Raw genomic sequence first — 252,652 nt, forward strand, 5'->3', positions numbered from 1 at the left:
TTTCTCCATATGCCTGCAGGAGCAATTGCTGATCCACCTGAGGCAAAGCCTCATCTTTGCAAGCATCAGCTCAAGAACTCCCCACCACTTCCTGAAGTACATCAAGAAATTAGATGTAACGTCAGAAAGTTCAGCTCACATTGTTTTCCCAGGATGGGCTTTACAAAGAATGTCTCCCAAAGGACACTTAAGCCCATACCTCAGATCCCTCCTCACTAGAAAGCTCCTTCCTTATTACTTTTCTACCTGATAGGATGAATCATATTCTTCTTTCCATTCACAAGCCCTTTTAGTCTCCTTAGATGAGTTGATGTACACTAGCAGTCTGGAGACCCACAGAGATGCCTTCACTAACATGTGCTTACAAGTCCATGGAAAAGCATTTACATGCCACTACACAAGATGAAGCAAAGTACACCCCATGCAGTCTGCAAAGCTTAACGTTTAACTGCTTTCCTTCCTTCCTTCCTTCCTTCCTTCCTTCCTTCCTTCCTTCCTTCCTTCCTTCCTTCCTTCCTTCCTTCCTTCTTTTTTCTGTTTCTCTGTCTCTTTGTCTCTCTTTTTCCTTCTCTCTTTCTCTTTATTTCCTCTCTCTTTCTTCCCTCTCTCTTTCTTCATTTGTCTCTCCCTCCTTTTATATTTCTCTTTCTCTCTCTCACTTCACTCTTTCTCTCCCTCTTTCCCTCTCTTTCTCTCTCTTTCTCCCTCTCTCTTTCTTTCTCCTTCTCTCTCTTTCCTTTTCTGATTAAGGCTTCATAAAACCCTGCCAGTACTGAAATATTTGCCAGTATCTCGACCAGCAACTCACGTTGTCAAGCTTATGAAGCTAACGTTGGTCATAAGACACCAGCCTGAAGGGAGTTGTTGTCCAATATCTGAGAAAAAGCAAAGGGAAAACACAGCCACATATACTGGTACTGCCATGAAATATCCTCCCTGCCTGCATCAGTCTGGGGACTACGCAGGCTGTGCAGGCAGTTTTTGTATGAATGATAATGTGATATATGCTCTCTATTTTTAGTCAACCAGCACATACAAGAAGCTTCTACGATTTTAGTCTACTCAAATAGGAGGCAAAAAGATTTGTAGATGTTACTTATTTCTATATATAAAGAGAAAAGTGCTGTTTATTTCCCCCAATGTATTCCTATTTTCCTCTTATTCTCAAGGTCCTCCATGCTAAATAAGCAATTATACCTGTGAGTTAGGCATATCTTTTTAGGTGAAATTGATCAAAGGACTAACCTGAGAAAGAATAAAAAAGGTAAAATGTTGTCTCAGAGAAGTCTGAGTTTTTCAAAACAAAAATCCTTATCGATGAATACTTATTAAATCAAAAGAGGAAGGTCAAACAATTAGGTAAACAATGTTAGTTTGATAGCTGTTTCCCCAAACCAGAGCCAAGATTTTTAACAATGCCAAAGATGAGTATCAATAGATGCCAAGGAAAGTCTGTACAATGCACAACAGGAAGTTTTAGTGGTCTTACCAAGTCCAGAAGTTCTGCTACATGCCCTGAGTGTCCTTTTCTGGCATGTACCTGTTGATCTGTTACATAAATGTGTTCTATACCATATTTACACTGCCTAATTTGAAATATTGCTCAGTCTTCAACTCCCACTGATCTTAGTGTTTTGGTTTCTGGAGGGAAAAAACCCACAAAAACAAAACAAGAAAAAGATTTGTCTATCTTTTCAGGAGTCTAGAAGCAGGGACAGAAAAATAGATACTCAAATCCTGGCACCAGATGCCTGATGGCGTGTTTGGAGAATTAGTAAGACTGGATAGACAAGAAAAATGTAGAGGAAGGCTTTGCCCAATATAATAGGAATGTATCTGCAAGCAATTATTATGTCATTATAATTTCCCAAACAATACATATTAAGTGGTATACAAATCTCTGAGTGCTAAATGAAATGTTAACCATTATATTCCAAATGCTTTATCACGAGAGACATTTTGTGACATCAGAAACTAGTTTTGCTTCCACTCAATTATCTCTATTAACTGGTAATGTATACTGAATCCCTGCCATGTGTTTCGTAATGCTGATCCTCATTAACTAAGTAAACAGAAATACAGCCTCATTGGCAAGGCAATTCAACTGACCAGAAAGCACTCTGGCCAGAGATCATCCATCATCAGTCCCTATGCCAGGGTACAAAGTTAGCATGTAATTAATAGGCGCTCAGGGTGAGCAGGACCACAGATGGAGCCTGGAGCAACCACAACACTTCTGCGAAAGCCCACAGCCACAACAGGCAGCAAGACTCAGCTTTATGGGAAGAATTTTACAGCATCAGATGGATTTCAATCCCCTCAAAACCTGCAGCAATTTATAATGCAAAGGACTAGAAATCCAAAAAGTACAGAGCACACAAATATATGACCCAACACATGACCCAAATGCATCAAGAAGAGTGTAGGTAACATGTCAAGGGAGACATGCCCTGGTGAGGCCTCATCTGGAGTCCTGTGTCCGGTTCTGGGCTCCTCAGCTCAAGAGGGATAGGGAACTTCTGGAGAGTCCAGTGCAGGGCCACCAAGACGATCAGGGGACTACAACATCTTCCTTATGAGGAAAGGCTGCAGGAACTGGGGCTGTTTGGTCTAAAGAAGAGGAGACTGAGGGAGGATCTTATTAATGCTTTCAAATATCTAAAAGGTGGGTGTCAGGAGGTTGGGACATCCTTTTTTTCTACTGTAGATAGCAACAGGACAAGGGGTAATGGGATGAAGCTGGAACACAAAAAGTTCCACTTAAATATAAGAAAAAACTATTTTACTGTTCAGGTGAGGGAGCAGTGGCACAGGCTGCCCAGGGAGGTTGTGGAGTCTCCTTCCTTGGAGGTCTTCAAGACCCACCTGGACATGTTCCTATGCAACATGATCTAGGTGACCATGCTTCTGCAGGGGGGTTGTACTAGATGATCACTAAAGGTCCCTTCCATCCCCTACCATTCTATGATTCTATGACCCACTTTTTTTTTCCCCGTTGTAGTAGTGCAACATTGGACAATTATCCTTCTCCTGGAAGGCTCAAATTATAACTGACATATCTAGATGTCTATAAATGGGTAATTCTTACACAGTCATGTAGTAGGCCTGATGCTTATTAACTTTGACCCAAAGTATAAAATGCTATCCATCCAAAGGCTTGTTTCAGAAAAATACTTAAACATGTGCTCAAGTTTAAGTGCTGCAAAGAAGCTGTTGAGAGCAAAGCTCACGCTCAAATGCTTTGCAAAGCAGGGGTGTCATTATGAGTTGAAAAGCAGCCCTGGACTTAAACTGCTCAGACTCCAGAGTGGCTGCATCCACTCTGTCTCACTCTGGAGTGGTGTGAAGGGTTGAGGAGGGAGCACAGTTGTGCAGAAACAGCCCCAGCCCCCAAATCCACTGAGAGCTGGCCACTCTCCGCACTTTGGTATAATTGTGTGAGCACAGCTTGAATCTGTTCTCACTTCTGCAGGTGTAAATCACAACTAAATCCTCTGAGGAGGGGAATGAGTAGTGGAGTGGAGAGCAGAGGGTGAGGCCAGCTCTTCTCTCCATAGGTACTCCATAAAATTGCACCAGCACTGGAATAACAGTCCATAGGAAAAAAAAAAAAGAAGGAAAAAGGTTTCTGTAAAACAGTCACGTGCAACAGCTCAGGATTTCCTACTGTGCTTCTGTCATCACCTCCTGATCATCCTTCAACTCTGTATCTTATCTAACTCTTCCCAAATTTGCAGAGCTCAGTTCTCCCCTGACAACACTTCAGTGTAAATCCACTACCTGCAGCCACTCACGATTTGCACCAGTTGGAGAGGGTAAGGGACAAAATGGCCCCACTGGCTCTTACCTTCCCACACTGAGCAACTTTTATGCACAATGACTAAGGATCACACCCGTCAGCTTGTCCCTTGTGGGTTGGGTTGCCTGGGCATGGAGTCCATTATGGCATTTATTAACAGAGAAGGTGGTGATGGCAGTTCTGCTCTTCCTGCAATTTGCATAAAATCTGTGCAGAGAGAGGGAGAAAAATTGTGAACATCTGGCTATAACCGTAGCTGGTACAGAATTCCATTACCGTGTTGGCACGAGCCTGTAAGCACAGTACTGCTAAATAATTCATTAAATTAGCAGAAGTTGCACGTGGAAGACGTACACTAATCTAACACAGAAGAACACTGTTCTCTATGGCAGAACAAGCTTTACAAGAATGAGATATTTACCACCTGACGTCAAACAAAAGCTTAGGACATTGTTCTTCCTCCGGTGAATGTAGTATCAGATAAAAGCTCAGAAGAGTTGTGGATACTCGTTCTACATCACTGGGGATAAGAACAGCTTCTCTCCTTCCCCTTGGCAGTGGTGTCACTGGGCTGCAGAGAGACCCTGTCCAAGCACTGTCAAGGCAGGAGATGTGATATAAGCAGGACTAACACTGAGAATGTCACTCACTTGGCATAACAAGTCGCCCAACATCACTTTCCAGCTCTCAGCCAGGCAACATATGTGGCTTCTGCCCACCTCGAACTTTCCCACTGCACAGGTGTATGTGTCTCCCAGTTGCCAGGTGGGAGCTGCAAGGCAGTGAAAGATGAGTAGAAGGCTCAGAAGGCACACAGAAACTCCCAGGACCAGAGCCTGATCACCAAGAACCCAGGCTGAAGTCTTTGGCCGTCTCAGAGGAACTGGGAGCAAATCCCAGGGCCAGGACTCCTACTGTGATTCAGTGTGTCTCCCCGCTCTGGAGAGGGACTTGTCTGCTGCCTATCATGAGATATCTGGGTGTCCTTGGTGTCTGAAAGTGGTTCAGGTACTCATAGGATAGATGAATCTGCTTAAGCAGCAGTGAGAGCATAACCAGAAATCAGTATCAACTGGAGACACAGCACCAGTGTTGGTCATTTATTCATGATTAATTCAAGCATCTCTAATTTGCCTAACGTACAGAATTTGCATTTACTTTGAATTTGCTATATTAGCTTCCATACAGCATGACATTGGCTTCCAGCAAAACCCATTTCTCATCTCTTTGTAAGCTAAATATTTCCAGTCGTTTTTCTTTCCTTTTTTCCCCCCTTTATTTTTAAGAAAATGAAATCAAGTACAATTCCTCTCTGTTGTTTTGAAGGCAACTGCCGAGTTAAAGAGCAAAACTGTGTCAGATCTCCCTATCACCTGAATGAATGCTCTTCTCAGAAAAGATAGTGCTTTCATCTTAATTGCTAGTTAACAACAAAAGTGTTGGAGTTCAGCACTTCGGTATAAGTCAATGATGGAAAAATATCTTAACGATTTACTAGAAAATAGAGTATCTTTTACTGTGGGTATTTTATAATGCTGCTAAGGTAGGAGAATTATGTAGCCTACTTGTTCTGCTAACACAACATTTATAAGTTGCTATTATGGCAGTTTCCATATTTTTTTTTCTATTCCTGAGCAATTTGTGAACTGTGTTCTCTTTTCTGATAAACACTGAAATACAGACACCTTGCAGTACTCAGTACCTGTGAGTTTACAAATGAGCTGTACAAAGCACTTGTAATTTAAAACTAATTTAAAAAAATAACAAATGCACACAGCTCTGAGACTGCAGAGCTATAAAATATCACTCTGAAAAGGCAGGGGATTTATTGAAATGCATTTAAGTCAGACTTTGCATTATTTGGCACAAACCCTGGCCAGTGTGGCTGGCCCCACTCCAACAGGGACTACAGTTCCCAAAGTCACCTCCCTATAATCATGTGGCCACTCATTCCAGTGCAATGAATACATGCCTAGAAAGGGAACTTGTGATTTGAAATGTCCATCCTCACCTTAAAAGAGGTAGTGGAAGTAAGCAGAGGTCTAGTAGGTATATAGAAACAGAGGTGTCTAGAACCATGAGCACTGATGAGTATCATCTTTCCTAAGAGAGAACTTCATATCACAGAGCATTAAACTGAGAATCCCTTTCAAAGAACCCAGTTTGTAATGAAATAGAATTAGTATATTTCATCACTAAAATTTTTCTGGCTAAAATGCTATGACTGTGTTGTAAACAAACCCATCTTTTTCCCTAAATCAGCGGTGATGCAGTGTTTCAAATGGATACCCACAAGCTAGTGTGAACCACTCACATTAACGTTTGAAGCTGACATCCAAACTTCTCCAGCAGCTGGTCCCTGTATCCAATTAGTTTACTTGACAGGGCTTGAATATTAAGTTGTTGTGGGTTTTAATTAAATGTTGAAGAATTATGGTGACATGGCATGGCAGCCTACTGCAAAATAATTTACAATATTCTGTTACATTGTTATTTTAAAACAATTTTCCTAGTGTGTTTAATCTTCTTAAAACCTGCTGTTAAACCAAAATTACTGTATTTTGCTATATATCAAATAATGATAAATGACATCTTGCATTTACATGTGTCTTCCATATCCAAGAAGCACAGCACTCACTCCTCCTTACCTGCCTCCCTCTTTCCCTTAAAGAGAAAAACATTGCTTTCCATCATTGAGAAGCCTGAGCTTTTTTAAAGAGATTCTCGAGGGAGTCACTTGTATTTTAAAAACTGGGCTCACACTGAACATGTGCAATTACCATCAATGGCAGAGAGATAGAAATGGGTATTACGAACATTCTTTGTCCACCAGCTCGGGTCAAAAAGTGTCAATTCATGTTTATCAAAACAAACCAGCAGTTTGCACATCGGCTGATAAATGAATCTCAAAATCTGCCATTCAACACCAGCTAGGTGTGTAATAAAATGGACTGGACCTCGTCCTCCCTTTCAGCTGCAAAACCTCGCAGAGCATGATCAAATTCCTTGTGTAAGTGCAACCCAGAGCAGGATTTACCTGGTAAGTGCCATTACCAACAGTTACTGTGCCACTCTAGTCTGAGGATATCTATAGAGCTGGTCTGATGCTCCTTTTTAGGTTTCTGTGCAGTGCCAATCCCCTCGTTAGCCATAAGTAGTGATCCACCATGCTTAACCTTCCACATGCTCCAAGATGGTTTAAAACAGATCTCCATGATATCAATATTTGAATATCACTGGCTCTCTGAATGATGCTAGAATTAATTTCTTTTATCAGCTTTGTCTGAACTGAACCAGAGGAGGAACATAAGATCTCAGAGCACGTGATGTATTTTTCAAAGGTTAGAAAGATCTTTTTTCCAGCACAAGCAGGAAAAAAAAAAAAGCAGTTAATTTTGACAGCCCAGACAGTGCTGCCATTGTACAGGCAGAAACTCGAACTTCCCAGCTGTCTTGCTAGCTCAACACTCCATTAGACATTTGAAAGGGAAGAATACATGCTGGAAATTTTGTTTGGAGGAATAGCTCAAGGGCAGAATGTTAGACTGCTCTCAGAAAAAGCATTCTGGAAGCATTAGTAGTAGTAGTAGTATTGTTGTTGTTGTTGTAGTAATGTTTTTATTATTATCATTTCTGATCTCCCCTTTATAATCTCCAGCTTCTGGAGACATAATGGCACACTGCTGTTTCTGAAAACCATAAACATGTCAAATGAAACTTGGGCCAGCATCATCGACAGTAGCAGCTAAAAGCACACAGCACTAGTGCCATTGTTTAGCTCTATGAGGCCTATAGCATACGGATGGCTTGGCTCACTCCCTCCTCCCCAGCCCATGGGACTGCCCAGGCATGTCAGCCTGATCCATCACTAGAGGGAAGGCATTTCATAAAAGGATAGGGGAAAAGGAATTATTTGTGGGCAGTGTGATCTTCTGCAGAACACTATTCGGTTTCTATAGTGATACTTAGCACCTGCCTTGGTAGTGCCTCCCCACAGCTCATGCACTGCCCATAGAGTCAGGGACACAGGTCTGTCCTTAATGCATGGCTGAGACACACCTCCTTGCTGGTGTCATCTCAGGCACAGCCTAGAGTAGCTGGTATCTGTTAAGAAGCTGGACGGGATGAAGCTGGAACACAAAAAGTTCCATTTAAACATAAGAAAAAACTATTTCACTGTGAGGGCGATGGAGCTCTGGAACAGTCTACCCAGGGAGGGTATGGAGTATCCTTCCTTGGATGTCTGGACACGTTCTTATGTGACCTGATCTAGGTGAACCTGCTTCTGCAGGGGGGTTGGACTAGATGATCTCTAAAGGTCCCTTCCAAACCCTACCATTCTATGATTCTATGAAGGAGATTCCCATAGAGGGACAACCCTATCATCACACAGTGTTTGGCCACACTGCCCATGAACAAGTCCAAAAGTTTACTTCCCAGCAGGTTTCCCCAGATCAGTTTTTGCAATGTGAGGGCAAGGTATCCATGGGATTTGACAGCCTTGATAGATTGTAAGGATCAGAATTCAATACTTTGTTTAATTTGGGATTGAAAAGACAGAAATGCCATGCTAACCTGCAGCCTGAAAACAGACAAGGCAGAGAGACCTGTGGGCTGGCCTGAATGTCACTGCAGAAATCCTGGTGTCAGTCTTATCCTGTATGATGTAAGGGACTTCTGTCTTCTAAAGCAAAAATTATCAGCAAACCAAATAATTTCAATCCAGTTACAAACACAGCAGTAAAAAGAGGGACTGGAATAACAACAGCATGGATTGAAATAAATAGAATTATACCACCTGCCTTCATGATCCATCTACTGAGTCTAGTAGCCTTCCTTAGGCTCATATTTCACTTTCTCTGTATTTTACCTCAAAACATCTTCCCAGGGGAGGGATATACCTTCATGGCACCCTGTAGAGAGGCCATCCACACTAGTGGCAGTCCAGCACACAGCATAGGTGACATCTTCATGCTGAAACAGAGGAAACAATTTTTACTCACGTTGTGTTCCCCTTAATGTATATTCAAATCTCAAATTAAGTGACTAGGATTTCTGCCATGGAAGGGCTTTGGGGAGCCTGTGTGACAAAAGCTTTAAAAACATAAAGGGAACTATTTGTTTTTATGAATCCCAAAAGGCTATTCTGAGAGTTCTCCAAAGGGAATGTGTGAGCAATACTTGAGAAGAAGAAATATTATTTTTCAATAAGGTATAAAATATTTACCATCTGCCAGTGATGGGCATTGAGTGATTTGTGGATATTGCTTTGACAGTGCAGTGTTTAAGGATGCATTTCACCCCACACAGGCAATCATCAGAACAGTATATCAAAACCTAAAGATGTCCTGCCAGTATAGCTACTGACTGCATCTGAAAGCAAATGTGTGTTTAACTCACCATGGATATCTTACCTTAAAGTCGTGTGATTGTTAGATGTGTGGATGCATATTGTATGTATTTCCTGTTGGGTGAAATTTAGAGCTGATATGTTTTGTTGCTCGAGAAAGAAAAGTCAAGAATTTATGTTACATCACATGCTGGAAATTTTTGATGCCTTTCCCACTATTTACTCAGGCAGGTTGGCTGTCCTCCATCCTGCCAACTGACGAACAATACTTTCCTCCATAGTCTGAGTAGAGCAAAAGGTAGCCCTAGGGATAAGTCACCTTCTCTATATTAGACGCTGTCTTCATGTGAGGGGTGTTGCTCACCTCTCACTATATGTTGCAGATGAGCTGCTTAGCCCAGAGACCAGAGAAAGGAAGAAAAATGAATGTTTGCTAAAATAGATGTATTAGTACTTTGTATTTATTTGAAAAAAAATTATTTTCTGATCAGCATCGTTATAGCTTCTACATCTATGCAAAACTCCCAAGAACATCAGAGCCTTCACTCCACTGGTTTTAATCCATTTACACTTGAGCCTAGTAGGCTGCTTTTTTAAATTCTGGCTTCTGCTGGACTCAAACTGAGCTGAAAGGCTGTGGGTATCTTTGTACAGTACACAAAACTGTTCAAAACCCAAAGCTTTGAATGGTTTCAAAGTGCACAAGGTAAATTCCTTCTGTTTCTCACCCTTTTTCCCCAAAACATTTTGTTTATTTTCAAATTGATCTGAAACAGCAAATGAAGATTTCACATTTGCAACTAGGATGTAGTAGAGATGTGCATATGAAACTCTAGTCCACTCAAGCAATGTGATTCTTCTGAATGCATCACAAGATAGTAGTGCTGGACCTCTGGAAGCTTAATTACACACCTCTGGATTACTCACAGGAGTGAAGCCTGGGAGATCAGGCTCCCCTAATGAAAGATTGCTTCACCCAATCTGACATGTAGCCACCTCTGATGCGGATTGTGGTAGCATTTAACAGTGCACAGCAAGATAACCCAACTAAATCAGGACAAGAAGTGGAAAAAGAATAATGCTGCCAAGAGAAGCTCCAGGGAGACTGTAAGTAGGCAGATTGCAGCTACCCAAACTGTAATCGGGCCAAGGAGCTGAGAGCACTGCTGTCAGTAGCACAACAGTGGCTGAAGGATCTGATCTGAAGGAACTCAAATCTGGTTTCTCTCTTACACCTCATATTAAACTGCACAGCCCCCTTGTGAGTGGCTTGAGTGGAGGTAAAGAGCAATACCTTGAAGTCAGCTCTGTAGTTTGCAAAAGAAAGCGATACAGGCTGCTACCTGGGTGCATCCTATGCAGAGGATAGCCCAGCTAACCCTGCCTGGCTGCCTGCTCTGAAGGGAGAACGTAAAGCTCTAGGAAGTTAGCTGCAGCTATTAGAGTTGCTATTACTTTTCCACTGCTTGCTTGCTTTATGGAGCTGTCTGGGGTCATTAGGAAGTTTCTGGATTGTATGAGACTTTTAAACTCTTCCGGTACCTATGAATAAACCGAGCCGTATGAAATCATAGCCTAAAGGAAATTAAGAGTCTGGGTCTAATACTGGATGCATGCCTGAAAAAGATCTATGAATGTATCAGCAAGCCTAGATACTCTCCCTTCATACCAAAATCCTTGTGAGTCCTTTGTTGCTTTTTATCATTTTCCATTGCTTTGGCTTCTGGCTGAGAGGATTTAAAATGGCCATGGCAGAGGCACCTGAACTAGCAGGGCTAGAAAGCACCAGTCTCAACCTCTTAAATACAAAAACTTCAAGACATTTCGTAACAACCCTTTTAATGACTGCTCAGAGAAGCACGGAAAGTGCTGGCAGGAACGTTGAGGTGGGTTCCTCAGGACCAAGAATGCACTTTTTCAGGCATCCTATGACACACCAGAATACAGGGTGATATTAATGACACAGCTCAATCTGCTGAACTTCTCTTTGGCATTCATTTCTCAGCCAATCCATGTTCTATGAGCCTGAAACCACACATGGAGTCCATGAGAAGAGGGAGTCTGGCATGTCACAGGGCTGGAGCCCAAATCCATCCCCTCTGGGAGAGTCTCCTTGGTCTTTGCCTGTGGAACGGTCATTGCCTGTCAATGCTAACTTGTGTGAAGGCTTGCACATGGCTTCTGCAGTTGGCTGGGATGTGTTCCATGCCTTGCAGTGACTCACTGCAGCTACTACTGATGTGATATATCTGGTTTAAGGCATCCAAAGGTTCACACAGCCTTTCAAATAATAGAGCTGACCACAAGAAATCAGACTTACAGGTCTCATGCTGATTTCCCTGGACCATTCAAATGACTCATATCTTTGTCCCAAAAGATCTTAAAGGCTGCTCAAAGCCCTCAATAAAATCTGCACTCAGTAACTTTGCTCTTCTGCTGGAACTGGACCTCCCTAAAACTGGGTAAATCTTGTCTGTGGAGGAGACAGAACTGGTCAGCCTGCAACTGTGGAATGAGCTCCTTCAAGACTTGGTGTCTCTGTTTCTCTAACCTCGCCTTCTCTAAAATAAATACAGAGCAACTTGTGCATTTCTCAAAGAAAACAAAGCCAAACAAAATGAAAACTGATAAAGCTGTGCCAAAATAAGACATTCCATGGTACATACTTCTTTCCAGAGGAAGGGAGAAGAGTAAACATCACACGATAGATATTAATCACATAACTTAAAGCATCAGTTCAAGCCATTCAGATACTGTCAAAATGAACCTATGCAGATTAAAAATCTGAGTACTGGGCTACAAACTCAATTTTTAGAATGGTTAGCTTCAGTAATGCTTTGGAACTGTAAATCTGCCATGTCTTCCCTTTTTATAGGGAAGACTGAGGGAGCTATTGACATCTAGGACCGACCCAGCTACCCAACAAATTAGTAGGAATTGTAGCAAAAATGGAAATAGGGGAAATCTGAACACATATGACATATTTTTGGAAATCAGCACGGCTTTTATAAAGATAAGTCATGCCTTCGAATTCTATGACAGGTGTTTGAAGGGGCTGATGCACCTGCAGGTGAAGAGGAGCCTGTTGATAAGGGCTTCTTCCTTGACAAAAGGTTTTGTGCGTTACATTTTTTGCATGGTTTAATTGAACACCTGACAAGTTAATGGGAGAGGAATTAACACTTATTTCTTGTATAGAAATCCTCTGAGCTGAAAATGGTTGAAAGTTGCTCCCAGTGCCATGTGTGTTTACTATACAAACACCTTCACTCTTCCCTACGTGCATGATATTAAACTGCATATCTGATGTCTTGCCGTTTTATCCAGGTATTGATCATTTTCACCCTTTTCATTAATAGGTGATGAAAAATAATTATCAGAGTAAGAGCAAAGTTGGGAATTTGCTTGGGAATTAGTTTAAATCTCTTTTCTCAAATTTCTTCCCACTGGATTTAGTGCCTCCTTGTGAAGTGGAAGTTGCTCTACTTCCCCACTTCACTGACATGATGTGAAAGACTGACAGGTGTCTTGACTTCGTAGTAATGAGGGACAGTAGTCACCCTATTTACAGACAGGGTAGGAAAGAAGTGTGTTATAGGAACGCAAATGTGTTATGAAAGATGAAGAACAGAATTCAGCTCAGCAGAATGCTTAAATGACACTCAGGCTGAAAGCAAGTTAAAAAAAAAAGCTGCCTGAAAGCACAGCAGTGCACAATAACACAGTGACAATTAATCTCTTTCTTTTAATATCATCATCTGTGACATCTACAGACATAGTTCTGTAAGCTGTGTTTCTGTGAAGTAATGGAAGAAAGTCACAGGTTGCAATATCCAGGGTCTCAGAGAAGCCCAGTCATGGCTTGAAATGGCTTCTATCATACCACCACTAGCATTAGCAGCCCACAAGGAGAAAACTCAAATTCTTCAAAGAGTTATTTAAGAGAAATCTGCAGAGAACCTGAACCTATGTGAGCTCTGGTCTAGTTTAAGGACTATCTCTGTTGGCAAGGGTTAAACAATTTTATTCACCAGTAGAGGATAGACAAAACCTGTCTCAATTCATTTAGCTGCATCTACTACATCTTGACATGCTTTTGGGAATGGAGGACAAACATCTGCCAGATGAGGCTCCAAGTTTCCAGGGCATCTGTTTGGAGGGTTGGCCACAGAGGTATAGGTACTGAGGGCATCTGCAGTGGCCCAATTAATTGTTTACAGGTTTTTACAGCCACAAATTAGATGGAACTGCTTTGGTTTTTGACCCCTGAGGATCAGAATGACAGCAGAGACCTACCTCACTGATTAGCACGAATGAGACTTTTGGCCTTTGCAGTGACAGAAGAGAGATCTTGTAACTGTGGATCACTGCCCATTGACAAGGCCCTTGAACTTCGTGGAGATGGTGATCTTACCTTTTTCAAAACTATGCTTCAAAACTACTTTTCCACACTGTAAGCCAGATGCCTTTTATCTCAAACACGGTGCCTACGTGAAAAAGTAACAACATACTGGCTGTACATTGGGCTACAGCAGCCACGAGACAGAGCCGTATTGCAAAGCGCAGGTTCCAAAAACCAAGAGACAATCAATGTCAAGCTGCAAAAAGTGCAAGAGCCATTTCTGTTGGAGGGCTTTCAGCATTGATTAGATTTTTTTCCCATTTTTATCTGATTTATTGTAGTTTTATGTAAAGGGCTCAGAAAATCACTAGTAGGTAAGGGCCCTGGAAAGGCAAATATAAAAATATACTTATGTTCCTATTTTGCAAATCAATTCTTACAAGCCAAACCTTATGGCCATAAGAAAGGTATATTGTACTTGCTACTAAGTGCATGCAGGAGCAACTGAAGTGAAGCTGGGATCCACTGAGAAAAGCCCATGATAAAAAGTGAAAGGCCAAGAACCTCCTGGAAAGCTACAAATATAATTAAAACATGGAAAGGAGAATGTCAATCGGATTAAGGTTACTGGTTCACAAACTGCCACAGGTAGCTCATGAAGAGCATTAATGGTTTTCTTGGAAAAGACTGGAAAAGGAGTCTGTGCTGCAATCTACCTCATTTCTGAAGCAATCTGAAGAGTTCTGGCTACCAATCTGAAAGGCATTTCTTGACCAGGTCAAGAGTGGCTGCCTGAAGACTACAATACATTAAGGTGAGGAGGAAAAAAGACTTAGAAACATGGTTCTGCATCCTGAAATTCGATTTAACTTCACCTGATTTGTGGTCTGATCCAAAATAAAATGTAGTAGAAAGCTTTGCCTCAGAGCATCTCTTTCAGCTCCCTCAGAGCATCGCTTTCAGCTTCCTCCTGCGTGATTTGGCAGCATGGTCTGACACTGTCGCTCTTCTCTCACTGATTTCAGACACAGCTGGCTTTGCTCCAGTAAAATGCTGGCTGGGATGTGGAGGAGATGTCACTGAGGAGGAAAAGCCCTTGTTATATGCTGTGCATGGAGAGGAAACCCTAATGGTGTCCACATGATGTAGAGGAAAATGGGTAAAGGGGCACAGAGGTTGCACACTGAGGAGATGGATAACACGTGAAAGTCCCAAGTCCAGCACAGAATGTGAAATAAAAGCCCCAAATGGAAATACTTCAAGAAATGGTTCAGAAATGTAAAGGTTCTGGTTTCTTCTGAGAATTAGTAACATGAAAGTCAGTCTGATTTTGCTTAGCAGAAGAGAAACAATACCTAGCTGACAAAATAGCTCCAAGTACAGGAGATGACTAGTTAGATTACTCTGAACAAAGGCAGCTAGGGTAACAGCAAAGCTTCCTTTCTTGTGTCTCACACTCTTAACAGATGTTTACTGAGAGCATTTTTTTCCACTCAGAAATCTAGTTCAAAGGAGATAGGAATTCATGACCATCAACATAACAAAGGAAGCAATAAACTTATGCATATCAAGGCTGATGTGTCAAAAGCTCCAAAGACCCAAGCAAGCAGTACAATCATGCACTATGATATAAATAAGATGCTGTGATCCATCTCAATAAATTCTATTACATAGTCAGATTGTCTCCAAAAAACACACCTTCTGAAAAAAAGGCTTCTCTGATAGAGAAAGGTTTACTGTTTGAAAAGCTATTGCACGTGCTCTTTGTTAATTGGACTCTTATTTTAGTAATATCATCCCTATCCTCATTAAGCTTACTATAGTGTCATTTCTATCATAATAAGTTAACAAATGATTATTTATTTATTTTGTGTGTGTGCACAAATGTAGATAGAGGAAAGTCCTTTCATCTTGACTTTTCAGTTGTGGAAACAGAGACACCGTCACCTTCATGGGGGTAAGACTAATATTTTCAAAGTGATCACTGCTAGTCCACATCTCTCTGATATGAATTAATTTATCTTTTTATTTTATTTTATTTCTCTCTCCATTTTTGGTCTAGTTTAGCTACCATCACTCACTAGCTTCACATCAAAGATGGCAGCAAAACATATGCTCTTTCTGATTTGGTACTTTCCAAAAATAAAGAAGGCATGGGATCAAGCAAAGACAAGGAATTATAGCAAGGGGAAGGTGGATGTGTTTGAAGATGTATTATGCTATAATGAATCAGAGTTGCAACTGTACTCCTGCAGACTTAAAACCACAACAGTGATTACTAAGAATGGCATCCATCTGCAACAGCACCACAATCTATTGAGGGTCACAGATTTCCTCCGGTTTGGTATGAGAAATCAAATGCTATTTATAGATCTATTGTTGTGCTGGGAGCTGCTTATGGTGGTCAACAGGTGAAAGAGAAAGCCTCATATTTTTTGTTAACTTATTAAAAAATTACAACTGTATTTCAAGAAGAAAAAGTGTCTCTCTGATACTGTCATCTAAGATTTTAAATTCCATCTACTAGGTCATGTGCAAACGGTGCAACTTTTGTTTATGCTGCAAGCATAACAATTATCATAGAATGCTAGGGGTTGGAAGAGATCTATAAAGATCATCTAGTGCCACTGCCCTGCTCAAACAGATCCATCTAGATCAAGTCACACAGGAACATGTCCAGGCAGGTTTTGAAAAATTCCAGAAAAACAGACTCCACACCCTTCCTGGGCAGCCTGTGCCAGGGCTCCCTCACCTGAACAGGAAAGGAATTTTTCCTTAAGTTTAAATGGAATGGTTTTTGTTTCAGCTTTCGTCCATTACCCCCTGTCCTGTCACTGGACACTACAAACCAAATATTGCCCCATCCTCTTGACATACATCTTTCAAATACTTGTAAGTATTAATGAGATTCCCCACCTCAGTGTCCTCCAGGCTAAACAGCCCCAGGTCTTACAGCCTTTTTTTATAGAACAGGTGCTCCAGTCCCCTGATCATCTTGGTGGCCCTGTGCTGAACTCTCTCCAAAAGTTCTGTGTCCCTCTTGAGCTGGGGAGACAAAATTGGACACAGGACTCCAGATGAGGCCTCACTAGGGCAGAGTAGAGTCGGAGGAGAAACTCCCTTGACCTGCCGGCCACACTCGATGCATCATAGACTCATTACAGTTGGAAAAGACCTTTAAGATCATCAAATCCAACCACTAACCTCCCACTACCAAGCCCATTATTAAACTAAATCATATTCCTCAGAACTTTTTTTTTAATATCCCCACCACCTCTCTGGGCAGCCCGTTCCAATGCTTAATAACCCTCTCGGTGAAGAAAGTTTTCTTAATGTCCAATCTAAACTGCCCCAGCACAATTTTTACCCTTTTCCTCATGTTTTATCATTCATTACTGGAGACAAGATATATCATTGGCCTTCTTGGCCATGAGGGCACATTGCTGGCTCATGTTCAGTTTATTACCAGCCAGGACTCCCAGGTCTCTCTCTGCAGAGCTGCTCTCCAGCAGGTCAAACCCCAGCCTGTACTGGTGCATGGGGTTGTTCCTTCCCAGATGCAGGACTCTGCACTTGTCCTTGTTGAATCTCATGAGGTTCCTCTCTGCCCAATTCTCCAGCTGGTCGAGATCCTGCTGAATGGCAGCACAGCCTTCTGGGGAACCAGCCAGTCCTCCCAGTTTGGTGTCATTAGGCAATTTGCTGAAGGTACACTCTGTCCCCTCATCTAGACCATTGATGAAGATGTTGAATTGTCATGGCAAGTGGTGCCCTGTATCATGGACTTGATTGAGCTTCTGAAACATCTCAAGAACAATGACAAGGAACCACCTGAGAAGTAGAGCTCCTCCCTGCCCAATACTCTGTAAAAGAGATGTGATCATGTCCGTTGGCATATCCTCATAGTAAGAGGTGAGAATTATTTGACCCTGCCTTCTTACATGAATGTTAGTGTTAAGGCAGAGAAATTAATCTCCAGCGGTGCTCTTCCATCCATTCAGACACTAAGGTACTTAACCAACTCTAGTTGCCATGATTAGTTTAGCTGTGAATACTAAGGCATGCAGGCAGAAATATGATCCTACCGAGACTTTGGTCTTAGGCCAGTCAGTCGCAAAGGCAGGGGAGTTAGAAAGTATTTTCCAAGCAAGGAGGCACACACACATCTGGGTAAGTTACTGTGAATGGGAAAGGATGGGCAGATAGCCACAACTTCTGAGGCACACATGTATTATTTTAAAGCAGTTTTCCTTCAGTGTGTCTGTAACACCCAGATTTATTATGTTAATCTAAAACTTATTCCTTTCACAGAACTGGTCTAGTCATCTCTTTCTAAATTATATGGGTTTCTCTAGCTCAGGGTTGCTGTTTGGGAAAGGCACTATAATCATCTGGAGCAACAAGGCCAATTCACACAGAAATACTTCTTGCAGAAGCTCAGTGTTAAGATGGCAATGTGCCTTAGGCTCAGTATTCTTATGTCTGAGAGATTCTGAATTTCACTGGAGAGATTTACTCTCAAGAGCTAAATAAATGCCTCCCTGTAGGGGCGGTTTAATTGCCACATAAACTCAACAGACTATTGCCCTTTTCTGCCACTACTCTTGTGCCATGCCCCTATCTGCAAACAGTATTTATGCACCTTTGCACTTGCTTTGATATCTCAGGATACAAATTAGTGATCAGAGGTGGAAGAAAACCAAAATGATAATCCAATATCAAGGTAAACAGGAACACTAAGTTCCTCTGGGCAGTGGCAGGTCCCAGTACATTCTTGCACATTGTTCAGGTACAGTTGATGTCTGCTTTGGTCCAAATGCCTGAAACATTATGTGAGGAAAAACAGAGGATAAAAGACTGAAGATAAAGATCATAAGAGTATGAGCCATCTTTAAGTATTGCAGCTATTTGACTAGTGAGTGTCCTCATAAAAACATAGACTCACAGAATGGTAGGGGTTGGAAGAGACCTTTAGAGATCATCTAGTCCAACCCCCCTGCAGAAGCAGATTCACCTAGATCAGGTCACATTGGAACATGTCCAGGTGGGTCTTGAAGACCTCCAAGGAGGGAGACTCCACAACCCCTCTGGGCAGCCTGTGCCAGGGCTCCCTCACCTGAACAGTGAAATAGGGTTTTTTTATATTTAAGTGAAACTTTTGTGTTCCAGCTTCATCCCATTACCCCTTGTCCTGTTGCTGGCTACTATAGAAATAAGGGATGTCCCAATCTCCTGACATCTACTACTTAGATATTTGTAAATGTTAATAAGGTGCCCACTCAGTCTTCTCCAGACTAAACTTCCCGCAGCCTTTCCTCATAAGGAAGATGTACCAGTCCCCTGATCATCTTGGTGGCCCTACACTGGACTCTCTCCAGAAGTTCCCCATCCCTCTTGAGTTGTGGAGCCCAGAACTGGACACAGGACTCCAGATGAGGCCTCACCAGGGCAGAGTAGAGGGGGAGAAGAACTTCCCTTGACCTGCTGGCTACACTCTTCTCATCTGGTCACCCTTTCCCAAGGTGCCACCAGACATGTCCTTTAGGTCCAGAGTTGTCACGACATCTGAAGAGGCACAACCTAGACTCAGCTCCTACAGCTACTTATCTTAAAGAACAAAACAACAGTTTAATATGTCAGCTTGATTCTGGAGATAACCATTTCCCTCCTCTGCCTGTATGCTTATCCCTTTCCCTCCAGCTCTCTTGAAGGTAACCGAAGCTGGTACTGCCAGCTTGATTTTGCACTTACTTTTTGCCTTGTCCTTGACTGAACCAACTACAAATGTAGAAAAATGTCAGTTTTGATACTATTGAACACTTCTTACTGTGATATGGAAACCTGCTGAACCAACTAGAGGCCAAATGGTCCTGTTATATATGAGTCTCTTCTGCTCCAGGCAGGTGAGTAATTGCTTTGGGCATGTTTCTGTCACTTGGAAAGAGCAGTGAGTCGAGCAGCTGGGAGCTCACCGGGCTTGGCCTCTGTCTCCTGCCCCAACCCTCTCGTCCCCACTGTGGGCATCTGGAGGAAAGTATCTCTCCAAATGCCCCAGGGAGAGGCTCTAGCTCTGTCTCAGCCCCTGCTTGTGGATACATACCCTGCATGAGGACTGGGCTGCCATCCCTAGCTTTGATGTGTTTCGGGGAGTGCAGCTGGAAAGCAACAGCTAGCAGGACAACTGCCAACGATTTTTAACTTGTCTTGAGTGTACTGTGCTCTCCTCTGCTTTGGAAATCATGTCAAATCAAGATAACTTTCATGAAGTTCATATGTGTGCCTAAACAGTGTACCTGCCTATGCTCTTTGGAGCAAGTAAGTCCTCTGTATGGTGTTCAAAGTTATGGTGCATGTCATAGTTTTACATGAAGCCATTTCTGGTAAGGGGGAAGGGGCTGTAAAGATGGCTCCTGTAAGAAGTTGCTGGAAACTCTCCTCAGCTCTGAGCCAGACCCACTTCTGGGGCTGAGCCAATTAGATGCCTCCATGATCACTTTTTAAGAAGAAGCTGGAAGAGGAGGGCTCTTCCTGTTTCTTCTTTCTTCTGTCCTTTCTCCAGCTGGTGGTGGTGCAAGGAGTGGGAAGAGTGAGAGAAGCAACCATGCGGACTCCAAGGTCAGTGTTGGAAGAGAGGAGGAGGTGTGCTGGAGGTCTGCATCCTGCAGAGAGGACTGGTGAAGGAGTGATTTGTTTGCATTTCATTAAAGACCCTGCATCAGGGGCAGTGACTCATTTCATTAAAGACACTGTGCCAGGGGCAGTGACTATGCCCAGAGGAGGCTGTGTCTCATGTGAGGGACCCCATATTCACAGAAGCTGTAACTGTAGGGAAGAACCCACACCAAAGAAGCTCGTCCTCCTCTCAGAAGAGAGAAGTGGCAGAGCCCATCTGTGAGAGACTGACCACATCCCCCAGTGCTGGTTGTAATTTTCTCATCATCCTACTCTCTTTTTTTTCTATTCTGTTTCTTGTAGGTAGTAGAATAAACTTTCCTACTTTCCTCTCTAAGTTGAGTACTGGAGTCCGTTTTGCCCAGAACCATAATTGGCAGTGAGCTTTCCCTGCCCTTGTCTTGATCCACAACAATCTTGCTTATCTATTTACTCTCATTTCGCTGGGGTCTCTGCCATTCTAATGAGAGTGGGAGTAAATGGGGGCATTAAGCAAGAGACTGTCGTGTTGCTTCTGTGCTGGCTGGGGAAAACCACGACAATGTTAAATAAATAGGAAGGAAAATCTCATAATTTGATCTGTCCTTGCCAGCCCAGAAGATGAAGGTATAGCTAGCAACAAAATCCAAAACTTCTGATGGTCTTAACAGAGAAAAACACCTGCAGTTAAACATTAGATGAGGAGGAGACCTGTACTGAGACAAGCAGCAAAGACCCTGCCCTGCAGCTCCTGCCACCCATCTGGGGCTGTGTTGTGCTCAGTAGCCCTGCCCAGAGCTTTCATCCCCAGCACAGCTAGGCCAATGTGTCATGCCTTCTACTTCTTGTCCATAAGAAAACAGGTTGAGGAAGCATTGTATACAGTCTTGTCATGGGACAAGCAAAAGGGTTAATCCATCAGTGCCACACAGCATCATCAGTTTTCTGATGCTGTCTGATTTTAAAGCAAGACTTAAAGCATTTCAGACCTGGACCATCAATTACTACCGTGCTCTGTTTGCTGGCCTTCCTCAAGCATTTCTGAAGCACCCACAGATTTCAATACACTGCAACTACTCTTTAGCCACAGGTTGACCCAGATGCTCTCCTTCTCTTTTTGCAGTCAATTTGCTTGCTTTCTAACTAGTATTATAGCAATTACAATTTTCCCCCTTTGACTTATCATCCCTGGTCCTTTCCCACCTAATAGATCTGTGTGCCTGTCTGGAGGTTTCAACAATAGGATGTAGGAATCCAAAATGTCATCTCAAGCCATACAATTTGTAGAGCTCTGAGCTGCTTCACTGAGAAGTTTTCACTGTCAATTAAAGTAAGGATCATTGAGACATCTGCTTTTAAAGTCCAGAAGATTGTTTGGTTCGGCACTTTTTAAAGAATACATTTTCTTCAAAATACTGTTAACAGTTATACAACAGAAAAAGTTGTCTCTTCTCCACAGATGTACTCATAAGGATAGGGAGCTTCATTTCTGTCACATTGTTTCCTATTCAGACAATCAGAGGATATTTATGAAAACCCCAGAAGTTTTGTACATTGTGGGAGGGATGGCTGTCCATCTGAGAACACCCACTGAGTGTATATTTTCTGCAGCTATTGTTTGAATTGTCCAAGGTCCCTACAACTCCCAGTGTATCTATATAAAACCAGATAGGGGCTGATTTGTCAAATGGCTATCTCTGCAATCTGTTAAACTACCTAAACCCAGAGAACTGCAGTGATTTCCCAAGACTGCTTACAGCATGTGCAGCAAAACCTTCTGATGCCCAGCCCAGTTCCTTACTTAGAGAAGCAAAGCATTTCTTGGTTTGGGTGTTGGGGTGTGTAGATTACTAATACTCACTGTTCATCTTTTCAGTTAGCAGAAGTAATACCCCAAGACAGAGAGAATCAACAATTTTCAAAGCAATAGATGAGCATATATATCATCAATAGATGAGATTAGAGAGATGTGGTCTGTGTTGCATTTGTAACTGGCCTGTATTAAAATGAACATGTGCAGTTTAATGCAGTTAAAGATAATCTGTATCACTTGCTTAACACATTCCATCAGTTTTACATTTATGAAGCTAAAGGCAAATGTTTAAACATTTGGTTAATGCACCATATGTCTAAAATGTTTTAGTTCCATCTGACATTTTTAAAATATTTTTATTTCAGTGGTAGCTCACTGAGTAAATTCATTTCTTCTAGAGCTGAATATCCCATGCTCGCTTTTGCCACAGCATTCATTGGCCTGTCTGCCATGATATCTTCATTTTTTGGCTCGCTAATCTAATTTAATCTAATGTAACTGGTTTGGCAGCTCTTATTACCTTTTTTTTTTTCTTCTTTTTTTTTTCTTTTTGCATGTAGGTGCTAAATGAGGCAGAATGTGTGCCTGGTATGGGAGACTGCCTTTTTCCACTTGCCCATTTTAAAGCATGATTGCAATTTTCTGGACAGGGGCAAGAAAAGTGGGACAACACAGCCCCTCTGTGTAACCCACCTGGCAGCAAATGAAGCATCCTTCATGGTAGATTAGCAGTGAAGCTTGCTGGCAAGCAATGGCACAGTGCAAATCAGGATCAACTTTGTGCAGACTGCTCAGGGTGATTAATGGGCATGAAAACGGTACCACAATAAAAAGACCTTATGCAGCCAAAAACAGAGTCAAGAGAGACAACACAGAGACAGGAGTCTGTCTTGCTTCAGCAGGTGGAATTTAGGTTTGATAATGGCTGGGAATCCTCACTACTGCAGGGTGTGCTTTGGGTTCCTCATAACAACGTTAGGAAAAAATATCTAGGCAGATATTATTAGTTCAGTGTTTTCATTTGAAGACTGCTTCTTCACACATAAGCAGCACTCTATTTTCCAGAAACTTGTAGCTCTCTGGAAATTCTGTACTGAGGGCAACAGCACAACAACTTTTTTCAATGAGATACAAAAGCCATTATAACGAATATCATAACAGCAAGTCAGCCTAAATGTTTAATGAAGTGAGATTCAAACATAATAGATTTTCTTCAGACTTCATAGAAATATCCTTCTTGATTCTGAAAGAAAATCTTCCCATTTTCTATCTGAATCAATTTTGTAAATTAAAGTTGTAAGGAAACCCAAAAAAGTTTTATTGCTGAATCTTCATCATGTAACATTGAGAGGAAGATTTATGAGTGTGGTACTGAAGTCAGAGACAGCGCTCTGATTGCAGTGATAGTAAAATAAATTGTTTGCTGATGTAACTTATTTTGGGTCCTGGGTGCTGTACCAAAGTATACTTCACCTGACACCACAATCAGGTTTGCTCCAAGAGGTAGATTAATTTAGATTCGATGGACTTATGTCAAGAAAAAATTTAGCCTAATATTCCTCTCTCTGGCTTCTATCTAGAGAAATATTCTAAGAGGAATTTTAAGTGGCTTTTGACTGATTTTTTTAATCGAATTCCAATAGAAGACCTTACTGGAGAAAGGAGAAGGTCAGCTTTTCCTCAGCACAATCCAATTTAGATGATTGTCAGAACAACAGCAGGTGCTTTTATAAAACCAATGATAAATATTTTTCAGAACTTAGGGACAATTACTTTTTCATGGATGGTGAGGCATCACTTGGTCATGATGGGATGCAGTTTCCAAGAGTATGTCTTTACCTCAGTGGGCATCAACATTGGTTTCCCCAATGTCAGTGGAAAGAAGTGTAAGAGAGAGGTTTGCACGGCTGCAGATTCAGGCCACAAAGGAGGAGCAGAACTTGTTTCTCCTCAAACAAATCCTGCCCTCCTGGCAAAGGAGTAAAGTTGTATATATCTTCTCTCTGCAAGACACCGCTTTGTACAAATGCTGGCAGATGAATTCTGATAAAGTAATCAATCAGCTTAACAGAATGAAAGCCCTGTGTACTAAAAGGTGACGTGAAATTATTGCCTAACCTATTAAAGGAATGAGCCTGCTGTAGCCCAATTACACCTTCACTATATGCAATGAAATAGCTCTCAAGCAATTCCTCAACAAAAGAATAAACCTGCCATGAAAGAAAAATTTATTGTTCATTAAGGCTCTGTATTCAGGAAGTAATACTTCTCTCAGGGTCATGCTGCTAGTAACTCAGCATGAGATTAAAGGAAATTAGAGGGAGTCTTCATTGCATTTTACATTTTCCCTTTGTTGAGCTACCAAATATCTACCTGAATCCCTAAATTCCAGCAGCAAAGGATTATGCAGTAGAAAATAAAAGTGTAAAGTGATAAATACAAAGAACAATTTGTACGTGTACCATTTTTGACTTTGTAAGAACTTTCTTTCTGAAAGTAATCTTCTTAAGAGTTATTCCAGATAAAATCTAAAGTAACTACATTGATTTTTTTTTAAATTCTCCTGATTAGCACTGATGTAGCTGAGAGCAGAGTCTGGCCTGTTGTCAATATGAAGTATTCAGACTTCAGATTCCTGTATCCATCTATAATTCTGCTTGTAGTCTAACAAAGAAATTGTGAGGTAGAATAGTTCTAATGATTTTCAGCCTTAAGAAGAATTCCTCTATCAATCTTTCCAAAAAAAAAAAAAAAAGACATACTAAAATAGAAAGAGCCATGTCACAGGCTCTTGGTTAGCTGAGCAGCAAGTAAAAATCACAGGGAGAAAAGGTCACGAAATGGGCTTAAATATTGATTGGATGCCCAGTCTCATTCTGAAAAGTTTAAGCAGTGTATTCCCATGGGCTTCAGCTGCTAAAACCTTTTCTAACAGCTCTTCCAGGCTGTGCAGGCAACTATATCTCTCACTGACTGTGTATCCAATCAAGCTGTAATTAGCACGGTTTTCTTTAGAGAAAAAGAGAAAAAATGACCCAGTGGTATATTACAGAAGATGCACATTTGGTGAAAGGAAGAAATACGAGAGACTTAAGAACTGTCATTTACAAAATGAGTGATGCTTTTCCCATCATGGGGTTTTGTGAACATCAGCGGAACAATTGCTTCAGATAAATATGATTCCTGAATCATTTAACAATCATTTAAAGGAGAGCGGGTTCTGCTTCTTGGCAATTAGAGGTATGATCAGAAATCACAGAGCTGCTGAGCAGGGAAAGTGAAGCTAGTTATAATTCTGCTCCTCCACAATGGGGTGAAGAATTGCTATATAATTAAGCTTCCTCAAGTTTTTATGGAAATATTTATGAAATGAGAACATCTTTTAAATAAATTACTGGTCTATTTATTATTCTAAAAATGTTGCATTGACAAAATATTCACCCTGGCTTGATTGTTAAACTTGCTCATGAGTTGGGCTCAGCAAACAGTCAGAAGCTAAAATGCTGAACGTTACAATCACAAGACATTTTCAGCCTGTGCTGACTACATGACCCCATCAACTCAGGCAAAAGAGACAAAGCATATTGGGATCACAGCAAGTGGAACGGGGAAAATGTGCCTCCCCAGCATTGTCTTCCCTTACCCTGACTACACAAAGGCTGTCAAATAAACACTACGTGAGTTACGAGTCCTCTCATTTCAGAGAGAATATTGCAAAGCTGCAGGGCTACAGGAAAGCAAGGCAGGTCAATAGACACAATAAAAGTCTTGGAAACATTCTCCTAGGAGAAGAAATTGCAATGACTGGAGTTATTTACCTGAAAGCCTCAGTTCATGAATAGGAACTAGTAAGCTTATGATGGCTGAAGTGGTTTCTGACCTCCAGATGCCGGCTCTGCCCTCCTGGAAGATCCCATTTGTGCAGCAGTGCCATCAGAGATGTTTGTAGAGCTACTGCTTTGCCCCGTGGTGCAAGTCAGATGGAGGGAGAAATCACTTGGGCCATCTCTCTTCTGGCTGTGAAATGAAGACCTTGGAGAAGGCAGAGGGTTATTTGTGCTCTTTCTGTCTCAAGGCACAAGCAGGAGACAGGAAGGTAGTAGGAAGTGAACAGCAAAGAAATCAAACACTGAACCAACTCAGACACAAGAGAAAGTTCCTTCCTGACAGGTGGGCCTACGCTATAGATTTTGATGGTGCAGGACATCACTGAAGGCAAGAAGGTGGAAGAATGGGATGTGAGTATTGCTTTCATAAAGATGGTGTAAGTAACATTACTACAGTTTTGACTCTCAATAAAAGAATAATAATCCTTTTTATGCTCGCTTTGAGGTCTTACTTCATTGCTGAAGACAATCTAATGAGTAGCATGAAGAGGATGCCTAAGGTCATACCTCTCATCAGTGGAAGCCTTCTGGCACCTTCCTTTAAAAGGAGTAGAATGGGACACTTCCAGATGTGCCGTCAGAGCTGATCCACTACTGCCTCCTGAGCTCAATGGAGCCCTCATCTCAGGGTCACAGTGAAGGAACAAAGCAATGGTCTCAGGTTGTACAAGGGAAACCCCAGCTCAGCACACAGAAACAAGATTTCACAGAAGGAGGAGGAGCCCACAGAGGCAGTGTCACCACCATCTTTGCAGCCTGGAGAAGGTGCAGAGGAACCTGGAGTAAGTTAGCCCTGCTTTGAGCAGGAGGCTGGAGAAGATGGTCTCTCCTGTCGGGTATCTGATGGTCTCATGTACTTGAACACAGAGCCAGGTTAAACATTAATACCTTATTAGCAAGACCTGTACTGTGAGGTGCTGGAAAGAAAGATGGAAAATTGATTCCACATGGGAATGACAGTGTTGAATAGCCCTGGGCACTTCAAGGCCTGATGTGCAGGAGAAGAGCCTGTGTGGCTGCCACCAGCTGTCTACAGACCGTGGACAGAAGGGAAGGAGAGCATCTGTGTGTGACAGTACTGAGGGTACCTATCATGATAGCTTGATTCTCGACTTGCTAATGGATCTTCTTTAGAGAGAAGGGAGTTAAATAAAGATTCATCTTTGTATTGTTAGGGAAATGAGAAAGGAATGCTGAACGACCTTTTGCCAATTCACTGGTACACTTTCCTCACTATGTCTGGTAAAAGGCAATAATAATCGCCCTACGGAGACTTAAGGAAAGTCATCAGTGTACATTGTTCCCATTTGATTTTCATCGATTCTGTCTACCTCCTGCCATAAATCATATGAAATTGTCTCCATTCATTAGAAAAGAATATAATTAGGAATCATATGAAAACATTTCTTTTGTAAAAGAGCACTAACTCTGCACATGTCTGGTAGATCAAGAATATTTTCCAGATCCCCAAGCCCCACTGGAATGAAACCAAAGCTGACTTATTTTTCACAGAAATCCACAAACCTATAACGTTTTCATTTTATTTCAGTATTTTTTTTCATGTCCCTACTGACCTCAGAAACTCGTGCCCCCAAAGCATGGAACAATCAACTTTTCTGTTATTACTCAAAGAGAGATGTTTGTTCCATAATTTTAAATAGCAATAAGATTTTAAGGCAGAGGTTTACTTGACTCACAGATATCAGAAACTACAGTTCCCCTCAGCAGAATAACCACAGCTTCCCAGGCTGTAAGGTTTACATGACTTCCTTGCACATCCTGTACAGAGATTTATGGTCAAGTACACCTGCAAGGCCATCTTAGAAAAATTATTGTGCAATTTTAGAAATCAGGGCTCCAAAAATCGATCTTGTCTATATTAGTAACAAATAAACATATATTTTTCAAATACCACAAACTCTTTCAAAACTCATCCTATGACAAGGAGGCTGTGTAACAGTGTTTGTACGAGCACACAGTTGGTGTAGTGCATGAGACTTTGCAATGGCTTTGTGCACTAGGAAGTGCTAAATGCAAAAAGACTTGATTACTGATTGTTTCTCGGCCTCTTTTTGCCTTTCATTCAAGTCTCAAAGCATGCAGCAGTCATACTTGGGTGCAGCACTTCTTTATAACTTTTGAGCCTCTTATCTAGTCTTCTTTTAAAAACACCAAATCCTCTGTAGATGTAGTTCTTTGCTCTTCCCTATAGTTTCATGATATACTACCAAATTGTGAGCCCTTGGCTTTTGAGACTGTTAACATTCCCTTTTATATTCTGTGGGCATCAAGTGTTCTGTGTGAATGAGATCAAGACACCTACATGTTATGAGAGAACAAATACTAAGTTCAGCACAGTTGTTTTATGGCTGAAGAATGTCAGCGAAGCCTCTAACTCTTTTTCTCCCACATTTTTGCTAGCAGCAAACAAAGGCACTAATTCTCTATATGCTCCAGTGAAGACAGCAGGATGTCTTTTTCTCCATTGACTTCAGTAAGGATGGGATTTCCTCCACTAAACCTAAATGATCTTGACAAAAAATATTCTTTTTAAAAATAGCTAAATCTGATCAACAGCAAATTTCAGATCAATTGTCTTAAAAGTGTCACATTTCTGATTGAGTCTCATACTCCAGAGCTGCTCAGAGTAAATTTACTACTCTCAGCAAAACTTGCCATTTTACATCAGTTAAGGATCTGCCTCAAATTGCAAAGCAAAATCATATAAAACTAATTTTCATTTATTCTATGACCTTCCCTTACAAAATTACAGTCACCCAGTGCGAGTAATTTCCACTGAATACATTTTCCCCATTACGATCAATAATGGAAGCAGAGAGCAGATGAGAAGATATTGTAGTTATGTTGGCAAATTTTCCCAACAGATTCAAATGACTGCTTTATTTCTCACAAATACTACATTTTTTAAGCAGTCTTACATGTTTTAACTGCGATGGGTAACAGAGCTTGCTAGACCATCACTGCAAAGTAGCGCCTGAAGCTCTAAAACATTGAAACTAACGATCTAAAATTTCATGGAGAGAACCACAGGCTACATAGTGGGCCTGTGTCTCTGTTACAATAAAATATTTTTATGTAACCTAAAAAGACACATAAATTTTCATGAACAGAGCATAGACCAAGGGAAAAGAAGTGTAGCCAGTTTGTATGTACATGTGCGCATATATATATAGATATGTATAAAGTCTTTTGCAAGATGCAAGCAGTGTGACTGGAGAGAGTCTGTCTTTCCCTGTCATGTCAGTCTAAGTGCATGCATCACATTGGATATACTGAATTCATTCGACTTCTTTTCTCATGCCAAGAAATTTATCCTGATGATGAAAAAATATCCTTTTAGTTTTCATACTTATTCTGCTCTTATAACATTTGATAATTTTTGTTTTCTTTTAAAATGTCTTGACGGGCTAGAAAGGTCACCAAAGTCTTTCAGAAGAGTTGTCTGATGATTTTCCTATTCTGCTGGTGAGCAAAATCTTTATTTCAAATCCATGAACAACAAAACACATTTTATTTTTGTTTCCCTACAGGCTGCCTCATCACCATGAGCACTTGGGATTTCTGCTTCACATTGGAAACTTAAGTGAATCATTTCAAGCTCACTAATCACTCTTTTTTTAACTGCTCCAGAAAGTAAAATGTTGTCTACTGAGTTGGTAGTGATAATGATCCTTCATATAAAAAGAGTTAACTGTTATAAGATAAAGTAGTACAGGATGGATTACTGGTTATGCCAGATACAATGCAGCAGTGGAGTATAGCCGGTAATCCAAATCTTTTGGACAAAGGACAGCATCTGTAGTGGAAGGATAAGTTCTGATTTTCACTCCACATCTTGCAACATACATGCCAGGTATGTGCAAGGGATGTCTCTGTCCAGTGTAGTCTCGGGGAGCAAGATAGAATAACTCCCTCCCTGAAACCCACCAACATCCATTCGCATTGGTTAATGAAAAGTGGAAACTCCATCTCAGCCTGAACCAGTACACCTGATGAGTGGCAGGAAACTACTGTTAAAAATGAACATGAATCACAGAATTATAGATGTGTTTTGGTTGGAAAAGCACCTCAGCTACACAGCTTTTAAGTATCTCCTGAGACAGTGACTCCATCACCTCCTTGGGCAGCCTGTACCAGTGTCTGATCACCCTCTAAGTGAAAAAGTTCTTCCTAGTGTCTAACCTAAGCCTCTCCTAGAGCAACTTGTGATCATTTCCTCTTGTCCTTGGGAGGACAGACCAACTCCCACCTCGCTTCAACCTCCTCTCAGGTGGTTGGAGAGGGTGATCATGTCTCCCCTCAGCCTCCTCTTCCCCAGACTAAACAACCTCAGTTCACTCAGCTGCCCCTCATCAGACTTCTGCTTCAGACGCTTCACCAGCTTCATTACCCATTTCTAGACATTCTCCAGTACTGAACACACAATATTCGAGTCTGAAAGCAAAAATGCCTGTGACTGAGGTGAGGAAGAGGTCCTCCATCCTGCCTACTGCATGGTGCTGCAGAGGCTGATTGTCTGGGAGGCTGAGCTCACTGGCTGAGCAGCCCTGCACCGGTCACTCTGCAGGCAGGCAGCACCAGGTCCTGCTCTCTTCAGCCCCTGGCTGGCCATCAACACTGACATGGTGGTTGTGTCACCTCATAGGGCCACCCAAATCACACTGCAGGCAACACATATTGAGGCAGCCAGAGTCACAGCATGGGCAGGCATGAGAAGCACCAGGCTTGAGCATCCTCTCACAGCTGCCCACTGACTGCTGTACAGCCACAGACAAAAATCTCCACTGTTTGAGTGTCAGACAATGTCCCTCACTGGAGGCTTTATTCTATGATCTTCATGGGTGGCAAAGAGTTGGAGGGGGAAATACTTGTCCCTTGCCAGGAATTATTAATGCCTTCCTTTATGAAATGAGAAAGGCATGTAAGAGCAATCTCTAAACACAAGCTAAATGGTTAGATCAGGGGGCTGCTGGTCTGGCAAGATGCCATCTCCAGTTTTGTTCAGAGATCTCAAGGGGGACCTCCAGCAGTCACTTGAATCCTCAAATTTTCTTCCCTAGTAAGCATGGGCCATGTGGGTAAGGGCAGTGACTGCACTTCTTTCAGCAGTGAGCTCTTCCAAGCAGTGAAATGGAACTACTGACTCTTGGCATGTCTGGAAATCATCAAGTAATTGTCCATGGGTATATGGAGCTGAGGCTAACATCACCCATCTGCTTTCTGTAAAGGGGATCTCTGTAAATATATCTATATATACATATATTTAAGGCTGTGGGACATGGGGCTATTTAGCTTAGAAAAGAGAAGACCAAGGGGCAACCTCATCAACACTTATAAATACCTAAAGGATGGATGTCAGCAGGATGTAATGATACTTTTTTCTGTAGGCACAGTGAACATAAGCTGTAACACAAAAAAAATCCACTTAAACAGAAGGAAAACCTTCTTTACTGCAAGAGTGATGGGGCACTGGCGCAGGTTGTCCAGGAGGGGGGAAAAAATGAGGGGAAAAAAAGCCATTGAAAGAGAACAAGAAGGAAACTAGATACCAAAGAGCAGAATGGGCTTCTGATTGAACTAGGAGAGGGAGCAGGATACAGCTGTGTCTCTTTTGTGACTACTTACTTTTTTGGTAACACTCTTTGCCTTGTTATCCTGATCTTTTTTATAAAAAACCTATCAATCCACACGTATTCCATAAAATATTCTATGAATTAATTACAGGGGATTCATCAAGTGCTCTGAAATAGTCAGATAGGGGAAAATTCTGTGCTGAAGCAAAGGGGCAGCCTTCTATGCTGGAACCAGAACTTCTAATAATGAAAGCAGTGAGTGAACATCACACACAGCTGAGGTCCTAAATAACCCAAGTGCAGGTATTGAAGAAGTTAAAAGCATACCACAGGATTATTTTTTGTTTTTTTTTTTTTAAAAACAGACAAGTAAATGACAAACAAACCCAAGAGCAAATCTGTCTGTGTTTGTTCTCCAGGAAGGACGTTGAACTTTGTACTTGTAAATCCCATGTAAAACTGAAGAAAACAAGACTACTCCCTCCCTTTCAAAAATGCACAACAACCCTTCTGGACAACTATAATCCAGGAGTGAGACTTTGTTTTGCCAGTTGCTCAGTTTGGCAAGTACATTTGGGTACTTCATTGTACATTATCTAAGATTTTGTTATGGGAAGAAACTGATGGATTCAGAGACACTGTGCAACCCCCGAAGGAGTCAGGCGCTACACGTCTATGACTCTGTGTCTCCCATGGCCTAGATACGTTATTTAGCCTTCTCTTCTTCAGACTCTTGCTTGTGCAGTGTGTGTGATGATGCTATCCCCCTCAAAGGGCTTTTGTCTGAGGAAGACATTGAACAGATTGTACCATATCCATGTCTTTTGAAAACTGAGATACCATACGCATGGAACATTGCAGTGCTGCACAGTGGGGAAGTTGTCAATGCAGCCCACATGGCAGAAGGGCTCTTGAGTTGCTCCATTGCTCCTATATTCCCAGAACAGGAGAAAAGAGCAGAATTTAAAAGAAAATGGAGTCTTGTGTATTTGCAGATTTCCTAATACCTGTACCAGACTTCCAGCAGTCAGCATTTTAGAGAACAGTAATATTAGAAAATAACTTAGAAGAGGAAAAATGTAGTGATACCAAAAGTAATTAAAAAGTCCAATGTTCTTGTGCTTCTGTTGGGTGAAGTGCAGCAAATCCAGATTTAACAAAAAAATAATCAAATAATATAAATCATAAAACCCAGCAGATGCTGTACTAAAGAAGACAGAAAAATCTTGCAGCCCAGGGTGATGGTTGTAACAACAAAAAAAAAATCCTACAGCAAACAAACAGGAAAAGCTCAGGAAAAGGTGAAATGAAGACTACACAGGAATGTGAGCTAAATAATAGAACTTTTTTTCCAAATATATAAGGAGGAAGAGGTCAACCAGGGAATCGTTAGGGTCTCACGGAGACAGAAAAGCAGAGACCAGATGCCAGAAAAGGTAAGAATTACAGAGAAATTAAATGAACTTTTTGCTTCACTGTTCATGAGGGAAGAGGATGAACTGTTGCCAAAGAGAAAAATGAACTTTCCTGTACATGAAAAATGAAACACAAAAAAGAATATGAGGTCAAAGAATTAAAAAGTGGCAAAGCAACTACACTCTGAGACTATTTCTGAAAACTATGGGGCTGAACAGGTCCCATCCTGAAAGGAAACCCTTAAAATGAGTCAGCTTGGATTTGCTGAAGGCAAATAGTTCTTGATCAAACTGATTGCCTTCTATGATAAAATAACTGAATTTGTGGACAAGGAAGATCAGTGGACACCACTTAGGTCAACTTTAGCAAGGCTTTTGACAGCACCTCTAACAACATTCCTGTATCTGAGTTCAGACACTATGGTCTGGATGGGTGGACAACTGGGTGGGTAAAAATTGCTTGGAGGTTTGGGCTCAGAGTCGTTAGTGGGTTGTACCCACAGTCAGACTTATCTGGCTGGCTTTACTGAGAAGGCCCTGGGGAGTCCTGGCAGGCAGCATGCTGCCTGTGCGTCAGGAGTGTGCCCTGGCAGCTCAGAAGTCTAACAGCATCCTGACTGTGCTAGAGGGAGTGCAGCCAGGAGCTTGAGGGAAGGGATTATCCTCCCACTCAGCACCTGTTGGATCACATCTACACATTGTGTCCTTTTGAGAACCCTAGTACGGGAAAGGCATTAAAAAAATGAGAAAAAAATTGTTAGGAGCTGGGACACTAAGATTCACTCAGCCTGGAAAAGAGAGGGCTTCAGGATAATCTGACAGCAGCCTGCCAAGAGGTCACCAAGAAGATGATAAAGCTCTTTACAGAGATGTATGGTGAGAGGATGAGAGACACTGGGCATAAATTGAAGCAAGAAAGATTCAAACTAGATATCAGGAAAATCTTTTTCCCCAGGCATTGGAGCAGGTTACCAAAACAAGTTGCATAGTCTCCTTCCTGAGAAATTTTCAAGACTGAACTGGATAAAGCCCCGAGCCACCTCATCTGATCTCACATCTGGCTTTCTTTGAGCTGAATTTGGACCTGACACCTCTTGAGGTCCCTTTCAGCCTGAATTATCCTGCAGTCCTATGATCTGCAGGGTTCTGTCCTGGTTTCAGCTGAGGTAGAGTTAATTTCCTTCCTAGTAGTTGGTACAGGGCTGTGTTTTGTATTTAGAGTGAGAATAATGTTGATAAGACATTGAGGTTTTAGTTGTTGCTAAGTAGAGTTTATCCTAAGGTAAGGACTTTCAGTTTCCCGTGCTGTGCCAGTGGGGAGGTGCACAAGAGGCTAGGAGAGACCATGGCCAGGACAATTGCCCCATCTAGTCAAATGGCTATTCCATACCACGGGATCTTGTGCCCAGCATATAGACTGGAGGAGATGGCCAGGAGGGGCTGAGGCAGACACGGCTGCTGGGGCATTGGTCAGCAGGTGGTGAGCAATTGCATTGGGCATCACTTGTCTTTCTCTTGGGGATTATTTATCTTTTTTTTATTTATAACCTTCCTTTAAACCAATAAAATGTAATATTATGTTTTATTTTAATTATTAAACTGTTTTTACCTCAGCCCACAAGTTTTCTGATTCTCCTCTTCATCCCACTGGTGGGGGAGGAGCAAGCCAGCTCCAGCTTAGTTGCTGCCTGGGATTAAACCAAGATAGGTTCAAAGAGGAGGCAACTGAGAGGAGAGCAATGGGAGGCCCCATCAGACCTTATAAACTTAGACATGTTCACGAATAAATGCTTTGAGAGTCTCTGGCAAGAGAAATATCAGCAATGCCAACTAAAGCCAAGATTAGGAAAGGAGGTTAACCAGCAAGAGAAGAAAAAAGGAGCATATAGAAGCAAGAGTAGAATCTACAGTTCAAGGTAGAAATGTTGCTTCCACCAGCACTGTCCTTGGCCTGCTGCACAGTTTTAGAGAAGTCTCAGGGAAAGTGATTAAAGGCATGTTATTTCCCGCCTTGCTGATATAAAAACCAGCAACCCATCCATGAGAGTGCCTACCAAAACAGGGGCAGCTTTTGTTGAGCCACAGGTGTCATCACAGCAGCTGTGTTTAAAATACACAGATCTGTCCACAGGCATGTTCTCTCCAGCAGAGACCTGTGGTCCAGGCCTGGGTCTGTCCAAGAACAATTTTCCTACCTCTGGAGAAACCACTCAGAGAACCTCACCAGCAGGAACAGCCATCAGAGCAGGAATCATCCAGAAAACTAGAGTTAACTAGAGTTTTCTTTATCCTGGGATAAATATCTGTTTGCCGTGGAAGGCTCGTAAATACCAGCCTCTGCCTGTGGAAATTCCTGAGAAATCCATTGCTGAAGGCTGGAAGGATGCCCTAAAATATTAATGCTTTTCTCTTCCATTACTGAGTGACTGGAGTAAGTAGATCTTTCAACTATTATTTATTGTAACCTTTTTTTTCAAGGGATTTTCATTTCTATCCATAAAATGGGGGAGAAAATATTTATTCCAGTAATTCAGGGATTTTGTCAGACTACATTCACAATAATAAGGGGCTGTTAAATCATCAGATAAATGCAGATAATGAAAACTCATGTGTTCTTGTGCTTGTAAATAATTACAATTTAAAATGCTATAAAAAGAAGTCAATAAACCCATTCCCAGGAGACCATCAAATAGCATTGTCCAAAGATTATAACCCAAGATTGGGGTCATTCTCAATAGATAGCTGTCTCATTTCCCTTTCAAAGAAGCAGCTGTATATCAACCTGCATCTGAACACAAAAGTGTAATAAAAAACATACATTCATTAACCTACAACAAAGAAATGGGAAGTGATAAAACATGCTGATGAAACAAAAATAAGTTGGCCAAGACAAGACATGAGACTGTAAGAAACTCTAAATGAACTAAACCATTGGAATCAATGAGAGATCCTCAGCCTTACTGAGTCAATAGACATTTATTTTGTATGCCCCCTCTCGTGAAATCCACAGCCCAAAGTACCTTGCAAAGCAAAGCAACGCAACCTAATTGAAGAATTAAATAATAACCAGGGGAGATAAATTTGATTCTCTGTTCAGAAACTGAGTAGAGAGTAAAGGGTTGAAATGAGTTCTGTATGAGGGCTGAAGTCCTTCATGGCTGATGGGGAATTTCTGCTTAAAAAAGAGCAGCCACACAGGAGCAGAAGAGCAAGAAAGCAAAGAAAAGCTAAAGACCTGCACTGCCTGCTGAACGGGAAGTAGGATGAGTAGATAGGTTTGTTTGTGGGTAGACATTTTCATCCATAGCAAACTATCTGTGTGTAATGGATTATCAGAGGTTAGTCCCAGGGGAACCATAGTCACCAGTTCACTGGTTGCAAGGGTGGACCTCAAGCGAGGATTCAGGGTCAGCTCTTTCAACTTTCTGTGCCGATTTTTCACACATCCATGTTTGCTTTTTTTCCTGTCTTTGGCTATATATTTTGTAGGTCACAACCTATTGCTTTGTTTTCTGCATGTTTGTGCAGAATGGAAAAACCACAGACTATTATCTGTGAAACAAATCCGCAGAACAATGCTGACAGGCTCTGAGCAGGACAGCTGAACATCTGATCTGTCAAGGCCATGCCATATCTGTGCAGTTTTACAGTGATAGTAACAGAGTAGATTTGAGGATTCTAAAGAATGTAAGGATACTACTGAGACAGGGAACAGTAAAACTAATGGAAAGCTCGAGCTAAAGAGTCTTTAGGAAATTTAGGTAAAAATAACTAAGCCTTAGATGAATGAAGTCAAAGGCAAAGCAATGATGCTGAATCCTATTGAAGTGGTTCACATTCACATTTTTAAAGGTGGAAAGGAATCATTATCCCTGTCATGCAGATGAAGAAAACAAGGAGAGGAGTGAGAAATCATCCACAAAGTCAGAGTCAGGCATTAGTACATGGGGGAATCGAACTCAGCTTTGCAGGGACCTGCCAAGAGAATACACCACAGAAAAGTCATTGAAATGTTCCACTATGAGAAACACCATTAAAGTGCTCTGAAAGGTTCCAGTTAGAGGTGAACTGCAAAGAGTAAAAAGGTGAATTAAAAAAAAAAGTCCTGAAAATGGCATTAGCTTGGGCCACCTGATGAAGAAAGAACTCATCAAGAAAGAATAAGTAGGTTGAATTGGCACTGCTCAACTTTTGGGTTGTAAACCTGAGAAAGGATACAAAAGTCAAAGCAAGAGAGGAAGCTGAAGGAGAACTGGCACTGTCATGTACCCAGAGCTTAACTTCAGTCTAAGGCAATCTCACTCACCCTTTGCCCTGGGTCCACTGTATAAGCTTGGCATTAGTATCATGGATATATATTTTATTCTTACATCCAGACTAAATTAAAATGTGCCAGGAATTTCAATCTGCAAAGGTTACATGGAATTAAAGATCAGCATGGGCAGATTTTTGAAAGAAAAAATAGACCAGATATTGAAGGAGGATCTATTTTATATCTTTTAATAACTGAAAAAATAAATAGGAAAATCTCTTTGCTGAGAAAAAAAATGACTTGGGAACTATGTCAAAAAACACTGAACAATTTTTATTCAGTAAATTCTCTTTTCTGAGAGTGAAATAAGGCAGGGACGATGCAAAGGGGTGAAGAAGTTGGGAAGGAGAGTGAGCATCATTTCATAAAGAAGGGAGCTGCAGACTTAATTTGACTTTGTGCAACACAGAGATGACCTTCTCTTTTTGAAAGAGGTGAACAACTGAAAAAAAGAAATCAAAAGTGGTCTTCTTAAGTAAACACTTGATGTTGTTTACTTACATCTGCCTTCCTGTCAAAAGGAAGAAAAGGAAGAGAGTAGAAACTGAAATAAGATACTTTTTCCCCTCTTTTGCTTAAAAGAAAGCTACTCTAAAATCTTTAATTTCAAAAATTAAAAATGGCAGAAAACAATTTAAGGAGATTCTACTTGATCAACAATCTGCCAACATGGTCAGAGCCATGTAGATCACTGTCTGGGATGAGAGCTGAGCAAAGACACATGTTCTTTTCCCTACAGTCAAATTCCCATTTGTACAAAAAAAGTAGTAAAGCATTATGTGGTAGAGAGACAGAAATTTCATAAAACTGAACTGGTGACTGTAACCTCCCTACAGGGCCCTCTGCTTCCTTGTTTAAAGCCTATATCCTGTTCTCAGTGCTGTCATAGCTTCTGCCTCAGTGCTCCCTCCTCTTAGGACTTCTCAAAGTAATACAATTGACTAGATTAATTTAACCTGAAACTATCATCCAGCTATAAAATCTGTATTATTCACAAGGTGGTAAGTTCTTTTTGTTCATTGTCCTGATGGTACTTTGGGGATAAGAGTCAATCTGGACTGTAATAAGCATAAAATATTTCTAAACTTTTTTTCCCATACACATATGATTCTATGATTCTGTGATCTTCATATTGAAAATGTCACATCTGGTCCCAAACCTTTCCCAAACACCTGCCTCATTTTGGCTGTAACAAATGGTTTGGTTGATAAATAAATGCATGAATTTGTACCTGTGTTACTTGGTGGAGGCTTCTGGAGTCTGTAATGCAGTATTTTCCAAGGACTTTTTAGAAAGTAGAAATACAACATTTAAGCAGAACTCAGCTCTTAGAATCACATATCCCATAGTTTCCTGGTACTGTTCTTTCATAATGTTTGTGTATTGCAGCCAGGACAAACGAGTTGTCATTTCAAATTCTTCCCCCCCACCCTCTTCCATTGTTTTGCAGGGGAAAATATCTTGCTCTACATTTACACTGCCCTAGGGGTTGCTCAGTTATAACTTGGTGAAGGAAACATCCTGGCAAGAGGACATCAGGAGGGGATAAGTTACTTCTCTGAGGCATCTAGAAATTAATCTGCTGCTCTGAGTATACCTGTGCAGGCATGACAAGCAAGTCAAATCCCTTTTGCTCACCTCTGGGCCTGTATTAATTTTCTCTCTTGAGGGTTTATGTAAAAAAAATATGGGCAATAATGGCTTACTTGTTAGAAGATCCCAGACCTGATAGAGTTAATGCAACTCTACATGGCTGCATCCAGTCAAGAAGACATCTTCCAGGGAGAGGAATGCACTTTCAGTATAGCAGCTCATGGCTGCCATTCCTGGCATGTATGTGCTCCTCTTCTCTCATATTAGTTCTTATAGTTTCTGTCTTTCACACTCTACTCCCATTTCAGAAACTGGATAGCACTGCAAAGAATTGATTGCTGAGGACCACTGTGGAAATAAGAAAAAATTATGGAACTAATGTCCCCAAATATAAAATCTTGCTGGTTACCAACTATGCAGTAAACTGTACCAAAGTAAAGGAGGTCAAAAGATTGCCCAAGGTCACCGTGGGATTCTGTGCTTCTGGTTGAGTGAAGCATACAAACATGTGAACTCAGATTTTCATCATCTAGCTATTGGACAACACTCCTATTTCCAGCCACTATCGATTTATACCCTTCAACCCTCAGAATCCAGTTGGCATTTTGTTAATTCAATATCCAATAACTGATAATGATCCTGCTAAAGATAGACTGCTACGGGGCAGTCAAGCTCCACAAAACTATTGCGTGAGTGTGATCGGGAAGTCATTTTCTTACGTAGTCTGATACGTAAATCTTCAGTTTGAAGAAACTTCTTGCTTAGCTAAGTTTTGTGTTAAAACCAAATCCAGTGGAAGAGTTTTCTGGCAGAAATTGCTGAACACATTCAAATGGAATGGTTTTCAGGATTCGTTTTTCAATTCTTTTTGATGGGATGCTATTGAGATTTTCTATTTTGATAAGATGGAAAATTCCCCTACAAAGGAGAGAAAGAAAGAAATTTCTCAGGTGACATAACAATTAGAAAGGCCTCTGTAAAAGAGAGGCTAATAAAAAAGAAGGAATTTTATCACATTCTTCATTTTCCATATTCGTTAGATGACACAACATGTCAAGCAGCATCACTCACATTATTTGCCATGACAGATCCTGGCTGACAGAGTGATTCACAGTCAGTTGCCCAGGGCACACGACTCGCAGCCGTTAGCATAGTGGAGCTGGTGACTGGTTGGTTTTCGTCTGCACCTACCAACTGCACCTATGTAAAAAGCTGTGGGCATCCAAGCAGCCAGCTGCTCTTGATTGGTTTGCAGATTCAGAGAGGGCAATGGCAAGGGACAGAGAGCCCTTTCCAGTACTTCTGTTTCTTGGTGCAAAATTCTCTGTGTAAATGACTAGGAATTTCCATTAAGACATCAAAATGTCTTTCTAGGTGTAAGACCGACTCTGCATAAGATAAAGAAATAAAAACTGTATAAACAATCTTAGCATTCAAAAGCCTTTCCAAGCCAATTGCTGTATAATAAATTCAGTGTAAATTTGTGCTGACCTTGGATACAAAATGATCTCTTTCTGCCAATAATTTGCATAGTGGATATTGCTTTTGAGTCGGGTACACAGTAAATTGCAGTGTGAAGGTTTTAAAGGATGAAAAGAAAGTAGAGATTGAGTCTCAGCTCAGGGAAGCCTGCACAAGCCAAGAGGGACACCAAGAGTCAGCAGAATTTCCTTCCTCAAATAAGGAGAAAATGGCATTGTTTTTAAGAAGTAAATGTTTTTGTGTTTATTCACGTATGTTAATCCATATACATGGCCTGACTGGAAGATCGCAAAGTGTACACAGGGCAGAGAAGCCAGAAAATGGGTCTTCAAACTACACCTGCTGCCCTGAGAGCCAAATGCCTTCACATTCCCCTAGGCACACCCTTGTGCTTGGGGCAGGGGCTGGTGTGGAGCCAGGCATCTCACTCCATATGCTTGTGAGCCTGTGGCTGCATCCAGAACCAGCCTGTGTGAAAGCAGAATGGAAAGGAGATGAAAAATGTTTTCTGGCCTCTGCACCAAAAAGGTTTTGCTCAGACTGCTCTCAGAGAACTTCACAGGCACTAACAAGCTGGTGGGACTTCTGTGATCCCCCCAGTTGCAAGGAGAGTGCCTCAGCATAGACAGAGCAGCAGCAGCCTCTTCCTCAGAGGATCTTCCTCCAGCACAGGCAAGGTACCAAACAGCCCTGATCCTCCCTGCTTGTATCAGTGTTTTCCTCTTTCCTTCTCACTCTCATATTTCATCAGCTCCTTGGAGTGTCCCCTACTCCTTCAAAGTCCTGTATCAAACGAGTCCACAGTCCTACCAACAAAACACTTCTTGGGTACTTTCAAAAGTAGCGCAGGGCATCTTGCTTACACTAAGCACTGCTGACCTCTGAGCAAAGGATTTCTCTGAAATGCTGGAAGGACTGCACACACCTTCAGCAAGCTAATCTCTGCTGAAGGACTATTCTCGGTGTACCAAGCCAGTACAGTTATTTCCTCTTACTGGTCGATATTCTGGAGCATAAATTGTGGTTGTTATTTCTCTGTCTCTTTTTAACACATACAACTATTTAGTGAGCTACTCACACCACATGATCTTAATCTAATTTGCTCACAATAAACATCATCTCATGTTTGTAGAACACCTTTGTCCCATAGGATCTGAAAGTACTTAACAAAATCAGGCCGTTTTCCTGGATAGACTCATCTCTATTCAGTAAGATCATAATGTGCCTTCTACAGTCAGAGATTTTTTTTTAAGTGAATCTTTAGATGTGTCAGCCCTTGCCCAAGAGAATTTCAGTAAATATGCCTAGATCATTGATTCATGCAATTCTGGACCTCTTCCACTTTATCCTGAAAAGTCAATATTTTTGAAGGGTTGGGTATAGTAATGTGAGCACAGTACATTGGTAAAGACAGCTCTCTTCTGAGAGGATATGAATGCTAGCACCAGAAAAACACTGTAACTATTAAGAGAATATTACTCATGACAGAGGAGTAGATGAAGTAAAATGAGGCCCTGACTAAGCACATGCATTGTTTATTGGGTGGGCACTTCCAACAGTGAGGAAGGGCTTCCCGCTACATGGTGTGATACAAGAGAAGTCAACAAACACGGCATGGTTTACAAACCACAATTGCCTTGCTGCCTGAAGGTGTGTTCCACTGCCTTTTCCAGCTCCTGAGGGCCAAAAGTATGGGAGAACATGGCTCTATGGGGCACCACAGGGCAAAGAGCTGGATGAGGTTTCAGAGGAGACATGGCACTGGAGTCCCATCTCTTTCTGTGGCATGTTTTCTGTGGATGTCACAAAGGATAACTAGACCACTCACACTTGATGGTGGTTTTGTCTTCCCTCACGCTCAGAAAGGAGCCATGATCAGCTCTCTGACCCCACCACAGCCTGGGGCTGTCCCTGTCATCCCCATTCTCCTTATCTGCACAGTGGAGGAAAAAAAACTGCTTACTATGTTGACATGAAAGGCTTTGAGATGATGTGGTGTAAAGCACTGGGTAAATGTAAATGACAGCCAGGTCACTAAGAGTAAAGAGCATTTGACCTTCTGTTTGCACAGGGAATGGAAGGAGAGTTTGGTGGAGTAGAGATGAGCTCTTTCTGGTGATATTATCAGTGCTGATGATTCTTCCAGATGAGCTGAGAACAAAGGGCTCAAACATACCCATCTGCACAAAATACAGTAACAGGCCACTTTGCAATGTCTGTGTAGCCACAGGACAGTGGCCAAGTGACACCCTGTCCTTTGACCAACATTGGCAGGAAAACACAATCCTATGTTTGCTCTCAGTGACTGGTTGAGTTGCCATACAGGCATATTGTTGCTCACCTTTCCTACTGCTACAGTAAAGCTTCATTTCATAAAGTATTGTCAGACTCCATTACTGTTTGGACCACCCAAACAGTTAGCAGTCTTAGAGTAGAGTGAGAGTTTTGGAGGACGACACAAAATCAAGAGTGAGAAGGTTTATCTGCACACAGGAGACAATTTAGTACTTCCAAGCACACAAACAATATTGAAAAAACATCTCAGCAACATTTGTTCAGCTCCCAGCAGGGTCAGAGGGTTCAGTTTCCTTCCATAGTTTAAAAACAAGAATGCAAACAAACAAAAGCCTCTTTCCATAGCATCCTGCAGCCTTGTTCTCCAAAACATCCCTGGAAAACGAACGCCCTAGAGCAGTCCTCAGACAAAAGAAATCCTGCAACACATCTTACAACCAGAGACATTTGTGGGGAGATCCCAGTGTGAACTTCCTAACCCTGTTGTATGTGATCCTCATTGTCTGTTGGGCCTGACAAAATGCTCTCTAAGTCAGTTGGATTCACCTAACTGATTGCAGTGGGATTTGCAGGTCACTTTAGCACTCCTTAGAAATCCTTAGAGAGCAAAAAGAGTCATGGGAAAGAACAGACACAGACATACAGACATACAAACCCACATATTTTCTTACGCAAAACAACTTCACTTGTTTCACCTAATGACAGAATAAAGGAGAAAAGCAAAGGAAAACGGAGACTCACACAGATCTGATATAGGACCACTGAGTTCTTGAGCAAGAGCTGTGGCCTCTCTGACCTCTCCCAGTTTTGCAAGAGGGATAACTACACATGCTGCAGGATAGATGCTTGTCATGGCTTAAGCCCAGGCAGCAATGAAGCACCACACAACCACTCGTTCATTCTCCCCCTCCCAGTGCGTGGAACAGGAGAATAAGGAGGAAAAAAAGCAAAACCTGTGGGTTGAGATAGGAACAGTTTGGTAACTAAAATGAAATAAAATATTAATCTAATAATTATATCTAAAATAATAGTAATTGCAATTAAAATGAATATAACAAAATAAAAGAGAGAAATAAACTCCAAGAAAGACAAGTGATGTCCAGTGCTCACCACCCCCTGACTGATGTCCCAGCAGTGATCTGCCCCTCCCATCCAACTCCCCCCAGTTTCTATACTGGGCATAACATTCCAGGTTATGGAATAGCCCTTCATCCAGTTCAGATCAGCTGTACCAGTCATGCTCCCTCCCAGCTTCTTGTGCACCTCCTCACTGGCAGACTTTGGGAAACTGAAAACCCTTCCCTTAGGATAAGCTCTACTTAGCAACAACTAAAATCTCAGTGTCTTATCAACGTTATTCTCACCCTAAATCCAAAACACAGCCCCGTACCAGCTACTAGGAAGAAAACCAACTCTATTCTAGATGAGTCCACGACAGTACTGAAAGAAACATACAAGTCTTTGTTCTGTGCTTTGGAGACAAAATCTTTGCTACAAACAGGGGAGATTAATATTATTAATTCCAAGATAAAGTCCTGTATGTAGATAATAGAACTGCTTGTTATCAGGACATACTGTCCTCTAACACCAAGCTTACTGCTGAAAGATTTCTGTTGTCTTAATTTCTTGCTGCTACACAGCAGCAGAGAGGGAAAATAACTGTACACACAGGTAGTCTGAAAGATAGGAGTGTAGAATGAGATGGTCAAGAATATGGCATCGTGCAAGCAGATGGCCAAGCTTGTAAGACAGAAGCAGTCACCATAAGAGCTACAGAGTCTTGGTCCAGTGTCACCTGAGATGTGCTTTCATCAATAGTTGAGAAGGGGCTGCTTGTCCAACACATGCTATCCCACGTGATGCCACAGGCCATTGAACTAACACCATGTTGCTATGGATGACTTCGGGAAGCAAAAGGAGCAGCTGAAATACTGGGTGTGCAAACTAGAGGAGAAATGGCTAAGTATGAGGTTATTTGTCCCTGTTCTCCTAGAGGAAAAGTATTAGTTGCCTGATCTAACCGTGGAGGTGAGTGAACTGAACAGCTACCAGAAATCTGATGGTCCTCCTGCATTGGGTCTGACACAACCTCACAATTCTTCTGTTGTAACCACCACGTCGAGATCCAGGGGAGTGAGTTTTCAAGCAGTTTAAGCTCTTGCAGACCTTTCTAAGCTTGATTTTACCATTTTTGTTTAAGGAAGGATAACAAACATGTCTGCTGAAATCTCTGCCTTCTGAGGCCTGAAAATATAGGTGAAAGAAGATTTTATTCCAACCACTTAAAGCTGCTCTATTTTTCAGAAGAGTCCAAGTTTTCATGTTCCTGCCATGGCCTGTGTGGAATAAATTAAACACACATGTACAGTTCTTGCTCTCAGTGCTTGGAGGAGAACTGGATTGCTAGACCTTTTGCTAAATGGAGAGGAGTACAGAAGATTTGACAGCATTAAGGCTGAAAGCAGTGTTGCTCTCACCAAGTCATTGGAGGCAGAAGTGACCTTTTAGGGGTGAGTATTACTGTCTCACGTTAGCAGTGCCTGGTAATGTGGCACAGCGTGTCCCACCTCCAAGCCAGATCCCTCTGCAGCACCTGCAGCATTTACACTGAGGGTGAAAAGATCTGGGAGCTGTGTGCTTGAAATAGCCCCTATGACACTGACATTGCAGGTAGTTAATTGTTAATTTTCAAAGCTACTATTGACTGCAGACTGACAGAAACCCAGGAAAAGCCTAGGATCACAGAATTATAGAATCACAGAATGGTAGGGGTTGGAGGGGACCTCAAGAGATCACCTGGTCCAAAATCCCTGCTAAAGCAGGTTCACCTAGATCAGGTCACACAGGAAGACATTCAGGCTGGTTTTGAAAACCTCCAGAGAATGAGACTCCACACTCTCGCTGGGCAGCCTGTGCCAGGGCTCTCTCAGCCTCACAGTAAAATAGTTTTTCCTTATGTTTAAATGGAACTTTATGTGTTCCAGATTTTGTTTATTACCCCTTGTCCTGTCACTGGATACAACAGAAAAATGTGTTGCTCCATCCTCCTGACATCCAGCATTTAGGCACTTTTAATTGTTGATGAGATCATACCTCCGTCTTCTTCAGGCTAAATTGCCCCAGGTCTTACCTCATAAGGAAGATGCTCCAATCCCCTGATCATCTTGGTGGCCCTGTGCTAGACTTTCTCCAGAAGTTCCCTGTCGCTCTTGAGCTGAGGAGCCCAGAACTGGCAGAGTAGAGGGGGAGAAGAACCTCCCTCGACCTTCTGGACATGCTTTTCTTAATACACCCCATGATGCCCTTGGCGTTCTGGAGTGTATGAAGAAGAATATGGCCAACAGGATGAGTCTCCTCATGTTACCTCTCAGAGCAACCTTTCTCAGCCTGAGCTTAGTGGGAGGGTTGTTGCTTCTGTTTCTGACTAGAAGGAGGGCTCTAATGCCTGAGACCTTGCCTGCTTTCCTCCAAATGTATTAATTGGTCTGATAAAAAACCATCCCTCCCTGTGATCTTCATCTCATGCAGAACATAAACAACCCTTAGCATAAACATCAAGCTCCAGCTACATGATGATTATTTAGTATTAAGTGAAAATTGGGTATGCCATTTTATACTAGCTGCACGGGAAGGAAACAGCACAGCTATTAATGGACTACACACAGTTAACACTGGTAAACACTGGCAGAGACTGTGATGGAGCTGATCTTGTGGACATTTAGCTTCAGTTCCTGGTCATACAGAGGCAAATTCCTCACCCCTGGGTATAAAATAGGGATAATATTTCTTCTCACATCCAGGAGCTTCCTGGGGGCCAAGGGGCCAAGGCTTGCAGAGTCTTTAACAGCCACAGGCACAGAACTTTTCTGCTATGACGGTGGACACTGTTTTGCTGCTTCTGGCCTGTATATTTTTGAAACTAGTGAAGACAGGGACATTTCAGAGAGCCTGGAATGCGCTGGTGCACAGGGAGTGGCTCTGTTCAGCTCTCTGGAGACGGGGGCTGCAGACAGTCCATCTCACAAGGGTGGGCATAGGGGTGAGGAAGAGTGTGCCTTTCACCCAGCAGTGGGGGAGGCTGCCATGAGCGATGGGACAAGGCTCCAGCTCCTGCCATGCCCTGGTACTAGGGCTGTGGCAGGCCTGGAGTGGACCCACAGCTGCTGACCACCTGCACCACAAGCAATAGCAAACTGGAACTGCTGTCAGGACAAGGTGAACCCAAATCCAGCAGAAATCTCTGTATCTATAGCCCTTACACACCCTCTTTATCACAGCCTAGAGGTAAAGAAATTTGGCACCTGAGATAAAGAGGGCCTCCATCCCTGGGAGCCAGGAGGTCAGAGTTTCACCATGGTACGTGTCAACCAGGAATTCCCCTGCCCTGATGAATTTACAGATTGGGCAGTACCAAAGGAGAACATATGGGTACTGACGTCACTGAAAGCATAGAACAAGTACTCTTGACTATGAATAACAACTTTATTCCCATTCTTTGGACAACATTAACAAAATAGTAGAAACTACTCTTTGCACAGATCACTAGTTTATTAGTAATAAAAAACAACTTCTTATCACAAGCAGGCACTTTTATGGTCCTAGTTAAAGTGCAAGATGAAACTAAACCCTCATAATAATTTCAGTATGTCTGTATGTTTAAAAATTGAGTCTTCCTGTTCACTTCTAACCTTGATCTTCAGAGCCACACCACAAGCTCTGCAGTCTAAGAGGCTTCCTGCCATCCCACATGCAGCACCAGGCTTCATGGAAACATCCACCTCTTTGCCCTGGTGCCTAAGCCTACTCTTCACCTGATGAGCAAATGAGGGCGCACCCCAGGTGGTCAGAGCTGGCTTCTGGGATAGACAGCCCCACGAGGAACATGGCACAGCAGTTCAGGAAACTATTTCAAAGCAGAGGCTTCATGGAGTAAGTGCAAGTCCTACTCAGGCCACTGTCAGCAGCTGAATTGGGGAAAACAATGCATCCAGAGCTAGGGCTTTGGCTCAGCACTCCCTTTCCTTCTTGGCTGGAGAAAGCCCTTTTCCATCAACTGTCATGGATCTGGGCAGCCTTTACTCAGGTTTCCACAGACAGCAATGAGTCAAGGGGCCCAGGCAGGGAAAGTCATTAAGTTTTCCATGCAAGCTGGATCTACCATTTCTGGAGCAGAGTGGTGTGCTCAATGCGTATCACAGGCCTGGCCTTTCAACAGATGCCAGGAAGGCAGAGGGACATATTTTATCCATCAGTCTTCTGACTTCTGGGTTGGCACCACCAGCGTTGCAGCCGTAGCCATGCAGTGGGTCGTTCTGGCTGCCTGAGCTGCCTACCAGCACCGGGGAGCCCCAGCAGTGCCCCATCCAGCCCAACACCCCACAGGTTGGGGAGAGCACGCTCATTGGAAAGACAACCAGGCCTGATTTACAGGCTCCAAGTGGTGAAGATTCCCTCCCATCCCCGGGTAACCTGTTCTGATAATGAATTATGAGGAGGAAGGGAGCCATTTAGTCAATGGTATTTGTGTATGATGATTTCACATGTTGCAACGGTGCCCACCACAGTAAGTAAATTGCCCCCTGGCTTTCATAAACATCATCTGTACACAAACATTATCCAGAGCAACTGTATGGCAGGGAAATTCTCCAGTGTAAGATAATGTCATCTCCACAGCAATAAGAAAGGTAAAACAGTACTTACCAGCTGGGAAGGAAGGAGAGGCAACAAACAGCAGCCAGCTGTAAAATGACCGTGTCAGGGTTACAGCTGCTTGGGTCTGCCTGATTTAAAGCATCAGCCCCACAAAAGCATGCTGAGGAAACTAATTCTGAAAGAGTAACTTCACACCCAGGAAAATTATGAGGCACTCGGAGGTCAAGCTGGTTCTGTGGGGTTCCTTAATAACATGGCCACCAGCAGAAAAACATGTTGGAAACGAAGTTCCATCTAATCAGACAGAATTGGCAATAGAGCTAGGGCTGCTCCATTTATTTATTTATTACCCTAGGTCCAAGGGAACAAGAGCCCTTTTTCTTTCTAAATTTGGATGTAATTATAGCCAGCTCTTCATTAGTGCTTTCTAACCTCCATCTCGGAGCACTTTGCAGAGGAAGCTGATGGCATTGTTCCTGTTTTACTGGCAGAGAAACGGATGCCCAGAAATTGAGAAGCGATTTGGCCAAATTCTTGCAACATCCCAGTAATAGCTCAAAGAAGGGAGCATGGCCCTGCTGTATCGTGTCCCTTCGCTGTGCCCTCTCAAGCTGTGCCTAGCAGGAGAAAAGCTGACAGTCCAGTGTAAATTCACCACTACAATCCAGGTACAGTCTGACTCAGTGGTCAGTTTTGACCACAGCCATCTCCCTGCCTACACGTCTGAAGGCTGCAATTACCTTCTCCATTGGGTGATCAAGGGGATCAGTATTTTTGCTCACATAATGTAGACTCATCTAATTGTGCTATAGGAAGGTATGCAGAGCTCAAGTGTCTCTATATTAGGACATATGATTTCTCAGTTGAACGATGGGAAATGACTGCTTTAGGCCACTTAGCTATTGCATGTCACTTTCCAGAACAGAAAGCCTTGTCGTTTTGCAGCTGAGAGCAGGGCAGCAGGTCTGACTGCTTCCAGACGTCAGCCTCCTGACCTGACCACAGGAGTACTGCTTCCAGCAGCCACACTTCTCTACAAAACAGCAAAAAAGAGAAAGAAATAAACCCTCAGTCTGCAAGCCAGGATTTCACGTCCTGATGTCATAACCATTCATAGGAAGGGGTTTTAAAGCACTGGGCTGCTGAGGAACTGTGGGTCTTGAGCTCGTCCCTGCACAGCCAGGACAGTTGCCAAAGCAGATCTCAGGGCAGAGCATGTGATGAGGCTGTGGCGAGGCTGCCCTTCTCTTCCAGGGGTTTTCCTAGCTGACCATCCCCTGCTGTTCACAGCAGCCCAGGTCTTGCTACTGCCGCTTTTCTCACCCTGATAAGAAACTGACCGTGCCTTTAAAACACAAATCGATCTAAGGTGGACACATATGTTCTTCACATATGTTCTTCAGATATGTTTAAAAATTAAGTTCTTCCTCCAGCATCCACTTATTAACACAGAGCAAAACAGGACATGTATTTCTATCTGATGGTGTCAAAGTAGCAAACAGCCTCCTTTGTGCACTGGGGCAGAGCTGGAATCTGAAGCCTTCATCTTCCATCAGCATCTTCAGCTTCCAAAGAAAACACTAAGAAATTTGATATCAGTTCCTCCAAGGTGGGGAGTAGGGAGTTAGTTTTATATAAATCATCAGGACATATGCTGAGCACCAAGCCTCGCGGTACAGGCAAAGGCATAAAATAAACAGCAGTCATTGCTCCCAGGGGCTTACAAATGGCTGCATCTTTCCAAACAGTTCAGCATGGCTTTTCTTTCTGTGGTTTTTGGTTGGGGTTTTTTTTCTGAAAAATCTATGATTGAGTGTCCCAGGGGAGGCAGCTGCCTGATGAGCACTTCAGGAAATTTGGCCCTTATCTGCAGGTGCTTAAATGGGATCTGAGCCCTGGGGAAAAATCATGCCTCTGAAGAGCCTAGTAAGTGTCAGTGAGGATGGAGGGAGCTATTCCCTTGTCAGGAGAGCATGGACGTGACTAGATCTGGACCAAGGCAAGAGCAGAGAGATCAGCTGAGCCTGGTGGAGCACTCCCAAGCCCCAGAAGTGAGGCAGTGTGGGCAGCCAAAGACAGAGGGAGGGGGAGGGGCTAGGACCCAATAGCTACGGTGACCCCAGCAGCTCCTTACTCCTGCGGGCATGGAGACACTGCTTGACCTTGACCAACAACACACCCACACAAAGCAAAAGCAGGATCTACCACGTTAAAAACCTTTAGTAAGCTGCCTGTACAATGTGTAACAAGTATGTAAAGGGCAGGTGTCAGGAGGATGGAGCCAGGCTCTTCTCAGTGATGTCCAGTCATGGGACAAAGGGCAATGGGTACAAGCTGGAACATAAGAGGTTCCAAAGAAACACAAGGAAGAATTTCCTCACTGTGAGGGTGAGGGAGCACTGGCACAGGCTGCCCAGTTGAGTTGCACAGGCACCTCATGGGATGTTGAATCTCCTTCTCTGGGGTCATTCAAGACCCACTTGGACGAGTTCCTGTGTGACCTACTCTAGGTGGTCCTGCTCTGGCAGTGGGGTTGGATGGTCTCTCGAGGTCCCTTGCAGCCCTGACAATTCTGTGATTCTGTATACTCTGCTCTGGCGTTTTTTCTCGCTGTTAAAGCACCCCAGGTATCAGCAAGCATTGGCTTTGTGTTGTAGATGCCCCCTCTCTGCCCATGAGCAGATGGGCAGTATTTCTGCCAGTAAATAAAGCTGCCTGTGCCGTTTCCTGTCAGCACACTTCCTGGCACAGTTTTAGCCTGGGCCAGCTCCTTGTCCCCCAGACAAAGCTGGCATATCATTTTGGGGATGGCACAAGCTGGGGACTGTCCCTACGAGCATATTTGTATTGCTTTTCAGGGTGGAAAGAGCAAGAAGGGGTAACCTTGGAATGGATGCAAGCCAGGCTGTGAGACTCAGCCTCAGTGCTGGAGAACAGCCCCTGTGCTATTTTAGCTGCATAGTTGGAGCCATTTTCCAGCCTTTCACCTTTTCCAGCCCATGGGTGCCAGCAAGCTCTCCCTTACTCTCCTCTTTATTCACTGTTCCCTTTCTTTGCACCAAACACCAAAGTCACAGGTCTGGGTCTAGCATGACTTACTGCAGCAGTGGGACTCAATGTCTTTATTAGCACATTGCAGAATATTGATAGTGGAAATCACATGAGCCAGGCAAATTTCTGTGGCCCAGAGACAGCTCTCATAATCTGTTTCTGCTGTCTTTGCTGAACAACTATTTTCTGCTATAACCCCACCCAGACTCACTGCCAGACATTTTTATACCATTCTTCAAATCTTCAGCTTGTCCCATCCAAATTTTGCCTCCAGGGAAGTCTTGCAAAAGAAACCAGGCAAATAACATGTGATCTTCTCTGCCTGCTCACTTCATTCTCACTTCCCTCTTCCTTCCACCAGCAGGTTGTTGGTTTGTCTCCCTCTGGTCACCAGAGTCCTTCAGGACAGAACACTCTCTGTTCTCTCACAGCTGTGCAGATGCAATTTTGATTATTTTGCTCTTTATAAAAAAATCTGAACCAGTTCTTATTCCTCTTCCTCCTCAGCCTCAAAACTTTTGCCACTTCCCCTCATTCCTCTCATCTTTTTAATAAAGACTCCTTAGGGCTTTTATTCACCTTCTCTACAGCTTCCAGGGAGAAATTATCTGGATCTCTGGTCCCATCTTCTCTTCTCTTCTCTTCTCTTCTCTTCTCTTCTCTTCTCTTCTCTTCTCTTCTCTTCTCTTCTCTTCTCTTCTCTTCTCTCACTTTTCAGTTCAGATCTGCAGGGACCAAGCACAGTGTGTTCCTCCGTATGTTCCACCATATCTTTCTGTTCACTTCCTCTCTAGTCAAATTAATTGTTAATTAGTCACAAAAAGGGAACCACTCCAAAATAAACAAAACAAATTAAAAAAACATAGTGAAGAACATGAAGAAGACAAAGAAATAGACTCTGCAGCAGAGAAGAGAGGATGGTCATGGGAGGCCAAAGCTTGGAAACCTCCTTTCCCATTGCTCTCACCTCCTGAAATATCTGCGCTACTGACAGATTTCTTGGAGGGGGAAGATCCTTTGATCCTTCTCTTTCCTCTTCTGCTGTGCAAATGGCTGCACAAAAAGACCCTCTGAAATCACTGGGAAGCAGATCTGGCTTCTCAAATGCACAACATCCCCATGACACAATGCACAGGGATGGGCGCCGCTGGGCTCTTCTCATGTCCCAGGCTTCCCCCCTAGCTTGCTCTGGGGTGTTCCTCACTCTTCAACTGGTCCAGTGTGATTTCATGGTTTTATTGGTACTTTCAGCATAATCAGGTTATCCCTTTCTTTCCCTGAAGTATTCTAAATACACTAGACAACTAGTGAGGAGCAGGCAAAGCCCACCCCTGCACTCTTGTCAATGATAGAGCAACAGTGTACAACTGCCCCTGATGAGGTATTTCCAGATGCTTTCAATGAATGTATGATCATATCTATAGATGAAAGACTTGTGCTATACATGTCCTTGAAAGAGCAAGATACATACCCCAGATATAGGACATATACTAGATATTAAACATGAAGACCTTATTTTCTGCTATGCTCCAGCTAACAATAGCCACTCTGATGTAGCAGAGTAAACACAAACTCAGTTAAACTGAGTTTACAGTTGCTTTGTGTCAGTAAGCTGGCACAAAGCAGCTGGAGTTTACCAGTAGAACTGGTCTCTACAATATTCTTGAGGCCACATCAGACCTCATTTTATCAGCACACTTCAGATAGCAAGGGTGGAAACTGTAGACCATGAATGGAAATACAACAAAATCTGTTGAAGATGACACACTCTCCTTCTGAAATTACACCACAGGAATTTTCCTGTATTTTACAGGAAACCCTCCAAAATCTACTGCTTCAGAGCACAGAGGAGAGAAATGAGGCTCTCAGGAGCAGCAGTGCTGCAATGATCTTATCCAGCAACATCTTCCTTGCTCCCCAACCCATGACAGAATCTCAAGAGAGGGGAAGGGACCTCGAAAGATCAGCTAATCCAACCCCCCTGCTAGAGCAGAACCACCTAGAGTAGGTCACACAGGAACTCATCCAGGTGGGTTTTGAATATCCCCAGAGAAGGAGACTCCACAAACCATTTGGGCAGCCTGTTCCAGTGCTCTGTCACCCTCACAGTGAAGAAATTCTTCCTTGTATTTCTTTGGAACCTCTTAAGTTCCAGCTTGTACCCATTGCCCCTTGTCCTATCATTGGACATCACTGAGAAGAGCCTGGCTCCATCCTCCTGACATCCACCCTTTATGTATTTGTTACACATTGATGACATCACCCCTCAGTCTCCTCCAAGCTGAAGAGCTCCAGCTCCCTCAGCCTTTCATCAGAAGGGAGATGCTCCACTCCATCATCTTGGTCGCCCTACACTGAACTCTCTCCTGCAGCTCCCTGTCCTTCTGGAACTGAGGGGCTCAGACCTGGACACAATATTCCACATGTGGTGGAAAAAGCTGATGTGTTGCCTACTTCTAAGTATTCATATACTAACTTGCTACTACAGAGTCAAAGAGACTCTTTTAGCCTGGGGTTATATGTAGAAAGTTCATTGTTCACACAAGGCTTGCAAGACTCCCTAGAAGGATGTGATTTAAATTCAAAGTAAGATATACTTTTAACAAAGTAAAAGAGGTTAATCACAAAATAGTGTAAGACCAAGAACACTTAAACCAGTGTTTTGGAAACGTAAAGCAAAAAAAAAAAGCAAGACTCAGCACTTTAGTAAAGGAGGAGGTTGTGTAACCACTTGAGAGGAAAAAACGAAGAAAAAGCTCTTTTCTATATGGAAAATGAATCTGTGCACTGACCTTCAGCCTGGTTGGGTACTTACACAGTGGTGCAAGGGGAAATGTGGACACGGTGTGAGTGACATCAACAAATCCCTGCAGAGGAAACTCTTCTGATGGAGACATTCATTCTCCAGACCCAACCCCATCGCTGCTAACACACTCGCCTCTTGTGCAGAGCTCAGCTCCTGTGCTGATAAAGGAAAACTTCCTGCACACAGTGTAGTTTACAAGAGACAGAACCAAATTCCCTGCATGCAGGTTGGGATTTCTCAAGCAGCAGAGCTGCTGCACACGTTGAGCAGTGAGAAAATCCTTTGGCTTTGCAGGCATACCGAAGCCATTCTGGGTCCACACGGGCTGCCAGCACGGCATATCTACAGCCCTCTGATCTACTGCATTGTTCAAGGCAGGACTGATGACACTGGGCTTGGGTTATCAGCTACACTGAGTTGTTCTGTCGGGCAAGAAAATGGATGCTCTTGCTTGCTCTGCAGTAAAAGGAAAAGGGAAGCAGCAATAAAGGTTGGAGACAGTTATTGTAAGTTTGACTAGGGACAGAATTAAATCGATGCAGTAAATAGCACTTAATGCACTTTAGTGACCCAATGCATTTACTTCATCATACTGTGTCATGTGGCTGATTACATTTGATGCATAACACATGAAAAGCACTGGAGGCCATTGCTGGGAAATCTCAGGATGCAAAACAAATTGTCTGGGGCACCTCAGGTTTTCAGCATTTCTGCAGGCACACTTGCTCTTTCCTGTGTGGCACACTGGACTTGATGGCACCTTTCAGAGGTCGCCTTGGCACTGACTTCACACTCCCATTGAGTTTAACAAGGCAGATCAGCAGTCAAGGCTCCAGCCCTGCATAAATTCTGACAGTTTCCTTCATTTGATTGAAAGCACAGATACTTTTTTGTTTTTTTTCAGATCAAAAATCCAAGAAAACTTGCTACAAACTTGGAAAACCAGGTACATGGTCAAGTTTGCCAGCTGCAGCGTACAGTGAGGCTTCACTCATTCGCATGGCATCAGTCCACACACATAAACCAGGCAGGCTGTCCTCAGAAAGTTCAACTCAGAACTACACCAAGGCTCAGATTTCTTAATTTACATGACACTCTGGGGAATATCTGATGCCTGGGCAGCACAGATATAAGAAAAATAATGCAGTTCTAGAATGATGGTAGTTGGGGAAGATCGATTTTCCCACTTGTTCTGGCATTTATTTGCCTTTTTTTTTTCTCTTCCTCCTTGCCATCATAGTCAGAGAAGATGCTGAAATCCCTTTGAGACCCTCTGAAGCTGAAGTTACGAGCTTCTCTAACCTGGCTTCCTGTGAAGGAGTTGAGCGGGGAAGAACCCTCACGGGTGCTTTGGCCAGGAGGTCTGCAGGCACCCACAAGCTCTGTGTATGACAGGCACCTGTCATGGACTTACCTAATGCCACTTCCAGCCCCCTCAGTGATTGCCCTTTGGGCAACATGTTGAGAGCCTGCAAGTGGATGAAGAAATATCGCACTGAACCCAGACATCTCCTAAATTGATGCTGAGGACATGGGTAACCTTCAGAACAGCTGGGGCTGCAGGCGATGTATATCCATAATTGTAATGAATTGAGATTCAATGGGCTGGAGTGGCCATGCCTTACAAGACCAGACCTCCAAAGTCTGCCCTTCTATTATATAGGGATAATGATTTTTAACCCTTCTTGTAAGTGATTGTGACTGTGATATTGTTATTGCTGTATGCCACCATAAATCATTATGCTTTTCCAAGCCTTCTCTTTCTTCATTTAGAGGTTAAATAGAATAAATGAGTGGAGACTGCAATCTGCAATGTGCAACAAAACAAGGGGTTAGAATCGGCCACCTACAGTGCTCTCACCTACTCATACCAGTTCCAGAGTTCATTCAACATGAGGTAATAAAATTTACTCTTGAGTGCTTCACCTGAGGACGAGAAAGTGCTGGCATGAACCCCTAAAGCTCATATCATTCCTTGCAAAATGAGGGTATTTATGAATATCCACTTGCTGTTTAGGAACATTGAGGTGCAGAGAGGTTAAGTGGGTTTTTACCTCAGAGTAAATCATTAAAAGAGTTGGGAATAGGACCAAGAATCTTATCAATCAGTCCCCAGTCCCATTACATGAAAATTATCTTCCTCAGAACTTTACTTAGCATTGACATCATCCCTCCAAATGTGTCAAATTTCACTTCTGTTACTAGGGCCAAAAAAGCAATTCAGGGAGGCTAAGTCCCCTCCCCATCCTGTTCATCATGTCTCACTTTTGGACTTGTACTGTACAGCAGCACAATGTGCAGAGCAAAGCCACTGCACCCTCTCAATTGATTCAGAGGGGAAGATTCAGTCCCACGGTCACCTCAAGCCACACTTATCCCAACACCACACAGCCAAGCAAGCTCACTGATCTCCTGTGGGAAGCATTAAGGCTGCAATAGTTTTGGGTTTACTCTGGTGTTGCTGAGAGCAGAATCTGGCCCTGCTCTAAGAGAGGGAGAGAAAAATATACATTGGATTTATTTGCCTTTGGAGTCAACTAGACAGATTTCAATAGTAAGAGGGATTGCATTTAAATCATCCGTGGATTTTGAAAACAACATTACTGCTTGGTATCACAAGCAATTCCCAATTTTCAGATCTTCCTGAGCTAGACTCAGTTTTAGTCCTAATAACAACAATTCTATTACTGCTGAGAGGGAAATGGAATTGCAATGAACTCGTATATATTTTCCTTAAAAATTATAATGTGACAAATGCTTTATTTCAGCTTCTCTTGAGGATCTGCTGGATATTAAAAATAATCTTAATGTAGTCGCTGCTTGGCATTAACATAGTACTCTCACTGCTGGTTTCAGGGAAAGCTGAGGACTCTGTTTTCTCCACAGTCTCTCACAAGGTGCTGCTCACATCGTAAATGTGCTTTGTTATCTAGCAGGATCAAGATATCACTGCATAAAAAGGTACTGTAACCTCATGCTTTGAAAGTCTAATTCCACCCTTTTTCAGGTGCAAAACAATCCATTGTCTTCAACACAGGAGGGATTTACACCAAGTGAACCAAGGGGAAAACCCATTCCCTCTTGCTATGTTGCCCTTCATTACTATGCTTTCAGTTCTTGTTTTTTGAACCCAGTTTTGGATATGCTTAACGTGTTCATTTTTATATTGTCTTCCCGGTGCTTTATGAGGGATAGTGATAGTGTGTATATGACAATCAGGTCACCAGTATGTCTCCTACTGCATTGCACTGCTCCACAGCAGTTTTAGGTGATGAGACAGTAAAATGAGACAGATTTTCAGAAAAAGCAAACTGTAGCAGAACAAAACCTAGTATTTTTTAATATCTGACTAGTCCATTTCAGACCTGTATTTTTGAAAGACCAGAGTTGCTGCAGATGTCTCCCTTTCTCCAAGTCCAGATGCCACCACAGGTATTAAACTCGTCCTAAAAATGTAGGACTTTTTCAGTCTTCTACAGGGCTACCAAATGAAAACCCCACTGGGGCTGACACAGACCTCAGGATGCTTAATACAATCAGGAACTGAGTTCAGATTCCTTTTAGAAACAGAGAAAAACCAAAACTTATCCCTCAGTTGCCAGCAACTGGTCTGCCTTGTGGCTGTTTTGTCATGGTGAATGGGAGCTGCTTCTGTGTGGAGAGGAAGGAAGAAATTTGAGGGGAAATATTTTGCAGATTCAATATTCTCATTCCTGCTATAACTTCAAGAGAGCGTGGTGCTGCATTTTCACAGTCACTGCCTCAGCAGTTGCTAGCATTACATTCTTTCTCCAGTGAAATCTCATGAATGGTTTTATCTTATTTATGGAAATAAAAAATAGCTGCTGCTCCTTGATTCACTTCACCACCACCAGCGAAACTATAGTTAATTTCAGAAAGGAAATGGGGAGGAGCTGAAGCTGCAAGGAGTAGGCACTGCAGCAGTGGAGCACCCATCCATCCTTAATGCGCAACAGAAATGCAGGTAATGTGCAAAATCAGCTACCAGCACCAGCAGTACCCGAGCAGGCTCATAAAAGCTGCATATGGCCCTGAATGCCATGAAGAGAAACTGAAGGGTGGAATAAAGCACATCACGCAGCTACTGGAATGTCACCGTCACACTGCTCAGAATCTTGAGCAAAATCTGTTTCTCTCTGATAACACCGTGGATACAATTAGCTAATAGCTTTAGAAAGGGAAAGCAGACACTCGTTTCTTTTCTCTCTGCTAATCATTTAAAAGAGAAAATAAAAAAAGACACTGATCAGTGCCAATTCTCTTATCTATCTCCATTCAAGTGATGAGTTTCAATGAGATTGTTTTAAAAAGCCCTAAAAATGCATTTAAGGTTGAACGGATTTCGTGTTAAACATTGTGGGCCAGATTCGTGTAAGCAAGAAAGGTCCTAGGGACTTCATGGTCCTAACTTTTGTTCCTTCCATGCAAGAATCAGCTTTATTCCCAGTGTGGCTGGTTAGTAAGCCAAATTGACACTCAGTGTGGGATTCCCCTCTCCCAGAGGTCTCCTAAAATGTACAGCCCAGAGGTCTCCAATGGAGCTTGTTTTTTTCTTTACAGATGGCTTTCCTACACAACAGTTAAAGCAGGCACAAGTCTGCAAGGACCCCATTCATCTGATGTATGTTGGATTCGATTTCTTGTGCAAACTGCACAAGCTATGAGGAGTGAACAGAGACAGTTGTGGTTCGGTTCAGCTCAGCGCTGTGCTTCTGAGGTGACTAACCTGGTTTCCCCCACTTACCTCATCTTGGTTCATATCACAGAGCAGTCCTGGAACACAGAAAGTGGATCCTTTTCAGATGCAAGTCGGCAGGAAGGTGCAGACGTGGATCTGATGCGCTCCATCCCCACATCTAAATCACCCCTCCAAGATGTGTATAGCATGGAAGCCTGGTTTCAGACAACAGCTCTACACCAGCTAGTCTATGACCATTGCTAATGCAGACAACAGCTTTCTGGTAGCTCCTGCAGACGTAGATATCTGCAGTTAATCAACTGAATTCCACCCCAAGCTGTTTTGTATAAATTACATGGCAACAACCCAGGAATTGGAGTGTTGAAGGAGTAGCAACAAGAGTCTTGGGTTGTTTTCAGGCTAACAATCTTTTCTCATTTTCTGGCACGGACAAGCCCATAGACAGTATCAAATACCAGCGGCTTTTGGGATGCTGTGTTTTGAGGAACCTATAGTGACTCAGAAAACCAGGAGCAGAGCAGATGCATCTGCATCCTTCAGCCTCATCCCATGAAACATCAACCTTCTAGAACTGGCAGATCAGATGAGATGACAACGTAAGGACGTCTCCATGCTCTGGTAGTCTGCACCACAGAAGGGATGAGGCTGATGGGAATGAACCAGTGGTTAGTCGCTCAAATTGACAGGCCGTGATCCTGAGCCCACTGGTGTTATTGGGAACTTCCCCAGCATGGGATTCATCTGCCCAGACATTGGTATCTATGCTGCAGAGGCTGCAGTGAGTGTGCTTGTACTGTCAGCAGAGAGAAACGAGCACACTCAGAGGCATCGTATCTCTTGCTAAAGCCCTTGTCTCAAACAAGGGAGGAGGATAATCCCAGGCAAGACTTTGTTCTGTCTGCTGACTATACAGTGAGAGACAGCGTGGCCCAGCTCTGACAGAGAGGAGCATTTTGTAGGCATCTAGAGCTAAGTGGGATGAATGTGATTCCCCCATGACTGTGACAGGCTTCCAATAACCCCCCAACAATAAAGATGAGTCGATAAATGAATAAATTCTCAGCCCGCAGCGATCAGCCCTCGAAGGCCTCCAGGCTGGTGGAGTAATCGTTTTTGCACATACGCGATTACAGCAGCTCCTTCTGAAAGTCACCGTGAGCTGCCAAAGACTGTCACCACACAGGGACACTGTCCTGCCATGCACAAGTGACACACACTGAATGTTTTCCTGCCCTCAGGTAAGACAGTAAACATAGGTCAGTATTGCTGGAAGAGTTACCACTGTGTATAGATGCTATGCCACGTATATTATCTATTTAACAGAGACATAGGAGATATATATATAGCCATTGCCCAGTTCAAGCTGAGGAGCAAGCAGCTAAAGATCCTTTCAGTTAGCTATCCTGAAGTTGAGAAGTGGCACATGGCAATCATGCTCCCAAATTTGCATTCCCGAGAGCACAAGCAAGATGTGTTAGTCTACCTTAAAAATAAAACCACACTGCAACAGAAATGTACGTCCTTTATTAACAACTTTTCAAAATAAATCTGAAGAAAAAAAGTCTTTGGTGACACTATCTATAAAAACAACCTATCTTAGATGGTAAACCTATGATGTTATACAGGTTAATGAAGTAAACCAAATTATATGGCTTTTTCATTTCTCATTCTCTCTCTTTCTCTCACTCACACACTTGCTTTAGGTTTTACTGCACCATGTTGTCAATAGTCAAACAAAGAGGGAGAAACACTTTAAAAAAGATGGGGCAGCACTATGAAAACATTGGAAATGCATTAGAAAATTCTTCTCAAAAATGTACATTTTATACAAAATAGGACTGTGGTTTTTGTTTGCTTTTTTTGCTTTACATTTGTCCACCTAAGAATGTCCATTTCAGGTTTCCATTCTCATCATCCAAACACTATACATATTTTCTCTCAAAATAAATATACAGGACTATGTACAAGGTCACAAGGCCTATTGGATCATTGCTAATCCACTGTGAAATAGCTATTATCATGAAAGAGTGGGAGAGAGCATCCCAAAGTGTCCAACGAGTCCCATAATCCCTCTAATTTAACTCCCTCTAATTTAACTCCAACTTAAAAAACGTGTGTGAGGGTGGTTGAAATGGCAGTATAAAGGCCAGCGTGACTTAGTTTTAAACAAGAGTGAGATGTAGGAAATTTTGGGAGATGCAGTTTTCTTTCCAGTAGGCATTGGCTAAGACCCAGTGTGGGGTAGGTCCCTTCTTGGAAGACCCTAGGCTCATCCCAGTGAAACCCTCGCTGGAGGTCAGGGAAATGGCTCTGCCAGGCTGATGCCCTCCAAGGGCACCTTTCTGCGACAGGCAGCCTGGAAACAACGAGTCGACCAGCAATCCACTCCTTGCTGCAAGAGGATGTTTCACTGGAGGAATTAACAACATTTTTGTCTGTCAATACTGATGTTATCACAACACCAGTAGTCTGTTGCTTTCAATATGGAGAGATGAAAAAGAGGAAGACACAGGATCTTGCACTGGGAAAGTAAAGATATAAAAGAGTCCCTAGTCTATGTCCAGCTGATTCTCTCATTGCTTCAGTGCCAAATGACGACTTCCGTTCTCCAAACGACACGTTTTGGTAAATGAGCTATTTTAAAAGGCGTTAATTGGTGAAAGATTAATTTCTTTCTCAAAGTTGCCTCTAAAAAAGAAATTGCAATCTGAAATTGGTCAAATCCACGAAGTTTTTCAATGGAAAAGATCAAAGTGCTTGACAGCCAGGCATTAGCACACCAGAGTTTACACTAGGAAATTGTTACAAAGCTTAAACATTCACATCTAGAAAAAGTTATGGTAATAATTATGAGTTTTTAAAAAAATAGTAAGAGGGCAAATAAAATCTTGTACATGCCCAAGAGAATGCAAGGAGAGCCAGGCACTTTCTATCCTGGAAGTCTGCTCGTACTTTTGCATTACGTTTTCCTCCTGAAACCCTCCTCCAGCAATAGATCTCAATCAAATTATAACGGGGAAGGGTTTCCTTATTTTTTTATTTTAATAAATTCAATTAAAAATTCATCAGTTCTCCCAAACTCTAATCCTTACTTTTATTCTGTTTTAATGGCATGGATCTATTCACATTCATCCATCCATCTCACCCCTGATTAAATTAAGGTCAGTAACCTTTATGAAAGGCCACAAGCATAACACTCAGTCAAGTCATCAGGCATTCAAGTACCTGTAAAGTAAAGGCTAACATAGCCTGCCTTTAATGAAAAATAATTAAAATAAAACCCCCTACAAAAGGAGCAACAAGGAGTGAACCTTGTTTCAGCACCATCTGAATTAAAGGGGGAAGGAAAAAAAGAGAATAAAGAACCATTGACGACTTGCGAAGGACATGACAAAAGGGTGATTTCATTCACTAAAGGAGTGAGACAGCTCTATCCCAGGCAGATACACACAGGGGGCTCCGAAGCAAGCCCACGGTCCTTAGCATAACTGGCTGGGGCACACAGCATCTCTCAGCCAGATCTGGGCCCACCTCTTCCCCTGGGACCCCAGAACACCGACATGGAGAGCAAGGGCTGTGAGGCACATTCCTTCCTGGAGAGACCACTCTGCCAGGGTAACAGGGAGCAAAGAGAAACACTCCTACCTATCGGCATCCCTTCTGGAGCTAAGCCTTTCATTGTCACTTGTTCAATTAGCAAGCTGTAAACAGAAAGGGCCTCAAATCACAGAGAGACGCTTTAGCACAGTCTCTTTCACCCCAAAAAGTAACGATAAGAGAATGTGAAACAGCTTAAAAGCTTGGCCTGACTTGCTGCACTGCAACAATGGTTATCTACTCCTTGTTTTACAAAAAACCCAACCCATGTACCCCAAAATGTCAGTAACTAAAAGCCAAGCAGAATTGCAGTTCTTGTTTCTGTAGGATCCTCTCCCTCTTCTACACATCCTGCTCCCCTTGCCTCTCTGCCTACCCACTCTTGCCTCTTTAGACACCTCTCCACATGCTGATTTAACTCTTAAGAGGCTGTTAAAAATCCAGTAAATTACTGGACAGTTTTACACAATTTTAGAGTTGAATGGGATCAGAGAAGCATCTGGTGGACACCAGTGTGGTAGATGGTGTCTGGCAAGACTGCGTGGCCTGGGAGATCAATGGGAGTCAGGGGAAAAGTAGCACCCCTTCCTTTCAGCAGCATAAGTCACTAGCTGCAGTCTCATACATCTTTTGGCAGATTCCTTTAAAGATTTGGTTCAGATTTACAAGGGCATATACTGATAGGACAAGAAGAAATGGCTTCAAACTGAAAGAGGGCGGTTATTTCCTGTGAGGGTGGTGAGGCAATGGAACAGGTTGCCCAGAGAGGTTGTGGCTGCCTCACCCTGGAAGTGTTCAAGGAGAGGTTGGATGGGGCTTGGAGCAACCTGATCTAGTGGAAGATGTCCCTGTTCATGGCAGGGGGTTGGAACTAGATGATCTTTAAGGTCCTTTCCAACCCAAAGCATTCTATGACTCTAACACAAAATGTCAGGAACCTGATGTAACTTGCTGTGCTCTGTTCAAATACTGCAATACATATGCAAAGCAAAGCACTCTTTGCAAGAATTTACACATCAGGTTGCAGACATTTAGCGACATGTGCTTTGCATTTTTAAAGTAACTTTCCATTTACAGATCCTGATTTTACCAGCAAGAAAAATTATTTAGGCTTCACTGCATTTCCTCTACAACCAGCAACTATTACTTTTACAAATGAGGAAACTGAGGCATGCCTCACTTAGGGCAGTTGCTTAAAGCTGCATAATAAATCAGTGCCTGAGTCTGGATGAAACTGGTGATAGTTCTGGTCCGCCCTTCCTAGCACTCAGCTACAATTCACCCCTGCTACTGGCCTGCCTGTTTACAAAGGAGTGAGGTATAGAAAGGCTTGCTGGTCTCCTGGGTATTGTCAGAAAACCCTCTCCCTGTGCCTCTGATTGTTACAGAGCACCCCAAATGCACCTCATCAAAATGTGCGAGTTCAAAACATTTTTAAAGTGCTTATTTTCTTAGTAAATCGGAATGGCACCTTCCTGACCCAAATCACTGCTTTTGTTTTCATTCTTCAATGTAAAGAAACACATAAATAAGCAAAGCACTACAGAGAAATAAACGACTGGAATATTTCAATTTAAAAAGACTTCCATTTGAAATGCCAAAGCCATTGTGGAGTGTGAGCAACTGGGCAGGTTTTTCTGTCCAAGTTACCCTGACCCAAGCACACCTGGGAGCACCCACTGCCACTGCCGCCAGTACTCAGTATATGACCGTACACTTTACTTCAGGTGTCAGATCAGGAGGGAATTTCTCCACCTATTTGCACTTACAAATAAAAAACAGTAAAAAAAAAAAAGATGAGAAGCTCGTGCTTTGATTTCAAATAAACCCATTTGTTACAGGCCAAATTCTCGCATCAAAAGCACTAACAAGCTCTTTGTTTGCTAGAAATTTAGCTGCTATTTCTAGAAATTTAGAGCTGCACCAATGCCTGGGGGTAGCAGGAGCTCATGTGGGCTGCCTGTGTCCCGTACAGCTGCTGTGCTGGCCACACTGGCCATGCTGGTCGCCCCTACAGCATTCACTCCAGGGTGGGCAGTGCCTCTCCTGCCAGAACAGCTCACAGTCACCACACCGCTGCAGTCCCTCTGTGTCACATCTCTGGTTTGCTCCTCTGCGGAAATGTTGCTCTCCCTTCAAGGCAAAGCTGATTGCCTTTTAAAAGTGGAGTCCCCCACCAGAAGGACCTAAGGTCTTTTCTGGCTCATTGGGGCTTCTCCAGTTCTCTATCTGTCCAAAGAAGTGGCTGCTACTGACTAGGCAAAAACTGAGAAAAAAAAAGGTAAAAAGTCATCAGTAAATGAGAAATGTGAATAGTTTCTCTCTGTCCTGCTTGTGCTTAGTTTGTTTCTGAACTTGCTGCATTTTTTCCCCGTGAGATTCAAGCATTTAACTTTGCAGGGGAAAATGAATGAAAATTGCATTGACAATCAAATGCATGAAAGAAAGAAACGGCAGCTTTGAAATATTCACAACCAACACCATTTTGATTAAAGAAAGAACTCTGTTTTTAATAGGTTTTTTTTTGATCATTAAAAAAGTTTAAACCTGCATAGCAATCATTTCAAAAATAATTATTTAATGTTCCATAATGAAACTGTACACGACCTATTCTCGAGCGACAGCAGCGTGCCGGGCAGGTGGGCGCAGTCCGGGCAGCGCAGGCCGGCAGCCCACCGGGCTCGGCATCGCCAGGCTTGGCATCGCCAGGCTCGGCATCGCCAGGGCCATACAGCCCGAGTCCAGCGCCGGCGGTCGCGCGGGGCAGGGGCGAGGGAGGCTCGGCCCCTCGCAGCGCTCCTCAGAGCCGTTCGATGTCTCGGTACTTCTTCCTCAGGATGGAGACCTGGTCTTTAAAGAGGACAGGGTCGAGCCTCATCTGCGAGTGGATCAGCGGCATATAGCCAAACCAGCTGGCAAAAGTGTTCATGCAGCTCTGCCGCTGGGCAAAGTGGTCGGGGTCGGCCCAGCGCGAGGCCCGGGACGTCTGTGTGGAGAAGAGAGCAGAAATCAGATGGCAGCTGCCACGATAAGAAAGTGGGAAAGGGCGGGTGCCATGGCCAGGCTGACGTCAGGTTGCCAGGCTGACACCACGCTGGCAGGCAGATGCCGTGTTGCCAGGCTGACGTCACATTGCTAGCTGATGCCATATTGAAAGGTTGACACCACATTGTGACACTGACATCACCCTGCTAGGTTGATGTTGTGTTGTCAGGCTGACGTCACATTTCCAGCAGTTGCCATGTTGCCAGGCTGACATCATGTTGCCACACAGACATCACCTCGTCAGGCTAACGTCATGTTGCCAGGCTGACGTCACATTGCCAGCTGATGCCATGTTGCCAGGCTGACATCACGTTGCCACACAGACATCACCTTGTCAGGTTGACATAACATTGTCGGCTGATGCCATGTTGCCAGGCTGACATCACGTTGCCACACAGAGATTACCCTGTCAGGCTAATGTCGTGTTGCCAGGCTGATGTCACATTGCTGGCCAATGCCATGTTGCCAGGCTGACATCATGTTGCCACACAGACATCACCTTGTCAGGCTAATGTCGTGTTGCCAGGGTGACGTCACATTGCCGGCTGATGCCATGTTGCCCGGCTGACATCATGTTGTGACACTGACATCACATCACAAGGTTGATGTCGTGTTGCCAGGGTGATGTCACATTGCCGGCTGATGCCATGTTGCCAGGCTGACATCATGTTGCCAAGTTGACACCATGTTGTCAAGCTGACACCATGTTGCTAAGTGGGCAGAGGGCTGGTGAATATGTGCCTCTGAGACAGCTGAAATCTGCTCAGTGGTAGCTTTCCAACCAGGGCAAAGACACCCTGCCCACTGCAGGAGCCTGCGACAGCAAGCCGGCACTTTGAAACATCACTGAGGGCAGCACAGCATGGCAATTTGAGCTCAGCCATGAGCCAGCCTGACCCCATGTGTGACACCTGCAAGCAGGTCTCCCAAAGCCTGCCAGCACGCTACCTCAACCCACCTCTAATGTTTTCTTTTTTAAATGCTCAAGCTATTTCAGAAATAGAACAAGTCCTTAAAGACCACCAAGGAAGAAGGTCACCATGTTCCATCTAGGGCCAGCTGCTGCCCACAGCATTCAGCCACAGGAGGATAACATACTGCAATTATTACGGTTTCTCAGGTCTAAACCACAACTTTGCAGTCCAGATCTGCAAAAATTTATACATTAATAATTTCAACCATCTTGTAAGTGAGCTAAGCAGAAGTTCTTACATGCTTAGCATTACTCATGCATGTAGATGTCCTGCAGGGAAAAGCAGAGTGCTTCCAGGAATCCCACTGGTTGAGGCCAGTGCCTAAGACAGTACCATCTTACAGACAGAGAAAAATAATTAAAGCTCCACGGTACGGAGCTCCATGGTACATTAAACTCTGACCTCTGCGGCCTTCATATGAGCACATGCAAAACACTCTGGTCTGATTTTCCAAGGCTCAGGGCGGCTGTAATTCCTATGAAGGCCCACTGAAACTCAGCACCTCTGGAAAAACAAGGCCCTAGCAGCTTTGAAGGAGTTATTATTCTATATTCATACCTAAACTACATGTAAAAACATAGCAAAGTTACGATTTTCCTATGAATGATAAGAACAATGAGAACCTACGGGCTTTCTGTGCCACTTCTCATGCTTGTCCCTATAGCACTTATGCTTCCTCTATACTTTAATAACAAATACAGATTCATAAACCCAAACTATGTTAATTAAAACAGGAAGGAACTGATAAAGTCAGGGGCTTGCCAAATGAATGTGGTATCAGACTTGATCTTTGTCCAAGGCCTGTCCAGTTCAGCTCACGTAGTAGGTTATAATGTGCATTGATTACAGGCTCTTGGTTGTACCGAGCCACTAAAGAGCAAGCATAAGCTTGTTGCTAAAGGATTATAGCAGACATTCTGGCCATTAACAGCAAATTTCCATACGGCTATTAATCTCTGTCACAACACTGAGGTTATGTTAATTTTTTATTTGTCTTTCAAGGAATTATGAACATGGCCCATTACATTTCCCAAAGCTGCAGGAACAACTTGTCTTTAGCAGAGAGTTATAGTTCATGGCTGACTCAAGTCACCCGTGCTCTAAGAAGAAAAATGAATGTTCAGATTTTGCCAAACAGCCAAAGCACAACCCTGTGGAGAGGTGAAGCTCAAACTGCAAGCAATAGGCACTTTCTGGATGGCACTTGCTTGTTCATAAAAGGTCTCCTGGGTACTCAGATAAGTCTGAATTGCTGAATTACTACCTACACCTCAGATGCAAGTGCAGTGGCATACAGATAAAAGAGTCTACCAACTGGCATGGGCACTCCCCAGTCAAAGATCCAAGTAATGCTAATAGAAGAAAATGTGAGGGGAAAATAGAGGGCCCCTTCTTCCTCCTGCCCCCTAATAATCCTGGATCTGTTTGTAGTGCAGGTCACGGACACCATGGCAGCACAGATGGGAGGCTGTTTAGGACGTTCAGGTCTTACAGTGCTTATTATTCCTCCCATAGCACTCTCACATAGGGTAGGAGGAAAAATGTCCCAGGTTACCATGTATCCCTGTTACTAGAAGACATATCTATTTCTGCAGTGCCAGAGTGCTTATCCAGTAGCTGGAAGAGGCTCTAAAGCAAGCATTTCATGGCTTCTAGTGAGCGACGGTGTCACGTGGGACAAAATGTTTCCCTTGGGAAAAAGCACTTGAGTATCACAAACTACCTCTGTTGTGACAGTCCGATGTCAGTGCTTGAATCACACTGTATACTTTAAAATAGCACAGGCACAGCCTGGCACATTAAATTCATTAATAATTAAAAATAGAAAGCCTTTCTGGAATTTACTTCTGCTTCTAGCCTTCTATGACAAGGTCTTAGGTCTAGAATATTTATTAGAAAATTAAAGTTTAACTGTAATCTGGTCACCAGAATCATCAGTTCCATGACTTCAGGATCCCCATGAATAATATAGTGTGAGAAGCTGTCATCCATAGTAGATGTTTGCCATTTCTCCTTTCATTATAATAAGCATATCTAAAGTCTATTTACAGTTTTGCTAAACTAAAGACTGCAAAAAACCAGACAAAATTGTACCATTCTGTAAGCCTAACCTGAAGTCAAACCATTATATTATCTATATATGTATATAACTCCTGAGTGGAAAAACATGCTGTGGATACATACCTGTCCCATCATGGTCTCCTTATATTGTTTTTTCTGTGTTACTTTGATTGGAGGCAATTTTGTCACAGCTGACACCAAAAAATTCATTAGAATGTCCTCACAATTGGCCAGTTGGTCCACCATATTCTTTAAGCTGGCAGGCAGGTAATGAGTGTACAGGTAGTGATAATATCTGGAAACCAACAGCAGCATTATTAAGACAAGTCACTGGGCTTTCAGGGACTACAAACTCTAGGAAATTTCTGTCTCAGTTGACACACAAGTTTTGCACTCAACTCTGGATATACCACTTCCCTTCCTTGGTCTCATCCTCCAACAAGAAAGGAGAATAAATCAGTATCTCATCAAAACAGTAAATAGTGCTAACAGAGAAACAAAAATGTATGCTTTTTTGACAACTGGGTTGAAGGAAATAAAGCAGATTAAAGTATCAAGGCAGGAAAGAGAGCACCACATTGCTACAATGTGATAGACAACATCAATGAATCAACCCCCCATCTCTTCTTTCAAAACTGTTCAGTTGGAGAGAACTCTGTTAAACTGGGCTGCTACTGTCATCGTTGAGTTTTTTCTCCTTTGGGCCTGTATCATCCCTGTGGCCTGCTTTCCCCTTTGCTGGGATGTGGATTAGACAATCTAGAGTGCGCTGACTTTCTCATAAAATCCAGAGAGGTCTTTGGTCTGCTGAAGTCCTAACAACAGGTCCAACACGCTGCAACATGCTGATCTGTGACGTGCCCACTGTACTGCATTTCTAGAGTGGCCAGAAGACTCTGCAGTATGTGTCTGTCAGCCAACACATACCCAGAGCTGGTCTGGAAGTAACCTCCTTTCTGCTATGCTACAGGCCATTCAGCCGAGCAGTTTAATGAATTCGGGAACTCTTTGAAGTGTGTAATTCCTGATGTTGAAAAGAGCAGTCCGACTGCCTCAAAATACAAGAGACTTCAAAGAGACCCAACAAGCACAATAATGATTACCAGATCCCCAGAGCTAAACCAAGAACTTAAATTATTGCCCCATAAAAAGTAGACCCATTTATTATCTTTTCATTTTTTTCCCCTCCCCGGAAGAATGTTCTTCACCTCCACCCCACCCCCACACCCCTTCACTTTTCCATTTCATGCCGAAGGAGGACAGCAGACACTCTGGGTTCTTACTTGTGGTAAATAGCAGCTCCTGTCAATACCATGGAATAGTCATTAGTCCATTTGGAGGTATACCCCCACCTCTCTTTAGTGTTGTCCCAGAAGTGACTGCGAGCAGGGTACCCTACGATCCTCTCTGGAAAACTCTGCCAAACTGTGAAGGCAAAATCCACCTGCGGACAAGAGGCACAGGCCAAATGAATACCAAAACTGTTTCAACAAATGTCAACAAAACAAAATATTACCTTGCCATTAATTCGTAATTCAGGATCTTGGAACTGTTGCAAAACGTTAATTCTATGTATTCATCAGTAAATTAAAGTGACTGCTTGACATTTTGCCCTATAATTATGCACATTTTAATGATTCCTGTTAAAAGGAGTCCAGAGCATCACAGCATTACATTAACATTTTCAAGCTTGCCCTTTACATACCAAACCTTTTCAAGTTACAGAAAGAATGAGTGTAGGTGTGTGTATTTATACTTCGATGCAATCCAGGGTGGTAATGGCCATGTGATACACTGAACCCTTGGCACATCTTTGTGCATCTCACCTGCCATTTCAGTACCGCCAACACAAAGCTCAGAAAATCAGGAGTCAAACACCTTAAATTAGAAGGATGGCCCAGGCAATTCATGCAGAGTCCTTTTATTCCTCCCATCTGTTTTGAGCCTTTGAGGACCATGCAGGTTGTATTTTTAAGACCATCTATATGACCAAGAGAGTTAAACACATATCTTAATAAAGAAGAAGATAAGATTCCCGTGTAGTTAAATGGCTTTAGGAGCCTATACTTTAAGGAAAATGTTTGATGCTGTATGAGCCACAAGAAGACGCCAAGTACTGCCAACAGTGGGTTTTTATTTTATTGTCTTGCTGTAACTAATTGAGCAATACAAATCCCTGAGAAGGGGAAAGGTGACAGGAGATTGCTACCTCAAGATCCCACCAAACAAATCCTGGTGACATTAGGCTAGAGTTGTTTGCAGAAAGCTCGTTGGCACTGTATTTGAAATACACATGGGAAGATTTTCAGCACTGTGAAGTCCCTACACTTCAACTTGGATTTTGGAGCTCAAGCTAGACTAAAATTAAAAAAGAGTTAAAGACAATTCTAATTGTCTCAGTTAAGCCCATGAAAACGAGGGCTTTGTCTCCGTGCTGCACACCAAGTTCCCTCCAGTACCAGAGGGATCTAAAACTTTGCTCAAAAACGCTTGAAAAACCTTCCAAGAACCCAGACAAAGTCAAGGGTGTAGAGGTTAGATAAAGAATAGCTGCTCTGAGAACAGTCACATTTTGTGTGATTACTGTCAGACTTCTCTCATTTACAAGTGTTTTTACGAAATAGAAGAGTCGCACGTGTACTGGAACACAAAGTTAGGGACTGATTATTTTCTTTCAAGTTGTTTCAAGGAATCTGAGGCCAACTAGAAAGACAATGTGCACAAACCAGTTACTGTTGTGATAGTTCTGATCTCATCCAAATCAATACCACATGAAAGAACTAAAGGGTTTTTTTCCCCCTGCAAAGGCCTTTCCCATAAAAAGTGACATCTGTTTTCTTTAGAGAAGTCTGAGAATCTCAAACTTAAATAAATAATGAAGCAGCTGCACTCAGTGCCCTCACTTGTGCTTTCAAGTATCTCTCCTTGTACCAGAGAGATACACTAAAGCAACCACCCTAAGAGAAATCTCTCTTTACTAAAAACCCTTCAGTCCTAACTATATAGTTTGCAGCAGCATTAACACTCAGTTGGTCTGCAGGAAAAGCCAACCAGGCTTCCAATCTCTTAAATCTGTGTATCACTTCTGACCAGTGCTGATTCCTAATAATTTTCCAGGAAAACTGCCCTCTGCACATGGGAGGCAGCTTCTCTCACACCACCAATTAGAATCATAGAATCATAGAATGGTGGGGGTTGGAAAGGACCTTTAGAGATCATCTAGTCCAACCCCCCTGCAGAAGCAGGTTCACCTAGATCAGGTCACATAGGAGCATGTCCAGGCGGGTCTTGAAGACCTCCAAGGAAGGAGACTCCACAACCCCTCTGGGCAGCCTGTGCCAGGGCTCCCTCACCTCAACAGTGAAACAGTTTTTTCTTATGTTTAATTGGAACTTTTTGTGTTCCAGCTTCATCCCATTACCCCTTGTCCTGTTACTATCTACTATAGAAAAAAGGGATGTCCCAACCTCCTGACACGCACCCTTTAGATATTTATAAATGCTAATAAGATCCCCCCTCAATCTCCTCCAGACTAAACAGCCCCAGTTCCCGTAGCCTTTCCTTGTATGAAAGATGCTCCCCTGAGCATCTTGGTGGCCCTGTGCTGGACTCTCTCCAGCACTTCTCTGTCCCTGTTGAGCTGAGGAGTCCAGAACTGGACACACGACTCCAGATGAGGCCTCACCAGGGCAGAGTAGAGATGGAGAAGAACCTCCCTTGAATGGCATAATTAAGCGCCATTCTGTTGTGAAAGGAAACCCTTTGCTACACTAGAGCCAGACTGAGCAGACAATGTGCCTGGTGACTGCTCCTCTCAACAGGATTGTGATCCTATTTGACCACCGTTTCTAAATTGCCTTTTCTGGGCTCTAAAGGTTTGTCACAATGACCACCCATGAGCAGCTGGTTTGAAGGGACGTTTCACACCACACACTTCATGTCAGTGTTTCAACACATCATTTCTTTGCATAAACCCTATGACAGGGGAAGTGAAGCAACAGAAAGGCCCCAGATCTTCAGAGAGCGCCACCAAAGAGAGCTACTGACCCCAGCACCCAGGGTGAAGCTTCAGGGTGGGTGCCAGCAGGAGAACAGCCAGTTCTCTCTGCAGCACAGGGGCCATAGGGCTCACAGAGCCAATACCCACCATGCAAACATGCAGTATCATATGCAAGCTGCTCGCAGGAGGGAAGAAGCCACAAAGAAATGTGTATGTTGTCTCACATAACAACAAATATTTGCATTTGAGAATGTTTAGGGTAAAACACGCCAAGCCAAATGAGAAACACTATTTATTTCATATGCGTTCCAGAAGCTTCAATGACTCCTAAGTCTGGATGATGACTAAATACCAGTCAAAACACAACAAAGCCCCAAATCCTCATGGAATCCACAGGCTGGATTGCTGTAAACACCGCCTCAGTGCAATGAAGTCCCTGAGAGGTCTTTTCACAGCCCCCAGGGCAGCTGAGACAGGACTCTTCATCCTGAACAACCACCTGCTTAGTAGGTTTCCACCTGAGGATAAATGCCTTTTATCAGTTTGAGGATTTTTTAGGCTGTGCAGGGCTTTGCACACCAGTGCTTTAGCAGCACTCATATTCTTCCTCATCTAGCAGAAACTACCAAGGTGTAATTCTGGTATCAAATAGGTTCAATACCAACTACTTCCTACATCTGTGCAGCAGAAGAGGGCTACCATGGCTCCTTCTGGAGCAGTCTAACCCCAGCACAACATATCTGTACTGGGGAGAAGAGCAACTGCAATCTCATCCATTCAGAACAAATTCAGTGACGTCTTAAGGTATACAGCAGTGACTGGTGACCAATGTCAGATGTTTCTTCACTGACATATAAGCAGGAGTAGCATCAATGAAAGATGCCCCATCATGGATAAAAAAGCGTTTTTATAAAGGTGAAGTGGGGAGATGGGAATGGTCATGAACATGGGGGAAAAAAAAGGGAAAACAAAAGAAAATCAAGTTTTTCAAGCTATTCCCTGGCCATCATTAATAACATATTTCCCAAATATTGCAATCTATATAAAGTGTCATCAGTTTCCCTTGTGGTTCTCAGGAAGAGGTTCCAGAAATCAATACTCATCCCAGTTGTAAAAATTGGTTTTCTACAGTATTTTTCTTTTCTTAGTGCTATCTTGCTCTTGGCACAAACACTCCAACACCTAAACTAGGAAAGATCTCCAATTTTATGGGGCAACACAATGGTGAAAGAGCATTCCTCAGTGCAGTCCTACATTAGGGTGGCAACGCTGTCTTCTGGAGCAACAGCAGTTCCCCGCTGCTGACACTCCTTCCTTCCCCACCTACACCCTACTGGGGGGAAAAAAAGCTACCCCAATGAGAAAAGTGAGAACAGTCTATTAAAGCCGACTGCTCTTGGCTGCCTACACCCGCCTGCAGCTATGTTACTAAAATAACAAAGATGGAAGAACCATATGCTAATGATGAGCCAATTAACCAGGGCGAAAAGCTCCTCTGATGGCAGGCACTGGTAGGGTTGCTGAAACAAGTGCAACACGTTAAATCTGAGGAGCATTGCAGGAAATCTTAAAACATTTGCCCACTGGCAAAGCCAAGAGAAGAGCCTACTTGCTGTCTGCTATCTGCCCAGCAGACTCCCAAGAGGACAGAGACACTTACCTCAGTGGTTGAAAGCACCGTGTCCTCATCCAGACTTAGCACGGCATCTGTCACTATGTTGTCATAAGGTAGGAAGCGACTGCTCATAACCTGTGGGTATCCAAGGCAGGAAGGGGAGGAAAAAACATCACTTGAAGGACTCATTTTCAAGGGAAATACTTCATTTCATTCCTCACTCTTATTTCCTCTTGTCTGATGGAAATGACCCTTCAGCTCAAAAGTGAAAGACTGTCATTTTCAGCACCCCAGCAGTCAGCCCACACCTTCTACCTGAGGAGTAATTTCTGAACAGATCTCCTTCTTTGGACCAGACTCCTTTCTTTTTGAGACAAACTGTGATGGTCTGTACTGAAAATTAGATGTAGCTACAAGCTTCTTTAGGGAAGACGTTTTCCCCGGCAGCTGGGACTGTCCCTCTGCTCTCCTACAGGGTGTGAGGATCAAAGATAATGAACTTTGCTGCATTCATAAGGTTATGCAGCTGGGAAGCCAAGCAGTCCAGGCTGTGTGTGAAGGATGTTATGCTATCAGGATGGTTCCCCTGTAAAGCAGTACAGCTCCATTTCTGTGCATTGCCGTTGTGTCCACAGGGAGTTGCTGCCAAACTGTGCAACATTCTCCACCAGAAAAAGAGAACATGCTAAAAAACATGTGTATCAGTTGAGCTGCACTTGCATCAAGAGTTATATTGGTATTGTAGCATTTTAAAAAGTCACATTCTTAAGTGACATAACTATATATAAAAAATCTATAAGCAGAATAAGCTTTTAAAACTATGGCAGGACAGTTCTCAAAGTAATAGGAAATAGATGGGCAAGAGATATAAAAAAGATAACAGCAAGACATGAGAATCCTTTAGCAGACTAATTAGCACCTTTTGAGAACTGATGAATAGTTACAAGCACACAACATTATTTGTTTCTCTCACTTGCTAGGAAACATAGCCTGGCCATTTAGTAGACTTCATCCCAATTTATTAGGCAAGAAAACATCACAAAAATCCAGCCCAGTAAGAGGATATTACTGTATGGAAACAGGAACATGGAGACATTTTCCACATCCTTTATAATGGACATGGTCAGTTCTGCATCCCCTGAAACCTGTTTGGAAGCAAGTCTTTGGGATCTACGCCTGATCAGAGAAAGCTCTGCCTCCCTAATCAAGATGCTCATAGTGTCTGATTGGAGAACATCCCTCCATTGCTATGATGGCCTTGCCTGGGGAGGCTGTGGCTGGGAGAAAGAGGTAACCTAGCAGGGGTTGATGGCTCAGCTTTGCTTACACTAAGCTAAAGCAGAGCAACTGGTCAGCAGCTCTTTTACAGACCATGTAAAATTGTCAGATAATACAGCAGCTAGTACTACCCACGTATTTGGTTTTGTGGCTAAAGCTCTCTTTTGTAAAATGGATGTGCTAATATATCTTGATTTCACAGGGAAGAGTGAAGTTTAGGTAAAGGCAGACCTCTGTGATCACCTCTACAGAGTAAATGTGCCTGTCAGTATACTTCAGTTGAGTCTGAAGATGAAAAGCGTTCCTTTGTGCAACCTTTGAATTGCAGTGCTCTGGCTCTGCAAGCTTTGTCCAAACAAACAGTTTTTCCACGCACGAAGCCATTTGGCATATGTTGGGATATTAGAGGGAAGAGGCTGTCCACGATAAACACACCTTTGTGTACTCAGGAGACTCATTTGTAATCTAAACAGCGCCTGGGGCCAATTTCTACAAACACTGTAGAACTGATTGGAGATTTTTCTCCTCTATCTCATCTCTGAAAGTTTTTCAAAAAGAAAGCAAAAAATCCCCACAACATTCAAAAGACTCAGAAATCACTACAGCCTTTCTTGGCCCTGCAGCAACTCTCCTGATACTGTTTACACAGCTAGCTATGGCAGGAGTCATTAGCTGCCAACATCACAGGGCCTTTGCTTTCCCTTTCTTAGGGTGACTGAGGTAAAAGACCAAAGACAGGACTATAGCTACAAACTAGGATTGTACAGCCAACACAGCTAAAAGTCCTCTCTGAAAACAGAGAGCTCAAGAGACAGCTGACAGAGATTGCAAAGGGGACCAGCCCAAATCTGCCTCAGTCAGAGTCTAGAAGCAAAAAACGTCTTGCTTTTCTCAGGCTTGCATCTGGAAAGGAATCATTCACTTCAGTGTGGATTTAAAAAACACCATCTCTTTTCTTATCTGGGTGGTGTTTGTTTCAACTCTGTGGAAGCAGAAACAAGTGTGTTGTGCAGCAAGAGATGACATGGTGGTTTTGTTCACACTCAAGCGTCCCTTGTCCTTTCCCTTCTTTGCTGATAGGATCCCATCACAGGCAGCAGTATCCTGCAAGGCCATGAAAAAAGGTACTTTTCAAAGGTGTTTTAACACCTCTCATTCTCATATTTTCCTCTACTTTTGAATCCCCAGCTGACCCCCAAGTCTTGCATCTGACTGTTCAAACTCAAAGAATCCAGTCGCGTCACTACTTTCATGCACCTGCAGAGAGACAGAAATCTTCAAAGACGGGGTTGGCACTACCTGCTCTCAGGGCCACACTTCAAAACTGGGTCCCATCTGTGAATCTCAGATTCACGGCATTAATCACCATGCTGATGATTTCTGAGAGCACGGGCCTCATGCATGAAACAAGAGTCTGTGACCAAGCTGGTACAAAAGGCTAAGGAATAGACAGGAGCTGTCACACCACTGGGAACTACAAAGCTTTCACCAAAGCAGCTGGAAAAATAAATTCTGGTCCCACTGGAGAATAGAGGCAATCTTTTACCATGTTTTGTTCAACCTACCTTGCTCTCTCCTTCAATGACTATGACAGGCACAGAAGTGGCAGGCCAGCGGTGTTTGGCTGGGAGGGGCTTATCACAATTCCATAAAACAATAATCTGAAAGAGAACATTGGACCACGATCAGAGACCTTTGTGGCAAAGCAGTCCAAACCCTAAGGACTCAGATCTCCAGACAGAAATGCTAAATTCAAGTTAGTAATTTCAAAATCAACATCAGCGATACAAATCTGTATATAACTAACACTTCCTACAGTAATTTCACCCATCCTGACTATTTACAATATACATCCTCTCAGTCAAATACAGGCTGGACAGGAACTCAGGAAGTCTCTATCTCAGCCAGGTCATACAGATGTCACTGATTTACTTTGGCTTTCATTAAAGGCTGAACCACGTGACAGTCCACTGGAAGAGGGTGCTCCTGCTGGACTCCCCAGGGTTTCTTTCAGAGAAGCCAAAATGCCAGCACTGCTGAGACTAAGAGCCACAGCGGGAGGAAGGAAGACCATGGAAGGCCTCTTCAGGCACAGACATCCTTTTGCAGTATGCATCATGCACAAGCCTGATCTTTAAAGTGTAGTCCTTATTTTACTGGCCTTATGAAACAAAGGAGGTTAATTCCTACCTCTGTTCCACTCCCACTATACTCAGAATTTTTGTTCCCTGTACATGCAGGTCACAGACATCAGAAATCGCGGAGAAAAGAAACATTAGAATTGAAACAGGAGGTTAAAACAGGCCTGAGATCAGAAGTCAGTGGGCCCTTCACTCCTGGGATGGTAGTTCTGTCTGCAGTGTGATTGACTGACAGTCAACAATACTGCTTACCTGTGCACAGTACTGGGACTTGGCTACAGCAACCAGAAGTTTCAGCACAGGCTGAGATTGGGAAACCAGAGGAGTTACTGCATGGATAACGGCAGTGAATGTGGAAAGAGGCTTCAGACCTGAAGTAAAGAGGTATGTGTTCAGCAAAGACAAAATTGCCCTGGTCAGTACAGATTAAAGGACTCTGGGGATGGAAAAGTCATCTGTACTTAATGCAAACCTTGCCACGTTTTTTCAGGCCATCTCGTTTCATCTCAGACACTAGAATATCAGATGCTTCAGAGATAATACATCCCTTTAGCTCCCACACCCTCTGAAATCCCTGACTCTAACACCATTACTGCCTTTTCTTACCCACTGTTTCCACAGATGTCCTTCATTCTCTTTCTTTCATCCCATTTCTCTCACAGATAATATTGACATCTAGTTTGTTCAGCCAAATGTCTTTCTTGACATTGGCTCTGTTTTGCTGCCTGACTCTGGATACTTGCTGTTTTCTAAAGATTATCTCCACAACTTCCAGAAACTTGTTCAGTTTCCTCAGTTCTATTACAGCCTCTGTCAGATTTTTGCTCTTTCTGCGTTGATCCCCATCCACATGCATCTTCAGTTGCCTCCTGAGCTGATCATCCTGCTTGCATCCTTGCTTCCCATTCTGGTATTTTGTCTCACTATGATTTCCTTTTCTGCCTGAAATAACAGATCCTACTGGTGTCTGCCCTTCATTACTGCTCTCAATCTTATCTATATTAATCTCTGTGGGGTCATAGCCGTTTTGCATCAGAATTTCCAGAGAAACTTTCTTCTCCCCCTTTAATATGGTAACTGAGAATTTTTAGCAGGTGAACAGTACAGATCCACACAAGTGGGATGGCACAGGCTGAGCCAAAATAGCAGCAGTTTGGTAGGCAGGATCACTTCAGCCTGCAGACACACTCCCTCCTCTGCAGAACTCATCATTTAAGCTCTGCTTCAGGAAGGAGCTGCGAACTTAAGACCTATTCATTCCTTCTGGTGGGATCTGTACGAAGATGGATGGTATGGAGAGTAAATCCATACCAACTCTGCACTCCAATAACAAGTGCCATGGGTAAATTACCACTTTTCCAATTTGCCAAGCACAAATAAACAAAGAAAGCAAAAAGCTATTCCTCTTATATCCCCTCAGGCCATGAATAGGTCAGCAAGTCAGGCATTAATTACTGGCAACTGAAAAGTATGAAGGGACATAGATTTTTTTAACACAATCTTTGCAAGTGAGAGGCACATAATGGACGTTGATGAGTCAGACATTCCAGTCTACAGCATGCAGGGAAGATCGAGACGAGATCATTAACTGGAAATGAATGGTAAGTCACCTGGTACGTGCTACTCTACAATCCAATTCCAAATTTCCACTAGAAATTCCAAATACCTCTAGATTACAGCACGGATTCACTCACCGAGATTAGCATAGTAGTAAGGAAAATCTCCCAGATATGAGGAATACTGTGGCAGTACAAATAACCCTCCAGGATGTTTGTTCCATATTAAGCTGTTACGTGATATGTGCTTAAATATTCTGTCCTGAATAATCTGCAAAACAAGAGAGGTGATGATTTTTAAATAGACTGTAATAGTCACTGGTAGAAGCTTCAGGGACTCCAGCTGACTGGGATCATCACCCATTTTGCAAAAAGCTGAGGCACACGACTTATTAGACATTCCCTCTTAATCTCTCTTACAATGACACAGAACCTGAACACTTTCACACCACTTCATCAGCTCAGGCTTTGTACAATAGGTTTCAGAGCACCTCATTAGTCTCTCTGGACATGAGGACCTCGCAATTCACTGCATTTTGGATTTCAAGTCAAATATTTTGTCTATTAGAGTATCCCAGCAGTTGTAAGCCCGATTAGTTCATTGTCAGTTTTACTCTCCAGAACTCTCAGAAGATAATTATTTGAGGATGGCATTACAAAGCTAGGTATTATTTTGAGATAATGAGAGCATTCAAAACCACAAAGACTTTCAGCAAATCAGGCTACACTAATTATTCATTTTTGCTTAATTATAAAGCGATATTAGCATTCAGATACACCACTGATTCTATGTCTCAGCTCTGTAACAGTTCCTTGTTGGATGAAACAGAAAAAGATCTTTTGGCAACTACTGTCTGTCTCTGTGGAAGGCTACAAACCTAAAATTCTTAGACTTCTAAGGTCAGAACAGATTGCCAGGTCATCTACTTTATTGTAGACAATACCACAAGCCACAAAGAAAAGATACAAGGCTGTAAATTAATATGTATTTCTAAAACTAATTACAGTTACTTTACATCAGATGCTTGTATACAAGAGCCATAGTGGTTAATCCACCGATGGGAGCTTTTTCAGACTTGCTGCAAACAAAATGCTATTCAGCAGTGGGAAGCTGCAACTGTGCAAATTCAGCCTCCAAATAAGATCCAACTAACAAGAGTGTAGCTGAATATTTCTGTTGGGAAAGCTAGGTGTATCAGTTGCCTGATCTCCTGTATGGTAGAGGGGAGAGGAAAAAAAAAGACTACTGTTTCTAAACAAAGTAATATAAACAAAGATAGAACCTGGAGAGTACATATTTTTGAGTGTTTACCACAAAGCCTAAATATTACAGCTCATTCCTCCCGCTTTCAGAACTGGGGCACAATCAGATATGGGGAAATCTGCGAATTTACGCAGTCAGGAGGTTCTCCCAGATGGTGGAGTTTTCCATGGTGCTGGTGGCCAAGAAGGCTGCAGGGGAACACGGGGCAGCAGCACTGTCGGGGTGGCAGGCACATGGGCCTCACTCGTGCCAGGCCCAGGCCCTGCCCTCCCTAACTTTGCACAGCCAGTCGATGGAACAGTCATTCATCACACTCCCGGTCTACTCCTGGCTGTCTGCCATGAGAGAGAGGAGAAGAGACAACCTGGTAGAAAGAGAATAGGGAAGTATACAAAAAGATAACACGGAGGACCAATCAATTAAAATGCAGGGTTTATAGCACTGCACACTTGCAGAAACGGACAGCTGCTACATGGCTTCTCCAATGATGTGGCATGATAAGAAGTTTAATAAAAATGGGAAAGGGTTAGGATCTCTGGTGAGATCTCCCTTTCATTTTTTGGAATTCATTAATAGGCCAATATTTTTGTCTCCCTGATGCTCACACTTCAAAAAGTCCACATATTGCCTTGATCATTGCTGCTTTGTCAAAGTGGCACAGGCAGGCATCAAACACTCCTTGTCTGTCCTTTGTGCTGTCTCTTGCCCCTCCTCTTCCCAAGCAGAGGACTGCACATGCCACAGAGGTTTAGGGATGTTTCAGGTTTGTTTTCAGGGAAGACCAAGTGAAAAAGTGCAGGTACACAGGAATGTGCATTCGGATGGTGTTTGCTGCACTGGCAGCACTCCTGCTCACCAGGCTCCAGCAGACACCCCTGAAGATCGTTTCCTAATCCACACCACGTCCATGGCACTAGGCAGCTCCTCTGTGCCTGCAACATGAGGTTGCTGGCCAAATGATTCAAATCTCTTATTTTGGCCTATGAACTGTTTGGCTTAGGCCACCAAATGCTGTGAAAAGATCAAGGATTTTAAAATGTGACTTAATATTTTCAGAGGTGTCCAGGATAAAAGGCAGAGGAAAGCTATGCCGTGCTTGCAGACATCTGAGCTGGTGAAGACTTTTTCCTCTACTGATATCCTCATATGTGGACATGTATTGGCACTGCAGCTAGCAGGCAAGTGATTATTCTGATGATATCTAGCATCATCGTAGCACTCTGGCACAACAGTGTTACAACAGGAGATGGATAACATCCACCCAAAAAAATGAATCCTGCTAGGAATTTACTTGCAGGCATCAGATTGTAAGAAGAGGATGTACTGCTTGCAGATTTCAGACACCAGAAACCACTCTCAGCTGTTTAATTCCTTTCCTAAGGAAAGTTAACTCAGAACTTTGCTTAAAGAAGCCGAAATATGAAACAAGTTTCTGTTCATAAGAACAGAATCCCTCTTAGCTGTCTCAAAAACTTCTGAGAGTCTTGAATTAAAAAATAAACAAAAACTCCCTCAAACCAAAACCATCCTCGCAAATAAATGAAAAAACCCAGATCATAACTTCAACACCAGGCATACATTACTCAGTTTCATTAAATTAAACCTTCCAGAAAGATTTTTGTTTTGACTTCAGTTTTTCACCTCTAAGCAGCAACTCCAGCTTGCTGGCTGCCCAGCTGCTTCAGCTTTATTATGGGCTTTGCTGTCCCCTGGGCACCTGCAGTCACACAGGGAAATGTGTCCCAAGGCAGCACTGATGAGCACTGGGGCCCGATGGATGGATGGATGCTTGGATGGACACCAGGGCTGTGGGGCTGCGGGTTACAACATACCCTCGAGACCTGCCCCAGCACACGCAGGAGATGGGCTGCAAGGAGAGCGTGTCCCCTTGTCCTGTCAGCAATCCCTAGCAATAACAGCGCATGCAGGGAAGGGGCAAGATGATACATGAGGCACCCTGCTTGTCCCTTGTACTTGTGTAAGGGTAAATTAGACTGCGAGCGTTGGCACACGCTCTTCCAGCTCTGCGAGTCTGATCCTGGCGTGGGCTGTGATAATTATCACTACCTCATCAGTGCTTATGGGGAGTTTGAGGATGCAGAGCAGTTCCCAACAGGCAGCACAGATGAAGACATGCTCTTCCGAGGGCGAGGAGAGCACTGCGAGAATAAATATGCCAGAGGCTCTGAAAATGTTCCCTGGATGGTTTTCTTTGCTGGCACAGAAAAACCTAAGGGACTGTCTTACAGCAGCTGGAGGTAGATCAGCCATGGGCAACCTGTACTGCAGGCAGCAGCACTCATTTGCAGTTTTCAGGGGAAGGCAGGCACAGCAGGAAGTATGAAGCTTTACAACTGTGCACAAAGACAGATGCAATTGCAGAAGCATTAGCATAAGACAAATGCATTTGCACCTACAAAGTGAGGCACTTTCAGTGGTAAAAGTGTGTCAAAAATTTATGTGCAAAATTGTGAAACCATTAGAAGAGAAACCTGCTTTTGAAATTGTAGTCTGGGCCCTACTTCTAAAGAGCCTTTCATCTCTCCTCTGTCTCTGAATTCAGAAAGGATTCTCTCCACATTTGAGATCATCTGCCTGTTTAATAGCAGTCTAATTATGATTATTTATTAATATTTTATAAGGATGATCAGGCCTTTCCCTTATCCTGTGTGTGAAGACAGGACCCTTCTTTTCCTTGAGCCAGACCAATAGCCCCATCACAAGGCATCAACATTTTAAGGAATGGTCAAGGAGGAGCTCTACAGTATTTTTTTTTCCAAAATGAATTCCAGAAAGGTTCCTTAAGAAACACATTCACTGCCAATGAAAAGGACAGTGATTCATAAGCCACAAGGCCTTGTGAAGGCAAGATCACACATGACAACTTTTATGTGTTGGGTAGCTCCCATTTCTCACTGTGTCAGTTTTCTAATGTGAACTCCGATAATGAAGAAAATATTTCCTTAGGGGAGAAAATTTATCAAGCTGCTGAATTTATCTCCCAGTGACCAATTGCACGTCATGAAAACCAAGGCCTGATGCTGGCTGAGGACAGGAGCAGCCGGACGGGAACGGAACCCTCGCTGCTCAGCAAGGTCCCAGGCAATTTTTACTCACCTCTAGTGTAGTCAATACAATCTTCTCAACTGAAGAAAAATAAGCCTCCCACAAGAACTGTGTCTGCTGTCTAAGTGCTAGGATTTTATCCTGATGGATAGACCTGATTGTAGAAGGAATCTGTAATACAAGATGTAATATAGTCAGAACCTTCAGAAAACAACACAATCTCATCAAATTAATATGCTGCTGACAAGTCCTCTCCACTATTAGCAAGCTGCACAGCTTCAGCACTCCTGTCCAACAGAGATGCATGTGTCAACAAAGTCTTGATGTAAAACGAATAAGAAACAACCCTTTATAAACTTTGGCACTGAATACATGATTTAAAAAAAAAAAATCTATCTTCTTTTAGGTTTTTGGTTGGTTTTTGGTAATAAAAACTCTCCCAGCAGTGTAGTGTGGCACAATAAGGAGCTCCTCCACACATCTCTCATGCACGTAGCTTCTCATGGACTACTATTTTAACAAATTAGTATCTGCAGCTCTTGAGAGTCCAACAATAATCCTCACCATCAAGTATATGAAAGGGATCTGGAATTGTAGCATGGCAACACTAAGTGCCCTAAGGAAAACTCAACAACTTCTTAGGACTCCACTTTTTGGGAGCTTATAGATCAAATTGCATTTTACTAATTACTGTGGGTAGAAAAAGTAATGTCTCCCAGACCACTTGCTATTAGCAAGGGAAAACATTGCTTCTTTTTTCCCCTTTCCATTAAATCAACACATTAATTTTGGCATAAATTTATTTACAGATAAAGTCCAAATTGTCCTGCTGCAATGCTTTGCTATTAAAAAATGTTACTGCTCAGCAGATCAAAGAGAATTTCACTTCTGTGTCTTTCCCCATCCCACATCCCTCTTCCACACCAGAGGGAAACTATGTGTTTTCCTTTAACTGAGGACATAGACCAAGGTGTCTCACGTGCCACTTTCAATTGCTTCAATTACCAGGGCTACTCACAGCACCAAAAAGGCATCTAGGATATGTTGATGATTTGTGTTCATTGTTCCTAGGAATGAAAAGTTGTAGTTTTGCATCTACTTTTTTGGTGATTTAAAATTAGGCCACCTCATTCTTAGACACTCATTTATCATGGACCTTTTTCCTAAGTCATTAGTTGTAAAAGCATATACCTGTGCTGCTTTTTGCAGCTTGCTCTGAAGTTTACCTGCACTCCACCACATCCCACCCTTTCCTGACCAGAACACACTTGGCTTATTCTTATAATACTCTGAGAGGTGGCAGTGATCATCATTTGCCTTCATAGCAAGGTGGAACAGCAGAAAATGGTCAGACTGTTGAAGATGCTACTTTATGTTCCTTCACTGTATGTCCTTTGTGTAAAACATATATATATATATGTATTTGGGTAAGATATAGGCTTTGGGTAAAACACAGCTCTTTAAGTAAAATATTCTCTGCAAAACTAGTATGAAAGACAGATGCTAAAACATGTATTAGTACATTTTTTTCTAATTGATCATGTCTCTATTTATAATGTGATGCAGTAAATAACTGCATCAAATGTCATTTTTTGGGGTGAATATTCTTTCATTACTTTTCCAGTAAGTTCCAGTACGTAGAGAGATAATGAACATTACTTGAACTGGCTGTAATATGGCAGTGGTAAGGCATTTTTTCTGTGAACTCACACAATTCATTGCATTACGTGCAACCTTGCGTGTGCGTGCCTACATGTGCAAGTCACAAATGAAATCAATACTCATTCCCAACTATGCCTTTTGAAATGGAAGGCTGCTCTGACTATGGGAGTTACTGCAAGAAGTTATGATTTCACAGACCACACCATGCAAGTGAGCGTCTGCAAACACAGTGCCAAGGTTAAAGAAAAAGCCTTGGTGCCTGCTCTGCTACAACAGCTGGAAAGAAAAATCAGAGCTCTCATTTTAACTGCATTTACCTATTAGTTATTAATCTACTTGTCCTGAAAGACAGGTGGGGAAAATGATGTATTAATACTAATCTGGCAGGATTACACTGGAATTATTAGAACGGGATGACGTCTTAATAGAAGGTCATTTCAGTAATAAGTAGCAGGAAGGGAAAAACCACCCTGCACAAATAAATGCAGAAAGGATGGATTAAGCTCTCCCAGCACTATGATGAGGAGAATATGCAAATAAAAACATCCGAGCTGCTCTCAAACAGGAAATGAAAAACTGTAACATAACAAAAAACATCTCCCAGAGCAGACATTCAGGCCCTCTGCCAGCTCTTTAAAAACACTGTTAATAACGGTGCAGTAGCTGCTCAATATGGAAGCAGCTGTGAGGAGAACGAATGGCAAGTTACCGGAAAGCATGAAGATCAGCAAATTATTGTTACTTAAAGAAATAATTTTGCTCAGAAAAATGTGCTGCCCACAGAAGCAAAAATCAAATGGCCTTTTTATGGATGCCCCTTGTACCACGTGAAGAGCAGGCAGCATTTTGCAAGGCTTGCAAGGCCAGCTCTTCACAAATATTCACTTCTTCAGACAAGTAAATCGGCATCTGATGAGATTTACAAGGGTACTTCATTTCTGGGGTGTCAAGACACCTGTGCCTTTGAAGGCTTCTTTCTATGGATAACAATAGCTTGCCAGTCTGGAAATGAGTTCAACTCAACCACAAAAAACCATCTTAGTGGCTGCTTGGTGGGTGTTGCAGATCCCGTAGATCTCAGCATCGTGCTGGGCAATGCTGTTTTATCAAAGGCTACTTTGGGGAAAACAATTTCTCAAGAACTTTTCCTAATACCAGCTTCTCCATGGAATGTATTTAAACTACAGAACTCGCTGGGGAAAAAAACAACAAAAAAAGTGAATTCAAAATCCAAGGAGATGCTGAAGGTAGCAGGGAACTTCTAACTTCTCAGCCCACTTTTGTTCCACAATTTCACAGACATTAACACTAAGTGACATGAACAGTGCTTCAGAAACATGGTCCAGACATCATAAAAGGGACAGATTCTGCTTCGCACAAAACTGTTAGGTGGTAACACCTGCCTTAAAATATATCTGCTCTCCTGAGCAGTCCCACCATTTCCCATCAGCCAGGCACACAGCACTGCTGAGACCCCTGAGGATAAGTTATTTCTGAAGGACTAGAGCAGAGCCTCCCTTCAAATGTTTTTTTCTCTTGTCACAGCACCCGATCTAGGACAGCTCTGCCTCGGAGACGCAACCAGGTGCCCCACACCAGAAGAAATGTCATGCTCTTAGGAAAAATAAAAGTGTCTCCTGCATTTAAGAATGTGGCCTGGTGGCTGCAATGACCTTCAGGTCAAAAAATGAATGATGTCATATTAAATGAGTTCATAGCCGGTGTGACACAGACAATTCTTCCATGATAAAAACTCTTTTACAGCCCTGACCTTTTGGATTCATCTTCCCCATCCACTCAGATGGCGGCAGTAATAATCAACTGATCCGCTGAAGGCCGCAGTCTTTTCCTTACCTGTAATAACAATCTCTCATCGCCTATGACTGCAGCTTGGTTCCAATCGATCACTTCTGAGAACGGCAGCTCCCACCCGTTGCTGAGCATGACCGGGACACAGGCAGCCTGCAGGCACAGACAGGGCCCTTGTTAGCGGGTACGAGGCACAGGGAGCACCAACACCAGGACCCTGGCTTTCTGCACAAGTGCAGGGGGAGAGGCAACACAGCACAGCACGCCAGAGGCTGGATGCCACAGGAGGGCAGCCCAAATGCTTGCGGTTTGCTGTTCTGCACTCATTCATATTCACTGACAGGTGGGGTTTGCACAGAGAATGGCATTTGAAATCTGGTGCTTACGCTGCCAGATGAGGGCAGAGCTGATAAAATGCTGCAGATGTAACACCATCGAATTTAATGCAAAATTATGGCCTCCGTTGCTGCTTTGTGAACCATCCAGCAAGGAGCTAAACTCCCTCAGTTTTTATAATGTCTTGCAAGACAAGCCTACAGAAAATACAGATCATATTTAATTACAGAGCTCTTTTCCCACAAAGGAGCAGTGAGCTTGCTGTCCTGTTTGATATCAACTCTACAAACAGAGGCAACTGCACAAACACAACTTAACTGTTATCACAAGAATTGTTTTCCATCCTAAACCAAACAAAAAGCATTGACATTTAGTATCTATTTCATACCAGTATGATCTGTCTAAATTGTTTCATCTTTTCTGAGTTGTACAAGTTCCTCTGCACAGGCAGCCACTTTGTGAATATTCGGTAAATAGGGCAGCATTTCTATAAACAAATGATTGCCACTACATTCTGGTCAGACAGACCACAACGTAAGATTCAACACAAAAACCTCGTGATGTGATGAAAGAACGTATTACCAGAGGATCTGCATTAAGCCTGTGCTCTGATTCAGTTTCCTTTGGATTAAGCCAAGTTTAAGTGCTCTGAATGTGGTCCATTCAGACTAGGGTTCAGACTTCCCCTTACCTCCTAAAAGATGATACAAGGGGGAACCTTTCAGACTGCTGTACTTTCCTTAGTAACATGTATTACACACAGGACCTTAGACTGGTCAAGTCTCTGCATTACAGCAGTGCTTCTAATGTATAAAGAACTGTGATCTTCTGTAAGGAAATGACATTAATGCATAAAAAGAGCCAACCAAAAGCACTCAGCAGTGTGTTTTCATGTTTAAAACATTCCACTAACGTGGATTACGTCTTTCAGCATGCCCTGGAGCCAGACAGAAACTGGGCATTCATCATAACTGGTGAACATTGCTGCTAAACTGCTAGGAAAATCCTCAGTGTCTGCATTTTATCATCATCAACCTGGAGCCTCCAAGTTCTGTACAGTGAGGTATACTCCCTCTCCTGAGACAATGTATCTAACAGAAGCTGCATGACTTGTGGCCCAGATGAGAGAAGAGCTGAGCAGTGCTCTTAAGGAGGATCTGAATAAGCCAGTCACACTTTTTCCTTCAAAGAGGCTGAGAGGGAGCAGCACTTTGCAAGCTATTAATCTTCTCCTGAGTAGGAGCAAAGAGGTAAGTGACAGTCCAGAACTTGGATCTCAAATGTGGCAGGTGTGGGGTTCAGTGGTTAAAGCTGTGTCTAGCACATTTGGGATGCTCTAGGGCATCCAAGAAAGCCAGCAAAGGCTAGCAGACATGACACAGGATCTACTGGAGCCATTTCGAAGAAGCAGCAGAAAGACAGAAGGGTACCTCTGGACTTCTAAAATGTCCTTATACACCTACACTTAGGTAGCTAAACCCTGCTCTGCATTGCAGTAAACAATACTCTTTAACAGCAGCTAGGATATTATGTGGTTGATGAAGAAAAGTGATGTGATGCTATTCATTAACAGCTTTACTGCCAGTGCTGGACACTTTCCAAATGGCAAAAGGACACCCGAAGGCAGCACCCTGCAAGGTGTCCTCATTTGCCATCTCACTGACACCAAGGAGTGCCTCAGCCTCCCCTTGTCTCTCCTCTAGATGCCAGCCCTAGATGGGAGCTGCAGAATCTCCCAAGATGCTGTGTATGGCTGACTGAAGATCCAGGACCCCAGGGTCGAGCTGATGCTTGTCAAATCAAAAGGCCACACGGGCTGCAGCCAGAGTAGGTCAGTGTCAGGCTCAAGTGCTGTGCTGCCAAGCCCCACTGCCACAGTGACTCAGGAGCCACTTGGCGTTGCCTTCTGCTGCTCGTCAACAGCAAAAGAGGGAGATCATTAACCATAACATTTTTAAAAGGTGAAGGGGATTCAGGTGCTGTCCCAGACACCCTGTGAGCTCCGTGAGATCAGCCTATATTAACCTGCATGTGAAGCTTCCATCTGGGGCTTTACAAGCTGCAGGCCATCATCTACATGTTCAGCAAGCACCGTCTCAAGACAGGCAATGCATAAGCAGCTCTTTTTTGGCTAAGTGAAAACAAAAAGCTATTTTTACTGCCCTGGGGCTTACTTGTAGAGGTCAGCATCTCCCACGGGAAGTCTCGTAGCTTGGTAAAATACTGCTTTAAACTGGTCCAACCTCTCAGCCTCACCACATCCCAAGAAACCCTTTTCCTGGAGGTAATGCAGTTCAACCTTCAGATGAGCTCAGTGCTCAGCCCCTCCTGGGAAGAAGCTGCCAATTGCTCCAGAAGTATGAATAGAGGCTTTCGCAAAGTGGATTACTGTCCACCAGGGAAATGAAACACGTTTCCCTCCTCCCCACCTATCGCACGCTGAATTGCAGCCAGTGTAGCCGATGCTTTAAACTGCAGCTCTTACCTGCAAGGCTTCCAGAAACCTGAAAGAGCCAAGCCTGCGGCCACGGGGAACCAGACAGAAAGTGGCATTGTGCAGCATTTCACGGTAATCATACCTAACAAGAACAGGGGAGAAAAGAGAAAATTCAATTAGCGGTGAGTGCTGGAGTAACTGGGCGTGAAAATGCAAACAGCTGTTGAGACACATCTGGATAAAATCATCCCCGACCAAGACCGCTCACCACCAGGTTAACTAGTTCCCTCTGTGTACACGTGTGTCAGTCATCTCCCCAGCTTCTTTTTAGTTCATCCTCAGGAGCAACCACCACGAGAGACAGCTGGGGAGAGTGGTAAGGAAACTGAGAAGGAAGGAAATCATTTCTGCCTTCGCAACAATCAACCATTTCTGTGTAAACAGACGCACACGAGTTCTAACAACAAACTTACTTTAAATCTTTTGATACCCAAAGCGCTGCTGTGGCACTTCTCTGACTCTGATTTCTATTCAGGTGTAGTCAAAGTCATGCACAACTGTGTTCATTTCTGTGCAAGAGGTTTGTACGAGGCAAAAAATTTTCAAACAGTGCCAAAGAAAGCTTCCCTTATCAAGCAGGCACTAAGAAGGGGACTGAGGGGTTACAAAGACTCACTTGGTGGTTATTGTCAAGTGTGGTGAGAGGGATAAACTGCCAAATTTTGGCAATTAACCACATGGCTGCAGTGACTCCTGCTCCTCCAAATTGAAGCTTTAAGTGCTTATAGATGCTCATGGGGGATTTTCCCCCGATTCCATCAACCACCTCAAAACCATTCACCAAAACCACACATCAAATCCTAAGAGTTTCCAGTCTGTTATTAGCTAACCGTACTTCTGGCAAACCCCTGAAACTGTGAATGGCACCAGCCTCGCCTGAGACAAAAAGATCCAGATTAAACACCCTCCCGCTCTGCAGAGTGTCCCGGGCTCTGCAAACAGACGCTATTTTGACAGTAACTTGTGGCACTGAAATTTTCCAACACTAATAATCTAATTTAACCATAGCCTGCAGGCAGAGCAAACTTTTTGGTGTGCGTGTATATGTGCATCTATACACATATGTGTATGATTATATTTTATATATAAAAAAGTCCGGATCTCCATTTGTGTTCTCACACAGGCCAGACAGATGGGACTAAGCCAATTTTCAATTATAAGCTCCATCTTTAGGAAAAGACATCTTGCAAAGGCCCATTTGCTTAAACAAGCATGTACAGCTAATTTGCACAAGAAAAGGTCACTGTGAATGGATTAAGATTATCTCCACTGAGAGTAAAATAAAAACCCTGGTTGCATTAATTAAAACTACAAAACAGACTTCAAAGCACTGTTGTTTTTTTTTTTTAAATCTCAACTTTGGTAAAGTACATATACACACATTCCATCTGAGTGGCAGCAATTTCTTCTTCCCTGTGTGGGATATTGATTGGCAGCCATATCCCAGCTGTGTCAGCCAGCGGTGACACAGCACATGGGGGAAAACTGGAATACCAAAAAAAATAAAAATAGTTGCCTTTTTTTACATGCTAAGAGGTCTGAGGCTCGTCACTCTCACTGTATATTGTATGACAGGAAATGTTAATAAATACCAAAAATAGAATACCCCGTAGGGCTAGAATATGCCAGTCAGACGGCCCCCATCATTAGCTAGCTAAAAATGTAACATCCTGCTAATACCCAGGAATGCAACAATATCCACAAAATGTTGATGGCAGAACCAGAACACAAAGAAAAGCAGAGAATGAGGGCGGCACAGGTGAGTCCTCCATATGCCAACGGTGCCTTGTGCTGGGCACTTTTCCTTTCATATCTAATTTGCTGATATTAGGATAGATTTACACAGAGGAAAAAAAAATCCCAAAAGATTTTTGTTGACCATTTCCCATATGGAAAACAGTTAGTGTCTAGCTCCCATTTGTGCCTTTTAAAGCCTACTGTGTGATTTATTGCTGGGCTCGGAAATAGCATGGTTCATGGTCATCAAGCAATTTATCTACATCATTTGTACGCAGAGAGTCTCATCCTAACCTTGATGTATGGGTACAAAATTTCCACTCACTTCAAGGAGAACCCACAAACACAATAGGAGAAGACCCAGAGCAAAGCAATATCCATTGAGCGCTGCTGCAGCAAATGAATTGCACCAAAGATTCTTCTCGTGAACAAATTTCCCTGCAATTTCAACCCAAATGTTTTAAGGTGAGTTGACAGGATCTTTGAGCACAGTGCAAACTTCCTGTTTAATCACCCTCAGTGACCTCTCCAGGATCACACAACTATTTGAAATCCTTAAATACAAGGAGCTAATTTTACTCCTACTAGTGCATGGGTAGCAGGCAGAGCAATGGGGGCAACCTGCTTTAGCTGAAAGGCAGGAGACAGCCCAGTATGTTTAAATATGTTTAAATATGAATTCAGAAACACTTTTCACACAACACATGTAGCCAGCCACAAATACATAAACATCTCTGTTGAGCTGCAACCATAGCTTTTTAATTTGAAGCACTGCTTGCCGAGGAAATCCTTTGCACGTACCAAATAGTACTTCACAGTTGAATTTGCAACTGAGAACATTTCATGTTTTTCTCAGACTGCCAGGCAGCATTCAGAGGAGACCTTGGCCACAAAAACATCACCTGGTGAATGAAGCTCCAGCCCACAAGCCATGATGGGGACAGAAGGTGTCAGTGCAGCCCTCACTTTCAGACTCCTTCCCATTCAGCCCCACAGGAACCACACACACAGTGGGACATTTGAGACTTACCAGTATTTTGCTGTGGAGGAAAAATTGCTTATGTATGACTGGGATTTTTTTCCACATAGGAAGCATACATGTCTTACCTGAAAGCATCTCTGCACTTCCCTCGACTCTGACTTGAAATGCTTTCAGTTGAAGCCAGTCAGATAACCTTTATGATTAAAGGTAGGTATCTTGAGTTAAATCTTTACTAGACTTGAAATTTCTCCTTCACTTGTCCAGGAGAAAAACTGAAGCTGGCACAGACATCCAGGAACACCCTCTCAAGCTACAGCAGGACACTCATACATTAAGTGCCTGGCATCTATTGCAAATACCAGTATTGCATTGACAACAGGCTTGATTTCCCCACCATCTTCACTGACTAATCTCAACAAGACCTCAGGGAGGCAATGAAGTATTGTAACCCTGCTCACAACTGCCAGAGGGGCCTTAAGTTACAGAGAAAATAGTCAAGTGTTTAGAAGAGGTTCTTCCAGAGCCTCTTCTTCTTCTTCCCTGGTGATGGGAGTTACAGCTGTTTTAGGAGCTACTTATTTCCATCAGCCAATAACACCTGGCAATGGCAGGACTATTTGTCACAGCCTCCCAGCTTGCAGAGCTGTGGCTTCTGCAAACCTGGAGCTGCCATGGACAGCTTGTGGGGACAGCTCAGCACTACCTGCCTTGCCAGGTGCTCTGTTTTTACCCTGATACAGAGGCTCTTCAAGCTCCACTTGCAAATGAGTAGTCAGAGTGAGGACCAGCACCACAAGGCACTGCACAAGTGGCCAGCGGGCACTTCCTTACTTGTGCTGCTTCAGTATCACACTCCTGACCCCTCTCCTCTCCTCTCCTCTCCTCTCCTCTCCTCTCCTCTCCTCTCCTCTCCTCTCCTCTCCTCTCCTCTCCTCTCCTCTCCTCTCCTCTCCTCTCCTCTCCTCTCCTCTCCTCTCCTCTCCTCTCCTCTCCTCTCCTCTCCTCTCCTCTCCTCTCCTCTCCCTCTCCTCTCCCTCTCCTGCTGCCAGTTAATCTTCCCCAGCATTTACTGCAGGAAAGTGTTGAGAGGAGTCCTCTGCTTTGTTCAGAGTGTGTTTCTTTCCAGAAAGCTCCCGGCTTCCCTGTTAGAAGACTACCAGGGAGAGGGGGCACATGCCTATTGCTCATATTCCTGTATTCCTTCTGCACGCTTGCACAGAGGTAACATTTTACTGCCAATTTTAGGGTCGGCTTGGCCTGGGCCTCAGCTGCATCATTCAAACATGTTAAAATCCAAAATGCATATGCCTTTAAAATGACAGTTGAGGCTTTAAAACTAAAATAGCTACAGATTTAACCCAAAGCTGGCATCTCTCTGTAAGGATCAGCAGTGTGGTTTATTAACTTTCAGGCTTCCGTAATGATTAAGCGCACCTTGTTCACAGCTAATACCTTTTTAGGCAGCATAAACAAATAGCTCTATTTGTAATCAATTCTAATTTATTCACACTTTAATTGAAATATCCCCTCCTTGCTACCACCCATAGCTGAGAAAACATGTTTGTCCCCATCTATCAGGCGCTGTAATGCTGTATGGGCAATTATCTGAAGGAGAAATGCTGCTCAGCCAAATGCTCTTACCATTTAAACTTCTCGAGCCAACACATTGCTTCTGCCTTTCTCCATCCCTTCCCCCCCGCCTTTTTCCTTCTGATGTGCCGACCTTGTCAATCAGCACATGGATTAGAGGGCTGCTTGGGATTCCTGGTTCACCATTATCCCAAGGAGCCCAGGCAGGCTGCAGAGGCTCTGCAGTGACTAATCAGCCATGCCATACATTCCTTCTTACAGCTTAAGCATTTCCCCATGTCACTGCACTTAAGAGATTATAAACTAGCCTGGGAAACATTTTCACTACCAATTTTAATATAAACTATTTTTTTTCCAAAGCCACAATGTCATCACCACTGACTGAAGTCTAAGGAGATGTTGGCTGTTTAGACTAGCAGATATGTCCAGCTACCCAGATGTAATGATTATCATACTTTATCCAGCGATATGTCACCTGTCATGTAGGAATCACAAAGCAGTCTCCATATTTTCTTATCTAATCCTCTGAACGCTGATAGAGGATACCGTCACCATTTCCATTTCATAGATGGAAAACTTGAGATACAGATGACTGGTGGCTTCTCCAGCAGGTAGACAGCCATTGGGAATGCTAACCCCAGCGTTCTCACCTGCCTCTTTCCTCTCTGGTGACACAGTACTCACTAAAAACCAGCTGTATGTTATGGCTATTAAAATTCAGGTGGAAATAGAGGAGCAGAACTCAAAACAAATACCCAGTTTAACCCAGTAGTACATATTTTAACCGTGTCACACATAATCCATCTTTTGGAAGATGCTGGAGCTCATCTTTGGCAGGGAGTATCAGCACATACTGCCATAGATGTCAGATGGGATTAGAACTGTTTTTTTTTTCTTTCCTGAGCCAAAAATCGCAATGGCATTTAACCAACTATGTCCAAGGCTCCCCTTCCTGAACTTGCAAGCCCACAAACACACCCTGAATCTTCCAAAAGGCTCTGCATCAGTTCAAGTGCTACAATAAAGACAGATATTAAACACCTAACTGGCAGAATGTCTCCTAGCTTTCCAGTTTCAGCTATTAACCGATCAGCCAGTTTTCCACATGTGAATGCTTAATGCAGATGGCTCTGAATGACTGGCTGGAGATCTTGCCTGAAAAGAAACCCACTTTGTCACTTGCAGCGTCTCGTTCCTTGGTTTCCATTAAGGTATGTTGGCTTTTAAATAAACTGTCAAATAAAACTTGGCATTGAAAACATTGAGTGAGTAACTGTCTTTGTAGAGAAGCTGACAGCTCAGCTGTGCATCAGACCGATAGCTGCCCAAGGCTGAGCTCGAAAGGCTGCCGCGTCCTCTTTGGACGGGTGCCGTCGCCTCTGGATTCATGCCTGCGCCGTGTTTTGGGGGGACCTTAGGCTGGTTAACAGGCTACTGGCTGGCAGCTTACCTCCCTCTGCAAGCTCTGGTTCTGGAATTAGAAAGTTTGGAGGTGCAAAAGCATAATTGGAAAACTTTTTTTTTTTTCCCCCCGCTTAAAGGGCTAATTGATTTCACAGGTGTTTAATTATCATTTGCTGTGAGATAATACCTTGTAGTGCCATAAAAAATGGATTTAATTTTCAAGTGCTTGCAAAACCATTGCCAAAGCCAAGTTAGAGCTAAAGCTAGATAATTATTCTATAAATCAAACACACTGCCTCCTTTCTTTGAAATTTTTAATACTTGGCTATAATGATATCTGACGACCTTGAAACTAACATAAAAAGGATTTTCTTGCCAAGTGCTGAAAAGCAGCCATTGGAGTCCTTCTTCCAGCCTGGTTCATTACCATGGCTGCCGCTGCCATGCTGCCCTGGCTGTGGGACTCCAGGGGATGCTACAGCGTAGGCACAGCAGCAGTGTGTGTGAACAGTGATTTCAGCACACAGGTAATAGCCAAGCACAGCTATAAGCATGAGCCCAATCTCAAAATGCTGCTAAATTAAGGGAAATCCTGCATGACTCTTCTAGGCCTGGCAATGGAAATGAAACTGCAAACATTCAGCAACTAATGTCCATGTATAGCTGTTTTCCCCTTTCCATGCCAGTATCCTCTTTTCATTTAGAAGATTAGATTAACAAAGGAAAACAGGGAAGTAGGGTTTTCATTTTAATACACCGCTAAAGGAACTTTGTTACAGTTAAGAAGGACAGCAACCACTGAAATTTATATCGTCATTAAAGTCCAGTTGGACTCAGTTCATTTTGATATTATGCACAGAAACATTTGTATACAGGAGCCATTAAAGTCAATGTACATTCTAGCAAATAAAAATGCTCTAATGATTTGTATCTAAATATTTACACAGAATGCCCTGTAAATCTATATGGTGCATGTAAAGCACACACAACATTTAGACTGCCAAATACCATCCAGCTGGCTCCCAGTGTGGCAGTTACACCACCCAGAACAAGTAGTCTTACGCAGTAGCAAATGTGGTCTCATTTGACGTTTAAAGATAACTGCTTATTTAACAGGTGTGCCAGACAGGGTCTGTAAGTAGCGTGTCAGAGGCAAACATTGCCGAGGTGCCTCTCTAGGCAGTGTTACGCTCCAGTTACCAGCAACCTGCTATAGCACTGTGTAGCTCTTCTTCTAAACCCGAATGCTGGCTCTTGGGCTTTGAAGTCCTCTTTGAGCGCCTGTTTCACAGCAGCACCTCACTGTGCTGGCAGCAAGAAAATTCACAACATGCCTGAATAAGAAAAGTCCATGAGGAAGCAAAAGTGTCTTCTGAGGAATGTAAACACAGCATCGCATGTTGTGAATTCAACACTCTCTTGGTTGGTGGGAGAGCACTGAAAACGCGGATGCTTGCATGTGTGGATGCACGCACATAAACACACACGCACACAGCCACGGGGTAAGATTTTATGAGGACCCATCTTCCCCAGCACCCCTTCTGAAGTGACATAAATGAATCCTCTTTGCCTGAAATGTATCGTCTGGCATTTATTGCCCATCAAGTTACTGGACCCTCACAAGGTAAAGATGAGATCAACCTGCTAAGATGATCCAGTGGTTCAGGTAGGCTCTTTCTAACATGAGTCTTCTAACAATAAATTCCTAGATCAGGTCACATAGGAACATGTCCAGGAGGGTCTTGAAGACCTCCAAGAGGGAGACTCCACACCTTTCCTGGGCAGCCTGTTCCACTGCTCTGTCATCTCAACAGTGAAATAGTTTTTTCTTATCTATAAGTGGAACTTTTTGTGTTCCAGCTTCATCCCATTACCCCTTGTCCTGTTGCTAGCTACTGTAGAAAAAAGGGATGTCCCAACCTCCTGACACCCACCCTTTAGATATTTGTAAATGTGACAAATATCAGTCTCCTGATATTTGACTCTCCCTCAGTCTCCTCTTCTCCAGACTAAACAGCCCAGGTCCCGCAGCCTTTCCTCATATGAAAGATGTTCCAGTTCCCTGATCATCTTGGTGGCCCTGTGCTGGACTCTCTCCAGCACTTCCCTGTCCCTCTTGAGCTGAGGAGCCTAGAACTGGACACAGTACTGCAGATGAGGCCTCACCAGGGCAGAGCAGAGGGGGAGCAGAACCTCCCTTGACCTGCTGGCCACACTCTTCCTGATGCATCCCAGGATGCCATTGGCCTTCTTGGCCACAAGGGCATATTGTTGGCTCATGTTTAGTTTGTTATCAACCAGGACTCCCAGGTCTCTCTCTGCAGAGCTGCTCTCTAGCAGGTCAATCCCCAGCCTGTACTGGTGCATGGGATTATTCCTTCCCAGGTGCAGGACTCTGCACTTGTCCTTGTTGAATCTCATGAGGTTCCTCTCTGCCCAACTCTCAAGCTGGTCGAGATCCCACTGAATGGCAGCACAGCCTTCTGGGGAACCAGCCAGTCCTCCCAGTTTGGTGTCATCAGCCAACTTGCTGAGAGTACACTCTGTCATTTCATCCAGGTCATTAATGAAGATGTTGAACAAGACTTATCCTAAATAATTGTCAAATGCTTATCCTAAATAGCCTCATGGGGTCCTACTAATCAATCTCACATGTTGTGGCAGTCCAGTTGTGAACAGCTTTGGGATAATTTCCCACTAAAAGCCAGTTTTCTTATTGACTTATTCTCTAACTTAAAAAAAACCACAGCAACCAAAAAAAATCCCAAAACCAAAGGAGCATACTACTGGATTTCAGTTATTAAAGCACCTGTTTGGATTTAAGATTCAAACAAAGAAAAATCCATAATGTGTTTTCTGAACAAAGAAACAAATTGTAGCTCATCTGCCACCCACTCTAATTTTGAGATTACAGGACATACTCTCAGAGTGTGGAGAAATAAAGGACTTATTGTGAGAGATCTCTCACCTGTCTACATCTGCTGACTATGAAGCCAAAGACTCTCCTCTGCCTGTCAAAAAAAGCCTCCAAATCTTTCTTAATTATTTTTAAATAGCTCCTTATTGAAAACTTGAAGTTAAAAAATGCTGAAGAGGATTAGTTTTCTAGTTTCACTCTTCAGTATCTGAGGCTACCGATTGTTTTGACTAACCTGGGATGATAAATGGTTGATTACAAAGCCCTGGATGGTAAAACATCAATAAAATCTGTGCTCTGCACCCATTTATACCATAGCTCAATAACTGAACTCAGCAGAGTCCAAAGGATGCTGGCATAAAGAACACCATCCTCTCTGTTAAGCTGCCTGTATGACTGGGACTTCAGCAGGATAGTAGGGAAAATACAAACCCCTGAAGATTAAATTAGAAGGGGTTATCGTTTCTATTCTGGCTTTGAATGTCTGGCTGAGCTCTTTACCAAACGATTTAGAATAGTCCTTAGAAGCTTATCATTTTCTATTCAGCTCCACAGATTTCCCCATTACGGCTATCGAGCTCCTAAGTGGCTTGTTGGCATCTTTAAAAGTTATAGTCCTCCAGACGCAACATCTAAAAATGGAAAGCAAAGATGATGTGCAATACTGGCTCTAATTATGCAAGAGTTCATTTCTATGAATGACTGGATTTGTTTCCAAAAAAAAAGTAGAGAGGGACTTTACACAGGAACTGCTGGCAGAGCCTCATGTTGTCTAGGCATGCTGACCCAAAATGTCACCATGCTTGGAGGAAAAACTAGTTCAGTGAATCCATGGGACAACTTCAAATGAAACAGTGATTTATTTTTACTCATAAGAAGTCAGCTGCAGCTTAGTCCCCAGGACTGTTAGCACCACAACAGATCTACATACTTCCGTATTTTCATTGTTCTTATATTTAGCTTCACCTCAGGATCTCAAATATTTTCCTTTCTAGAAATGAGACAAAGCTACCTCAAAAACAGGAGTAGAGCACAAAGCCAGGGCGTGCAGAAGAATCGTAATCACATGGTTTCCATTTTGTAGCACTGAACTTTAGGGTGAAATCCTACCACACTGTTACAGTCCAGGGTGGCTTTCCACTAGCTGGAAGTGGGTGCTGATCTTCTGCACTTAATGAGGACTAACTTTCTGCAATAGAGCAGTGTGGGAGTGTGAACTCTGCATGGGCAGGAAACTGAAACATTTTTCCCTATTGCAGTCAACAGTGAGTATTAAAATAATTCAAATTTTCTAACAGAGAGAAAAGGGGAATAGCAGGAAGAAATATAAGAATGCCCTGATAATTGTTTTCCAGTGATGCCTCCCATTCCTGTCCTCAGTTTTGTTAACATAAAGCTAAATCAGGCCACCCCATGGGCAGGTTGAGAACTAGGACTGTGCGCTGTAAGAGTGGCCAGGTAAAATGGGATCTGTCACTCCACAGATCTGCTCCTTCTCTGTGCTCGCTCACTTCTGCTGACTATAGTAAAACCAAAGTTTTCTGGTTTTTGCTCTTCTCAGCGTAAAAGGCAGCTAGAACAAGAGCACCGCTCCTCTGCATCGCCAAGTTTGCTTCAGTTTGCCTCTCCTTCTGACCCAGGGGAAAACTTGAGCTGCACGCCATTAAGTTTAGAATTGTAGTTGTTTTTTTGTTAGGTGTTTTTTACCTTTTATAGAGTTGGTTAGGCCACTCCAGTCTTCAGCTGACATTACACCAGACCAGGGTGTCTGTATTCCATTCAGTAGGGCTGGAGAGTGTCTTACCCACTTTCAAAGAGACAAGGAGTAAAGGTTTCAAATGAAAATATTTAGATTAGATATGACAGATATTTTTTACATTAGGGGTTGTGAGACACTGAAACAGGTTGCCCAGAGAAGTTGTGGATGCCTCATCATTGGAAGAGTTCAAGGTCAGGTTGGTTTAGTGAAAGATGTCCCTGCTCAGAGCAGAGTTGGACTAAATCTTTGAAGGTCCCTTCCAATCCAGCCTTTCTATGGTTTTACAATTGCCCATGGAACTTTTGGGTCCTAGCCAGAGCATGCAAAATTGTGGTCTAAAAAACCCCAAAAGCACATTTGCATTCATGCACGCTTACATGTGCACACACTTCTGCACTACTTACAACGGACTTTCATCTGGAAACCACTGATGCATGTGCATATCCCATTTGGGCCCATTTGGAGAGCAAAGTTAGAGGAATAACCAACCAAAGCAAATCAAAAACCTCATTTTGATGGAGAGCTCTTCTTGAGCATGCAAAGCAAGTCTTTTGAAAACCAGTCTGCAAGTGTAAATGCCGAGCACTATCTAAACCAGAGCGTATCGCAATTCTGAGTGCCGCTTTTCATTTTGCTCCTAAGAGTCCCAGGGAAACCATGTACCTGCTGATGGGAAATGCCTGACTGCTTGCACCTGTAGCCTAATGCATCACCGCAGTGCCAGGCATGTCGTGACCAACCCTAAAAGATGGCGTTTCTTGGTCCCTATTGACACCCACTCCTGCTCCCGGCACTCAGCCCTGCACAGAATCATCTGTTTCATTTTTTTGTCATTCCTGCCCTGCTACGTCAGCGAGCTAATATATTATTTACACAAACTATTCAGGCATAGCAGCAAGGATATAAAACATTTATCAACAAAGGGACCAGTTTGTCATTTTAAAATAATTATGTTTCTTTAAAGAAACCAACAAATTTGGTTGTCTCAGAATTATTTATAAAGTTGTGCAGGCTTGAAAGGACCCTCTCTTTTGGAGGGAGAAGCCTCCACTCTGAAGAAAGCTATAACTCATGAGAAATTTTATACCTTAGCAAGGAAATTTTAAGGTTACAGGTTTTGTAGCCAGAACTCTAACGGGAGGCACAGGTCAAGTTGGGTGTATGGTGGCGCCTTCTCCTGCCTTCTGCCAGACACTGAAACACTTAGAATGAACTGTGGGGTTGCAGGACAGGGAACTCCCAAGTGTATACACAATTTTGCTCTGCCACTCATAGTTGGAGCACACCTATACCACACTTATACCTGAGAGCAGGTCCACCAGCCTCAGCCCTGACCCCATATAGCCAGGCATCTCCTGCAGCCCCACTGGGAAGTGTGCAGAGCCAGACTGGCATTGTCTGGCAAAAAAGCCTTTGATTATCTGCTCCCTCCCCTGCACTGCCTTTTTATACCTCCTCCAGCAATTTGGGCACAAGGACAAATGGAAGGGGAAAGGCATCGCCATACAGAACAGAGATAAACCTGTGATCTCGTGCACTTTGCAAATTGCCAAGGAAAAACGTGACTGTCCAGACAAAAGGGTGTACAAGGGGATGCCAGCAGCGATCAGATTAGTCGTAGGAACCACAGCTCTTTGGCCAAGTGCTAACAGCCAACAGATGGAGGGGAATGATGTTGACTGTAAGACAGGCCCTGTGATGACGCAGTACAATGTGGCCTGCTTTCCATATAGGTATGTTCATTTTTATATTAGTTTTAAAATACTGAATTTTTTTTTTGACCTTCCAGTGGTAAACACAGGGCAGGTACAAAGGCTTCTGCACCAGAGGAACTTTAGCTTCCTACCTCTTATAACCCGTAACTGCAGCACCTTGCACTGGCAGGAGAGCAGGCTGTGCAGTTCCCAGTTGAGTCTGAGTTTTGTGTGCCATGTCCCTGAGGGGTATAAATGAGATGGCGAGCTCTCTCTGCAAACTTCCGACCAGCTGTTCCCCCCTAGCTTCCTCTCTCAGACTCCAGATGGGCTGTGATACAGGCGTTTCCTTACAGCAGTGCCTCAAATCACGTGGAAGAAGAATCAGCAATTTCTGCCAACATCGGAGGCTAAAGAGGTGCAGACCTGGAACAGTTTTTTTGAAGCATAGACATCTTTTACATACTGCTTAAACGACTACAAAATGCAGTAAACCGAGATCCTCTCTAGTGCTTGGCATCTGAAACAAGACTTTTTACCTTAGAAAGGAGCAATTCTGTAAAGGATTACAGGGTCACTGTGGACAAGAAGCTCAAGGCTGTTAGAGAAGAGCAAATGAATCCTTAGACACATCAATCACTTTGTACACACAGAGAAGAAATTGTCCCTGTGCACCCAGAGTCGGTGAGGTAGATACCAGAAAACATCCAGTGCTAATACCCCCACACTTTAGAAAGGTGCTAAATAATTGAAGCTAGAGAAAAGGAACTGAAAAGTTAAGGGATATAGTAAATACCCTTCCGAGAGAGACTTCAAGACCTCAGCTTGTTTAGCTTATCAGAGAGAAGTGGAAGAAGCGACTTGATTACAGCACATAAGTGGCTCTACAGGGAGAAAAAGAAAAGGAACCGAGAGTTCTTCAACCTGCTGAAAAAGGGCACAACAAGAGTCAAGAGGTGGAAGTTAAAAGTGAAACAAACATCAATAGAAATCTGTACCAACACGTTGGCACTAAAGGTATTTTAACCACTGAATGAAACAGCCAGGAGGGATGGTGGCTCCTCCGTGAAGTGACCTCCTGAAATGGGAAGCGAGTGCTCTACTGGAGCTATACCCCAGTCCACTTTACTGGATGGAGCGCAGGCGTAAGGCGGGTGACAAGGGATGGGCTGCAGCATGCAGGAGATCAGACACAGTAATCTCCTGGCCCATCTGGCCTTCCATTTTCTGTAAAAGCTACTAGTGTCTGGTGCTTTCTGATCATCCTGAGCACAAAACCTCTACCTCCAATATTCCATTGTGCAAACTTCATCCAGTTAGATTAGTACTGAAAGGCATGGGGACACAAAAAGAGGCAGTATCTTCAGATGTGCAACCATGGCACTACTTACGTTGCATCACTAGTTCCAATAAATTCTGTAAGACTAAACAGTAACAGATTACACCCAATAACAACCTTCAGGACTTTTGCTACGGGACAGTTTAAGAGGTACCCATTGTTGTACAGAGATCAGTATTGTACTTCTACAAATCTCCTAGACCTTAAAGGTTTCACTTCTATAAAACTCTTCATAAGACTCTTCCACATGGATGATCATCCTGAACATATGTAAAAAGAGCCACTCTTTGATTAGCATTCTGGTAAACTTAATAGAGGCATTCATAAGTTAGCATGGAAGGGGAAAATAAAACCCCAAATCAACAAATGGTTGTTATAGGTGGAAATTTTAAAATTCTCTTTTTTAATGGATTACTGAAACCCTCCCGAGTTCATCTGCAGCTACTGGAAACATGAATGGATAAAACTGGAAGCCTACGGATTAGCAAAGTCATTACCACAATCGCATTTTCCTTCTGCAGAGTATTTTGCTTTGTCCTCCCTCCACCTTTCAAAGGTTTATGATCTCTGTCTAGCAATGCAGCTGTTTTTTCCATGAAATGTACAAAGTTCTCTATAATTTAGTTGGCAACATTGGTGTTTATTATCTTCTGCAGGGAGCAGTCCTGTTTAAAGCTAGTTTTTCATCACTCATTAATATTCTGGTATGGGAGATTTGCAGAAATGGAGAAAGAAGAAGAAATAAATTTGAAGGCAGCTCCTTGCCTGTTTTATCGTCCCCCAGGTTAGTCTGCATTCAGAGGGGGAAAAGGTCTGAGTGCTGCAGTCACAGCTCAGAAATACAGTTTTCTTGGTTTATATCTTCCTCTGCTTTGGGTTTTCTCGCTCTGCTGAGTAAATACATCTTCAGCAGAAACCTGACCAAGCGAGGAGCTGTGTGGTTTGTGCCTTGCCCACACCTCAGCACTGCGAGCTGGCTGTGGTTTCCACAGGTGTGTCCCAGCTCTGCTCAGCCAGCACCAAGCAGCCTCGGACCTCGCCTCGCTCGCTGTGTCTCTCACCCCCTTCTGCCTTTAAGGCCTGACAGGTTCAGTGTGGTTCTGCATCGACCTTTTCCTTGGAGTTTTGAAGGATAACGTAATTGCAACCTCAGCAGATTCCCCAATAAATTCATGAGAGAGCTTTCAGCTTCAGTTTTGTGAGGAATTTGGAAAAAATTAAGCCTTTAAAGTGACACATGACCTTACTGTCTGTCCCAGCGCTGCCACAAATGTCAAAAGCCTCAGCAAACACTGCTTGAATGAGAGATTTGACAAAAGCCCATAGAGAAGTTATGGCAGATAATGTTAACCCGTTGCTCTGTGAATTTTATTGTGACTGGTAATTTTTGGGTCTCTCTTCAAATCTCAGTCTCCTGACAAATGTGCAAATTCATTTTGCCCAAGGACACCAGCACACACAGTTACTGAATCACCGTGTGTTTAGATGAATGCTGCAGGGAATCGTCCGTGTACATCCTCTGTAGCTGTTTGTATTCATCACAGCTGCAAACCAGCAGTCTCTTAGCCTCAGGTCTTAATGCACCTACATCTGAACTCATTTGCAGGAACATAACTAATTTGCGTGGGCTACGTGTGAAGAAAAGGGCAGCTTCAGCTGGACCAGAGGATATGCTGCTCCACAGGGTCTCAGGTGGGGTTAGGTGGTGCTGGTTCCCCAGTAATGTAAACCAGATCCCACTGAAAGCTGCTACCTGTCTCATCCAATTTGATTTCCAAGCAGTGAAGAACTCAGTAACCCCTGCTTCACAGGGGAGGAAAGAAGTGTTGAGGTCAGAAGGGAGTAGGCTCAAGGAGACAGACAGACGCTGCGTGGGAACAGGCGCTCCTTGCCTGAGAAGGGAGAGCTGGGCTGTGGGGTTAAGTGGGATTTGAAAGGCCAAGCGCCCAGCAGAGACACCCCTGAAGGTTGGCTGGGACCTGGCAGTGGCTGGGTGCCCAAGGCACAGGGCAGCAGGCTAGGGGCACAGTCCTGCCTTGCCAGGCTCTCCCACTGCATGGGCCAGCCCCCCTGCCCTCAGGGGCCAGCCCAGACACTAACAAATTAGTGCATCCAGGTGAATACAGCCAGGTTTTTGCAGGTCTCTGCAATTGCTCTGCTAAAAGCTGTGCAAAGGCGTGTGGCTGCTGACAAGAGTCATGGGCCAAGGATATAAGGAGGCTGTACCCAGAGGGCTGGCTGGGGACACAGTGAAGCAGTGTGAGTCTCCTGTAACCTCAGCCCCAGAGCTTCAGCCTCTGGAGTTTAAAAAATCCGGCTGTAGTTTTCACACATTAACAGCAACAGGGCTTTTACTTTGCTCTGTCCCCTGCTTAGAAAAACACACCAAGGTCACAGGAAGAACATGACTTGAAGGCTCTTCCCAGCAGCATCAGGGTCGCAGTGCCTAACAGAGGTTACGCCAGCAGGAAAAAACGTTTCTGCCTCTGACGTCTGTATTGTGACCCTGAGCAGCCAGTACACGGTGAGTTTAGCGCCTAGCCTGAGGACTGTTTGTGAAATGATCGATGACGCACGCAAATGAGCTCTTGTCTTACTGTACACTGCAAATATTGCTTTTAACGATGAGGCTTTTGCCAAATGATTCTGAACACACCCAAAACAGGATCCCAGAGATAAAACTGATAAGTAATGTGATCACCAGCTGTCTTCCAATAGGGACTGATCAATGTCTTTGATTAGGGCTTAGCTTGCAGGACTGTTTCAGCAGAGGTGAAAAACAGATGCAAGTACTGTCACTTACTCAAGTCTGCTGCTCTTTGGATCAGCTCATGTTGCAGGGAGCTGTTGCACTGTTTTTAAGCTGAAAATCCTTTCCCACTCAGTTTCTAGAGCAACTCTAGTCCCTAAAATTTGAACTCCTTCAATTTCCAAACAAGATTTAATTAGAGTTTGTTCCTGAAGGGATCTTAGTTAATATCAAATACACAAGTGCACATTTTGGTAGCAGAATCTCTATTTACTTTTACCAATCGGTGAAAGCAAATTGGTGGTTACTGTATGAATGTACCATGGTTAATGTATGATTGTACCATGTCCCCAAACCGAGAAAAATTGAATTCACACCTCCAAAAATTAGGTGCAAAAAGTTTGTAAGAAGGTATATGAGCAATTCCCCATCCGAGCCCTCTCCTGAGGTCAGGTGGATGATGTTGGCCAGATTCTGCTCTCAGTTACTCTGGTGTGAATCTCAGTGGAGTTGCTCTGGATTTACACCGACGTAGCTGAGAAAAAAACCTGCCCTGTCAGTTTTCCTTCTTCGGTGACCATTCTTCTAAATCTTGGGCTCCGTCTTAGATCTGCTTCTTCTTATGAGTTGCCTGATTTCATCACAATGCCACCTGGCATCTCTCTGCTGATCTGCCACTGTTTAGCTCAAAGGATTTCCAGACGACTTCACGGATACTTTTAGTTGTCAGAAAAAAATCAGCTCAAGAGGTACCTTGCCTATTCTGAGTGCAGTCATTCGGCTAACAGGTCCAAATGGCTCTGCCCATGCCCCAGAAAAAAATCAGCAGCACTACAGAAATTGGAGTTAAAAGTTCTGCATTTAAAGCCGAGGTTCTTTTAATCTTTGGCACTCGTGGAAGGCTGTTTTTCACAAAACTGAGTGATAAAACCCTACAAGAAACACTCATCCCCAAACTATCTGTGTGGCTTTTGCACACATCTGTTTCTCTCCTGTCCTCAAGAGATGTCTAAAATCTAATTAACCAATTAATTTGCAAATATATTCTAATTTATTCAAGGCAGATTTTCTTAGTGTTAAACTATCTGACAGTGAACCATACGCTGTACACAGGAACAGGACTTCATTAAAATACCAAAGGTTACACAAATGGAATCAAAATTGTCTTTGTACTATAGTCAGCACATACTTATATGCCCTAATGAGAAAATGTGTTTGTATTTTCCTATTTCTGAATTGTTTTTCCATGTTTGGTGTAAACCTGTGGTTAATATAGTTGCAACACCAAACCGCTACACCTAGTTTGGAAACAGGAATATCCTGAGAGGCTTCCATGTCCATTTAACTTGCAACAGAATTTAAACATACAAATAATCCACCACCAGAGCTGGCAGAACTCTTCTCCCAGACCAAGAGATACCACAGCTCCTTTGTTGTTGAGAATCACACCAGTGCCTCTGCCAGCCTTGCTCCTCCACAGTAGCACCTTGGGCTGGGAAGTCTCAAGTTCTAATTGAAGATGCTCGTGCAAAGCGAATCCAAATGAAAAAGCTGATGCCTTGTTCTTGATTGCTGCATTAAATTGCTCCTTGCTTTTCTGTTCCACTCCCATCCCCCAACTCAATAGCTGTGTGGGTACAAAATATGACAGCTGGTTTCAATTCTGCCAGCTCCTGGAGAGATTGTATCATTCACCATTGCGTGGACCAGTCACAGCTCCACTTGACCTTCTTGAAAGGACAGGAGATGTGCTGTTGTGCTCAGTAAAAACTATCCAACAACAACAAACACAAAGAAACCCGTTCCCTAGTTACTAACTCTCCAGGTATTTTATTATACAGCAATAGCACAAACAAAAATACTTTGTATACACTGGACACAGAGTTCCTTCTTGAAGACATTAAAACCAAACAGCTGCTTTCTTTGCTTCACAAGCAACTTAGTTTTTTAATCATAGTTCAATACACTCCAGTTGCACCATGGTCAATTAAGACCAAGTTATAGTTCTAGGTGTATGCATGTACAACTGTATCTGTAATGCATTAAAAAATAAGGGACGTTCCCCCCATCGCAGAGCAGAGCAGAGCAGTCAGCGGCTGAGCTAGGAACAGCAGTCAGATGTCTGGGTGCTGCAAACCCCAGGCTATGAGAAGCATCCAAGTGGGTTCCCATGCCACCAGCCACCAGGGCTCTGTGCTCACAGTAGGCTCCACAAACCAGGTGCTCGTGGTTGCAGCTGCTGGAGGAGTGGAAGGAATCCATCAGCGGCAGTGCTGAGTCCCAGCAAAGGGGCTGGGACCCTGGAGGGCACGGCACTCCCATGGGGTTGGACAGGTGAGTTGGGATGGTCTCAGTGGGCATCCACAGTGCTGGCAGCACTCTTGGTTAGAACTTATTAGCTATTCTGGAGGTGGGTGATTTTTCCCAGAAAGTCAGGGAAGAATGAAACCCTTACCGCTCGGGGCACACCATCAATTTTAATAGTAAACTTTTCATGTTTTTCTCCACTCATTTTTAGCAGCAATATTTAAGGCAAGTACTTAAGGAGGCAGAAGTGCTCCACCTGCCCCCAACTCCTTATATTTAATTTTTAAAGTGTTTACTTTGAGCATGTGCTGACCTGGAAAAGGGGGTGACCTGCATGGTCAGAGACCGACTCTGCAGGTGACTAGATGAATAGCGAGATGTATAACCACAGTAAGGAGGGCAAGGAAAATATAAAAGCAATAGGATGAAGAAGGAGGAAAGGTCCATTAGAGCTCAGTGGTACGATATGAGTGGCACTGCACAGGCAGCCCTGAATGCTCCCATAAGAGAATCTGGGCTGAGTCCAAAGATGGCTAATGAGAGGGAGCAGAAACAGTTTCCCAAAAAGCAAGCAAGTGTTCAAGAGCAGGGAGCAGAGCAGAGCCAGTCTGATGGGGAATGCAAAACGGCAAGCAGGAGACTTGGCACTCCCATTTGTTTTCAGCTATACAATAAGAACAGCCAATAAAAAGAAGATGGATTTAAAGTGCTACAAGATTTTAATTTTTTTAAGCCACAGTTTATAATTAAGACATGAAACTAATTGTCTCTAAATATAATTGAAGCCAGGAACTTCTGGGAGATCAGAGAAAGGACAAGCACTAGACAACGTGACTACCATGGCTATGTCACATTCCACAAAAAGCCAGTGAGGAATGCTTAAACACCATGTGTCTGTGGACCTTGGAGGTGAGGGAGATGCCAAACCTTAGGGGAGTTGTTTTATAATTATCCCTTGAGGACTGTAACATGTTTCTCATGTATCAGCACTGACCAGAGCCAGAGGCTGGAGGAGACTGCTCACAAGTTGCCAGCTGACAAAGGAACAGTCTCCTCCAGAGAACAGCTTCAGGAGAAGCAGAGGGACTCTCTACCATGCCCACAGGAGAAGGAGAGATATGGAGGAGAATGACAGAACACAAGTTGTGGATTACTGAGGAGTAGAGACAAGGTCTGAAACTGGTTTTAACTCCCTTTCCTGTTTCCTTTACAGCTTTAGGTGAAGTGCACAGAAAGCAAACGATGAGGTACAAGGCCAGGAGCACAAAGGATGGCTTTGGCAGCAAGGTCAACTGTTTGAGTTTCCTATCACAGCCCATTACATCAGGAGGATCTGTCTACATTATTCCTCCAAAAAGCTTTCAAATTAATTTATTTTTTGCTCATATCCAAACCGAAGAATTAAGCAGTGTGGCTATTTATTTTCTTGCTGCAACAACAGAGCTACCTACCACCACTGAGGCCTGAAAATGAAGCTCTTGATACACCCCAAATAACTCTCAAAAATTTCTTCACAAATGCTCTCAATGCTTTCTAGCCTTTGACTTGAACTCACACTCACTCGAGCTCCTGTTGATCAAACTAGGAAATGCAGACTGTTGCACAGCAGTGGTTCAATGAATTAGAGGGGAGCACTGGGTTCATGTTGGTTGTCTTGTGGGTCAATGGGGTTGCAATGTATATGAGTAAAATCTTGGTTCCTATGGAAAATTGATCAAGTTAATTAAATGGTTTAATTCAATATCTGAGAATCTTTCCCACTCATGCTGCTCCTGAAACTTCTTCCATCCTTTGCCTCTAGTTGAAGACCTTTGAATCCTTGTATAACAATAGGAGACTGCCTCTTTTCCCCTACTTTGAAGGTTTCTTGTCCTGTAAGCTGTACCTATTTACATACTTGGCTATAATGTACCACTTCAAAACTGTGCAATCAGACAAGACTTCTCTGGTTTAGTTATTAATAAACTACAGATGCATCCACCACTGATCAAAGATGCAAAGGTTGTGAAACATTTAAAAAGGTTGATCAAAACCAGCTCCTATTTTAGTGACAGCTTGAGCTATTAAAATATACTCAGTATCATCTGCCTTAATGTCAGCCACAGTAAATTATTGTCCCAATACAGAGGACTGCAGGAACAGAGCACAATTTCTTCTACATTTTCCATATAAGGCAGATGACACTTTTTACCTCGCTTGAGCAGGGTCTACTGCTGACAACACATTTCATATGCATACTGCTTTTGACTTGCCTCTGAAATGGCAGTATAAGCTCTCAGATCTTCCTGACAACCTTTAGCTTATTTAAGACTCGCTCAATATTTTCATTTTAGCTGTTGCGAGAGGAAAATAAGGTGGCGGAAAAGTCTGAAACTGCCACAGCACCAAAGGGCATTGCCTATAATCATGCAGCTGTGATTTAAAGCCGAGTGACAGTCTATAATTGAATTGTCTGAGGCTGCCTATGGTTTATTTACAGAATTCAGACATACTGCGAGGGAGGGTCAAAAGAGCAGAGGTCTTCACTTATTCAGAGGGAAAGCAGGAGGGAGGGCCCACCACTTCAGGTACTTCTGGTATTGAGAAACTCTCTACATGTGTCGTAGCTTTTACATCTGCTTCAGCAGAGCAGCAGCAAAACATGGGCATGACAAGCAGAGGCGAAGATGTATCCATCAGCATGGGACTTCCCACCTGAGGAGAGGATGCAATTCCTCACAGAAAGCTCCTTAAGTCTCTCTACATGAGGGCTTCACCAGACTGCGAGGGCAGAGGTACTTCCCAAGCCCTCACCTTCGTACCCTTCCCTTTATCCTGTGCCTGTCTCGTGTGGGTCTCGAGGTGGCCTTCTGGAAGCAGGCATTGCAGCTTCTTTAGCATTCTTAGTGGCATCATCAAATGGTTATGACAAAACACCCAGAGGAACTCACTCCACCGTCCCAGCAGTGGGCTGCAAATGGCTGCAGTATTCCTGCCAGCCCAGGCACCCAGCAGCACAGCCCTGTTTGCAACAGCCTCCAAACCCAAGCAGGTGAATGAATACGCGTAGTTGAAGCAAAGGACAGCTAATGCCTCACCGCAGGGAGCTGATGCTCTGGCCCTGACCCCAGCCTCTCCGTCAGGGCCATCAAGAACAATTTGGACATCTGTCCATAGAAAAATAGGAAATAAAGGTCTGAGGCCACCAACGCATTTAACACCGAAGAGCTAGCACAGTCTGTGAGTCTGCATCACCACAATGTGTTCATCACCAGCCCCTGCTGGCTAAGCTCTCTGCTTCTCAGGAGTCACAGAATAAGAGAAACACAGTGCTTACCACACATTTTTCCCAGTGAGCATGCAGCCTGATACTTTGCGTATTTCTGCAATATGTACATGCAAAACTGCAGACATACAAAACCACTGTAAATCTACCAGAATGGCTTCTGCATGCTTTGCCACTGGGCTTTATGGATACCCCATTGTTCGCCCTGTTTGCTCTACCAGTGAGCTAACTGCACGCAGGTGGTAGGTGGGACAAGATCTCCTCTTACACCAACCAGTGTAGCAGGGAGGGAGAACTAACATACATATACACACATCCACAAATACACTCAGATCCAACCTATTCCCTTTGACTCAAACTGGCCTTGACTCCATTCATGGGTGAGGATCCTCGTTCTCTCCTGGCACCGCACATGCCCTGCATGTATGAAGATGGGAGCGACACTCTGGCTCAGGCATAATAGACAGGATAAGTCTCTGCCATTAACAACAAGTTTTTAGGAGCCTTTAACAACAATATCTGTACCTTTCTGTGTGCTTTAGCCAACTCTAAACAATCTGATCACATAGTGGACATTTCCCAGTGCTGATCTAAACGTGTGCTTTGAAACACCATATATTAACCACAGCATTTCTCTCACCATTTTTTCAGTTAAGGATATTTTAACCTTTGCCCAGTACAGGTATATTTGACTCGCTGTACTAACCTGGGGCCATCCAGCTGAATCAACTGACATTGCCTGCTGAAATGAAGAGTGTAGAACTTATGGGGGGGGATTACCTTTGGGATTTTTGGAATGGCATTCACTATTCTGATTCTCTTCTTTCTCAGTAAAGGTCTAAGGAAGGGAAGGAAAATGCCAGGTTTTAAGTGGATGAAGCCCAAGTGTTACAGACTTGCTGTTTACAGTGTGGCAAAGCTATGGATGTGACTGAGAAACAATACTAACAAATACTCCAAAACTGCATCAAAATGTATTTTAAGGATCTTCCTCTTTAAGTGGAAAACTGTTCCCAGGCAGTCTATTTTTAGGTATTTTATATTAAAGAGATCAGAAAAAGTCTCCATATTCAATCTCAGTGGGAGGTTTCTACAGTAAAGATACTTGGAACCAGGACAACAGTTCTGGTTATCCAGAACTAGGGATATGAGTGAAGACCGTCATCCCTAGAAACACAAGCATAGGGCTGGAGCCAGGGCAGGGGAGGTGAGGGACACACTGGGCTCCTTCACTCCAGCAGCCAGGGTGCATCCTCATTAGCCACAGCTCATTTGCACCCTATGATTACTTGCAGAACGTTTTTCACTTGTTCTGGTATAATAATCCACCCAAAGTATTGCTTATCATTTTCATTCACACAGAGTAAGTCCTATCATCAATTCTTTTTACCTGGCTTCATTGAGGATGAAGCACTGCAAGGAGGGGACAGCAGAGCATGAGGAGAAGGACAGGGCTGCAGAGAGGAGAGAGGCTTGAGTGGGGAGGGATTATTTTGCCTTTCAGATTAAGAACAAGGCAGGAGCTGCTCCACTGCTTTGTGAAACTAGCAGTAGAATTTTCTGCATCAGCCTCTTGGTAGCAGATGCTTGATTTTTGGTTTGTTTTTTTTTCTTTAATCGCCCTTGAACAGACTGCAAGCTCACTTTCCAGCAGAGACTCAGTGCCCTGGATTCAGTTCTCAGGTCAATGCTCAAAACTCTGTGGTTCTGGTTTCTCACAAGCATGTTTTGTGAATCCCCCTGAGCCCGGCCTTGCACATCCACTGCACATATCTCTGGGAAGAAATTATCTGTCTGCACTAGAAGCAGCTACTGCATCATCTGCCACATGTTTCCCCTTTCACACAGAGGGAAAATCTCATCCTAATTCCTTCCAACTCACACAAAAATCATGTCTTTAACCCTTTCAGACTCACATCTCCCAGGTTCCTACACACCAATGGGCAGAAAATGCCCCCCTCAAAGACATGCTCTTCAGGACCTGGAAGACTGTGCTTTGCTTGCAACTGGATGGCTCTTTGGAGACAAATGTGACATTTTGTGCTGTCAGAGAGAAAAATATTGCCCAAAAAAGGCTGTTCGAACAACAACTTCTTGCCTTTTTGCTTGGCATCAATTAGAAAGAAGTAAGAATACTGAGAAAGAAAATTTTAGAGTCGGAAAGGCTGTCTCAGGTCTCTCCTTCCTCAGCAGCAGTGTTTAAACCATGCAGCATCCCTTTATCCAGGTCAGGGGGGGTGGTGACAAGCTCCCATAAGAACTCCTGCAAGGCAACACCTCCCAGTGCCACACAGTCCAGGCCTGAGGGACTCACTTCCATGCACCTGCCTGGGGAACACTAGGATATAATTTCAGAGTCGCCTGTTTGGTCAACACAATGGGATTTAAAGACCTAATCCTGGGAACCACTTCCAACACTTACCAAAGCCAGTGCTTCCAATTACATTAAAGATTAGGGAGAGCACCACTGAGGTTGAAAGCTGTATGTTTGCTTAATTGCTGTTAAAATGAATACATGAATGTCTCAGTGTGCTCCTGCATGTCTGGCCTGGAGGGTTTGCTCAGCTCTGGGGCATGGTCACCCACAGCACTGGAAAAGGGTTGGATCCCTCTAGAACCCCAGTGGGAATGAAGTCATTGTGAGAATTTGCATTACTGCCCAGAAATGTCGTTCTCTCTGCTGCCCTTGTTCACCTCAGAACCACCTCTGCCTCAAGCCCAGATTTCAGGCCACACAAAGAGGTGCAGGAGAGAGTGCACATGGTGCTGAGAGATGAACACAAACAGCAATTTACTTCAGGATGACATGGTCTGCTGCAAATAATGGGGAAACTTTTTATTTATTTGGACTTTGGGAGAAAAGTAAATTGAACACCAAGGATGCCAGGGAAGGTGGGTCACAGGTACTGTTTCAGGCAAGCACCCCCAAATTAGCTTGTCTGATGGTGCTTGACGGCCATGAGTAGCGGTACAAGGCAGTCCCACATGAGCAGAAGCCTTGTGTGCCCCTAGCCATGGTCATTTCATGTCATTAGCAGGGATAGATAGGACAGACAGCAGCCAAAGTCAACACCTTGAGACAAGTGTCTGCCTAGGTAAGTCCATATGTCTCCTGCAGTCCTTTGGCCCAGGGCAGTGCTGGAGACAGACATGGTGCTAAGCCAGACAGAGCTTCCACACTGCTGTCCCTACTTAGAAAGGAAACACAAAGCCTGAAACCTTTTAAACAAAAATTTAACATAATTCCTTGCAGTAAAGAGACACAAATAATACATTTCTGACATCATCTGGTTAGGACATGACATCTTGTCCAATTTCAGATTGAGTGCTGCTAATTATTTAGGCTCCAGAGCTTCCAGATTAACATAGGAGCATGCAGTCACTGCTTCATGCCAGCAGTTCTCCCTGCAAGACCAGTCCCACTGCAATCCCAGGGAGCTGCCTCACAAGCACACAGCCAACTGTCTGGCTCCAGGCTCCAGGCAATAACCAGCAGCAGACACGAGGCATGGCATTGCATTCGTGCCATGCTTATGGTTATTTTAAGAGTAAATAAGAGGTTCTGTCATGTCACCAATCATTTGAAGCAGCTCCCAATGACTCGAGCCATTTTCCCTGTAAAAATGAGGACATCGTGCAACTCAAGAGCAGAAGTAATGAATGTCTGATGGACCAAAGCAAATCCTGGCCCAAGCTAGTTTTTAAACTAGCCAATTTTTGAAAGGTTATTTGGCAGAGTTTCCTGTGTGTTCAGAGACTTGGGTTTTATTCTACTGTGCTGATGAACTCTGCTTTTGAACCTTCTGTGCTTTAAGCCATTGCCCCTTACTGCTCATAATGCTATGGATTTTCAAACACTGCTAGAAAATAAACCTGTATTTCAAGCAAACTGCTAGAAAACTGAAAGTAAAGGGGAAGAAAGGTTGTGAGAATAGAATTTGCACTCCTTTGCTGAACCTTGTTAGGGGGTGAATTTTTACCTGGCTTGGCACTCCGTTAGACAACAACTTGTGCTGCATGGAAATGTCTCCCTGTAAAATTGCTGAACCAACAAAGCTCATCCAAAGCATTGGGATGGCAGAGCAGGATTTGGTTCCTGCAGCGTAGGAAGTGGAGACCAAATATGAAGGAGGTGTAACGACATGTCCCTTTAGGGACTACGCATCAACTGTAGATGCCAGTCAATCGTAGACACAAGTCTACTGTAGCTGCAAGTCAGCAATCATAGGCCCAAGTCAATCAAAAGCTTTTGACCAGCTCTAGGTGATGGGCTATAGCCCAGAAACGTGCCTCATGTTTCATATGGACAGGTTTTGGCTAGCTGCCTTAACTGCTTTCTTTCCAGTCACTTCTGCAATGGTGGAACCTGAACCATTCAGCTTGGGAGGGCAAAAATGTGCAATGGGAAGCTGAGACTCCAGAGCAGTAATTTTTCTTTCAGAAATATGCTGCATCTCTTATTTTGTATCAAGCTTGAAAACAGCATCTCAGTAGGCTCTGCTTAGTCAAATAGAGGTTAATAAATTACTCTGCTTGAAAAATGTCCATATGTTTCAGACAGTGAGCTTCTGCTCAGAAGTTTCTTTAAAATCTGTTTTCACACTGACAGAATAAAACCAACTGTTTTTCAACTTTTCTTCCCCCCCATGGCAACACCTCTGAGATATCAACAAGCACTCCCAACCCCTCCTGGGCCCAGGTTCCCAGTGGGTGAAGGTCTCAGGGCAGCCAGCGTTTCCCTGCAGTGCTGTGCCCAGTGGAAGGACAGGGAGCAGGGCCTGAGCTCAGCGGCCTGAGCCCAGGGCCCAAGCCCAGTGCCCTGAGCCCAGCGTCCGAGCCCAGGGCCTGCCCATGGGCTGATGAGAGCCAAATCTGTCTTAATACTCATGGAAAATGTGTTCCACAGTTGAAAGAAGTGGAAGTGCTTTCCACTGGGGAGACTGTCTTCATTAAAGAAGATTATGAAAAAACTCCAGCCCTTGGCTGATTAATTTTTTCTCAGCAGGCATTGCCTACTCACATTTTTAGTGAAAACATTTGATTTAACATTTTGTGATGCAAAATCAAATTATCATTATAATTTGTTTTAATATTTTAAATGGTGGCAAAAGTCTGGATTTTTGTTTAAAAAGGCTTTTGACTTAAAAATGAATTGAAGTTTAAAAGAAAAGCAAGATCTTAAAATCCAAATGGGGCCTGTTCTCCCTCTTCTATTTCCTGTTTTCTTCTGTTTGAATTTTATCTCTGCCCCAGACTCCTCCCCTGTTCTTCATGATTTCATAGCCATATTTTCCCTTTAAAAAATAAGTTTCTTGTCACTGAAAAACATCCTCAAAATCATAAGAGAGGAACTTACTGCCAAACACTACTGGAAAAATAATTATCCTGACTACATAAGGCACTGTCACATGGAGTCAAGGTGAAACTCCTTGCCATGATGAGGTACAACACAAGACTGGGGAATTCATCTGCTTAATAACATAGAAAAAAAGTGTCTTTGCTGCTTTTCTTCCTAACAGTTTAGTTACCCTAGGTGTTGGTTCGCAGAATCACAGAATTTTAAGGGTTGGAAGGGACCTCGAAAGATCATGCAGCCCAACCCCCTCTGCCAGAGCAGGACCACCTAGAGTAGGTCACACAGGGACTCATCCAGGTAGGTTTTGAATGTCTCCAGAGACTCAACAACCCATATGGGCAGCCTGTTCCAGTGCTCCCTCACTCTCATAGGGAAGAAATTCCTCTTTGTGTTTCTTTGGAACTTCTTGTGTTCCAGCTTATACCCATTTGCCCCTTGTTCTATCATTGGCCATCATTGAGAAGATCCATCCTCCTGACACCCACCCTTTACATATTTGTAAACATTGATGAGGTTGGCTGTACCACACCTTTGTAAAATACCATGAGGCTTCAACTGCATGTCCCTAGATGTCAGTTCTCTAAAACTGAGGAGCCAGAGTCCTTAGAGAGAATGATATGCATGCACAAAACCTGTGACTTATGTACAAACCCTCATGGACCAAACAGGAGATACTGCTGCTAATAATTTGTAAATAAAGCGAAAGTGGCTTTTTCGATTTCCCAATTAAGCAAGATAATACTTTCATCAATTATATTTTTATGTGACATATTCCCAATATGGATATAATAAATGATATTATGCCTCTTACTTAACAGCTAAAAGAAAATCCATTTAATTGTCCCTGCCCTCGTCGTCTGTAAACCCTTCCCTAGCTCTTACATGACTGGTGTATTTCTAGAAGGCCAGCTCAGCTTTACATACCGTTACTCACTAATTAGCAACTTTTAAACCCCAATCTGATGCCACTCCTCCACTCAGAGAATATTGTTCCCTCCAAAGCAGTGGCAGGATTTTCCTGGCCCCACAGAAGTCCCTGGGGAAGGTAGTCCCTTTGCAGTCCCTGTGCCAGTGGCCCCAGGACTGCTGAATGTGCATGAAGCTCCTCTGAATGGGAGTTGAGGGGCCTCAGTTTCCTGCTGGGAAGGCACCAGTGCAAGGCAGAGAGGTGGGTGGGAGGAAGGTGATGAGGTTCAGCCTTTGGGGGCAGTTGATGGCAGTTTGGTAAAATGAGGCAGAAAACCTGAATCGCCACTGGTGATGGGCTGCAGTGGGATCCAGGCACCTCACACATAGTAACTAAATAAATGCAGGTGATGAATGGAAAGGTAAGTAAAACGTCTTGCCCTAACTAAACCAAAAACCTGAGCTGCTGAGGAGAAATACCTGCCAGCTCCTCTCAAGAGCAGAAAAGGAGAAAGGTCTGCCCATCTGTGGTTAGAACCTCAGCTCAGGCCTTCTGACCATCCTCCACTCCATTTCAGGGTATTATAGGGGAACATCTTCATGTATTTTAGCAGAGCCGTTTTTCTCTTGGCTACCCACTCGGCCCTGTGTAAGCAACATGGTTTATGGACTCAGTGCTTAGCAGCTATTTGCAGAGCTCCCCATATGTCATGAAATAGTTTATCCCTAAATTTCAGCCTGCATATCCCTATTTCATTTAGGTTGCTGCTTTACATCAAAGCACGCAGTGGCAGGCAGCTGCAGCCTCATCCATCTCCTCTACCTGGGCTCTAAACACACTGGCTGAACATGCTTGTGGGTTTCATGATTACACCTTTATTTTAGTACAAGACAAAGTGATTGAATATCCCAGCTGGACCCCAAATCCTTCAGAAAAAACTCTTAAAATTTTTCAGAAGCCAGATGTTTATGTACTCTGTCCAGGAGAGCTGCTGAGCTTTTGGATGCTCCACTGAATGGCTGCACGTGGGGCTGAATGGCTGCAAGGCACCGGGGTCCACATGTTGGTCCCCAAGGCTGAGTGTCCTCGGCGAGCAGGTATCACTGGCAGCCAGCTCGTAAGCCCTGTGAAACCTCCACTGAAAGGCTATGGATGCTACTGAGGATCCATCAGTCATTTTTCAGACCTCCCAGTCATCATCTCTTCAGCTACAAACCCATGAAACTCGATGAGGCAAAAACTTGGTAGTTTCTCCATTTTTCTCTAAGGGTGATGTCTGAAGAAGACTACAGGAAATGAGGTTGCTCTGTTTGGCCACAGACACCCCCTTAAGAGCAACTTCACTGCTCGATGTTTAAAGCCCAACAGGCCACTGTTTTCCCCTGAGAGGAATATACCCTGCCAGGCTTACAGAAAATAAACTAACATGTACCTAGAAACATGTACTAACATGTACTAACATGTTTCTAGGTGTTCATTTCAGTCAGGCGAGCAGTGAGCGAACAGCTCAGAAGCAGAGTGAAGACACAGAGTAACCATCAACTTCTATTCCTCAAAGCTTTGTAAAGCGTTAACAAAAGAAGAGAAAATAAATCTATTATTTCCAAGGTAGGTTGCTTCCCCTAATTAATGAATCAGCTCTGCTAACAAGGAGTACAACAGGGCATAAAAGCAGTGCTGAAGATGAGAGTATTTATGCAGGTCAGTGGGGGTTTTCCTAAACATTTTGATTACAACTTTAACTCCACTAAAACATATGCAAAAGCCCTATCATTAAATTTAAACAGCCTGATGATATGAGGTACCAGACTATGAGAACTGCAAATAAATTGCTGTAATCTGCCATACTGTCACTTACTCCTGCTCCTCTGCAGCCATAATTGACTAATAGGATAATAAGGTGGCAGCTATGACTCTGAAGGCTTGACTCCATTGTTTTAAATGCCCTTGAGGAGAAAATACTCCAAGTCAAGAAGACAAAGTGTCCTGATGACAATCACCTCCCTTCATTCAACATATTTAAATGCTTATCCGGACTCACAAATTACTCAGCATCAAATGTGATGCCTTGTCCTGCAGGCATTGACACACGCCTAGGCAATGCCTTTGTTCCAGAGATACCCCACATCCTCTCTGCTCTTTGCTGAGCAAGCCTGCAAAGCCACAGCAAGAAGCACTCTCTTGGGCCAAAGAGCTCAGCAAGAGACCCAAAGCTTGTGCTACCTGGCCCTGCTTCAACCTAGGGAAAAGCCCTTTTACCCTCTGGAGGCCACCTTCATCTGACTTTGCAGTTATCCTGTCCCATACAAGGGCTACCAGGCAGCAACCTCATACCGACTTCAGCAAGCAGATCATCACTGTGTGAAAATGGTGAGCTAGGACACGGTGTATCGACAACTGGGACAGATTAAGAGGATCCCCTCTTCACTGCTATTTACAGAAGAATATTTGAGGGACCAAGAGTGAACACGGCATTTTTCAAGGAGAGCAGAGGCCAATTTGAATTAGAGAAATTGCCTTTTTGTTATCACTGCACTCCAACCCATCCCGTAGTCATCCTCAAGCTCACATGCAGACCTCCTACAATGTGTATGTAGACAGGCAAGAGCACTACACCACTGAAAACATCCTTACCAGCACTAGAATCCTTAGAGATAAAACCCTAGGGTAAGATAAGCTGATGTGGTATGGCCACACGGGTACCAGAGAAATCCGTCACACCAGCAAAGTCTTTCAGAGAGCTGAACTGCTCCCCAGTGTACATGGAAAGCCAGCAATGAGAAATGAATAAGCAAACTGACCTCCAGGGTGGATCAGCGTCTCTATTTCTGCAGTTAAACATTCTCATCAGTGCAGCTTGTTGCAGGAGGGAAGGCTGGAATCAGTGCCAGCTCTCCATCTCCCACAGCCTCCCTCCCCGCTGCTCCAGCCTGCATCCCAGACAACTGCTTTATTGCTTTTTCTTCTGCCCTTTGCCTTTCTCAGACATCAACAAATTCATTCCTCCTCTTCCTTACCAGGAATGAGGCGGCACAGCGTTGCTTCCAGCGTTGCAGCCAGCACAGCGCCCTGCCGCTTCCTTTCACCCCCAGCCCACGCTGCTTTGACTGTCCTTAGCCTGGCTAAGGAAAACACAACGGGAAATTCTCCAGTCATTGCACAGTGATTTGCTTTTAAAATCTGAGGCACTGCTGCCAGTTTTGGGAATCGGTTTCACAGACTCTAGCTGCTGCTATGACCCAGAGCATCACTTCTCCATTAAGAGCATCCAGCTTCCTCCAGCTCCTTCAGGCAGAGCATGTTTCCCCACCACTGTCAGAGATGAGGACAGCCCTGCTCCATCAGGGCATGACCTGCCCATCAAAGAGAGAAAGATGCAGGGTTTCCACAGGGATGGACTTTCAGAAAAAAGGAAAACACATGGCATGCCTCAAAGCAGCAATGTGGCCCATGATCAACAGGGAGACAAACCCAGATGACAGAAAAAAACAAGAGACAGAAATAGGATTCCAGAATCAGAGACAAGATTGCTCTGGAAACACCCTGGGCTAAAAATCATAATTAAGAACTATTAAAGGGTTTGGTTTGTTTGTGGGTTTTTTTTGGTTTTTTTTCCCCCTAAAGACTTAGTTCTTTTGATTTAAGAATAAGGATTAATTCTTAATTTGAGTCATTGCCTTTAACCCGACCAGAGTTGAGAAGGACTTCTGCTTATCCCTGATTTAGTCTGTTTACAGCATGGCATGTTAAAGTAATTAAGGGTCCTTAAAGATAAAATACTCCTGAACAGTATGCCATTAGCTCAATTTGAGCATGCAGTGTCAGCAAGCAAAACAGTATCTTTGACTCAGTGCTCTACCAAAGTTTGAGCCTGGGTAATAACTTTTCTTTAATAATGCAAATTACAGAAAATAATGAGAACATTTGCATGCTTCCTCCACAAAGAGGGGCATTTCAAAGTCTAGGGGAACAGCCTGGGCAATAAGAAATGTTCTTGTTCTCATGTGTCAAACTGCCTTGCTTTTCCTCTTTCCTGCTGACTGAAGGGTTTCATGCTGGAAATGCTAATCACCCTTGCGTTTGCCATAGCTCACCCTCTTGTTCTTATTGTCTATAGAAACCTGCAGTTCAACCAAAACACCATCAACCACCGTATTCACTACAGCACATCTATATGCCCACACATGCTCTACCCAGGAACTCCTCCACACATCCACATGCATGAATTCAAGGCGACGGGCAAAGGCTGAAAACTTCTTAAGTGTTAAGCTAAAGAAGATGAATCCTCTCGTTTTCCTCTCTGCTGCCAAGTTCTTAGCTTTATGCTCCCATCCAATCATCAGATTAAAAGGCTTAGTTTCCACAAACTTTGAAATAGAGCTTATTTGAGAGTCAGAAGAATAGGGTGCCTTCTGCTGAGGCACAGGCACTGCCGGGACAAGCTAAACAGTCATTAAGAAAACTTGAAAACAAAGAAGCAAAATATTTTCAAGGGCCTCCACAGGAATGTAAAACAACTGGAACAATAATACCTAAGTAACAGATTTAGGGACACTAAACCAGTTCAACAATACTGGTGTGGGCTAGCACAAGCCATTTCAGAGAAAGCCCTTTCAACTGGCATATGTGAGAAAATCAAGGTGCAAGACACAAAACTGTACTACATGATAAAATCTGGCATACCCAGTACCCTAACTCACATATCACATCACCTCACAACAAAGGTCTCACCCAGGGAACATTCCAGTTTGCTCAAAAAAATTCAAATAGGCTAACATTGACTAGCACTGATCCCAGGGGAGCAACTCATATACTCAAATGCAGACGCTGGATAGTTTTTCAGGTGTCCCAGGGTCTTCTGCCCAGGTTCCAGCTACTGGTCCAAAGGGCTACAGATGTCCACCAAGGCCTGAGGAGATGCCTTGGATGCATCTCGTCTGCTTGGGATGCCCAGGTCCCTCTCCTGGGGTCGTCAACAGTGCTGATGAGGAAAGAAGACTGTGTGGGAACCTTCAAACGCAGCTGGTGCTGTGCTCTGGCTGCCCAGAGGGTAAGAGCTCAGCTGTGATTGACACATGATACCCTCATTAAAACAGCACAGGAGCTCTGAGAAATATTCTCTTTCAATTATATTTGTGGAAACCAGAACGACATTGGTACTCTGAATGCCTGAAGAAACTAGAAATTTGGGACACTTTTCAAGTCACAATACTCCACCACTGTTTCAGGGTTTACAAGCCAGGTAGTTAATTCATATTTTCACTACCTACACATAACAAAATCTCTACAAAATTATGTTTGTTTTTAAACTAACTCACTGTGTTTTTCCCTGTGACTCTTCTGATAAAGTGGGATGTGAAGCTTCTTGAAAATGCTGTTGCAAAAACTTAAAATTTCATTTGTAAACTGAAAAGAAGCAGCGACGAGTGAAAAATAAAGACTCCACTTTTTCCATTTCACTTGTGCTACTTATTCACAATAGAAAGCTCTGCATTATCTGCTAACTCTGTCTGTATCACAGGGCAGAAAAAATGAATGAGTAGCACTTTGTAGACCTAAGATAATGACAGCAATCAGCTCAGGAGATGTGTGGGAAATGATTTCTAGGGAAAGTCTTGGTTCGCTTTGTTGCACAGGGTAAAAAAAAAAACAACAGTGAAAACCTAAAACTCTATTACGTTTTCCCCAATCTACACAAAACTTTATGTTGGATAATAGGGTCTCCAAAATGATCCCAAACCATCTTTTGAATGAAAGGTCACTTGCCTGTATATAGAGCTATCTGAATGCATTTCTGCTGATGTAATATGCACTCTCCCACTACGGAGGCAAGGTTGCATTCAGGGAAAGCACTTATCAAGATTAAATCTACATTTTCTGAGATTGTAAAAAAGTGCTTTTCATGAAGAACAACTGCAGAAGCCACGTTCACATTTAGAAATGCTGAAAAAAGCACCATCTGAAATAGGCTTTACTACTTCTGGACCTGCTAGAGCTAGAAAATCCATGGAGGGGATGGGATGAGTTACTGAGATCAGTCATTTTACTGAAATCAGAAATGTGTTGATGGCTCCAAGATTAAAAACAGTATCAAAATTAATTCAGAATATAACTCTAAATGAGAGAGAGGTTCATTGACTGAAATGCACACTTAGGTGCATCTCTGACTTGGGACCTTTAAATGTATGTATCAGCACATACATCAGCATGCACAAAACACCTCTACTGTACTTGTGTGGGTCCTGACACAGTAAAAACACATTTCATATACGTGAGCTTGCACTTCAACATTAGAAATGTGTGCACATTACATGCAAAAAAATCCTGAGACTGGGTTCCCAAATTATACAAATCACAGTTTTCCTTAACAAAAAAGACCAAAAAATAAACCAATTTCACTAAGGTTCAATAGCCATCTCTGCTGTTTCAAGAATCTGCACTTTGAGCTAAAATCAAACCCCATGAAGTCTGATAAACCAACAGCCCTAAATGATTTAATGTATTAAGAGCTTTGCTCCTTTCTCCTTGAGTGCACAAATTTGAGATCAGGGTTACGTTCTTATTTTGGATAGAGGAGAAATGTATACTCATCAACCAAAAAAACACACCTTCAAGTTTAGTAAGTGAAGTTGGATTTTGCAGATGACACTAGCACAGTCATTTGCCAAATGGCTTATTGTAACTCAAAATTCCTGACCACATGAAGAGAGTTATTGGACAAATTAATCCTTCCTGGTCTGTGCTGTGAAATATCAACAATTTGTTGGAGTTACAGTCTGCTCTGAACCTTTTCCGCTGTCCTATGAGAAATGAGTCTGGTATGTTTAGTCCAGTTGCCAGAGAGCTAATATTTCTGCACCACAAAAATTATAACCTCTGTTATTGTTGCCCACGCTGGCAATTCTCAGCAGAGACCTCAAAGACTGAATATGCCTCAAACCAGAAATGACTAAATGCTGGAAACAGCTTATTTCCAGTCGCAGGGAGCATTGCTGTTGCCATTGATAGACCCAAGATTTCGCTTCATCCAAGAGGAGGAATCCCACACTCAAGTCAAAAGAAGACTGAAGGAGTTTGCTGTATTACTGCTACCTGTTCTGCAACTACATCTGCTTCCTAGAAATGTCAATAATTATTTATTATTGAAAAGAAGAAGCTAGAAGACAAGACTTAAAAGCATTCTCATTTTGATTAATTTTTGCCACTTGTGGGCAGTTACTCATTAAACATTTAGACTTGAAATAGGTAATTCAGGGAGATTACTATCTCATTTGCAGTGGCCCAGCAAGCAAAGAGCTGCTTCATTTTAAATTGCCACATATTTTGTCTAGAAATGATTTCAAAAACTGTAAAAAACCCCATGTGCTAGATCACCAGTGTCTTAGTTCACTGAGATGGCTTTTTACTTTTCCCTGACTTTTGAATGCATTGAAGATATTCTCCTGTGTCACTTTAGGAACTATGTCACTTCAGTGCCAAAATCAACAGTAATAAACAAAAAGACCAACCTAGTATATTTGTTTCTATACGTATGCATGTATATATGCATATCTCAAGTAAGAATACAGCACAGCATTCTCATCAAATAGTGCATTTTAGCTCTATGAAAAATGATTCCCCAAACACTCTTTCTTCCCCAACTTTGATTTACCTTGATGAATATTCCATAAAGGCTTGGATTTTTTTTTCCCTTTCCTCTGAAGGCAGAAAAGAATCAGAGTAATTACAGAACAAGAATAGCCTCCTCCTGACTTGCAATAAAAGCTGATCACTCCCACAAACTTTCCTACATGCAAACAGCATGCTGCTCTTTCCAGTCTGTGTGAAACATCTTCATCAAGGAACCAACACTGACTTACAGTAATGGTGGATTGTAACCCTAGAAAGCAATGGAAAGGGAAAGGAGAGGAGTATTAAGGAAGAAGATGAAACCTACTGTGCCTGGTGACAGTGGCTCAAGGCTGGAAGCATGATGTGTTGCAGTATGACTGCCGAGGCTGCTTCCACAGACCTGGGACTGTATCATTGCAGCATCACCTTTTAGACAGGTTGCCTTCGCCATGCTGTTGTGCTGCTATCAGCTATTTAATACGTTGTCTTGCTGAAATGTGGCAGAGGTGTTCTGTGTAAAGTCTGATAACATCTGCTTCTTTTCATGGTGGTTTCATCATCTCAGGATGATAAATGTGACCTTCCTTCTCCTCTTCCTTGAAGAGCCAGAATGCCACAGAAATCAAGGCCAACTAGTTCAGATTTATTTTGCTACTCATCAAATAAAACTTAATCAGAGTCCAAAAGGAAAGGAAATTCAGGAAGGTCAGAACTGGTATTTTCACAGAAGTTGCTCATCTGGTGAGCACATACAAAACCAAATGAGTACAAAACCAGCACCCGTGGGACAGTGCTGTATTCTTCCTCCAGGCTTACAATTATGCACCATGGAAGCAATTAAAAATCATACCAAGATGATGTTTGGTGACAAACACTGACTGCCACAGACCCATTCATCACTCCAAAACCGCTTGCACACATGACTCTCTCAGACTAGTCTGTCTTGTATCAATATCATCTTGCCACTGCATAAAAACACAAAAATAGGGTTTCTAGCATCCTGTACAAGCCTGAAACTCAGTAATTCCAGGAAGAATTATTTCCACTAACATTCATAACTATGGAACAGAAGAAACGTAAGGGTCGAGCCCAACCAATTTAACTGCACTATAGTCTGTGACCTGCATGGAGCTGAGAAGTCAGACCCTAAACCTCTGCCATCGAGTCAAAACAAAAATTCCTCCCCTGTTATGGAAATAACAGTTGATTTTTAGCTAGAGAAAGTAAAGTTGGCAGGTTTAATAACTCCTCCAAGGTCACGGAGAGTCAGTGGCTGGTCAGGAACCAGCTGATAGAACCCAAACCTCTCCCCACTCCAGGTCAACAATGAACTCAGCACAAACAGGGCTAGAAAGCCTGTTCTCCCAAAGCCAGATAGTCATAGCATATTCCTGCTAAGAAAAACAACAAATACATATTTTGGACAATTTCTGATGACAAATTCCTCCCTCCAAGCTCACCATGATGACTGCAAAAGAGTAAAAGCTGGGAGAAAAGAGTCCCTCCCAAAAAAACAGTATTGAAGATTAAGGCTGGTACACTTAATCCCAGGATGATTTAAATCTTATATACGTGGACATAGATGCATTCCAAAAAACGTCTGCAAAACCTCTTGGCAAAGGGTGCGTCCCTTGTCTTTTACTTGTGCCCGTCCAAAAGAACGAGACAGACAATAGCTGCGTCCCTGAAACCAAGTGCTGCTGGGACTGCTGGAAACAGACAGTGACCTGAGGTTAATTTTTTATTAATTAGAGCACAAAGCATCCTGGCTTGTCTCTTATTAGGGCATCTATCTCCAGGCAGCTTCGCTTGAAGGTGGCAAGCACCCTGCGACAAGGCTGTTGTTGGAAAAAACTGATCTCTCCTGCCCCAGGAAAGCTTCTTCAATCAGGACGTGGCAAGTTTGATCAACAGCAGTTTCTCGGGCTGGACAAAGATGATCCCTGTGCATTGTTGGCTTTGGTTGTCTGACAAGACTTCTGAAATCTGAGCCTGCAGCAACAAACCCTGTCCATTTTAGCCAGGCTGTTGGGTTGGGTTTTTTTTAACTAGTCAAGAAGGGAGAGAGCAGCAGGGAAAATCATCAGGAGAGCAAGCAAAGGGAGAAGAGAAGAGAAGAGGGTGTGAGTGGATATTACAGATTCATTAATAAAATATAACCCTACTATGTTTGATAGGCCAGAGCACAGGGTCTCAATTTGATGATAAAAAATAGCCCAGGCTGTGGAAATGAACCCTGTGGGGCAGGCATGTCTTGAAATTTATAGCATGAGGAGTCATCAAACATGATTATTTTTTTTTTCCTCATTGCAAAACAGACTCCCAGCATTGAAAACTTAACTCCTCTAGATCATCCTCAAATCCTGGGAAGTCAGTTGAACATCTCCAGACATGACTGAGGAGAGCATGCACATAGAGTGCCTGCAAAAATGTTGCTATGCATCCTTTCCCTATGATGTGCTGCAGATAAGGAAGGCTGCTTCCCCCAGGACAAGCTGTGGGGAGGTGTGTGTCTGTCCCCACGCACACATTCATGCACCAGACTTTCCTCTTTTTTCATTTCTTCTTCTCATTTTTCATTTCTTGTTCTCCTGGGAAGACAGCTCAGACAGTGTCTGGCCTTACCCGGAGATAAACCTCCTTGTTCTTGTCAAAAGCAGTGCTGGAAGAATGGCAGCAGAAGCAGCACGGTATTTTAACTCTTCCTCTTAGAAACGGATTAAAGAATGGCAGCACAGCATTAGTGCTGGCACAGGTTATGCACAACTCACTGACAATATCCAGATCTTTCCAAATCATCTGGTATTTCATTTAAGTGTCAGCTGAAACATTCTTATTTGCAATTCCAAATAGGAGAGTATCGAATGATACTTGCAACGCGGTAACACATCACATCAAATTAAGGAAAGTTTAAAACTTAAAATAAATCACCAATTTTAAGTTGACTCCTCTGTAGGTTCAATGTTGCTGCCTGTTGCCGTTTCCACCCGGCACAGGCAGCTTCGTTCCTCAGTGTCCTTTTTAAATACTATGTTTTGGACTCAGCTGCACTGCATCTGCCTGAAGATCAAAACACGCCTTTCAAAAAATTACTAAACCCTGAATTAAGTAAATAAATGCATAAGCTGAGGTTGGGAGTATCTAGGAAATATACCCCAGAGTGAAGTTAACAAACAGCACAATTAGAAATAAAGCTGATCTCTAGATTCAGATTTCTTTTAAATTGGAAGTATTTTTTGAAGCTGTGAAGAAGCTGAGCTATTGGGATGCAAAACCAAGTATCTATTTCTTCAAATTACTTTAAAAGGTAACTTTATACCTCAGAGCCCATGACTATTCAAGTATCTGCAGAAAATTTGCTGAAACCTCATCAGTATGCCTTTTATATGCTATACTGTAGCCCAATATGGAGGCAATAGCCATAGGTACCACATTTGCATTTTTATGCAGACATTTACATGAATAAATGAAGTGTTTTGTATGTCTGGATTCCCATTTAGACACAAATCCCTGTTTCTGAGAGCACATTTTCAGGAGCATGCTGAAAACAGAGCCCTTAAACAATGTCTTGCTGCAGTAGCCTTTCCCCAATGTGTCAGTAAGCTTGCAATTTTAAACTCATATTTCCTCTGTATCTCCAGACCTGTGCAAGACCCTTTGAGTATTTTAAACCCCTACAAGCATGCCTGTTTACCCATGGCAACACTAAAGCTTACAGCAAAATCATTCCCTTGCAAATGATCCTCTTGGCACCACATTTTGGAATCTGCCCTGTCATTTCCAGAGAAGGTACCATGCGACCTACAGAAGACTCTACACATGTGCATCCTGCACCTTTTTAACTCTTTGGAAATGAAAACAAATTTTAAAAGTTGAAATGGAAACAAAACAAAAGGATTACCGAGAAAAAAATGATTAACCAAAATATTCCAGCTCCCTGAAGGAAGGCAGCTTCAGCCACAGTTTCTCCCAGGTAGGTGGTGGTGAAAAATTGCCAGGGCATTCATGACTTAATCGGTCTCTGGGGAAGTCTGTTCCAACAGTGACAGACATGGGCTCTGCTCCTAGGTCTGCTCTGAATTTCCTGTGGGACTGGACGAGTTACTTAAAACTTGTAGTGTTTCAGTGTTTCATTAATTCATCAGAGGGTCAAATCACAGTTTAACACCAGTTCCAATCTCTAAAAGGAATTTATTTGGTTTAGAAGTCAGTCATATCCACTGCGCTCTCTATGAGATGAAAGGAAACAGAAATCTCCCATGCCATTATTTAAAAAAATAAAGATATCCCAACCGTCCCTTGCTGCAGCACTGCCTTTCGCTGAATCCTGTGATATGCCATGATGAGCTATTTGTTTCTATCCCCAAAGAATTCCCCTCAAAAATTCTGCAGCTCAGTTGCAAAGTCTTTATTTCAAGCCTTCAGAAAGCTGGATTTTCTGAAGGAGCCCGCAGCCACCACTTCCCCCAAGCCCTGCAGTACACATGTACCTGGGAAGCATGGCTGGCGGAGCATGGGGCTGAAGCCCGTAAAAGCCAAGTATGGCTTTTGGGAAAAAATCCAAACTCTACAACTCCCTTAGCATACATGTGTTTTTCTCTTCAAGTCAAACCCCCTGTTCACCATTTCTGAGGCTAAAGCTAAAAAAAGTGTTGAAGTTATTCCATTTCATTTTTTTAAGGCTCAGACATTAAACTATTTGGTCAACAACTGGTTTTAGGCACAAGAACAGTAGATGAATCATTATTTATTTTCAAGTTCTGTATTTAAGGCAAAAATCCCCTACCGGAAAAGATGATTGTGGAGAGTCTAGCTTTGCACACACAGTAGCAGACTGTAATACTACTACTCTGTTGTGAAAAGACTCTGTAAAATACTTAGACCCATACCCTGAAGTCCCTCTCTGTAACAGCTCCTTATCTCAAGACGGTGCTCCAAGTGTACTGGACCAATCTGAATTTAGGATCGAACACCATGCTGCCCAGCTATCAAGTACAAATCTGCTGGAGCGTCTCCCTGTCTCACCAACTCTTCTTCCTTGCAGCCATCACTGCAGAACATCGACTAGAAAGTCCTGCTCTACCACCGAAGATTCAAGGCCTGGGTTTCCCTCCATAAAGTAAGCCAAGGGTGAAGTCTCTAAAACTGTTCAATATGTAAGGTCTTATTTTTTCCAAAGGAGACTGGTAGAGTGCTTTACTTCCAGCCTGGCCTGCCAGCAGCTCATCATTAGTTTCTTCTGTTTTTTCTTCATCCCACTGTGCTCCAAACTGGATGAAGGTTAATTAAAAAAATAGCCTAAACACTGCTTGCATGCTACAACACTGTCATCAAAATGTCACACCTCCTCTGTCAGGTATTGCAGAGCATACCCTCGAATCAGTCTCAGACAGCATGATGAAGGACACACTGCCAATGGTCCTCAACAGGCTCCAATGCTCCACAGACAGGAGGAGGTCTCAACAACAACAGAGTTTTCAGTCTTGTTGGCTCCATCGTATTAAGCTTAACAAAAAGGAAAAACACACCTTTTGTCCATCAAGACAAAGGCATCAGATCAGCTGGGGCTGCTGTCTCAGCCCTTTTAGAGTTATTCTTTATACTGTGCATGTACAGTAAGTCTGCACTCCATTCTTTACATCTTCACTGGCCACAGACAGTACCTGAACCACATCTCTTTTTCCTGTCTTTAAAACAGGCAGAGGAGCCTGCATGCACCTTTCTGGGCCATGATGCAATTCAGCTGCTGTTTGCAACATGGGATGAATTTCTGGAGGAATGCAGACCTTTCATTAACTGCTTGGTAACTGAAAGCCAAATGACTTGAAAGCTGTTTTCCAACTTGGCTCTTCTGTGGAGTGGAAATTTCTATAACAAAGGTAAAATCATCAACTGCACCAGGAGCTACTGTAACATAGATACTCGTGCTCTGTTTTTTCAAGTCTGTAATTCCAGTGAGCCTTGTGCAAGGTGCCAGGACAAAATCAGCATAGCAGGGAGAGAGACTCAGAAATGCAGAGAGGAGCCTGTGACCCTGCAGCTCCCACCTTTCAGCCTGCTTCATCTCTGATCTATCCAGAAAGGCTGAGACTCTTACTTCCCTGCATAGTACCTGGAAGAAACATCAGAGCTGCAGGCACACCTTCCTGGGGCAGCAGGGACACGGGTTTCCCACTCAGAGGAGTCCACATGAGCAGCTTATGCTTTACCCCAAAGACTGGATGGAGAGTTTCACCTGGCTAAACAACTACAGCCAGTAAAAGGTTGTGCAGCACTACACTGCTTAGACAAAAAATAGTGACGCTATTGAACATGCCAATTGTGTGTTGATGTGCTGGAAAACAACTAAGGCTGTCAGAATGCAGGAGGAAGATGAGGTTTGTAAGTCCAGTAACTGCAAACTTTTTAAATCCCTTAGTTAAAAAATACCTCCTCTCACACAGCAAAAAAAAAAAAGGAACGGTGCCTTCAGATGTTTGGCGTTAACCACAAGGAGGCAGGCAAATCTAAACATGTTCATGTCGATGCAAAATTCAACCTGACAGCCTTACAGCTCCTCGGCAAGCAAACAATGTGGCCACAAGGAAGCGATGGAACGGTGCCCTGTTTGTAAGGCCAAGATCAATTATAAGCAAAAATCCTTCCCAAAGGAAGGTATTGAGAACCTATAGAAGCCAATGACACGGCCTGTCACCACGGGGGCATTGTGTGCTTTGGCCAGTGCTTCTGCTTCTCGGGCTGTTTGTGACTGGTGGCCCATGCATCCTGCAGGAACTTACTGAGCAGAGCTCCAATGGCGCAGGACACACCAGCTCCACTGTCCCAGCCCAGCCTCTGACACAGAGTAGCGCAGAACCAACCTGCCCTCTGTCCTCCAAGACCTCCAGCAAGAAGGGGGTTACCACTAAGGGCTGAGTGCAAGCATGAACACCCCCAAAACCCCTTTGAAATGTCTATATATAATTAGGAAAATGCCAAGAACTACGGTGCATAAATCATAGGTACCTACAGACTGGAAGAAGGTATTTCAAGGTAGCTGATTTATCTTGACACAAAGGAGTTATTTATACATAAATGACAGTAACTTCTCCCGTGTTAAGCAGGCTGTCACCCCCACCCCCCGTAATTTACCATGATCTTGTAATGGAAGAGCTTCATTTCCCTGACACCAGAGCAGTAATGGGACAAGTAATTCCTGCACCATAAGCGCTTTCCCTGACGGAGGTGATAGCAATCCCTGGGTGCATTTGCAAGTCAGGGGGGTTCTGCTGGCCACTCCCAGCCAGAGGAGGCTGCTCCATATGCCTGCATCGCCCCCTGGCCTGCTGGCCACCGGGCAGGCACGGCCAGAGGATGCCTGCCCTCGCCTAGCAACCGGCTCAGACGAAATGGCATCAATACACCAGTAATTAAAACGAGGGAGACCGGGTTTAAAGCAGAAAGCTGAGCAGGAAAATTAAAACACCACTGAAGTGAATTCTTTCATAATAAAGACATGAAGAATTAGCCTCATTGGGGCATTTGCTTTAATAAACAAGGTGGTTTTTTATCCGCCTTCTAGATTACAACTCCCAGGCTCTCTCCCAGCAGGTCTGCTCTGGCCATCGCTGGGCTGCCCATGGTGCTGGGAGGGACAGCAAGGAGAAGTCTCCAGCTCAGTTGTGGTTTGAAGGTGCAACCACAGCATCAGGCCCAAGGAGGACTCTCTAGCAGGCACTCTTCCTTTCATCCCCGCAAAAACACTCTGCTTTCCAAGACCCAGCTCCCATTCAGATATTAATCTACATGAATGCGACCTTGGTCCTTCTGCTTTTTTCCCCTGATTATGAGGCAGTAAAAAGATATTTATCTCAATTTCAAAGCAGCAGTCATCCTGCATGAGTTTAAAATTTCCAACGTGTCAGCATGCTGGCCCTTGGTGAAGGGTCCAAACTCGGCAAAAACGATGGGAGTCGGTGTGAAGTCTGCATTTATGCTAAGCTGGAACTCAAACTTGCTTAATTAAAGTACCTGATAGGGAAGTACTGAGACCAAGTAACAGCTATCAGCTGAAGCACCATGTTTTCTGCAGCTGGACTTTGACACAGAGCAAAATCAGGCCGAAAAATTGCAATAACCCAACTGTGCCCTTGCAATTAAAGATCAGTCTCCCACCTGCCCACCCTTTGCTGATGTTCTGCCCCTATGCACCCCACCTAGCACACAGACACAGATCAGGGGCAGTCTGGATCCACTCCACAGCACTGGATCCATTCTGACAGTGGTAGCCCTTTAGCAAGAGGAGGCTGCAGCATTCATGGTCACTATGCTGCTGGGCCAGCAGCCTCTACCCAGGTGAAGGCCACCCACCCAGCAGCAAAACAAAGAAGATAAACCAGGAAGTTTTCTCCAATCTCTGGAAGTAAAGCCCACAGTGCCTCACCAACCAGCCATGTAAACTCCTAAGCTTCCAACCCTTTCCCATGCTTGATACAAAAAACAGTTTGCTGCCACGTTGGCAATTAAAAAGTTCCCTTAAATCCCTGTAAGAAAGGAAAATGCTCTCTCGTGCTCAGTGGGGCTGTGTGTAGAAGAAGATAATCCATTTAGGAATGACTGTAACCATTCTTGGGGGGAAAAAAGAAATCTCCAGATTCTGAGGCTTCCATGTGACTTCCATCTCATTCTCAAAACTCTTAAATTTTAGCAACAAGGCTGCAACTTGTCTTCTTCATTGCAGGACCCTGGAGTCTTTCTTTAACATAAAGAAAACAGGAGAGTTAAATGGAAAAGAAGCCCCTCTGAAGAGAATTTCAATTTTCATTTAATAATTTTATTTTAATGTTAATTTTTGTTTTATGTAAATGAATGTAAAAGAAATTTATTTAACACTTTTTTATTTCCCCAAACTGTGTTTTTATAAGTAGTGTAAACGCTAAGGCCAGCTACCACCAGCAAACACGGACAAGAAAAAGGAATCATTTTCCCTGGGAGAGCTGGTTGCTTTTCTAGTGGTACTTAGGAAGGCACTCTTGACCAGAAACTCATCAGGGTATTTCTTGGCTGGGAAGGCTGCTGCAAAGTGAACTGGAATCATGCTAAATGAGTGGGAATCCCTTTGGTTGCACTGCTAACAGAAGCTAAAAGAAAATTATCTATTTACACCTTCATGCAACATCCTCTCCAATCATCTGAGCACAAAGGTAATCAGCATTTACCAGCGATTGCTGTGTTGCATGGCTCATGGCAACCTCATGTTGGCCTCATGGGTTATATCATACGCTTCAGAGAAAAAATAATTATCACCGCAAGCCTAAACAAACGGAATAAATAGGAGATCTGACCCAGCTGCTGCAGTGCTGTCCAGCAGCTTTAGGAAAACAGAGTAATTGTTACCGTCGTACCTGCAAGGCATAGAAAAAGAGGACACTAATGCACAGAGGTAATTTGATACACATTTCCCATGCAAAGCAGAGTGAGGATGAGCCATTTAAGAGGCAAACACCTCTAGCCAGTAGACTAGCTGCAAACCACACGTCGTCCTATTTTTACCCTGCACGAGCTATCGCAACAGGGACTTCCTGAAAGAGCAGGCTCTCCAAAGCAAAAATTAATGGTGGGAAGCCTACACGAATATTGGGATCTAACACGTACCTTTCTGATGCACGTATGGCCACAAAGATGAGATCCTCTGTCCCACAGCACTGAATTGCTTGAGAGACAAGAATTAATGGGGAAATAATGTGAAGAAGTGAGTCGAGTAAGGGATAAGCAGAGCACAGCATGCATTTCAAGTAGGCAGGGTGGGCACAGGACAGGGCAGGAGCTCCAGACCTCTCGGCTCCTTTTCCAGTTCTGCCTTTCCAGCTCACTTTGAAAAGCCCATCAGTTGTCTTATCCATGTGCTAGATTCCACATCCGCAAAAATGAAACTGGGGTACCCATCTCCTTTGTAAAACTCTTTGAGATTTATGACTAAAAAGTATTCTGTAAGCTTTTTACTATGCCATGAGTACGTGACACACATAATTTACAAAGGATCTTCTGAAATGAACTGTTTCTGTTGTTATTATGCAGGGTAGGGAGCAACTAATTAGATTACAGCCTTTCCGAAAAAGACCTGGTGATTATAAGTGAATCATAAACAGAGCATAAGCCAGGATATATCCTCTTGTTGAAAAAAAGCAACAAGAAAAAACCCAAATGACACCCAGCCTGGAAAGCAGAGACAGGAGCACAGGCTGCAAGACACATGAAGTCATCTCTCCACTGCTGTCAACAGCTCGCGTGGCTCCAGCTGACAGAGCAGAGCTGACGTACCTCCAGAAATATGTAGGGCAGTTGAGTTTCTAGAGAAAGCCCAAGTGAGGCCACGTTGTACACGAAGGGAACAGGAAAAGTCCTTGAACTGGAGAGCCCTGCTGTTCCACACTGCCAGGCTGGCTGTGGCCAAGAGGATGTGGTCGGGATTAGGCAGCCAAGTACTGCTGTACAACTGATATGGAGGACATTTGGCTACCCCCCGGCAGTTAACAGCCAGGGTAACTAACACCCAAAGCTACAGGTGTCAGTCCAGCCGAGAAAGCCCCACAGCTATGGGAATAAAGCTGGAGTGGGGCGATGGCATGTTCCTGCTAGGCACTGCAACAATTGCAATGCCCAGATGAAGGAACTGTGACATATAAGGCCAGGAGCCCTCGCCTACCCCTCCCTCTGCACCCCCTGCTTGGCCTTAGCACAGATCTCATTTCTGCATGTTAACTAGCAGCCTTTAAGGCTCTGCAGGTAAAACACTCTGGGTCAAAACACTTTCCTCCACTTCTGGACCTGCTCTATAAAGCATTGAAGAGAAGATGTGGTTCCACCTCCTCCTCCCTTCTCCAACTCCATCCGTGCTTTGGGCTCCTCCCTCCCCTTGCTCTTGGCAGTATTTCTTGGGCTCAGCTGGAAGGGTTGTAAATAGAAGCGGGTCAGGACGCGCAAGCTATTCAATATTTGCACTGAAAGAGGTCAGGAGCCAAGGGAACCAAAAAGCCCATTTTCCTCCCGGACAAGAAGCATTAGCACTTTCTTAACAAGACTGTGCCCAGTTAAATTTAGCGACTCAGCACACACATTGCACAAGGTCAGGCTGGCTTTTCAGAAGCCTATCTAGCTTGGAGATCGTCGCACCTCATTTCTTTTCCCTATATTTGCAATAAACCAATTTGTCATTCATGCTTGAACATCTATCCTCTGAGTCATGTCTAGGCACAAGGGTTTTTTAAGACCGGCGTCTGGGGGCATGAACAAAAGGCCATTAATGGCAGCGGAGGCTATGGACAGTCAGAGGTCTAACTCACCCAGTTTATGAAAGTAATTTGTTCTCAGGTTATTGGCGATGAGAGTGGATATCAGAGTCACATTGCAAATACGAAGAAAGAAAAAACAATACATCAGAGACTCAAGGGCCATGCCAAAAACAAATCTGCAAATGAATAACTGTGGAAAGCATTAGTGAAAAATATTATATATCCTTCTTCCTAGAATGGATAAACCCATGAAAAAGAGACCTGGTCTGGACACTAGCTCTCCTGCATTCTCTTTTTCTCATTTTCCCATTGTTTTTTAATACCTTATATTCACCAAGTGCAATATTAGATTATGACTGGCATTTCTCTTATGTGGCTTATATCAGAGAGGGGCCCAAGCAGGAGCCAGCTGGAAGGAAAAAATATTTCCCAAAATTTTTCATTAAAAAAGTATCTGCTATGAAATCCACATCTGGATTTTGCTGCTGAGACTTATCTCTGTGTTACTTCAATCTCTTCATTATTTTTGCATATCTGTTATTGAGTTTTTCTTATGCACACACTATTATATATACTTGAGTTCCCAGGTAATCTTGCAGCCAATAAAATCTTTTTCCATCTAAAATTACTGTCCCCAGTCACCTCCAGTCCCACTCTGGGCATAATGCCTATCCAATTTTCAAGTCATCAATTAAGTTGGATACTGCATTACACTCTGTTTGGGTTTTGGAAGGTGAATGATGCCCTTCTATCCATCGTTAAGCAGATAACCTGTTTCTTAAAGGTTGTGTCATTTTACTAACAAACAAAAATAAATAAAACATGTTTGCATACAAGTTAATTTTTTCCCCCAAATTTTAAGGTTTTTAAGTTAGGTTACATAATCTAACACTTTAGAATGGAAGGTACCATATGAACAGGTACTAATATACAAGAATAATATGCATATGTATACTCATACATATAAATATATTATTTATGTGGGCATATATATCTCAAGCTAAATGAATGAGTTTCAGTACTATTGCTTCAACAGTATTACCAGTTATTTGTGGATTTTTTTCCCCTGAATTTTCCATGAGACTCATAGTGATTGAAAACAACTGCACTACCAAGGTCTCCTTGTTAATGGATGTGTCAAAATCCCAGAGGTAAAAGTAGTGACTGCAGCTCCGCACATTACACTGCATTTCTCATCCATTTCACAGCACAGAGCTGAAGTTAGTTTTTAAGCCATATGGTTTCGCTATACTTGCAACCTACAGCTAACACTATACTTTTAAGTGCATGAACAGGCATTTACATACACAGTCTGAATACAAAACTCAATCTCTCAGTACTCATTTACATATATATCTTTGCACACACATGCGAGATTTATGTATAATGGATGCACTTAAGAAGCCCCTTCTGATCTTCAAGATATTGACACCTCCAGTAATATGCTCCATGTTTGACTGAAGGAAGGTATCTCTTCGTTCTCTTCTCCTTCCACATGCTACTGGAAGGCATAAACTGGTCTATATAAGCATTATGTATTTATAATATATGGTACATTTATACCCAGAGAAGCACTCCCCATGCATCCATTTTGAGCAGCCTGTGCATAGATTGCTGCATAGATCACTGGTGCAATCTCGTAAATCAGTCACCCCTAAATTGAATCTCCACTGCCACAAGCATATCTTGTATGAAGATGTTATAACTCAGCAACAGTGTGATAACCACCTCTCACGACCTACTAAAAATTGCATGCCCCAGCTTGTGACCTCACAGCCTTAAAAGTCGATAGCACACAAAGCTGCTGTGCTCAGTTGTATGCTTGTGTTTGGAGATGAGCAGCCGAGGTAACTAGCAGCTAACCAAAGCTAGTGTATACTCACACACCACCAGCACTGGCGTCTCCCCGGGTATCTTCCATTACGTGAGGAAAAAAAAACATGGACACCTGCAGACATCTGACTCGGGGAGCTGAGCTAGGGGCTGCCCTCGCTACCACCGACGTGGCTGCTGCCTCCAGCCCTGCTCCCGCCTGGCACTTGGTGAAGAGGAAACAAAGCTTTAAGGCCACTGTGGATACCATCAGGAGAAAGCCAAGCCAGGCTCCTCAGCTGGTCCACATCACACACTGCCCGGCGCACTTGTATTTGTTCTAGAAGAGACAGGGACAAACACAAAGATAAATAAATAATGAAATGCAACCTTTTATTCAGATTGTTCATTCACAGGGATAAAACACCACTGCCTCAACGGACAGGCTCAGCTCTCCTGAGTTACTGCAATACAACCAACAAGAAAAATTACGAGGCAAACTTTCCCAAGACTAAGTGCTACACAGGACGGGTTTGCATGGATATGGATGACAGGTTTGAGTTCGGTCGGGCATTTGTCTTCACCAGGCGAGGGAGCAGGGTCACGCCATACTGATGTATTGAGAATATACACTAGGAAGGAGAATTACAAGGTTGTAAAACACATTGTGGGGTCTGGATGGCATCGCATAAACTAGAAGAAAGGAGCTCAAAGGGTTTGTGATGCCAAAGTAAAGCTGTGAAGTGTTTACCGCCAGGTTCAATGTCACTGCCATTTCTCTTTTGTACAGTCCTGTTATTCAGATGCAGCAAGATGAACCATTTTTACATTTCATGGCTTTTGTGAAAGGGTTATTCCTGTTTTGTCACCTTCTCCCTGAACTACATCAACATGAATTTCAGCATTAATTCCCACCCATTACCTGATCTGCAGATGGTTATGTACATAAATATTTGAGCATGACAATCATGCTGATTCAAAGGAACTATTCAAATACACAAAGACAAGCAGAAAGGTAACAGCAAACAGGATAATAGCAAATAACAAAAGATGTATCCTGTTTGGAATTATTTAAAAAATAAATACTTGTTAAAAGAACCAGTGTCAGAAACATTCTTGATATTAGCAATGAAGTACAAACACAGAATCACAGAATGATGCTGCATGGTCTTTTATTTCTTACTGTTGCTTACCTGACTTAATTAAGGGAACAAGTTAATTGAACAAGAGTGGCACACACAAAAAAATCTAAGAAACCCGAGGCACTGGTGTTCGTATTTTGCCTCCAATGTCATTCACAAAGCTGCTGCCCTGTGAATCCTCTTCAAAGACCTTGAGACTAATTCGCCTATAAAGCCAAGGAGACTTATTTTCCCCATGAGAAAGAGTAATTTCATTCTGAAAGCAATGTGCTACACAAGCAACCCCAGGACCAGGCAATGGAGAGGCTGTATGCGTATGCAGGGTGGGAGCACAGATGCTGCAGAGGTTGAGGAGATGGAGCAGCCTCCGAACGTCCAGTGCAAGAAGGAACTGGAGGCCTGTGTCAGCAGACAGCCCGCATCGCTTGACAGGCGTGCAGCATTTCAAACAATTGCTCCCCAGCGCCTACAGCCCAGAAACAGATGCTGGGCCAGAAAACATAATTATTGTGTTTTTGAAACCTGCATGAATGCAAGGAGACACTGAGAAAAGAGGTGAGGAAATGGGGGAGAGGTTTTCCTTCTTCCACCCATCACTCTCAAAACAACATGAAGAGCTAAGTACAGAAATGAGGAGGAGGACTTGGTGGTGTGGGCAAGCCCCACTGGCAGGCCCTGCAGCAGCCTCAGGGCAGCATCCATGCAGCTCTCTGCCTCAGCTGCCCACAGCCCTGCAGGCAGAAAGGCTCTGCAAAGCCTGGGTTATACTGGCCTGGGGGCTGGAGAGTGGGTAAATCCTATTTAGGAAGCAACCTTTCCAGGCTTAGCATGGGGCTGAGAAATTAGGCCCTTTTTTATTTTTTTTGGAAAGGAATAATTCTAGCAGACTCCATGGGAGTGATTCCTGTTACAAATGACAGGCTGGGGAAAGAGGGAAAAGGCTTAACATGTATATTAAATTTAAATACAGACATTTCACATTTGTAAAAAATTAATCTGCAGTATTTAACCGCAGAGCTATACAAATTGTTGCTTTCTGTTTACATAGGAGGCTTATGCAGCCAATTCTCATAGTTCAGTGGATATTGTATTTTAGCTTTTAACTCTATTAAGCTTATTTTTCTGTGACAGAGCAGAGGGGTCCAGGGAGCACAGTGTAGATTACACTCAGAGCAGATATCCTACAAACACGTCTGGAATGGTTTAATGAACGTTTAAATTGACAGCCAGGACGCGATAGCTTTCAAGAAGAAAGGGCTGGAAGGAAAAAACCAAAAGGAAACAAAAAAGGTCATTTTAAGAACGTTTTTGCGGCTCCGATATGGCAAGCTGCTGCAGAGCCATTGGCTAAACCGGGGCTGCTTCACAAGGGAAGGACTGCGGGAGCCGCACGCCCTCTTGCCCCACCAGCCCCTTCATCAGTCCCCACCACAGCAGGACCTCCCGAGGCAGTGCAGCCTGGGCAGGGGCTGCATCCCACCCAAGCCCTGCCTGGCCCCATGGGCAGGAGTGAGCAGCTCCTGTCTGCTGCTTCAGGTTAAAAAAAAGAAAAGCAAGAAAGAAAAGTGGTATCTCCCAACAAATAGGACATAAACCCTAATTTCACCTTCTTCGCCCTGCAACTAAAAGGCTGATTATCCGTACGCTGGCAGAAACAGAAAGGCAGCTGCATGTCCCGCATCTCCCAAACAACAGCGCAGGGTGATGTTTATCACGGGGCCTGCGTGACGATCAATCAAGCTCTGTTTTGGCAACTCATAAATTTACCTCTGTAGATAACGTATCATATAAGAGAGAGAGGGAGGGAGGGAAGGAGAGGGAGAGAAAGCAAGACAACAATGCCACTTATCCCCAAGGCAATCTTAACAGCTTTTGGCAATCTGATACAAATTGCTTTCTAAAAGCTCCATGAGCCTCTAACAAAATTTGAGATGGCAACGTGTAAGGGTATTAATGTGCCAAAGAATCATGTCCCTGCTCTTTTTCTTTAAGTAAACAGAACCTGGAAAGCTAAAACCTAAAACCCCCAAACTTGTCCCGTGAAAGACTTGTTTCAAGGAGGTGCTCTGTAATGCCCTGCAAACAACCAGGCTTGCACAGTACTGATGTCAAGTTGTCAGATGCACAAATCTCCACCATCAGTCAGGCTGATTAATATTTGAATAAAGCCCCTATCTGTACGTACACAGGAAAATATGTGCAAATGAGATACAGCAATGTAAGGAAGATTAAGAATCCAGTACAACATGAGATTAAAGATATTGCTTCTGCCTGGGGTCTGAGGTCAACACCACTCTCTCTTCGTGAGGCGCAAAAGTGTTTCCCTCAACTATACATACACTAACAGCCCTTCAAGGCTTTTTGGTCAACTTCAGTTGCAGCAGATAACACAGGCCCCTTGGACTGGTGCTGTTTGCGTTTGCATTTCTTTTGGCTTGGATCCAATTCAAACCAAATGGCCTCCTGCTGGGAAACTGCAAGGCCAGGAGGAAGATGAGGAGGAGCCAGGGGCAGAGCTACGCATCCTAGCACCTGTGTGGGGGGAGTGCACCAGCCAGTGGTGCTCAAGAGGCGGGCAGGACATGCTCTTCAGATCCAGTACCTTCATCATGTGGCTTCATGGTCTAAACAGACAGAGCTCTTGTCTCTTAGGGCACACACGGTGCTTGTGCATGGCTGTCTGTGAAACGCTGCCAGTGCATGTCAGCCTCGCTGTGGGTAGCGATGAAGCAAGACACCCCAAAATGGCTTGGAGCCATCCAGCAGCCAACAGCTGCCAGCAGCAGGTCTGGGTCACTGTCAAGCCCCATGTCAGCTGGTAAAGCAGACCTATTGATTGACCTTTCTAATTCTGCTGTATCTCCTACACACCATGACGGATTGAGCCAAAGTGCTAAAGTTAGGCTCAGGAGTCGCGTTCCTTGAAAGCCTTATCCCTTTGACACAGCTCATCATCTAAAAAAGAGATTTTCTCAGTTGACTGGATCTGCTCTGAGTGCCTCTCTCTGAATGAAGGCCAACAGCGAGGATTCAGGGGAGATGAGGCCAAATACCCTGCCCTTCATGCCAAAACCCATCAGCTACTGGTATCAAGCATTGTTGCCAGCCATTCACAGGATGAGGGCTGAGGCTTATCAGCCCAGAGGAGTGAATCTGGATGTGCAGCCACAGCAGGGAGGAGCAGTTCGATGGCAAAGCCAGGCAGTGGCAGCCCCACAGTGAGCTGCAGCACACCCCAGGGCGGGCAGCATGGCTGAACAAGGCACCACTGCAGGTCCTGCGGGGAGACAGCAGTGGTACACTGGTCCTGATGCTTCCCTTTCCCCTCTGGCCTGCTCAAGCAAAGTGCTGGCATGCCCGTTTGTAATAGAAGGGGTCTTAACAAAAAACACCCTGACAGATATGCTTTTCTGCTGCTTTGTTAATGACACACTGGCCTCCGGTCAATACAAAAAGATCCAAGGGAGGATACAAAGGTCACATTAGGAAAAGGCAACTCCCCAGACTTCAAAGAGAAATGCAAAAACACTGGCAGATCATGGCTAAAGATTACCTGCAGGTTTCCCAGTGACACATACTGCTCACGTTCCTGTATGGACCTGGTCCCTTGCACAGGAGTCAGCATTGCAGCTCTGCTCAGCACCTCCCTTCTGTCACTCTCCCAACATTCCATAAAGATACGTTTTGTTTTCCTTCTGTGCTTTTTCTCTGTAATTTCATTGATTTAATTTACTGGTATACACTGGACATCTGATATACAAGAACCTTTCTAGAATAAGAAGGAACCATCACATCTGCTTCCTGACATGAACAAGCTCATGGTCATTCAAGGTCAGGTTGGACGGGGCTCTGAGCAACCTGATCGAGTTGAAGATATTGCTGCACGTTTGTAGGGCGATTGGACTAGGTGACCTCTGAAGGTCTCTTCCAATCTAAACTATTCTAGGGTTTAAAACAAAACATGCACTTCAGGCAGGGCATCCTCTGCTGAAAGGCTTAAGGCATGGCAATCACTTCCTCCCTGAAAAAAGGCAGTAAAGACTTAAAACTACTCTGACATTGAATTGTCTGACAAGGATCCTTTTTGTTCCAACACATGAAAAATCAGGCTCATGTGCATTCATGCCCACCACAGTTGAAAACATAAATCAGAACCAGGTCAATATAAGCATGGATAATGGCTGCTTATAGCTAAACAGAGAAAAAAAGTAAATTTTTTATTATTTTGCATGCAAATTATTTATCATGCTCCATACAAATGCCTTTTCTTCCATGTGACTTTGTTGAGCAATGTATGCAAGGCAAAATTCTGAAAGCACTGAAATGTCTGGTAAGCCGCTTCAACTCCACTGACCTAAAGAAGGCCTAAGTCAATTCCATCACATCTAAATACACCCAAAATATCTTTCATGTAGTCCTAAAACTGTACTTCAAGTGGAAGCACAGTCCCACGGTCTGAAGACAGGCTGTTAGTCCTCAACCAGCCCCGACGGCAACACTGGGTGAAGTGAATTCACTTCACTTCTCTGCCTTTAATTTTTTGCCTGTGTGTAGAGGATAATAATAACAGGGTTTTATTGGGTATAAAGGGGTTCTGTTGGGATTAACAGATTTAAGAAGCACAGCGCCATCTCAGTGTTACGTTTGATTAGGAGCAAGGCTCAAACTCTGACATGGCGAATATCTAAGAAAATGAGGATGTATAAAAATCACCATATGAAAAGCAGCTCTGTAGCAGAGGAGCCGTTCCACCCGGCCCTGCAGGACCATCCCATTTGGAAGTCTTCAAGCTATGATTTGGCACTTCTACATAAGATTTTCTCCTCCTCCCTATCCTTCCTTTTTTTTTTTTATGTGATTAACAGCTTTATTAATTTAACAGCTCCTTAGTTAAGAGGATTCCACCAGCTTACTGGTAGGATCTTGGATATACAGCACAGACTGCACTGCGTACAGGAAGGCAGCATAAGCTCATCCCAATGTTAAAACTTCACACAGTACTTAATATAATCGAAGACACACAATGAAAGTATTCTTCCTAAACTAATCAAACCATTAAAACGTCAGCCTCAGCCCAGATGCATGATGTATTGTGTTCAACTGGCTGGGAGTTGAGTTCGAATGGGATCTATCTCCCTGATTTACTGAGCCTGACTTCTGGGCTTCCCGCTGTACCCCTCCCCGGTCCTCAGCGCTGCCTGCCCACATAAAGCCTGAGCGAGCCGATACCCTGGCGTGCTGCCAGGCACCACAGCACAAAGCACAGGCTCCTCAAACCCTTTCCTTGTGAAGCACTCATGAACACTAATAATAATAGTGGTCAAACAAATTAAATTAATAAAACAATCTACCTCCAGGGCCGGGTGTGCTAGCAAAGCAGCACATAGCACAAGTCAGATACAGACTGATTACTCAGCAAGCAGGAAGCCGGTGTCATGATCTGACTCACATTTCTGAAGTCACTCTGTGATGACTACAGTATCCACAGCCAGAGATGGCTCAGATTGCTCCTAACGAGGTAATGCCAAAACTATGAACAGCTAGTTTACAAGTTCATGGGAATTGTGTGACTTTTTTTTACTTGAAAAACATTCAGTTTAGCTCAGACGGCAGCCTTCCTACCCCCTCTGAGAAATGCTCGTCTCTCCCAGAGCCAGCTCCAAGGACACTGCACCCAGCACCACCCAGAGGTTAGTTGCTACAGGCCCTGTGAATGCTTGTCTTGGTAATTGTGTTCACACAGCACCAAGATTTTGTATTTTCTTCAAAGCAGGAATTTAATAAAACCTTTTAAAAATTGGTTTTAGGTATTACTGACATTTTTAAACTGAAGAAAACTGTTGTTCTTCCCTCGATGAAGTTTTTTCTACGAAGCTGTATTACCTCCTAGCACAATCTGGCTCAAGACAAGGTACCCAATAGCCCCATTCCTGCCCCAATCCCTGCCCCTGAATCCCCCAAGCTCCTCAAGCAGTGCTTGCCCTGGGAGGCTGCATGTGCTGGCAGGGTTGCACTCACTGACTGCAAGGGCCCATTTTATCCATTCTCCTCTAGCCCACAATTAAATCACAGCTCTGCTCAGTCCTGGTTTCAACAGTATGGACACAAGTAGTACAACCCTTGTGCTTGCAAAAGCCTTCTCCCCACATTTTAGCATCAGAAAGGAGCAAAGCTCAAGGGCAGGCTTGCCTGGTGACTCAGCTTCCTGGCAAGCCAAAGGCTCTCCCTTGGGTCACAGCCCCATGTGCAATATTGCATTTGGCTGGGAGCACAGAGCTGCTCACATGGTCCAGGGAGGTTCCTTCTGGACTGCAAAGGATGTCAAGCCCCTGCCCCAAGAAGAAAACTCCCAAACTTCCTGTTCCCCAGAGAAGCTGTGGGGAGGAAAAGGCATGTGCTTCTTTGACCATCAGGCACAGAAGAAGGAAGAAAACGAGGCAGAGCAACATCTTCTCAGTGCGTATCAGAGAGGGCAGCTCAGACCAGCAGTCTCCTATGGTCTGTGCATCCCTACTTCATTCCTTTTTTGGGGTGGCTGGTCTATTAGGCAACGCCTTCCCCAGCAGTTTTCCTCTGTGCTTTGAGTATGAGTCTTAGCATCACAGTACTCCCTTCCCTCCAGGGATTCCCTCAGCCCTCCAGACACACCAGCTGGTGTGACATCCTGGACTGGTTCATTGTTCCCCTGCAGGAACATTTTATTTCCTCTCTTCCAAAACATTTTGAAGGCAATGCTCTTGCAACCAGAGCTTCCAGTCTCAGAGCTACGCACACTTATTATGGTGACAAGTGATCCTTCCCACACCTACCAACCCCTGAATGCTCAGTCTACTGCAGGAAGCCCTGAAATAGGCGCTTGCATACAGCAGTCACGTCTGATCCTCCTCCAAATTCTACTGTTTCCTTCTTGGAGTAGTACTGGCACTTAATGATCTTTTCTTTGTCCTTTCCACTCTTCCCACTCATACACAAGCTGAGGGACAACCACAATCCCTACCACGCAAGCATCCTGCAGCCCTTGTAACAGTTTCCTCCTATCATTTATAACCACAATGATTTCTTACTCATGAGGAAGTGTGAATTTATAAAGAACATACCAGAATGTCTCTCTGGGGCATAATTTTGCTTATTAATTAGTTTAGGATTAGAAATAGCACCAATGAGGTTCACTGAAACATCCTCCCCATCCTTTAACGGGAAATCCTCTCCTGGCTGATGGCTTCAGCTATTGCTGAAGTCAGATAAGATGGTATCACTCTTCAGCTCCTCTTGGTAGGAACTGACGTAAAGATGTGAGCCAAGAGAGCCTTTTCCCATGTGCACAAATCTGCTACATACTCTGAACATGCTCAGTGATGGTGCTCGTGGACTAAACTATATATCTACTTGCAAGCAGAAAGGACCCAGGGGATGTTCCTGTTGTCCCCCCATATCCACATAGCCACCCTTTTCCTTATTTGAAAACGTACACAGAGTAGAAGCTGCCAGATGGGAAAACACAAGGGAAACCCAAGGCATCAAACAGGATAGCACGTAAGACTAACAAGTAGGAGAAAGAAACACTTTTTCACGGTGTGGTATGATCTTGGCCAAATAAGCATAGCAGGATTTGTGCAGGTTCATAACCTGCTTCAGTAAACAACAGACCTTGCTCCAGAAGAGAAAATGTCCCTAATAATTAACTTTCAAGTTGCACTGTGCGATTTTATGATGATCCCTTGCTGCCATTTGGCACCTCTGCATGGGACTTTCTGGGCCTGACTCACATCTCATTATACACTGTTTCCTTACACCACTATAATTTAATTAATGCCAGTAAACTTACTCATGATTTACATCACCCCCAGCACAAAGAATTGAGTCCTCTATCAGTTCCTCATTCTTAACCAAAGCTTATTTTTTAATTTGGCTAAGTTGTGTTCAGCACAGTTTCTCTGTTAGAAACCTAGACATAGACATAAGGAAAGCTAAATCAGAGATACATTTTTTTATTCTACGGAAGGAAACAGGTGATTAAAGACATTTATAGGATGTTCTCTGCAATATGAACCCTACCAACTCTGAATAAGAAAGACAGGCACAAATCCATGTGAGAAATTATTTGCACATGTGCCAAAAAACCCACGTCTCTACACCTATGGAAAGTGTGCAATTTCAAACTCTTCTGTGCTTTTTATGGTACAACATGACCTTAAATATGTCTCCCTTTTATTTTTCACCCTGGGTTCACATAAATTTGTTTTTTCTCCTTCTTGTATTTAATGCTCTTCTAAAAAAAACCCAACAATCAAAACACTAAAAAGAAGATAATTTAAAAGAAAGTACTGACCTTTCTGCAGCATAAGGGAGAACAGCAGGGATGCCACAACATCTGCAGGCAGAGATGCTCTGCCCAGTCCACAACACCTCTGCCTGCCCCCATGGTGACACCCTCCCCAGGCAGGCAGGACCCCTCCCCAAGTGCCATTCCCCATCCCAGATTTTCCCAGGAAGGGGCCAGCCAAGCCCACACAGATCTGGGGGGTCTGCAGGCCCAGCAGCACGAGTTACACCTGAAGCTGGCCCAGCAGGGACCCTGTGCCTTCAGTCCCTGCAAAGTGCAGCTCTTCCTACCTGGGAAGGATGAAAATGCGAATGACTGCGAAGTATTCTGAAAAATATGCATTCAGTCTCTGTAAGAACACTGCTCTTTTCTGCTACAAATTCGACCCGACCTCTGAGAAGACAGCTACAGAGCTGTCTCATGGCCCCAGTGCTGGCTTCATGCGAGGGGCAGGCGTGGAGGGACCCTCCACAGATTATAATTTAGACTTGCTTTACCTTGGTCTAGTTCAGACTTGAACTTAGACCAAGAGACTGGGAATATGCTTCTGGGTTTTCTCCCTGGCTCAGTTGTTCATGCACTTTCTGCCTCGTGTCTCTGAGAAGAGTAACCAACTTCAAGTGCACTTGCACAGGCATTATGAATAGGAATAACGCCTTAAGCAGCTGCTAGTCATTCAGTTCTTCGAGGATTATAGGACTTGCTTCAGTGATCTCTGCTTTAACCTACCCATATAAACCAGCTGTGCATTAGCCCTTCCCATTTATGGTCACTGACATGTGTTTAGATCTAAACCCAGGTTGTATAAACAGCACAAGGCAGGCTGCATTGTCATTTCTTTCATGACACAAGCCTCAACTTCTTTCTTTTTTTAATTAAAAAAAAAAAAAGCCTTCCATTATTTAGTCCTTATTTGCTTTTCAAATAAGGCAAGGAGCTTTAAATAAGGAGATCCACACTGCAAAAGATTGAGAAGGATAATTTAAAAAGTACAAAGGCCATTTATGCACCCAAGACCCATGGTCGGGGTACAGCAGTAGGGAGAGGAAGAAACCAGGAAAAAACAGGAGCTGAACATATGCCTTAGAGCTGCTGGTGCTGGTTCTGCCTCACTCCAGCTTGGCTGCTGTTCCCAGTCACTGCATCTTATGAAACAGCACTTGAGAGCTCTCTGATGCAAGTATTACAGTCTGTGTTCCGACCAATGGTCAATACCTGCAGGCTCTATTGCTGTCCAGTGGCACAGTCCCATCCACTGCCAGGGTCCTCTCAATTCTTCTTTAGCTCAAGAAAGAGACATCAGTAATTTGTAGATGAAAATGCAGATTCTCTAGATATTTTCGTAATGACATTCCTAACAGTTTATCCTCTAGTCTACTTTGAAGCTTGATGGTGTCCACCAGAAGTCTCAACTAAACAAAAGTTTAAGGGCATGACGTGCTTCCATCCTGTGGTAACAAATGCTGCCATTTATTTCTGAGTCCTTGATTTTGGTTTAAGATTCCCCTCTCCTGTCCTATTAGTTCATGGTATTCAAGCCTAGAAGTGTTTACTTCTCAGGAAGGTTGGACATGAAGTGTTCTGAAGTCTGACATGCAAGCATGAAACAAAGATAAAAACCTAAAAAAACACCCAAAATAGAACAAAACTCTGGATGATGCAAAAAGTCGTATTAAAAAAAGTCTGAAAAACAGTGTCAGGTGCATGTTTCTGAAAGCCACGTGGGGCTGAAGGGGCATGAAACCACAAGCCTTATAAAGTTACTCTCAGACTCTCACAGCTAACTGCAGAAAGGAATTTATGTCTTGCTCTGCTTGAACAGAGCAAGCCAGCAATAATTTTATACCAAAGAATGCAGCCTCATCTTACACTCCTCAGGAAAAAAAAACCCAAACCAAAACAAAACAGAACATGCCTAAAATGCTTCTGCTCCTGTCTAGACATAGGCAGCCAAAGAGATTAATCAGCTCCTTTAGCCCAAGCTGTGAACCATCCTGGCCAGCCAAGCGATGCTGAGGGTGCAGTGGGATGCAGAGCCAAGAGCTGCACAGTCCACACAGGGGCACAAGCCCTTTTGAAAGCACTGAGTGGTCCTGTGTGGCCTCAAGTCTACTCTCAGAGGCCATCCCACAGGTTTTCCATCTCCATCACTCTAACTCTTCCCTTTGGATGAAAATACAGCAGAGCAGCTTTGGTACAAGAAAAGGCAAAACTGTCTTGAAGAGAAGCAAAACAGCCATCCCTCCTGGCAGGCTCCATGCATCTCACTTGATCGGGGCAAATCCTGTTCCCTTCCACATCATCTTACAAGCTGTTGGCCTCTTCTCCAGGTTAGGTGGCTGCCCTACCCACGGGGGGATGTGTCAGGAACAAGGTGAGGGGCAGGGGTGTGCTGGCCATTCCCACGCTGACCCCAAGAGGATCCCCACTGAAAGCCTGAAGTATCTGAGCAGTTTAACGGGCTTAACCATGTTTCCATTGAAACGCGTTTCGTTATAATTGCAAACCAGTGTCAGCATGATAAGGCTGTTGGGATTAGTTTACCAAAGTGATCTTATCCGTTTAACCAGCTATTAGCTTTACTAAACACATGGCCAGAAAGCAGCCAGGCCAGCCCAGGGCACAGCAGCTTCTTCATCGAACCTCAGCATCCACAGCACCAGCCCCAAAATGTCTATTTTCCTGCAGATACTTGTTCCCTTCCAGTACAGCAGAGTAAGTGGTGGGAGTACATCAGGGCACACAGAGGAAAAACACACAGGTAAAGAAAAGCTCTTACTATAAAATCTTACCAGTAACTTTTTCAAAAGGTATCAAGAGCTCTCGAGCTTGTTTTAAGATCTGGGAATCAGTGGGCAAGAAGGAGGGTTGGGGAAGCTCAGCAGCATATTACATAGGGGCTGTATTAAAGTCTCTTGGAGGGGTGGCTGGGGATTTTTTATGATTTTACAAGAATCCCTTGTAAACAGAAAAACGCAGAGTGATTCAGAGATAGCTGAATTACGAAATCATGTTAGCTTCAACCCATAATGGAAGTTTCTGTTCAGGAAAACATCTGTGTTGATTTAGGTATCAGTGAAACCAAACGTGTTCTCTAAGTAACAGCACTCCAGTAACACAAACCACAAAAAAGAGCAAAAAAAGGCTCTGTCACCTTGTACCAGATCCGGTTCTCAGCTGCACAGATGCAAATGCAGAGGAAACAATATTGACTTCAAAGGAAACACTACTCCAGATTTACACTGGGCTCAGAGATTAGCACTCACCCTTTTACCTCCAGCCTAATATGCAAGCAAAACACTTGAAAAGAAAGGGGGAAGCTCCAGTCCCAGGAGCACCCAGTTGTAAGCCAGTAAAAGGACACTGAACAGCACAGCCAGCACAGAGCCAAGCACAATGTGGAAATGGCCAAGCTTGTGGTTCCCACTGCTACCTTTTCTCCTGATGCCTGTACTCTGCTGCACCTGAATCATTAGCTTCCATACATGACACATTATAAGTGCAGCACACCAAGCATTTCACATCCAGTCCAAATCTCCTCCCAGTCAGTCAATGTCCAGCACAAAGCGACATCATTCTATTAATTAAATAACCTGAAGGAAGTTTCTAAGAGACTGTCATGCATATTCAGTCAGAGCAGCAGAGCAACTTGAAAGGCTAATGTTCCTGATTGTCTGGCAAACGTTCCCAAACTTTTTGCTCATTAAAAATTGGCCGTTCCCAACAAAAAGACCTTTGACAGATAGGTACAATTCAAACACCACAAAGTTTCAGGAGTATCAGGTATTGAAAACTCAAAGCTAAGTTTTAATACCAAGCATATCAAAAGGATAATATGCGCTCCTTAGAGAGAGCTAGTTGGGAGGGAAACAAAGAGGAACCCCCACAGAAGGGACAGAGCTCCCCACTGGGCTCAGCAGAAGCCGTCTCCAAGTTCACGTGCTGAGAAGCCAGTCTCAGCGTGGCTAGAACTGTGACTTGAATTTGAAATGCAAAAAAATTAATTAAAATGGTGTCTCTCAGCTGACAGCTGTAGACAACCACCTTTCTGATGTGACAACCTCTGTGATAGCAACAGTCCAGAAGCCAAGTGCAAGACGGAGGAGAGTAGTATTTAAAAGTAATTATATAATGCTCTCTGTGTAACAAAAAAGCTTTTTGTGATCAATAATTAATCCTGGAAGAGAAGGGAGGGTTGTTATATCTGTGTGCTAAACAAAGAGGTCAGATAGAGATCTGACTCTGATCTCAGCCACACTGAGGTAAACCAAGATCACTTCTGGAGATTTTGGTCAAGTCAGGCCCAGTTCACAGCAGAAATGTTGTAACACACCCAAAGGTCTGAGAAAAAATGCACAGGGATCCTGAGGCAGGAGTTTCTGGCCCTGATGTTTTAGTACATTAGATCACACTGTGCCCCTGCTAAACGATCAGCAGAGTCCTTTCCCTCTTCTGATGGCACGTCTGTCATTGGCTACCTGGAGGTTAGCAGATGCAGGGATGGGAATATTTCCAGCTGCCCCTCACAAAGGATGTCGGCATCTTCCCACCAGGATGTCAGCTGCACACGACGTTTCCCCAGGCAAGACCAGCAGCATGGCAAACTGATGCTGACCATGCTGAGCAGCAGACTCCCCCAAGAGCCCAGATAATCGAATGCAGAGGACATCTGCTGTGTTGTAAGACCTCTGAGTTGTGAACAAGCTCAGTCCTTTGCCCTCTTCCCCTTCTCCTCCTCATTTAGCAGTTACCCAGCATTTGCTGCATGCTGCTTTCATCACTAGCTATCATAGGGAGCTTTTTCCATGGATTGCAGTTTACAACAGCAGCCAAAGTGACTTTGGACTATTTGCACACTAATTTACAATTAAAACCAGAAAAAATATTCCCAACAGGGTAATTTTAAATTCCACCAATCTTTTTCCCCCAGTAGATTTAACTGGTAACACTATAAATCCTCATTTCCTTCTACACTGATGAACAACAAGAGAGCCTTGCTCTATGGAACAGGAGTGTCTGGAAATCAATTAATTTTCTGTCCACGTCCACCCAAAATAAACAGAGGGTCTGGCAGCAGGAGTGCAACACCTCTCTTGCTCACCAGCAATCCAATGTAGAGCTTTCCTGAGCCTGGCAGCCACTGGCACACAACCGAGAGCCCAAGGTGCTATGCATCATGTCTGTCTGGTTGTGGATTTCCAGCTAGGCTGACACTTTTACAGCTAGGTCAGTCCAGGAGGCAAAAGGGCAGGGGCAGAGGAGGTAGTGTTCAAAGTGAGCCCCCACCAAGCCTCAAACTCCTTCTTCCAGATGCAAAGTCGCCTCCAAGATGTAAACAGAAGGAATTGTTATCCTATCTGGCTTGGCTGGTGATTTAAACCTGTTATTTGACTTCAGAGCATTGCAACAGTATTGTCTGGCAACAAGGAAACCTCACCAACCATGGGAAAGTCAGAAAATCTGAAAAGGACTGGGGTAGGGTGTTTAACCATGCTTCCAAATTCACAACTTAACTACTTTCTTCTTGTGTTTGTATCAGAACCTCTGCAAGGATAGACACTAATTAGCTTTGACTAATTCATGAAGAAAAAAAACCTAATTAGCAATCCTTCAAGCTTTGGATGATCTCTCTTCTCAAAGCTTGCTGTTGCAGCCTATAAGCACCCTTAAAGGGAAAGGACAGAAGGTAACAAAGGGTGAATTGCAGTGGCAGCTAAGGGTAAAAACGCAAGCTTCACTTGGTAGCCCTCTACCACCACCGTGAAAAGGGAAAGAGGGGTTGTAGCTATAGGAACTGAGGTACTAGACACCCAACAACTGGCTCCTGCCCCATTCACTCCATGCTGAGTGGCCCCACGTGCTGTACTTGTGAACCTTTCACTCCGTGGGCCACCTCAGCTGAGGCCTTGCCAAACCCCTAGAGGACTTCTCCAGTGGTTGTGTGTTGCTATGTACCCTCTTACATCTTCCTAATCCTTGGGCTTACCCCACTTCCACAGGCAGGTAGAGAAAAAGGAATCAAAACTAGGTAAGTAAAAGCCCAACCTGAAGATTGGGGGTAGGGGCAGGCATCGGACGCACTCTGCTCTGTAAAGCAGGAGCCTTTCTGGTGGGACCTCAGAAAGAGAAACACTCCTGAAATGCAAGCGCTCCATCCAGCCTGATGGTCACATGGGGCTTGTATTTTTGAGAGGAGAGTTCAGTGGTTTGAGAGCAGCACCTACGAGCAGCACAAACCTTCTCATTGTAAATTTTGGCTAGAAGTGAAACATTTCCCTTGGCATGAAAGCTTGAGCTATTCTTTCCTAAAACTGTCCCAGATAAAGAAATTACTTGCATTACACAACATTTGAAGAGCTTATATTGGGCAATAACATTGTGATATTGGTGCAAACAGAGGGCTCGTCATCCCTCTGGTGAAGTTCAAAACATTTGTATTGGAATCAGCTTACCTCACCACAATTTTTCCCTTCCCAATACAATGGTATTAACAGTCCACTTCAGCTCCCCATTTCTTGGATGAATTATAAAACAAAATTACCAAGAAATATGCATGTTTAGAAGGCTGCAGCTTCATGATTCCCAGTTAAAATAAATTTGAAGACATGATTAACATTGAATGCATTGTTCTATCTATTTATCCAGTGAGATGATGTTTTAATATACCCAGGACAAACAGTAATTCATGTGCAAACATATTTGAATTGAAAAATGAAAGTCAACCATGAATTATTCCACTATCCATCATATTTACAAAAGGCCATTTCTAGCTGGCTAAATCACAACATCATCCTAGAAATACTAAGCAATATATCTAATAGGTCCTTCCATCTTGCTGAGGCTTATTTTTTACTTTCTTTTTTTAATGTGCTCTCTCAATTTATCCTTCATTTTCTTAAAATGGTATGTTTGATATCCGTTTCCCCTGTTATTCCTAAGAATCCTGTTAAAATCACCACCACTGAAGAGGGAAAATAATTTTCTCTTTTTCACCCTGTTTATTTTGTATATTCTCAGCTTCTCTGTTTCTTCTGAATATCTGGCAGTTTCTTTGTTTTCTCTGTGTTGTCTTTCACATAGCAACAGAAGAAAGGGCAAGGATAAAGGGGGGGAAAAACCTTCACACGGGAAAATATGAGCTACTCCTGAATCCAAAGAACTTAGTACACTCAGCAAAGCTAATTAACAAACTACATAATATACTTTGGAAGCAAATACTGATGCACAAATGCAAAACAAGGACTAAGAATCACAACATAAACATGAGTCAACAAAGTAATGCTGGTACAAAAAACCTGAAGTCTTGATTTTTAGGAAGAGGAGTGGCATACAGAAGAAATGGGAGATAATTGCTCTGTTTATTCAGCCCTTGTGAGACCTTCAGCCACATTCCTGTGTCCAGGCTCAGACAACGCATTTTAAGGCAGATACAGCAGCAGACAAATTTAAAATGGCTCAGCCCCTGAACAGAGGAACAAAAGTCAGAAGAGATTTTGGAAATTTAACCAATGAATAAAGGACAATAGAATTAAATGTACAAAGTCTTAACCAAAAAAGGATTACAAAGTAAAACAATAAACAGCAAAGGTGAATAAAAATTTAATTTAAAATATAAAAATTAAGCTGAAGATGATCATGCCCAATGGTGGATGCACAAAAAAAAATCTCCAATTGCAATAAAATGCATTTTATTTGGGTACCAAGAGAAAAATAATTCAATATTAAGAGTAGTGAAATAGTGCAACAAAGGCTTCCTAAACCTGCTGCTATATTAACTTCATGGAAGTTTTCAATAGCAGCTTACACAAATGAGATCTGGGCAAGACTTGTCCTTGTCCCAGTGCCAGAAACTAGATCATTTCTTACAAATGTGTGTCACTGCTTCAGCATTCTCACGGAGTCTTCTTGCTCCATGCCTGAGACTGAGGATGGAATCGTAATACAGGTAGCAGCAACTCAGGACAGAACAAACAAACAGACAGAAATGAAACACACTCATCCAACACCTCTTCAGATCATGGGGACTTATTTTTGACAAGAGACATTCATTAAATCTGCATTTCACTGACATTATCCCATGCCAAGAACCTTGATGTTCATCTTCACACTGCAGAAATGTATTCCTATATTTAGCTAAACATCCAAACCCGACAAATAAATGTTTCATCAGCAATCTTGATTAGCAAGGATGACAGAGTAGAGATCTCCACTGCAGTTACGTTTCTGTTGCTGAAAATATTTCCCAACCATGCTGCAGGGAAGTTGTGTGATGGGCCCGTGGATGCTTTCTGGACCAGAAGCCATTGCAAAAAAGGCAGAGGTTTGTAGGCCTTGGCTGCACGGTGCTGCCAGCCACCCTGCGCCCACTGGCACGGGCCAGAGCACTGCTTCTGCAGTGCCTGGTGTCACTTCTTGCCACACCTGATTCCCCCACAGAGCCCAATTCATTATGTCCACTCCATTCCTGGAGGTGATCAAAATAAAAAGCTGTTCTGGCAGAAAAGCTTAGGAAATGAAACACGAGAGAGATGGGGAAAAGAGAATGAGAAAAATAGAAATAAAGAATAGAAAAAAGCGCTCAACCAGGTGGATGGAATGAATCCAGAATTACTTACAGCTCCAGAGCTGAAAGAAAAAGACGAAAATGAACACCTGGGCATATTGTGAGATTAAAAGTGTATTTAGCATGTATGTCCCAAAAAGGGCAAGTCATAGATCTGAACCATGGGCTGAGAAAAGAAACTCTTTCCCACAAAGATGGAATCTCAGCATTTAAGTTCAGGAAAGAAGTATTTATTCATAAAGATTGCTTTCTACTTCCCTACCAGAAGTAATGAAGATCATACTCAAAATCTACCATCTGCATATGATTACCAGTTATTTAACCACAATCAAAATATGTTTTAAAATGTAAATTAAGTACACTGACGGACAGAAATGCCAGTCCCAGTCAAACCTCCCCATGAAATCCCTTCCGTAAAGCTGGGATTGCCATAGGCTATAATTTAAAAAATTGTCAATGTCTGAGGTTCCAAGTATTTTCCCACAGAAAATCCACAGAGAGATCCAAGATTTGTATTCTCTGTGGCAAAGTTTAACACAGGCGCTAGCACTGAGAAGGTGCAATTTGTGAAGAACAAAATGAGGTTGGTTTTCCCAGTCCTTCTGGAGCATTTCAGCACCTCTTATTCTTACTCCATTTCTCCTTTTTCCTCTGTTTTTCATAATGGACAAGTATTCAAGAGTACTGATCATGTTTAACTTGAACAATAAATTAGCAGACTACAGCTAAACTGAATCTACTAAATTGAATCAAGTCTCTTCCTTTCTACTGGGAGAACACTTACACAACTCGTGTGGACTCTTTGTAATGCTCTGCCTTCACAAAATGCCTTCCAGTTTTCAAAGGGGACAAAACAAAGTAACCCCACAAACACAAGATATTCATTCCGGTGCTCCAGACAGGTAGGTAGCAAAGTCTAGCACTACCAAAACTCCAGGGCATTGCCTCCCAAGATCTCCAACCCAAAAACTTTTCCACATGGGTGATCTTCAGCTCTGCAGCAAGCAGCCCACAGGCAGGTTTGCAGGTGCCCTTAGGCCGTATGCCTCAGCTCTGGTACAACCTGGTGCAGAGACCACTGAGCCATCCCAAGGAGCACGACAGATATTTCTCTGCATAACCTTTCACTGAGGAGGGATTTTGTGCCAGTTTTTGGCAGTTATGTTGTAAAAGGAGTTTGGAGTGATTTGGTTTAGACAGTTAGATATTGATGGTTGCAGAAGTAAATGGGCCACTCCCTCATCCAAGCCAGGAACTGAAAACACCTCTTAAAAAGAGTATAATCTGTTATTAATAAATCTTCAAAGGCCTGCTGACATGCTCAAACACACACACAGTGAAAATGAGGTTTTGCAAATGACACAGCGTTCAAGGCTAATGCCTGCTTACCATCCAGTCAAGAATCAGTACAGAGAGCAACAGAGGATGGCTCTTATACAGAGCCATTGAAAACTTTAAAATCTGACTACTGTCTCCTGCCCCTTAGCTATCCTGCCTATTTTTTTTCTGTTTTAACACCGCATTTTCCTATTTTGCTTCCTGTAGCTATACAAAAGAGGCATGCAAACAACAAGGGGAAGCTGACGACACAGGGGAAAGAGTGAAGCTGGCTAACAAATGTGAAATACATAATCTTAAAAATAGTGATCTTGTTCCTCTAAACTGATGTAGTTACAATAAATTCCAGTAAAATGGAGAAAAACAGATCTCACCTAAAATATCACAAGGCCTCTATTTTTTTGCTCTTGTTAGGTTAGTAGTGTTCCTTGAAAAAAAATGTATCCCTTCCCTGATGGAGGCCTTAATCTCAGCTTTCAGAAAGGGTGCTGGCGAAGTTAAAACATGTTTAATTCAAAACCAAAACAAACTTCTCTTTCTGGTTTGCAAATATTACATCACTGAGGTAAGGGATTGGTAATACTATTAATTAACTAGTGCATTTAAGGTTATTCAACCCTGGAGGCTACTTGCCTGTAAGCTTGGCAACGGTCCTCAGGGGACAACTCATCATGGTAGCCTATTCCAAGCAGATACTCCTTTATGCCAACTGTGATAAAACAAACTTGTACCAGAGCCCAGGACTAGTATCAACAAGTAAAGGTCTTACTAGGGAGAGACGGGTTAGACTGCACATGATTTGGTGCTGGGACTGCACTTTTGGAAAGGCTGTCTTCTACCAGGAAGAGTTAATTCACTGTGGGGTTGAAGCAACTAAGGGAGCTACTTCCTCTGTGATAGGAATCAGTTGGTCTGCCGGGCCCATGACTGCAAAGCCTGTCATTGACATTAAAATGATGAAAAATCAAGCTGGTCCCATTCACAATGGCTGGTCCTGAGCAGGAGCTGGGCAAGGGAATCTATAGGTGTGACTCCACTGTTGATAGACAACAATGATGTTTAACACAGTTCCTGTTTTTTTCTCTGCAGAGTTCATGGAAAGATCATTTATAAAGCCCTCTTTGGTGCACTGTGATTTAATCAGATGTAGTTTGAATATCCCAAGATGTATTAATTACCATTGCCACACAAGTGCAACTGAAGAAGCAAAATGTTTTTCATTTGCACGGGCTGAGTATTTGTTTAAAATGTTCTTGGTATCATTAGGATCTAATCAAAACAGAGTGCATGATAGTTATACAGGAAATACAAAAAAAATTACCTGCTGCTTAAGTATCCAGTTTTCTAATAATATTGCAATAATGTCTTGGCAGATAATTGGCTTGCCAGTTATAATGGAATTTCTTATCTAAGTTGGTAAAATTACCTATTGGTATTTTCAAAAAACAAGGGAAAGTTGGGAAGGAAATGATAATTCTCTCCAGTATGGAGAGATTTAATCAGGAAGATAAGTAAAGATATATCACCCGACTTCTTTTGAAAAATAAAAATGATTGAAGTACGTTTTACAAAGGATCTAACCCTTTTGGAAAATTATGCAAGTGTCATTTTAAATTAAAATTTAGAATAAATTGATTCATAACTGCTGGGTTGTTTTTAATGACCTGTTTGAAGGTCCTTGCAGGTAGAATACCTGATTTAAATTTTATGAATAGAGGTAGGAAAAGTAGAAAGTATTTAAATAGTTTTATTTCAAACTGTTCCTAATTGTGACCTCTCCCATCTACCATAAAGGATGGATAATGAGCTACGTTTTCACATACTTCATGACTGCCTTTCTTTTTTTTTTTTCATTTTTGGTTGTTCCAATCGCAGGAAACTATAAAGCAACTCAGTTTCTCAAATCCTGCACGTACAAACTTGGAAAAGCAAAAGCCTTTTAACACCACCCAAAGTAGTTTTAAAGAATCGTAACACTGCTTTTGAATTTAAGCAAGAGGATTTTAGGAGCTATCAAACATTCTCACACTGAGAGAAAAGCCCGAAGGCAGTGAGTGACACAAGCAGTGCTGCTGTGGACACTCTCCCAATGCAGAGCTCCATCCCAGGCTTTGCAGCTTCAGCTCTGCAGCTACTTCTGCAACCCTGGATTTCCGCTGGTCTATTCCCATGCAGAAATGCATTATCCAAGTTATGAGCTGGATTGCAAGTTATTTTCAAGAAGACCTTAGTCTTCACAGTGTCCTGTGAATTACAGTTAAGGACGTTGCCCCTAACCATCTGAAGTGAGCACCTGGGCTAGATTTAAAATTTCCACAGGCTTTTTAAAAATGTTTTTTCAAATCTTTGGGTTTTAAATAAATCAATACATCACTTCTTTGGTTTAGGCGAAGCACTTCTCTACATAATAGCTCTTTTAATACTATGGTATAAATACTTTAATACCAAAGCTAAGCCGTGACTTTAACACCTATCATTAAAAGCATATCAAATTTTGCCATTTTACAAGCTTTCCTCTCTAATCTTTTCTTGAATGTTCTGCATTTACATCACCCGCGACATAACATTTCAGAATTATTTTCTCTTGACAAAATGTCTTTCTGAGGAGGCATCCCTTGGTTAGGTCTTAAGTTTTCCTAACAGTTGGCAAAGTATGAGCAAGTATAAAGCAGATGCATTAATGAGACTGTAAGAAGGGCTGGAGACTTGGGGTGGGAAAAAGACAGTCCTAGCCCTTCTAAGTATTTCTCTCTGTGCTACAAAATACAGAATAGTCAGATAAACCCACTAGCTACTAGCACGGTAGAAATGGTATCAATATAAACGATATAATTTACTAGTTGCGCCCTTTTGCAGAAATGAAACTAAAGAGATATATAGAGATGGTAGTTTCTAAGTAGCAGAATTTGTTTAGTGCTCCTTATCATGCTTTGATAATCACCATGCTTTCACAGAAACAAGTTCTAGCCACAAAATCACGTGTTCTATCTGGGCTCTGGTGTCAGGCTCCATAACGAAGTTTTATTCACTATGCAGCTGACAATTCCATCCAAATTTCCACTTCAGGTCTAAGCTTGGATGGAGAAACCAGCTGCTCCTTGTCCCTCAAGTATTGAGATAGTCTGAATCCAAAAGTCTTGTTCAGGTCTATCCTCCTCACAAGGAGGATAAGCCAAATAAGTCCCAACAGAGTATACATTTGCAAGTGGCCCAACAAAAAAAACACCTTAGCTATTGAGTGCTGTACAGACATAAAATTCAGCATTTGTTCTCTGGAGGACTTCCTATGCTATGATTTCTGTGTACTTTATTAACACTCGAGTTTCAGAACACGTATGAGGCATTATCTTCATTTTACAGATAGGAAACAGAGATATTTATTCAGATAAGGCACAGAAAGGTGAAGTGACTTGCCTGAGGTCACATCAAGGTTTCTGGCAGAAGCATGATCTTTTCAAATCTTCTGAACTCTAGGCCTCTGCTTTAAATTACAAGACTTCATCAAGTTTATACCACTTTACTTCCCCCCCCCCCCCAATCATTTGCCGTGTTTAATTTGCTTCGAGCAAAATGCGTTCATTGATGAACTCTATTACTTGTTCCTAAACATTACTTATGGACTGCAACTTCAAATGAAATTCTCTGCACTGCAGTCATATTTTACCTACATGGTTATTCTAATTGAGTATTGAGCAAAGTGGCTAATTAGGAGTCTTCAAGGGACTGTTTGTTTAATTTTGTTTTGGAATGTGTGCTTGCATAAATGCCATTCAAGAAAAAGTCTGGAGGCCACAATCATCTGCAATGTAAAAATATTTCGGTTTCTGTGAAGTTTTCCCTCCCCTGAGGGTTCTAATTCATCTCTACTAGTTGATAAATCAAGTCAGAAACACCCTCCCCCCCTACTTTGGTGTCTAGCAGAAATATGACTCTTTTCTTGTCCAGGCATGCAGACAAGTGATGAATCAGACTTTCCCCAAGAAAATGCTGCAGCTCTTTTCCTGAGGCACATTGCTGCCTGAATAACTCAGGTTTTTCCTACAGTGGGCCTGCTTTAACAGCCTTTATTTACATGAAGAAAACACAAGAGGTATGGTCTGGGCCTGATCTGGAGAAGGTTATCAAGTGCCAACCAGACAACGCCTAAAGAAAACCGAAAGGTGTTTCACAGTACACTGCTTCAGCCCCTGCCCTGGTCCTGGGAGACTGCTGAGACACTGCCAGAGGTTTCAGCTGCTTTGCAGCAATCCCAGCCTATATGCTATCATCTACTGAGGAGCATTTAGGCATTCTGAGCACACCAGAAGTATCTGTGAAGACTGCCAAACATGACTTACCACTACTTGCAACACATACCAACACCCCTACCCCCCCCCAAAGCATTAAAAGAAGTTTTAACTTGAAACATTAGTATTATTCATTATGATCTAGATCACAAGTATTTCAAAATATTTCCAACTCAATAGATCCCCAGGGCGAGTGGATTTCCCCATAAAACTGTTTCTTCCCCTTCAAAGTGGAACAGGGCCAATTTCTTTTCTGCCCTATAGAAAAAAAAGAGAGAAGCTGATACAAAGAACAGAAGAGATGTAGGCTATTTAGAAATGTGAAAGTAAGTCTGCTCTACCTTTAAATATGTAACTGCTCCCCTGATTATCTGAGCTTTCTATGTACCCTATCCACTGGCACAGCCCAAGTTCTTTCTTACTGTCATGTTCAACACTGTGGCTGAAACTTTTGCCCACATTGTTAGGCACCAACATGACTGAACCAAGAAAATACAAATTTGGTCAATGTTAAGGCAATAAGGAATTAATTTGACTTCACAGTACTCATGCAACATTTAGAACGCTCCTATTTCACAGAAGAAAATACTTCTGTAGAAAGAGCATACTGTCTCATTTGCTACAGGTCAACAACAGACCAGGTAAGAAATTCGGGGTCTGCTAATTTTTATTTCTTGTACCCTGGAACATACAACAACTAAGTGCAATGATTCAGGTTTCTCTACCCATGTTCACTCTCTGTAATCGTTAAACTCCAGGTACAAACGTGGCTCCACTGAACTCACCAGCAACTTTCAAATTATTTAATCAGGCCATGATCTCAGTTTCTCTTACTTGATGAACCAGTGGTCCCATGGAAAAAGAAGCACTTGCTCACTACAAACCGAACAGCTCGTGTACGGCACAGCCAGGACTTCGTCTGGCCAGGAGGGAGCTGAAATTGAAATGCAGCTGAAGCGGTATATTCTTCTCACTGGTTATAAAAGCAGAGGGAAGATAAAAGCCTGACTGCTGGTGATCTTTTATCATCCAATTACTGTTAGTTGAGGGTTTTGAGCTTTTTTTGTTGTTTCAGTGATAGACTAAAAATTGTCAAATGTGCCAACTACTCGGAAGTGCAAGAAGAAAGCGAAGCGCAGAGATGCCGTTCCTGTCCATACTGCCTGGTAGCCCTGCAGGGTACTTTGAACTTTGCCTGTAGCATATGGTTTGCTGCAGTATATGCCCCACAGCATACTGAAACCAGAAGGGGAAGACGAGGGCAAAAGAAGCCCTCCTAAAGCAATAAGGTACTGTATGTTGTACCTGCCTATACAGTGCTGCCAATTGTTTCCAAATCTCTTACTTGATTCCCATGTATTTGGTTTTGTGTTTTTCCAAACTGTTCTTTAAGAAGAGGACTAAAGAGTAAAAGCTACATTCACTGCAAACAGCAGCACAGTGCATCCCACGGCTTTACAGTTGTCAACTGCTAATTTGGTGTATGGACACCAATATTTAAGAAATTTTGTATCAAAATTGGCAAACCACTGTAACACAAAACAGACTCCCAGTCTTGATTTTTTTTCCACATCCCTGCTCCTATTTCTTCCTTCTGAGTAGATACTAAACAGATTTTTTTCATCTCCCAAGAGCTGTGTAATAGAAAGAGTGCTGCAGGATGTATGCATCCAAATGATTGTTTATTTGGATCACTATAATCCAGACTGATTTACACAAGAAGGGTCTCTATTTAAGTAAGCTTGTTTTGCACTTACACCAGGGCTCCCCAAGCCCCATGAGTTAACACAGATGTTTGAGAGATGAATCAGGAACATAGACTTAATATAAAGTTTGCAGACACCAAGTAAAAAGCAGTGCAGCTGTAATGCACAGACCCCCACTGTGCGAGTGACTCCAGCTTCCTCTTTAAAATAGCTTCAAGTATTTTATTAATTCAGAGAAGGTCAGACTTACATATCAATGTCCACTGGTTTCAAGACAGTCTGTGCTGCATGTTGTGAGATCTCCAGGTCTAGTAACCAGCTATACAGATTATCTATCTGAGGAATGAATACTCTTCACATGGCAAAGACCAGAGTCTAGTTCCTCAAAAGGTAAACTGGGCCTGAACAGCCCCATGAACTGAAAGCTTTTGGTAAAGACAGTGAGCTGACATTTCGGATGATAGCTGGGTGAGATCAGCTTTAAACTAGGATGTGTATGGGAGGAGTGTGTCACCTTGCCTCAATGAGTCCTCTGTTCACTTCACACTGCTGCTTTACATCCTCGGGAATCACATACTCCACACAATTTCAGAGAAATGACTGAACTTGCACACTCATTGTGACACCCTGAACATAGCATAGGCAGCATGACCAAAGCTGCATCCCACAAACTCACCTCCCTGCCAGCACTGGGTTGTAAAAACTATACCACACCTGTGGATTTGGGACATTCACATTGCTTTTAAGTGCTGCACCCCAAACTTCACGGGACCATTCCTACAGCTTAGGGACTCACACTGTATTGTACAGGGCAACTGCAAGTGACTAGAAAGAACAAGATCCAAGGTGCTTATTAAACTAGTTGAGTTAATGAAATATCGCTGATAGTGCTGAGCTTCACCCTCTCTCTGCCAAAGGAGCTGGGCTGACAGAGAAGGTCTAGGGGGATCTTGAACTTCCTACCTACTTAATACCAACTAACTTGAAAAATTAATCAAGGAAATTCACATTAATACAACTGACAGGCAAATGTAATTACCGTGTGCATAACATTTAATTCAATATGGTTACTGAGCCTAAAAAGCACATTACTTTCTTTATGAGATTGCTCTGCTATTTATTGGGAAAAAGGTCTTTGTAAATGACTCTTTATCCAGCTGCTGGGAAGAAAAAGAGATCTGGGAGCTACTCCCATGGCATGGAAATCACTTCATTCACTTCAGCTAGATTTGCTTTTTAAAAAGAAAATGTAAATCAAGGCCAGAATGGCATCGCTGGTCTTCCATTTCTTTAAGGCAACTACTGGGTGACCACTGTGGAAACTCAGCTTGAGCTGCAACCTTTCTATTCCTCTGACTCTTGGTACAGCTCTTACAAACATTCTAAACTGCTGTTTATCTTGGTGGGTTTTTTGCTTGCCCAATAAATGTCTTGTCCATGCTAGTTTTCACAGCTCTATCAGATGGCAGAGTTTGATCAGTTTAGTTTTTTTGCTTCTTGGGAAAGGAATGAGTAGCAGTGGTGACAGGAAAGTCACCTAGTTGTAGACCTCAGCAAAACTCACTAATGCTTTTTAAATTAATTTGAAAGGCTGTCTTGGCACAGAAAGGCCAGACCTTCCTCTTTTTAATTAAAACTTAAAACAAAACAAAAAAAAAAAAGCAGGGTGAATTTATGCCTTAATCTCCCTCTCTGGTCAGACAACTTAGCTTTACTCACTGCATGCAAGTGGACTTTTTTTTTTCCAAGTCCTGCCCTTCACTCATAAACAAAACCAGCCAGACCTCCATCTCATTATAGCCTGCACAGACACATGGTCCTGCTGCGAGGGCAACCCCATGCAGAGAGGCGCACAACAGCAGAAGGAACAATTGTCTGCTAGTTTCTTATTATAACAGAGCTGCTGTTCATACAGTGCTAGGGCTGTGTAGAAATTCCATTTTTATGCTCTGTTCCAAGGGTTTGTAAACCTGGATGGGAGAATTCATTACAGATTGAATCACCACATGCCAAGCCCTACTTGTGCAGCAATATGTGGTCCCCTGTCGATGACACTTACAGCCAAGGTGCTGGCTCCCCGAGCCTGATCCCCTCTGACCTCTCACTCTGCTCTCATGCATGCTGACTTTTGGTTGCCAGCTGCAACAGCAAACTGTGATGTTCATATCCATATGCTACAAGAAACAAGGCAAGAAGAAACAATGGAAGTGTAGATTTTCTCAGTTGCTCTTCAGTTTTGGATTTGGGCAAAACATGACAAATGCGGCAAGCACTGTGAACAGGATCAGATAAATTGGTAAATATAGCCATTCCTTTTGTTAGTCCAAGCCATGCTACACTTCTACAGCTGTCTTAGCTACACTTCTACAGCTGTCTTAAAGGTTACAACTTTCTCAATACAATTAAAAGAAGAAGCAGTTCTGAACCTTGCAGTAACAATTATAAATTTAATCTTGACCTGAGAGATACACCAAAACATGCACCAGGACAAACATGATTTCTTGATCTGTGAATCAAATGTTACAGCAGTCCTGTCAGTCAGCCACTGATAAGTGCAATAACCCTGATGTTTGTATGGCAGTGAAGATAGATTAATAACTGGAATAAAAGTGTTGATTGCTAATACCCAAGATGAGAGAAATGTTCAGCATGACTACTGATTTTGCTGATAGCCCGTGCTCGTGTGGCTAGGATGCAGGCAGCGGTGTGGGCAGTGATACGGGCAGCTTATCTCCCTGGGTGCAGGCAGCACTCCAGTGCCTCTCAAATGGCAACACGCATCACAAGGGGCCATCTGCCTTGAAAATCGCTTTACACACAAGCCACTGGCAAAAGCCATGTATGTTTAAAAACCAATCCTCTCGATTCTCCAATCTTACTTGCTGGTTGCTTTTCCCATCTGATGGCTGGAGCAGAAATATTGGCTTTCTTTCTCTTCCCTTTCTTTAGATGCAGACACTGTGTCACCCAGCAGCCATCACTCCACCATGCCATGTCTGCTCTGCCATGCCACGCCATGCCCCCTCCACCATGCCATGTCTGTTCCTCATGGGCTCTGGGCAGGGCTGTGCCCCAGCGCAGGCCCAGCAGTCAGCTGCTCAGCCTCAGCGGGGCCAGGCTCTGTGCCCTGGAAACCACACAATCCAGCTGCCCTCCGTGACAGCTCTGTGTCATCGATTTTAAACAAGAAGCTGTAAAAAATAAGAGCCAGGCAAAGGATGTCTGAGACACTCCTCAGTTCAGGCTCTTCCACTCCCCTGTTTCCAGGGCTGAGTTTGGCACTCATGGATGGAGGGTGCCAGGGGCATCACCCACCATGACATGAGGCCTTCTGGCCTTCCCTGTGCCCGGAGGCCACGGTCCTGCATTCATTTCAGACAGCTCCATTGTAGCACCGGACTTTTTTTTCAAACAGCCTTTGTCAGGCTGAGTGGCCCAGGGAATAATTGAGGCAGGAAGGGGTGGCCAGCCCCAAGCTGGAAAAGCTTCTCCTGCACACAGGAAGGAAAGCTGAGATAACGCTGCAACGCTTCCTAAGCGTTAAAAAGAGCCATGGCTGCACTGTTGGCAAGTGCTACTCACAACATGATACAGATACAGATATACAGGTATTTGGGAGCCTACAAATATAACCAGGAGGATTTGTATTTGGAAAACATCAAGTGACCCAACTTTAAAAAAATTAAAATTCCCTAAAAATCTACTGTAAGTAGAAGCCTTTCAGTTCCACACTCCAGGCCATTTTTCGGCTACCTGTCACTTTTCACTTCAAAGATTATTTCTTAAAGCTAAATAAAATATTTATGTTACCCAGTACAAGGCATGAAAAATTTCTGTTTTGCTCATTTCTGCACACAGATTTGAAACCTGCCTGTAATTTCCTTTCTGTTGTTTGCAGGTTTAGCTGTGACTATTAAGTGCTCATTATTACTAAAACTGAAAAACCAACAACCAATCCCAAGGTCAAACCCGGATATTAAGTGCTGGGTTGTTTCCTGCTTCAGTGATAGATATTCCCCAAAACACTTGCTATCACATCAAATCAAATAGATTGTTTTCTTCCTATATCAGAGGTTATCAAGAGCTTATTTCATCAGTTAGTATGAGGTGGATTTCTGCCCCCCAGGGAACCCTGCATAGGTTGTAGACTGCCAGATCCCTATGTACACGCATGCAGTAAATTTAAACACTAGTGCTCAACTTACTAAACAGATTTGGTTTTCTTTATTTCTATCAATACACCAAACATACCCAATTTTATTTTCTTCAACCAACTCAGTTAACAGCTCACTATATATACGGTGTAAATAAATCTTGTATTGTTGCCATTCCATTTTTGTTTGTTTGTTTCAATCTCCAGCTTTAGACCTAGCAGCTCCCAAATCAGAAATGAAAAAACACATTTACTCATCCCTGAACAAATTTAACTCCAGCTAAATTCACTGTTATCTTGCTAGTAATCTCATTTAGGGTAAGAGAAAGTCCACGGTTTTCTATGTCCCAAGTTAAATGCTAAAACTATAGTTTTCACCAAACACTGGAATTGAAAAGTGCCATAAAAATGCTATCATTATCCATCTACTCCCTAGCATTTTGCTAGCATTTACTAGCAAAAACTAACCTCTGTAAAGGCCATTTTTTCCTGTTAGTTTTGCATGAGTAAATTTAATGCTGTTCTACTGACCTCACTCCTATTTTTCTGTCATAACTTGGCTTAGGGAGATTTGAGCTGTATGGACAAGAATACAGTATCTTCAGAGACACATGATTTACACTTTGCAAACATTGGCCTTACCAGAGTAGTTGCTGGAATTCATTTTGTGAGAGGCTTAATCAAAGCATTCTCAATATTTAAAAAAATAATAATTAATAAAGTACTACTTTTGGCATAAAGGGCCACAACACACCTCCAATCCATGCCAGATGAGAGAGAAACCTCTCCCTGTAACATGGGAGCTATCAGCCCTGCCAAAGCAAGCATGAAACTAAGAGTTGCTAAACAAGCCAGGAGAACCAATCTAACATACAAAGGAAAATGAAATATTCATTTTGAGGGAGTGTAACCAAATATACTTCAGTTGCACACACATTAGGAAGCCAATTTAAGAATGAAGACCACATTCACACATGAGCTATGGCCACATGGTACCTACTTGTCTTCTCAGATCCTATGGATACAAGGGAATGTCATTGCAGGCACAAAGATCCATCTGAACAGCTGGGGGCATCATCTAGAGCTGATGTAGATTGGCATGTTAAAAATAACCCCTTTAGCATGATGATATGTGTGTGGGACCATCATTGCTTAACACTTACCCAACAGGCAGAAGAATAGTCCCATCCAAAGAAAACTTTAAAAGAGGGTCTGCTGTCACATACCATGAAATAAAATTGTCCTCATCTTGACAGTGTAAGAAACACAAATGAAGAATAATCCAGTAAGTAAACTGCTACCACATGGGGGATTCAAGTATTAGAAAGAAGCTACTTAAAGTCAATTGGGAGATCAAATATTCAATAATAATGTATTAGAACTAATAAATTAAAGATGAAATGTGCTTTAGAGTCACAAGTACCACTGGCTTTAATCTGAAAAAATGCAACAGAACGAGGAACAACCAAGACAGCATTAATCTCTGAATTCAGCTCTGTGATGGGGAAAAATGCAATGGAAGGACTTTAATCCCATATGAGGTTTTGTCTTGTGCTAGTTTGATACAGCAAACTTGCTTTGAGGTTTGTTTTCCTAGGATTTACTAGAGAATAATGACAAGGGGCCAAGGTCCTCCGTTCAGTCAAAACCTTCCAGTAGCCACCAGTCCTGCCATCCCTGCTCTGCAGATGTAGTACAATGTCCAACCTCTGCTGGCTGCACCTCCATATTAGAAGATAAGCATGCCTGCAATCTGTTCCACTTCATGCTAATTACAGACAAATCCTGTTTAGTGTACCCAAGAAAGTAAACTGATTTGCATGGATTTATTTACAGGGGTAAACGGGATCTAGACTGGCCCTAAGGATTTGGGTCTTTTGGTCGAGATATCAGTGAAGTCCTCAGTTGGATGAATTTTGAGTGCCTTTTAGATTGTAATACAGGTCACCAGACGTGATAGAGAGATATCCTCCCTCTATCAGCCCTACACAGTATAGCTTATTTTTTGTCTTTTAAAAAAACCCAAAAAACAAGGTTGGTTTACTATTTTAAATCTTAAGCTTTGCTTTGAACAGCCAAGGGATCTGGTAACAGTAGATAACTGTGATTTTTAAGGTATTTTTGGAAGGAATTCCCAAAGGGACTTACCTTCGTTAGACCAGTTCGCATTTTTGAAGAAGACTGATAAAGCAATACTACAACTTGGTCCAAACCTTCTCTTTGCCCTGTTTACTCCAGTCCTCAGGGACTCATGCATCTTTGTTAAACATGGCATAGTGTATATGCCTCATACATTATTAGTGCTGCATTTTCTCTCCAGGCTTTCCAAACTCTCGGCTCCCTGCAGAGTCGCTGTTGGCACTTCACATGCACCTACTTTGTGGCCCCTTTGTTTTATGACAAGACCATCAGTGTGAGGCAGATATCTTCCCTCCAGTGGCAGCTAAGGTGGTTCTGACATAGCATATCCTACCTTCAACAGCAACATGATCACAGGTGACATGAGGAGAGACAGCTGTAGGCCTCCAATCTCTGGATTTCAACTTTCTGGAATTCCCCTGACAGCACCAGTGCTGGCAGAGGGGGAAAGGAGGGTTGGGCATCTCTCCCGTCACACTGTGAAACTCAAAACTTTACAACAGATTCATTTTTCAGCAACTGCTGCATTGGTAGGGACTGGTGCGGACTATAGTTGATTGGATCCTTGATTTTCTGTTACACATGTACATACGTGCACTTGCTGTTTTAGTGGCAAAATCTTGGGTCTTACAAGTGTCTGAGGCCTCACAGGTCCAGCACAACTCAAGGACTCTGCCATCTCAAAACAGGTCTCATGGATTAAACTGTTTCCTCAAAGACCACCGTGTTTCTGCATGAATAGTAGACTCATGAATATTAACATGGATGTTTCTCTCTTGGATATCTAAACTCAGGTGAGATTAGCTCGGTCTTGCCACAGCAAGATCTGTGTGGTTTCACACCCCTCATTTCCCATTTTTACAAGTATCTAATGGTAGGTGTCAGGAGGTTGGGGCATCCCTTCTTTCTGTTATATGTAGCAACAGGACAAAGGGTAATGGGATGAAGCTGGAACATAAAAAGTTCCACTTAAATACAAGAAAACCCTATTTTCCTGTGAGGGTAACAGAGCCCTGGCACAGGCTGCCCAGAGGGGTTGTGGAGTCTCCTTCCTTGGAGGTCTTCAAGACCTGCCTGGACATGTTCCTATGTGACCTGATCTAGGTGAACCTGCTTCTGCAGGGGGGTTGGACTAGATGATTGCTAAAGGTCCCTTCCAACCCCTACTATCCTATGATTCTATGATTCCCTCAGGCCAGGCTCGGAGTGCAGCATCTTCTGTCCTTATTCACTCTCAGACACTATTAAGATCAATCTATTGTGTCCAACAGAATGGGTAAGATTTTTTTTAAACCATCTTCAGGTTAGCAACATTTTAAAATGTCCTAAATACTGTTCCAGCTCTCATAGCTGGGTGGCTCTGTGAGTAGGTTTGGGTTTTTTTCCAGAGTCAGATAACCTTCCCATTTAAAGCTCAGCAAATGTCAGGCATTTAGAGTGTCATTGCTCCTCTCAGGTTTCTAAGACCTCTCTGATACAGATACTCAACCATAATCAGGGCTTGTACACAAGCTTTTTCTTTTTTAGTTTACCTGCCCTAACAGCACTGAAAAGCTTTTTAAGCAGTAAATTCCAAGTCAGCTACAGGACAGGAGACAGAATTGCCTTAACCTAGCTCCTCTTCTCTCCTTCTGATCTTTGCTTACTCTTCCCACCAGCAACCTCATGTTAACACAGCAAATTTTCCCGGTTTACTACTTGTATCCACCACAGATGCTCACTGGTGCTTCAGACAGGCAGCATCTTTTCAGTAAGCAATTGCAGGGAAGCAGAAGGGCGAACCTCAGCTCCCTGTGAGACCCCAGGTCCACTAACGCACAACAGCAGCAGCTGCAGGAAAATATCCTACAGTCCAGATACGTGCATAGTTCCCATTCCTGGCAATTAAAGAACACTGTTAAAGGCTTATATATGACCCTAAAATACAACACTGTAGGCATCTTGGCCATCAGCAGCTTATGGGCAGGAGGCAGTCAGGCATGAATTTTCTGCCTGCCAGTACCCACGGGCAGTTTATCTGCAAACCAGCAGGTGCTGAGTAAGACCCTTTGCCAAAGTCATACAATGTGTCCCTAACTCCACAGCACCTCAGTTCACAACAACTTGGGATTTGGCCCAGGAAACAGGTTCATTCAGTCATCTTATCCAGCATCCCTCACTTCCACTGAGTCTTATCTTCACTGGTTCAGTTTGGCTAAGAAACATTGCAAGGCATTTGGTTTGTCTTAATGGTGAGTGTACCTAGAACTGATATCACAGACTGCAAGAACAACAGAAGTCTGTAATTCCCCCTCCAACTTTACTAATTAGAAGAATAAGATGAATTCAGGCTGAATCAGGAGATCTCCACTCCTCACTCGGTTTATTGTCTGTATTGACCGGCACAATCTGGCCAAATCCCCAGTGCAAACAAGCAGTTTTGGCCAATACCATTACAGAGCCAAAAAGTCTTAATTTGTTACAGGAAATGCTCATTTTACTGTATCTTGTACATCTGGCAAAAGCTAAAATGCAACTAACTTAGTCAACAGTCAGATGTGATGAAACACAGCCAGCATTTTTCCACTGGTGTAACAGAGAGCTCAGTAGACGAGCTGAATCCAAAATCTGAACACCACTGAACATCAGATGCTTCTACATTCATTTTCAATTAAATGTTTTTGTGCAGGGCTCAGAAAGAGGAAGAGGCTGTCTAGAAATATGCTACATGACAGAAGATACGTACCAGAAAAAATAAACAGAAGCACCTACACAAAGTGCAAGCATGTGCCAGTAGCATGGCAGAGATCTCTTTGTCTTGTAAATCACGTTTTCCCTCCATCCACTGAAATACTCTCAAAGCTGGTTTATTTTTTGAAAGTTCACAGAGGGTTGAGGTTGGGGTTTTTTTCTGACAGATGACCAACAGGAAATAACTAAGTTTGACAATTTGTTCCCGTCTGAAACATATTCAAGCATTCTGACCCACGTTAGATCAAACCTGCAATATTTGGCTTGTGTTTGGGTAACATTTTGCAAACACAGGATTTCCTTCTAGCCCCTTGGCCACAGTGAAGCACCACTTTCCTAGGCGTCAAAGTCACCTACCAAATGATGAAGTGGCCAATTGTCCCATCCACCTTCCTCCCACACACACACTCTCCATGCTGATTTCAAGTTTTCCAGGATGGAAAACTGCTCCACACAGTTGCATATACAGTCATAGGGAGCAGACTGGAAAATTTTTCTTCCATGGCTGGAAAACACGACTAACCAGCATCTGAGGTGGCTCCAAAACTGCCTTGTTCCCCCAGTACAACAGGGGCATTGGTTGCTAATGTGGAAAGCTGAAAGTCCCAGAAATCGTGCTTAATTTTTTACTTATTCCTGTTAGCATCATTTCTTTCTCCCTGTTCTCTTTGATGTGATCTTCCCTCAATCTCCAAATACAAAATCTTAGGAAAAACTAACACAGTAGCAAACACATATTTTACATTCACTTTGGGAAATTGTTTCCATTTTCCTTATTGATCAAGGGGAGAGTTCCACACATGAAAATGACAATTTCAGGATAATTCACCAATGTAGAAATGCTCAGACTTTGATACGAACTGGCTGGTTGATCTTTGTTTATAGGAAGTAGTACTTCCCTTCTCTTCAACGTATTTCTCCAAGAATAAGCACATGGAACAACAGCGCTAACAAAAACACCTCCAACTTAATTCTTCACTATCTGTAGTTTTCCATTTAGAAATATATTACTGCAAATGAGAAAAAATACGGGCAAAAAATCAAGTAACTTGATCAAGGGCACAGATACTCCTGGTCAGAGCAAGGGGAAGAAACTGGGTCTCTGGTGAAAGCTGACATCTATTTCTATCCAAGCAAGCAAAGCTTCAGATGAAGTCGGGGGTTTTCTGGCTCCCTCTCTTCTTCACGCTATCACTTGCTTTGGGAGTCTTTATTTTGGTCTGACACTTTTAACAGGGTTGTGATCAGCTCTGAGATCTGTCAGTTTTCTCGTGGGAGGGATCTGTTGGGTTTAAGAGAGAGTGGGAGAGGAAATGTTTGATTTTGCAAATGCAACTTGCATACAAAGATATTTTTATTCCCCTGCCTTCTTATCAAAAAGTCTAGGCTCAAAACTACCGAGTGAAAGGTGAATTTAAAATACCAAGATTAAATTGAAGGCTGCAGATGGGAGTACCTTCAGTTTTCACTGGGGGTTTAATCCTACCACCCCCATTGCTTTGCTACAAGCTGGAGAATGAGACACCCTGTAGCATTTTAACTCTTGCTACACTGCTGCTGGCATCCTAGGACCTTTGTGGTTTTGGATCATTTTTCCCTGATGTTGGGCAGCAGCTGAAGGTAGAGGCAATCAGCGAGTATGGAGATGCCAGGGCCTCCCTTTCCAGAGCTGCCACAGGGGCAGAGCAGATCCTCACAGCCCAGCCACTCAACCCAACCAAATAGGGATTGCCGTCAGCTGCGACCAAGGGAGCCGATAAGTTGGGCTCAGCCCCAACTCTTGTCCTGCACTTATCTACCAGTACACAGCTCTAAAGAATCTTCCCAAATTGTGGGTTTTTTGGTCCCAAAAGGACAGTCTGTCTAATGCTGAAAGCACTCCAACATCCTCTCCTCCATCCCTCGGAGGAGGGAGCCATAAGGCTCTTGCACTCGGTGGTTGGAATGGCTTGACCCCCTGCAAAAACCTCCAGGGAAAGACAAAGCAAGCAAACCAATGCTATGCTTTATCTCAGGGCTTAGCAAAAGGAGATCTCCTGTTAGTCTGCTCTACTGAGATGCACCGCATGGGCATTTCACATTAAATCAGAGCAAGGCTTTACCGTGCATTTCCCACCACCTCACCAGCTGGACTCTTTGGGTGGGAAGCTCTCATGGGCTCCCTGCATGGAGTTGCACACACTTTTGCTGCTCGCATGGCAGGAGCACCCCAAAGCAGCTGCCCAAATGCGCTTCAGAAACATGAGGTCTGCCTGAGCTCTCAGAAACATGAGGCCGCCATTCTTTGGCCTCCACATCTACCTCACAGGACAACAGGGCTATTTGCTAAAATTATGCAAATAAGACAAAAAACTGTAGACCCACTGCTAAAGGTAAAGTACAAATGGGATGAAGTGCCAAACCTGCAGAGCACTGGAGTGCTAGTGAAGTCATCAGCAGCATCTAAAGTATTCTGCACATTTGAAGAATCTATCAATAATCCGCTGGATTATTTCTCTGTGGGGAAATGTTACCTTAATGTCTTTTCATACCTAGCTACAAACACCTATAATGTATGAATGCAAAAAACCACAAGGAAATAGAAGTAAAATATCCCTGTCTATATACTATTTTTTTTCATGGAACAGACCAGGACTGATGGGGCTCTGGAGCTGGAACAGCTTTTTGACTGCGGCAAAGTCGTGACAATCTTCAGCAATTACAGGAGAATCAAAAAAATTAAGCTCTTACCTGCCTTCCAAGCAGTCTTGGGACTGAGCTTTGAAGGAGAATCTCTTCCAAAGTACAATAAAAGTTTAAGTCATTTAAGTAATTCCCCACCACCAAGAGAAAAACAAAAATGGAGGGGGAGAATGGGACAGACCTACACGCATATCTGGAGGGAAGAAAGTAAAAGGTATTCCCAAATGAACTCCAGTCAAATATTCCCTGTGCAAAAATGGCTAAATGCTGCAAGAAAGCAGTAAGATAAACTTAACTTCCAGGGAAAAGAAATACCTGGTTAAAAAAGTAGTTTGAATGAAGCTGGTGTAAATCATGTGAATGTAATCCTCAAAGTTATTTCCAGCTAGGCAACAATAATGAGAAAAACTCTTCAACTGAAGAAGTGAGTTACTTTGAAGATGCATTCCTTTCTCTCTGGATTTAGTCTCTTCTCTTCTCCAAATTAGTCTATACTTAAGGAGAAAAAGTGAAGAAACTGGGGAGTTTGTTTCATGTTTGGTTTTTGTTTCAGAGCAACCGTTTCATAACCATAATATTCACAAATACTGTTTGCTTTTCAGGCAGATGTTGCATTGTAATTCCTTCCAAATGAGTTGGTTTGGAAGCATTTTTTTGTTTCATTAGGGAACAAAGCTGATAAAAGCAAAACCACTGGGACCATGCAAAATTTGTAGGAGTTTTGATGACTAACTTGTGAGACTGCCTGAAAGCAACAAGACTGACCACTTAAACTTCCAAGATATATTCACCAACAGCTGCTTTCCCCTTCCCTTCATAGTATCTATCTCAAAAGAAGTCTCAGACAGATGTTCTCTCTTAATCCATCAGAGGGTTGAGGCCCATCAAGCCCCTGGGGACAGAGGTGAGAGGAGAGGGGCACCAGAGACCTGCGCATGCATGTGCAAAAGGGCGCTGGATGAGCCCTCTCTCCTCCACAAGCTCATATTCACCCAGATTGTGCAAAATCCAATCAAGGTGTTGCAAAAGGACCAAAAGCATGGCCTGAACTGAGGCTGGTTAAAGAAGAGATAAGAGAAAAAAAATATCCACACATGCCAGTGGAAAATGATGGTCCCAGAAGGTCAAATACTGCACAGAGGAAAAAAATGTTGGCTATTATGCAATATGAGATAAATTAATCGAGGCCAGAGAAACAGCAGCTGCTGTGCAGATGGCACTTTCCACATCTTGACTGCCAAACCGGACAACTCAGGACTCTTTATTTCTATTAATCTTCTTGGGCAATGACAGGCCACAGCAAGCAATTTAAACAGTCACGTCCAAGCATCCAAGGAGTCTATGGAGAGCCCGTGGAAAACAATGGCTCTGGGGTTAACTAAGCCACGATTATGATGAAAAGCAGATGCCATTTAATTATTGGGGGAGGCTTCCACTAATTATAACCTGTGGAAGTATATTTTATAGTACACCAAAGATCAGAATTAACAAAAGCCCAAGGCTACCAGTACGCACAGTTCCTCCCATGTCATTAACATGGTAGAAGCAGGAAGAGCAACGGGCCACTTCAACAAAAAGAGCCATCATTTCTGTCGTTACACTAAGCCCTGCATCTTGATATAAAGAGCACTACAGCCTTAGTTCAGGCTTCTCTTTCATTTGTCTGATTTTCCTTACCAAAAAAAAAAAGAAATTAAGTTTGTGTTAATCCAGAAGTTTCTTCCCTAGCCTTTGCCTTCATGAAGAGAGTACCATTCCTGCCTGAACCACAACAGTCTTGGGCAGATGGGGCTTTTTTTTAAATTGTTTCACATTTTCTGTACATAGGAGCCCCTGAATTACGTAACAGGATCTTGGTTGGAAACTAAGAATTTTAAACATTTTTTTTATGAAGGCATCTGAACCACGAGCTCCTTTAAGCTACAAGTTGCCATTCTGCTATGTTTGGAAGAGAATGCTTTCTATGAAGAGTGAGGCAGTGGCAGACATCCAGACAAAATTCCTTGCTCTGGTCCGTATGCAATCATTTCTCAATACAAAGAAATCCTACTGACCTCAATTTTTGTGCCTAAGGTTCACTTTTCACAGTATTTTAAACACATCACCACCCCAAATGCTCTTCAGATCTAATACACGCAACAATCCCAGGAAATTCCTTTTGGTTTACCCTTTACTTACAAAGAAAACCTCACAGATGAAATTCATTTCTCTTAAATTCTTTAAACAATATGCAAGCAGCACAGGCTTTGAATACAGTGCTAATTATGGGTAGCAAGCCTTTTTTGATTTAAATGGTCAGGTTAAAATTTACAGTATGGTTTACAGACTAGGAAAATTCCTGGTTTAGTAGGTAATGTTTGTGGCCCTTCCTAGTGAGGATCTTGTCTACAAGCAAGGGAATGTTATGGCCTTAAAATGTGTATCAAGACAGAAAGAGCAATATTTTAAATCATGTGTAGCTAAGGCTGTGGTGATCTCACCTCTAAGTTCAAAAATGCCACTGGCATAATTCTCCCAGTGCTTTTATTTTCACACTGAGGGTTTACCATATGAAAGCTATACACAGGTATTGAGAGGGAGATGGTGTAGAAGCAACAATTTGTGTAGAAAGGCGACTTGCCGTCCTTTGTTGGAAGAAAAGTCAGTCTGATTCCCTCAGTATCGACCCATTGCAGAAACTCCCAGCTTCCCATGTCAGTGGTGGTTTACACATCCCATACAGCACTCAGCACATCTTTCAAGTCAGGAGAGGAAAGCCTGAAGAGCACCCATGCAAAGCACCTTCCCTCGAAGCCCTCTTCTTTTGAGGTCAGGCAAGGAATGACATAATTTCAGATTTACAGCTGATTTACAGCTCCTTTCATGCCTCTCCACCCTTAAGTCAGCCCAAGACACTGTTTTTCTGCTATTGAATAAAGACCTCAAGTCTTGCATTTCCTTACATTTGGGCATTGGCCCTCTGGCAGACAGGAGATGCCAGCAGTCAGCAAGTGCAAGGCTGGAGGGTTCATCTCCCCCTCCCCAAAAGTGCAGATCGCACATGAGTTTTCCTGCAAACCCTCGCTCCAGCAGCAAGCAGACTGGAGACTGTCCCGTTCACTTTAAATCCCCCAGGAAAGACAGAATCGGATGTGCCAGGTAGCAAAGAAAGCTTTTATGTACCACAGCTTCCTCACTTCACATGGTTAAGGCTTACTTAAAAGGAGTGGAGGGCTGGTTTGAATTCGTACTCCGCTTCTCCCCCTTCCCAAGGAAGCTCTGGCACTCTGACCAGATGCTGGGAGCAATTCCAGCTCCATCTGTTTGAGAGTTTTGAGTTGTGCAACATAAATTTTACTTTAATGTGTGGTAATAATGACCTCCAAAACCCCATCTTGCCTCGTTCAAATGTGCTAGCTGAAAGCCAGTTTTCATATACGTTAACACATTAAGTATTGCAGGGTGCATGTTAATGCTGTTTATGAAGATTAAGCCACACAAATTCCCATTAGTACTAATGTCTGTTTCAAGACCTAATCCCCAAGAAATACAACAACAAAAAAAGTATCTTTGAGAAGCTCTAATCTCACCTCTCTACTCCCTACCAGGGGGCTTGTCTGATCACTCCCACGTTCAAATATCCCATGTGCATCCATTCTCATTAGGTCTCACAGACTCTGTAGGATCAGGATAGGTTAAGCCTTCAGATGGAAAAGGCTTTTATAGAAGTTACAAAGTGCTACAGGAAACAGCACCAATGCTTCATTACAGTGAATTCTCCCTCTTAATGTAAAATCAAATCAGCGCCAGGGTTTGTCAGAAAGTTTGAAATTCTTAAACTTTGGTGAGAGTCAGTCTTTTGGCATTCTTATGCAGACATCTGCATGGCCTGTTTTAACAAACCAGAAACAAATGCTGGCTATGCTCAGTTCCTGTAGTTCTACTTTTTCGAAGCCAACCTATCCCATTTCACCTACTTTCTCAATGGCAAAATGAAGACACAAAAGCCGATGAACTGAATGTTTTCACATGTAAATCTCAGCTCTGCTGTGAAAAGGCAGAAAGCACTCTACTCCTCCCACAGGATGCTACCCCCAATCTTTGTTGCTTTGCTTTAAATCATGTCCTAGAAGATATAGGGAAGGGCTGAAGCGTTGCTCTCTGGGTGATGTATTATTATCAGAATATATGTTATTTGTGTTCACAAGCACATACTTAGTTCTTTTCCAGGTGGCACATGCTATTCAACAGTTTTCCTTTTGCAAGCAAGCAAACATCAAGTTTTGGTAAGAATGAATAGGATAATAATTTCTTTGCAGAGGTCAAGGTCACAGAAGAAGGTGCTCTGGAACCAACAAGTTTCATCAGAAATCAAGAAGGAGGCAGAAATCAGGTCTTGAGCCAGGTTCATGCTGAAACAACCATTTTCAGAGCCATGATTCTCAAAAGAACAGGTTTCCCTTCATGCTCTCTGACCTCTTCTATCTCAAGATTGGATTAAAATCAGACAGCTTCTTCTTCCCCTCCCTTGAACTCCCTTTACTCACAGCACATCCCTAAACCTGGGGTACTTCACAACTGTTTGCTGGGCACGGCCACAAAGAAACCAGCCTGGTGTTCTATCACTGTGGATGCAGGACTCCTCTAGAAACTGAGAGAACACCACATTTCATGCTACTCACCTAATTTTACAACCAGGGTCAAGGCAGTAAGGTACACACCAGACAAGGGAGTAAAACAATGATAAGCGTCATTTACCAAAATTATTCATCTCTTAAGATCAAAATTGTGTCTGTGTATCCAGTTACCACAGAAAAATGTTGTCCCAAGGCACAGAGAACGAAGTCACATTCTTGGCCTTTGAGGTAAAGGAATTTTTCTCATGAACTGTCATTGGTAATAGATGAATGACACAGCAGTAATTTACTCTGTGTTGATGATACTACATAAGACATTGGGTTATATGCACTGCACTGAAGCTTGCTTTTTAGTTTAATCTAAATGACAGTGAAGAACGGTAATAGATGTACGGAATTCAAGTGCATGCTCTCCCAAAAAAAGAATCAAATAAACTAATGTTGAAAAAAAGAGCTCATAAATATATGCAACATAATTCTGTGCATACCAAAACCTAAATTAATTTATCAAGTAACTTGTCTTGCATTCAGGAATCACACACAAACCTTTGTCCACGCTGAAGGTACTCTCCACAGTGAGGTGACAGATGCAAAACCCTACATCTGGAGTGAACCCAAACAAATACCACACCTCTGATTTCAGATTGTCTATATTTATTGTTTCTAGCATCTTACACTAACCACAAAGGGGGGAAAAATCAAATGAAAAACAGTCTAAGTAACCAACAAAGTCAAAGGTTTAAGAGGAACTAAGCAACCAAGGAAATTGGATGAACTTTGATACAGAGCATCTGATAATATACATTGAAATAAGCCCTAAGCCACATTTGCAAAGCTCCAGTTGTATGCAGTGAAAGAGCAGAACTGACAGTCAGGACAGATCTGAATGCCTACGATGAATAAAGAACAACAGAGATAAGGCCAAAACATGATGAAATCATAATTTATTTTGTTTAGGGCGGAGAGCCCAGACTTTTCCCACTGGCCCTTTTCTAAAATAAATAGGAAAAACTAACTAACAGTCACAAACTATAGAAAGTTCAACAAGCAAAAGGATTTAGCCATGGGTTCCAGATGACAAATTCTAGTAGCTGGCACTGGTGTCTTTCATCCTGGTCCAGATTGCCTTTTACTGATTTTTCAAAAGCTCTGAGCAGTCAAAGAGAATCATATCTTGGGTTTAAGAGTTTTGGAGCCAGGGAGAATCCAGACTCTCTCTTCCTTCCCATGTAATGCAACAGAAAGACTTAATCTGGTTTCCTCAGTAGGGCTCACTGCCAAAATATTTAGTCACTTTTAGTCTGTTTTCTTTTGATACAATTAATGGGTTTCTGGTTTGTCATATCCTTGTCTGATTCAGTTTGTTATTTGTTCAACATGAGTGTTTGGGAATGGGGTACACTATCTGTGTGCACATTTGCATACTCCTCTGACCATCATTCTATGAAACACATGCACGCACAGTCTCCCTTGGGATCCCTCATGTATCTGTGGGTGGATATAGCTAATTGCCATACAGAAAAACCAAATATGCCCAAGATATCCTAGGAAAGAAGACAAGGAGATAGGTAAACTCCTGAGAAGTACATGAAAAGAGGTTTCAAGGCTTTTATTGGAGGACTGGATCAGATCATCTACTATTCTGTTTTGGTGAATTTGTGTCAAACTGACATTCCAATTTCGGTGGCATACATAAAACTGCGCAATTATTTAGCACTGTACAGATTTTACATAACTCTTGAAGTTACTGACTCAATTCATTTTCCTTCCGACTATAAGACAGATTAATCTGAAATGAATTAAGACAGGCAACCAGAAGTAATGTTACTACAGCCGGTAAACATTCTTTAAACTGCTAGATCAGTAAGCCGCTTAAAATCCTCACTATCATCGCGTGCTATGTCTGCTCAATAATTACTACCTCTCAAACCAAGGATTATGACTATATACTGCGCATTGCAACACCACAGGCAAAGTAGTACAAGTAGCCAGCAATCCCAAAAGCAGAATTTGGTGAAATAATTATTCACATAGAAAATGTTAAGCCCTGGAAAATCAGGTGGTGTGGGCAGCAGTGTCCACTCCCTCATTATGGGCAGATGCTCTGAGCCTTGAAACCAGAATTCCTATTCTCATCTTAGAAAGTAATAAAAAGAAAAGAGACCTACACACCATGTTCTGCATTACAAAAGGCAGAAAGATTTCAATGAAAGAAAAAAATGAATTATTAAGGACAAGAGAGTAGAGTAACTACAGTTTACTAAGGTTAAACAAGAAAAAAAGGACAGTGACCTGAGTGGGGTGTAAGAGGAAAGAAAAATTCCTCGTACTAAAAAAAGACTTTAAATTTTGAGACTAATGAAGAAGCACTTCCCTATAGGACTGTGGTTCTGTCACAGTTTAGTCCTTCACACCTAAAGGAACTGCAAGTGTTTTAACAACAGCTGCACAACTGCAGACAAGTCCAGGACAAAACATATCCTCTGTCCACACGCCCTTTTGTCTAGAAAAGGCTTCTGACTGCACAGAAAATGTGGCAATTCTGCACTTAAAGAGTTTGGCCTGGTAGAAAGGAAATCATACTACAAAGTGTGAAGCACTTGCTAACTAGGGCCAGATTCTGGTTGTATGCAAAACTGGTATTACACAGCTGCAGTAGCTGCACTAACTGCAAAATTAAAAATATCCCAAAACCAAGAATCGTGCTGTTCAAAGACAGGCACAGACCACAGCATGGAATAAGAAAAAAGAGAAATTTGTATAATAAGAATGTTTCAGTTGGAAGTTTACAATTAATTTCTCTAAACTTTCCAAAGAAATCCTTATCTCCAAGATCTTAATTTGGTGATGTCTCAGCCTACATAATGACAGACAGAAAAGAATCAAAGCAAGAATTAATTGGCAATGCAAGTTTCCAGTCTTGATTTTGTCTGTCTCCTCCAACAGTATCTTGCACGTACATGTTCTAATACCTGACATTGGAGGCATCAGAATTTTGCTTTATATCCCCAAGAAGAATGCAAGAACACAAGGAAATAGCTGTCTTCCACCTGGGCACTTGTTTATACCCTGCTTATCAGATTGTTTCCCTTTAAAAGTAAAAAAATTAAAATTACTCACACAGAAATGTTAATTACTGAAGCTAACTCCTAGGCTCCTGGGAAGGTTTCAATCTCCTCAGAACTTATGAAGAAAAATGTATCCAAACACACAAAGATACATAAGTTTAGATGAAAATGGAGCTGTACTACTAGTTTCAGGCTGTTCAGCAGCACATGGGCTCTCTCCTCACCAAAAGGCTTTTGAACACAAATATGACAGAGTTAAAATTTCAAGTAGAACCAGAAATACGGTTAAACTGTAGTTCTGGAACAGACTCAAAAGAAACACACACAACACAGTCCTACAAGCTGCTTTTTTTCAAGGCCAAAGTGTATAATTTAGTATCAAGTAAAATTATGGCTGGATGGCATAGCTTTCCTGAATGCGTGTGCTTCACGGGACTTCAAATACCCTAGTTAACAAATCAAAAGCAATGGACCATGCAAATGTTTCAACAAAATAGGATCAATGCTTGATACAAAGTTACTTAATGCTCAGAGTAAAAGAAAATTGCAGTCTATGACAAGAATATTTAAGCAGATGATAATTCTTGTATGAAATAAGCTCTGTCTTACTCTTGCCCTTTCAAATCGATAAATAATTTGTGCTAGAGGACAAAACAATGTAAGGACTCCCACATGGGATACTGTTTTGTCATCATGTGCTATAAAGAGTGTCTGTTAAATACAAGCCTGAAAATAGTTCAGCCTGAAGCTTTTAATCAAGTCCCCTAACGTATTTATACCCTCATTGCCGCTACATGGCTTAAAAAATTCCAAAAAGGACCAGCACAGAAATGGAGCGATCAAGTCAAAGGGGAACTAAGGAAATTACCCAGTTACTATTTCCAGGCTGTTTTCTGGCTCAATCACATGCCTCTATGTGGTCACAAGGAGCCAAGTCCAGAAGGCCCAAGTCTGCACCATGTACAGACACAGACCAATAGGATCAGTAAAAATCGGTTGGGGGGGTAGTGCAACCACCTGGGGCCAGAGCAGGTCAGCGAACACCAGCTGGTCTGACATGTTCCAGTCATCCAGCTTCTGCGTGCCCACTCTTTTGGGTACACAAATGAGCATTTAAGTACCTAAATGTTTAATTATCAAAACCACACAGGGGACCCACATGGATGCCCACAGATGTCATACTTGCTAGTAGTGCTGCGATACTGATGTTATGAACAGCAACACCTGCACAGGCTGCACAGCTGCAGACCCCAGCTCTATAGTGTACAAAATGCATGGGAAACACGTGTGAAAGTTGAGAATAAGCATTCCCTGGCAGTTAGAGCAACAGAGTATTCACCCACTCCTCCAATAATGAATACCTTATCCATCCTTCTCCAGCAGTCAAAAACAATAATAAATTACCACACAGGCTGAGAAGGCAGCTTTGCAGGGCACATATCCTGCAACCCAGTAATCCACTCCACACACATAAATCTGGTCTGCATGGACACTCCTGATGATTTGCTATCTACTGGTCCACCAGTTAGGTGGCCAGTGCTGGTTTTCTACCCCAGAGAGCACTGGCTGATTGCTGTACTGCATGCCCAATTAGTTTTAGGGTGATGTATCTCTCTGAGTAAAGAGCTGAGGCCTTCAAATGATTTGAGGAAGAGAATCTCCTTATCTGTGATTCATTAGGAAATGTTACAATTCCAAAATCCAGTATTTCACTGTATTATCTGAGCAGACAGAAAATGTGGGGTTTTTTTTTCAAATACAGAACTGCAAAGAGTTAGAAAAGTAACTAATCCTTGTTTAAAATAGCTTGCTTTGTTTAAAATACAACATATGCCCCTGGCATTAACTACTTCACATCTCAGGGGCTTGAAGTTATTTCAGGATTTCAGTAACTGATGGAATAATTATATTACTAGAGGTTTAAGCAACAACATCTACTGCTTGGTGATAAACTACATTACACATCCTCCAGAAGGCAATATATTCTGAATGCTCAGGCAATATTTATGAGTTTGTTTCAAAGGTTTCTGATTTTATTTAGAGTGTTCAAAGTGTGTAGGCATAGTCAAAGCAATACATTTTAAACCCTGCCATAAATCATTCACTGTGCAAAAGCAAACTTTCATTAAAAAGAAAGCCCTTAATTGGTGAGAACTTCCTGAATGTAAACTGTCACTCTGGATACCACCTCTTGAGCCTTTCTTGTAGCAGATGGTCATTAAGTTGCAGCAGGATGGGCACTCTGACTGCCCGAATCATCCGGCGATCCTGCAGCTGGGCCAGAGACCCCCCAGCCAGCCCAAGCCCTTTGCAGCCAGCTCAGCAGGACAGACCACCCTCACCACCCAGGGGACACAGTCCAGCATCCTAGCTCTCAGTCTGAAATCCATCATTTCCGAACCCGAGAAGCTGAACCACTGAATAACCATTGGCAGAGAGACCTTAGATCTCTTTTGCTATTATTCAGTTTTTTCTCTAGTGGGTGTTCTTCACCTCATACATTTCGCTTGGTGATGTAAATAGGTATTCATTAAGCTCATAGATGTTAAGGATTGCCTGTTAAGATTTCAACTGTCTTTTCACATAAAACAAGATCTAAGAGAGATTTCTAAGTCACAAGCTGACAACACTCCAGAACAGTGAAAACAAATTCCTAACACTTCCTTCCCCACAGCACTTCTAAAAGCCATTTCACACGTGGATGAAACCATTCACATTTTAATGTATGTGCTTTGACTTCACTGAGGGACATTGATTTACCTCCACTTTCCAATTGTTCTGCCTGAAGAAGTCCTAAGGTACATTGACACTGCCCAGCAAGGGTCACAGTAGTGTCTCTTTCATATGTGAGGATCCACAGGTTGAAGCCAGGTGACACTGTTAGCTGGGAGGAGTTTGCCAGTGAGGGTTTGACAGATGAACAGAATTCAAAACTTCTTCTAAAGATAAGGCAATGTCACTTTAATAGACCTTAACATATCCAGGAAGAAAAAATGCTTTAGTTGAAAAGCAATCCAAAAGATTCCTGCAAGCCAGTTGAACAATGAACAGGACAGAAAAATACTACTTTCTGAACCAAACAGTTGTTCACAACGTGGACATGGCGTTGTGTGTATCACAGCTTTTACATTAGCCCTCTACACCTGCACACAGGTAGACAACACAGAGATAACAGAAGGTAAGGGAAGGAAAAGAACTATTACCAATAAACTTGACATTATTTACAAGTAACCTCAGAAGAAGGTATTTCACCCTTTCACGCTTAGCTCCCAACAAAGATTTTAACAATGTTTGCCTAGACGAGAACAGCACTGCTCTTATCTCACCTCATATCCCAACTGTTATCATGTCCCTAAACTGGAGACCTCGGTGACATGGCCCAGGCCACAGTTACTGAGGAGACTGAGTGATTCTCCTATGTAACATCAATTAATAGCATTCAGGAAGTTGACTTTGTAAACATTAGAAAAATCAAATTAACTTCATCTTCATTACAAAAATCTGATTTTTTTATTTCATACGCACTAACTGGCTTTACTCAGACTTTTCAGCTGGCCACTGCATTTTTGTGATTGACAGTTTTCTTGTACTGGCCAGAAAGTGTACTCAGCTTTAGTCTCCCTTTGTATCACAAAATTGAGAAATGAGGTACTCTGTAACAGCCCAACCCCTCACAATACTATCATCTTCATTACATTTTACACAGGATTTTTATCAGCTGCTGTGGTGGTCATGCCAGGCAAAACCTTACTCCAGGGCCAACCTCATCATTATGAACAGTCAGGGAAACTTCCAACTTCCCTTATCACGACTCATGATGTTTGCCAACATAACGCACTTAGGTATTTTAATATACACTGCAATTAATGGAATACAAGATCAAACTCAGTAAAGAATGGGAGGAGAACAGGGACAGACAAGTGGAGTAACAGCTCGAGATTAAACACCATCCACAGTGCTTTGCTGGAGGGAGGACAATAAATAAACAGAGAACTGTTGATCTCAGCTCAGCCCTTGAGGAGCTGTAAGGTCCAGGCCACAGAACAGGTACCGGCATAAAAATGCAAAAGCTACGCAGACAAATTTGCTAATGTCTGTTCAAGACAGAAACCTAGGCTTGAGTAGGGAAGGATCACAGATGTGTCACTGCTGAGAAGGAAAACCCAGTCAGGTAAAAAGATTTAGGTCATCTGAAAAACAGGACTAAGAAAATCTACACCGGCTGGCTGCCCTGAATGTGACCCGCCAGAAAAAAAGGCTCAAATTTATTCTTTAGACAGACAGTTCCTCACAAAGGAAACTGGAGATTAAGACTCCACTGGAAACTACCACTTCGGAATTAATGTGTGCACACACACACATGTACACACATGCAGCAGTGCATTGGAAACTGGAAATGCACTGCTGGAAAGACACCTGAATCAGGTGGAAATGCACCACGGAGAGCAGAGCAGGCAGGCTGCTTCAGGCAGTGGGGGTTAATGTAGCCATAAATATTACGGGTCTCAGCCCTTCCCGCCCGATGCAACCTCCGCTTGTCAATATTACTGTCAGCTCTGTGCTAGCAATAAGCCACATGACAGCCACGGGTCAGCCGTTCCCTCTGGCCAGGAGAGACTGGCTGCAGACGGAGCTCGGCATGCCTGCACACCTTCACACAGGGGCACAAAAGGGAACAGCAGATGGAACCTGACACCCTGTGTCATCCAGGAATTTGCTTGATAGCAGCTCTGTGATCAATTGCTCAGGGTAGTGAGCTTTTTAGGAATTACCCAGGAATGCAGAGGCAACCAGAAAGCTCCCTCTGAAGTGTTGCTGCAGCAAACGACCTGCCTAAATGCCAAGGTGACAGATGCCTGCGTCAGGCAGCTGGTCCTCGCCTCCTGGCCTGGGGGAGTCACAGGCAGGAAAAAACAGAAAGGCTTTCATGCAGTGTATGGGCATACATGTCAGTGGGTGTCTAGTGAGTGCTAGAGAGCTGCCAGAACACTTTGTTAATGCAGCCAAGCCTTTAAGTAGAAAAATGAGAAAGTCTCTTTTTTTTTTTTTTTTAGTTTCAAGTTCCTCTCAAATCACTTCTGATGCTGAACTCACCTACAGGGAGGGGGCTTTGCTCCTTCCTTTGCTAAAATGACAGCTTTTAAAATGGCATCTCCAGGAAAGTGCATCAAAAGCAAAGTTCAGTTTTACGGGGTTTTAGGAAGCCTTCACTATTTGATCACTGCAGTTTACTTTTACACATCCTCCATTTCTCTTCACTTTTACATTATATCTCTTATAATGTTGTATCTACAACTGACTTGCATTTTCAGAAAGAGCTGGTTCTAGCACAAATTTATGCCTGCTTAAACCAACAGTAAAAATGGCAAGGCCTTTGATCAGCCATTACCTAGTAACAGCAGTGCTGAGGAATTTCCACTATGAACACTGATTTCCAGATTTCATTCTGAGTGTTCATTGTTGAAGTTTTAAAAATATTTTGTGCCCCTTCTCCACAAAGCCAGAAACTTCACCATGAGATTCATGGGCTTCAGTGGTCTCAATTTCAAAGTTCCCAATGTCCAGTGTTTTTTAGGGATGAATACATAAGAGAAGCAGGACAAACTTGGCAGCGGGGGAGAAGTAACGGAGAGTCCAGCAGAAGAAATATTTTGTCTCATTCACAAAAGATTTTAATAGGTCTCACCATCACAACTTTCCCACAAACAGACTGGTGTAATTATACACTGGCCTTTGTGTGGCTCAGGGGGAAAGCCTGTAACACTGCACCACATCAGATATACTGAGCTGTGATACTTTGAAGAGACAAGAAAATGAGTTTTCTAGTTATTTATGTAAGCAATTCAGAAAGCACATCCACCGATTTCTCATCTCAGAGAGATTTTATTTTTTGTGGGGACTTTTCAAGGACAAAGGCTTCAATTCCAAAACTTTATCCAGGAAAAGAGATGAAAACCCCATAATACATTCTAGCAACAAGCAACGCTGCACCGATTCCTACCATTGGTAACTTCTTGGTTTCCCTGGCAGAAACAAAGGCCCAGGTCACACACGTTATGACGGCAGCATTTACTGCTTGGTCTTGCTTCCACAGAGCTCCTGATGGATGCCGTGCTGCCTGTGCGCCTGGCATCTCTCCCCAGGGCACTCAGAGCTGCTGCCTCCAGAAGATAAAACACTACTGCCGCAACAAGGAGTCAATAATGAGACACAAGAATAGTGGACTCACATTTCCTTCAGGCAAATTAATAGGAGGATTCAAGTTCACAGAAAGGTTCGAAATGGAAGGTAGGAGGGAAAATGACTGATAAAATACACCCCCAGAGCCTTACTGGGTGCAGTTTATGCATTCTCTCCTCAAATGCAAGTCATACATCAAACGGGGATCTCTGAATATCTGTCCACAGAAGCTCTGAGTGACAGTCCGGATAATGTGCAGCAGTCTTCAGAGCCAGGCAGAGGGACACGATGGCTCCCACTCACTCAGTGCCAGGGAGGAATAGGGGAGTGCACGCCTGGCCAGCCCCACGGATACAGGGGATAAACAAATCCCTCTGTCTTTTAGCGAATAATCCTGTACTCTCTGAGGGGGCTTAGTTTAAGGAACAAGCCCAGAGGACTTTAAGGCTTCAGAGCAGAGGCAGGAGCACCCCTCACCCCACCAGCAGCCTCCTGTCCCCAGAGACGCAGAACATGGGAGCTCATCACACATGGGCACGACAACTTGGCCCCTCAAGACCCTCGGCCAGTGCTGGCCCTGGAATTGGCCAGGAGAACCCTGATACATCCTCTCTGCCTTTTGTCAGAGCACAGGAGACATGAAGCAGGACTACAAGGCTCCTTTGCATTTTCCCTTCCTCCCCAGTTTCCTGTACTGTAATTATCACCAGCCACAGCAGACAGATAAGTGACAGGGGTAGAGAGAGCAATCGGGAGGTGCTGGCCTTGCTGTCTGTAATGGAGGGGTCCTTCTCTGCTCCACACTGTGCAGGGTGAAGGTTGGCCATTACAGGCCTCACCAGTCATGAAGCTAGAAATTACTGAATCTCAGTCTGAAAGATTTATAAAAGGCACCAGAAACAACTGGTGACAGGAAGGACATACTTGACAGGTCTCTAGTGTGTCTGCACTAATGACAGGGACAGCAAGGCAACAAAGGGCACATGAACTAAATGGAGGCCAAGGACATCTGAAGAGGTTGTGTTTAGGGGAAAAAAATCCCATTTTTGTAAGCATTTCCTTAGAAAATCCAAGTGATAAAACAAGGATGTAAAATACGTGTCTCACGTTTACTACCAAAATCATCCTGTTAAATATAACTGGAGTATTCCTGCACTAAGGTATTACTATACCCAAGTCGAGAATAGCAGAGTTGTTCACTAAAGACCAGACAAATGAATCTGAGAGAACACTAACCAAAGCAAACTAAGAGGTTTGCAAAGGGCTACTAGACAGGGGAAATTTAAAAGAGAACTGAAATAAATGAGTGGCTGTTCAGAAGAACTAGGAGGCAGAGCTAACTTCCTCCTTCTCAGTATTTAGAAGGAATACCATTGCAAAGTTTTGACAATTATGAAGCATGCTAGCTAATCATGAAAATTCATCAAATATGTCATAAGTGACAAAGAAAGAGTACTTGACTGCTAAAATTGGATGAGCCACAAAACCTGCTGACAATCACTTACATAAATCACAGGAACATATCCATCATTTGACACAGAAGGTGTTCCAGAGAGTAATATTTTCATGCCAAGAACAAGAAAGTTTGTATACCTCATTTAGAATCACACCACATTTTGATCATTACCATTTCAAAGCATTTGTGAAAAAAAAAAAATGGTTATGCTTTTCTGGTTGTGTTAGTTTTAGCCCAGGCTGGGTGTCAGATGCCCACCAAGTCATTCTATCACTCCTCCTCCTAAACGACAGGGGAGAGAGAAATATAATGAGAGATTTGTGAGTCAATGTAAGGACAGGGAGACCACTGAGCAATTAGTGTCATGGGCAAAACAGACTCAATTTGGGAGGAAATGGTTTGATTTATTAATGAAGAATCAAAACAGAGCAGGGAAATGAGAAATAAAACCAATCTTAAAACAGCTCCCCCTACCCCTCTCTCCTCCCAGGACTCTCCTCCTTCCCTCCCCAGCAGCACAGGGGATGGAGTTTGTGGTCAGTTTAGTACAGATGGATTTGCTTCTTCTCAGGGGGAGGCCTCCTCACACTTCCCACTGCTACACTGTGGGGTCCCTTCCACGGGAGACAATCCCTCACAAACTTCCCCAACATGGGTCCTTCCCATAGGATACAGTCCCTCATGAACTGCTCCAGTATGGAGCCTCCCATGGGGGCAGCTCCTCACACCCTGCCCCAATGTGGGTCACCCACTGGGAGAACAGTCCTTCAGGTACCGACTGTTCCAGCCTGAGTCCTTCACAGGATCACAAGTCCTGATAGCAAACTCACTCTGGTGTGGACTCCTCTCTCCCCATGGGCTTCCCACAGAGTCACAGCCTCCTTCAGGTATTCACCAGCTCTGGCACGGGGTCCTCCATGGGCTGTGAGTGGGTCTCTGCTCCTCGGTGGCCTCCATGGACTGCAGGGGCACAGCTACCTCACCATGGTCCTCACCACAGTTCATCAGGGAATCCTTCTTCCAGGGCCTAAGCACCCTCCTCTCCCTCCTTCTCCACTGACCTGTGGAGATGTTTTCACATTCTCACTCCCTGTTGCTGCTGCCGTTTAGCAACTGCCCAGCAACTTCTTCTCCTTCTAAAATACGTTATTCACAGAGGCGTTACATCAGTCACCAATTGGTCAGGCCTTGACCAGCGGCTGGTCCATCTTAAAACTGACTGGCATTAGCCCTATCAGCTACAAGGGAAGCTTCTGGCAGCTCTTTGTTTAAAGAAGCCACCCCTGCAACCAAAACACGGCCCAGGCAAAACCACTACAGCGGTTTAACGCTGAAATATTTGCAACTGAAGCAGAGGACATTCCTCTCCAAACCAAGGCAGCACGAGCAAGGCAGGGTAGCACGCCAACATTTCAGGGCTGCCACTTGCATGTAAGTAATGAGGAATGACAGTTAACATACATGTGCACTTTACATGGTGACACTTTGATGCAGGAAGTAGCACTAGGTTGCAAATGTTAATCCTAAATGGTTTTCAATGTTATTCAAACAAAAGAAATAAGGCAGAAAGTTTATTGCATTTTGTTTCAAGGACTGTACACATGGCATTACAACATATCAAAAGTTAAGAGCATTTAAGAAAGTACAAATATGATTATTTTGTTTTCAAATGTTAAGTTCTGGTTTTGCATGTGTAATTAGAAGCATTCTAGTTTATTTTGTTGGGAAAGTTGTAACGTATTTCCCCCCTCACTCCCATCATAAATACTCCAAATATTAATTTCTAATGTCATTAGTATTAAATTTCATTTCTTCCTACTACAAATTCAAACCTAAGGAAATAACTTGCCATCTACTCGAAGACAAAGTGTTCTGTGTGGTTTTTTTTTAAAGGAAGCCCCTCTCACCTCTTTTGTGCTCTTCAGAGCTGACTCGACAGCAGCCAGAATTGCTCTGCTCTTCAGACACTTGGTTGCATCCACCCCACACTGGGTACTCTCTGTATGCTTCCCATTACAGCAACTAACTGCCTTCCTCTTCCATAAATCCCCAGCATAGATCAGGAAATAGCATGTGGACTAACATGGGTTAGCAGCAACTGATCTTTGCACAAGACATGGCTTTTTCTTCACACAAGATACAGTAGTCAGTTCTGCATACAAGGTAATGGAAGGATGCTAAGACCAGCAATAAAATAAACATTTCTTGACACATCATTCCAAGAAAAAATAACCTGCCATCCACAGCTTCTTTCCTTCCTGCTGCATTTTTTTTCTTATTCTGAATCTTGATAGTAGCTTTCAATATCCTCCCATGGAATTTTATACAATATTATGCATTGTCAACATCCTATGGACTTTGAAGATGTCAACGACAGCTAAAAAAACAGCACACTTGTTCTGTTTTCTACCACTCTTGAAATGCTGTCAAGAGATATATTGATAATTAAATCTCTATGTACATCAAAAGACATCCCTCAGCCAGGTAAAATGCATACACTCCAGCAGTACAATTAGTCTCAGATGACATCCTAGATTTTCTAGCTAACAAGGTCAAAAGAGAAAAGATGGAATAACACCTATTCAACTGCAATCATTACTGGCATATCTCTGGGAATATGTCTGCTATATTTCTTTTTTAAATTTAAAACTTGTCTTGCTAGCAAAAGGAGAAAAAGATCGATTTTATAGTTCATACACTAAAATACAGCATGTTGAAAAACAGATTACAGAACCACATTTCACATGCCCCAGCAAGACCAGTAATTACAGAGCAGTTCTCACCATCTTCATGTAAAAATTTCTGTTGCCACACTTGACCATGAAACAAAAAGTAGGTTGTTTCAATAAAAGTAAGGAACCTCTATATACTATCATGGGCAAGCTATCTGTCTTGCCAGAATCACAGGCAAGTAGATAGTTGAAAAATGAATTATCTTCAATTATTTTACAACAAGATTTGCCACCAAATGCGCTCAACTAAATTACTGCCAGTGTACCTGTGCGTGAACAGGGGGAAGCATAGTACGCAGCTACAGCTCTCTCAGAACAGCAGCATGGGTTATGGCCACACAAAGGAAACAAAGAAGTCACTGATATTTATACCCTACTCTGTTTATGTGACATTATTCTACAAAAGCGGATAAATCTGAAATCCCAGTTCTTTGGATGACCTGCAGGGTATGTAGTATAATACAGCTCAGTAATTTTGCTCTTTATCTCTCCACAGAAATAGAATTTCATTTCTCTGCACATGCTGTGATTTATAGTGTTCTGTTTTGTTTGTGTTCATAGATTCCTATTAAGACCATTAAATCATATAGCTACTGATGGACCTCAATTAGCACTGAAAACACACAAGAAAAGCTTTGTTAAAAATAAAGTTAGTTGACAAAAGACATCTTTAAATCCAAGTTTTCTCCTACAACAAAACAAATAACCGGATGAAACAAAATACAATGGGAGAGTAGTTGCAACCTTAACTATGGAGAAACACCCCATAGGTTCATAATGAGCACGGGACTGTCATTTATCCTGAACAAGGCATTGTCCCTCTGCACCAGCAGTTCTTTGTTACTGTCCCCATGATTGTTTGCAAGCATATTCAATCCAATTAACAGTTTTTAGGAAACAAGTATCTGGCCTTTGCTAGGAAACTCTTTGGAGAGAAATCAGGACCTCTTACTGAATTTCCTTTCATTGCACAAGGAGTCCAGGCTTCTTCCCACCCCCAACCCCAGAGGATGGATTTTGTCACGGTCACTTCACGCAGGGCTGAAACCCTCGAAAAGCCAGAAGAGACTCAAATCGATGGCCTAGAAACGTTAGTGTTCCAGAAAGTCATTTGAAACAAGGATATATGGCACAGTTTGAGTGTAAATTTAAATTCATCAAGGGCTAAGGGGTGACAAGAACTTTAAACTTCCATCAGCTTCAGCATCTGACACCATTGTAATCAGAAAAAACAAACAAGGCACGAAACAACAAAAAAATCACTACTCATTTCTGTTTAATAGCCTATCTGCAATCTTCTGTCAATATTACAAAACCTGGTGTATCAAAAGGGTACATAAAAATCCACCGTAAAGATATCAAAAGAAGACAAAGAATTAAGGTTAAATTAATGGCTGTAAAAACAAGTTGAGAGGTACCAAACCATTCTCACTACTGTCTTTACTTTTTGGAAGGTGTGAAACAAGACATCTCCAAACAGATTATCTCATGGGTTAACATCTTCACTGTACAAACTTCTGGATATTAATTATAATAGACTAATCTTTTGCAACAAGACTAGATTTGTTTTATTTAAAAAAAAAACCACTAAAATCAAAGGGGGTTTTATCCACTTTATTTCTTGCAAACAGCTGAAAATAATTTTAAAAATATTCAATTTTTTAAAGCTTGCATGAAGTGGCTTGGTCTAAAACCACGTAATATGGTTTTGATTAGCATAAGTTAAATTCTTCATGTGTTTTTAAACATAACAGAGGGACTCAAACAGTAATATACAAAGTGCTATAAATGCACTGAAGGAACTTCCAAACCTAACTCTATTGCAGCCCTGGAGGGAACAGCTACTTAATGTTTTAAGCGATGCATCCCAAACCAGACAATACTAGTCCTTAACACATCATAGGAAATTAGTAACACACCTAAGGACCATATAATGCAAACATCTTTAATAGCATGAAGATCCTTAATAGCAGGCTGCTTTCTGAACAACCAGCAGTGGGAGGAAGGAACCTTGTGGAATGTCAAAGAAATAAACTTGCCTGTCAGCAAGAATGCACCAATGGCCCCTGGTCCTCAACTTGGAAAGAGACCTGACTAAGTTTTCTCATCTGAGTTGGTGAAGTCATGGCCAGATTAGACTTTGGGGAAAAAAAGAACTTCCAGAATAATGCAGATAAATTCTCAGCTTCAGATAGTGTCAGACATTGGTGATCCAGGGATTTAGAATTAGTTGTGAGGAACTATGAAGAAAGAAAAACTAGAGAGCTATTTATGCTGAAGAAACCATGGGAAACTTTTATAGAATAGGTTCTGCATTTTCCAGTATAAAAGGAAAAGCAAAACAATAAGCATTTTAATTGGAGTCATCTCTTATAAATTAAAATACCTAGTCTCTCTCTGACCGAAAGCAACGATCCACATTCCATTCACAATCAGTTGCAAACATGTGATTATTTTAATTTCCAATTTTCTACACCTGAGTTCCATCATTTATCAAAAGTAACACAGGTTTCTACAATGGGAACTGGCATGCACCACATTGCCTTGTAAAAATATGACCAGGAATCAGCAAAGAATAATACTTGACTCAGAACTGCCATCTTGTTGCAGGGAGATGGCCATACCTTCCTTGTAAGCATGCACTTTATCAAACCTCTGTATGGCCCAAATAAACCAACTGACCTAATTAGCAGACCACAAACCACAGGACAAACTAAGGAAAAGCTTCCTTGGCTAGAGTGTTTGCCTTTCCATTGGTGTCTAGGACCATACCAAGTTTATTACTTTAAAAATACTCTACACAGATCATACTTTAACCCAGTATCTAGAAGCAGAACTCTCCCATTCCTGTGTACTTTTAAAACATTTTAGAAATGGTAAGAAAAATAGCTCTGATGGTAGCTTCTTGAAAAGGATTTGGGCAAAAGACTGTCATTGGTATGTAGGCTTCTGCGCCTTCCTCCTACTTCTTTCCACTGATTTAGCATTAGCAGATGGAAAGACAACGAAGATTTATTTGCTCATAAACACCTCTCAAGTCAGCAGCAGACAGCTGCCCTCTATCTCAGAGACTGTTCTGACAGGCACATCGTATTTGTCAATATATATTTGGTCACATTGATATCCATTTCCTCTCATCCACGAGCGGTACCTCTTCCCCACTCCCATGCCACGTGACATGAAATCTGGCTTCTCCTCAGGAGAAAATGAAGAACGCATACACTCGCATATAAACATACATCTTTGAGCCATATAAGCTTAAGACACAATAAATCTGCTCCATTACTCTGAGCCTGACACTTGACAGCCACAGAGGTGAGCCCAATCATTTCAAAACAAAATGAATCTCGAAGAAGTCAACAACACTGGAAAAAAAGAAAGACAGTCTTTCCAAGAAGCAAAACACCTTGATCAGGCATGTACCCAGGCTACTATAATTTGAACTTTGCATGTGGAGCTCACTCCAGGCCATCTCTTCCATCTTCCATTCCACAGACGTAGCTTTTAATCGACGCAGACTACAGCTAACAAAGTCATACAATTTAGCTGATCCAATAAAATCATCCAGATGGGAAAGATCCTTCCTCAAATGCTTTGTTATCTTAATTAGATGATCATTTTGAAAGTTCTTTCATCCAGGCTGCTAGGAGGCAGACATATACACATGACTCATAGAAATGACCCAGGGCACCATTTCGCTATCTCCTTGTACCTGCATTTGATTTAGCATGACTGTTTCTTGCTCCTTTGCTCCTTGCCACATCAGCTCCTTGAGACTCTGAAATTTCCCAAACAGAGGCAAAACCTGTCTTCTGTGATCCCTTCATGAAACTGATCTTTGGAAAAAGTCTCCTTTGCCTTCTCTGGAGTAAGACTTTTCTTTCAGACGTCATGCTATTCACGCCAAAAGAGGCTACACACACTAGATGAGCCAAGAAAGGAAAAAATGTCCAGATGCTTTAGTACAGAGTTTGACATGAATACAAAAAGTTTCCAAAAACTAATAACTTTCATGGACTGTGTCCTACATTAGCAGAATGATTTGTTTTCCATGATCTCCTCTGGTCTTTTGAAATCTCCCCCAAAATAGCACATTTCAGATGGTATTTTGCTTCAGGTCTCCTAATTTTTGCTACGTTCCTCACAGAAATGCTCTTCTTTCCCTTCACAACAGACGTTTCAGGAATCGCCTTCTGTTCACTTCCTGAAAAGCTCCACACGTTCTAGATGACTTCTCTAAGAAAAGCTCAGCTGAACAGGGCAAAGGTTTGTACATGCAAAATTAAACACAATTACAACAACAATAATCACAGTTTATATATGAAAATAATCTGATGGGAGATAAAGTTGTTAAGTTCTGGAAGTTGTTAAGAATCCGCTGCTGGAGTGAGACATTTCAGATGCATCTCCTGACACCTAAGTTCAGCCATCTGAAAGCAGGTATGGTTAGCCAGCTATATAGGCGCCCTGAGTCAAGAGAATAGGATGTGTTTCCCAAAATTCCTGTTTATTCCACCTGTCCATGGCCACAGCAAGATGGGTGTGGATACTGGCCTGAGCAGAGCATGACCAACCCCTGGAGCCGCTCTGTTTTCACTGCCTAGAACAGGAGCTTGGTTGCCCATTCTGTGATCCTGGATGAGGTGCTCACATTTCAGAAGACTAATCCAGAGTAATACAAACTCCTCTTTAATAGTAGGTACTTTGTACATCTCAGAGATGTTAGAAATTTTTATTTACAGATCTTTGTGTGTCTTGTATATGATACTGGAAGAAATTACTGTAGGAAGTAAGCACACACCAGGGTATCCTACTTTTGTGACCTGCCAGTGGCACACAATCACCACATGCCAGATGCAGCAGCTTTAAGTCTACTTTATACACTAGAACAGACATATATGAGCACAGCCTATAATAATCTGTACAGCTCACCACTGCCCTGTTCGGCACATCTGAAAACGCAGACTGTATAAGCAAAACAGGAGCTGATGGAAGTGTAGCAGCAGGAAACAGAAATACTGAAAGTCACTTCTTAATGTGCAGAAAGATAACCTCCCAAAGGAAATAACTCAATTTCTTCTTCACACAGCAAAAATGATGTGGCAGTTGTGAATGAGTAAAAGGGAGGGGAAATAACACAAAAAGAATGAAACACAGCCTAAAGCCCATTGTGCAAAACTGTGGACTTGCAACCTGAGAGCACTGTCTTGAAGAACTAGTGTCAACTGAGCTAACCTGCTGTTTCCAGGCCACAAGGTAATACCTCAGAAGAAATGTCTCTGAAGGAAGTTACTATGAAACAAGATTAGCTGCACACACCATGCATTCAAAACCCAACGTATAACATCAGGTCTGCCGTTACACAAAGGAACAGCAGTAAGATAGAGAGTCTGACTTTACTCAGAACATTATCACTCATTTTATTTATCAGTCTAGGGTATGCAAATCTGAAGGCACTACATGAACAGCATATAACAACAATTTATGACCCACAATGATATTTTAATACATGCTCAAAAGCTAGATATGCACGTCCTCCCAAGTGGAACTGAGATATATAAGGCCCTTACGTAAATACTGAAGCAGTGTTATTAATCTAAGAGATCCCAGCACAGCTACTGTAGGCACTCAAAAAAAACACAGCCCTGGCATAAACCAGATCAAAACGGAAGTTTAGTAAGATAAACAGTATCTGGATATAACTAAGAAGGGAAAAGACAGAAGATTGTTTCAAAGTTAAGGCTGTACAGATCTAGATAACACTGGATCTGCTCTGTGCTCCACAATATTGTCATTATTTCAGTCTTCGAATTCTCTGAACCTACAAATAAGGGTCAGGCTGATGCATGTTGTCCATCCAGTGACCCGAACAATTTGTGCTCTCATTGCCTGACTGACATACTCCAGCTGCAGATCAGGTTCACACCACTCAGATTGCTCAGGAAGAGCTCAGTTCATCTGAGCTGTAAGAAGACTGCAGTTTGCTCAGTCTTACATCTGCCAGATCCCACAAAGACCTACAAGGCAGCAGGACCTCTGTTTTGAGGAGCTTCATTGCTGAGTCAAACTCCATACCTGAAGACTGTTTGGGTTTGAGGGCAAACCTGTTTTTACTAGCAGGTTACATTAATATTTATGCTAATGATCCATCAGCCCAGCCAATGTACAGGTGTGCACAAGGCATTCACCAACTCTACCACAAGCCAATCTTCCAGCAGAGCTATAAACAGATGACAGCAGTGGCATCTTAAAAGGCTGCAGTGAGATGTACCAAGTCTCAGTGGCACAAGAAATGCCAAGGAGGAAGAAATTATAATCACCAAGATGCCTTCAGCTGAATGGAACCACTGATAAACCAAAAGTGAAGCCAGGTTTTTCAGATATCAACCTGCCAGCTTATATTGAGGTTGGTGAACACAAGTGCCAACATCTAGGACCTGAAATTTAGCTCAGCAGCCTGATTTCTGAAGGTCTGTAGCCAAAGCACACAGAACTGCCAGAGTAGCACAAGGAGCTTGAGGGTCATTGCTGACCACACCAGCGGATTATTGCTGCCTCAATGCAAGACTCAGTGCTATTCTCAGAACTGTTTTCAAACCGCCTCTTTGCAAGGAATGGGAAGGAGGGTTTAGGAGATATTGCTTTCTAATGGATGGCAAAAAAAACCTGTGCACTGGAAAAAGGATAAATCAATATAAAGGTGTTGATTTTACAATGCTCAAGGATGCCCATTCCTCCGAGACCCCTCATTACAACGGGAAGCACACAAGAGAGAGCTGTAACAGAGAAGATGCCCATGGAGGTCGTCAACTTCTGCCAGAGCTTTTCTGAAAGGCTGAGGGAGCTGGGGCTCTTCAGCTTGGAGGAGGCCGAGGAGTGACCTCATTAGTGTTTACAAACATGTAAAGGGCAGGTGTCAGGAGGATGGAGCCAGGCTGTTCTCAATGATGGCCAATGATGGGACAAAGGGCAATGGGTACAAGCTGGAACATAAGAGGTTCCAAAGAAATATGAGGAAGAATTTTTTCACTGTTCAAGTGCGGGAGCACTGGGACAGGCTGCGCAGATGGGTTGTGGAGTCTCCTTCTCTGGGGACACTCAAAACCCACATGGATGAGTTCCTGTGTGACCTACTCTAGGTAGCCTGCTCTGGCAGGAGGTTGAACTAGATGATCTTTCGAGGTCCCTTCCAACCCTTGAGATTCTGTGAATGCCGTCTTTGCAATTAGAGTGGCTGTTCAGAAGCACACATGGAAGTACAGTTGGTGTAAAAGATAGGTCAAGGCAGAAAGGGAAATTTCTCTCACCCACTAGCAGGTGGTTATGACAACTTTCATATTCAAATTTCCCTAGGGTAAAAGACCTTGGTTTCAAAGCTTCACTTCACATCATCACAGAAAATGAGTTTGTGCTCACAAGCACCACAGACAGAACTCAAGCACAAAGCATGACAAGAGCAGAACCACAGTAGAATCAGCACCCAGCCCACATCATGTGCCTGCGGCCCTTTAAAGCAGGACCTCCCTTTGGAACTGTCCCCGCCACAGAGGCACCACGTCTTTGTAGGAGTGACCAGTCTTTCACCCCCAGTTAAAAATAATGTACGGGAAAGGAGGAAGCATTACATGGAATTTAATAAGAAAACAAACACACAGGGGCAAAGTTAACTGCGTCTGAAATTGCTGGGTTTGCCTTTCAGGTGTTAAAAAACCCACATATACTAGGGATATCAAAAGAAGCAGATACAGAATAGAATCAGAGGCAGTGGCAAAACAAACACATAAACAGAGAAAATTTGGAAAGGGAATTAGCTTTCATTAAATGTTAAGCATGCTAAACTCTAACATGTTGATTTTCTAATACAAATGTAAATTTTACTTAAAACTTGATTTATTTTCTTTGCATTTTCTAACACACACATTACAAGCAAGTTGTTGCTGGTGGGCTTACTCAGCTATGAACACTACACTATTGCTATCAGTAAGATCAATCATGCACTAAATTGCTACTCAAAATATACTCTCTCTCCTGGCTTTATTTCTCCACATGGCTAAGCTGCTATTTTCCGCTGTACATTTTTTATGTAGGGAGTACCTGCATTTTGAAGTCGCCTGCAACTTAACCCTTAGCTTCTGTACAAGGGTCAATATGAAATGTTTTTGTCTCATACTTTGATGATACCAAAAGCTGTGTCCAATATAAACACACAGGTTGTGGTCACGTTTTGTTTGGGACTGTGCTGGTTCATCAAGGAGTTAACAGGCTCTTTAAATGGAACTACATCCATTTTCATCCATTTTTGCTAACAGATAAACCCACAATATTTTCCCTCTTCTTTTTTGAACAGGCAGATTTCAACTACTCTTCTCACTTAGAAACTAATTAATCAATGATTACACTTAAAAAACAAACCTACCAGCAGAAAATAACTATCAACAATCTGACACCACCTGAAAATTAAAATATGCTTAAATAAAAGGCCCACAAAGCCACAGTTTGACTTTGATTTACCAATAGTTAAAACTCCAGGAGGAACTTGGGTCCTCTTTAAAGGTTTCCAGCTTGTTATGTAGATATGCATGAAGTGAATGTGAGGCTGTAAGATCAGGGATAACCCTATGGCAGGTACTTCTGACCTTACATACCGGTAGACCCAATGACCACTTTAAAGAAACTTTAAAGTGTCTTTTTCTAGTAATTGTTTGGGTTGAGGGTTTTTTCCCCAACAGATTGCCTATACTTCTCTGCTCCTTTAGCAGATTTCAAATACATCTGGAAAACTGAAGGGGTAGGGGAGCAGTGCTGGATTTCTCTGCTAATTTTCACCATCTCTAAGAGATATGAAACCTGGCTTTGCTCACGTGGGAAACTGGAATGCAAGTCTTTAAGATATCTTAATTTTAACCCAAGCCTTTGAGGTGTTCCATTTCTGTGGGCTCAGCCTTTGTGAAAACTGATTAGATGCTGAGTCTAAATCAGCTTTACAAAAGCTTAGACACTCTCCTTCAATTGTTTTTATCCTCCCACAGTTTACAACTGTGGTAACAAATCTGGCCGATCCCTGTGTGCCTGGTCTGTTTCCAATGTGTTCTCCCAACGTTGCCATGGACTTCAAGGACTTGCACCCATGACATTGTCAGTGTGTGGATTTGTGTCATCCCTGTGGCATAACACCATAGCTGTTCTGCAGTTTGCAGAAAACACTTCATACCAGAAAAAAGAGGAAACAAAGACCGCAGCATTACACTGACAATTGAAAAACAAGCAAGCATTGCTAGTCATCACCTTGTGTGATGATCAAACCTAGGTTTGGCTCAGCAGTGGCTTATCAGCTCTAGGCTGTGTAACAACAAACATATAGGATTTCATTTTCTGTGGTCTCCAAGACACATGATTCAGAAAGTAATGCCTCAGTATCTCTCTCAGTTCTTCAGCTCTTTGATAACCTTTATTCTAATGCCAACACAGCCCATGTAAGTTGGGTTTGGTAGCATGAAACACATTAAACCTCAGACAGAGGAAGGAACGCCAAAGAGACGAAGTTTGGGGCCGCAATCAGCTGTGCACATAGCTGTATAATCCTGAGCATGTAAGTCAACTTCCTCAGGCCTCACTCACCACCTGAAAAACTGTGACAATGCTTAGACACTCCAAAAGCCTGCTATGAGACTTAAATAATTATCATCTGGGCCATAGCTCAAAGGTGCTGCAGTGACCAATACAGCCACTTGGTTTCTCTGAAGCTGGGGGGAAGAGGGGAGGTGTTAATACACTGTAGAGGGGTTCACAGCACTGCCATTTATTGGTAACAAGTTTCCTTAAGAGAAGGTGAAAGATACAGTAGTATCTCAGTCAGGACATACAAGTGAGCAGGATGATCTGCCATGCACAACTGGAACCCTCAAATGGAACTCTCAAATCCTTGATAGATGGGTACTAGCACTGTATCATACTATGGGTCCACATGAGCACCTTGTCTTTGAATACTTCTCAGAGGACAAACTGTATTATCTTCTCTTTGCAAAAAGAAATTACAAGGGCACAAACTGATAGGTTTAAGTTAACAAAAAATCTCCAGCAGAGCTGGGATTTGAACCCTCTTCCAGCCCAGGGCCTTATCTACCAGGCAAAGCTGCCCAAAAAGATAAGCTCTGTTTCCATGTCCTTGCTAAAGAAGGTTTTCTATGTGGTTTTTTTTTCCACAGTGATCTAACTCTTTCTCATTACTGTTTCCCTTGGAAACAAAAATGCATTTTGTGCCGTTTCCTTTGGATTGCCCCCGCCCTCTTTTTTTTTGAGAATAATTGCTTCTAAAATCTTTTCGTTGTTGTTGTTTGTTTATTCAGTTCTATATGGCTCCTTCTGATAAATGCAGAATGAAAGGCAAATGGAGTTTAACTACCATGTTACTGAATAACCTTGATTTATGGCTCCCAGCACCACTCTGCGTAGACCTGACCCCAGGAACCCAGAAATCTTTGCCTTGTGCTTAGGCAAGGCAGCTGCTGAACCACCAGCACATCAGGGTGGTTTTCAGGCTTCACAAGCTAAATTTTTACTTTCCTCATGCTGAGGAAATAATTCTTAAACATCACAAGCAAAATGGACAGCATGCTATCTCTCAGACATGAGTCAATAGTCCCATGTCTGTGTCAGTAAAAGGTACATCTTTTATATTTGTGCTGATGTGCTTATTTTGGGGAGGAAAATATTATATACTGCATGAAAAGAAAATACCCCAAATAACTGTTCTGTCAACTGGCTTAAAGTCCCAAAGTCATCTATTTTGGCAACACAGAGGTGTAGCCATGCTGTGTGAGACACCTTACCTGAATGACAGGACCAGATATAAAATCACAGGCAGTTTCCCACAAGGAAAATCTTTTATAAACTTGTACACACAGAGCACAGTATACATTTTATCTGTCTGAAAACAGTACACTTAGGCTTATCCATAGGGGGACTTTTTTTGCCAGTACAGGAGCTTCACCTCTGTGTGAAGGACCCTAGTACTACACTTATTAGTGCAAGAGTTCTCTGCTATTGCTTCGCTCATCAGAAGTGCTGTTGGCCCCCACTGCATTTCCACTATAAAGTCATAAGTTATCAGAGGTTAACATGAATAAAGCAACAGTTTAAAATATTTTTAAAGGACCAAATGTGCTACACAAGCATGCCCTCAATCCTTGAATACTGAATATGACGAGAGGGCAGTCGCAAAACCAACAGTCAACTTGGCAAGATCAGCATGGGTACAAAGAGAAAATGGAAACTCAGTTCACTGTGAATACACAGCTCCTAAATTGTAGCTTTAGGTTTATAGAGCAGGTTAGGTGGTATCCTATCCCCACCAAGCTTACCTGCTAAATCAGTAGAAAGTATTAATATTCTTCACGATTCCATGTTTTCATAAGCAATTACAACAAGAACTCAACATGCTGACAAGTAGATGATAAATTAGGAATGGCCTATGACAAAGTTTTGTTCAGCACCTGTGAAGAGTGCATCTTGCAGTATTGCTTATGACGAAAGTCACAGAGCAGATCCTGCTACACCTCACTCAAGTTTAACTGTTTTTGGAACAACTAACAGCTATAAAGTCATTTACCAAATTCAGTGAGAAACGGTCAATTATCTTCTTTTCTTTTAAAAAATATTAAAAATAGAATGCAGTAGAAGTCTAATTTCACTGTGTCGAGTACTACTCAAAATCAAGTGCTAAATTACTATTCACTTTCAATTCATCACTGCTTTGCAGAATTTACATACATAGAAATCTCAAGAAAAACAACTTCATAAGGGCTGTAGACAAGGAGGGAATTGAGATCTGCACAAGACTGTATCATAAACACGGCTATCCAAGCCAAGCTTCTGCCTTTTTCAGGCTGTAAACCTGTGTCCTAACACCTCAAACCAAAGCTGAAAAGTGGAGATGTAAATATAACAAATTTCTTCATCTGCAAAGAACTGTGGGAGCAAATGTTTTCCATTCTGCAAACTCAAAGTTTTTTTGAATAGTTTTTACTCATATGCCCCTAAACAGCTAGGAAGTCAAAATTTATTTTAGCATACATTTCCCTGCTCTTCTTGGAGGTGAAGAAAGAAGGGATTGGCAAGACATATTTAAATTCTAAAATAATCCTTTCAAGTGACATTTTGCCAGGACATTCCCTTCAATGTAACACAAAAGAATTAATGCAAATAGACTATCCTTGTAAAGAGAATTGAAACATTTCCATTTTCTCTCTGGTGCTAAAACCTTTTAGCAGAAACACTGCAAAACAATTTCATTCAGGATCGTGAGCACAATACACCAGACTCTTCCGTTTCACAAAAACTGGAACCCTGATTGCTCTAATCCTCAGGCAAGCATCACACCACTTGTAGCCCATTCAGTCCCAAACTGTGGCTACATAAACGCACTGGTTTGTTTCCCCTGTCCATCCCCACTCCCCTTGTTCCCAGTCATCTCTTCTCCTACACCCCAAGTTTCCTCAAAATGACACTTTCACAGCTGTTTTCAAATCATTTCTGCAGACTCTTTTCAAGCAGATGGGCAACTTAAGCCCTTTTCCCAACACAGGGGCAAGAGGACACGCACACCTGGGGTTGCTGTGACATGCCCCCAGGCCCACTGTGCTGCCAACACCCAGGAGAGCTGTCCTGCCCCTCACATAGCTCTGTGCACTTCTGGCACAAGCCACATTTTCTGAGGAAACCCTGGTTCAATACACACCTGCTCAAACTCCAGCTATTTCTCTGTCTTCCAGCTACTTGAGACCATCCTGCCCTAGGGGGTTTAACAGCTGTCACATGGAAAACGTGAGGTAATGGGTACAAGTTACTCCTGGACAGATTCTCATTCGACGCAAGAGGAAAATTTTTCACAATGAGAACAATCAGGCTTCGGAATAATCTCCCCAGGGAAGCAGTGGACAACAGTGGACAGTTTTAAGATCAGGTTGGACAGGGTGCTGGACGAACTTGTCTAGATCGTGATTTTGCCAGGAAAGGTTGGACCAGATCACCCTCAAGTTCCCTTCCAATACGGTTTTCTATTCTATGCTTCCTATAGCACACAGGCTCTGCATGGGGCCAACCCACGAGACACCATCTGAAGATGGATTTTTCCTCCTGATTTAGTGTAGAGGCCTGGAAAAAAAAGATGCTACTGAAAGACAAGTGACTGACCAAGTGAAATGCAAGCACTTTTCTGCTTCCTCAGGTTTCCCTTGTTTTGTTCTCAGAGAGGAAATCCTCCCAAGCACAGGGGGTCACCACAAACGTGAGATGCTACTTCACTCCACCTATTTGGGCAGATACATGGAACTGAATTCAACTCCCCAGAGATGAAAGCCTTTATTGGATGTTTCTCTGCATGGCCTGCAAGCATTGCTTTCCAAAATGAAGACTTGTATCAGTCTGACAAACTCAGCTATTGAACAACACATGACGGTTCATCCTTAAGGCTCTGAAATATTATATCCATTAAATGACATTTTTGTCCAAGTAGCCTATGCCATCGTGAGAGGCTATACTTTTCTCTATATCTGTCAGCAAGATACTTTCTAAAATCTGTCTATCAATGCAGAAGAGCTGCACTGGGGATCACTGCAAGGTTCACATATTCATCCTTGTCACTGTTTCACAATCCAAATAAATCTTGCAGAGAAGAAGAAACTCCTCCCATGCTCCCTTTAAGATTTCATTTTCTTTTGCTGTCCTGCTTTTTATTATTATTCTTTTTATTTACTTACATATTTAGATGACACAATCTCTGCTCCTTGTAGTTTGGAGCTGGCTCCCAAGGAGGTGACCAGCCACAGCTCAGAGCAATCAGCAAGGCCTATGTCCACCACTATCTCAAGAAGAAGAATGAGCAAGGCAACAGAAGGCAACAGGGAAAAACTCAACTCTGTGGTAAAATCTTCAAAGACAAGAGCTTCACTCAGTTTATCTGCTTTTCTTTTCCTGAAAAGAATACGTTTTATATGTCAACCAATCACTAACAAAACTTCCTCTTGTTTTAGCTGTTATATCTATTTGTAATATTTGAAGTACAAGAGAGATTATATAAAAGGGCAATAGATACTCCTTCAAAAATCTAAAGAATGGGACAAAATCTGCTTTAGGAGTAAATTGGCATAAACAGAATAACGTGGAATAAAGTTTGCTTTCGAATTTAGCCTTTTCTGGTTTTACCGAACACACCACTGTATGTTTACATGGCAGCTATGTGCAATCTCTGTACTGTTCATACAACTCAAAAGTTGAGGCCCACTGTAGAAAAATAAGTAGATGGTGATTGTTTGACTCGGTAACAGCACCAATTATACTTTAACCCATTTATGTCTGAAAGAAGAGGTTTGGGTTTGTATCAGTTTCACAAAAAATGGGGGAGGAAGATGCTTCATTTCCTTCTTCTCTCTTGACAGTGTTGGTGGTTTATGGACTTTTGATCTCAGGTGAAACACAGATGAAGTTTTCCAGACCAAAACCCTACATAAAGCTGCAGCGGCCTTTAAAGAGCTGGGTCAGGCTCATCAGCCCCTCTTCAAACTGTGCATCTGAATGAGAAGCACATGGATAACCATAAAATACCAGATTCCCAAGTCACCTATGTGTGCAAAAGCACACAGGCACTGCCTTGTACTAAAAAGGTTGCTTTCGTGAGCACTTTCAGTATTAAAGCAGGGCAGTCACTTCACAGTTATCCTAACTGGCTCTGGTACTCAAGTTTTACCTGAACCCATGTGCAATAGTAGAAAGTGAAATTCTTTCCTCTTCTTGGGAAGATGGAGGAGGGAAGTGGGACCAAAGGCTCTACTCAGCAATCTGAATACAGGGGCAAAGGTGATTTGAAAGAACTGGCTTTTGAAAAGATTTCATCCTCATAACTTCAATCATCATAGCATTGGTCTTCTACATGCCATTCAAACCTCACTGAAAAAAGGCATTCATTTCATAGGCTGGGCCCTGCCTCACTGAGGATCTCAAGCATCACTCCTAATGGTAAGGGGTATGCAACCACAGTGACCAGCAATTTTTAGAAGTCAGCTCTGCAAATCAACATGCTCATGACTTACCACAGATTGATGGCCCCAGTCTTATTTCTACAGACTAGTTACCACAAAACCAAGTAATTCCAAGTGAGCGTGCAAACGGAGGGTACTAAATGCCCATGGGTGTGCTTGCTTGCCTGCAGGACTGGGAAATTTCTGATGCCAAAAAACCACAGAACGGTACCTCTGACCTTTGCCCCAGTATAACATTCAAAACAAGCAACAGGGAAAGCGGTTAATTTTCCAGACAAACTCAGTATGTAGCTTTTCCATAGGCAGTGGAAATAGAAATATTTGTTCTTCCATGAAAGCACCACCTCTGCTTAAAGCTGGTTTTAAGCACAAACCCAAGCCCATATTCATCTAATCCAGCTACAAGACATATCCTCACCAGGTAACTACAATCTGAGCCAGTCACCTAGTCTCTCTGCAGAGTTCATGATTAAGCTTTAGAACCTGAGTCACCTCACCTACTTTTAAATGCTGCATCAGGAGAAGAAAAACAGCACCCCAGAGGGCACATTTCTCTCCAGCAGCTATCACAGGAATACAGACAACCCACCTGGCACAACACATATCTGCACCTCATTTCATGTGTCCAGCTTACTGAGCCTGCAGAACCGATACTCAAGGCCATGCTTCTGGCCACACTAAGGCCTAACGGTGGTCACAGTAAAGATCTACCTGGGATAGGACTAGTAGGAATACAACTTGCATCATGCTATTTGGCATCAGTCCCTCAGACACACCAACCCTGTGCTCTGCCCACACTGGCTGCAAACACGTCACATTCAGTGCACAGTTGGCCCAGGGCTACCTCAAGGCATGTGTTTGGGACAGGTTACCAAGAATGCTACTCTTCTGCATATTTTCTCACTGCAGACACACTGAGAAGGGCTTGGTAGAAGCAGAAGATAAACCCTTCCCTCTGCCCCTGCTTTGCTGGATTAGATAGATTCACTCATACATCAGTTACAGCTTCAAGTTCAAGAGAGAGATTTCCCCTTCCTTTCTCTTGAATGTTTCTTGTTAAAGGAGATTGAAGGAGTAGGACACCTGAGGATCAGACCTAATGGATTCCAGCACAGAATCAAGAGTCTTAAAGCCAAATCCCAGTGTCACTGAAATGTTGCTAGGTATCTGTTGTGGTTTAACCCCAGCCAGGAACTAAGCACCACGCAGCCACTCGCTCAGTCCTCCCCTGACTCCTCGGTGGGATGGAGAGGAGAAGGAAAACCAAGTAAAACTCATGGACAGAGATAAGAATAGTTTATTAATTGAAATATTAAACAAACCATAATAATAATTGCAATGAACAGGAAGATATTAAGAGAGTGACAGAAAACTCAAGGAAGACAAGTGATGGACCACTGACCAATCATGCCCATCCAGTCCCTGAGCAGCAAACAGCACCTCCTGGCTCACTCCCCCCAGTTTATATAATGAGCACGACATCCTACAATATGGAATATCCTTTTTGCTAGTTGCGGTCACCAGTCCTGCCCGTCTCCCCTCTCAAGTTTTTTGTGCACTCCCAGCCTTCTCATTGGTGTGGCATGAGAAGCCAAGAAGGCTTGAAAGTCCATAAACACTATTTAGCAACAACTAAAGTATCAGTATGTTATCAACATTACTCTCACACTAAATCCAAAGCACAGCGCTGCACCAGCTACTATGAAGCAAATTAACTCTGTCCTAGCCAAAGCCAAGACAGGATCTTTTGTTATTCTTTCCCCTCTTCTTGTTTTGGTGCTGTCAGAACCTGAGCCATGTGAATGCCCAATAGCTCACGTGGCATTTCAAGCACTTAGGACCTAACAGGGATTACTGCAGCCCACACTCCTGCCTGGGAACTTGCACAGTGCAAAAACTAATCAGTAAAATATAGAGCAATGAGTAAATTGCTACAGTAATTAGATTATCAGTCATGGTGAACCTGGAAGTGTTGGTTGCAGCCTGCATTCATTAAAAGAAGTACAACTAAACAATTGTTTAAGAAACACTTTTTTTAGCACACACATATGTTTTGCTATTGGCAATAGCACAAAGATTACTGGTGAGTGCACCTCTGAGTCCTAAGGACTTGTTAGCTGTAGCTATTGATCCAAAACACTAAATAGACTTTCCTAGGAATGTCTGGCCAGAAGCATCCACACTGTCCCAAGCTAGTGCAGGTTTAATAGGTTGCTTGTAGATTGTAACACCGTTTTCAGTGTCACTGAGTTCATGCTTCCAAACACATTATTACCCACCAGTCTCTCCCACTAAGTAGCAGACTGCTGGGATTTGATTCTCTCTTTGTCTGAAGGTACTTATTTGGAGGGGGTGGTGGACTACTAACATCAGGGTTTTAACTCAAGCACACAAAAGCCAGGAAATTCACAGCTAGGGCTGAAAATGTGTGCTGACACAGCAGTATTATCTCCTGCCATTAAGCCTTTTCTGGATCTTTTGGCAGAGCTGCCTGGCTTAAAGCCTGTGTGTCAGCAGAGATTCTTCAGGCTTCACCACGAATTTCTTTGCTTTAGTCAAGCTGCTAGTATCACTCAGATATTCTTCTTAACCTTATATGAACACCTCAGGGAGATGAAGCACACATGCACACACATCCAAACCCCCTGTCTTTCCATGTGTGGTTTCACCTTCATTCTTCCCAAGGACTGTGAACACAACATGAACCAACTTGCAAAATCCCAGCCATCCTTCCAAAGTGGACACAAAGGGGGATTAAGCAGGGCTGAATAGCGCTGACAAACAGACCTGGGTAACCGTAGCAATCGGTATTTCAGAGTAGCCTCACACCCAAGGATCCGGCTTTGGCTCCCTCTGAACCCGAGAAGGTGGGTGGGAGGAGGACACTGGGGATTAGCCAAGGCATAGTTCTCCTGGGGAAGAGATGCCGAAAATGGAGTCAGGAGCAACCAAGGCTCTTTCAGCCAGCCCCAGTGAACTCATTCAGTTGCTCTGTAAACAGGAGAGTGAGGACAGAAAGTCTTGGAGGAATTTACCAGGGGTGACTTTCCAGGAAAAGGAAACCCTCCATCAGTTGCAGCAGAGGCTGGCACAGCCATGGTCGCTGCCCTCCCTTCTCCCCTGCTGTCCCAGCCCCTCAAAGGGCTTCACTAATCTAAAAATACCACAGGGCAGGAAGAGAAAAAAAAAAAGACCATTAAGAACACGATGCTTTTGCTTGTGTGACTAGTACAAATGGTAAGGGGGGGAATGTTGGGCATCTTAAATAAGGTTAACACCTCAGTGAGCGCATTGCTGTGACCAACTCCCAGGGGCACCGGCTGCAGGGGTGACAGGAGGGAGTCAGGCTGTCCCCTCCCTGGATCACAGCACGCACAACTCTCCCATGCACCAGGCACACGCGGCAGGTTCAGGGCCTGCTGCCCTGCAATGCTGAGGCAGACACAGTCTCAGTCACGCCAGACAGAAAAGGAGACCTGGGTGGAAGTGGGGAGCTGGAGGAGGCTGCCTGGGGTGAACTGGTAAGACGGCAGCCCCCAAAGCTGAACCAAAACCTGCTCCTTTCCATGTGATTTAAATGTCCTGTCAAGTAATTGCAACTAGAGTTGCCCTTAGGGCTAAGATCTCTGAATGGGTACAGTACAGCCCCCATCCACATCTCCTCCATCTACTTTTAAAATTCAGACCAAGGCTGTTTGCAAATTTAAGAAATTACTTAAACGACAGTAAATGACCCAGAGATCCTATCTCATCAGTAGCAAAACTAGCTAACTTAGCTCTCTAAACAGGCACTTTAGAAATTACAAACTAATCTAATTAGAGACTTGATCCTGTCAGTTACAAACCATTTGTTACAGATTTACCAGTAAATTAAAAAATGCAAGGTTACTTACAGTGGCCCACAATTCACTAGCTTTATACAAAAGACTTGATAGAATGACTCTATCAAACAAAAGGGCATGGTTGGATTTTACAGTTTTAAAGTAAGGTAGTTAATATTGTTAGTTTTTATAGTAAGTATAAAAAGTGCTACAGGGAAGGTAGAAGAAGCATTCCAAAGGAATGTTAGAGATTTATGTTATAAAAAAAGCCCCAAGACCTCTGGGCCAGTAGTTTCAGGTGCATTTCAGTACAGAAGCAGGAGTTTTGACAATATAGATGTCAAAGGGATGAACCTAACCAACATATACTAGAAAGAAAAACGAGACAGTGCAGACAGAGAAATATGCATTTTATTGGGATTAAAGTTACCATTCATATAATATAGGTACTTGGAAAGACTTTTCCAAATGAACGTGAGATATTTTGGACAATGAGACTCAAGCAGTTTCACGGTCAAGCTGAAGCCTAAACCAGTTGTGAGCTTTCAAGCAGATCAGTTCCCTATCATGGTTCACTGAGCAGTCACAGAGACATTTGTCCTATCACAGGGAAGGAAAAGGGTACAGTCAGAGGAAGATGTGTTCCTTTTGATGGCAATGACATCATTTTGACGGCAAAGCGACAGTAAAAATTTGGCAGGGGATAAATTCCTCTCTGAAAATGTCGCTGCAACAGTAATAGCTGTCAGGAGAAGGCAGTGTCTTGGGCTGGATAACCGTAACCAAATGAGTCTGCATCTTCACCCGCAAATCCAGCTGGCAACCTGCAGGCCCCATCTCATTCCTGCAGGGCCTGCGCAGAAGCCGTGTGGGTGAGGAGAGCACAGCTCCCCAGGCTGTCAGGGCTGGTGGGGAGCAGTGCCCACACAATTAGGCTGCCCCACAAGACTGGCCAGCTGATGTCAGCCCTGCGGGGAAGTCAACCCCTGGCTCCACAAACACAAGGGATTAAAAACCTCAGGCCAAGATAATTAAGTCTTCCTTGCAATTAACTGAAATAAAAAGATGAACATCAGGGTAGATGAGGCTGCTTAAAAGAGGTAGACTTAAAAGTCACGTAGTAAACAGAAAAATAGGCAAAAAATAAAATCCAAAGCCATGCTACATCACCCTCCCCCTAGACTTGTTTTATTCCATCACTGACAGAGGACTCAGCCAGTCAAGATCTGTAAATTGGTAGGCAGTACATTCCGTGCTGTCTGTCAATATTACACATCCTAAAGGGCTGAATAAATAATTGAAGAATAAATAATTGTGCCAGGGCTTTGTCTCATGGGCCATTTTTATAGATTGCTGTCTAATGATAGCACCATCTGCGACACTCTGCATTAATATGGGATAAAATTACATAGTGCTTTGTTTGCTCTGACACCACGATGTTATGATGTCTCTTAATATTATCTTGAATAAAAGGCTAGAGCAATGATGGAAGTATCCCAATTGCTTGTAAACTCTCATTTAGGGAAAACCAAGTTTAAGCAATCAGAGACCTTTTTCCCCCAGGGATAAGATAGGGAAGAGTGGGGAAGCCTCGCTGTTTCCAATGCATGTCAAATCAAGGTAATTAAAATGAGGGGAGCTTGTTAGTACATTTTTTTTTTCATGCCAGTCCAATCCAGAGTCTGCTATGCTGGCAGCCCAGTTCACCTCTAGGAAAACCCCATCCCAGCTCCAGTTCGTTCCTCAGCACAGACAGAGAGGCAAAGAGATGAATCACAGGTTTGCATTCCCTAAATCCAAAGGAAATAAGAAAACTTCCATCAGTTTAATCTGGCACAGGAGCATACCCTGGGTGATGGGGCACACCTGCAAGGAGACAAAGGCTTTTTGCATGCAAAAAAAGGTAACTTTTAGCTCTACCATACAACCACCACTTACCTGCTTTCCAGTAATGCTTTACATTTCTTAACAAGAAACATTTTCTTCTTAGAAAGAAAAACCCGAAGCCATGGTTAAATATTCACCAACAACACAGCTTATGTTCCTCCTGCATTCTGTGCATTTCTCCAAGGCTGCAGGACTTCAGTAGCTTTTCCTCTCCTCCCAAAAGGGTCTTGCAGACACCAGAAGCACACACCAACAGCCCTGTCCCCTCACCCATACATGTGCAATTCCGTAACCACCGTGATGAGCAGCTGCTGCTTGGGTAGGTCTGCACAGACAGGAGGTGATTTGGATCCCAGGGAGTTAGAACAAATGCATATGCTACTTCATGGCTATTACTTACCAGTGGAGTGAACTGTAACATTTTAAGTAGGTTTTGCAGAACATAGGCTCACTCCTGTCACAGTCTAGCAGCACCCCAGGGAGGGGGTGACAAGAAGACCTTTGGCCCCTCAAGCCCCAACCCTCTATCTCCAACCCCCCCACCTGGCATCTGCATCCAGAACCAAATATTTCACACCCCAGAAAAGCAGCCCAGGAGAGACACTGGGCAGACAAGGTCCCTGCACTTATGACACCTATAATGTTACAACTGTGAGCACAGGCTTCAGGAACCAATTTGCAAAAGCAAGAGTTTTCAAATTCTCCATGGATGAGGTTGACCTCAGAGAGGCTTCAGAAGTACAGAGACCAAAGGCCTCATCTGAGCACAAGCAATGCCTGGGAAAAGCACCTGTGCCAGAGGGCCACCAAGGAGCTCCCCCCACTTCTTACCCTTGGCTCTGGCATGGAGATGCTGCTCAATCTGGACAAATTTCATCATCCACACTGTAATTCCACCTGGACAGCAAGGAGCCTAAATCCCTACCCTGCAGCAATGGTGGGGTTGTTCTGCAATAGTGATCAGGAAAAGTTCAAACGTACCCAAGCAGACACTACATGCTGTTCAGTAAAATTTATTCTAATGCTTAAATATTGCTATTTTTGCCCAGTGTAGCCTTCCTCTTCCTCCTGAAAGATCTAAGAGCCTTCCTTGAAGTAAAAGGTGGAATGCAAACAGTGGATGTGCACAAGAAGTAGGGGACAGGAGAGAACATAGGTATCAAAAGACAACAAGGGGAAAATATTCATTAGATAAATTAGCAACAACGAGGACTTGGGCTACAAGTCAGAAAAATTGTGTTTTCTTCAGCAAAGGGATAAAATGCTCATGGGTTGCACCTCAGACACAACTGATCCACATGCATCCTGAGAAGTGGCTCTGCCTCGCAGGCATTCTTTAGTTTCTGCTGTAGATAAAGAGAGGCCAGCGACCCATGAAGCGTGGGGAATTCACCACCACCACCACCACCCCCTTCCCCCCAGCAAGTCACGGGACTGCCATTGTGCTTGAGTGAAGGTCAACTGCAAATCTCATGGAAATGGTACCGCTCCCCAGGGGCTGCAGAGGAGGGGGAGGAAAAGTTTAGGCCCTTGCCAAACTGGTGATTAAAAAAAAAAAAGAGGGGGAGAAAAATTAAAACCTTTTAAAAAAATAATAAAATCAAGGCCACTATAGCATTAGGGTAAACTTCTAGCAGCTACAGCTGAAAAAGGGAGGGGGTGAAAAGAAAGGTGCAAGCACGGTCTGAGAGTGGATAACCACTCCTGTCAAATAGAGAGACTAAAAAAGCATAATAATAATAAAAACTACTGCTCTTGATATTAAATATTCATGGCAAAAGCTACGGCGTGGCTAATGGAAAGTGTTCGTAAAACCTTTAAGAAGTTTGTTAATGCACGGAGACCGGCAGAGGTCACGGCTTGCTTGCTGCAAATCGGGAGCAATCGAACAAAAATGGTTTGTCTCTTTTCAAACCAGCACTACAAAGGTGTCCATTTATTGCACCAAAACCACTAAAGGCACCAGGAAGGGTCATAAACACTCATTAACACTATTTCTGGTAGTTGGCCACTCTGCTTGAACAGCCATTAAAACCTCCCCTTATGATCCTGACAATGGATTTTGGTCAGCAGAAGGGAGGCTGCCAGACCCAAGGACGGTGGCCACCTTCCCCTGTCCCATGCTAAGAGGTAAGGGCCAAAATCCACATACTCCAGTAATCTCCACTCTGCAGCGAGGCTCTGATGTGGCCAGTGAGCAAAATGTGTCTACAGAAACACCATGCAGGACACTTGTCTTCACCAATCTCAATATTGTAACAAAGCCACAAACAGACCTCAAGGTGAGCTAAACATTTGATGCTCCAAGGCCAGATCAGCACAGCTGCAATTCGCCACAGTGCCCAGTTCTGCTCCTTGCCCTCATCCTCTATATCGGTTACCTCAAATCATTGTCACAAACTCAGATTTTTGCGGTTTCCACCACTATTTTATTCTGAACAGCAAGGTAGTTCAACTCCTTGTCCCATCTGACCCCAGGCCACGGAGAGGAACACTTAAGTGTCCTGGGCAAAGCAGGAGCTGCAGTAGAGGCAGTCAAACCCAGGCTTCTCCCGCCACACATCTGCCTCTCCACCAGCAGTGCAGACAGCAGGAGTGGGTATTGTCAGACAACTGATTGTGGTGTTGTGGTTCACTCCCTGTTGACAATGCAGGATAGCACCATGTAAAACCACCTCCAACTATTTTAGCCGAGAGATCGTGCAGGATCACACCAGTCTGAATAAAGAGCAGCATTTTGGAACACTGCACATTGACTCTTGCATCTCTTTTTTTCAAGCAGAATGGCAGATGTTTTCTGTTAGAACCCCCTCTTGCACCATCTATACATGCACAAGCCCCAGCACAACAGCACTTCAGGTCTGATACCAGTCTTCCAGCATTAATGCCATGCAAAGAATAAGGATGATAAATCACAGAGCCCTGCCACCAAGCCAGACACAAAAGCAATTAAAAACCTGCAACATCTACGTGATGAATACTAACCACATGGGTAACTTTGAGGCTGCCAGGTAAGTCTGCCTGCAGAAGGTCACCAGGCACATAACCACTTGCAGCCCAAAGATCACACAGATAAGCATGCCCAGCAGTTTTAAATGTATACTGTGAGACTTTTAAGTATTAAAAAAAATGCCCAGATCTCTCTTGCTCTCTGTTGGCTGATAATTTTAATTCATACACAGTTCCTGCTGCAGCAGTCCTGTACCAAGGCACCTGTTGCTTTGTTTCACTTTGGACTTCAGAAAGCATAGTGCCTATCTAAAATTGCTTGCAATGTAGGCGTAGATCACTTTAAGGAAACAACATATTAGTCACATTAATAAATTTTTGTGAAGGATTTGAAGGCACAAGAATCTCCCACTTCCACTGCTTGGCTCAATTTATCTGTACTCATTTATTTAACTCCTAGGCTTGCTCAGCTTTCTGACCCCTTGTACAAAAAGGTTTCCTCACTCTACTTTTTATTCAAGAACAGAGCAGAAAAAAACATGACTCTCTCACAGGACACTGAAAAATCCATTTGTGATGGAAAAGAAACCACCAACACATGCAAACATTTCCTAGACAGACAACAAATGTTAGTACGCCCTTCTAGGTTAATACCCATGGCATTCGTTGGCTTTATTTTACATAGAAAAGGTCACCATCACCATCACATTTTCTTCCTGAACATTATTAAGACTCCCTATTCTGCAAGTCCAAATACCAGACCTTCACTGTGACAGAGCTTTCTAAGTTGTCATGATCTTCTGTGAACCCTGAACTCCCCTCTGGAGCACAAGCACTGGTTAAACCCTGCCCAGCACAGAAAGGGAAGCAGGACTCTTGGGTTGTGCTGCTCTTCTCCCAGTTATGCCTGGGTCTGATGAATGGATGCATGATTCAGCCATGAATCAACTCTGCAAAACCCACTGTGTTTCATGTCCTGAGCTTTTTGTTTGTGGTGGCTCTGCTCTATAAGGCCAACTCTTCAATCTGTGTGAGTTTGTTTTCCACAGCTAACACGAGACACGTTATTTCAGAGGGTATGCAGTGGCCATCGTAAAGATGACTGAGTATCAAGAAAAGAGGGTGAGATGGTGGAATGGCCACCAGCAAAACAGAGAAACTCACTGTGTGTTCAATTCCATAGAAACATGTGTGATAAGTGTGTGCACACATATAAATAAAAAATATGGTCTATACATCAGTTCCAAACATAGAGACATCCAGATCCCACTTCTTCCCCCCATAACAGAAAAATCTGGACACTACATATTGGACCAACTCAGAGTATTTCCATCCCATGCAAATTTAACTTCAGTGCAAGAAGTTTCACTTTAGGTGAAAACTTTTCTTTTTAAGACCATGCAATTTGGCTTCTCGAAATTATGCCCACCACCAGTAAAATAAGGCATAGCAGAAGACCATGTAGCTTTATGCTCATATTATGTCAATACATACCCTTCGCCAATGCCCCCAGTCACCACCTGGCCACCGATTTCCCCGTTTTTTTTTTTTGTTTTCAGATTATCTCCCAACAAAAAAAAAAAAATCTCAAAATAATAATGCACACATCTTCCATACACAAACGTTGTGTAACTACTATACAGCAGAATCTTTCACACGGTGAGCATTAAGCCTCATTTTAAACAAGGGAAAAGAAGACAGATTGGGTGAACTAATCAAAGCCACAAACACAGCACAGGAGAATTCATATTCAAGACCTTCCCGGATCCAAGTTCAGCATATTAGATCACTCTTTCCTGCAATAGTGTTTTTCTTTATCTAGACTTTGCCACAACAACAAATCAAACCCATCCAAAGCCAGAAAGCATCAGAGATGCCATTATCCACAACAGACTTACATCAGGGATGAACATGACTTGCAGTACCCAGAGGAAAGAAAGTGCTGAAAATAAGACATTAAAAGCCAAATTAATTGGTGACATAAGCAGGTACAAGCACATTGAGTGAAATGGAGTATGCCTCCAATGAATATAACCGTAAGCGTTTAGCAGGTTCTTCCTTGAGTCTTTGTTTAAATAAATCTGAATTTATTAGTCTGCTGCTGAATAAATATGATAAATTCCTATTGAAATTATCCTCTAGTGAGCAGCAATAAATACTAGGCAATATTCTTTCAAGTGATCCATTATTTTAATCTGGCTAAGAGCAACTCCCGATTTTCTGCATGCACAGATAAAAGTTATCTTCAATAAAATGAGTGTTAACATAGCATGATGCTGCAAGTTTTGAGGGGAACAGGAAAACATTCCCAAGCCCAGTACCAAATGGAGCAACTCAGACACCCCATCTCTGTGGAGTTCATATGGTAACAATACAGAACATTTCCATACATAATTTACAAGCTACTATGAAATGCTAGAGGTCAAAACTTCCAGGGCATAATTTAACAGGGAAAACGTGCACAGCATGTTGGATCAGCTTTTGGGTTATTACAAAAAAAAAAAAGTGGAGTAAAAATGCAGACAGTATTTGTGCTTGGGGAAAAAAAAGTCACTGTTTGTCAGACATGGAATCCAAACATGCTTCAGAGTTCAAGTAGATAACAAGTGCTCAGACACATGCCCAGGCCTCATAAAGAAAAGAAGGGGGGTGTGGGGGGGAGCAGGAAATCATTCACAAAGCATCCTATTTGAGCTCTGTTACCCAAACACACAGAGAGTCACCTCACCACTTCCCAGTGGCCTCCATCTGTGGTGGTTAAACCTTGGTGCTGCGAGACACTTCCAAGCATGGTATTTTAATACCATAGAAGAAGGCATTCTTTGAACATTTCAGTCTCCAGAAGCTGAGGCTGAGACTTTCCCTTGCTTGCACAGGGACTGAAAGACAGCAGTGCCTCATCTTTTACATCTTCCCTCCAGGAGACCATTTATGGCTAAGTTTCAACTACCGTTCAACTCTTGGTGCGGCAGCATCGAGTAGCACACTGAGGACTTCCTCCAGATGGGCTAAAAATGCCCCCAACAGCAGCACTGCCCATCCTGAGCAGCTCTTCACTGCCTGCACCAGCTCTGCCTCCCATCCCCTGTCTGATGCCTGCAGCTCCCATCCCAATATCACAACACCTGTTCCTGACTCTTTGTACAAAAAAAATAAAATCCATAACACATAAGCACGTAACATAAAATTTGTACAATGGGAGGGAGACGGAAAAAGACAAATTAAGTGATTACAGAGACACCAAATCTCTGCTGAGGGGAAAGGAGACAAACACATCTTGCATACCACTTTTACCACATTTAAAAGAAATTCATACTCTTTAAACCAGAGCCATTTACTAGAATTCAGGGCCCTGTCAGCTCTGGGATCTCCCCCAGGGAGCCTGCAGTGAGGAAGGCATCTCTGCACCAGCTGTGGCCCCTCTGCCTCCATCCTGTTTTCACATCAGTTTCAGGCAAGATAGCATACCTGATCTGAGTTGGGATATCCCGGTGGATAGCTGGTTCAGCACAAACCCTGACAGTTTTACCTCAAAATCATCACTGGTTGGTGCTTTGTTTTGGTTTCTATGGAAATTTAGTCAGTGGCGTGAGTTCACACTAGGTCTATGCTTTGAAATCACGTGCTTGTGGTGCTCCATCCAGCACTGACAGCTCTCAGATTTGGTTTGGTTTTGAGCTGAGGTGCTAGACACGAAAGCCCTCACACCAGAGTCCTCCAGGTCAACATGCATGTGTTTCAAGCTACGGTGAGAATCTCTGCTGCAGGTGTGTTTGTTTCAACTATCTGTTTACCCACGTGGTTCACAGTTTATATCTCACATTAAAAATTGAGAGTAACCTCGCCTCCTAGCTACCCAAACCAAAACAGTGTGTCTCTACTTCTAGTAAATACAGGAAGAAATAGAGCTGAGAGGGAAGAAAAAGCTGTTGCACTGGAAGATGTAGCACCACTTTGCAAATTCTTAGTTCTCCCCCTCCTTCCATCCAAAATGGCTTTCACATCCAAAATTTATCCCCTTGAAGCATGTTCTACTGCTCTTGATGGCCAGCAGACTTCCCATCCAATATACATTCAGACCTGGAGCTGAGCCACCATGGCAGGGCAGAGGCCATCTCACACATCCCGGCACATCTCTATCAGAGACCCTTTTTTTTTAGACACTAGGAAGCATAGACCTTCACCCCTTGATTGTGACTATAATACAACAGGGCTGTATATTTCACTGCATTTTTTTAAACAGTAACAGATATGCTGAGTCTTTTACCTAAGCCACTCTTGCTACTTCTTTCTAAGAGCAGATTGCTTTAGTGTCTTCTTTGTTATTTATCTAACCCCCAAAAATACAAGGTCCAGCAACAGACCAATTTCTAACAAAGACACTGACAATCATAAAAAGAAATGAGTCAGACAACAGATTTGTCTATACTGAAGGAAATATTGCAGTGCCTGCAGCCTCTAGCTCTTCACTTTGGCTTTCCTTTGAAACCACAAAGATGACACCTTTGTCTATACTTTCATCTCAAATGCCCCTGCCATTTACTGCTATTTGCCTGTGAAAACACTAGTAACCGAGAATATCCTCTGCCAAAGGACATCCTTTGCCTTGATTCAGTCCCTCTGCAATGAAGCTTCCACTTAACAGAAGTAACTCTGTCCTTTCCTCCACTCGTTTCCAACCCACCAAACAAGCAGAAGCACAGAAACGGCATCTACACAAAGATATTCTGTCAGGAGTACACTGCTCTGATAGTAAGCCAGGTTTCTGTAAAACTCATCCATGAAATGGCTACATTTCAGATGACTCAAGGCAAGAAGGCTTAAAGTCACCACATTTGCACCAGATCTTCCTCATCCCTTCTAGTCTTGTTTCCTGGTTTCTGCCCTTCCCCTCCCCCCCCCCCAGTATCTTTGCCCAGCATTGTAAGGGAAAGCAGATACAAGAATACACCATTGTCATTAATGAATTGGCTCAGCCATGCCATTAACAGCCCCACTTAATTGTACAGTAGTATTTGCTTGGCAGCTTATCCCACCATAATGTAATAACAGCCCATTGCACAGTCCCAAGTGAACTACCAGGGCTCAGTTTACCACGTGGCTTTATTCTCTACACCAACTACTTGAAATGCTATCCACTTGACTCTTATTGCCCTGTAATTAAGCATATAGTCAAGATTAGAGTAGTCAAGATCCATCTCAGCTTTCGTGACCAAGCTGAGGTCAAATAAAGGAATGCCACTGCATGAGGATACGTACCAACAGCATCCTCATTACAGGCAAATCTGTCATTAACCATGAGGTCCAAGATGGTGTAGTATAGAAATTAAGTCAAGACATTATATACAGCTGGCCTATAAATAGCAAGACCTGTCAAGCACTCCCTTCCTGTCTCACCAACCCTTACTGTTAACTAAGACCTTTTAACTTGGAATAACCAGCATGCCTGGAAGTGTAAAGCCTATAAAAAAATCTAGACTTTCACTGTTCCCTAAGCAGCCACAAATGCTACTTGTGAATGGCTCTGGATGTGGCCTTAGAAAGTCTCATCTGAAAGAAGAAATTGGAACTATCCCCTGCTACTTTTTTCTGCATGCAGGAGCACAGCTCTATATACCCATAAAACATTGCTAAAAGCTAACCTGAACCCTCCTTTTAGGAAGAGAAGTAGCTTTATGTGATACTTTTAATCTGAAAATCATGAAGCACCTCTAAAAATTCAGTAATCCCATCCTGCAAAGAAGCCAATGTACAGCAAAAATTCTCAACTGAAATGGAGCTGAAGAAAACAAAATTCTCAGCTCTGCTTACTACACTGCATGGCACAGCAGATTGGTCTTTCTTTTTACTTTGGTGCTATGTCTAAGAGAGAAAAAACTACTTTCACCCTTAGACGAGGTAGGTACTATTTTAAGAGAGCACATTTTTGAAAGTATACATTCTCTTCCTGTAGGTTGCAAAGATTTGTTCTGCTAATTGACCCTGCCAGCTCTATAGCAGCCAGTCAAGCTGCAGGGCAAGACCAGGAGTCAGCCTCTGCCTCTGCTAGCCATTCTTCTCATTGCCAACTCTTGTCTTCATCCCATGGGGAATCCATGGTGGCACCTGCTGCTGGTGGCTTCAGTGGGAAAATGAGAATCTCCTACAAGCAAAGGAAAACAATCCCATAGAAAAAGAGACTATCAACAGAAACTCAGATGTCACCGTTTTCTCCTGTAGATGAGAAATACTTGTAATTTCCAGCTATTTAAACACGGTGAGGTCAGAGTCAATGCGAAAGGGCTGGTACAATTGATCCCAGAACGAGGCAACAATAACACTTAGGAACCAATATGGATTTTTTTTTTAACAACAATGTAACCTGGCATGTTACAAAAATAGCAAAACCTGATAAATATAGAAGACCTGTCTTCCACCAAAGAGCTGAGTGCTGGAGTCTCTATTTATGTATATATTACCAGTAGCACCATGCACTGTAACAAATTACAGCATGATTTTCAGCTGGTGTATGCAATTCCTCCCCACTGCCCTCACAAGTCTCACAAGGAATCGCACTCTTCTGCATAGCAGAAAACCCAAATCAACCTCTTGGAACAGGAAGCTTTTATTTACTGCCCAAAGCATTCGAACACAGAAATATGACTTCTTCATCCCCACACTTTTGTCTAGGCCATTCTCAACTTTTCTTTTCCAGCATTCCCTAAGAAATAGCTACACTCAGTGTCCTGCTATTGCTAGACACTCAGGCTCAGCTCTTGATAAAGACCCGGAGGGGTCTGAGAGAACAGAGTTTCATTTTCTGCTGTGCACTGGCCTCATGATAACCTCAGTGAGCTGTCTAGGGCCACCATCTCCCAAAACCCAGCACCCGAGGCCACAAAAGCCTCCCATTTCCCCATCACGAGTTCAGCATCCACATTTGGGCCAGATCCACTGTGTGTGGGAAGAAGGTATCACAGTCATGTATATTTGGGCTGACACCATGAATGCAACAAAAGCCCAAGGGAATCATCTCCCAGAAAACATAAATCACAGACACCTGACATTTTGTCTCCCCAAATCACAGTCCCAGTCCTCTGGATGGGGAACATATCATGCAGTGAAAAGCACCAGGCAAGGGGAACAAAGTAAGATTTGTGTATGCTGCATGTTGAGGGGCTGGGGTGGGTTGTTTTGTTGTGTCTTCACAAGAAAGCCATAGGCTAAGTGAAGAAAATGCAGTGCTTGATGTTCTGAGTTACACAAACATCAATCACAGTCCATGTAGATCACGCAACCCAGGTGGGGTGTTTCTAGGCAGCACAGAACATCTGGTCACAGGTTGAACTCTGCCATGAAGAGAGGGCTCTGTAATAAGCAGAGATTTCTCTATCTAAAAGCAAAAACAGAAAAACTTTTCTTTCCCTTGCAATAGGCTTGGCCCAAAGATTTACAGTAAAAAGTTGTAAGTAAAGGTATGTTAATTGCAATTAATTGATCATAAGGTATGCTGGCAATTGATCCTAACTGCACTTGCTCATCAATACTAAGGATTTTTCCTGAAACTTTCCCTCTAATGCTGGAGACTGAGATCCAGCTTCATTACACCTGGATGACAGACCCACAACGGCCTTAACTGGTCTCCGTTGAGGATACCCAGGTAATAGTCCCCTCCCTCCACAACTGGCCCATCGAAGCATTCTCATCTACTTCCTTACACTCATCAGTGTCCATCCAGACACATCACCCCATGCCAGGGAGTCAGCTGAGCTCATGGAGCTGGCACAAGTTCCTAGCAGGAGGACCAGAGTAGTGGCAGTTGCCAGTACAAGAGGGCAGTAACCATCCGTCGTGGGTCCAGGACATGAGGCTTGCTGCACCCTCATGAGACCATACAAGACAGACAAGTCCCATTGCCATCAAACCATGGCTGAACAGGGTTATAAAAAAAAAAAAAAAAAAAGAGTTTTCTGATCAAACCACAGGCCCACTACACTGACCTACACCCCTGACATGCTCCTCGATACCGATATGCACACTGCCAATCATCTGGCAGCCCCAATTCAATTAGCCTTAAGCACAGGGACACAAATCACATTTCTGCCAAGCCAGCCACAGCATGTAGTATGGTGTTTACACTGGCACTGCCTCCTGCTTGGAGGATGCCTGGTTGATTTAACAAAGCCATAACTGCTCTGAGAGCAGCCTAGGGGCCACACCACTCCCTGTGCAGCATATCTGAGTGCTTTGGCTTCAGAAAAAAATTCCTAACTAGAAATCACACTGCTATTGCAGTGACACCCACTCCATCTGAAACGTTGATAGGTCATAGCCACACCTTACCCCATGGACATTAAGGACTTAACACACGGAGAGAAAGCAATACTTAAGTCATATCTGCTTTTGACAAGGCTACAATTCACATAAAAACTTAGTTAAGCTCTATTTCCGCCTCTAATTGTGCAAAAGAGTACTTATCCTCCTGAGCCTGGAGTGGAGAATCACATAAGGAAACTCACCACTTGGCACTGGACTGTAGAAACCCTGAACTCCCTCATTCCTGGCAGCTCTACCATCAGCTCCAGCAGACCCAGGAGATTCCTCTACTTGCCCAAGCTCAAAGGGAAAACAGAATACTTCGAAGCAGCTGAGTGTATGGGAGCAGAGATCTTCCTACAAAGAGCCTCACAAGTGACTCAAGCTGCCCAATGTGAGTTCACGCCAGTTCTTCCCACCTTTTTTCACCCTACTTCTCTTCACAGAACCATACTCATAACGATGGAAGAATTTGAGTTAAATGTGTCATCTACATAAAGGTTGCCTAGTTAGTTTGAAGCCTAAAGCCACAGAATGTCTGCAAATAATAGGATTTCACTTTATGTCACATTTCAAAGAAAATGCACCCAATGGTACCACTCTGGACACAATAAGAAACAAATAAGGAGGCCACATTACACTGATGGCACACTAAAGCTAATGACTTTGGGGATGTGAGGTGTTTCTCACAAACACATTTACATGTATAAAGTGAAAACCATTTATTCTGGAGAAATCAGGAGTCTGAATCAGAAGCTATCCAAACTTTAAATACAATTCTGTTGTGAATGCAAAGCAACGCTGGTCTCAGAGCATTGTGCAGATATTAATTAATTAATAAGGAGTACTTTCCAAGCAGATAGCTCCCAACCCTACACATGACAGATGTAATACCCCAGGGAAAACAAACAAACAAAAATCAAAGAAAGATACATTACACACTTTCAGTGAAAAACTCAATTGAACATTACATAGTGTGTGTGTGGGTATTAAACACCTTGGACTATTTGACTTGCAGCTGGATTCTGCAGCCTCTGACACACAACACATTCAGCTCATGAGTGAAAAGCTTATTTCAAGGAAAACGTATTTCGAGGAAATGACTTGAACACAAGGCAGCAGCAGCTCAGCACGTGGCTGTGCCAGGAAGCAGGACGTGCTGGGGGAGCATCTCCCAGCCCAGCGGCAGGTCACTGCACCCAGGGCTGCGTCATTACAGCCTCTTTGCAGAGGGAAAGATGTAGGAGTGAGGCACTTCAAGAGGGGGAGATTTCTCTCTATGCGAGGGTATCATTTAGCAATTTGTTACATGCTCCCAGCCCCATTGTTTCCGAGACTCACGGAAGAACAAAAGCAGCTGCTAATCAAGATTCAAAATTACAAGGCTCGCCTTGCAGAGAGAAAGCAATATCTAAGTCATATCTGCTTTTGAGACAGCTACACCATTCACATAAAAGCTGAGCAATGCTGTATTTCCTCTTCTAGCACTTGAATTAATTGTGCTAAGAATAGGGTCGAGGCAAACGTATTCCAAAGCATGCTGTAGTTGAATGGGCCTTGCAGCCCCACAGCTTTTAGTTTCCATTATGAAGTAGAGTGTTTTTCTTACTACTGCTTTAAAGAAAAATAAAGAAACAATAGACTTAGCCTGTGAGTTTTCTAAAAGGATTTGATTTTCACACTTTACATCAGAAGAGCCATAAGCCACTCACACGTCTCACTTTAATATCTAATTGGTTTAAATGATCTTGTTTCTCTTCTTCCCAGAATAAAACCTGCTAGCACATGGTGGTGGGAAGAGCTTTTGCAGGGTTACAGTAAGCCAAAGAGAATCATAAAGGCATACTGCCCTGTAAACAAATAGCAAACAGCAACTCTAAGGTGAAATGAGTACAATAATTACGTTGTCAAAACTGCTGAATCCTGAGCCGGGAGTGTCCTGATGACCAGACTGGAGGTGGATCAAAACAGTAATGCTTCAAAAAGATGGAGATATGTCAGCAGTTAAGGTCTGTCAGAAATGTAACAAGGGTCAAATCATTCACAGACATTCAAGCACAAATGTGGACGTATGTCATTGTCCTTCACATCGCCGAGGATACACAGTGTGCTGAGTGGCTCAAACCCAACTTTAAGGCCCACAGCTCAAGCTGACCTTGTTTGCGTAGCCCACGGATTTTCCTCCCCATTATTTTATCAAAGCTTCCAAATAAAACCCATTGTTTGGAAGGGAGCATTTTTCAAAAGGAACAGAAAAAACCTCTTCTCCATCCCTAGAGATCCACCGGTACCATCCTGTGCACGCACTCAGACTACTTACACCCTTACACACCGGGGTTCAAAACACTGTAATAACCAATCCTCTAATTTGAAGAGGGGTTAAAGCCAAACAAAAGCATCCTTTATCTTACAAATAGACCAAAACTGGCAGAAATGAGCTCATTCTTAGGCTTATAAAACAAGCCTTTACAGACAATTATGTTTTATTACTCTTCATTTTACGAGGATTGTGTTATACAGAATAAATACCAGATGCCTATTTGTTGCATTTGGATGGGGAGGAGGAGGAATATCTGTAAGCACTGCTGTAAGCAGCCCTGCTTTTAATTAAACACAATAAATGCATAAAAATTAATATTGTTTGAAACCAGCAGGTAGGAAGCAAATACATGAACTGTAGCTCCTGAAAGAGCTTCTCCGCTCCACGCTCCTGCTGCAGGAGCAGCCACTCCCAAGCCTCTTGCTCAGGGCTGGTATTCTACGAGCAGGGCTCCTTACATATGCATTTCTCTGAAAAATACCAAACTCTAAACTCTGCAGATAACCAAGTTTTTTAAAAGGTGGGGAAAGGCAGCAGGATTTAATGCTACTTCTGTTAAACAGACACACAGATTCAGCCAGACAATATTATTAAGAGTCAAGTAGCTTAAAAATGGAGAAAGAAAGGAGGTGTAAAGGGATTCCTGGTGAACTTACAATACAGCAATCATCCAAAATGGGCTGGATCCTTCAACTGTTAACTTGCCAGACTCACATAACATGCTCCCAAATGGGCTAGCAGAGTGTGGAGGACCAGATCACACGCCTGAGACAAAGAACATGCATCTGAAACACAGGGACACAACCAGAGGGAGGCACGCCAAGCATGCCCAACAGAACCACAAAAGTGGGACGCAGTTCCTCAAGGACAGCAAAACACAGCCAACTTTCCAGTAACAGCCAGATGTCAGTCATCCACCTCCCCAGAGGCACCACTAGGAAATCTATTTCCCATTTTCAACAGTGGTTTCCTTTTTCATTTTAATTGCATTAAGATCCAATCACGAGGTGACAATAGACACTTCTTACTTAGAGCCTATACCAGCCCTACATTGTAAATCCAGTTTTCAACATCGTGCCTGACAATGCTTTAAATGTTGTGCAAAAGAGACTGAAATTATGTACACAGGATCTCATTGCAGTAGGGAGCCTTTTTGTACAAAGATTTTTTTTTAAGAGAGATTTTAAAGACAGGCTGCAGGAGCAAAGGCAAAGTAAGTAGCAGTAGGGGATGGTTTCCAGGCCTTGCTGTTCATTTCCAGGTTTCCATCTGTTGTAATTATCGAAACTGTGGACGGGTCTCCTCTATTATCCTCTACCAGTGCCTATTCTCAACATACTTTCTAATGAAGTTAGTTTACAAATATTCATTAGATTCCAACGCTTTATTAGCCCAGTCAGTTAATTATAAGACCACAGTACCACAAAATGCAATTATAGTAATCAGTGCATTGATTATTGTGAAACACAGTTACCCTGAGACTAAAGTTAAAGCAAACAAGAGCTATTGCTATAACCAGTAACCACGCCAATAGACCTGGGATCACACCAGTATCTCTTAAATCCTTAGATCTGTTCTACGCTCAAACAACACAATCTCACTGTTAATTATTATACTATGACCTGTGTCAGAAAGATTTTTTCATTAAAAATGAGAGTAAAAAACATTTTTGCTAGAAAAGACTATTACCACAAGCCGCCAGACAAAGCTACCAGAACAAAAGCTAAAAACCTGTTTTCTCTGCAGTTCACTCATGTTTCAATGCACAAAGCCAAGAGACGCATGTCCTAATGGCTCCACTGGTTACCTTGGTTCTCGGCAGCGGTAGCCAAAACAGATACAGTGTAAGGGCAGCAAAGAAGAGTACTGCAAAAAATGGCAGGTGTGAAGTGCAATGATTTTTGGTACCTTCAGACCAAATGGTTAAGACAAGGAGCAGGAATTGCTTGCACGAACACAGAACAAAAAGGTCCATCTAGAGCATGGGGTGCTCAACCTCCAAGCTCCACAGCAAAGACAAAGCAGGACTGGGGAGAGGGCAATGCAAGCAGAGGCAGCAGGTGAGAAAACGGACAGCTAGGTTCACATCAAGAGATACACACAGAATGTTTAGAGATGAGCGGGGATTCAGGGCTTCCCCTGAGCTGAGTGCACCTGAAGCCCTCACACTGGATGCAGTGGGTAGGGAGCAGCATTCCCATGAGGCTGGGCAAGGGGCGGTTGCTGGCCCAGGCCATGAGTGCTCTGGCCAAGACAGGACACACTCGGTTTCTGCCCATGCAAGGGCCAGCCAGGACAATCGGACGGCATTTACAGGCAGCTGGGACAATAAGGTGCTGGGCTGTTCTCAGTTGAAGGTGAAACAACCAACTCCTGCTATTAACAACTTGGGTACCTACTTCCTGACATGCCGTGTCTACAGAAGCCATTTTCTACAGAACAAAGCTAAGACTTTATTACTGGTCTTTGCAATTACGTTTCAGGAAGAGTGCAGAAAAGCAATCACATTTGTGTGCATGTGAGCCCACAAATTAACCCCAGGAACTCTGTTTACAGCAGGGAGGTCATTTACAAGGAGAGGTGAAAGCAGTGAGCACCCATGCCCACAAGCTTTGATGTGTCACCTACCTGCCTTCACACAGCTCCAGTCACTTGCACACTTTTATTACTGAGCTCTCCCCACTATCACTTCACTCGGTTGCTTTAATCTTGCCACAACAGCAGCACCGTGAGAAGAAAGAAGGAGATGGAAAAGAGTGAGAAAGAGAAATAAAAAGAGAGAAAGGAGATTTGAGGCTGGACAAGCCAACTTGATGGAGGAATCTGGAAAGATCTGATGTGCCATCAGCCAGAGATGAAAGCACTAGAAATAAGGGATGTGTTGCGTGTTTATTAAAACAGTGGTGTGATTCTCACAAGGAAAGCACATCCTTGACACCTGCTTGGAGTCACTTCCATGAAAGAACCACTCAGTAACCTAAGACTGCTAAAGTTAGCATTGGTTTTATCTCCTGTCAAACATGCACAAAAGCTCCTCAAGTCACATGCCAAATACAAAACTAAATCAAAACGTATTTTGAAATCTTGCTCAAGTCAGACCAACCATCAAGTCTGAGATGATGGTAAGCAGCGATGGGAAACCCAACACCGGTTTGTATTTAAACTTGTAGAACTGTAGTTAAAAAAATAGGCAGGCAAGTAGCGGAGAGCAGTTATGAAAATGCATGATTGCCTGAAATACTCCCTCACCTGCAAAGAAAGTTGCCTTGAAATTCCTACCTGCTTCATGCACCTTGCCACTATCAGAGCTTTTATTATCCTCACTTTTGAGAATTTCTCTGGCACTTAGTATGCAGGAGCAGTGCGCAGGAATAGATCCTGCTGCCATAGATAATGCCATTCTAAGGGAAACCCATCAATTGTTAATGGCCATGCAAATTGTTGAAACTAGAGAGTTATTCACAGTTATCTCACTGTGATTTGGTAAGTGTCCGTGCCTGATGTGATCACTCGCTTGATATATTATTCCATTACAATTCAAGTAGTAGCCTTACCTTTCGGTTTTAGGAAAAAAAGCATGAGAGAGGAGAGTGGCACGGTGAAGGGAGGCTATTTGTTTTAAATTATTTTAAACAGTCATACATAGCTTCTTGTGCAAAGGTTTCACAGTACAATAAATCCCTCCCCAAGACTACAGTCATGTCTTAATGAAACACTCAAATCCCTCTGACCGGAAACTGAAGGAGTTTAGCGTGTGATTTCAGACCCTGATCTTGCAAAGCACTTTCTTGCATTTCAACCTTACACACGGAACTGCAAGTCACATGTTTTACATTTTCTGATCAGTTTTCTACTGCTTATGCCAAAATCTGCTGACATTTAACAAGCTATAGGTGTCTCCTCAAATTCGTAATGCATTCACTCTCTTGCAGAATGAACTTCCCGATCATTACTTTTCAGCTTTATTGCAGCTCCAACATATTAAATGCTTTTTTGCTTTGTTTTTGCTTCTTGTCTGAGATTTATTACTTTTAGCAAAGTGTACTTTGGGGTTTTTTATATTGTTTGCTCATTTTTAAACAGGCCCTAAGGGTGAAATGTTACTCTTCTTTATAAAGCAATTCTGAAATCACAGTATTAAAAAATAAATCCTATAATTATGTTTCCCATTAGGATTACATAAATTATATTTAATTAAAAGAAAAATCTGCTAGCACCCAGCACAATGGTTGGTGGCAAATCAAGGAGATGAAACATTTATGTGTTTATCTTCCTGAAGCAGCTGATTGAGCCTATGAGCAGACACACCCAGAGAAGCCTTCAGAGATATAAATTCAGACATTATAAACAAAGATTTGTCCTTCCCTTCAGATAAAGATTCTGGTTTTTAGAACCAGTCTCTGATTTAATTCTTGCAGACTACAGCAAGAATAATTTTATGGGCTTTCAAGTTACACACTGAACTACCTTATTGCACTAGAAATGCCAGTATTGCAATAAAGTACCTGTAGTTATTTGTGGGGCAAAAACAAGTATCAGAAGTCAAGATCTTCCATGAGAATGAAGAAAATCAAGATTCCTAACTGAACTCTGCCACATTCACCCCTCTCTGGCACCACTGTTGGGCAGGTGATGCTCTCCATCAGCCTGACAGCTGTGGGGTCATAACACTTACCACATCTGTAGGAAACAAGTTATACCGTGCTCCTTTTTACAGCCTCAGTGAACTAATTAGCAATGGGACAGGTCCCTCCACATACACTTTGCAAATGTTATACGCATTTTCCATTTAGAAATCACTGCCAGTGGTGCTACACACAGCCCGTCAGCATCACGCTCTCAATTTTGTTTAGCTGAAGAATGATTGATCTCATCGATTTGTGTCAACAGCCTGACAAGGCTATATCGACCAGTGGTAATTTTGTGGGAGGAGCCTGGCACAGGGGGATGGAACTGGAGACAGCATTTTCTGTAACACACCATCCTGTCCAAAGAGAAAATGTCATTAGCAATGCTGGCACAGTCACTGAGGGGACTGCACTGGGGCTCAAACTGACACAAGGGAGCGACGAGACATTTCCCATGACCGTGTTTACAGCAAATCCATTGCTGAACTCCCAACTGTATAATTATAATCTATTACAATTATGCAAAGAAGTAACATTTCAGAAAGGCCTTCTCATTTCCCATTCTTAGCATTGAATACTTTTGTTTTGCAGCCAATCAGCTAAATTAGCCCCAATTCTGTTTCATTCACAAACACAAAGTGTATATTAGAGCGAAAAAAGTGAACGAACGGGAAATTCACTCAGGAACCTAGGAATTATTTCGTTTTCATGTATTTTTGGACTACAAACCATAATAAGGAAAAAAACCCCAACTTAAGGCAGAAGAGCTTTACTGAATTTGCCAACAACATCGTGAGAGCCCTTGGAGAAGTGATCAGAAACAGCAGAGCTTCAGCACCTGGAAAAGTGCTGGCCTTCATCAGCATCTGTGTGAAGCAAGGAGAGTTAAAAGGCTTAGATACCAAACATGACCACGTATCCTGACCTAAAACAAGTGTCAAACCCCCAAAAAGCTTCTGTGGGGATTTCCTCTCGCATACACACAGAGAAGAGCTGCTTTATGCTGCTCCTGATGACTATCATCTTCTATCAGAAAGTCACTTACTGATACTTCTTGAGAAGGGGACACAGAAAACATTGATGAATGTTTCTGTCTTAAAGAGCACTTTCTCTAAAACACTATGAAGTGCTAAAGCAGGCTCTAAACATGCTTACAGAAGCCAAGGTATTCTTTCCCATTTTAAAGGCACGTGGAAACACAACCACAGTGGCCAGTAGCAATCCTGGCAGTCAGACTGCAGTCCCAAGACTACGTGTGCTCCAGGCAACAGAAGGCAGGAGCTCCTGCCATAGCCCTGCCAGCACCACACTTCACCCAGGGACTGCAGGAGCACAGAGAAGACTGTCCTACTGGGATATGAAAAGGGAGCTTGATTTAGCCAACACAAACATCCCAAATTCACCACTTTTCAGGGAACACTCACTTAGCACCCTATTTGCATCCTTGCTGAGGACACAGAACTACATCACCTGAAAAACTGGGGTTAAATCTCAGCAAGAGGTGATAGGAGAGATGAGCCAGGAAAATATAAGATATTCAAAGAAAATGGCATCTTCTTTCTGTTGTCATTGAGACAGCCTAACCCTCCTGACTGGCTTATGGTTACATTTTCTTATTCTAAGAAACGATAACAATTTAGGAAGTCAAATTACATTTGGAAAGCCATCAGCCTGGCAGCACTAACACCAGCTCTTTCCCAGCAAAGCAGTTAGGCACAACACTTCACTGAGATAGGGCCTTTATTTCTTAAAGCATTAGTTCCCTCTTTTCATGTGAAACAAATCTCCTCTCTTTTGTTCTCATTTGGAATTCATTCTTTAAACTAGTTTCTCCTGCAGCACCACAGCGTGCTCATCTCTCATCTCTGCTTCCAAACCACCTCCCAGGCCCCGTGGCACCTGCACTGCAATACCAAGACAGTGAATGCTCTAAATATCCTCTTTGGTTTCTTCCAACATACAGGTAGAAACTGCTAGAAATTATTATTTGCTCCATAAGTAGAAGAATGAGTGACCCCCACTGTCCTCTGGCCTGGACCTTTAACCACCCCTGTGCACGACCAATGTCACAGGCCCCTGCTGCCCCAGAGATGTGGGGATAAGTTTTATCAGCAGATGTGGCTCCTAAATCAAGGGCAAGGTGGTGATGACACGTCCCATTTCCTCCTGAAATTTGGATTAAAAAAGACCACCACAACACCTTGCAGGAAAGCACAGCATAGCTGATGAACAGGAGAAATGAAGCTACTCTGCAGTATAGATCCTAAGAAGCTTCTGAAACCTATAAATTCCAAAATACTTGGCAACGTGGAAAGCTGCAGATCCTCAAATATAATCTGAAGTTATACTCACACATTTCCACGGGCTGAACCAATCTCCATAAGACATGGGACAGGATCATCATCTAGATAGAGCCAAATCCTTGAGAAGTCAGTCACCTCAGCAGCATGGAACACAGCATTTAACTCCCTTCACAGGCCAGAGAGTTACCTACAGACCTACTGATTATTTTTTGCTGTTTAGAAAAATGGTTTGTTTACCCAAGACCACAAAACTCTATGGATTTTCTGAAAGAAACCCTGCAGAGAGAAAGGGAAAACAATCACAGATAATACTCCAGAAATCATCAGATTACAGCACATTCTCTTGACTCACATCTGTTGAGTAAATAAGTGCTTCGTGTCGACCAGTTTCATTTACCTCCCTCTCCCGCAAGCGGCTGCTGGTTTACTTTCCAGTGGGCTGTTCCAGGGCTGTATGTGGGGCAGAAGGATTACTTCCAGCAGAGTCAAACCAGTAGCCTTTTTTGCTCAGGCTTATCTCAAGTTGAAATTCCTCTTGTTCAACCTCATCCTCCCAGGGAGATGTACCACTTCAGAGCTGCACAAGTGCAAAGCTGAGAACATCCTCAATGCAGCAGACAGCAGCACCCAGCATCCAAGAGAACCCCAAATTTGGCCATCCCTCTCCCTTAGGAGCAGTTTCAGTGAAGTGCACTTTAGGCTGGTACAAAAAGTCCTGCACAAGTCATGGTTTGCCTGTGAAATGCCCAGCCAGGGAAGATGAGAAGGCAGGGGCACCATGAGATGGATGCTTCGCAGCACATTCCTGCTAAGGGGCACAGCAGGGCTTCACGTTGCTCAAACACATAGCTAGAAACACTACTTTTAGCTCACTTCTGATTTGTGTTCAACAAATTCTTCAAATCTCTTTCAGGATTAACTTGGCTTAAAATTAAGATGATCACTCAGATGATTTTTTTGTTGTTGTTTGAGTTCTATGACCAAGCATCTCTTCAAGTGATAATTATTTATCAATAAATTATCCTAGAATAATTTTCCCAGGAAGGAAAACTAGAAACAGAGCCCCTCAGGCTGTGAAAATTGCATTCATCTCCATTTCTGCACACAGAAAACGTCTGCTCTGGACCAGAGCAGCCATCTACTGTAATGCTTTGTCACCAAAAGACACAAAAAAGCCTGGGGCAAGCAATTATAACAATAACTGGTCCCACAAGAAAACTTAATTACTTGAGGTTAGGAGGGCACCTGGTTGAAGGCCTGCGGGCAGGGTGGGCTCCTCTGCCGGTGCCTGACCCCACACACCCGCACAAGGGAACACATTCATGCACATGCATCCACTCGCTTCCACCCCTCCACCCACAGAGAAGAGCCTGGTTCAAACATTCAGGCTGAGGACTGCTATCACTGGCCATGAGCTCAGCAATGCTCTTGCCAGGGCAGCAGCCCAGAGCCTCCCAGGTGGACATTCCTATTCTCCCAGGCACTACTCACATTGTATCAGCATCAACAGGCTTATAAGGGCACCTTGCTATACATACAGGGAGCAGGAGAAGGAACAAGATGGAGCAACTCTCATATTTCTCAGATGCACATTAAAGCTTTGTTATCTACCTGCTTACTGTATTTTGGAATCAACATACTGTAAAACAGCTAAATTTCAGTTTCTTGAAAATTTATATGAAAATAAAAAAGTAGTCTGGTGGGGTTAGGTCTCTGCAGGAGCCAAGATACTCTGGGAAAATGCCCAAGCTCTCTCAGTAGTTCTTGAGCTTCATCCAAGCTCCCCAAATAAGCTGGGTGATCTACAAGATACATGGCCTCACTGCCATCTCACTTCAGGTGTCCTGGGCAACAGTCACTCTGAATCTGGGTGATTTCTCAGCCATGTCCTAAATAGATGCAAAGGAGATGACTTACAATGGCTTTTAAACAATTCCAAAAACAATTCAGGAAGTGATTAAATGTAGCATTTATATTTACATTCTAACACAATCCACTAAAGCTCAGTATGTTGAGAACAGAAGAATTCTGGAACACGCACATACATGCGTGTGCAGTGTCTAGATTATCATCACATTGGATGGGCATGCCTAAGCCTCACTTCACATTTTTCTGCCAACCTTGCGAGCAGCAGTCACCCCTAGTGTCTAATTCTTCCACTTCTTTTTTTATATGTGTGTTTCATTCCTAGTGGAAAGGAAGTGAAACTAAAAGTTGCTTTTCTTGCCATTCTGTGCTTATTGCATGAGTGTAACCTTTGCTCAGGACGGCATTTTCATGGGTAGGAGGTTCAGCCGTGATTGACATGCGTTCCACCAGTAGAGTGCACATCAGGTAAACCTGATCTCTGGGTACCAGAGATCAATGACAACAGTCAGCTGGATACTGTCACCTGTAAAAGTACATACAATGACTTTGCTCAGTGCTGCTGTGTGCCCTGCAGAAATGTCTCACAGGCATAAGCATGTGGTATGCTGCTGGTCGTCCCTTCTCTGCCAGCACCCAGTAGCCCCAGGTAGGTCCTTCCATAGGCTTCTCCTCAACCACACACCTTCAACCTCCACTTGCAGAACTAGTCCCACCTTGTGAGGCCCTGCAAGTTTTGCCTGCCTTTCCCAGCTCTGTCTTGATCACACAGACCTTCTGAGTACTGACTAGTTGAAACACTTAAGTCTATAAAGAACGCCTCACAACAGTAGTTGTCCTCCCCTGTAAGCTCACATTTCTCAAAACACGCATTATTTGTTCACTTCCCCTTCTTACTCTCTTCAACCCTTGTTTTACCCCTTTGTTTCATTATCATCATTAACTTAAGCTATCTCACACAGATAGCAACAACCCTCCTCAAACAAGCTTTTGACAGACCTTGTGTTTTTGGATACCATCACTCTCTCATTATATGCTTGGTGCAAATCTCTTCCCTGCATCTGGCTTTACTAGAACATCACATTCTTCCATTTCTTTCGGTATCCAGTCGTTTATATTACCTTCCAAAAAGTAATTATTTGGAACCAGTTAAGCCTGTACGTGAATTCTGCCTTTGTTTAAAACACACTGTACATATGTATATATTTAGACTCTTATTTAATATTTAAGAGGCTGTCTTCAAACTTCAGCAGCAGCACTTGTTTATTCATTTAACCCTTTGTGAAACAGAAAGCTTGATGCTGACATCCAACTACGGAGGAATTCAGAAAACCCAGCCGCCCTCATGCTGGGTGACAAAGGCCAACTTTGACAGTCAAGGGCACCATTAAGAAACTAGAGTTTTTTATTTGTTTTGCTTTATATCCTGTTTGCCAGTAGTCTAATCATGATAATGCAATTCATTTCAGTCTGCATCAGCTTTATCTGCTGAAATGTATAACTGGGATGCAAATTAATTAGCTGTAACATACAGATGTATCTTCGAGTGAATTCAGGGAGATGGTCAAATACACACATACCCTTCTCTCTCCCCTCCAAATGAAATAAGATACTCTATGCATTTTACACAGGTCAAAAAGTCACCTTTCCTGGATTTTTCAATCTGCCAGAGAGGAAACAATGTATCCTGCAGACAGGTGGACCTTGTTCAAACCCAACACCAAATGTTGCACCGTAGATGAAGCCCCATCACAACTAACTTGCAACACGCAGTGCCACCAAGCGTAACACAGCACTATCATCCTGTTGACATGAGATTACCATGTTTTATAAATCTAATCACCTAATTTTCCCAGCTTGGCAAGGCCTCTACCTAGTGCTAATCATTCCTATTTCACCCTGGCAAGGACTAGTATCTCAGAGCCAGCTCTCCATGGCCAGGGCACTCAAGCTCCTGCCTTTCACATAAAGTGAAAGAGCGTGTCACAGCAGGGGATGGGAAAAGCGGCACAGTTTTTAAGGACGAGCTGTATTTAGAGACATTTCTTTCCCAAACACTACCACCTCATTCATAATCAGATGTTGCTCTGCACAGCTTTCACACCTCGGTTACACACCGGCACAGAAGCATTTCACCCTGCTGACTACCATTACGCTGCCCTGGGGATGTGACCTCCTCGGACTCTACAAAAAGAGCGGAGTGCCGGGATCGGTCCACGTTTGTCGTGGCAGGAGACAGTACCGGGAGATCAGCAGATGGCATCCTTGGCTGCGAATAGGCACAGAGGCAGCATGCCAAGGGGCGGCCGCACACGCTGGCAGGTGCGCTCACCGCGGCAACACGCAGGCTGAAGAGCTCCAGCATTCGCAGTTGCTCGCCAGAGAGAGACACAGTTCATCTCAGCAGCCCAACCACGGATTCAGCCTGCCTCAACTCCTGGAGTAATCTTATTTTCACATAAACATCTTTTTTTTTTTACTTCCCATTTTTATAAACAACACTGCAACGTGGGTTGAAGTCTCTTCACACCACCCCAGACACGGCTGCATCTTAGCAGCAAGTATGGGGGTTTTTTTGTATGACTAGCACAGTGTACTGGTTGAGTTCATGCTTCCATTATCTCCTGAGGGTTATCTACACCCCTTGCTACAAAATAAGTGGCAAAGACACTTTAAGAGGGGCAGAACTTATGGCAAGAAGTCTATTTTTTATTAGACCAAAAGGTACAGCTGTAAAAAAATTTAATATGGCCCTAGTCACGTCAAACCATGGGTGGGTATGTTTGTTTTTATGACAAGTTGACAGTATACACACTGTAGAAGGCAGCAAATAACCAGGACTTTTCCTATCTGTGAATTAGCTCCAATTGCTGAGATCTATGCCAAAAACTAGCGCAGTGTGCAAGGCTACAATTGTCAGGTCTCCCCTCTACTTCCCTGTCCCCCTCCCTCTCCCCCCACGAAAAATATTCCCTCAGGAAGATCACAAGCCAACAGGATTCCCAGGTTACGAATAACATGAGCTTAGCTTAGTATCTCTACTGATCACTTCCACGTGTGCGTCATTTCACCATTTGCCTGTGAGTTTTCTGAAAGCAAATGGAATTAAAAGTCCACCAAGTATTCGCACTGCTGTTTCCTCCCCCTCTGCGGCAGATTTACAGTAACCAGAGGGTGAGCAGGGTTCGCCCAGGCAGACCGCGTTGCGGTGCTGACCTTCCCGGTCTCTCCCAACCCAACCCCCTGTGCCTAGTTTCGGTGGCCAAAAAGGCAGCCAGCTGGAAATTTTGATCAGCAGTAATGCCACCGTAGTTTCTTCCCGACTGCTCTCCAGGAGTATTTTTCCACCCACGTTCCCCTGTGCATTACAAACCTCTCCAGCCGTTGGCAGCTCTCAGTGCAGCTCCACCACACACTACTCAGTGCTATACGGCTCCTCTGCTTTAATTCAGCATCTTAATTCCTGCTACACAGGAAGCATTCTCATGTGAAAAACTTCACATAGAGACACCTACTCTGCAGCAAACGTAGCAGTTTAAATGAACTAACCAGTTGCAAACGCCTTAGTCAGCATCGCAGTCCTGGAGGTAATTCCCAGGAAGCGTTTTCCCCGGCAGCTATATATACAAACCTGAAAAGCAGAGTGGAAGACAGAGGCAGCACCACAGCGACACAAAATTTGGCTACACAGTGACATTACCAACAAATAAAAACAAAAATCCGGGAAAGCCAAGAAACCAGGCATCCACAGAAAACACATGCTGTGCTCATACTGCCAGTGTCTCCTCTCACGCGTAAAAAAATCTGAAACTCAGACACAGGACTCAAACAATCAGCGTGTCTTTTTCCTCCTTTCTTTACTGATGCTGTGCTGGTTTGAACGGAGAGGAAAAAGACGGTGAGGCAAGTTACTGCCTCATCTGTGGAGATACAGACACACCAGCCAGACACCAGGCAGTGCTTTTTGCAGACAACATCCCAACAATCGCCCTCAGCAACTAACTCGCCGCAGAAGCTGGGCTCACACGCGCACTGAGGAGCGCTGAGGACTCGTACAAACTTTGTCTCGGGGCAGAGAAGGTGCAGGGTGTCGACCCCAAGGGGTATCGGAGGGACGAAGGGCTGTGCCCGATCGCCCTCCAGCAGCACCTTCGCATCTGTCCGCGTCTGCGAAGCCAAAGGGCTGCGGAGGCGAGTTATCTATCGGCCCCCGGGGCGAGCAACGCCGCCGCGGCCGAGGGACGCTGCGCAGCCCTTCGACACCTCCCTGGCAGCTCCCCCGGCCGAGGCGGCGCCGAGCCCGCCGGCAGCCTCGCAGGGCACCCGAGGAGCGCCTGACCCACCCCGAGGAGCGATCGCGACTTTCCCGTGTCCCGCGAGCAGCTGCCGGCGCCTCGGCACGCATCTGCTCGCGGAGTCGGGCCCGCGGACGCACGCGTGGGGCAAGGGTACCGCTCACTTACTTCTCGTATTCGGCGTTGTCTCGGTCGCAGCGCGAATCCTTGTGCTTTTGCCAGTCTTTGCCATGCTTGCAGGTGGTCAAGAGGACAACATCCTCTCCGTTATGGACGTGATATAAGGCATTCCTGGTGTCTGACCCTATCCCCGTCAGGTACCTTTTCCCCTTGAATACCAACATGTACTTCCTGAGAGGAGGGATGGTGTTAAACCTCAAAAATCCCTTCTCCCCTCCTGTCCTAGGATGATCCTTAGAAAAGAGTGGGATAGAAACGTCAAAGTTGGGTCTAAAGTTTTCAGTACTGATGCTGGCTTTGGCCAGCATGGCCTGGCCGATGTCGAACCCCACATCCTCAGTGTAGTCGGGCCAGGTGCCAGAGTATAAATTAAAAATCAGGTGGTTTCTGCCGTTGTTCCACAGGTGGAGGCTCTGCACCTTGGAGCGGAGGTTGTGCACGTACTGGGGGGAGAGCTGGTCCCGGTCCAGCGTGTCCAAGCTGAGGACGAAGAGGCAGGCCTGCCCGGGGTCGGAGGTGTAGAAGCGGGAGCCCTCGATGGCAGCCAGGACGTTCTGGTAGCTCTCGGCGATCTTCTCCCCCTTCTGCTGCGGGTAGACGTAGACCTTGAAGCCGTTCCTCCGGCACTGGGCGAAGTCGAAGCAAGACTCCATGCGGCAGCGGCGCCCGCGGTAGAGGCCGGCGCTGGCGTCCCGCCGCTGCCGGGGGGAGACGCGCCCGCCGCCGCCCTCGGGTCCCGGCCGCTCGGCGGGCGCGAAGGGCCGCAGCGCGTCGGGGAAGCGGGGCCAGGGCCGCTCGGCGCCGGGGCGCGGCGGCGGGCCATGCCGGCTACCGTGGGGCGGGTGCCGGTCCGGCTGCAGCCGCACGACTACCAGGTAGACCACCAGGGTGAGGAAGGCGCCGAGGGAGAGCAGCGTCAGGTAGCGTTTTTTGGCCTGCATGTGTCCGGCGGGGGTCCGGGGGGCTGCGGAGGAAGGCGGGGGCAGCCCGAGCTCGCCGGGCGCCGCTCTCAGCTCCGCTCCGCCATCTTCCCGCCGGCGAGCGCTTCAAACTCTCTTCGCCCACCTCCGCTCGGCGCCGTTCCCCAAGCCGCGGACCGGGGCCGCGCATGTGGGCGACCGCCGCAACTTTCTCCCCGCCGGTCTCTCAGGGGCGGCGGGCGGCGGCGGGCCGGCGGCGGCCCGGCGGGGCGCCCCGCATGCACTCAGGGGCCGGCCCCCCGCGCGGGGCGGGCACCGGGGCAGCCCCGCTCCCGCCTTCCCGCCGCTGCCTGCCCTCTCCTCCGCCACGCTCCCGCCCGCCCGCCCCTCCTCTCCCCTCCCCGCGCCGCCAGCCCAGCCCTGCCCGGCCCGGCCCGGCCCAGCTCCAGCCCGGCCCCGCCGGCTCACAGCCCGCGGCCGCCGCGCCGCAGCCTGACGAAGCCCTGCATCGCACGGCGCGCCTCCCTCCCCCGCCCGGCCCCGGCGCCGCTCGCTCCTCGCCGCGCTGCCGCTGAATGGCCCCCGGGACGGAGCGGCGGCGGCGGCGCCGAGGACCCTCCTCCCTCTCCTTCTCCTCCTCCTCGCTCTCCTCCTCCTGCCGCTCGCCCCTCCCCCGTTCCCCGCCTCCCCCGGGCCGCGGCGGTCAGCGGGCGCCGAGCCCCGCGCTGCCCTGCGCTGCCCCGCGCTGCCTGCCCGCCCGCCCGCGGGCTGCGACCCGACCCCCGCCTCACCCGACCCCCCACGCACCGCCCCGGCCCCGCCGCGCTGACCTCATCCAGCCACGCAGCCTCGCGCCCCCATTGGCGGGGCGTCACGTCCGGGGGGCGGGGCTTCCGCTGCACCCATTCATAACCCGGCGGGCGGGGGGCGCCGCTGCCGGGATGACGGGAGGTGGTGGCGGTGGGCTGGTCGTGGCACGGGAGAGGGGGGTGCCTGGGGAGGCCCATGCCCACGGGGCGCCCGGGGGTCTATTGCCCGCCGGTCGCGGACAGGGTCGGCCTGGCTTTCCGCCGCTGCTGCCCCCTGTCGAGCGCGGCGCCGCCGGGCTGGAGGTGCCTTGGGGTGTTGCGGGGCTGGGAGCGTGTGGGGAGAGCAGGTGCAGCCCCCCCCAGGTGGGGGAAACCCAGTTAGCAAGCGCCGGGGAACGGGCGCCCTTCGTGGTGCCGCAGGGCGCGGTGGCCGCGGCTGCCCGCGGTACCCTGCCGCCTCAGCGCTGGCCGAGGCAGATGGGAGGAAGGATGCTGCTCAGCCGGCTGCGCTGGGACTGCTGTAAGCTCCGGGGCACCCGGCGCTGGCCGCCGCCGCTGGGTCCAGCCGGGGTGCGGTGTGGGTGGCATCCTCCGGGAGCAGGCTCTGCGTTGCAGCGGGTGGATACTGGGGTCTGTCAGACACCAAAAGCTGCTGATCAAATGGCAGGTCTGTAAGGAGCTGCCCGAGCACCAGACTGTCCCTGCTGCTGCGCCTTGATACTTCATCTCATCTGCTCCTTAGCCCTCAATTCCACCACCGGCAGCCTGGATACTGGGCAGAGCGTGGCAAGCCCCGAGCAGGATGTTTGGGGCACAGATGGGAGCCTCTGCTTGCTCAGGTGCTGGAAGGGATGATGGCCGTGTGAGTAGGGTGTACTGTTAGCTCAGCAAATAATAGCAGGGAAATTAAACCACACGGGATTTCAGATGTTGGCCTAAGACTCTGGATGTCAAGAAACTATCTCATGCTAAAGCCCATGCCAATGTGCTTTCCCTGTCTCTTGTATCCAGTTGTAGTAGATCCCCCTCCCATCCTCCTGCTGCCACATCCACAGGCATCTCACACCAGCTGAGGGACAGAAACCTCGTCTTGGCCAAAAGCTTCCACATGCTCATCCATGTCCATCCCATGAGTGGGCTGAGGCTCCTGTCACGTCCTTCCCTCTTTCCGTTCCACTTCTGCAGAGTTGAGGAGGAGCAAAGCAACCCTTGATGGAAGGGTGCATTACTGATAATAAATGAGATTCAGTCTTGTAGCTGGAACCAAGAGAAGACAAGTCTCTTTCAAAATCATTTCATTGTAAGGAGGACTGGTGAAGGAGGCCGGGGCTTGAGGCAGAAAGGACTTGGGAATAATAATAAGAAAATGTCAGATTCTGAGAAGAAAGTCATATTTATGGCTGGTGTAGATTTGGGTCCAGAGGGCAGAAATTTTTGGTCAATGACCCTATAGTGAGGAAATGGGATTAAATATTAATGTGTTAATTAACCCTGTAATCCTTCCCTGAAACATTTGTCACAGCCTGCATACCAAAACTGGATGCTATTCAAGAAAAAAGAGGTCAGCTTCTTGAAAGGTGAACCAAGGCTGCTCACAGATGCACCTTCTGTCAGGCGCAGGAAGGTGGAATCCCATTACTGGCTGCAAATTAAGCCTCTGGGGACTGGTTTCAAACAGCAAAGGAAGGCTGTGAGCTTTGCTGCCTGTGCCAAGGACAGTAGCTGTTGCGAGTAGATTTTGAGGATGAGGTGCTGGTGAGCCCATGGCACAAAAGTTACACTCACTACAATAGAGAAGTGTAGGAGGGAAGTGAAAGCTGTTGGGTTTCCAGCTGAACTCCCCCACGCTTGAGGTACCTGTACTGTTGCCCGCTTCACGGCAGCAGAGAATACTTAGGCTTTAAAACATTTGGATCTGGATAAAGGCAGCTTGGGTGTCATTTTAGAGCACAGAGAAATAAACCTCTGCAGATTACCACTACCAGGCTTTATCCGTAGGATTCCTGAGTTGGGGTACGATTGTTCTGGACAGATCTGAATCTCATTGTGCTGATGTGGTGGCTTAGCCCTGGCTGGGTGCCAGGTGCCCACCAAGTCATTCTATCACTCCCCCTCCTAAACTGGGCGAGGGAGAGAAACATAGCAGAGGGCTCTTTAGTCAAGATAAAGACAAGGGACATTGCTCAGCAATTACCGTTATGGGCAAAACAGACTAAACTTGGGGACAAATAGTTTATTAATGAACAATCAAAATGGAATAGAGAGATGAGAAATAAAAACTGAACCTTAAAACACCTCCCCCCACTCCTCCCATCTTCCACAGTGACGCAGGGGATGGGGGTTATGATCGGTTCATTACAGATGGACTTTGCTGCTGCTTCTTCTCAGGGGGAGGCCTCCTCACACTTCCCACTGCTACACTGTGGGGTCCCTCCCACAGGAGACAGTCCCTCATGAACTTCTCCAGCATGGGTCTTTCCCATGGGCTATAGTTCTTCAGAAACTACCCCAAACGTGGGTCTCATCTATGGCGAGAACAGTCTTTCAGGAACAGACTGCTCCAGCACGAGTCCCTCATGGGGTCACAAATCCTGACAGCAAACCTGCTCTGGTGTGAGCTCCTTTCTCCACAGATTCCCACGTCCTGCAAGGAACTTCCTCCAGTGTGAGCTTCCCATGAAGTCACAGCCTCCTTTGGGCATTCACTCACTGGCATGGCGTCCTCCCCGGGCTACAGGTGGATCTCTCCTCCCCTGTGGCCTCCATGGCTGCAGGGGCAGGGCCTCACCATGGGCTGCACCACAGGCTACAGGGAACTCTCTGCTCCAGAGAGATTCCTCCCTCTCCATTTGGATTTGATCTTGGTGTCTGTGGAGATGTCGTTCTCCCATTCTCGCTCCCTTCTGCTGCTGCAGTTTAGCAACTGCCCAGTAACTTTTTCCTCTTCTCCAATAATGTTGTTCACAGAGGCATTACCTCAGTCACTAGTTGGCCAGGCCCGGGTCAGTGGCGGGTCCATCTTAGAGCCAACTGGCACTGGCCCTATCAGCTACAGGGGAAGCTTCTGGCAGATGTTTGTTTAAAGAAGCCTCCCCTGTAGCCCCACCACTCCAAAACCTGGCCACACAAACCCACTATAGCAGGCAAGACTTACTTAGGGAGACATGTGCATGCCCCTGACTGTGGTGATCGGTTGCCTTTTTGAAGACCACCCTTCTAAACCACCTGTCACCTAATGTCTGTGATTTTCCTATGTAAGAGAAGGGCATCAGCCACTCTCCAGACTATTTCATCACTGCTGCTCAGGACCTGTGGACAACATGGCAGCTGACAGAGATCACACAGACTGCCCTCGGCCCTTTGGTCAGAGCGCTCTCATCAGCCCAGGCAGGCGCTGGAGGCAGAGTCCAGAAAGGGAAGCTTACCTTCCTCCGTGGTAATAAATCTGCCCGCATCTGCTACCAGGCAGGGGGATGGTGGAACACAGACCAGCACCTAATAGAAATCCTGCCTGGAGAAAGGGAAGAATTGGTGGTGGAAGGGTGTTTCAACAAGTATACAAGTCGCAAACCCCAGGTTTGCTCTGGCCACCAGTGGCTACTGGATCTGCAAGCTTGCAGGTGGCTTTTGACCCTGGCCCATTACCCTTTACACTCTTCCAAATAATTTACATCTTCATATGGCTGGCAGTTGTCTGGGAATCTATCCAAGCCCTCAAATGAAAGGCCAGGAGAGGGAATCGGTTTTCTATTTCTGGCTTTGCAACTTAACACCTGCCTAATCTGTGGCAAGTCATTTGGGGCCAGATTCTTCAAGAGGTAGATTAGTATGGACTCCTCACTTTGTGTCTTTCTCTTGGTTTCCAGCTGTAGCTTTAGATGCCTCCAGAATTTAGTTCCTTAGAGTTCGCTGCTCAGCTGACACCTAACTCTGGAGAAGCATGAAGCCTGTGGTACCTTCCACTTTTATTTGTTTTTAGTGTGAAAAATTTGCTACTTCTTTGCACATTTGGATGCAGTGTAGTTTTGGTGCTGTTGAGTAATGTCCTTGACTGACCCACTGGGCGTTAGTTGTTCTCCATCTACTTCACCTGCAAGATTCTTGGATTGAATGTGTTTCTTGGATTGAAATCCACATAGAACACAACAGAAAATGCTGTCACATGTACTCGTCTCTTGCCTTCTTTTCTTTTCTTTTAATCCAGTGACTCTGTGCTCAAAATGTTTGCCCAGGTAGGAGATCTAGGATCACCCCTGTGTCTTCCAGGAGAGCATCCTCCAGGATGGAGTGGGACTCCCCTCCTGAGTCCAGCTTGTTATAGGTAACTGCCTGAGGGAACCACTCTAGTGGGCCTCAGATTTCCAGCTAAATGGGGTCGATAATGCCTTCCTGTCTATCAGGGCAGTATGAGAGCTGATTTATCACTGTTGTCGAGTGTGTCATAATCCTAGGGAGAAAAGCGGCATAAAAACACAGCTCAGGGAAGATGTTTGGAAAGGTTTGATGACAGGCATGTGTGCAGTTAAAAAATGTTACCCTGTTGCTTAATTAGCTCAAACCCCCATTCTGAGTGCCACAGATGTGCTTCTGTGTGGCTAAGTGCAGTAAGGATTTCCAAAGAATTAAGGAAAACCTTGCAGAGCCAGCAGCCTGGAGCTCCAGGTTTGGCTCTGTATTTACAAGCCTGATTTCTCCCAAATGCCAAGAACCTGCAGAGCCCACTGCCATGGAAGAGGAACCAACTGAGAGGAGCTGAGAAGGTCCTCAGGAGGCAAAGTCAGTGCCCTCCTTTTATTCAGTAGTTGACAGTGCCAGATTAAAATTTGGAAATGATTTTTTGCAGTCCACTCTCCAACCTGGAAGGACTTAAAGCTGGCTTACAAACTGTCTCTACCTTCAAATAGCCCTTGCCCAGAGTTGTGCTGCTTTGTCAAAAAAAAACCCCATCCAAACCCAAAACTAAGAGGGGGAAAAGGAGGAGAAGACAGAACAGACTCCCAAATAGTTGTTTGTGGAATGGTAATACTGTTAAAATTATTCCTCAGCTTGGAGCAACTTAAAGTGATCTTTGCTCCACAAATTATTACTAACGCTGTGGTTGTTTGTCACATTTTGGTAACATCACATGGGAATAAAAATACCAACTCTTATCCATTGAAATGGCTGAGATGTAACTATTTGAGCTTTGGCATTGCAACAGCTGTTTCTCATGTCCTCGGAAATAATTGGTTGTTACAGCAGCAATTTAAATGTGAGAAAATCACAGCGGTTTTATAATTAGTTTATTTTTGAAGAAAAACATAACTGCCCTTTGCTAAGAAGGTGAGGGTTTCAGGTGGGATGGAGGGATAGCAGTGTAGGCACCTGATTTACCATGACATTAAACAGATAGTAAAACCAGAGGCTTATAAATATTAAGATCTTAATCTCACAGCAGAGCTCTGCTGGGGGAAAGCCAGACACAAATAAGGCTTTGCCTGCACCACGCGGTAGGGTCAGGGCCTTGGCTTGCTGTGTTGCGGGGCAGGGTGACTGTGCTGAGAGGCCATCAGTATGAGCAGCTGATTCTGACAGTAGCATTGTATCAGATTTGTTAGAGGACTCAGTCATTCTGCAGCTATTTTTAGTAGATAAATTCATAAAAGTCTCTCTTTGGATACAGGCTAATTCTGAAACACCTTTAAATCCACAAATATCTAATGTGGTGGGACTGGGAGAGCTCCCTGGCTGCCTGAATGTCTGCTCTCAGACATGACCGGCATTACAGATGGCTTGGGAACAACCAGCAGCCCCTTTCCCACCTGGGTTTAACTTCTCCCTCTGTACCTCCAGTAAGAGAGCTGGGCAGCAGCTGTCCTGGGGAAGGGCTGTTGCTGTGGGCAGCATGTCACTGGACACAGAGAGAGCAGAACACAGGCACAGGCAGCCACGAGAGTGGCCATGCAGTGGGCAGCATCCCGCCAGAAGCCCTGCAGAGGTGCTGTGCCCCGGGCTAAACCTCCGCTGCTGGGTTTGGGAAAGAGCTGGCAAATGCTGCTCACACTGTGAGCGAGTTCATGGCCGGGAATCCCTGAAGGAGGGGAAAAGGAGGCTCTGAACAACTGCACACAGCACAATCCTTTCCCTCATATTTCATCGGGGTGTTTTTAATTAGCATTCTGCCTTTTGCTTCACCTTGCCCATCCTTGGTTTTACTGGCCATTCCCTCCCCTCCTGGGCTGGATGGGGAGCGTGTGAGGGCTTGCACAGCCTGCGAGGCGTAGCCAGCTGAGCTTTGGCCCGTAGCTTCACTGGGACAAAGAGCTGGCTCGAAGGGCTCTTCAGACACAAGCCACAGGGCTCTTTCCTGCAGCCTGTGCTTTCTCTGCAGGCTGCCTAATAAAAACTGCTTCCCAGCAAAGGCGGGCTGGCGGAGGGAGCCGTGGCTCTTAGGCGGGTGCTATCCCCAAGAGCACCAGCAGTCTTAGCAGAGCCTATTTATTGGTGTTTCTTCCTTCGAGGAGTAATAACTTCCAGATTTACTCCCTTTCTAACTGAGCATCTTTCAAAGTGGGTGTAGAACTGTTTAAATAGCTTCTGTGGAGGTGGGATGAGAAATTGCTCTTATTCTGTAGTCTGCAATCAGCACCAAACAAGCACTTTTCTCCACTGCACACACAAACAGGCAAGCATCTGCCAGCAGCCTCAGCGCTTTTGATCTGATTTTCTGCTAGCTGGTGTAAGACACAAGGAATTCCACTAACATCAACAGAGTTTAAACAGTCTAGTTTTTATTTGGTTTTATTTTTAATCTGTTTAAATCTCCATATCTTTTTTACCCCAGGGACTCCTCGTCTCCAGGAGGAGACAAACGCCTGCAGCGGTACACAGGCAGAACAGACCTGCTGAAGCCCTGGCTGCCCCAGCACAGCTGGGCCACGGTGTCATTCTGCACAGCCCTTCTCTTGCATTTTGAAAGGGTCACAGAATAGATCTGTGACCCATTTATTCCTAGACAGCCAAACCTATCCTCCTGCACTGCAGGGAGGAGCTTGCAGCATCCCTGGAGGAAGCAGAGGCTGTGGGTGTCCTGGAGTGCCCTCCTGGGACATCCTAAGTTGGGCTCTTTGCTTTGACAGTTCGGCCATGGAAAGAGCCTCAAATCTGAGGGCTAATTGGCAGAACAGACTTTATGAAGGGTAAATGTAAAGAGTATAAGCACCCAAATTCATCCCTGCTTGGCTGGAGCAGAAATGTGATGGGGAGCAAAGAGCACAAGCCCCAAGCCTTCAGAGGCAGTAGAATCAGAAGGGAGCCAGACTCTCTGGTGGCTTCCAGGGAGAGCCCCTGCTCATCCCAAATAGAAGTGTGGCCACTCTACTTGGCAAACCTCAACAAAAGTTTGGGTCCATGCTGAGTCAGTTCTGTAGCTGGCAATATATGGTATTTTTGTGCACTGCTTTTTTTTCATTTGGTGCAAACATGGGTGGCAATCTGATTAGCTTATGATTCATGATTTGGCTAATGTCCCTACTTCCCCCAGTCCCCACCTGTTCAAATAAATACTACTGTAATGTAGGCTGTTAACTTGAAATAACTTTTCCAACCCCTTTTGTAAATGAGCTCTGGAAGCTGCTTTAAGTCTCGTCCATGAGCAGAAGTTGTAATAATTTAACTTATATGCCTTTAAAACCAACTCAGCCTGATGCAAAATGCTACGTGGGCATTTAGGAATAAATGAGTTTGCTTCGAGCTGTTCCTAATCAGCTAATGCCGTGATCAGACGTGCTGTTCTGGGAGAGCCTGGTTTCCAGCCCCTGCTGCTCGGCACTATGTCTTGCCAAAGGCCATCCCCTCCCCAGCTCTGCTGTGCAGAAATAGTGCTCCTCACACAGTCCTGACAGCAGGAGCCAGGAGAGCAAACCCTCCCATGCAAGGAGCCGCAGCTGGTCTGGAACACTGAGATGGAGCTGGGTGAGGAAAGGCTGGTGCATGCAGTTGGCTGCAGGGTCACAGCAGAGCCAGGGGAGAGCGCTGGCTCTGGCCCTGGCACACCAACGGTACACCAGTGAGCCGGCATACCAACGATATGGCACACCAACAATCCATCACACCAGCAGCACACCAGTAATCTGTTACACTAGGGATCTGTCACACCAGCAGCACACCAGTGATCTGGTACACCACGGATCTGTCACACCAGCAGCACACCAGGGATCTGTCCCACTAGTGGCATACCAGTGATCTGGCATGCCAGGAATCTGTCACACCAGGGATTTGTCACACCAGCAGCACACCAGCAATCTGACACACCAGTGATCTGTCATGCCAGGGATCTGGCACATCAGTGATCTGTCACACCAGCAGCCCACCAGCTATCCAGCATGCCAGCGAGCCTGTGAGTGAGCCCACTGTGCTACCCACTGTTCACCACTGCAGCTAAACTGGCCTGAGGGAATTACACCAGTGTCTCCATATGCCCTTTGCACTCATTTAAACAGATGAGTCGGGCCTAGGGCAACTTCCTGAAAGTCATCAATTATGTAAGCAATACAGTGCAATCAAAAATCAAGAAAGGAAGAAAAGGAAATGTGGTACTGAATTCACCAGAGGACTGATTTATTCCAGCCCCCAACTTCCCAAGATACTGCAACAGAAAGGCTGAGAATGTTTTGAAGCACACATGCGTTTCAGCCTCTGCACTTACACCCTTTGAGAACACCATTTGGCAAATCCTGATCTTGCCTAGTCTTCTCCTGACCTTCTCTGCCTTCAGCCCCTGCAGCACCCTCAGCTGCTGCTTTGGTGCACTGTAGTGTGCTTAGCTCTCGCGTCCTCCATTGCAACAGCTGTGGCATCTCTCCCCCGTCAATTTGCCCTTCCCCAGGGGCAGGTCAGCAGGCCGTGCCGCACCCCACGCCAGGGCAGGACACAGAGCCTCGGGACCTCCCAAAACAGGGCAAAGGCAGTGGGGAGAGGCACGGCTGTGTGACCGTGCTGCTGCTCTCAGATCCAGGGCTTGCACCAGGGGAGGGAAGATGCTTTGCCTGTGGGTAAAAGCAGCAGGTTCACCAAGGAAGTGCCTCTCCATAGGCAGTGTGCTAATTTCAGCCCTGGCAAACAGCATTAATATAATACATCAAAGCTGGCTGCATTAATAGCGAACCAAGGGAAAGGATTTGCTATACATGCTAGTTACTTTTCAAATGCAAATGTCTGTTTTAAATCAGATTAAGACAGAAGGAAGCCTAGAGAATGCCAATAATTAATATATGGTAAAGGAATAAACATCCAGGGCATCAAAAGGTAAAACATGACCACAAAGATGAAAGTAATCCGTCTTCTCCACATAGCCTGCACTGCCACATGGAGTAAGTGGGTGTAAGTCTCCATTCCCATTTCCATAGGTAGGTGGTGAGTGTAAACCCAAAGCAGTTGATGAGGCAATAAGAAGAATCCTTAAGCTCAGCCAGAGGAGTGGAGAGCCCCTTGGTTAGGCTGGGCTGTGCTGGCTGGGCTCGGCTCTGCTCAGCTCAGCTCTCTAGACTCCCCAGATTTTGTGCCACCGTTGAGAGGGAGCCATCAGCAGGCAGTTCTCTTCCTTGGCATGACCTCTCTGCCTTCCAGGTGTGCACATCGGCTTCCATGGCTTCAGACCTGTGAGAAAGGCGGTGTTTGGGATCCCTACTGAGCCATGAGGGGACCTCAGAAATACTTTGCCCTGGCTTCCCTGCCTCCTTTTCCACACACGAAAAGCATCCTCCCCATCTCCCCCTGCTCCTGCAGACCTGCCTCTTGAGCTACAGCTGAGGTTACAGGAGGACATATCTCATCTACTTTTAATCTTAAGAGAAATAGGAAACTTGAGGGAAAATGTTAATAGACTCCA

At 43.6% G+C, this 252,652-nt stretch overlaps 1 protein-coding gene across 1 annotated transcript; it reads right to left on the reverse strand.

Moving 5' to 3' along the window:
- Positions 1-64,892: 64,892 nt before the first annotated feature.
- Positions 64,893-242,256, reverse strand: EXT1 (exostosin glycosyltransferase 1). Its single transcript, XM_061994862.1, has 11 exons — positions 241,044-242,256; positions 89,652-89,745; positions 86,876-86,983; positions 83,411-83,530; positions 79,168-79,300; positions 77,726-77,844; positions 76,898-76,993; positions 74,100-74,189; positions 69,723-69,883; positions 68,563-68,734; positions 64,893-65,345 (listed from the first exon to the last, which is right to left on the reverse strand). The coding sequence occupies exons 1-11, from the start codon at positions 241,994-241,996 to the stop codon at positions 65,160-65,162; spliced, it is 2,232 nt and encodes a 743-aa protein (XP_061850846.1). The 5' UTR covers positions 241,997-242,256; the 3' UTR covers positions 64,893-65,159.
- Positions 242,257-252,652: the final 10,396 nt, after the last annotated feature.

Source organism: Colius striatus, chromosome 4, assembly GCF_028858725.1.
Source record: "Colius striatus isolate bColStr4 chromosome 4, bColStr4.1.hap1, whole genome shotgun sequence".
NCBI lineage: Eukaryota > Metazoa > Chordata > Aves > Coliiformes > Coliidae > Colius > Colius striatus.

What these genes read in the sequence shown, in the direction of transcription:
- EXT1 (XM_061994862.1), bottom strand. Translation starts at nt 241,996, where the DNA reads ATGCAGGCCAAAAAACGCTACCTGACGCTGCTCTCCCTCGGCGCCTTC. An exon ending in GACAACGCCGAATACGAGAA is followed by an intron (nt 89,746 to 241,043) that starts GTAAGTGAGCGG and finishes TGTTCTTGTTAG; the next exon opens with GTATGATTACCGTGAAATGC. An exon ending in CGGTGCTTTCAACCACTGAG is followed by an intron (nt 69,884 to 74,099) that starts GTAAGTGTCTCT and finishes TCTTGTCCGCAG; the next exon opens with GTGGATTTTGCCTTCACAGT.